The following is a 287466-nucleotide window of genomic DNA, read 5'->3' on the forward strand; positions in this document are numbered from 1 at the left end:
GCGCCTTCCCTTCCCAACGCCTTCCCTTGCCAAAGCCTTCCCTCACACCCGCTGCTGTGGTGCCCGAGAGCGCACAGGGCTTCTCGCAGCGCCTGGCTCCAGCAGCTTAGCCGGGCAACACAAATGAGGTTTCGCTTGTCTTTCCCGTTTTCCAGGCCCTTGCCTAGAGTATTGTGGTGTTGCATCATCCAGTTTTAGGTTAAGTACACTTCGCTTGCATATAGCGGTGTTATTCTTTTAAATTAATTGGCAGGTATTCTACCTGACACACCCGGAACAGTTATTTAAAAGAAAACACATTAAGGACAGAATTTATATATTGAAGTAACAGAGGTTGCTCTAAAATCAGGTTTGGTTTTAAACCTCTCTTAGCTTCGCTGATACAAATACCATCCATTGTTCAAATGCCACAAATACCACCACAATTGTTCACTGTTTTTTCAAAACATTATATTCAAATTGTGTTAGATATTGTAATTAGACTGTGAAGAACCTACACAACCACAAGGAACTCACATATTTTATGCCTGGTTCATTTAATGCGAAGGTGACTTCAGAAAGCATTCAGAATTTACTGCTATATCTCTAGCTCTCTAACACCGAAGGTAGCAGACCTATTGATGTCCATCCAGGGGGTTTCCTTAGCCAGGAGGATCTGCTGCCTTCTTGGAGGAAAGCAAACTCAGTTTTAACTTTGCTTGACAGCAGCATTTTCTTTCTATTTTCATGGCTGCATGTGGTACAAAGATCTCATGATAAACAGAGGTTCCTTATCTAAACTATGCATTCAAGACTATGAGTGTTTACATATACTATGTGATCAGTACAGAAGGAGAAGAAAGTGAGTGCAGAAATGTAGAAAATAAGTTGTAATGGCTTGGACATATAATATTTCGATTTTCATCCTGTTGGTGAAATAGCAGAGGTAGATGAGTATAGGCTACTATTTTCATTTAAGTGCATTTTCCCCGTGCATCTAATAGAGCCTGCCTCTGAGAGGAAAAATTTTATTCAATTCTGTCTCTCTGTATACCCCTGACCCAGACCCACTAAGCCTTTGATGGTGTTCAGAATTGTACTTATCTTCCCAATTGTTTCATTGAAAAAGTGGAACCTTCTGCTACTCTTTAGGAGAAATATGGAAATCAGTAATAGTTTTCAATCCCAGAGAACTGTAACAACAATATTCATAAATCTGCTCAAAAATGATGTTAAAATTTTGGTAGCCAGATCACTTTTACAGTAAAAATTCATGATTCCACATGGTAAGACAGGAAATGCAATGGGGCTACAAATACGTAAAAAAAAAATGCTACATGAAAAATAAGGAAAAACCAAACTTTCCAGAGACCAAGCCTTTTATACTTCAACTGGATGTATTTCAGATTGCATTATATATTATATATGATTTTACATTCACACAGCTGGATTGCACCAGACTACAGAGACAGAGCAAAGGAACACTGGCCTCTGGTAAGAAAAGAGACTTTATCCCTTTCCCACCACTGCAGCCTGTGTCACACTGTTCCGATATTACATAAGGTGACTGCATCTGGATTATTCTTCAGGTGTTTTGACAAGACTCAAAACATTGCAGGTCTTTTCAGACACTGAAGGACAATGAGCAGGAAGTTTCTAGCATGGCCTTTAGGTATTTGCTGTATAGGAATATTCACTCTATAGAGAGGTGTAAGGGCATTATTTAAGTAGATAATATACAATACTGTTATGAAAATAAAAGTAATTACTGTGTGTCAGGATTGAGATCAGGAATTAGCAGACAGTAAATTCTTCTGTGGCCATCAGCTGTGGTTTACACCTTTCCAAGCCTTTAAACTGCATTGAACAAATTGGAATAAAAATGGCATTGGAGAGTTTATTCTGCAAGGACAGGAAACTACCTAAATAACCTGATAGGTTTTTTCCATATTTTTTTGTTGGAGCTTTTATTTTGTGAAAAAGGGAAATTGAAACCATTGGCTGAACTGACACTTTAATTAATCAGACTGTCTACTTAACTCTGTTCAGTGGGTGGTGTACAGTAAATTTTGTTAGTCCCTGCCACTCCAGCAGAGCTTGAGAACCTGCTGAAATCCATATTTCTCACAATATTCTGAAAAATGCAGAAGTTTCCCTGTATTTTCTTAGGGGTTTTGCTGACAGCCTAATTTTCTCCTAATATGATGTATATTATGAGTGACCAAATTAGTAGAGATGGCTTATACACCAACTGACAGAACTAGAAGGAAATTGTTGAAAATATTACACAGAAAGTTAGGTAAGTTCAGCCTTAAAAAGTGGAAGGCAGATTATGTAGAAAGCAGCAGAAAAATGCTAACCACCTTTAAGAGAATTCTGCAAGGCCTTCTAGGGACTGCAGAGCTGAGAGACAAGTATTTTTGTGGATATTGGCAGGAAATGCTTTGCAGCCCTCATCCTATATGAATAATGGGTGTACATTTAATAATCATATTCTTATGTGGTCGAGTAATGGAATATTAATGAAGGAACTTTCTATTAAAGATGATTTTTCTGCCCATTTAAAAGGTGAATATTGTTAGCTAAGGTAAGACCAAGATTTAAAGGTTGATAATTAATAACATAAATTGCAACTACACACAGTTTGTGTTTTACTAATTAAGTATCACATTTTTATATTAAGTACTATATTCTTACCTATGCAGGTCAAAATTTCTGGGTAACTTGCAGATAAACAGCCCCAGAGAGTACAAGCTACTTTTATTTTGCTTCATATTTGTGAAAAACAAGTGGCTTCTCTGAAAAACAAAAGGCTTCTCTGGTCCTGCTAGCCCAGTTAGGGGCTGGCCCTATAGTCCTTTGTGTGCTGGCAGGTGAAAGAATCCATAAAGTATGAAACACAAATGCTTACTCAAAAAAGGAGCCCTGAAATATATTGACTATTTGCTAAAATTAAAAATCCTATCTACAGTCTAAAATATTAATGTAAGACAAGTTTAAGAGGTTAAATTATCATTATTTATTGCAATAGTGCAAAAAGTGAGTAAGATCTTATAATTTAGGAATAAAAGAAGAATTTGCAGCAGTCTTAGAATAATAATCATAGAATCACAGAATATCTTGGCTTGATGGGACACAAAAGACATTTCATTCCAACTCCCGTGTCATGGGCAGGGATGTCATTCCCTAAACCAGGCTGCTCAAGGCCCTATCCAACCTGGCATTGAACATTTCCAGGGATGGGGCATCAATAATTTCTCTGGGCAACCTGTTCCAGTGCCCCACCACCCTCCAAGTAAAGAGCTGTTTCCTGATATCTAACCTAAACTTTCCTCTTTTAAAAGTTTAAAACTATTGCCTCTTTTCCTAACATGATCTGCCTGTGTAAAAGTTGCTCTCACAGCTTAAGAACTTAAAGGAGATCAAGTTCAGCCAGAGGATCTTTCTCATCATCACCACTTCCCTCCTTGCAGACCTTTTGTACAATCATATGCATTATAATATTGATAAACACTTATAAATGATTGCAGGACAATTTTTGGCTTAGACTCTACTGGCCTTATCTGGGACAGAGTTGAAGTTCTTCACAGTAACTGGTATGGGGCTGTGTTTGGGATTTGTGCTGAAAACTGTTGATAACACAGGGATGTTTAGTTACTGCAGAACAGTGCTTACACAGTGTCAAGATCTTTTCTGCTCTTCATCTTTCTTTTGTAAATTATTCCATGTCTTTAACATCCAGAAAGTGGAAGACACAATGTGAGATTTGAGCAAACTTGAAGATCGAGTTAGACAATCACTGAAGTAAGATCCCTCTGGAACACTGCCTGAAAGGGATAGTGAGTTTATTTGAGTTATAAACATGGAGTTTTCAAATACAAGATGTGAAGTTACACATATTCTGTCTAGTCTGCCTTTTATGGTAAATGCTTTCGGAATATTGTATTCACCAAAAGTGTCCTCAGTCTAGGATAAATTGCACATAGTTTAAAAAATATTGGGAAAATTAGTAAAGGTTAAGAAAAATGCTGGTTAATAAGAGACTTCAAAGATCAATTTATTCACTTTTTTGATTGGAACTTTGTAAGTTTAACATAAACATAGTCTCTAAAACACTTACTTTATGAAACAACATTTTCAGCACACAATAAAATTATACAGTACAGTCACTGCCATCCATGTATATTGAAGTATGGCAAATCTTTAAGCCAAAACCAATCAGAATTAGAGTTTTATTTTAGCAGTGAAAATACTTTCTGAAGTGTAATTTTCTACAGGATGGGATCTGCTTCATATAATAATTGAGTGAAATCTTATCTTAGTGAAGCTCTTAGTTCAGCTTAGACAATCTCTTAGTTCTTCTTTTGACTTTGAAGAGCCAAATATAAGTGTTTATTGTAATTCCTCCCACAATTATAATATATGGTACACAACATTTCTTCAAATGAGTCCTGGAGCTTTTCACATTAAGTACCATGGGAAATTTTGCCCTTTATTATCCTGGATTTGTGTTCTTGTACTTGGAAAAGATAAAGATCAGTACATCCTTTGAGATAAAAAAAAAAGGATTGTGTTCATAAATGGGGTAAGGTGATAGCACTGAACTGTTTCAGTTAGTAAACTGCATTAAAATGTGTCAGGAGGGATTATCAAAGAAGAGAAATATTCCAAAAGAGGGTCAGGAATGTTAGAGGAAAGCAACATATATAGCTTACATTTATTGAGCCAAATTAGCTGTTTTCTATTTTATCTCTCCCAAAAAAGGACTAGAAGGTCCAAAATTTGCTCTGGTAATTTCTGCTGTACAGAGGGTCTCCAACATCAGTGTAAAGCTGTGGCTGTCATCAGGGGGTACTTAGACATACTTCCAGGTGTGTAAGTTTGATTTTTGGGTCTATGAAAATGCTGAGCAGGGCATGGGGTGGCTGATGGGCTGTGAGGTGTAAGTTTGATTTTTGGGTCTATGAAAATGCTGAGCAGGGCGTGGGGTGGCTGATGGGCTGTGAGGTGTAAGTTTGATTTTTGGGTCTATGAAAATGCTGAGCAGGGCGTGGGGTGGCTGATGGGCTGTGAGGAGCGAGCAGCTCCTGCCCAGCTCTGCAGCCAGCTGAACACGGGGATGCCATAGAGCACCTCTGCCCAGCTCCTGCATCTGGCTGCTGAGTTCTGGGGCGGGTATCACACCAAGGACACTGTACCATTGCCTTCCTTTGAAACAGGAAAGAAAGATAAAGGTCTCAAAGCCTTACAACAAGCTGGGTTAGGGCCTTGGAGACATCCACCACTTTGCGGGGTAAAATGGATGAGATGACCTACAGTGACCCCATCCTGATACTGTTTCGCTGCGTCCGAGGCTGCTGCTCCCTCATGCTTTATAGAACATCGCTGTCACCATTATCCACATTGCCCCTTGATCCTGTTTACTTCTAAAGAGCAAAGCTAATTAGTCACAGGAGATGAGAATTAAATAGTACTGAAAAGGCAGCCCAAGCTGTTGTTCAGCCTGTTTACACATTCAGTGAAAGAGGTCATGAACAAAAGCTTTGTTACATCCCCCCAGAGGTTTTCAGGCAGTTTGACATCACAGATTTCTCTGGGTTTTTTTTGTTTTTCCTTTACATCAGCTTCTTACTTTCTTTGGCTCTCTCACTTTCTGCTCTAGAAGTCTTCCACCCACACTGACTACCCTGTTAACATACTCTGCCTGGCTGTGCCTGATTCATTACTTTAGAAGGGCCCGTAGCTGCTTTTTGGAAGCTCTCCCCCATCCAGTTGTTACTTGCTAGTCCCCTATTTTTCCAGAAGTAACCATGCCAACTTGTGTTGAAACCTTCAGTGCAATTTTCAATCCCCATTCCCTAATTTCTTGATAATTAGGTTGCTGTTTGAAGCTGCCTTGTTATACAAAGCAAATATGATTATACATGGTGATAATGTGATGGCCTCTGTCAATAATTGTAAAATTTCATAGCCTAAACTCTTCTATGAAAATTCAATTTTAAAAATCACATGAGTTCCAGGAATACAAGTTAGGATGCCAATATCTAACTGATTTTATCACCTAGATAGTTTTAAAGAAGGAAATAAACAGGTGAGGTGCCAAAAAATCCAATGTCTTACTGTAAAATTATTTGTATCCTCATTGTCTGGAAGCTTGAGCATCTAAACTAGTGAGTTAACTCTTTCCTGAACAAGGTCACATACGCATATCCCCTCAAATTAAAAAAATTATTAATACTCAGAATAGATTAGAATCCACATTTAAATGTTTCTTGTAGAATAGCTGCTGTGAAGATTTAACTGCTGGATTAATTCATTCTGAGAATGGCAATGAATATTTAATTACTGTCTAAATTTCAGGCGACTTCCACTGTTTCAGTGAGATCATCAAAAGTTCTATTGCCTACAAGATTTATTTAATTGTTTGTAGAGGACATATAAATCTATGTAAAATAAGGAAATCTATGATCACAGAAAGATGAGAAAATGAACAGAAACAGGTGGTGTGTAAGATCATTATGATAGCTTGCACTAATATTTCATTCAGAAATGGGAAGAAAAAGTTATAGGCAGTTCATAATAACTATGGAGATATAATAATCTCCAAATGTGCAAGTGACTGTGAAATGCTAAATCCACCATTAAATCAAATGGCATTTTTAACATTTTTTATGTCGTGGTAGTTTTGTTTTTAATTAGCCACTTTATTTCTGTATGTATTAATGAAGATCAAAATTTTGAAATCTTGATTCCTCTTTCCTTTAGCAAAAGGAAAATAATTCCCTAAGGATAAGAGTTAGAAAGTAGAGAACTTTTATAGTAACTGGCCGCTCACAGCAAAGAATTGGAATATGCATGTTATGCCTGCATGTCTGATTCCTGTGCAGTTACTTCAGCCAACTGTTTCTAGTATTGTATTCAACCTAATATCAAATTGGATATGAGAGGAGGCAAAGAATTTGTTCATAAAGAGAAACTTCTTCACCCCTAGAAAACCAGATGCAAATGTGAAATAGATCAGCAATGACCAAAAGCCACTGCTTTACAATGTCTCGGTCAGTACAACACCCTGAGCTCCTTCCTGAACAGCAGCATTTTGTGTCAAACTGGAAACAATCTGAATAGTCAGGGGCAGCTGGCTGCACAAGGCATGGCCTGATGTGCTGCTTCACTGCCACTGAGGGTTCACTGCTGGCAGCCCCTGACAGTGCTTGCTGTACCAGGGGGTGAACAGAGCAGTACCACATGGAAAGAAGTCTTGCCTTTGCACTAAATTCCAAATGACCCAGTGAAGCTGATACCCAGCTGCTACAGGTAAGGAATGACCATTGCATGTATGTTCCAATATTAGCATGTATTCTGCTTAAGTTAGTATCTGTGATATTTTAGTACTTTAGATTATCATTGTAATAAATTTTAGTATATTTCTAAAGTATATTAAAGAAAGAACTTGGTTTCCTTCCTAAATTTTGGATAGCCTTATCCAGGAGACCTGGACAAGCAGATGACAGAAGGAATTTTCCCAGTCTCACAGGCAGGGGCAGAAAACTGTCAATATTTATTGCAACAAAGTATGAGGTTCTGGGCATTGTATCTTGGCTCCATTTTCTGTGTTCTCTTGATGTCCTCACCCCTTTTTTTCCATGCTGTTGCTGGGAGAATTGTTATAAAACAAGATGCAGGGTATGAAATTTGTCCTGTGCAAGCCCTTAAGAAATTGCTCTGAAGCTAAAGAAGAGTCAGATCAAGATGAGATATTTAGCAGAATGGTTATAAAAATTAAATGTGAAAAGGTTGGGAAAGCGAATGAGCATTATGAGTCAGGAGTGAAGCCAAATTCTAGTTATGAGCCACTTTCTATGGAAAGCAGGTTATTCCATACCTACCTGCTGTGGGTTTCTTGCATTCCTGCAAAGGTCAGGTGGCAATCACTGTCAGAGGTGAGATTTGTGAACTAGAGGGACAACGGGCCACATGAACAACATCATAACCAATGCTCTCACACCCTTAGCCATTTGTTTGGAACATGTTAGAGTGGATAGACAAGCAAACAATCCTGTTCATAAAGGAGAATGTTTGCTGCCACTGAGTCTCACTTATGAAATCCACTTTGCTTTTAAACTGAAATATATTTATATTTATCATATATTTTATTTAACTTGAGTTTTTCAGTACCTTCATAACCCATGGAGGAATGTTGTGCTGAAATACATTGACCCATATTCTCAGACAGAGCAGTGCCACGCTAAGTGTGGCTGAATTGTTCATTGCTCTGATCTTTTCAAATAAAACAAAGGACAGATCAGTCTTGCATCCATTCATTACCAACACAGTAGGCCACTGTTGTACTCTTGTTTTTCTCTTTTGCTCTCAACCTACAGCAAAGTGTCACAGTCTTTACATATAGGGGATTAATAAGTGTACAAAATTTGCATTTGGGTTTAAAAGATGCTACAACAACTGAAAATATATTTATTGATTTATTAACCTGTTTTCCTCAGGTATTTTAATGCTATACAGGAATTATTTCAAAATTATTTTTCTTCTGAAAGAAATAACACATGGGGAGAAAATAAATTGCTTTTATGGGGATTTGTGTGTTATATAGATATTTGTATTTGATAAACAAAGAGAAAATAAAATCAATAGCTTCTTAGATTATAAACAAAGAGAGAATTTTACATGCAACACCAAACTTTTAGGTGCCTGGAGGTAAAGAGGCTCAGTGGAGCTATGACACATCTATCACTCAGTGTAACGCTCCATAACCATTCAGTTTATAGTCTAGTTTCAAAAGCAAAATGAACTGCAAGTTTATATTTCTATTTTTATTTGTTTATTTGCCTTATTCCACTGTCTTTTTATATGCCTGCACAACTACAAGAAATAAAGACCTTACATTAAAAAACTTTTCCCCTAGCAATGCTCTGCTCCTCAGTATCTAAGACTGCTTGCCTATAGGAAGGACAGAGTCTGTCCTGCCTGGTTTCTTCATAACTGTGTAATCCAAGAAGCTATTGATTTTATTTTATTACTCTGCTTCAGTACTGCCTCACCTCACTGATCTTTTGCACTTCAGCTCTGTGCTGCCTCACCTCTTACTCCCTGCACCCTACGTGATCTGGAGCAGCAACACAAATTTTTACAGTTTTGACCCTGTGTCACGCTTGTATATTTTCTATCAGTCTCCTTAGTCTGGCTCATCAGCAGTTTTCCTTCTGGGCTTTACTGCCTGAACTTCAGGTTTCCATGGACTATAAAGAGACAGTAGAGCAACCAGCTCAGATTTACACACCTAGCTTTGCAGATATCCATGGTAGCATCTAAGAGCAGGTGTCTGTGCATAGGTGTCTGGCCTCCCAGTATTGGCAGGGAGGGATGCAAACACCTGTGGAACACAATTCACTGGATTTAGCTCAGAGGCTTGTCCAGTGAGGAGCTTAACCACCCTCTACTGGTGCCTGGGCATCTGCACAGACTGCAAAGGGAACTGGGAGTGGCTATGACTTAAATGCTTAACTTCCATATGCATAAGCTTTAGGAGGTAGGCTTACTCAAAAACACCTTTAAAGCACAGATACTACTTTTTCTAAGATCCTGCTTTACTTTTATTGACTGCTTTTTCTACTGCAAACCCTGGGTAGGATTTTAAATCTGCTCAGCAGAGTGTTTGCTCTTCAGGAAATAAACCCAAAGGACAAGAGCACATGAGCTCAATGCATGGAGTCTCAGGTGGTTGGCTGATTTGTGCAGAACAAGGGAATCTGCATCTTCTACGAGATGTATCAGAAGGTAAATCCCACAGTCTGGAATAACTTCATCCATATTTATCTCATTCTTTTACACCCTCTACTCTCAAATTATTCTGGAATATAAACTGGTCTTGCCAGTACAAATTACTGTCTGAACAACAACTGGTATTTTCTCAAAACTATGTATTTTGGAGAGAAAAATAAACAAATAGTCTTTTTACATTAACTACAACTGAGGGAGAAGCAACCACTTTTATAGAGGTTTCTAGTCATTATGCACCAGAGGAGCAATTTGTTGATACCAAGCATTGCTATTTTCTGTTGTATTGCCACTCACAAATGTGATTTTTAAGTGGTTTACAAAATTATTACTGTGGAGAGCTCCAAAGTACACGTTTGACAAATATAGATGGTAATTAGACACAGTGTTAATGTTCATCTGTAGATCTACTGGGAATGTGGTGTCCTCCAGAGAAGCAGCCTCCAAACTAGAGATTGCAATTTCACTTCAAAGTACAAATGGAATCATAACCAGAAGTTTTGCTCTTGGCATTGCTACAAGCCAAGTAAATGATCAGTTGCATAACAGTGGTTATACCAGTCACTGCAACAAAATTTTTCCTGATTTCTGTCCCTCCCAATGCGAGATAATTGTGTAATTATATGAAAAGAAAGAACAAACTCTTCAAAATGTATGACAAAAAATGCAATGTGTCTTCACTTGTTCTTTGTGTATATTACCTCTTCCTCTTTGCAGTTCTATGAGCTTACTGTACTCACTTTTAAGTAAATACTTCCCAAGGCACAGAAACAAATAAACTTGTGATTTGAAACGTTGTAGTTTAACATTGCACATAACCCATAAAACCAAGATATGAGATGATTTTTTTAGAATATGCAATCTGAGATTTAGTAATAGAAAGGTTGTTTTTTTGTTGAATTGACAGTGTATATCAGACACCACAAAATGCATGTGAAGAGTTTCAGAACAGAAGAATGTCAGTTTCCCAACAGTGGAAACTGCCTTTGGTTTTCCACAGCACAAAATGTGGAAGTTGTTGCTTCCATGGTTGGTTGCATTTTTTCATTACCAAAGTTTGGTTGGCCAGAGAGATTTATACACACAGATACTTTATTTTGGCAGTAGAATACAATAAAAACATTTTTAACACATCTATAAACTGGGAATTTCTTCAGAGAATTAGCATCAAAATTTTTCTGTGATTTTTTTATTCCAGTCATGTCTCATTTTCCACTTACCTATAGCTCTTGCTTACATTCACTAAATGGAAGACACTGATCACTTTGAGCCTACAGACTGCATCTAAGTCAGAAGCTCCCTTACAAAGATTTACTGCTTCATCTTTACAAAACACCATTTAGGTTATGCTCCCACTTTTACAATTCTTGGAGAATTTGGGGCTTTTAAAGTACATTCTGTCAATGTTCTAAAGGTTTTTACTATAGTCACAATGACAAGAAATTTACATGAAGAAACAACAAAAAAGGAACTATTGTGTAAACTATAATTGAGCTTTCAAAAGCCCCACCTGTTATCATGAGAATCATTAATACTATTAATGATTGCCCAGATCAGAGTTCTACTCTATGGAAGGGTGATTGAAACTGCTTGCACATAGCTTTTAGGTTTGCTTACCTCATCAAATTAAATGACATTAGGGGGATCTTCAGCACATCTAAGATCAGACAGCAGGTGAGACATTGGAAATTTAGGGCTCATTTGAAGGTCAGAGGTACTTAGAGAGTAGATTGGTGCCATATGCCAATTTTGACTTTACATCTCTATTTATAAATATTATTATAGTCAAATTAATAAATTAAGATTTTAGGAGTGTTTTGAACAAAATGTGCCAGACTTCTAAACTGTCTATATAATGAAATTTTTCATGTAATGGATTTCTGGGTACATGTAATCTAAAATACAGACCTAAGACAGAGCTAATGAAATCTCCATGAACTCATACAAAAACTCTGTGCAACTGAAGCACAAGCAGCCAAGATTTTATAGAAATTTGCATTTCTCATATAGAATATGAAATTATGCCTAAAGTATGTTACAGAACGTGTTTTAAATTCTACTTGTGCATGCACTTTACCTCTGGGCGTGTTCTGTCTTGTTTTGGAAGATCTGACTGAAACTTCTCTTTTTCTGTCACGTTCTCAGCAAATCATCAGGAAGGGAATTGCTCAATAGAAGACTAAACAATTTAAAAAAAATACAGCCTGTGTAGGATTCCTTTATATTCATAAAATGAAAAAGGAAAAACTTGGCTCAGTATATAGAAAGACGTTCTGTAAGGATCCAATTACACGGTAGTATAGAATTAATGCCAAATAAGTAAAATTCTGTAGGTTGAAGTATGAGAGAACATATACATATTCATAAATATTTAATACATAATAATTTGTGTGGATTAAATTACAAACCATGGCTTTTTGTTTGTTTTACTAGTTCAAAGTCTCCACAGAGGTCTCCTTGCTACAGCTGCTGCAAATATTGTGAGGAAATAAGGTAATAGGGCCCGGACTTGGAGAGCTTTGTGCCAAAGGAGTCTGGCACTGACCATCCTATCAATAATCTTGATACCAAACCATGATGAAATGGTAGTGACAAGAATACACAGCAGTCAAGGAGTCACAGTCACAAATTTCCTCCTGCCATTCTGGCAACATGTTTGTATAGCACTTTATACTTCTGAAGGGGCAGATAAACAGCAGTGGATTCATTCCCTCTGGAAGAAGTTACTTCCACTTTACTTTACAAGCAGTGAAAACACATCACAGTGAATCAATAATTTAAGACCTGCCCAGTTGTGCCCACTGCATGTGAGGCTTGACTCATTGGATTCCCTCTCATCATGCTCTGCTGTGGCAGTCCCGAGTCCAGAGCTTGCTGTGCAGCGCCATTGCTGGCTCCTGCTCTGCTGGGTGCTCCTGCTCTGCTGGGTGCTCCTGCTCTACTGGGTGCTCCTGCTCTGCTGGGTGCTCCTGCTCCTGGTGCTGTCTGTTTGCCAGCAGCATCCTAGAGCCCTTTCCCAGCCGCAGCTGCTGGAGGGGCGGGTGAGCTGCTCGCTGCAGTGGGGTCTGTGCCCAGCAGTGCCCGAGGCCATCCAGCCCTTCCAGCAGCCAGAGCCCGCAGCTGCAGATTTGCACTGGGATCTGTGATGCAGGCTTACCCTGTGTGTGATCTGACACACAGGCATAGAGCCCACAGTGGGACAAGTTAATCCTTCTTTCAAAGCCACTGAAGTCCCACTGTGGGTCATGTGCCAAGCAGCCTGAATTGGCTTTAAAGCCATTTAAAAATGGCTGTTAAAAATTCGGTTAAAAGAGTCCAAGGCACTGAAGCTTTGTCCATCCAATAGCCCCAACTGAGTTTAAAATTGACAAAGCACCTCCCTAATGTGCAATAGGTTTTAAAAAGTTAATAGTAGCAATTACATTTATCCTGAAGCCTCAGCTTTGCTGTAGTCCTATACAGAGTTCACTAGAGACCATCATCTCTCTGTAATAGCAAATAAAGACGTTGAGCACAAACATACAGTATCTTGTTTTAGGTAGATTTTGAAATATTTGTATTATTTAAGTGTGCTTAAAACTATGTATCTATATAAATTATGTAGGCTAGTAAGGAATATTGCTACACTATGCACATCTTTTATCTTATATTCATATATATATATATATATATATATATATATATATATATATATATATATATAAAAATACATTTACCAATTAAACTCGTTCCTAAGACAATGATCAACTCACATAAAGTCTTTTTTACCATCCTTAAAGAGGGTCAAATTGTTCTGGTCATGCAAACATTCTCTGTGCATGCTGAGTGGTCTTGTTAGCAATGTGATCTCTATCTCTTTGCTGAAATCACCCCTTTCACCTGGTTACTCAAAATCCTGCAGCAAATTTAGTTCTAAAGCTCATCCTCAGGCAGCCACCCAACTACAGCTCAGTGGGGTTTTCCTCAGAAGTGAGGCAGGTTATAGCACAGCTCTTTCTGGAGGCGATAAAGGGCAGCTCTCATGCAGAGCCTAGCAGAGTTCAGGGGAAAAGGTGACAGAGAAGAATGTGTTTTAATGATTTTATTCATTTTTGGAGTCCTTATGGTTTCCATTGTGGAGTACACAAAATTAATCCCATGCAAGACAGATACAGACAAAGGAGGAGCACCTTCTGTGTTTTTCAGCACAAAAAAGCTGTCAGCCCTGTCCAAAGAAAACACATCCTCACAAACCAAAAGGGTGCAGCATGCCTAACAGTGACATGCACAACCAGGCCTTTTGATGAAAATTTGGAAAATCCCCTCTTCTTTTCTCCATTTAATTTAAAAATCTCTTTTTATCTGTCATATGTTATGCCTGGGATAATGATGAGGGAGATTTTGAGACAAAGAACATGTGTTCTTAACTCTTAAGTGATTTTCCATTGGATTATTTTTCTGTAGTCATGTGCTGTTATTTGTAGACCATGAAGTTCAGAAAATCATATCCTCAACAAATGAGGGAGAAATCTGTATAATTTTACAAGGAGCAAATGTTTCTACATGCTGATACTGTCATTTCACTACAGCTAAAGAAGCACAAGCTCAAAACTGTTTGTCAAATTTTGTTTCCAAAGTAGCCTTTCTCTGTATTCCTCTTTAATTTCAAATTAAAGCAAGATTTGACCATTAAACACCTAGACCTTTATGCAATCATTCAAAATAGCAAACTTGAAAGTTTGCATTACTTGATAAACTTGCAAAATTAGAAGTAATTTCAAATGAAAAATAAGTTACATTAATTTAAAAAATTTCTTCTAGATCCCAAGAGAATTATCATACCAAATTATTCTATATCAGCCAGATACTTGATTATCTTCTCCAGCAAGAAATATATTGATATAATATAATATACTATCATTGCAGTGCGATGGAAATTAACAAATCCAAATGCAAGATTCTGCCCCCAGGGTGGAATAACACCAGGCACAAGTATAGACTGGGAGATCAGCTCTGAAGAAAGGCATCCAGGGCTGCTGTTCAGCAGCAGCTTAAAAGGAGCCAGCAGTGTGCCCTGGCTGCCAAGAGGGCAATCCCCATCCTGTCACAAACACAGCATGGTCAGCCAGGAAAAAGAGGTGATTATCCTGCTGCGTTCAGCCTTGGTACAGCCTCAGCTGGAGCTCTGTGTGCAGTGCTGGGACTCACCAGTGAAGAAGGATGTGAGGGTCCTTGAATGCATCCAGGAGAGGGCAACAAAGCTGGTGGAAGGGCTGGAGGGCATCTCCTGTGATGAGCGGCTGAGAGCTCCTCTCCTGGGGATCCAGTGGAAGGGTGCGTGGGAGTGGTTCAGAGCTGCCTCACAGTAGGAATAGAGTGGATATTAGGAAGCACTTCTGTGCCAAGTGGTCAAACACTGGAACAGGCTTCCTGGGGAGGTAGCCAGTGCCCCAAGCCTGTCAGCTTGCCTTAACTCTTGGTCTGCCCTGAAGTGGTCAAGCAGCTGGACTAGATGAACACTGTAGGTCCCTTCCAACCAAAACTGTCTATTCTAACCTATTTTACTCTGCTCTATTCTACTCTATTCTTCAATACAATATAATGTAATATTTACTCATACTCCATTTTCTTTGACCTTATCCCAGATTCATCTGTTCCTGCTATGTAACTCCATCTTGCATGTGTAAGCAATAGGGAAACTTTTTTCCAAAACCTCTGAAGTTTATGAATGAAGACAGTTATCTCTCCTTGACATACAGGAAGATCCTTTCACTGACTGGTTTTTACACAACTGCATAGTCGCAATGCAGTAGTGTTCGAACTCAGCATCTTTCTTAACATTCCTGTCCCCTCACTTATTTTATCTGTGACTACTGGTGTCACTGTTCTTCCTGCCACCCACACTTGCTAAACTGGGTATCATTTGTTTCTTCCTTTTTTGAGCACTTCCTTTTACCATCAACTTCATTAATATAACATTTCTCATTCTCAGCTTCACAACCTTGCAGGAAGCCCCATTAGCTTCCTTTCCCACTACTTCCTGCATTCATTGACTTTGCCAATTATTTTGTGTCTTTTCATTCTCACAATTCAAGCCTCAGTATTGAATCTTAATGAAGCAACTCCACCAGCACACCAGGGCCTTTCTCTGATGACCCCCTCCACTCACACTTCTGGCCAGCATCAGCAAGAGAAACAGATGGATTTAGGAATATGCTTTGGCTTGCATTCACAGTCAGCCAGACACATGTGCAGGCACTAATATGTAAATTGATGGTTTATGTGGCTACAAATGTTTTAGGAACAGCAAATCACCCTTGAATTATTTTGATGTTGTGCTTGACATTTCATGTTATTTCTGCCAGTTCTGGAGGAGGGAAAATGATGAGGGGGAGTGAAACCTACTGTCAATATTTTTCCTGTGAAGATACTGGTATCTTTACCATTAACTGTCTTAAAAGATTCTTAATTTTAAAATTATCACTTTACTGTACATAGTGGGCTGAAAGGAATCATATACCTTTATGCATATTTGATTCGTTATTATGAATGGCTGAAGTTTTTGTACTCTGTGGTGGTTTTCAGTCTTGCTACTTTCTAAATTTTCTTGCCCTGGAATATATTCTAGAATATATTCCAACCTTGGACTGACACTGCTGATGTTTTTGGGTTTTTTGTGTTCTCTCATGAGAGTCAGAAAGATCCCACTAAAATGCAATTGTTCAAATTTTTGATGTTATGGAGGAATTCGTTAGCGCTTCAGCTGAATTCAGTCCCAGAAGAGGATTTTTGGTTATATAAAAAAGTGAGACTGTTGCTATTTATCATAGTTCTGTTCGTTTTTAGGACACCCTTGGGAGGAAAGAAGAAAGCAGTTTTCTCAGCCTTTGCTGTAGACATTCAGTTTTACAAATTATAAACTGGTAGAATGTTCTTCTGCTTGTTTACTGACAGAAACATCCCATACTAAATTAGTTCACTACAAATTTCTTTTCTATTATCAGAAATGAAGTTCATTTCCAAGTCATGTCCATATCATATTAGCAACTCAGATGGTTTAAAAGCAATCTGAAAACACGGGATTTTATACAAATTTATTCTTACTGACAAAGTGGTTTCCACTTGTTTCTGGAAAAGCAACAGAAGAACTGAAATACATTACATTGAAGAGGATAATATACATAAAGAGGCACAGGTGAAGCTGTCAGGTGATTTTATCTAATAATTTTATCCTTGGTGTTAAGGTCAGCCATATGTTACAGGGGAGAAAGACCAACCTCCTCTGTTCAGCCATCTCAGGAGGCTGAGGCTGTTTTGTACAATTACTTCAGTTCTGATCCTGGATGGGCACTGGAGAAACAGGAGCAAGGAGCTGCAGCTGGAGGCCTTTTAGATCTCCGTCCAAGCCAGCAGCTGAGACAAAGAGGCTGGGCAAGGTCTAAGAAGATGCAGAAGCTTGTGTGGGACATACCTAAAGGTGACCATTGCAGGCAGGTGACTCTGCTCTTCAGAAGTCATCCAACAGACCAGTGAGGACACAGCTCATGACACAACTCTCACCTGTGCTTTCTCCCCAGCCTCTAAAACCCACACAGTTGGTGCAGTTAGAGAGCTGTGCCTGTACCTGCACTCATTAGCAGCTGGAGACAGCAACTTGCAGCCTCAGTACCCCCACTTGGGAGCCACTGGACACAGTCCCATGCCTTTGTTTTACTTTAAAAGCAAGTAAAACAAAAAAGGAGCTTGGTTTTCTCCCATGTTAACGATCCTCAGCCATCACATCCTTTGCAACACCTAACAAGCTGAAAAAGACAATGGATGAAAGGCATTGGAATCATAGATTATCCTGAGTTGGAAAGAACCCACAAAGATCATCATGTCCAGCTCCTGGCCCTGCATAGGACAACCTAAGGAGTCCCACCATGTGCCCAAGGATATTGTCCAAAGGCTTCTTGTACTCAGACAAGCTTGATGTTGTGACCAAAGGAGCCTGTTCCAGTGCCCAGACACCCTCTGGGTGAAGAGCCTTCCTGATATCCAACCTAAACATCCCCTGCCCCAGATCTGTGTGCAGCCATTATTCTGTGGAGGAGCAGGGCTCTGAAGGCTCACATCCATCAGGTGACATGGAACCACACTGCACCAGCAAGAGTCAGAGCTGCAGGAGAACACCTTTCCAGAAAATGCATGCCATCCTGGAACTGGCTCCAGCAGACAAAACAAGTGGTAGGAATAGAGGCATTAACACAAGAACATGCCCAGTGAATTCAGTTGTAAAATTCTCATTACTTTAAGAGACTAAGGTGCCATACATTGCACTAGGGACCATGTCTTCTTAAAGTTATTAGGAGAGGCTCAGATTTACTTTGAATAGCCCATTATGGGATAAATTAATCCTAAAAATCTGCTGGCTCCCATGTTTTGCTGTAACTGCTTGCTTAAGCTTTACATTGAAGACATGGTAAAAAGCAGCTAATAGGAAAGGAAGAAAGGCTTTCTTTCTCTTCCCAGTTACAGTTCAGCTTATTTCATTCCTTATTTGCCATCTCTGTTGATGTCTAAGCACATATGGAAGTGGGGAACATTTAGAAAACAGCAAATTGGTCCTTGCTCCAACCACCTCTCTGTGTACCTGGCAGCAAAGGTGATAATGTGTCCCAGAATGGGGACTTAATGGGCTTGTCTGGTGGAATATTACATTTTGGGAACAGGGAAGTGAGAACAAGAGGTTTTATGTGGTTAATTGCTTAAGTAATGTGAAAACTACATGAGTTTGAAAACAGCCTGAATGAGAAAATGTGCAACCAATGAAAGTAAATTACTCACTTTGCTGCTCTCACATCATAGTGAAAAGCTGCCAGGTATTAGGTGCTAGCAAAAGTAACAGTATATTAAACTTTGTTGTAGTGGTTGATTAGCACAAAAACTGGCTGTGTAACCCAGCATTTACTGCTGTGTTCTGAATTCTTACAAACAAAGTGCTTGGCTGAGTAGAGAACAAATTCATACTTACCTTGTATTTATTATATAAAGCAGATATCTTTCTGGGAAGTTAAGGGTGAAATATCTCTACACAGTGGGAATTTTTCTTTCAACTTCAGTGAAGAAATCCAAAGACATTAGGAGATGAAGAAAATTAGCATAATCAGCTCATGTTGTTTAATCCTCCTAGTCCAACCCAGGAATGTTCTCTATGTGCTACTGGTTAACAGTTTTATCCCAGCCAGGTTTAGATGACCTGTAATTCCCCACTCTGCTGCCTTTTGTAGCTGTCAGAGAGCTCACAATGTGTATCTTGGATTTCACAGAAAGACATGCTGCACACAATATATTTTAAAAGTGTAGTTATATTAAGTATAATGAGAAAGAGCACAGGAAAAGATGGGAGTTACAAAAGAAAATGCTTTCAAATCTGATTATATTATATGGTATAATACATATATAGTTTCTTTTCTTCCTTTAAAAGATCTGTTAAGATTTGATAGTGACTGGAATGACGAATGCAACAAGAGAAGGAGGGCTTGTAGCAGGAGATTTTTCAGAAAACAGAGAAATCTATTGAAAGCTCTGGAGTTTCCATTGGACAGCACAAGCATTGAGGGCTCAGAACTGCCACAGGTAAGAAAACCAGCTTCTGTTATGCACATTTTTGTATCTTGCTTAAGTAATGCTTGTCACCTGTCTCTATGATGTTTATATTAGAAACATAAAGTCCTGTCAGGCTTCATTTCAAATAAAAGAGCTTCAAATTCTATTCCTCAGATCAGTCAATTTTCATCAACTAAGGTGAAATCACCTCCAGGTACATTCTATCTGAAATGAACTTAAAATGCACTGATTGCAGAGCACGCAGTGCATGCCACAGTATTGTTGGAATTTATACAAATTGCTGTTATTAATGCAATGCCTGATGTTACAGTAGAAGAAAAAAGGTAAACAGCTGTAGTTCTAATAATTTTCTCTTGAGAGTTGAAGAAAAACATTTCAATTTAGACACCCCTGGTTGATTTTTGTGTCATTAAATAGAACTAATGACAATTCTGGAGAAACTTTCCCCATTTGTCATAGACTCAGTTGGTTTCCTTCATTCCACTGAGCTTAACAATCTGAGAATAGCTGACAATTTGTCCTTGTGGCTAAATGTTATTCCATTATATAAATCCTGGATGCTATTTTAATACACAAAATCTAAAAGAAGAAAAGGTAAAACTAGTGTATTAGGCTGATTGCTGAGATAAAAATCTTGACAGAAATGAAATATTGATTAAGTCGTAACAACATAACTTGGTGGGAACAGGAATGAGTAGTTCAAAATGTCTCTAAGAATGTTTAACAAAGATGGAATGATATCAACGCTATGGGTAGTCCCCGTATAACAGACTTTGGGCAACAGCCACAATTATTTTGTATTTTCTAGAGAGTAATTTGGCTTTGAAAAATGCAAAGTTCATAAACACACTTACCTATGCATCATTTGCCAGTGGCACATTTGTAATTTGTTGTCTTCCAACACAAGAAGAAAAGCATTCCAATTATGACAGTTTTTATTTTTAAAATGGCTTAGAAAAAAAAAGCCCAAACAAAAGTGCTACAAAAATCTGCAGCAAGAGATAGAATAATAATGGGATGGGGCACTCAGGCCTGGATAGTCAGAAGCATTACTCTGAGGTCTAATGTACTAAGCTCTTTCCATGGCTTTCTCCTCCCTCCCACAATTATCACAGGCCTGTTTGGTTAGGAGTTTGAGCCAGTCTGATCATATGACACTTATTTTTTCCTGTGAAGAGCCTCACCAAAAGGAGTTTTCAGGCTTGTTTGGTTTTGTTTGGTTTTTTTTTGTTTTGGTTTTTGTTTGTTTGTTTTAAATTTTATTTTGATAGTTTCTTTTTCTAAAAGGCCAATTCTGACTACCAAGAAATATTCCATCCAGTCAAGAAAAGGTAATGGAAAAGCTACTAAAGCTCTTAGTTCCTATAGTTACAATCTTTACCATATGTGAACTGCAAGGTTTTGGGACACTGATAATGAAAAAGTACAAACAGGTTTTCAAAGTATGTTTACCCATATTCAGAGAGGTAGACCTGGTGCAGGTGGATCTGTCCTTATCCCTGTTTTTTGTGTGTGATCCTATCTACTTCCTCAGGCCAGAATTGCAATCCTGTTTTCATGGGATAATGGCAAATCAGGGAACCAGTCTGTAGCTGGGAAAAAAGAATGCTTAGTCCATAGTCTGGTTGACTGTGAAGCCACATAGAGCTCTCTGCTGGGATGAAGGGAGGACAAGGATTAAACCAGGGACCACCCATTTCACCAGTGACACAGAAGCCCATTGGTTCAAACAGATCAAGAAAGTTTAGCCAGATGGCCTGGTCCAAATCCTGCTAAAGCCACTGTGAGCCCTCCACTTTATCTCCTCTTGGAAGGATTTCAGAGATGGACGAGCAGAGAGAGAGTGACCCATAGTAGCACTGGGGACAGGCTGGCCAAAACATCTGGGGATCATCCACTGCAGCTTTGCAAAGGCTTCTCAGAGCACTGAGCTGTAGGAAGTGAATCCTGTTTAATAAGATCCTGTGTAGAGAGTAAGAATTTGGCTCTCAGAAAGGAGAATACACCATACATTTTTCTGACAGTGCAATTAAATCCTTTTGTAGGAATTGTCATGCCAGACAAAACTAAAGGTGCAATTCCAGGAACATTTCTTCAAAAGCAGACCAGGCACATGGCTTGTGTGGAAACACTGAGCTGGAGAGAGGAACTGCCAAGACAGCAGAAGAGAAGTATTTTTTCCTTCTGGATTTTTTTCCCAGCAGGAGGCCTTTTAAAGTTCAATGCACCTTGAAGAGTTGCTGTGCAGCTAAACAGAATAGAATAGAATAGACTAGAATAGACTAGAATAGAATAGAATAGAATAGAATAGAATAGAATAGAGCACATCACAGAGACACAATACAAGCGTTAGAAACACTCCATGATTTACTATATAGAAATTAATTATGAATGTTCTGTAAATCAATACACTGGTAGGAGGCATACAAATAAATCTTCATAGCTACTTCCCTGCCCTCCTGTTATAAAAACCATCAATAGTAGAATTTCCACAGCTCACTAGGAAGCTCATCACTGTGCTGAGCTGCCTTTGGAGATGGAGAGCTTTCTGTAATGCTTAATTGAATAATCTTTTTGTGCATATTATGCCATGCACTTTTTTCCTACCCTCAGAAAAAATGCAGAGAATATTATCACCACTGGTCATTTTGTCCTCAGAAAATCAACTGGTGTAGGGATATGTTTTCATTTGAAGGCTGCCATGCTTTTAACTAGAAGAAATACATCTTATCTTAAATGAAAAAATGAAGATGAGAGGGTAACTCCTGCTTCCTCAGCCTCATATATAACATCATCCTTGTCAGGAATATTTGAAATTTCTGGCAAAGCTGCAGTGTTTTCAAAAAGCAAAAGAAATCCATCCTTCCTGTATCATTTCCACACACACTTTTGACTACTGAAACATCTAAAATTTCTGTTTCATTCCTTGTTTGTGACATTTCTAGCTGCTCAAAATGTGCATATGAAAATCAGCTTAGCAAAAGTCAACCATAATGGAAATGCATGGGGGGAGAAGGCTTTCTCCTCTTTGTGGTATGTTCTATTTTATTTGCATCAGCCTTCTTTCCCAAAACTTCTTTTCCACTCCCTAGCTCTACTGCAAGCAGTCATAGAATCCTAGAATCGTAAAGGTTGGATCATTGAGTCCATCGGTGTCCAAAGTGACTGGAGTGTTTGGACAGCATTAGTGTTTGAGCCCACCCTGTGGGCAATGACAGAAAATGGAACATTTCACAGAGGATCCATTTTCTCTCTGGTCCATGAGTGGATGCACTCATGCACTCAGGCCTGGTCTGAGGAATCCAGTGCAAGCATTATCAATACTCAAACCCCACTCATCTGAGCCATCATGTTCAGCCACTTCTGTGGCTAAAATGTTGTCTGAGTTCCCCAATAGCTCCCCTAAAACAGTCCACAGCAGTGGGAAACATTCTGTGCCTTTGAATCAGCTGGATCAGTGATACAACATGTCTGGTGTTGCATCCTAAAATACATTTGACAAATGTCTATGTAATATTGCCTTATCTCTTCACAACCCAGTCTTTTGGTCCCTATGACAGTTCATATTACAAAGTGTAATTAAGTTCAAGACCTCTGTCCTGACCCTTACGGGAACCAGTGACCTGTGCCCAGGATATCTGATAGATCAGCTAAAGACTACAAATGAAGATCAGCGTCAGCAATTCAGCTCTCTACTAGAGCAGAGTATCTTATAACTACACCAAAGCTCCCTGGTCTAGAAAGTCACTTCTTGCAGTCCTGATCCAAAACTCTGACATGATTTCCAGTAAGTTCAGAGGCATTATGAGCATCATGACATTTTGCCCTAAGTGGTAGATGTATCCCTTCAATTTAGTCTTCCCTACAGAGACTATTTCCACAGTGGGGAATGCCAGCTCAGTGAAAAGGAGCTTTGTAGAATCTGAATGTTCAGCCCCTACTGGAAAGCAGGTATTTTTCTTTCTCCAGCTAACTCAAAATGACTTGATAAACAAAGAGCTTTATCCAGTTACCAGTGGCTGAAACATTAGACAGAATTATTCTACTTCTAAGGAAGTAAAAGGACTGCATGTCATTCTGGAAAGGATTCAGGAACGACAAGTCTTTGATAGCTGAGAGAGAAGTCCCAGGCTGCAAAGCAATATCTAAATTCACTGCATGCCTGTCCTTGCCCCTCCCATGCCAAAGGTATGGAAGGAAGGGAAGAAATAGCAGAGCAAAGCAAATAATTAACAGAAGATTGTATTTCACTGTCACTTCATAAGGCAAGGAAAGACATCTCTCCTGCCCATTGTGAGGGTGAATGCTTGGTCAGAAGGCCCAGAGCTGGGAGAAGATGCTGGGTACTATTTGTGACCTGTGTGGGATTCTTCCTCGGCTGTTTCAGAACTGCTCTAACAGAGACAGACACTAAATGTGGGACAGCAGAGGTGCAAGGCTGGGACCTGCTGCATCCCTCAGGAGCACATCCCATGTCAGTGGGATCAGAGGGATTTCTCTACCCAAGCGCTTCCTCCCTCCCCTTGTGCATATGCAGCTGTAAATTATCACAGGTTTTGTCTCTTTTCTTATCTCAGTTCAAGCATTACAATGATCACATAAATAATGTTAACATTTCAAGTCTGAATTGTTTGATTCTTACACCACCAGAACACCTGTGTGCCTGGCAGATTTCTCCCACAAAACACGCTTGCCATCTTCTGGCCAGGCCACCAAGCATCACGGCTGGCTGGAAATGCACTCTCAAGTGTCTACACCACACAGGCTTTCCCAGCTGTTAACACAACCACCCAAGTATGCAGTTTGAAGTGAAATTTTGCTTTGGAAAGTTCCCCTATGAAGAAGAATTTAGCTTTCAAGCTGTGCAAATTTGTCTTTCTTGATTCATAAAGATTTGCATTTGGCTTCTGTCTTCATACCTGCAAATATCCTGAGCTTCATTTATTCAAAGCCTAAAGAAAACATTTGGCCTAAAGTCTATTATTATACTACTTTTACATTAAAACCACGAGTTTCAGTGGCTTTTATAGGAAACTACTGTTGATGAAAACTGGAATTACAGTTTTCATTAATAGTTATAATAACTATTACAGTGTTTAACAGTTATTATACACTAACCTTGCAATGGAAGGTGAAGCTGTACAAAGTTCATATGGTGTCAGGTTCCAACACAAATATTTGATGTGGCTGTAATTAAAGCCAGTCTAGGGTTTGATATTCACCTTGATATCATCCTCAGCCAGGGAGGATCTTTCAGGAAGAGCACATCTTCTGCCATGGCAGATCTAGTTCCCTATATAATTCTGCATTCTCTCTACTTTTGTCTCTCTCATGTTGTCTATGAAAAAATATCTCCCAGATCAATTATTCTGAAGACTTAAATCATCCTGAGAGGCGTATAATTTCAGACAAAAATATAGAAATTATTATTTCCAGTATGTAATAACAATAAAAACAATAATAGTTTTTAGTTTACTATTATTTTAATGCTCCTATAGAGAGCAGCTGACAGAGTCAATTGTTTGCACCTGGTTTTATATCAAGCTAGCTGGTGTTGTCTGGCTACAGGTGCTGGTGACCAGCAGTACAATCCAGTCTGTGAGCTGTTTTCAGCTATCAAGAACCAGCTAAATTTAGCAGCCCACAGATTAGCAATCAGTTCATGTTTGGGACTGTGTAGGCAGAGGACAGGGGAACTAGGGGCAGGGTTGTCCTGTATGTGACTTCAGAAAGTAGAGCAGAGGTTTTCCACTGTGATTTCTTCTGCCAAGGCTCTGAACTGACAGTGGAGTTCAGTGAGACTGGGAATGTCAGCATGAAGCTCAAGGCAGAGGCAAGTCTGGCAGGCCAGGCTCAGCTCAGGGGTGACAGGGAGCCTGGTGTTTCACAGATGACATTTCCTCTACAAGGCAGGTTTCTCAGGAGCACCACATTTTCTGCTGTGACATGGCCAGTTCCCAGTGAAATTCTGATTCTCTCCACTTCTTTCTTCCACAAAACAAGTAGCATAAATGATAAAATTAATGTCAAGCCCCAGACTAAAGGAACTTGCCTTGCCCTCCGTTATTTCACTTTGTAAATCAGGAGTTCTGTAACTGTATTCCAGATGTTACTAAATATCTGAGCAGATATTGAATTAGAATAAGCAGATCTTGCCTTTCAGGGATACAAACTCCCCACATACAGCCACATATCACCTTGTAAGGGGAAAAAATATTGATTGTAATTCATAATTAATTTCCTTAGCTACAAAAAACAACATATAGTGCAAGGTTCTATAGGTACAGCTGCAACTTAATTTGTTGTTTCAAAGAGAGATTTTTCATTAATATGTTTAAAAATTAACACTAGATCTGCATTTTCTTTCTTACATTTACAGCTGCCTAACACAAAGCATGACCAAGGTCAGAAAAACTGCTATGATGGCAGCACGTGCTTTTTCATGTGCTCCACAAACAATATCACAATCATTTCCATTTCTCCCTCTCAGGCACACCATTTCTGAGCTGCTGTCTGGCAATTGAAAAAATGTGCTGCACCAGCTGTCCGGGTGTTCCAGCTTCCTGCCTGTTTTAGCAGATACATTTTTCTTTGAACAAATAGATACTGAACTTCTATTACAAGAAGTAATAGTCAGGAACAGCTACAAAACAGAAATTAATATAAAAATACATAAATATTAGAAATGTAATGAATATTAATTCCTAGGACAAATTTCTAGCATCTGGTCTGAGATACTTTAAAAATATTTTACTACTTGAACATTCTAGACCTGTTTTTACTGAGTATGCAATTTGTAGGAAGCATGCTGTCTTTTCTCCTGTGGATTAATAACAGGATTAGAGGGCTGGGAAAACCACAAGAAAGGGGATGTTATGCAACAGGCAAGTTCGTAATACTGCCTGTCTCAAGCAAGATGCGCTCAAACACTTGAAAACAATGGCAGACGACAAAAGAATACACGGCTATAATGAAAAAAAAAAGGATCTTGATTCTTTTGGTTTCTGCTTGCTTAGTTATGTCTTCAAATCAGGCCTGGAATACAGAGCCAGCAGCTCTGGGAAAGAAGGCAGATCTCTGCAGCAGGAGCTGCAATGCGTGTGTGGAGACTTAGGAAAGACAGGCATTTCTCCGTGTAGTGTTTGGAACACCAAAGGATAGGGAGGGATCTGGGAGGAGCGATGTTAAGTGGTGGGTTTCCCAAAGGCCAGGCAGAGAGGGGATGTGGAGCCCAGGAGGCCAGAGGGGAGCGCTGCCTGGGCATGGTGCCTCGGGCAGAGCTGGGCAGGGCCCTGGCTGGCAGCCACCTGGAGCTGTCCACCAAGACATCCCTCCCGGAGCAGGAGACACGCAGGAAGGGGCTGCAGTCCTGAGACATATTCCTTGCCTCTCTCTTTCTTGTCTCCTTGCTAAGTATGCTGGTCAGAGCTAGGAAATGAGACAAATGTGCCAACAAGCAACTGTTAATATACTTTGTTCTCTTAGCCCTTTTTTATTTTCACAGAAGGCAAAGGCCAAAGACCTTTTTATCTGCGCAGTTCTGTTCAGTAGAAAATTGCAAAGCCATAACCAGTAAGGTCACCACATTTCTTAGCAATCATTTACTTTAAAAGGAATGAAAAACTTGTCATTAAATGATTATGGGAAAATTACAGAATTAAGAGGTTCTCCTCATGCAGATGATGCCTTTGTAGGTTATTCTTGTCTCCTGCCAGCAATGACCCAAGGCTTGCCCATGTGCTTTGACTCTCCAGCACCTGCCTTGCTTTGTCAAGCCAGAAAAATCTTTGGGTGCTTCAAACTTTCCAAGTGAGCATTCTCTTCAAACAACAATGCATAATAACACCAAGCTCCACTACGTGGAACAGAGTCACAGAATCATGGGATCATAGAATGGCCTGAGTTGGAAGGGACCTTTAAGCTCATGCAAGTTCCAATCCCCCTGCTGCAGACAGGGATACCTGTCACTAGACCAGTTTGTTCAGATCCCCAACCAACATGGCCTTAAAAACTTCCAGGGATGGGGCATCCACAATTTCTCTGAGCAACGTGTGTCAGTGCCTCACCACCCTCACAGCAGAGAACTTCTTCCTACTATCTGATCTAAACCTACCCTCTTTCAGACTGAAGCCATTCCCCTTTGTCCTGTCACTGGATGCCCTTTCAAGAAGTCCCTCTCCACCTTTTCTATAATTCCCCCCAAGTACTGGAAAGCTGCAATCAGGCCACCACAAAGCCTTCTCTTTTCCAACTGGACAAAACCAACTCCCTCAAGCTTTCCTCAAAGGAGAGGTCCTCCATCTCTTGGATCATCTTGGTGGCCTCCTCTGGACTTGTTCCAACAGTTCCATGTCATTCCCGTGTTGCAGACCCCAGAGCCTGATGCAGGGTTCATGTTACAGATATTGTCACATTATGCAGATGAGAAATCAAAATCAATCCTTCACACAAACAAGTTATTACAATTTGGTTTGCTACATGTTAACTATAAGTAAATCTCTTTCTGCTTTGTTAGCATCTTTTAAGACACGCTATCTAAGACTGTGGCATTTAGCTGTAGAGCAGGAGTAAAACTGAAACCTAATAACTAATCTTAACCACATGAATTTTTGTAGGGAATTTCTTAATATATTCAGAAGATCCCTATGTCAATGACTATATTTACAGGTTTTATCTTAGCTTTTAAAATACTACTTTGATTTGCTTTTTTCTCTTCAGAAGAAGACACAGATATAAACTACTCTTGGGTAAAGGCTAGTGGTGCTGTTAATAATAATATTAAAAATACTCACATGAGTGTAAATAATTTCTATTGAACTTTAAGTGGCAATATGTGCGCTCATCTTTCAATATTTTGCCATTACTGCATTGGCAGTGCTCCGTATGCAAGTCTGTCTACACTGAACACAAGAGATGGAGGAGAGCTGTGTATCTTTGTGCCAGGGAGGGCATTTTGCTGTCCTGGCTGTGCTCACACCAGCAGCGCCAGGACGCTGCAGCAGCCGGCAGAGCTGGGGCACAGGCTGTTCTCTGCAGGAGGCACAGAGCTGCTGCACCAAGGCACAGCTGCAGCTCAATCCACCAAAGCCCATAGTAATAAAATATTGATATTTGGCTTTTTAAAAATGCAGAGCACTCTATTTAATGCAAGAACATCATCCCAGGAAAAGAAAATTCACATTAGGTTCCTTTCATGAGTCTTTGGTTTTTGTTTCGGTGCAAAATACAGATATCCTTAGTGATCATAATGAAAAATGGACAACAAAAAGAAGAATCAATTGTACAGAGCTTTGTTCTTATACGAGGATTGCAATACGATATCAGAGAATCCGCTGCAAAAGGTCTCTGGAAAGGAGAAATTTGGGAATAGTTAATGGATTGCTACATACATTGCAAATTAAAACACAGTTTTGACATGTCCATTTGCACTGTTTTTCTTAGGAGACAACTGTTTTCATTCTTACAAAAATTACTGCTACCGAATCAGGCTACGTTTACACAAGGTGTTTCAAGGCAAAGGCATCATGTGCATTTAGTTTTTCAGGATCTCTTCATTAGGAGGAAAAAAAACCCCACTAATCCTCTTAAAACATTCCCTGCATTTTTTTTCTTTTTAATTATAAAAATGTGATTTTTGCAAGACCTTGTGATTTTTCACTATCTGATGTAAGCACTTGCATTAATGCAATAAAGCCTTTGGCTCAAAGGGATCATGAGAGCATTTAAGCAAATGGGGGAGTTTTAAGAAATCTAAAGTAGTTTTCCTAAAAAGTAGGTTTAGATTTGGTGATAATATATAGGCACAGCCCCATAGCATGGTCTTGGCAGACTGACATAGAAAATAGGCTGTTCCACCATTCCAGAAGAAAATAAAAATTCCCTTATGTCCAGTTAATTCAAGGCATGTGACTTATACAGCTGATAATTTGCATTTATGCAGTTCCTCTTGTTCTAAAAAATATCAGATGAAAAAATGCTAACGGTTTTTTAAAAAAAAAAAAATCATATGAATTTTGACTGCTCCAAACTATCAAAAATACCTCAACAATCTTTTTTACATGACAGAGTAAAACCCAAGCTTCTCCCACATACCATAAAGAACATCAAAGAATTCCAGTGACTTGTTATTGAAATAGACTGATCTGCATCTGTCTGACTCAGCCTCATACATGAGGTGTATTAATTATTCCGGAAATATTTTTGAATATTACATTCTTATTTATTATGAAACAGCTCCCTAGGGCTTGTTCTTTTGTGCTGGCTGGGTGTGGGCCTGACACCTGACACCAAGTCAGGGCAGGTACACCCAGTCCCAGTGATACCAGGGGAACAACCTTCATCTGGAGTCATGACTATTCCCCCTTGACAATTCATCTATACAGACAAATAAAGCAGATTTCTTCTTAATTTGTATGTTCATTAGGAATGAGGAATTGAAGAATTCCTCAACCAAAGAAACCTTTTTTTGTGTATTTATAGAAATGTACTGGGAATATTATTTAACCCCCAAATATACAAAGAAGTTGAGACTGCATTTAACTCTCAAAATTATATGCCAAATTTTCCTGCACTTGTGTCTATGACTGAAGTGATTTCAGCAGAGGTTTCTTGTGTAACCATGCTGAATTTGGTTTATTATTCTACATTTGAAGCTAAGTAGTGCAAATTGCAAAATGAAATATATCCAGTAGATGTCATCATCCTGCATCCCATGTGCCTGATAATCCAGTTTAGATTTACCTTTTTTTAATTGAACTGAAATCAAAAGTAGGAGTCCTAACAGAAATAAGTTTTCTGAAAAACTTGTGTAAAACATACTCATTTGATGTGATACACCTTACTAACACTAGGATTTCTGGAATGTTTACAACATGGAAGTGTTCATGCACAAAGTAATTTACAGATATCTATGACTGCACTCATATGCCCAAATAACATCTGCAAAATATATCAGTAAAAGCATGTATTTAAACCTGAAAATCCATTTGATAGGTTCCATTTAATCCACAAGTCCTTAAAGCAATATAAATATGTACTACAGCATCACCTCTGATCCTGAAGCATGTACTGCAAAAACACATTTAAGATCCTCTTTACAGATGAAAATATTAAATGAAGTTGAAAGGGCTTTGGGAGGTCAGGGAGTTCCATTTCCATAAATAGTGCTTTGAGTTGTTAATTTCTTGAAATTACACCTCATACAAATGAATATCTTCATATATGTTACTGGGATTTATCAAGTACTCTGATGTGCTTGATTTACATTGTTTTTCATTTCAAATCAAATACTGTTATTTATATTCAGCAGTTTTATATTTAGTTGAGAAGCAAAATGATTTAGGCAAGTCCAAAATACTATGATTCAGCCATCTTCAAATGTTTTCACATTTTAAACCCTGACCTCTATTATTTGCTGTGGGGAGACTTACTAGGTCAGAGTAACGCTTCTCAGTATGTGATTAAAACGCGCACTTTGTCCATATCCATGGATTTTGTAATACAATCCTTTAGCAATCTGGCAACATTTCTGGCTTTGTTAGCTGGGGCATTGCTTAGGAAAATTCCTGTACGATACTGTTGTGGTCTGATCTAAATCCCTTCAGAAACAATAGAAAGGCTTTCAAGGGCTTAAGCCATGGACAAATGAGGTTCACGCAAAGGCTGAGCCCCAGCAGGTGAAGCAGGAGGCAGACACTGGTGGGAAATTGCAGCGTGGCAGATGCCAACAGGCTCACAAGCTCATCTCAGCTGTGTCCTGGAACATGTTTTAAATTCCCACAAGGGATGGGGTGGGAAATGTCCCAGTTTCAGATGAGCTAACATTGTTACACATTGCTTTTCATTTAGTAATCATTTCTTTATTTAGTAAAAATGGTACAATCACAGAATGTTAAGGGGTTAGAATGGACCTTAAAAATCATATAGTGCCAACCTGCCCTGCCACGGCCAGAGACACCTGCCACTAGACCAGGTTCCTCAGAGCGCCATCCAGCCTGGCTTTGAACACTGACAGGGTTGGGGCAGCCACAACCTCCCTGGGGAACCTGTTCCAGTGTCTCACCACCCTCACAGCTGAAAATTTCTTCTTAATGTATACCCTAAATTTGTCCTCCTTTAATTCGTACCCATTACTCCTTGTCCTATCACTACAGCTCTGGATGAAAAATCAAGGCAGCTTGAGGTTTCCAATTGTCCTTGTATCTGTGGCTTCCGTGAAAATGCATGAGGAAGGAGAAATAATTTGAAAGGAAAAAGCCTTTTTTCCCTCTGACCCTTCTCTATGCTTATCCATTGGCTAAGACAGGTCTTGTGCATCCCACTCAAGAGAAACGGGAATTCTGATTAAAGCCCGTTTAATCAGGCTGCGCAACTCCTGACAGCCCTGGACAGCTCCGACATCCGCGTTCAGCGCGGGGCAGAGCTGCGGCTGTGAGCAGCGCTGCGGGACGGGGACACGGGCTGACCCTCCCAAGGGCCTCGGCAGGGCTGGCAGGGGATTCCTGCCGGGGGGCTGGGCTCTGGGGCGCCCTGGGGACACAGAGGGACAAAAGCACTCATGGCACCGGCCCCGCTGCCATCCCGCCACTCGAGCCAGCGTGCCCACACGGGCAAGGAGGCCAAAGGCATCCTGGGTTGTATCGGAACAGTGTGAGCGGCAGGACCAGGGCAGTGGCTGTCCTTTGGCACTCACAACGTGGTGAGGTTGTGACTCCTTTGGTCACACCCTCACCGCTGTGTCCAGTTCTGGGCCCCTCAGTTCCAGAAGGATATTGAGGGGCTGGAATGTGTCCAGAGAAGGGCAACAGAGCTGGGGAAGGGACTGGAGCACCAGGAGCAGCTGAGGTTACTGGGGGTGTTCAGAAGAAGAGATCCAAGGGGAATCTTATAGCTTTCTACAACTCCCTGAAAGGAGGTTGTAGCTCGGTGCGGGTCGGTCTTCCAAGAAACCAGCGACAGGATGAGAGGAAATGGCCTTAAGCTGCGCCAGGGGAGGTTTAGGTTGGAAATCAGGAAGTGTTACAGAGAAAGGCTGATTAGACGCTGGAACGGGCTGCCCCGGGAAGCGGCGGGGTCGCGGTCGCTGAAGGTGTTTGCGGGAAGCCCGGGCGCTGCCCCCGGCGCCGCCCTCAGCGCCGCCCTCAGCGCCGCCCGCAGCGCCGCCCGCAGCGCAGGGGGCGCTCCGCGAGCCCGGCCCCACCGCGCCCGGGGCGGCGCTGCGCACGCGCCCCCTCGTGCGGCCCCGCCCCCAGCGGCGGGCGGCGCTGCCCGGGCGCGCGCAGGAAGATGGAGCCGGCGGTGCGGGAGCGCCGGGCGCGCCGGGCGGCGGGTGCGGGGCGGTAGCGGCTCCCGGCCGCCCTCCCTCCCTTCAGCCCTCCCTTCAGCCCTCCCTTCCTTCGCTCCCGCCCCCTCCGCTCCTCCAGCGGCGGGAGAGGCGGCCCGCCTGCCCCCCCCCCGCGCAGGGCATGGCGGCCCCGGGCCCTCCGCGGCTGCCCCGGCTGCGGCTGGGCCCGCGGCTGCGGGCCGGGCTGGAGGTCGCGCTGCGGGTGCCGAGCCTGTTCCTCATCGACGCCATCTTCAACTCGGCCCCGCTGCCGGGCGGCTCCGTGAGCGCCGCGCTGCTGGGCGCGCTGCTGCGGCTGCTGGGTGAGACACCTTCCCTTCCTCCGCTCCCGCTGGACGCGGACCGAGCCCCGCCGGGGCCGCCGCCGCTCCCCGCCCCGAGCCCGGCCGCCCGGCGGCTGCCGCTGCCGCGGCCCGTCTCTCCCGTCCCCGATTCCCGTCCCCACCGCCTCCCCTGCTCGGCCGCCCGGGCTGGATCATCGCCTCGCCCCCTCGTGCCCCGCTCCGGGCCCGCTTCACTCCCCGGTCTGGCTCCCCGGCTCCTTCCGCCGCCTCCTGCCCCGTGGCGGGCAAGGACCCGGCTCGGGGCTGTGACCCTCTCCTCCTACTCTGGGGCGAAGAGATGTGGCTTAGTGGGTATAGGGTTTTCATGTGGTTTTTAAAAAACCCCTTGGATAGCGTGATGTCTTCCTGAAGTACGCTGTTGAAGCCTTATTTTAGAAACAGCAGTTCAGAAGTGCCGGGAATTTGGTTCCCAGAGGAAAGAGAAGCCTCTTGAAACTCCTCAGCGGTTATTTTCTAGCTTTTTTTGTTTTCTTCCCATGACGGATGAAAGTCAGTGGTATAACTAGGTGATACTGTTTCCAATGTCGTTAACTCGGGTTCTTACATAGCCTCGGCTCGGTGGGAGTCCCGTTCAGTGAACTGCTGTAGCGGTGCTACTGTGCTGCGTATCACCTTTTGGAGCTGGCGATCCTAAGGCACGAAGGAGAACACAAAACAAATCAAGTTGCTGTTTCGATTTTATTTGGGGTTTTTTTTTGTTTGTTTGTTTTTTTTTTTTTTTTTTTTTTAAAGCCCGCGAGAGATGGATTTTATCTGACGTTTATAGTAGAAGAAAAACAGGAAGGAAATAGGCAGTACAGCTTTTGGGGCAGGAAGCAGAGAAGAGAGGGTTAAAGGAAATGTGCATAGTGAGAAGTGTGTTACCGTATCACACAAGTTGAGGACAGAGGGGTTGAAAAAGTAAAAAATAACCTAGAGCAAGACAGCAGGTGAGAGGAGAGCAAAGGGAGGAGGTAACAAAATGCAGTCGGTGTTTTATTTTGGTTTTTAACATTTATAATATTTTTATGTTTATTATTATTGGTTTGGTTAAGGTTGCCAGGGGAAGTCTGTGCTCACATGAGAAGTGATGCTGAGGAGACTCCTTTGCCTGCTGTGCCAGGGGTATGGGGTGCTCCAGGAAGGGGAGCAGGGGTTCTTCCTCCCTGCTTACCATTTTCTTGACCTTTTGTTCAACACTTAGGGAATTGCTAAGAGTGATAATTCCTTTTTTTTTAAAAAATAACATTGTAGTGCCTCACCAACTTAATTTTAGGAGTCTTTCATCATATGATCCAGGGGCTGTCTAAATTAAACCCACCTGTGTAAATGAGTGGTGGATATCTTGTTCAATGTCCCTTAAGTGTGTGGTACTGATTAAGTACTTAACAGATTAAGCCACTTTTGAGGTTTGCATTTATATGAACACTTTTCTGGAATGGGTTGGGTGAAGAAGTGCCTCTTGCCTTCTACAAAAAAGCTTTGGGAATGTTTTATGCCAAAAAACTTACCCTGAACATTTAGAAAAGGGGAATGTGGTTCTTGGTTTTCCAAAATTGAAGATTAAAATGTAGGCACCTAAAGATGATCTTAAACACCTTCCATGTGGTTCAGACTTTTGCATCTGTTTTTTTCTCATTTGAATTTAAGGATTACAGGATTGGGTTTTTGCTGCAGTTAGGAAGGTGATATTATTTTGGATCATTTTGTATTTAAATAGTGAGAAAATATAATTTTACTTACCATTTGCAGACTTTGAAGTACTGATCCAAACTTTTCCTGTAGCACAATAGCACAGGATAAACAGACAACCTGTCCACCAGACACAAAGATTGAAGCTCTGGAGAGATTGATGATTTTTGGAGGTGATGTTAAACAGTTCTGAAATACTCTGGGAGTACAGCTCATCAGGAATGCTAATACAGATCTGCGTGGGTGTTACAAAGTTTTACAGCAGGATTCCTTGGTCTGATTCTTCCATCACTTTCTACGCAAGAAAATAGAGTTATACATGGCAGAGAACCAACTTCCACAGCTGGAGCACGTTTTCTTTCCTGTTTTTGGTTAACCTTGCTTTGTCCCCAACACAGCGTTTGCCTTTTGTATCTTTGCACTGGATTTAAGTATCTCAATTCCAGCAGAACCACCACCCCCAGGAGTTGTGGCTGTCACCTCAGACAGCAGTCCCTCCTCAGTGAGGACACTGAGTTTTGAGAAGGGTACTATAAATACTTGAGTCTGCAGAAAGATGTGGAGCTAGAGAAAAACAGTTTGGCAGTTCCACATGAATCAAGTGCTGATGTGTAAAAGTGATTGTCCCCTGCACGTGACTGAAAGTCAAATCCTAAGTAGTGAACTGCTATGAAGATACTGACAACTTTCAGGATTTAAAGGAAAAAAAAAAAGAGACTGAGACATTAATTGTAAAACAATAAATTATTTTAAAAGTAAGTGTAGTGTAGTTGGGCTCAGTGCTGTGTTTGGAGGCCGTACTGGGACAGTTGGCAATGGGGTGGCACAGGCAGAAACAGTAAAGATGAGTAGAGAGACAAACTTTATCAGTGGAGGAACCACAGCATTTCCTAGCAGAGGGAAAATGGAAAAAGACTTGCTGTTTTGAAGGGCAAACAGGGATGGGCACAGGGCAGAGCAAAGTCTTCTTATGTTGAGATGGACTAAGTGACATAAATGGAGATGGGGGGAAAGGAGTGCTCACTGTCCCTTCTGAGATCTGTTACCTCTTTGGGTCTTTTGAGTCTCCTTAGGTGAGTCTTGACTTTTCCTCATATATATTAACAGAGACACGCTGTACTTTTTGTTAGTGCCTCTTCAGAGGAACCAGTAGGACAAGCTCTATTGACTCACTGTTGTACTGTTTTTAGAGATGTGTCTTGCATGTGAAACGTCAGTGTTTTAAGATGACCTGCAGTATCTAAATACAGTCCTGTTACTGCCACTGCAAGGCACAAAAATAGGTTTTGTTAAGGCGTGTTTCAGAGCAGCCTGCTTACTGCAAAATGCATCTCCTTTGGCTCAAATGATCAGAATTACATAAATAATGACCTTGTACAGGCATGTGAGCCTTTTCTGTGACTTCTGAGAAAAGACAAAGGCTACAAACTTGTCAGAAGTATTGGCTTTCCTAAAGATGTTTGTAGTGGTTAAAAATGACAAGGCAACTGTCAAGCTTATTTTGTAGAAAATGCTGCATGTAACTAATATTCAGCTTTTCCTGGACTGAGCTACAATGCAAGAAAACTGATAGATGCTTTTCTTCAGTCCACTTCACAAGGTTACGAGGTTAATGATTAATTAAGGAGACTGTATTTATATCAGCCAGTGTGCTGGCAAGGAATATTGTTCAGGCATAGTCATAACTTTATTTGTAGCCTTCCTTTTGCAGTTGATTCATGTTGATCCTCTCCCTTCTTCTCAATCCTCCAGGATCTAAAGGTGTTTTTTTTTTTTTTTTGTTTTGTTTTTTTTTTGGGGGGGGGGGTTGTATATTTGTGTGTTTGGTTGTTGTTGTTTTTCTTTATACAAGCAGTGGTTGCTCTATTGGAAGAATCAAATGCTATTTCAAAGATTTTATTTTCATGATCAAGAGGCTATGGCTTAATTTTGTTTTTAAACACTGGTTTATGGTGGCTTTAGATCAGCCTAAACTACAATTGTCAGAAAAGACTGATGCTATCCTCCAGTAGAAAGAGGATTATTCGTGATTTCATTGGTTTTAGTAAAGAGATTGAAAGTAATTTAGAATCAAACATCAGTTGTAGAGATCAAAATCTCTCCAGACTGGTTTGGATAATAAAGCAGTTGCATTGACTGGAATCTGATGTCCAAAACAAAGGCAATGTGTTCCTGAATAAGAAACTGTTTAAGGAAATTAATCTAGTGCTAAGTACCATTTAACACCTCTTAGGGCAGAGCCCTTACCTATGGAGTGCACAGTGATGGAATTAATAAATTACAGAAGTTTACTGCAAGGACATGTAACCCCAAACTCCCAATACTGCAATTGCTCTGATAGGATTTCTCACAGGAAGGTGCAGACTTCCCAGGCATGGTCAAGATGTGGTCATAGTCAATATGAGGGAGAGGTTAGCAAACAGGAATTTCAAGGCCTAAATCTGACTTCTAACAAGACAGACAAGTTTGCACTGGCATTGGCAGAGAGGCAATTGATGCAGTTTTGGATTCTGTGCACAAAAGCTGTATACTGTGGAAGGTCTTCTTCATGTGACCTTTGTCACCACTCTCACCAGAAATAAAGGCAAAGTGAAGGGAAATAAAAGTGCCTTTCCCACAGCAAACGACAGCAATTTTTCACTATTTTCCCATTAAAGAGTTTAACTGAAATGTTTTGGTTACTTTAGTATTCCAGCTTGGACAGCTGTAGCTGAGTGCCTTGATCAAGTGAATTATGGGACTTACTTAATCTTACTCATTTATTCTTTATTAGTTTTGCTTATAAAGGAGATGCTTTATCTGTTGAGGGTTTTTTTGTTTATTTTTAGAACTTGTCTACCCTTGGATTTCAGGACTAAGGCTGAGACGCTGGGAGTTGTCACTATTCTAGCCTAAAACTGCAACAAACTTCATAATAATTTTGATTTTAGGGCTTGCAGTGGCTTTGCATCACAGCTGTAATGCACAGATGTTAAATACAGAGATTAACTTGTCCTCTTGCTTGTTCTCTAAAAAGGGCACCACTGGTAATGAAAAGTAACAAGTGACTAATGGGAAAGTGATATTAAATAAACGTAGCTCCAGAGCTAATAAATTAAAATCTGTTGTTGAACATCTATTAAGAACTAAATTATTTCAATCTGGTTTTAGGTGTCTTTGTATCCAGCGTTGTTCTGGTCTTACAACAGCGAGCACTTTTCAAGTTCTACATGATTGCCTCAGCGTTTCTGCTGGCTGCAACTTCAGTGTTGGTGAATTACTATGCTGCTTTGCACATAAACTTCTACAGTGCCTACAACACAGCTGCATTTGGAATTCAGATTTTCCCACATAAAGGACCTTCACTATGGATGGCACTTTCCATCCTTCAGCTTACCTTTGGAATTGGATATGTTACATTGCTAAACATGCAGTCCATATACTCTCAACTCATCATCCTGGATATACTGATTCCTGTAATTGGCTTGGTCGTTGAATTACCTTTAAATGTCCGGCAAATACTTGTTTTTATTTCAGGCCTAGTTCTGACACTAAATACCACGGCCATTTTAGCTACAAAAATTAAGTGGTTCTATTATTCGGTACGATACGTTTATCTGCTGGTGAGGCACATGTATCGTATTTATGGATTACAGCTATTGATGGAAGATACGTGGAAAAGGATTCGGTTTCCAGCTGTACTGCGTGTCTTTTGGCTAACAAGACTTACAGCACAAGCTGTGGTATTAACTTATGTAGTAAAGATGGCTGAAAACAACACAGAAGAAAAATTCTTCTTGATATCATGGGATAACTGTTGGGAACTGATCTGCAGCCTGATCATAAGTGGGTGTGACTCTACTTTAACTGTATTGGGCATGAGTGCCGTCATTTCATCAATAGCGCATTATTTGGGACTTGGTATCCTGGCCTTCATTGGGTCAACTGATGAGGATGACAAAAGGCTTGGGTTTGTAGCACCCGTCTTGTTTTTTATTTTGGCTCTGCAGACTGGTTTAAGTGGACTGAAACCAGAGGAACGATTAGTTCGCCTGAGTCGAAACATGTGCCTTTTGTTGACCGCAGTCCTGCATTTTATCCATGGAATGACAGACCCCGTGCTGATGTCTCTCAGTGCCTCCCATGTGTCATCGTTCCGCAGACACTTTCCTGTACTGTTTGTCTCCGCTTGCCTTTTCATTCTTCCAGTTCTGCTCAGTTACATCCTCTGGCACCACTATGCACTAAACACTTGGCTTTTTGCAGTCACAGCATTCTGTGTAGAGCTTTGCCTAAAAGTAATAGTTTCTATCACTGTTTATATATTGTTTATGATTGATGGCTACTATAATGTGCTATGGGAAAAACTTGATGATTATGTCTATTATGTTCGCTCAACTGGCAATATTATTGAGTTTATATTTGGAGTAATCATGTTTGGAAATGGAGCTTACACAATGGTTTTTGAATCAGGAAGCAAGATTCGTGCTTGCATGATGTGTCTGCACGCATACTTCAACATCTACCTGCAAGCCAAGAATGGCTGGAAGACTTTTATAAACCGCCGCACCGCTGTGAAGAAAATCAACTCGCTTCCAGAGGTAAAAGGAGCTCGGTTACATGAAATTGATGATGTCTGTGCAATCTGCTACCACGAGTTCACCACCTCTGCGCGCATTACTCCATGCAACCATTATTTCCACGCACTTTGTCTTCGGAAGTGGCTGTACATTCAGGACACGTGCCCAATGTGCCATCAGAAAGTGTATATTGAGGACAAAGAAAATGCCAATGTCTCTAACAACAACGGGTTTGTAGCACCAAATGAAAATCCTGTACGGGTTGCAGAAGAAGCTGCTGATGCTGAAAATGAATTAAATGAAGATAATGACAGTTCTGATAGTGATGAGGAAGATGGTGACTGTGTGGCACAGCACTTGAATGAGACTCTTAATGTTGACTCTAACTCCCTTGGTGATTAAGATGTCCTTTACTAAGCCGTGAGGTATTTGTTCAAGATTGACTCCAACGGAATAAAAGTATCACTTTGTAGTTATTGTACTTAAGCACAACAGCAGTATCTCAATGTTGAGTCTGTGAATGGTGGTTGTTTACTGTGGTGTGTGCTACTGTAAATATACCTCTAATTTTTGCTGGTCTCTTTCATGACCACCTTAAAATTATGTACATTATTGTACATGGAATAAAATGTTTTCACGTTTTTAAGTTGGTTGGAAAAACACTCTTTAATTGATGTAGTGATGATGCTGTGCCAAAGACTGTATACCAGTAATCCCCAATCAATGTCTTCTGGATGCAAATGAAAAATACTGGTGAAAATAGACTGTTCAGCCGGTCAACTCGGAAATGAAAGCCTGAGCCAAAGCAGCTTTACTTACAAATTCAGTATTACCAGAGCTTTACCGCAAAAAAATAGTGAGTTGTATTTTTTAAAAAAATAACAAAAATTTAGGTTGGCAGACTTAATGCTATAGCATTTGCATATGTGGAACAAAAGGCGACACTGCTCAGCTTTCTGGTGAAGCAGCCAAGTGCATGCCATGGATGTGTCCGACCCTCCTGAACTGCCAGCAGTAGCTTGAAGTGCTTTACATGTGAATGAAGCAGCCTGGTGCTCATCCTGTGCCTCCACTGCTAACTGGAGTTACAGGCAGGGCCTGGCCTCGAAGTCGATCCTGAATCTTGAGGGAAGGGGAACAGGGCTGAGAAACTGCACAAATGCAGACCACCTTTTCAAAAGCAGCTTTAATCTTGTAACATAAAAAACCCAAACCCACTACATATTGGCTTCCATTGATTAGAACTTGCAGGAATGATGATTTTTTTAAGTTTTTGCAATATATTTACTGAAGCTAAGCTGAATAAATGTAAGAAAAACAACTTTACATATTTGGAAAGAAGACTTTAATGGTGTTGTTATATAAAGTATTGGCCAACTCAAGTGGGTCATCTTCTCTTACTGCCGCCATTATTTCCAGTATTTGACTAAAAAAGAAAGATTTATATTAGAAGACTGAAACCCAGTACTTCAAAATGTACTTCAGATTGCTGCATGTCTATGTACAACTCACTAAGATTAAGCTGGAATAAAAACCTACACTAAGAGCAATAGGGCAGGGTGCTCAGATATGCATATAGCTTCACTTTTAAGTAACTAACTGCCATTTCCTTTACACTGAACACTGGTTTGCTTACTGGTACAGACTCATCTTCGGTCTTTTGACTCTTGTTTGGAGGTAATTAAACAGCTTTCTGTTTTGAAGGAAGTGTCATTTTGTGGGTGTCTTTATCAATGACCTTCATTTTTCAAACAAAAATTCATTAGCCTGTCAAGGCTAAAGCTGCACTATGAATAGACTGGTCTATGGTAAATCTTAAATTCCAGATACAGCTTTATCAGAGCACAGTGCTGCCAAAGTAACTTACTCTTCTTTACCCATTCTTTAGCTTAATTGTGATTAATGTGACCAGGTATTTGCAGCAAATATTAAATAAGCAATTGCAAAAGGCTCAGGATCTTGATGCAAGCCAAGGAGAGGAGGCAAAATAAATTGGATGAACATACCAAAGCACAGCATTTGTGTGATGATCCTGAGTGCATTTGTGCACTCTGCATCTGTGCAGAACAGACTGCACTTTGAGTTTGGGGGTTTCTGAAACATTTCTGTAAACTACAACTAAGGCAGCAGACAAATATGTGGGGTTGTTTTTGACATACAAGCTGGTTGAAATAGTAACAGTAGAGGCCCTTCACTTGTGATTAGAAGAGTGTTTTCTACTGATCTCTTCCCCCACTCCAAAATCATGGACTGACCCTAGAAAGTCTTACAATACTGAAGCAACCCTTCTGTGCTAATGTGTCGTCTTCCCTTTAAAAATGAAAAAAAAAAAATCAACAAGTATTACTATTGACCTAATTACATTAAGTATATCTGGACACTAGGAGATGTCACCATGTAAGCTTAAACTGTGCTTTTACATCATCAGTGGCTTTCCAAGTTCCTTCATGTCTCAAAAAGCATCAGAACTCCTTTCACTTCTTAAATAAATTCTTCTTTGGACACCTTGCTGCATACCTGGATCTTTAGTACTATCCTGAGCAGTATTTCAAAATCTAGACAGAGAATTCTGAAAACTCAGTATTTCATCTATTAATGGTATTTAATGCAGATAACTAAACATTTTCACTAAAACAATTACACATTTTCCTGCTTTTCAAACTTTTGTGAGGAACTGTGTGGAAAGGGGGCAGAAAGCAGGGGCTGCACTTCTGTTCATAAGCAATTCTGTTCATAAGCCCCTGGAGTTTTCTTTCACTACTCTGTATCTTGGCTGCTGTCATTCATATCTAAATTTCACAGGATCGGATTCTTTGAAGCACAACAGCAGAAGGTAGAAACATCCCTGACAAAATGCATGTTGTGGCAGTTCATGTCACAGGCCTGTGACAGCAGCAGCCTGTGCCTCAGCTCTGTCCCATCTGTGGGACTGTCCCCCAATCCCCAGGACTGGAGTTTTAAAAACTACCTGAACAACAAGTGAGTGAAATGAATATTCAAGTCAGAGGAATTACTTCAGAGGGTTTACCTACAGTGCATCAAGTGAAACAATAAAAACAGTACTGGTTTCACTTTCAGGGAGCATTGTACGTCCAGAATAGCTGAAGTAAGAAAATTAAGATTTCTAATTTTTTCCACAGCTTATAAAGCAAAACTCTGCACAAGTTTCAATACATTTAGAATTAATTTATATTTTCTATATTACTAGTGAACTGGGATTTTTCCATTTTTTTCAAGTCAGAGTTGAAGTATTTAAAATAAGAGTGCAGTGGTACACTTACATTATATGGCAGGGTTCATTTCTGTCCTTCAAGCAGTGCCCTTTTTCCCATTTCTTTTTTGTAGGAAATGTAGTTTTAATGTATTTTGATCCAGCATGAGTATTTTTCACTCCACACCAAGGTGCATCTAGTTTAATTTGAATAAAAGAATTAGGAGTGCAATTGTTTCAGAATAGCATGAGGTAGTTTAATCAACTACTTCTACAGACAAAAGTTCCTACAATCTCCTTCCATCAACAACCTCCAGCTCAAAAGGAAATATAAGAGATCTGGGCAATTTAACATCTTGGATTTTTATACCATTATCTTCAAGATTTTACACTTGAAAAAATCAGTAATAATACATAACGCTAATTTCCTCTGACATAAAGAGAGCCAGATACACTGCATGCATTCCACAGAAACTTCCTTCATAATAGGTCTGTACTTCACGTGCAAATATATTTAAGGTTTTAGCAGTTTGCGATTTTCCTTTCTCAAGAGTCAGACATTAAAATAAATACTGTATTTGTAACTGTCAGTTACTGATAAATGAATATGAAAAAACAAAACATGACATCCCAAGTCAGTCCATTAAAATGACTGCTAAGCATGTTATTCAAGCATTCTTCCACCTATTCCTTTTAAAGAGCAGTTGTTTCCAAATGCCATTACTGCTGCCAGTGGCTAACTCATAGCCATTACCCTGTGCTTGGCACATCTCCAGCAAACTACATTTTAAAAGATACTTAAGCAGGATTCTGGTACATTTGAAAATCCAAGTTGTCAATTTGTCCTTTTCATCTTCCCCTGCAATGTCAGGAACTGACACAGCAGCTTATTCCTTCCAGCAGAAGACTGGAAAGGAGTAGCTCTGTAAACTGCTTTCTCAAGTAAAGAAAACAGGCACTGTTCTGAATTCTTTAGGCCTTGATTCTGGTTTATGATTGCTACACCAGTATATGTCATTGCCCATTGTCACAATCTGACCAAGATATAAAATCTTACCAGTCTCTATCATTAATCGTTCACTAGGAATTGATTTCAGTGTTTCCAAGTTGGCTTCTGTTTTCAGTGAACTAGAAAATTTAGAGTTTGGTTAAAAAAAAACCAAAACATAAAAAGCATATAAAAGTAATTACTGTGCCTATTAAAGTGTTTTGTAGCAAAGGCAGCTTCCTAAGTAATTTTGTTCATGAATAAAATTTGCTTCCTTTTTAACAATACTGCCTGCAAATTAAAACTGTGCAGAAAACATCAAATTTAAAGTTAGTGGGAGAAGCCATCTCACCCCCAGCAAGCTGCAGAACCCCTTTGGCTGCCCTTGCTTGCCTGGTGACAGCCTCTGTACATTACAAAGTGGTGCTGGCTGGCACTTGGCCAGGTGACTGCTGAGAATCCAAACTGCATAACCAGGAGATGAGGCACTCAGGTTACATTTGCATTACTCCAGCATTTGACAAGCAGGTTAAAGTCAGGCTGTTTTTAAATGCTTCTCAGAAGGAATCTTTCCATGTTCAACAACCTCATTTAATTACAAACAAGGATTGTCCTGAGGGCAGTAGAGTGGACGCTCACTGAGCTGCATGGCAAGAGCTTTGATGGCTAACAGACTAATGTGAGCAATTCTAAATCTGTCAGATGATTAAGGGTCTAGTGAGCTTTGCAAACTTGACCTCACTGTTTAAAAGAAAGCAATGAGTTCACTACAGCTGCCATTTTAAAGCAGCTGTATTTATTGTAAAGAACTTACCAGCCATTTATTCCAATATAAAGATCCAAGTCTATTAGAGCTGCTGCTTGTTCCTTTGTGCCATCAAAAGAATGTACCTAGAACACATATACAGATACAGACATATAAAAATACAAATGTACTTTTATTAAAACTCCAATAATTCAAAAGTATGTATTACCTTTTATTAGCATCAAATACCTTCAATAGTATGTTTTACTATTTAATTATGTATTACATAATTAAAAACATCAAGATAGGACATGCTCAGTTGATTCTCAATTTGAGCAAAGTTCAGGCTGAAGTTTCCTGAATGCTGCACTAGAAGTGGTTACCACACTCTAACAGTGATAAATGTGTATAAAGGCCTATCCAGTGATACTCTTTTGGCCCTGGAACTCCCTATAACTGTTAACTCAGAGATCATACTCAGGAAGAAATTCTGTGCATGCTGAATTTTTAGATTCTTTCCTCACTATTCCCTTCAGGGCACTGTCAGGGCCACCATAAGAGCAGCATTCTGTTCTCCACAGATGTTAGTCCATTGGAACTAGCAAGACAGTCCAGGGACTGGGTCATTCCAGAGTAATGCAGCTGGGAACTGCATCTTCTCAGCCTGAGTAAAGAGATTGTGTGCTCTGCTTCCCTGTACTGTGACAGGGACAGGCAGTTGCAGAAGATACCTGCCCATTTCTCCCCTCTTTCCTGGCTGTGCAGAAAAAAAGAAAGGGAGGAAGGAAGGAGAGTCTTCATAGCATTACACAGGACATTACACATGCAAAGCACTGAGTGTGGGGAAAGGTTTTGTGGGAACAAAGGACAAACCTGGGGACTGCAATATTCTTGTAGGAGATGTGTTCTCATGTTAGAATCATGAGCATTTATTACTTCTGAAAAATCCAGTCAAAATGGAAACCTGGAAAAGCATTGCTGGACTTCCTGTTTCACCCAAAGCTTTTCCTGTTAGACTTTTGAATTAAAAAAATCTGAATATCTAAAGACATAAAGTAATCAAAAGTTCCATCTGCATCCAATTTGAAAACAATGCCTAACGTCAAAAGCAAAGGTCTGAGGTTATGGCTTCCACTGGGAACATGCATCTAAATTATCTGTGGTCTGAATGTATTGCAGTTACAGACACTGAGGAATTGGGAAAAGGCCAATGTCAATTATGAGGTGCTTAAACTGTCCTGCAGGCAGGCCAAGAAAAACTGTTCACATCAGCTGCAGAGCTTTTTCTCAGCCTATCTTCTTACCTTGCAAAAATCCTGTTGAATAAGCAATGAAAATAAAAATAGTAAAAGGGACTGGAAAATTTACTAATTAGTAACAGTTTAAATGATGTAACAGGAAGCCTACACAGATTCCATGACAAACAAGAAATTCCACATTAAGCAACAATATTCACACATATGCATGGAAAAATGAATGCTACACTGAAGTCCATACTTACCACCCCTCCTCCAATTCTATCTCTGTTTCTTCTCATTATGTCTAAGAAATTAAATAAAAATATAAAACAGCTTTATAACAGAAGAATATAGAAGATTTTTATATTCAGAATTTGCTCTAAATATGAAATTCTCACAAAACCCACCTAAAAATTCAGCATGTGAGTTTCTACAGTGCAGAAACATGGGCAGTTGCATCTGTTCTGACAAGTCAAATTGTTTTTCAAAATACCTGTAAAATAAATTCACTTTTAAAGAGAAATTCAGTGTAAGAACAAATAAATACACTAAAACATTTTTTTATTCAAACTTCTGTCCTCCAGAGCTAAAGACAGAATTAATGGATTTGCCAGCAAAAGATCATATTTGTGCAAGGATTTAAAAGAATCTCTTTCCCATGTGTATTGCCACAGCTGTGATCTATGCTTGAAGACAGGTAAGTGGCCAAGAGCCTCAGTACTGCGGAATGTATATGTATATATGCTGAGCACATACTCTTGTGTAGTGTAGGTGCTGGAGTTAATTTTTTTTATTTATTTTTTTTTAATGGAAGAGGAAATGACTGTTTTTTCCACAAAGTTCTGAAATATCGGGAATGAGAGACTGAGGATGACACAGAGGGATCATTTCTATTTCAAGAAGCACTCATAAACACAATGAGGGTGAGCAGAGGGGCTACTGTGAGCAGTGCTACTGTGCAGGCTTCTACAGCCTCCAGTGGCCAAATTGCATCAGAGCTGCTGACCTGAGTCATCCATGGAGGTGAGTCCCCTCTTGGGGTGGAACAAATATCAGATTAGACATCATCTGCCTACTGTCTTTACCTGTTTTCCTTCCCCTCCTCTGTGTTCCTGCATCCTTTCCTTTTCACTCCTTTTTATCCCTCTCCAACTTTGCATTACTCAGAGCTGTTCCTGATGGGGCAGTAATAGGGAGGCCCCACCCCGTGAAGAGACACTGGAATGTGGGCAGAAGGAAGGTAAGGAGGTAGCCAGGTTCCCCAGTGCAAATGCCAAAGGAAGCTACTAAGCACTGACCTAACCTGTGCTTGTCACTAGCAGCCAGCTCTGCAATTACCATTCCACATCTCTGCTGCCCTGCTCCACCCAGGCAGGGAAATCACCCACGCTCAGGGAACACAGTAGAGGAACTTAAGCATGGCAGGAGGCCAGCAGTGCATGGGTGACTTAGTGTTCTCACACTGTTTTGGGCAAAGGAGGACAACAACACTGCCCATCCCAGCAGGCTGGGGCTCTATGCACACACTGGATTTCTTGAGGTGTTGCTGTTAAAACACAGTCCAGGGCACCAGGAAATTCCCACCATCAGTTATTATACCCATTTCAGAGGGAATATGAGTCACTTATCAATCAGGGGAAAGTGGCAGCAAACCATTAGTTTGATTTACATTTTCCTAAAAAATCCAAACAAAAAAACTGACCCTAAACAAATATGCAACTGGTCTTTTATTTTAATGTAATTTTCACTATTTTCTGTATATTACAAGTTGCTATTTCTCATATCAAAGTTACCTGCCCTGTTAATCAGTGCAAATCTTTGAGATAAAACAGGTTAAACAAATCAGCTGTAACCTTGAAAATTGACATGAAAATTCATGAGAATGCATTACACCTACTTTGAATCTTCTTTGTCTAGATATCATGCTTAGTTTAGCTTGCTTGACTAAATATAAATTAATTGCAACTCATGATTGCTCTTGTGGTTAAATAGCTAAAATTGCTTGATTTTTTGGTGTCACGTTTTCTTTCAACAGAACACTTGTTTCATATGGAGAAAAGGTTTTAGAGACAGAACTGCAAGTAAGCTCCCTAAGTGACATACTGGCCAATTTCAACCTAATTTTGAGAAGGGTAGAGCCCTTGAAAGTACAAAGTTTAGTGCCCCTGCAAATGGCAATGTAACTCAAGCTTCTTCCATTCCTAGTAACAACAAAGCCCAACACATGTTGTTCCTTGGCCTGTCAAAGAGAAAGGGGAGGTGGATGGGGAAGTTATTGAAAAGACAAAAATAATAATTAAAAAAAACTTTAAAAACCCCAAACCCTGAAACAAGACATACAGTGACTGGAATGGTAAGAAAATAACTCAGTAGGAAACTAACCCTGATGAGTTCTAGTGCTTAAGGAACAACCTGCTCCTTTGAGCAAGCTTTGAGCAAGTTTTGACCATCACGTTCAAATGCTACAGGATCAAGACACTAAAGGAGATAAAGCAAACTGGCCTTGCTGAGGTAGATCTCCAGACAAACAATTCTGAATTAATTTGAATAATGGTGCATATAATATTGTGATTATACAGATGCATCCCAGTAGTACAGCAGATGTGACACTTCTATATCCTACCAGGGCATTTATAATATAGCTTTCACCATAATATGAAGGCAATACCTTCATCTTACTACCATTCAAATCACCACTTTCTGTTGGAAAAGTTCTGAGAATGGAGAAGACTTTTGAAATAAAAAGGTCTTAGGGACACTACAGCAAAGAAAGTTCATCTTTATTAGATTCTTATTAACTTTTAAATTGAAAAGAATGGCATAAAAAATAATATAGAAGTGAAAATAATCCAAAAGGAAACACAGCATAACTAACTAGAAAAATGTTGTTTAAGTACTAAATGAAACAGAGGTCATGCTCTGATATTTGCTGGTCTGTGGGGGAACTGTGCAGCTGCGTGCCAGCCCTCCGTGTGACTGCTGCACCTGAACCCCTGAGCAGCTGAAAACCAGTGAACTGTCTCCGTGTATTTCACACTCTGCCTTCCTCTCTTTAGTTCACTGATCAGGCCTGTCATCTCTTTCCTTACAACTCAATTTCAGTGCACCCAATTAGAAGTCACTACAGCTCTTCAGCTGCAGTCCACTGGACAAGGAAATGAGATATATGTATTTTCTCTCTCTAACATCAAGGCAATTAATGATCTTAAAATCTGATACTCCATCAGTATTTAGTATGCCACAGAAAAAGAAACAGATTATGCTCTAATGTGCTTTGCTGAACTTCATGTACACTGAATTCTACCAGGAAAAAAGTCCTGTCACTTTTGCTGAGTATTTCATCATAGATCTGTAGCATTACGAAGAATCCTCCTACATGCAGCAATTAGAAAAAACACAACCAACCACTGCCCCCCAGTGACTCATTTACTCAAAACAGTAACATGCAAATGTAGTTTGTTAATCACTCATCTTATGTGAATTTATCACCTGTATCTTTCAATCAGTTCCCTCTGCAGAGAGAAGTTCTCAATAGAAGAATGCAGGCTGATTGTAGGGGCTGTGGTAGCTTCTTTCCATTCAGCATCTGTGATGCATGTGTTACTTCTCCACCTCTGAGATTACCTTTGCTATCAGCTCTCCATTATCTGCTCCCAGCTAGCACCTTCCTTACTAAAAACTCTTTTTTACCCACTGCTGACTTATGTTTGATAGTTCTGCTCCCTTCCTCATGCCTTTCACTCAACAGCCCAATTCTTTCACACACTACATTTATGGTTTTTTTATTCCCATAAGTCTCTTAGAGCTCTTAACTATTAGCAAGAATTAACATCTCTCACAGCCATAAATCCACAATTTCTGGTCAGTTTTACAAAAAAAAGACATGTTGACATAAGTCAACACCAGGGAGGTAGCAAAATTCAGCACATTGCATTACTTGAATGTAGGCGTATTTCTTTAAATTCCCATTTCTGCCAAAAAAACTCTGAGCCCAACCCTGCAAACTTTAGGGCTAGATGTGGCAGTATATTATATGGCAGAACACAAGATAGAAAACACTACTGTAAATTGCAACAAGTTAATTCACAGTCATCAAAAGTTTCTTACTTGAGTTGGATGTCCTTTGGGCAAAATTCTAATCTATCGAAATCTACAAACAGAAAGAACAAAAAACTCATTTAGTATTTTAGGATTTTTTTTTTTTACTATATGTCTAGAAAAAAATAAATATTGAAGTAATAAGAGAATACTTACCTAAGCCACATTCTCCAACTGCTACTACCTTTGTCCTATTTTTTTCAATCAGATTTTTTAATTCAGATAAATACTGTTCAGGGCTACTCTGCTCAAATTCTCCACAGCGAGTAGGATGACAACCAACTGTACTGAAAAACATGTCTAAAGCAAGAGAATATGAGGAGGTTTTAAGAAAAAAAAAAAAAAGATCATTTATTTAAAGTATAGACAATATCTGCATCCAGAGTTTTTCTTTTTATTGGTCACAATTTTAAATGAAAACTCATTATTTTTGACTGACCATATTTATCTCAGTGATAATTTCATTAGACAGACATTTTCTGCCTTAAAACTGTCGGAAAGTATCTCCAGTGGGGGTGTGTGCACGTGTCTTCTTTTAGTACACATTATTTAATGTACTCCAAAACTGCAGCTTAGAGCTGAACTGTTCTGGTGGAGCAGCCCCCAATAAATCATACACTTGTTGAGGCTGGATGAGACCTCTTGAGATCATTTAGAAATGCATCTTGTTCAAAGTGCATCAGGTTATCCCAGCTGTAGGAACTGCAGAGAGCATTTCCCTCATGTCCCCTGCATAAGCTGTTAGAGAATTCCAGAGTTCACATCTGCCTGATTTACCCAAGTATCTGATCTAGATTACCATGCCAACACTAACATTTCTGCTAAGTGTAAAAGCACTGGGGAAGGGAAAAAAGCCAGGTAAGACCTTGAGCAACTTGCCCTAATGCTCAAACCAGCCCTGCCTGAGTGAGGTGGTGGACTGTGTTGGACCAAATTATCTCCTTGAGTTCATTCAAACCAAAATTATTTTCGGTTTCTGCTAGTAAACAGTACTTTATCATGTGTTTCAATTCAAATACATATTTAAGTAATTAGTGGAAATAAATCTTCCTAAAAAATAAAAAAAAAAAGCCATTCTCCTGTCACAGAAAGAAAGAAAAGGTCATAACAGATTGGTAAATAAAAAACAAACAAAAAGCCAACAAACCCCATATATTTCACAATATGTATGCACTTTATCTTATTTCTAGAACAGAAACTTGCATCAATATTTTTATTCCAAAAATTTTCTACAATTTCAATTTTTCTTTAGAAATTGAACATGCAGGAAAAGAGTGATTACTTTCAACATCAGGGATCTAAAGAGACTCATACATAATGCATTAATCTCACTCTGAAATGTAATTTCTCATTTTAATTTGAGATTCTGTAAACACCTCTGAGGCAGGTCCTTTTGAACTCAGAATTCTGAGAGCAGAGGAGGTTATATTTTTGACTGACAATGTAAAATTAAAGTTAAAATACCATTTGTCTGTGCCAGCTGCAATGCATCTTTACTATCTTCTAGACTCCCACCTGTAATCAAAAACTTGAAACAAGAAAAGCACTGTCAGTGAGCATGTTCTTTGAACATCAAACAGAATGTTTAAGAAAACACTCAGATACAAGGAAAGATCTCAACAGAGAACATCAGAATACAATTACTAATACACATATAACAAGATTTCATAAATCAGCAATAAACCTCAATGGTCCTCAGGAGCTAGTAAATACAGCAGGCAGCAAAATATGATTTTTTTTCTCTTAATCAAGTATCTTGTATGCTAAGCATTTAAATCACTAAAGGAATAAAATACTTCCATTTGCAACAATATTAGCTTCCTCACACAATGACTGGAGATTGTATTTGCATTCAAGAATTGATACTTGAAATATTCTCCCTGTCTTACAGGTGGGGAAAGTACAGACTCCCGAAGATTCAAAACAAGACACGAGTAAGTAGTTAAACAAAAAAATGAGTCTGTATCAGACCTGAGATTATAAATTTAAGAATTTCCATCTCTAGTATTTTATTTTACCTTGAAGTTATCACATGAGAATTGTTGCCTAGAGTGTACTTTCTTAACCACCACTTGCAGAATATTTCACCCTAGGTTGTAACAACCATGTCTACAGTGGTTTTGGACAACACTTCTCCCTGCAGGTGCTATCCAGCAGGCTCTGTCAGCACCAGCTTATACATTCCCACATTCCCAGGGCACTCATGACAGACAGACACATCCCAGCAACATCACTGAGAAATGTTAAGCTGAAAATGGCTCAGTGCATACACAACACAGAGCAAAACTTCACAAAAATTACCATAAAGCAGCAGCTATACAGAAAAATAAAAGTACTTTCTAATAAGCAGATTAAGGTTCTAGGCAAGCAGGAACAATCTGTGATTGAATAGGTTTCTGACACTGTACAGGCCAGTAGCAGGACTGAGAACAGCTAAGGGCAGGAGCTCCTGAGTAACATTTCTCAATCCACTGTGCATCTTGAGAAAGTTATGCAGCTAACCTATTTTTGATGACAAAAATTTTAAAAATGCCACTTATTTTCAGAGGATAGTATAGCACTTATACAGCACATATAAATGTGACCTCACTCCTGTATTTGCTGCAGTAAGTTCTCCATCACTAGTTTTCTTCTTTTGTCTCCCAGAGCATTTCCCACTCTTTTGAGATGAGTTTTCCAACAAACTCCCAAGATGCCTGTTCCTCTGCTACAGGAGCATTTACTTCTTTATTTCTCATCTGGTAGCCTTAGTAGTGCAGTAGAGCAGTTTGTGAGAGTATGCATTGTATTATGTGGTAATTCATATTTTTGTCAAAAATTTATTCAGTTTAGAGAGAAAGAGAGACAGGCTAAACTATGAGATGTGATGCACTGCTAGAAACACCAATTTCAAGTTCTGAGTTACAAATGCTCTCATAATGATGTTGTTTTAATACATGTAAGCCAGTATTTACCAGCAAACATGCAATGTCTCAAGTGTATGAGTTTGTGGGCACTCCCAGCTCTTCTGCAGTTACCAATTTCCTTTACATATAGAAATATCTGAAAACCTCAGTCAGAAGAGTTTGATCTTCAGCAGTAATTGTTGATTAGGAATCACAGAATCATTAAGGTCAGAAAAGACCTCCAAGATGACTGAGTTCCACCTCTGACTGATCACTGCCAACTAAACCATAGCACTGAGTGCCACATCCAGTCATTTCTTGAACACTTCCCCGGGAAGATGACCACCACTTCCCTGAGTATCCTGTTCCTGAGCTTGACAACACTTTCCATGAAGAAATTCTTCCTTGATGTCCAACCTCCCATAGCAGAGCCTGAGGTCATTTCCTCTTGTCCTGTCACTTCTTGCCTGGGAAAAGAGACTGATCCCCACCTGGCTACAGCCTCCTTTCAGGAGTTGTGCATGATAAGGTCTCCTCTGAGCCTCCTTTTCTGCAAGTTAAACAACTCTCAGCTCCCACAGCAGCTTTTCATAGGATTTACTCTCCAAGAGCCACACAGAATACAAGAAAAAAGGAATGGTTGCCTATAAAGCAACATGGAAAATTATGTACCACTTATTTGCAGCAGGCCAGAGAAGAATATTTTTCTGTTGAAACTTTACAAAGTAACTTCTACATCCACATCATCTACAGTATCACTGAACTCCAATAATCAGCTCCAATGACCTGTGCAAACAGAAAGACCACACTCTGCACAGAACACTTTAGTTTTGTGCTACTGAAGGAAGTTACTGCATTTTCCATTAGAGTCCCAGAAACATTGTTTTAGTGGGAGAGCACTAAAAAACCAAGTATTAGAAAGCAGCTTAAAATTTTAATGCCATTTCATTATAAGAAATTACCTTTTTAATGCCAACTTTGACTGCTCTCTCTATTACATCCAGAAAGTCATCTGCAAAAGTTCATAAAAATGTCCTAAGTTGAACTTGAGGTTTTACAGTATAGTTTAACTACTTTTAAATTTTCATGCAATCAAAATTATTATCATTAAATGTTTAAACTATGCTTAATTAATCTTTATAAGATAAAAACAAAATGCAATAACTGGAGATCCAATTTAAATTCAAGAAGTCAGTGGAAGGTTTTCCACATACTTTAGAAGGCTCTCCACCTTTACATCTGTATCTAAAAGCCACAAGAGCAAAAAGCCCCACATTATAATTAGTAACCTTGTTTCAGTAATGCAATACTATGACAGACCACTGTTCATAACTCTCATATCAGTTTTTCAATGCAATCCTAAATAGATTAGCAATTATCCATTTTGCTCCAGAAGCAGAGTTACCTGCACATAAAATGCAATTAAGACAATACATTTTGGTGAGAGTATCCAATTTCATTAGTCAGGCTTTCTTTTTTAAGCCCAAGTACATAAGAAGGAGAAGAAAGAGACCCTAACATCATGTTCTGACATGCAAGAGGTTTCTAACTCAGCAAAAGAGATCCAGCCTTCCAGCAGATACAAAGAAACATTTACCTTGATGTTTCTGTGTTCCCCTGTAGATTCCTCTGAACATAGGATCTGTCAGGTTAATACCAATATCTATGGAAAACCAAAGACAGAAGTTAGAAGTTATAGTTGTTCTGTATTTTACCTTGAGCATTAATCAGTGAGGGAAGACAATGGAAACCTCATCTAAATCCTGAACCAGCACATTGCTAAGTCATAAAATGTTTAAGCATAAGCTTACTTGCATAACCTGAAAACTTTCTCCTTACTAGAAGCGACAGAAAGATTAAACTTTTGTCTCCATGAAACTTCGGACTTTTTGTGAGTGTATTATGCACACCCTCATAACCACCTAAGTGAATACACATATGCTTTTTATTGCAAACAAATCTGCTTCTCACATGAAAACACAAATGTATGCAGACAAGCATTAAGGAAGGGAAAATGCAGCATATCCCTAACAGCCTTCCATGGGTGGGAGCAGCAGCAGCAGAATGCCTCTTAAGAGCTGCCTGTTCTCCTTCTAGTGCCATCCCTGGGCCATCCCAGCCACCCGGCAGCACCGACAGGGCACTGACTGCAGTGCAGGTACAGGCTGGAGCTCCCCTGCCTATCCCATCCCACCCCACCCCATCCCCATCCCATCCCCATCCCATCCCCATCCCCATCCCTATCCCATCTCCATCCCCATCCCCATCCCATCTCCATCCCCATCCCCATCCCATCTCCATCCCCATCCTATCTCCATCCCATCCCATCTCCATCCCCATCCCATCTCCATCCCCATCCCCATCCCATCTCCATCCCCATCCCCATCCCTATCCCATCCCCATCCCCATCCCCATCCCCATCTCCATCCCCATCCCCATCTCCATCCCCATCCCCATCCCCATCCCCATCTCATCCCCATCCCATCTCCATCTCCATCCCCATCCCCATCCCTATCCCATCCCCATCCCCATCCCCATCCCCATCCCCATCCCCATCCCCATCCCCATCCCTATCCCATCTCCATCCCCATCCCTATCCCATCCCACCCCACCCCATCCCCATCCCCATCTCCATCCCCATCTCCATCCCCATCTCCATCCCCATCCCCATCCCATCTCCATCCCCATCCCCATCCCTATCCCATCCCCATCCCCATCCCCATCTCCATCCCCATCCCCATCTCCATCCCCATCCCCATCCCCATCCCCATCTCATCCCCATCCCATCTCCATCTCCATCCCCATCCCCATCCCTATCCCATCCCCATCCCCATCCCCATCCCCATCCCCATCCCCATCCCTATCCCATCTCCATCCCCATCCCTATCCCATCCCACCCCACCCCATCCCCATCCCCATCTCCATCCCCATCTCCATCCCCATCTCCATCCTCATCCCCATCCCCATCCCATCCCATCTCCATCCCCATCCCCATCCCCATCCCCATCCCTATCCCATCTCCATCCCATCCCCATCCCCATCTCCATCCCCATCCCATCCCGCCCCGCTCGGCTCCCGGGCCGCCCTGCGCCGCAGCCAAGGCCCAAAGCAGCGGCTCCAGGAGCAGCCGCCTCTGCAGCGATTCCAGCGGGGATTCCAGTGGAAAGGGAAATTTTCCAGGGAAATATTAAGCTGCTCTGCGACACGTAGGGCTTCCACATGAACCGACCTTTTGAAGGTATTTACACCCTTTCCGTCGAATTTCCTAACAATGCTTCTATTTTCACCCAAGGCAGTTCCATACAACCAGAAACAACCACGGTTAATGTGCAGTGCGGGAACGAAGGGCAGCCGAACCCGCAGGGCTGGGGGGACCCGGGAGCAGCAGCCCCGTGCCCAGACACGGCACAGACATTCCCGAGCGCTCCCGGGGCTCCGAGGCCGCCCAGCCCCGGGACACGAGAGGAACCGCAGCAGGCGACGAGCAGGGGCTGGGGCAGGAAGCAACAAGCCCGGGCAGAGGGGCTAGGACAAGCCTAAGAGACTGTAATAAGCCTGAGGGACTGGGACAAACCCTGGGTAAGGGGCTGGAGCAGGAGGCATTGGCTGAAGGGCTGCGACAAGCCTGCCACAGCGCAGCCCAAAGCCCCGTCCGCTGCGCGCGGCCCCTCACGGAGCGGGGCAGGCTCGGAGCCCGGGCGAAGACTCGGGGACAGAAGAGTCGGGGGCAGAAGAGTCGGGGACAGAAGAGGAGTCGGGGGCAGAGGAGTCGGGGACAGCCCGCCGCCCCCCGCCGCCCCTCACCGATGAACCCGGCGCGGCTCATGGCGGCTGCGGGCGGCCGGCGGCAGCGCGGGCGGGGCCGCGCCGCGCTCCCGGCATGCCCCGCGCGGCGGCCGGGCGGCGGGCCGGCGCCATGGCCGCGTTCCTGACGCACCAGCAGAAGGTGCTGCGGCTGTACAAGAAATCCCTGCGGCACCTCGAGTCCTGGTGCATCCATCGGTGAGGGCGAGGGGAGCTGGGAGTGGGCAGCGCTGGCCGCCCTCACATCGGGGCGCTCCGCCGGGCCCGGGGTGGGGGGGGTGGTTGTTTTCCTCCTCACTGTGCATGACCTCTGTCCGTAGAGACAAGTACCGCTATTTCGCCTGCCTCCTGAGGGAGCGGTTCGATAAGAACAAGAACGTGAATGATATGGTGAAGGCCACCGAGCTGCTGAGGGCCGGCGAGGAGGAGTTCTGGGCCAGCCAGCACCCGCAGCCCTACGTGTTCGCCGACTCGCCCGGCGGCATCGCCTACGAGCGGTACGAGCTGTACAAGGTGAGCGCCGGCGCCGCCCCGGCAGCGCAGCTGTGCCTGGCTCGGCACCGTCATTGCTCGGGAACGTGTGCTGCTTGTGAGGGAGGAGCTGCTCTGTGCCTGGCTCGGCACCGTCACCCCATTGCTCGGGAACGTGTGCTGCTTGTGTGGGAGGAGCTGCTCTGTGCCTGGCTCGGCACTGTCCGGGAACGTGTGCTGCTTGTGAGGGAGGAGCTGCTCTGTGCCTGGCTCGGCTCGGCAGTGTCCGGCAATGTGTGCTGCTTGTGAGGGAGGAGCTGCGCTGTGCCTGGCTCGGCACTGTCCGGGAACGTGTGCTGCTTGTGCGGGAGGAGCTGCGCTGTGCCTGGCTCGGCTCGGCAGTGTCCGGCAATGTGTGCTGCTTGTGAGGGAGGAGCTGCTCTGTGCCTGGCTTGGCTCGGCACTGTCACCCCATTGCTCGGGAACGTGTGCTGCTTGTGTGGGAGGGCCTTGAAAATGGAGATTCTTGATCAGTTTGAACGCCGCCAGTTGCTCTTTCGGGATTTTCTCCCGGCGATAATCGCATCTGCTCCGCTCCAGGCGCAGCCCGGCCCTGGCGGGTCAGGCCGGCGCAGTGAAGGGCTGGGCCGAGCTGGGGCAGCGCCGAGGGAGCTCTGCCGCCTCCCCAGCACAGCCGGGCTCCCCTGGTGAGGGCAGGTGTCACCTTGCCTGTCGGCGACTTCCATTCGCTCAGTCCTACAGTTCTTCCAGCATTTGAGTAATGGGACAAGTTCCATTTCCCTTCATATGCGGCAGTGCCAGATAATGCAGTTTGTGTGCTACTGCGTGAGAGCAGCACTGGCTGGAAATAGAAGCCTTACGTTTAGGCTCTTTAAGGCACTTCTACAAGTATTGACTATCAAGATTGTTTTAAGAGCAAAAGTTCTATAGAAAAACACAGGGACTTTGCATCATTGGCATCATCTTTTTAAATACATTAGAAGTTAATACTGACCTAGAGACTGCCTGCACCTGTTTCTTCATGAATTTGAAAAACGTGCTGGCACAAGATTGGATCTGATCAGATCTTTTTGCATATTAAGTCACAGAGAAAAATATTACATAGATTTATCAGGGACACAATAAAGAATATAAGAGTGAAAAGAGAAGGACTTGCTTAAATTTATGCCAAGGTCAGGGGCCTGAGCAGTAGTTGAGATAATAGTAACAGAGAATCTGGACAGAAAAAGAGCAGCTGAGCAATAAATGGTCAATATTAGTCTTCATACAGAAACACAGACTGGGTTAGGCTTTATTTTCCCAGTTTGATGGGCTAAAACTGTCTTAAGAAAATGACTGTCACAAGGCTTTGGCTGGTTTGTGTATCAGTCCATTTGGATGCTGCTCCAAACTGTCATTTTAGAACTCAGTCTGATTGAATGGAAATAACACAGCTGCTGAACTAAATACCACACACAGAGAACTCCAATTAAAACCACCAATCAGCCTGAGTCAGAGGTTTGTTCTGTGGTGAGAATCACAGCAGGAAAAGTGTGAATATCACTGAATCTATGATGGTACTGGAGCAACTTCTTTTTTTTTCAGTTGGGAGTTTTGGTGGGATTTTGTTTTATATTCAGTGTTCCTCTTTTTAAAATGTAAACAATTAGGTTTTTTTAATCACTACAAAAATTTAAATTTTGTTTTTTTTCCCTTGTCAGAAGGTATTAGAGGTCAGACCATTCTCAAGATCTTAAAGGCCTATGAAACTGCTCATTTCTTAGTAGTTGTAGATAAGCAGAAATGAGCTGAAATGTTCTGTCTTTACCAAGTCAAATAAATCAGTAGTTGGAGAGAAGGATTCCTCTAACCTGCTGCCTTCGAAAGAAGGGAGGGAAGAAATCAGATCTTCTCCTCCACCAGATGGAATTTGAGAAGTTTAGAGTAAACTGAGATGACCTGGGACTTGTTTTAGAATGCTGTGATTTAAACATGTCACTGTGATGTCTTCCTGTGGGTCAGGATAATGTGTGAAAAGTTCTGACCTCTGCCACGTGCCTTGAGATAAGCAGCTTTTAAATGGTGTTTTTGTGTAGTACTTCAAAATAGAAAAAAAAAAAAAACCCAGGGAGTAAGACTGGCTTAATTCATTCAGTTTTTGTGTTTCATTCTTCTGCATGTGTGTACAAATGTGATTTCATAAATAAAAATAGTATTTTAAATCATATTTTTCTTCAACAGATTCCTGAATGGGCCTTGGATTTCTGGCACCCTTCTGAGAAGGCAATGTATCCTGATTACTTTGCCAAACGAGAGCAGTGGAAGAAGCTGCAGCGGGAGAGCTGGGAAAGAGAGGTCAGTGCCTGCTCTGTGCAAGGGAAAGTCTCTTTAGCACACAAGTATCCTGTATGAACAGATGTGTTCTTGGAAAAATTACTGAATGTCTACTGCAGTCTCAGTTAGACTCTTCAGTGCTGGAGCCCTTGTCAGTGTGAAACAACCTCAAATGCCTGCACATTTGTTACAGCTCCTGGAGGGTTGTGAGGGGAATTAGAAGTTAAAGCTGAACCTACAGCCTTGTGTCAGTTAGTAAGAGCTGTTATAGCAGTTTTGTGGGGGGAAAGAGAAATCCAAAATGGGATGAAAGGAGACTAATAATCAGAGAATTCCTCTGCTGCTGCTGTGGAGCTGTGACACTTTCTGGTTACACCTTGGAAAGTGATTTGCTGCATTGGTCATCAGTTGGGCAATGAGACTAATTTCTGGCCATCCTAACTGAGAGTTGATTGGAAGTTCTTGTTCTTAGAAGAGTTCTTTGATTCAGTTGGATTGTATGGAATGTGACACTTGTGCTGCTTCAAGAAACGGGTATTGAAAGCTTGTGAGGGGCTGCTGGTGATGTGCAGGAACAGAAGTCTCCTACTTACTGACTGCAGGGAAACTTGGTCCAGAATTAGAATCTCTCAGCTTCCAAAGCAGCACAATTCAGCCTGTTTGACAGAGTAATGGTAGACATGAATTACATGAAAATAATGACCTTTTAAGTGAAATTTCTCTTGTAAAAATCACTTCTTGCTCCTAGAAATTCCTTCTTAATTAGGTAGTATGAGCCTATAGTGATTACTGAGCAGAAATTAAAGTTGGGAAGTGTGAAACCTTCAGCCAAAGATGTTACAACTGGTTCTTCTCTGTGGAAATAGAGAACCAGTGATTCTTTGTTTTGCTCATTGCCTGGGCACTGAAAATGGGAATGTGTGTTAATGTGCTGAAGCAGTTCTGTGTCTTGTCTTCTAGATTAAGCAGTTACAAGAAGAAACTCCAGCTGATGGTCCAACAACTGAAGCTTTGCCTCCAGCTCGTAAGGAAGGGCATCTGCCCCCCATGTGGTGGCATCACGTCACTCGACCTCGTGAACAGCCCATGTGAGAGCACCTTGGGTGTGGATGGCAGCAGTCTGTGCTGCGGGCAGGTGGCACCTCTGTGACCACTTGTTCCTCAAAGTAATAGAATAAAGCCAAATAAAGTAACAGAAAAGGTGTTTTTCTGGCGCACTGCTCTTCTCTAGCACACTGACACCTCACTGCCAGCTTGTGCAGGCAGTTCATTATCACCCCATAACTTGGAATGTGGTACTAAATACTGGCAAAGTGTTAAAGCTGGAATTAAAGATACAGACAGCAGCAGATATGGGTTTTGGGTGCTCTTGCAATTAGGGTATTTCTGACCTTCTTATAAAGACATCTTACCCTTCCTTGTCTCCTCCTTAGGTTCTTTGCTGCATTTTTCACTTCCATACCAAATCTCACAAGACACAAACTTTCCTTACAACATGGTGCTTTCCCCATGGCAGGGACAGCAGTGCTGTAGAGCACCAGAGGAAGGTAGATCCCCATATAAACTGAGCTGTATCAGTTAACACGTGTGGGCTGCTGTTGTGTGCCCATTCATGGGTCACAAATGGTTCCGGCAGTGTTACACACTGAACTGGGGACAGAAAGCTCTTTTCTGCTGGCCGCATTCCCAGAACATTGGTATAAGACAGGGGAAATTCTGCTAACACTTTTCCCTAACTGTCCTGTGAGAGAACAGATGTAATACAGCCACTGAGCAAAAGCTCAGGAAAATTTGGCCTTCAAGTGTTTTCCTGTTTTCAGGGCTAGGAGATTTAGGTTGCCTAATCTGACTTCCTTACAGACCTGGCTTAATGCAGGGCTGTTTCCCTCACATACTCTCACTCTTCTCCCCACCTGCTATTGCTGTACCACAGCGACTTTTTTTCTCCTTCTTAAATCTTTTATCCCACAGGTGTTACCACCGTCACTGTTTGGTTCAGCCATGGCCAGTGGTGGGTCCATGCTGGAGCTGGCTGGCATTGGCTCTTTCAGATGGGGGAAGCTTCTGGCAGCTTCTCACAGAAGCCACTCCTGTAGCCCCCTGCTACCCAAACCTGACCTCATAAGCCCAGTGCAGTAACAAATTTATACCTTTTGATTAAAATGAAATCACTGCAGTGGCAAAGAAACCAGGCTATTGTGTGGCAGCTCCAAGAGGGAGCAACATCCTCCTCGTTCTGCCTTCAATGGATGCACAAAAATGCAAAGTCATCTGTGCTTCCTTGCCAGGTAAAAACAGTTGCATGGAAATGTCAACTGTTACAGTTTAATGGGAATTTCCATCATTAGCACTGCACTTCTGCTCCACTGCTACCCTGCTGGTGCCCATCAGTAAAACAAAGCTATAAGCAATGTTATTTACTTGGTTTTAATTCTCGCTTGATTGTATTACATGCAGATGGAGCGTGCATGATCTTGAAGGCCACCACTGATATCCAATGCTCTGGAAGCAAAAAGTCTTTAAGAAACAAAATACGGGAGTTTTTCAACAGTTCTTTATTTATAATGTAGGCTTAAGCAATCATTACAATGTAGAAGGGAGACACACTTACAGCAATTATTTATACCAGTTTAGAACAAAAAACTGCACAGGGAGAGGTCAACTCTCAGTACAAACTAGCAACTAAACCACAATAATTTACCATTAGAAACAATTTATTTTTCAGCTGTGACACTGCTTTTACAATATGCAAAAACACAAACAATAGAACTATCCAAAGTGTTTTGTCACATTCTTTCTACATTGAATTTGGCAACATTTTATATTAAATTTTACTGATTATACTAACGTTTAAGAACTAAACAAGTGAAAAGCTGTACTTGGGTACAGTTACATCCATTTATTTCAAAGGTTTAAATAACACTTTTAACTATTATCTCCTAACAGTTTTTGTTTATGCAAAAACCATCTCAAAGCCTCATTTGCACAATGCATCAGCTACTGTATCAAGATTGGTGGGCTACACCACAGGCACTACTTTTTATTATATTCTGTAATAAGGAGCTTGTTTTTCAAAGAAAGGAAGGTTTAGTATCTTCTAAGAATCATGCTTTTTTTTTTCTTTTTGCTTTTAAGCCATAACAAAAAAAAAGTTTAGCAAGCACAGCAGTGTAAACTGTCATATAGAACACAGTGACTACACAGTTACTAGAAGTTTCACATCCAATGCAGTTATGTATTAAAGCATAAGAGGTCATGTAGGCAAGTCTAGAGCCAACAGAAATCTGCAGTGTGGTGGAAACCAGCCCCTTACGTGTGTTATTTGGTGCATTTTTAAACAATCCTCTATGCACAAGTCTGGTGTCTTTCCACACATAGGTCTCCTGTGGTGGGCAGACAGCATCCTTCTGGATTGTCTTGACTGGAACACATGTCATGCCAAGGGGTCTGCAAATTTCTGTCAGCTTTAGGAGATGGGTATTGCAGCAATAACTTACTTTTATTTTAAGGAAAAAATCCAACTCTTAATTATTCTATCAACAGCGTTCCAAAAAACATTACTTAAAAGTACAAAAAAAGAGATTATAGTGGTCAGACTCCCAGTATTATCAAAAAGCCAGTATCACCCCCCACCCCCCAACCCCCCTCAACCCTTTCTTTTCAGTATTTAAGAAAAGCCAATCAACTGCCATTTAAAAGAAGTTAAGAAAAACAAGCCCCTGTATTGGAAAGAAACATTTGCAGTTTATTAGATCACAAGCTGGTTTCACCTGTCAAATTTTTAAGTGTTTTCTCAAAATAGTTGGGCTTTCTAAGGTGCCCAGCCTGCTGGGCACAGTCAGAAAAAGGCATTTTGATAACTTCTAAGAACTCCCTGCTTGCATTTTAGACATGTTTTCACATTTATAACTGCCTTAAGCCTGTTTTCCTTGTTTGTATTCAGCGGAAGGATGAGTGGAACAAAACATGAAGGTGGAAGAACCAAGCCTACACAGTTATGGCTGCATGCATGTGACTGAGAATTGCTGCTGTGCAGTCAAAAAAGAAATGTGGAAAAACCCAGTTTTTAAAACACCCTACAGAAACAAAACACTGCAATCCAATATGGCTTATTCTGATGCATTTACCATGAAGCTACTAGTAAATCATCCTACTAGGCTACTTTTGTGCAACAGCATCTGCTATTTTGATGGCATCTCCCTCCCCCACTACCCCCCAATAACTCTACCAACTGCAGGTTTCTTCCTTGCATTATATATTGCTTTGTCAATTTTTTTTCCTGCTTTTCAAATTTTTTTAAAATACTTAAATGAGGATACGTTCCATATAGCTTGACTTAAACTGTAGTAAGTCCCATTGTTCTATTTTTTAACCTCACTATTACAAGGCGCTCTACAAAAGCTTGCAAAAAAGCCAAATTTTCATTAAATCCCTTTGCTGAAGTTAACTACTTGACAGTTTTTTTTTTCTTCTATGATTTAAAACTTTACAAAGAGAGTTATAAAAAAGGTAAATGGGATTTGGCACCTTCAGAAAAAATTAAAAGTGTAACTTAGATCAAAAAAATGCAGAAACAAAATCATTGATATTTACAAATTAAAACACCACTGAAGATTATGTCTTACTACACTCTTTCGTTTGTTTGCTCTTTTAGAGTACTTTCAGACTGTCTGTTACCGAGTATCTTAAAAAAATCATTGACTACAGATTGGAATGGATAGAGACAAATTAGTTTTCTCACAGTTCCTTCTCGGCATTCAGTAGTCTGGCAGCTTCTCCACTCCTAGGAAATACGAGGTGCTGAGCGATCATTCGTGGTCGTCTTCTTCAGCTTGACGCCGCGCCGAATGGCGTTGAGCATATCCTCCCCCTGCGGGACGTCGCCGGGGCTCAGCTCGCCGGGCTCCGGCTCCGCCTGCCCGGCGGGCGCCAGGCTGCCAACCGCATCCCGCTCGCCCTCCTCGCCCTCGGGCACCGCCTGCCTCTGCTCCTCAGCAGCGCCCGGCTTCTGGCCCGACGCCGGAGGGTTGACAGCTGCTTGCCCGCTCCACGAGGGCAGGCTGGCCACAGCTGGCCCACCGTCTCCCGCTGCCGGAGACTCCAGGCTTTGCTCGGGGCACTCTTCTGTCCCAGCGAGGGCACCGGGCAGCCCCCCCGGGATATCGGGGACAGTCGGCGTTTTGACGGGAATCACCGGCGTCTTGATGGGGATGGGGCCTCCGCCGATGGTCCCGCGCCGGACCGAAGGCTTGGTGGAAGGCGTCCGTCGGATGGTGGCGACGCCGGGGGTGGCGATGACCGGTCCCAGCGTGGTTGGCAGACCTGCGGTGGAAGCAGGACGCTTGGTTTGAAACATTCTGCGATAGGACTGGCTAATGTCACTGTTTCTTGGGATGGTGGAAGATTTGTCAAACTCCTGTTGTTCTGCCTCCTGGTCACCACTCACAGAGAAATAATCATAATCTGAAACTGATGCCAAAAGACAGAGTTAGGATCAAGCTGGAGCAGACAGCTGGCTCACGTCAGAAAGTCTGAAGTACAGATAGATAACCAAAAAAGCCTGAAGGGAGTTTCCACCTTTAGAAGGAAGAAGGTCCATGGTTTTGTGACCGAGATTTGGATGCCTGAAGGCATCACATCAGACCAATCCTACAGCTGCAGGGGCCCCATGGCTCTTGTGAAAGAGAACGAGCTCCAAATTTGTCACCAACATGAAGATACCAAAACCTCCAAGCCACGTGCCACCACTTGTAGACAGAAATACTTGAAAAATGTAATTTAGATTAGGTAAGTGGGTTCAGGGGACTGTGTACCAGTGATTTCAGCAGCAAATCTGTTTATTTTGCAAACAAAGTAAATGCCAGCTGTCAGCTCTGAAAAGTCAGCCTCAGCTTTAATAATTGTACTTTAATAACTGCATGGAGAGGTTCCTTCCTCTCCATGCAAGTGCTGAGCCAAGCTTGGCCCTCCACAAGCCCTGATGCTTTCTGTGACTGCACAGTGCAATCACCCCGGCTGAGGAAACAAGGCTTGAACTGCAAGCACCAAGCTTGGTCTCTCTCTTGCTGTTGGTTCTGAAACAGGGTATAAACCCCACCACCTTACTGCAGCTTCCTAGCTATGCCTAAGTTAAGGTCTCCAATGGATTCTTTTTCCAATTACAACATTTCTGCTTAGGCAGAAAAATAAAAGGTCAGCAAGGAAAACCAAAAGCAGACTGAGAGTGCTGATGGAAGATGCCAAAGCTCGTAAGTGTGTATTTGCTAAGACAATAGCTCAGAAAGCACACAAGAAGTATTGGATGCAATACCAGTGTCATTTATAATTCCAGGATCCTCTTCAAAATGGCAGCATCCTTAGGCTGGAACTCACTGAAGTAGCGCACAAATACAATTGTTAAGTACACTATGCAACAGTGTGGGTTTCTATGTAGTTAATAAATCCAGGCTGCATTCCAAGCTGGAAAAATCGTCCTAACAGCAATGCCAGCCTTCCTCCCCAGCTGACTACAACGCCAGGAAGCAATAGCTGCTCCTTGGCACCATGGGGTGAGTGTGTGATGGCCAGGGTGGGAATGCTCTAAAAAGGAACATCTCCTGAATGGGTACCTTGAGATGGGATCGTGTCCTCTGAACAGCATGGAGTTGTTGTCTGGGTGCTGTAGCCACTGGAGCACTGCAAGGAATCCCGACTGCTCCTCTGGGTGTCCAGCTGCAGCCCTCTGGACAGAGCGAGTGCCAGCTCCTCGCAGGCCTCCATCTCCTCACCCTGCTGCTTACACACAGGAGAGAGACTCGTTACACCTGCAAGGGTCAGTCAGCTTCACCCACTTTTCTCTCCTCCCCATCAAAGCTTGTCACCATTATAATCCAACAGGATTGAGCCCAGCCTTTTGCTTGGGCATAGAACAGATGCTTCTTTGGAGTACACTGTGAAAGTCAGTACCCAACGGTGCATTCCCTCCTGCCTGCATGATTCCCACTGACCACACCAGCACCACTTCCCAGATAAACACAACATGAAGTGCATCCCCAGTACTGGCAGGAGCCAGCACGGCCATTTCCTTTGCACCAAACTGAAATATCTGGAATGAGAGCGTCACCCTTGTGGCAGCTGACACCGTCATGCTCCGAGGTCTCTGGGCCTCCTCGGGGGGCGCAGGGGCTCCGCTCTGAGCTGCTCCATTGAGTTCTGGCTCGCGCTTCTCTTTGCGACGCTGCAATGTGTTCACCATGGGCTGATCGTACGGGCCCGGCTTGGCCCAGTCCTAAGGAAACCAGCTCGTTAGGGACAGCCTTCATCAGGAACTGCGCTTTAATTACAGGCAAGACTACGCAAAAGGGCAATTTTAATGCAACAGATTGTGTATCAAACTGGATATGCCTTTCTGAATAAGGTGAGACATAACTTTTGTGGTATTAAAGATCTTCATTTATTAAACCCGTTTCCTTTATTAAAAGGAATGTAAATTTCCCATTCTACCTAAATGTTCTACTATGAAGGTATTTAACATTTTGATACTATAGTTTTATCTAAATGAAATTCCATGGTGTCAAAGCCTACATTTTCAGAATTTCAAGCTGTCACAAAGCAGAAGATACAGGTAAATGTCCAATCAGTAATGTAACTGTTCCAGATGTACACACATTCTACTATTACATGCTGTTACAGATGTCTTCAGTTCTGAAAAATTAGGCTTGAACAGATTTTTCATACACATCAGTGGAGCAAGTTACTGTGAGTTATCTCTCAGTTTACTTACTAACTGAAATCTAGTTTACAATGATAGCCATACTAGAGAAAGACTAACCTCACTCTGAATTACTGGTGCTACATTTGAAACAGAAATTCCTCAGGACATGAGGGCTGTATTCACTCAGGGCTCTATTAAGCAAAGTCCTGAGGGTGTCCAGAACCCACACGCTGCACACAAAGAGCTTGACTGATCCAGGCTCTGTGCTGGAATGCAGAACCAGTGCTAAGCAGCAGCTCCCCCAACACCAGCTGCTGCCCGGGCAATCCCAATCCTAAACGTTTTCCTTCATTGAGACAAAGGCTGCTTTAAAAATGAAAGGAACAACTAGTGCATGAGAATGGGCCCCACATCCTCCCAGCTGCCTGCTGGGCAGCCTCCCACAGCCTTCTGATGGACATTTAATGATGGACCAAGACCACACTGTGGGCTTCTTGAGGTGTCTCAGTCCAAGAAATGAGAAGTGCAAGGCTACTGAACTGACAGACCCCCTTGGACAGACAGGTATTTGTTTTGTTAACTCACGTGAAACTCTGCTTTGCCTTGACAGCTGTGTCTCTGCTTTGTTTTGTTGTGAAATATTTTCACAACAATTTTTTTGTAAAATATTTTTAATATGTTGAATATTTTGAAAATATTTTGAAATATTTTCACAACAATCTTCTGCAGAGACACAATAAAAGACCCTGAAGCCTCAGGATCACTGTGGCCACCCTGTATGTATCCCAACAGTTTCCAGCTGCTGGAGAGAGTGTAGGGGCATCTGTAATAAGTTATCTCAATTTAGATATATATACACGGGTCCCGTGGTGCATATGCAGTATTATATAACCATCCACAGGCATTTAAAATCTGCACAGCTACTGCTGACTGCACATCAGCCTTGCTGAGGATCCAGAGCAACAGACAAGAGACCTTTTCCCTTTGCTCTAGGGCAGAGTCTCCCAGGGAAACCACCTGGCAGGGATGAACTTTAAGGCTCTAGCAGAGCAGACATGTTTTGATGCCAAGTAAGATCCTTGCAGATCCAGCTGGAGCAACTAAGAGAAGTTACTGCACTCTTTTGGTGGTCTCCCCAAGAGAGCAAAATGAGCTGGATGAGCACATCCAGTCTGTGGCAGTAAGGCTTCAGTCACCACCTGGATTTACCTGGTGCTGAGCACCTTCTTAAACCACTCCAGCTGGATCCAGGAGACTGTGCCACGGGCCCAGCCACAGGGAGAACATCAGGCTGTCCAGTGTATGGTCCCACTGAAACAACTGGATGCCCTTCCCTACCCAAGTGAGCACTTTGGCAGTGCTAAATAAGCTCTTTTCCTCATCAATAGAGCCCAGAGTGTTTTCACCAATGTTTCAGAGCCAAATTATTCCTTTCTAGATTTTGTCAGCTTTGGTATGTTTCAGTTGGTACCAGAACACACAAGGTCATTCAGAAATACCCACAACCAGATTTTAGGTCCGATTTTCACCATGCAGTGCCCATTCAGAGTGATACCAAACAGAGCAAATCAACCAGGAATTACATGGCCCGAAAGGGAGCAACAACTGCCGTGTGCATGCTGTTGGTATGAGGAGGTGAGGACTGCCACAACAAAAGGAACACAAACCTTCCAGCTAGGGATCTTAGATGATGGTAACATGCCTGGCCCAATGGTGTAATAATGAACGTAGTCTGGAAGGAGGGCTGAGGGAGCCCGAGTCCACGCGCGGGAGACAGGCGGGAAATGAGGGAAAGGACCTGCACCAACTGAAGCTACGGATGGGTCACTTGATAAACTACAGTGATAAAACCCATTAGACAACTGGAAATGAAACAAATAAAAAAAACAAAAACAGAGAAATTAATATAAACAGAATGAATATGAAAATACACTGTGACTGATGTTCTAGGGAGAAAAATCTCTGTATCTTAAAACAAACGGAAAGAAATTCTTCAATTTGCTGCAAATAAAAAACAGAAAATTGATACGATGCTTGGTTCATAAGTGAGAGCGCCTGAAAATTGTGATCTGTATCAAATTTCAGGCATCAATCTAGCAGTCATTGTCTCGAGGCTGAGCAGCTTTTCCTTCTGTCCATGAAAGCAGCACACTGTGAAAAAGCCTTTACAATTTAGGTACCCTGCAGACTCTGGACATAGAAATAGAACATTTCCAATCCTGAAGGCATTTGCATTGGTGACATTCAGTCTATGTAGCTGGACAGAGAGGAAAAGCATAAAGCCTTCAAACATGACATGTTCTAGCTGTGTGATGATATGGAAGAACAAAACAACAAAAACCAACAGCAAGGATTTACCAGATGAGAAAGGAGACTGCTATCACTTCCTCCCCCAGTTTAGAGTGTATCCCATGTAATTTATTCCAACCATGTGTATTTTGCTTTCCTTTTTGGTCAAAAAACAACCCCCATTACTCAGTGTAATGTATGCTACCTAATGGGAGAGATGGGAGAAGCCACAAACAGCACAACCTGGGCAAGGTGCTTTTTGTCAGGCAACCAGCTGGTTTGAGCAGAATTCCACAATCTCTTTGAGTAGAAAAGCTGGAAAATTACTTTTTCTTAGAAAATTACCTCTGTAAAATGCCCAATTTGTAGCTTCTCCTAGTAGCTAGTTCAAAGTCAATTGTGGTTTTTATTCAAACATATTGACTTCTAAGGGAGTGTGCAGCAGTTCCTAGTCTCATCCTCACAAAGAGGAATCCTGGATGCATCCCATGCATGGGGGTTTTGTCCAAATGTTGCAGGGTTTGGATAACGAGCCAGTAGGTTTGTATGTCTTGGAGATGAAGATTTTCACCTTATCTGTGGAGGCCCAAGCCCCCATGGTGGAGCCTGAGCTGACTGAGGTGGGGGAACTGCACTCGCTCACTGACTGGCAGGTTTCAGAGGCTTCTGAAGAGGCAGAGCTGGACGAATTCTGCAGCATAAAACAGCACCGCAATGCAGGGAAAGGATACACAAGCCAACAGAAAAGAAAAAAAATCACAAACAAAAATACAAAAAGCACATACACACACAGGAGAGGGAAGGATGAGAGAAGCAAAGGGTTAGGATTTTAAAGATCAATTAGAAACTGCTCAAAACTATTGCTAATGTTCATGAAATCTATGAAAAAAAAAAAAAAGCCACTAGCTTAATGCGAGAACTTGCCACTCTGCTCAGGAATGAAGAAATTGAGGCAGCAATCTCAACTCCTCATTGCAATTTTAGCATCTCAATTCTGCTGCTGTCTCAGAGCAAGAAGCTGAGGGACCTGAGGGCACCTGTGGTCCGAACATGCAATATACTGAGACAACTGATTTATACAGAAAAGCAGATCATCAGTACTTCAAAAACACAAAGTTTAGATTTAAAACATGGAGTAGCAAACATCACATTCACAAGTTCTCGTACATTCTGATCTGCATAAGTGCTTGTGGAAAGCTCATCTGAGTTCAAGTATTATGGAAAAGATAAAGAAGCGATACTTACCAAAACTGCAGGCTTCCAAAGTGCATGACCTGTATGCATGTGCCTCTGCAGGTAGGATGCATACACCAAAAGCACTCTGACTCAAACCCTCCTGTCCAGCAGCCAGCAGGAAGGTACATGCCCTCTGCTGAGTGCAGAAGTGGTGGCATTGCTTGCCACCTGCCTTCTCCTAACAGCAGAGGCAGAAAATAGCAGGGACTTGGAAGGAGAGTGGAAGAAAATGCAGGACACAAAATGTCCACTGAACACATCAAGCATTTTGCTCCTACCTAGGAACTTCTCCAATTTTCGGTGCACACCTTTATGTACCTTTGCTGCTGTCAGACCTCTACAATAACATCTAATTCAACTACACAAAGGCCAAGGGGAATAACCACATGAACCATTTTACCAACTACAATGCTCTTCCACATCTCCCCCTCGGAAGTGGCATCCTACTCTGTAGGGATGTGTGTCCAGGTCCAACTGAGAGTTTAAACATGGTCATGAGCACTGGTAGAGTTGTTAGGGCACTACTGAGCTCTATTCACTCTCAGAAATTCAATACTAGCAAGACCAATTCACTCTTTAGTAGCCAAGGACCTGTGAAACAAGTAAATATAAGGTGTTTATGACAGCAGAGAGAATGTGCTGTTGTATCCAGTTTGTGTAGCAAAGACAGCAATTTCAAGGAATGACATGTTGAAGAAGGGAAATCTCACCTGAAGTAAAATTCCCCAGTTAACCTTAGGTAAGATCTGGGATGATTTGCAATAGAAGGACAGCTGGGTTTGAGGCAGTGTAGGGGCGCAATTACTCCTACAACCCACAAGTTGTCTCACTGCTCACCAGGAGCTACAGATGGGTGGGTAATGTACAGCCAGTTGCCTGGGTAGAAGGAAATGTAGGTCTCCCAGCATGGAACACTGTCACCATAACAATTTTGGTGAAGACTTCTGGGGCAGCTGAGAAGTCAACACAATATCAGCATCTTGAGCTGACTGGTAAACTGTGATTTAAGTGAAATTTTGCAAAGGCTGCTAAAATTTTAAAAAGCATGTAGAGTGATGGGAGTATTTTATAGAAATAACACTCATGCCACTCTATGCTGACATGATGATCTGAAGGTGCCCTGTCAAATGTGCCTAGGGTGCAAGCATGCTCAGCTAACAAGGTTTGTATTCAAAGTGTAATAAGAGTTGAGGTGAAGGTATAATCAGAGGGAACAGCAACAAAAGACACATAGGTGTTAAGGACAGCAGTGAAAGTGGCATACCTGATGATGCAGTGGCATGATATTTTAGTGGAACTTGTCACATTCTTGATTTAATGCAACTCCTTTTACTGGAGAAAAGCCTCCAAAAATAAGAATACTAACAAAGATGAGCTGCAGTTGACTCTGCCATCAGTCATAGCCATGGTGAACTAAATGGAGATGAGACTATTGCCTTTATCCCTTGAGAAAAATACATTATAGAAAATTAGCTTTTACACTAAACTCCGGAGTTCTGCCTGACATTCCAGGTACCTCAGCAAAAGAAACCTCATGAGAATACTCACACTACTGTTATGGTTTAACCAGGAGTAAAAACAAGACAGAAAAATGCAATTACAGAAAATACTTTCTGAAACCTCCTACTTATGGCCTGAATGACCCTCTGGGGTCTGCATGCTCTGCACATGGCAGGAGAGACAGTGAAGGGTCCTAGTGCCAAGCATGGCATCTCCCATGCGATTTTGTTTTCTACAGATGCCCCAGGGGTGACAAGTAAGAACTTGGAGTTTACATTTAATACACTATTTGTATCTACAAGACAGACATTGCACAAGGTTTTGTCAAGTAATGGTAGAGAGAGCTCATAGATGAGGTTTATTACCAACAAAGACGCATTAAAAAAGGTCAAAAATTAAGATGCAAAGTATGGGCACAAAAAAAGACTGCATTTGGTGAACTTATTTTTGCAATAAAATCCCTCCTCCAAAGTGAAGTAAAGATGACAAAAAGGACTCTCCTACTAATTCAGTGTATCTATTTTCAGCAAGAAAAGCTAGACAGAGGCTGACCCAAGATGCCATGGGGAAAACATCCTGGAAGCTGATGGAAATGCAGGAGGTGGTAGTACAGAAACAGGGTCTCCTCATCTTCAGAAACTTGCAAGGCACAGACAAAGGGAATCTCTGGTCTTGCTAAAAAAGTATTCTAACAATGTAGAGGGAGGCAGAAGAATACTGAACTCCTGAATGAAAAGCATAAGGAAAACATGACTGGCAGCAGGGCAAAGGATGTTTGGAGAGCCAGTCCTGAATGGCTGCACATGGGTGTGGGAAGCACAGACTTCCCTTCTTACCATAGGGTACACAAGGGACTGAAAACAGAAACTGCACACCTACAGCTTGGGCAAACAGTCTCCAGACTTTGCAGTGCTTGCTCTGGATGCACAAGCCTTGGCACCCTCTCCTGGGAGCACACACACAGGGCAGAATAATTTCTACTCCCCAGCCCATGGTGTGAGAAATTTGACTATCAGATTTTTTTCACCTTGTTTTAGTAGATTCATTTTTTAAAATGACTGTTTTGTTTGAATATTTTTTTAAATAAATTCTTTCATTTTAGCTATTTTTTCCCACAGCTGCAATGTGGCAGTTCTGCTGTGTTCTAAAATTATCTCTTCTGAGAAGAAGCTTAAAATTAACCGTATAAAGCTAAAGCTATTCTCTGCAGTGACAAGCAGTGCCCCAAATGTACATTTGTACAAGTGTAGCTTGGTCTCTGGTCTCTCAGATAAGCTGTGGATAGTGTCCCACTTCTTGGTGTGGTATGTATGAGTTCCAGCAGGGATATACAAAAAACATTTTCTGAGCTACCCAACAGTACAATTATATTTTCCATCTGCTGTCCTACTAACCTATAAAAGGACCATGGTTATATTGGATTATTTGCATCCTTTGCAATGTTTTCCACTAAAACATGGCATTGCTTTCTTAACCTTCTCCCGTTCTCAAATAGGAGACAGAGCTTCCTGGACAAGGTTTCCCAGGAGACCAAATCCTAATGATGAGCGTGCTCCAATGTCCCTCTAGAGTCAGTGGAAGATGGGCTCAGCTACTTTTAGAAAAGCTCTGGATCAAGGGTCACCTCCTCAATTTGTCTAATTTCCTGGAATCTGCCTCTACTGACCCTTCTTTCTAGTCAGGGACAAACTATTACAAAGAAGGAAGAAAAGGAATTTTAGAAGAAGCATCAGAAAAGGAATTCTAGAAGAAACAAATATCTGTGATAATTTACAGATGTGTTTCAGTTTGGACTTGATTTTTGGATTTTGTTTTGTTTGTTTGCTTTTGGTGGTTTTTTTGTTTTTTGTTTTTTGTTTTTTTTTTTTTGTCCTGTTTTGAGGTTCCTATTAAGGTCTGATTTGGAAGCATTTATTAACTTAAATGGAAAACTGAACAGCTGTAACAATATATTTCCCCTATTCTAACTTGCAGCTATTTCAAGCAATGGAATCTACTCAAAAGCAGACTCTTTGCAGCTTTATAACCTGTACATGCAGAAGCAACATCACATTCAGTTTCCCTCTATTTGACTGTTTAGGGAAAGTGCTTTCCAGATCATTCTAGCAATAAAGACTTATCTCTCTGCTGCCTGACAGTGCATCAACATTTTTATCTTCCTTTGCTTCTTTCTCTCCCTTTGCTTTCATCTCCATGAAGTCACAAGCAACCTGTAAAGTCCAACTGTGCTTCCCCCAGCATGTTCACTTCAAATCCAGCAATGACATTATCATGCCCTGAATCAAACATCACTCTTGTACTATCACATCATGTGAGCACAGATACTTCCAGGCCTCAGTTTTTCTACCACACAGGGCAAGGTGTGGGTTTTGCAGCAGCAGCCACATTGAATGTCCATCCAAGAGCCACTCTGTGCTTCCAGCAGGTCTGTCAGAAGGGCTTTGTATGAGGTCACTGTGTGTCATGGGCAATGCTGGCCATCCCTGACCTTACACCTGGCATTTAAAGAAACTGTTCCACTCCAGAAAGAGACCTGTGATGCTTTTCCAGCTGTTCAGCTACATCCGAATGTACCCCTTTAATGATGATTAAAGCCTTTTACAGTGACCTTCCCACATGTTCAGCCATGTGCTACAGGCTAACACTTTTACTCCCAGCAACTGCAGAAAGGTAATCCTCACACACCAGTGGAAGAGCAGTCTGTTTTTATAATTGCTCTTTTTCCTATGTTCTGTGCTAAGTGTGGTAATGGTAAAGACTTACTACTCCTACTAACAACTACAGCCTGGAAAACAATCTTCATTTTGTCAGACATCTCTCATCTGGTATTGTCTGTATCTTGTTTCAATCTCCAGTTACTCTTTGTTTGAGATTCCCACCAACTCCCCCGCTACCTCATCTGTGATTTTGCAGAAATTCCATTTACTTTTCAGTGACACTTGTTTGCCTAAAATATAGGTGAGCTTATATACAAAATAGCTTAAGAAATCATATATTCACATTCCTGTATTATGGGAATTATATATGGCCCCCTCCTACTTTTTTTTCTAAAACTCATGATTAAATGAGAAAGGGCTTTGTTGATCCAACATATGCCACAGCATGTAGCTAGCAAACATCGTTAAAGCGTCCACCTGTACAAGATATACAGGTTTAATCTCCTTTGTTGGTTCCAGAGCTTGCTTTTCTGCCTTCTCAGTGTCACTACTAGAAACAATGTCGTCAGTGTTTGAGACAGAGCAGCAGCCTCCTCCCGCCCAGCCCCGATGCTCCAAGCACAGCCCCACGGGGAGATCTGTCAGCTGGTTAGAGACACACAACACGGGAACGCTGCCCACTGAACAGCTTCTGCTCAGCTCACAGTCACAGTCACCTGTCAGCACAACACACACCATTTACTTAGTGCTGAACATACAAAGCAAGACACTTAAGCAGAGATGAAGCAGCCAGGCAATGATCTGTTACCTTTTCCTCTGCGTAAAGGTAAACAGAACCAGAGACATACAGAGCACATACCTATTTGTTATACCAACACACTACACTTGTCACACTGCTGCAGCCTTCTACAGCTCATGAAAAGCTCAGGTGATGCTTGGATCAGTTTTGCAACCTTATGGACAGTTTCTAAAATGAAGTGAAAGCATATGAACTTAGCTGGTGTAAATCAGCATGACTCCCATCGACTTTCAGGATGTTCTGCCACCTGATACCAGCCTAAGTTCTCTCCTCTGCTTAACAGGGGAATTTGCAGAGAGGTGTTGGTTTTTTTCATGCTAAGAGCAATTGCAAATTTACATCCTTGTCTGCAAACATAGCATCATCATGTGGATTACTGCCCTTTTATGCAGGCGCAGTGGATACTATGAAAACCAAAGATGATGCTAGCATGTGTAACTGATGTATGTATCTTAAAAGTCAACTTCCTTACCTTGTTACTATTCCAGTTTACTTTATTATTGCTCATTTACTTTTTTGCATTTCACTTAGGTTAGCCATAGCCAATCTAAACAAAACATTCATTTTATTAGTGTGCACAAAGTTCTTCAGGATGTCATCTATTAAAACAAAGCTGCTGTGTCCAGACTGGGGACAGAAGAGGTATCATTTGAAAAGAAAGCATTTCTATTAAAATGAAAGAAGGAAATAAAATTTAAAAACCATTGAGCTTCCCTTGAGAACATGTTCCAATCCTAAATGAACCAGTGCTGTTTTGGATGATACTTAAAAAAATTCTCTAAGGGTACTACTTACTAAATGTTCTGCAAAAGGCAAGGGTCTGTATGCTATCAAAGGTGGTCTAGGGTAGTTTCCATGGGCAGGTGACACTTGATAACCACTAACACTTGCTGACCATTACAATTAACACTCCCCAACCATGCCTAAAAAACTAGCTACTCCCCAACATATAAAAAGGGGTGCAACTACATTTTTGAAGTAAAAGACAGTTTTTCTCCAATGACCTCGGGGTGTATTAATATAAGTAATAGTCAACAATAGGACACTAGGTCCTTTTCAGTTTGCAAATAAGATTTTCAATGGGATTTATAATGTGAGAAAAGCAATTCAGCCTTGTTTAAAAATATTACAGTTGCTGTGTGATTTCTTTAAAAACACCCCAAAAATCCAGCAAAGAGAATTCAGGTGCTGAAAGATACAGGCCACAAAGCATTGCAAATCTCTGCCTGCAGATAGCCAGTGAGTTTTTAGAGGAAGGATGCCATGAACAAATAGAGTAGCAGCTTCCTTCTGCAGACCCAAAAATGCTCAGGGAAAGTTTGCTTATATTTCTAGTGAAATCCTCTCCGTCTGACTGGCTTCAGGATGTTATTATATATGGCTACACAAAAACTCATTTCTTATGGGCTCCATAAAGAATTAATAATACCTCCCATTTTCATGCAGAAACCTTATTTCTGCAAGGTCCTCAACTGAGAATCCAAAATTCAAGTCTATCCATAGGAATGGGTGTCATAAAAAATGGCAAAACTAATTCCATATGATAATGCTGGTGGCATTTATAGTATCCCAGACCCATTGCAGAGGAGGAATTAAAGAAGTCTCTCTAATGCCAAAGCCACCAGTATCAGTGCTGTGGCTGTCAAAAGGATGTTCTGGCATCAATATTTGCCCATTAAACAGCAAAGAGCCTCCGGACATTAACCACTTGCAGCCTGTGCAGGATTAACGAGTAACCTCAGTGGGTAAAGTGAGTATTATTCCCTCTATTAGGTGGGCCTTCTTGCTCTTGGTTGTGTCTATGTTTATCTCAGAGTTAGGCATCTAGGCTCCCTCCAGGACCAGAAGAAAAACTGTATAGCCCAGGAGCGACTCATCCCTTTTATGCCAAAGCAGCATAAATCACTCCAGCTAGAGGCCCAACTTTTGGATAAATGAAACGCTCTGAGACAACCCTTACCCTCAATGTTTAATCTGATTCCAGGTACCCCAAAACCACATCAGATCCTTTTTCTGAAAGGTGAGCTAAGTTAGAGAGCTCACACTCAGGTTTTATTCTCATGCTTGCACGTACCTGGTTAGGTGCCTCTGGTGGCATGGGGGATGGCGATTTGGACTGGAAAGCATCCTGGGACATGAATCCAGAATCATGGGAGGACACACTGGACAGCCTCATGGGTGCCTGCTGAGGCAGATTGGAGCTGCGATAGCGATAGTGTGAACTAGGTGAGTGCGAGTGCGAGCCACTGGACCGGGAATCACTACTGTTAACGCTGTTCAGACTGCTGTGAGAGACAAAAGGAACAGAGAAAGGAAAGGGGAGAGGAAAAGACACAAGGGCGGGGTGGGGAGAGACCCATATACAGTACAATTAACATTCCACATGTCTCTAGCAACAGGCAGCATAAACCGAAAAAGAAAAATGTTGACAAATTAAATATATATATATATATATGCACATATATATCAGTAAAGAACCATAAGCAGCTGCAGTATCCCTGGCAACCAGAGAGAAAATGGCATTTAATCTTGAGGGTCAGTTAAATGATCAAATCTTAACCACTCAGACTTCAAACTCAGGTTAGGGATGAAGGAATTGCTACATGCCCTCCCTGAGCATGGCACCTGCTCAGAAAGTGTCTGCTGATGGTTCTCTCCTATTTCTGACTTACACTTGGCCCAGAGTGTCAATGGGATTTCTAGCAGGAGGACCAAAGACACTGGAGTTCATCTAAAAGTCTGCCTCTAGGCATGCTGCTGCAGACAGCCAGCAGGACAGTGTGTGAGACTTCTGAAAGCATCACCAAACTCCCACATTTCACAATACCTGGGACACGTTTTACCCACTTGAAGGCTTCCTACCAGATAAAGACACATGACAGCACATGGAGTGAAGCCAAGCCACTGGGTATGGAGCTTTAGTCAGTAACAAGGACAACCAGAGAATTAAACCCCAAAATTAATATCCATTAAAACAAACCGAAGTGATTTTTCTTAGGAAGAGACTGATTGCTAATCCTCAGAATCCATGAATGACAGTAGGACATGAGAGCCAAAATGTGTGAGCTTTCGGAATTTCGTGCTGGGGTGGCTGAGCAGGACCAGCAGGATGCACCAGTTTGATGGCAGCTCCCTGCTGCACTGGCAGCAGCCTGACCTAAGGATGGCTCTCAAGGATGCACAGGTGAGGCTGCACCTCCTGTGCACCAAGGCCACATACAAAGAAGATGTGCAAGCCAGCAGGGAGCAGAGCAAGCAGAGCTCTGCTTTGCTTCACCCACACGTCAGTCTGTGCCATACCGGTTTTACTGTACAAGAAGATAAAATTGATTATGAAGAGATTATTTTTTTGGGGGGATTTTTTGCCATTTTCTTTTACAGCTTCAGGATATTGCATCTTTAAGCCTGTGCTCATTGCTCTAAATATGCACATTTTCACATATATATATATAAAAGTACTGATTTTTTTATATATATCTGCATGCAGAGACAAGTAGGTACATAGAAGTCGTGTTCACTTGCTCTGACATGCTGTAGGTAACTTTGCTCATACACAGGGAACCTGTAGTATGTAGTTCATAAAGCAAACTGAAAGGTAGTCATTTGAGAGCAGCTAGAGAGGTGTTGAGCAGAATACACAACAGGGTATCTTCCTTTTCAGTAAAAGGAAAGAGTAAATGTAGACACCAGGATATGGGGGCAACATGCTAATAAACTGTTTTATGAGAGAAAACAGTTTTTACAGAGAAAGCATAGACAGAATCCAGTGTTTCAACATATTTCAGGACAGCATTAGACAGCATTAAACAGTAAAAAAAACTTGTATCAAAAAAGCATTTCCATCTACCAGACTGATAGGGCAATTGTCAAGGATGTTTTTCCTCTTTTCAAATAGTTTAACTTACTGATTAGTAACAGCTACTTAGAATAATCTAAAAAGTCATCACATGAAAAACAGAAAAGGAAATTATGAATGGACAATCTCAAGAGTTTAGATCAGAACAATCTGCTCTTTGATCCAAAATGGATTGAAGAGAACTGAATCAAAAACATCTTCAAGTTGTGTTGAGTTCAAAAGTTCATCAGTCATGCCCATCCTTTTTAATATCCCCAGCACACACTTAAATGAGTAAAGACCATGAGGGACTGTTTCAGTAAGACTTTCTATTTAAGATTTAAGAATGAATACAAATCCATTTCACAGTCTGAACTTGCCTCCCTTTTCCCCCAACAGGTTAAAAATAAATATTACAAATTTACTTACCTGCAAACACTGGATTTTCTGGACATGGTAGTACTGGGAGAGGATGGAGGAGTCTGGTAAGACCAGCTGTAATCAGAACCTTTCAAATCTAAAATTACCTGATGAAAGATAATCAATAGCATCAAGGATGTGGAAAAATTTTCACCCTAGTAAAACAAAGCATCTGCTTGTCATACAACATTCATCCCTGCCACAAACTTTCAGTGCCACTTCAGTCTCAGTTCTCTACCAAAATTACACTGTATCACATAGGTGAGGCAGTTTCATCCTTGGCTTTCCCAGTATTAGCATACTTCAACACTAAGAATGCCACCATAGAAAGGAAGTTCAGATCTAAATGGAAAGAAAACTTTTAGAAAGTAAATTGGGTATCTTTTTTTTTTTTTTTGCATTAAGGAAGCTCTTCTAGTTTTTCTTTCTTTTGTTTTGTTTGTTTTGACTTAAAAAATTTATACAGCCTTTGAGATTAAGTACTGTAACATTTTAAACAATTAACTGAATATTTAGTATTCAGCCACAACAGAGCTTTATACTTCTAGGTCAATGATAAGGTGATTATAAAGTATGACAAAAAAACTGAGTTCACACAGCAGGGTTGCAGAAAAATGTCCTAAGTGGATTTGTTTAATGACACACATTTTCCTATGCATTTTAAGGACACCATGGAAAAATGTTCAAATCTTAGACTCTATCAAGCTACACAACCCCAGCAACTTTGTGACTACAAAAAGACAGGGAGTTCAAACGTAGGGCAAGGAGATGACACTCATTTCTCAAACACTCTCCACAGAAATCGGGCATCTTCATACCCTTCAAAGTGTTACTGCTACCACTTCACTCTGGTCTCACCAAATATTTTAGGGGCACTCAGCCCTTGAAAAAAATTTCCACAACAAAAGAGATTTTTTTTTAATTGCTTATGTTGAAAATGGCCTTTCTGCTAAAAAGCTATTACAAAACATCACATTAAAGCACTAAACACTGGTAGTCAATATTCCTCACAAGACAACAGAAAAAGCCATGCAAGCCACAAATAAAATGTTTTCCAGGTAACAAGAGCTAACCTGTTCACTTGAGGATGGCAATTTGTGTGGATCCATGGTGAGACTTTTCAGGTCATCTGATATGGTTTGTAAATGGGTTATTTCTCCTAGCATTGATATTTCTTCTTCCTGAAAAGAATAACAAGCCAGGATAACCACAGGCTTGGTTTTAAAAATCAGATCTCTAACACAATATATGACCTTTATAATTTTGCTAATGACTTGGGGGATGCCCAGTGGAGCTGCATTTTCTTTCCACATTAATTATGGAAGGGTGAAAATATTAAATTAAAGTTTTGTAACTACTTTTAAGATTGCTATAAATTCTAAGGCCTAGAAATCTTTTCTCTCATCAACAAGCTAAGTCTAAGCCTTCTTTTTGTGACATCTTCAGAAAAAGAGTGTCAGTTTTGCTACATTTGACAAATACCTGTTTTATGTACACTCATTAATGTGCCCAACAATTTTAAGCTTGAGTGTAAACAGGGGTCAAATTCACAGTTTTTGATAGTTAAGCTAAATGCATTATACAAGTACACAGCATTAATACATCCAGGATTGATTCTGGCTCAATTTATATCGACAGATAACTCAGATGACGATTCCTGCACTGTAAACTACCACAGTAATTCCTTAGCTACCATTTCTTCCAGGTCCTCTGAATCTGGAATTCACCTCCTCCTGCTCAGCCATGTCTTTTCTAATTCTCTAACTATGGTTTTCTATTGACACTGATGCTCTTTGTAAACAAGTATTGGGAACATTTTCCCAGTAGGTTGGTGACCCTTCAGAAATGCATCTCACTTGCACAAAGCCATGAACAATTCCTTGTCAGGCTTCAGACTACCTGAGATGATGAAAATTTACTCAAACCTTTCCAATGAACTGAAAAACTGTCATGTAGAAGGAAAGGAGCTATCAGAAACCTGCACAGAAGCAGCCTGCAATTTGTCAGATAATGTCATTATATACTCAGGGGAGGTCTTGAAACATTTATCAGTCCTAACACTGGAGTAGGAGTAAGGAGGATTTGTATTAAAATGTGATGTTAAGAAGGAAAGCAGTGGAAAAAACTGCATTTGCAACGTCTCAGGCTGGATTGCATAAAGAACACAAGCTGACTTGAGTCTTCATGCTCATTGTTTACCCATCAGTCACCTTGAAGGTATTCAGTGTTTTCCACTGCTGAATTACTTCAAGCGCCTACATGAAAGGTCCCAACTCTCACCACTTGCTAGACAGAGAGAGATACAGGCTGTATTCTGGCTCTAGAAATTAATTCCTAAAACATAACGAGATACTCTCTTCAGAGGCTTCTGGGCACTTATCTAATCTGTGAATTGTCCTGACTAAAAACGAAGAGCTCTTACAATCACAGGGCGCAGCATCGAGATGAAAGCACAGAATCGACCGCGCTCCTCGATCAGAGCTTTTCTGACAGCTTGCTTCTCGGTTTCTTCAAGCAGCAGGTACTTATCATTGACATCTTGTAAAGCACTATCCAGCTGGGGCTGAATGTCACCCCGTCCTGTATGCAGGAAACAATCAGAGCACATATTGTCAAAACTGTGCCTCTCCAGAGAAGATGACACGATTTTCAGCCAGCACTGCTACTGGATTGTGTTTTTGCAATTTGAGTCTCAACCAGCATTTTCCCTTCATTCAAATCAGTAAGGATGTCCCCCTCCCCCCTCAATTAAATTAAGCATTTCAAAGCATTTATTTTTTCCCCTTTTGCACAGAATAGAAATCCAGCTCAATTAAAAAGATTTCAACAAGCCAAAGACAGCATTTTAAATAAGGACTTCACCAGAGCATTAGCTATAGAAACTCTTCACATCATCCTTACTGAAAACCAACACCTTACTAACTGGGAGATGAAAGAACAACTTTCACAAATAAATAAACTAGCTCAGGTAAATCACTAGCCCAGGTGTACTCCTCTACCTTCTTGCATTTGTGCTTAACAAGGTCCTAGTGAGAATTTTGTGGAGCCACTAAATGAATGGATCGATCTCCTATACAAAATGCTACTGTGGACATGTTACTGATCATTGGACCACTGGGTTTGAGTACTCTGCACAAACCAACTGCTGAAACCATTTTCTTCATTCCTGAGTCCAAACTAAACCATACCTCTCAACATAGGTTTTATATATATATATATATAAAATGTATATATATATGTAAATGGATACAATTAAATTCCAATGTTTTGCAATAAAAAGCTTTACTATGTTAATTACAGTCAACTCATAATACCAAAACTTTCTGTGACAGCTAAGTATTCTGCACTGACTGCTTATGCTGCATCAAGCCAAAAAAAATGTTCCTCTAGGAATTAAGAGTTGCTGCTTAGACATACTATAATCAATAACATTGCAGTTGCAAGATGATTTCATGCAGCAGACCTCAGTTGTATAAATTTGTTGCCAATCTCCCAGAAATGCCATCACATGCAATTTAACTACCAGGAAGATAACACTGAAAAAATGGTTGGTGAGTTACAAGCAGCTACCCAAAATCAATTTTTTGGATGATAACCTTTCTGCACAAAGGATTTAAAGCTAAGAGCAAGAGGAAAAAAGTCTCTTTATCTGTGTAGTACAAAACGCAGATGAGTCCATGTCAGGCTTAAAAAGGAAAAACCTTTGCCTTACTATTATATATATTTCCTTAATACTCCAGAGCAAGGCAAAGCCAATCAACCTCCCTGCACTGATACACAGCCAGAGCTGCAGGAAAAGAGAGCAGTGATGGAAGCAAAGAGAATTGTGCTGGCTTAGTGGAATTACAGGCTGGATATACCCAAATCTCCTCTGTAGAGAGTTAGATATAGTCCATAAAAAATGCACTGACACCCACATGCAGAGCTTTGCAATGGATCCTGGAAAAATCACATGCAGTGCAACATGGACACAGCCACTGCCAAGGCCACCTGGTACCAAACTTCCAGCAGTTTTCCTGCACATCAGTCTTGCTGCTCTAATGTGGTTGTAAAACTTACTCAGAAGTAAATCAACTTTAAGAAGAACAGTCTGAAGGTCCTCTGCTTCCTCCATCAAAATCAGCATCTACCAGAAGTAAGTTATAGCAGAGCTTTGGGTACCTCCCTGAAGGTCCTGTGCCTTTCTGTCTGTCACCCTCAGGAGACCCTTGGGCCTTCCTGCTTCAAGACCATTCTGTACATTTCAGTCCCTCTCCATACTCTGCCATAAGATGTAGTGGTTAAACATTTCATACTCCTCTGGAGTTGTTCTTTCCAATTCTTTAGGAAACAGAAACCTGCGTGATTGCTCAGGCCCTTTTTGAGTGCTGCCTGGAATTACAATGGGTAAAATAACTACCTGCTCTTCAAACGTAGATACTGGCTCACTACCATGGAGGTACCAAGTGCAAAATATATTAGCTGCAAACTAAATTGAACACTCATTAGTTCAGCTCTGAAGAATTGCTATAAACATTCAGCTGCTCCACCATAATAATGCACATAATGCAGTAAATCTTGTTAAATGCATTTGCCTATGCAGTGAGAACACACGCACTTAAAAGCAACTGGACATAATTGACAAAGTGGGTTCAATTATAGTGAACTTTGGTACTTTCTGTGGAACTTAGAGCAGGACGTCTTGGACCAGAGAAACAAGAGCAGTCAAAACCTGAGGCAAGAATAACTCTCATTTCCACCTGTGTAATTCACTCAATTCAACAAAATTATGAGGATAATATTCAGGCTGGTATTTTAACCCTTTGGCCAAAGCATGTGTAAAACTAAACCACTCTCCAACTTCCTCTGTACCTGTACAAAATTCCCATTTTATTTCTTCCAGTGAGTCAGTACAGCAACAGACACTCACCAGTATTTGTAGTCTCACCAGTATTTTCACAGACCTGTTTTTATGCTCAGGGGCATTTGGGCAGTCTGTGAAAACACAGAAGCTGTCTCAGGTATAATTCAGAGCAGGAAACAAGCTTAGGTGAATCATTCAGATGAAGCTCTGAAGTCAGATGTTTACAAATGAATACAGTTTTCTCCTGGTGACTTCTCATAACTCATATTTTAGGAGGAGGAAAGCTTTATCAACATCCTTTGAAAGCTGCACAATGCAGACATCAATCTAGCAAGTCTTTTGAAAGCAGGCATAGCTCTTCGCACTCCCTGAATCGACAGCTGCACTCAGCTCAGGAAATTTGAGGGATGAGATCTCTGCCTAACTGAACCAGTTTCCTTTGCTAAGCAGTGCAGAGCACATCCCTACAGCAACACCCCTACACCCAGAGAACACCACAGGTGTGAGGACCAACTGCTGACCACCTCTGCTCCTCAAGACACCTTGGGTCTCCACTGATTTGAATCTGCTCCTTATCTCAGAAGGGAGTATCAACCACTGGAGAGCAGTGCAGCTCTTTTCCTCCTTGAACAACAAGGATAAGGTTAATTGGCCAAAGCAGCCTTTTTGATTGCAGTATATTTGCTGTGGTCACAAGGCACACTTTCAAGAGGAACATCAGCAAGTGACTATTCCCTCCAGCAGACATTCTCTGGCCTTTAGGCTATGCATTCCAAAACACTTCCAAACCAACACAACTACCACAATGACATAAGATAGTTCCAGAAGAGTCTTATCATGCAGCAGCTGTGGAAGTGCACCTGGAAGGACACTCCTAGCCCAGCTGCAGGCAGGTTTGAGTGACCCACCACAGCAACCAGCAACAGCAATGGTCAAAAGCATCCAGTGTAGTCACAGGTCACCGATCTGCAACCAGGCTGACACGAACAGGAGGTAGGGATGGCTCTGCAGAGCATGTCCAGCTGCACCCAGAACAAGTCAACAACCTGAACACTGAGGAGGAATTCAAATCCTGCCTTTGTCAAAGAGGAGCTCTGGTGAAGCAGAGAGGAGCACAAATGCAAGACCAGAAGTTGTGGATGGAATTCTCCAACAACACCATGCTCCAACAGCCTGGTGACCGACAGCTGGACACAGGCGTGTGACAGCTAACCATGTGCAGGGAGCTGAACTGCTGCTCATCAAAAGTAACATGGATCTGCTGCTACTTCAAGGACAGTCTCAATGTTATCCTCACAGCAGGTGCTTTACATCATTACCATGACATGCAAGGGCTTTAGAGGACCAACATGCAATAGAACTTGCATTTTACAGTATTTTGTGTGAATCCTGGCTGAAAGCCTCATGCAATTTTTAAAATAAAAAAAAATCAAATTATTGTTCAAAAAAATCTTTCGTAAATGAAAAATATTAGGGAAAAAGGAAAAGAAAACCTAATTTTCAACACCATTTCATGCCTATATTTTATAAGACATACTAGCAAAACTCTCAGCAACACCAAATAATTTTAAAATTCTCTCTGTGCAAGTTGGATTGCTGAAGTTAATGCTGTTACTGACAATGCAATGCAGCAAATATTGGTAGAATTACTGTTTTCCATGTCCTCACAGAAAGACTGCTCCCTTCTACTTTTTTAAGCATCTGCACAGAACTTCAATATTCAATATTGGTCACTTGACTGAGTGGCAGAATTTACCCAGTATGAGACAATGCTGAGTCCGCCTCTACTTGTACAAACCAAAGCAGGCTCCAAGTCAGCCATTCCCAAACCACCTTCTTTACAAGAGCACACCTGCTCCAGCTGCCAGAATGAATAAGCTCTTATAAGTTCTGCACAGTAAAGCCAACAAATGAACTAATATGGATCTGTGCTGAAAACAGAAGAATTCTGTCACCATAAACCTCATAACTGGGATTAACCTCAGACTCCTTCAGAAACCAAATCTGAGTCTTTCTTTTGGCTACTGGGGATCTGAGTCAGCTGCTCATGTTAAAAAGTGCAAAGTTTTGCCTTAACAGAAAAGCTACAAGTTGCCAAATGGCATTTCTAGATTTAATTACAAACCAGGAAAACCACAATGCATGGTTTCAAAAAATGGGGACAAGCAGCAGCCTCAACAAGGCTGCTCCAGGAACCCACTGGAGGTGCCTTGTTTGAGAGCTTGCTGATTTATCAATTCAGGCTTCTCCCAAAGGCAACACCTACATCACCACACTTACAAGTGCAGGTATGACTACTTTGCTCAGATTCAGAAACACCATGCTTCATTCACAATGGGATCTCAAGGCAGCTACTTTAAATTTGCAAAATAGCTGAAACAGCACCCCAATTTAAACATATTTGAGATGTGATCAGGCAACAGGGGACAATTGTGATGCTGAATTCCAACAATTTCCCCAGCATGAAGAAAATATAGTGATTTATCTATCAGGTAAGAAAGATGCATGCGATTTTCATAAAAAAGGGAGTTTGGATCACAGGTTACAAAGACCAACATTAAGGACTTTAGGCTCTAGACTTTAAAAGTCATATTAACAATAAGATACTCAATTATTTGAACATCACCTTGATGACATGTCTATTCCATTTAACTTCTCTCCCAGCTGTGACAAGATTTATCTGTCCATGTTATCCCTTTCTAAAATAAACCAGAGGTTTATCCACAATACTGGTTTTCTTCTTTTACAGTGTTCCAATTAGATGCCAAAAGAAAATAAATGAAAAGATGGTTTGTTCATCAAGATTAGGCAATATTTTAGTTGCATTAGAAATTAAAGTCTAGGCAGTTAGTGGAGACCAGACACCATAAAGAGGCCACAGCAAGGGCTACAATAAGCCAGCCACCAGGGTCACAGCATGGCACAGACTTACCCAGAGCCTCAGCTGTCAGGCACGTGCGCATGGTGAGAAATTGCAGGACACAAAATTGACACAGAAAGGAAAATAAAAAAAGTCAAACTGGTATTCCAGCATTCCTAGAATTTAGACATTATCATCAGCGCCAAGACAAGAGAGGAAGCAGTTTGGACTAGACTATTTTGACTTCTTTTGTTGCTGATAAAGACAAATGTATTAGTTTTGCATCCTGGTGAGCTGTTGCAAATTAAAACCCTGGTTATTTACCACACAGTTTAGACTCCTCAGTGAGAAGCTGTAACCTGTGCTTCAGAGAAAGGCACAACACAGATAACCAGACCCTTGTCAAGAGGCACAAATCATCCCCTCACAGGGAAGAAGGAACTCAAACATGCAGAACTCTAGACTGATGCTGTGTGAGTAACCACAGCACTTCTTGATGTTCTCTACTGCAATTGCATTAACAGATTGTTAATTAAACAAAAACCTAATTGCTGATGCAATGTGGAAGAGCATCAAAAAGATTAATTATGATATGTGTACTTTAATTGAAAAAACTTTATATAATAAAATTTTGCAATAAAACTGGCCTGCTGTCAAAAAGAGAGGAACTATCAAGAGGCCTTCAAAACTCAAGGAATGAAAGTAAAGGAAAGCAATGTCTTCAGTCACTGATTTAGCAGCATGTCGTCACTGCATTTTTGTAAAGGAGAGCTCACATTATAAGCTTGCAGGGAAAAAAACTCTAAAACAACAAAACTCACCAAAAAGCCCTGCAGGCACCATGGCCTCATACACACAGGATTTTTTTTCTGGCAAAATATAAGGATAATTTGCTCATTAGCTTCCCTCCTTCTGAGCTGCATCTTACTGACTCCACAGAGTTTTGGCTCTCACTTCAGTAATGGTGGCACACTTGATCAATTTAGAGGAATGAGGCTCCCTCCTGGGGAGGAAGGCTCTGGCCAGGGATTCCCCCCCTCCAGCCTGCCACTCCAGATGGGGCAAGTGCCACATACAGAAGGAGTACAAAGTGCTTGGATGAGAAGGTCAGCACTTGCTGTAAGAACTGAGACATTCTTCAGTTATAATTGCATTGAAGAGCTTTATGCTTTTTAGTTTAGAGTCACGGGCTTTGCACAACCATCCTTGAGAGCAGTCTAACAATATTACAAAGACCAGAGGATAACAAAAAAAAAAAACCTAAAAAAAGGCTCTAAAACACAAAGACATCATCTTTGCTAACCAGGAGGAAGAAAAAGCACTTTTGGTAGTATTACAGTAAATGAATAATCACGTTCTACAGTAAATTAAAAATCATGTTCTATTCTCTGAATTTCATTGGAATCACAGAATACTTTCCAAAACTGCTGCATACTCAGAAGGAACGACTGCCAGTTTGGATACTCAGCACTGAAGGGGACACAAGAATAAATGTTGTATTAAATGTTAAGGGAATTCTGCAGAAACTTCTATATGTCTAACAGATAAAACTCAGTTTTCTTATTAACATGTGTTATATTATTGGAAGTGTTACATCCAACAACTTCTTACACATACACCTGGATTTAAACATTTTCCTCAAAGCTCAAACAGTGTCACATGAAGAACCTGAAAATTAAACCTACCAGTCATGTTATAGGTAGGAGGGAAACCTGTTTATTTATTCATTAATAGCCAAGCTGAAATACAGAAAATAGACCCAACATGCACTCCAGATTTTACACATTCAGATATATTTTAATTTAATCACTTGATCATTTCTTCTTCAAGAATCATGCATTTTGCTGACCTTCCCAAGTGGTTACATGCAGAGCCACAGCTGCTTACTTTCTCTAGATTCAATATAGCATCAACAGTTCCTAGCAGCTATGGATCCACTTGTGAGGCCCTGAATCAGCAAAAACCTAAACATGGAATTTATCTTAAGTATATGCATAATCATTCTGCTGACTCAGGTTAGCTGGGCTGATTTCTGATGGCCAATGTTTGTCTGAAAACAAAGAGCAATTTAGAAGATGTCTGCAATTCCATGCACTACACAACTTCATCTGTTCAGACACGAGCGAAGTGTCAGCGCTGGGGTGGGCAACAAGCCCTAGGGGCCTGTTCCCAGTGGGAACAAGGGTGTAAGGAAGCCTTGAGGAAGAACCTTGAAGATCACCATGAGACCCTCAGGGACTGCATGAATCTGGGAGGTGCACCAGGATCCTATTTAAGATTACATAGATTTAGCTTCAGGTGGATCTTTTTTTAATAATTAAAGGCAACAAATAGGGTAAAAATTTTCTCAGTGAGTCTTTTGAAATGCAAGACCTTCATTTCACAGTTGTGTCACTTTACTAAAAATACCCTAACAAACTTCCAGAAAGGACCCTGGACTTCCTTCTGTTTTATTTGGAAAGTTTGGTGTTTTCCCTATCACTTCAAGCTTTGGAAACACCCTTATAGCAATGAACATACTTCTCTGCAAACATAATTTCTAATACGTGATCTTAAATGCCCGGCCTGAACGCTGACCTTGGCCACAGGAAACAGGAACAAACAGACCACACAGAAGCCATGGAACAGGCAAACCCCCGTGGGTTCAGCACCCCAGAGCTAAGGCAGGGAGTCCAACCTGCAGCACTCCTGCAAGGACAAGCCACACAGCTCAGGACCCTCCTTCCTAAATGTCCTTGGGCTGCAGGCAAGGAGCAAGGAGCTGCTGTGCATGCTGCAGCATCAGCTGTGAGAGACAGCCCTGCAGCCTGACATGTCAGGGCCAGGGGACACCACTGCCAGGATGTGAATGAGGAAAGGAGAGGCTTATAGTCAAGCTCCTCCATCTGGAGCTGCCCAAAGCAGAAGAGAAACACTTTCCCATAAGGTCAGATGGGAAATAGCAGAATAAGCTTAAAGGACCTTCACAGTAGCATGCACAGTAAGCAAATCCAGGATTCAGCAAACATCCCGCTTGCCCACAGGCGATCATAAAGTTAATTCAAAAGTATTCTTACAAATGCTAGGAAGGGAATGAATTGGTTGTTTTATTTAGAGTTCCCATAGGTGAGTCAGTAACTTTACAGAAATATCAAAGGGACAGGTCCTGCTTGAGGAAGAACAGAACAGAAAAAGTCTGTTAGACAGAGAAACAGGAGAGTTGAAGGCACAGGAAACCATTCATGCACTCAGCCACATGCCTGCCAGTATAGTTTTCCCATAGTTCAACCTCATCTGTGTCCTAAAGCAGAATCACTTCTGCAGCTTTATCATGTTACGAAATAAACCCTTTCTTGATCTTTTTTCTATCCCTCAGTAAAAGCAAGAGCAACATACTTCACACACAGGACATTGAACAGATCTGTCAAGATGGGTACATACAAAAACATTTTCACAACATTTGACATTGCAGTGAGACCAAAGCTTTATTTCCTCAAGATAGAGATCAAAACAACAACAAGGAGAAAAGGCATCTGCTCCTGTTTTTTCCATCTGGCTTAAACACTGTTGATACTTGCAAGAAGGCAGGGAGAACTTCCTCCCATCCCCTGACTACTCCTGCTGGGGCTAACAGCTTTGAGCATTCATACTCACAGCCTTACAAACCACAGCCTCCTCACATCTCTCCTCCCCAGGGGCCATAAGAACAACTCGCAGCTCCTCAGAAATATTGCAGCTCCTTCTTTTCTCTGTACTGGCTACCTGTGAGTCCTCAGCTCTTCCACCTGCCCCATACACTTAACCCCCAGCAAACACCATGAGTCTGACAGCAGCTCCAAGAGGGACAGCACAGAAATACAGCATCTTCACCACCACTTCAAAAGAACATCATAATGGCAAAATTAAGCAAGGGAATTAGATTAAAAAAAAAAAAAAAAGAAAAAAAAGGAACAAAACTTCAATCACATCATGTCTGTTACAACAATGATGGCAAAATGAGGCCGGTTCCACTCCTCACTAAAAGATGCTCAATCCTAAAGGAGGACAAAACACCAGTTTCCTGACTCTCATCATGAGACTTGGCTCACATTTGAGGAGGGGGATATGAAAGCAGAAAATCCAAGGACCAAGTCTGCTTGCTTTAACCACTGCTAACAGATGCAGGTGGTATCTGTAGTACAAGAACAGTGGGTTGTATTTTTTTTTTCCAGCAGCTTTTAAGTACTTCTCTTTCCTCTTCACATTTCAAAAATGATGTCTCCTCCTTCGATATTGCAGAGTGATTTATTGAACACTCAGAAGCAGGATTAAGGGGAGTTGGAGCCAGACACCCGTCAATCTATAGAAACAGGCTCAAAAAATGGCCCCCTCCTCAAAGACCCCAGACATCCACCCAAACAATTCCATACTTTTATGTTTTCCTCAGTGCTTACCTACCATGCACTGATGGGTTGTTTGTATCACACAAGGACAAGAAGAAATAACACTAGAAAAGGTCGGGGAGAGACAGGAGACATGGAAGGAACATCACAAACTCTATAAAGCTGTTGGTCTGCAGTCAGACATTTCATCACACAAAATGACAATCATGTTTATGCATTACCCAAAAATAAGATCCTAACTCAAAAAGTCATATTCCCCTAATGATCATGATTCTGATTTAGAACACTGAACTGACAGACACAGAACCTACTGAGCTAAGCTCCCTCTTGATGGCTTTCATTTCCCCTTTCCTCATTTCTTACCTAAAGCCAGCTAACATTCAAGAGCAGTTTTCCAGTTATCTGGCTTTCTACCACTGGGATTATTGATTCACCTACATGGAAGGACAGTCAGAGACAGCTCACCTGTTCTAAGTATCACACAATTTGAAAATTTCAAGAAACTCCCCACTCCAGCATTTATTTTGCTTGTCTCTGGGTTCACAGTTTTTAGGCAGGAAGAGAAGGACAAGTTTCAACCTGTAGACTGATAGCTGCTTGAAGCACACTTCTGACACAGCTGGGAAGAGCCCAGTGCAGGAAAGGGAACCAGGAAGTCTCTGTACAAGGTCCCTATCAATGTTCCAAAGCCTGGTGGGGTTTGCACTTGGCAAAGTAAAACCCTTACTGATGGCAGTGCTGCAGCTGGCAGTGCTGCATGTTTCCATCAAAACAGTGATGAAACCCCTATGACAAGGTGGAGGTGGAAGAGCAACAGAAGCATGAGATACAGCTGATAAAAAAGGCAAATTGTCTTTCAGGAAAATTCCCTTTTTCTTCTCACTCATCTTTAGTTTTCTATGATTGCCAAGAGCCCTTCTCCCTAAAAACAACCCATGCCACTGTCTCAGTCTGATCAATAAAGTAAGGTTTAGGAGATTACAGGCTGTTAAAAAAAAGAAAAAGAGGAAAAGTGACAGAAAGGAAGAACAGTGAGAAATGTTAATAGTTAAGGAACATTTACATAATGGCTTTTTTTATATGATTCTAAAAGATTCTAGAATTTTTTACAGGTATCTGCACAAGTCATATTAAGAGTGTCAGTGTTCCTAAAAAGAAAAAGTTAGCAGTAAGGGCTCTATTTTAAAGCATGATTGATTTTGCACAAACAGTTCTAAGGCTTTTGTACAATAACAGCAGACAGCAGCTTCAGGTATGATTTAAATGACACATAGTAATTGGATTCTAGTGCCCAAGTAGGTACCAGGAATACATTAGAGGAGCAGGATTATTACAGTAGAAAGTTCTATCACTGTTCAATCTTTGTCAATGAGCACAGCTCAGAAGACTGTTAACACTACAGTATGAAGAAAGTTACCTTTCTTTGCTTTCTTCTGTAGCTTCAGTGTATCAGATGATTTCTTTTTTATCTCTTGGCGGGCTTTTTTGTATTCTAAAAAACACACACAATCTCTATTATCGATATAATCAATGTCAAAATGAATGTTTTTCATAGAAAACGCTACATTTAAAGACATTGGACTACAAACTTTTGGAGAACAGCTACTGTTAAACAAAGAGGCTTAGAACTCACATTTTGTAAAGCCTATACATTTGGCTTAATATAACATTTTAGGGTGTGAGCACATTCACATACCAAAATCTTTCTCAAATAAACAAAGCCTTTACAGAAATAACAACTGAGAACATAGTACAAAATTAGAGTGCTTTTCATTTCATCCACTCTCAGGAATGGAAAACAGAGATGACAGGTTTCTCGAAACATCTGTGTGCAAAAAAACAGCTATCCAGAAATGGCAAGGAAGAGAATATCCTGTGATCCCTCTCCAGCATGAGAGTCAGGCAGAGGAAGAGGGTGCTAAAACTCTGCCCAAGGAAGTGTCACATTGCCAGCTCCTTCTGATGAAGCGGAGCACACTGCACTTGTCCTCATTTTCAGATGAGCTGCACATCCTAGGAGAATTAAAATCCCAGAACAAAATATTCAACCTCTAGTGCAGGAACACTAAAGGTACCACATATGAAAACTGATACTTACAAGAAAAAAAAAAAAAAGAAGATGCATGTATGCATGTATATACATGTACACATATACTTTAACAAAGGAGATCAGTGTTACTACCCTTCTGTAGATGAAAAATAGAAGCAGATTCATGGCAGGCACAAGAACTGCACCAAGGCCAACTGCATTCCCAACACCCAAGTCTGCCCAGTAAGCTCTAAATCTCACTGCCACCTTGGCCTGGGTCACCCCTACTGCCCATGACCCCATGTGACTCCCCTCTCCTGCTCACTACATGCTTATCACTGCAGCAAAAGACAGGAAGTTTTTCAGGAGCTGCTGATTCAACTGCTTCTATTTGCTCACAGTAATGATGGGGCAAGAAGAAAATCCTCTTTTAGAGGTCAAGCCCACTCCTTCCTATCAGTTTACATGGTGCTGCTGCTTCTTTCAGACATAACAGAAGTCTTAAATTTTCAAGGGTCAGTCAGTGGTGAACTGCAACCTGCTTTCAGCAACTGTGCTAGAGGGCCACCCTTCCCAGCATCTACCAACATGATCTTGCTGTGCAAGACTTAGCTGCCTGCTGCTCACTTCCCCAGGAAAGCCTCTGGAGCCATCACACCCCAGCAGCCCAGGGCATCCCCTGTCCCATAGCAGAGCTCTCCTGTTCCACAGGTGCGTTTTCTGTATGGCATCAGGTACAAAAAAACAATGCTCAGTGTTTTACACGGCTGTGCATTCTCTGGAGGACACCCTGGCTGAGGCATAACATGATCTTACAAGCTGCTTTTAACAATACCCCAGGGCTTTGCAGGGATAGATGTGGCATCTCCAATCCTCAGCTCATATAGGGAGAGTGGGCTAACAGAGCTAAACCCAGTCACTGCTTATCAGTCTAGAAAAACATCCCACCCCCGGGGTCCAGCAAACTAAACCTCCAAAATGCATACAGCAAGGGTTAAATTTTTGTTAGGCACTTTGGGACAGAACTGTTTCAGAAGAGGAAAGACTGCTATACATATTTAAGCATGTTATTCAGTTCTCCAGTACAAACATGAAAAGAGGAAGCAAAACTGGTATTACAATCTTACTCCTATTAAAGAATTCTTCCTCTGTAACTACCTTTTGCATGGTCTTTATCCAGCTGATTGGCCACTTTCTTCCACTCTTCCATCTGTTCTTGAAGTGGGTTTATCAGACAGTCAATTAAAGCACTAATTTTGTTGGAAAAACACAAAGAGCAATCAAATCCTGCAGATGCCCTTATTCTTACAGAGAGAGCCAAGGTCAATAGTGGAGTATTTTTACTTTTTGCTGTGACAGCTACCAATGTCACAATGTGAATATCAGAAGATAAAAATATTTAAATGTTTACACTAGAGAATGCAAAAGAAAAAAGTAGATTAAAAAAAAAAAATCCACATCACAAAATAACCAGAATTAAAAAAGCTCTAGACACAGGGAGAAACAGAGAGCAAAGCAGAGGAGTGACCCGAAACAGTTCAGAGTAAACAGATCCTACTCAACTGTCACACAATTTAAATGGAAAATCTGAAGACCAGAAAGGTTCATGCAGCCATGGAGATTATAAACTTAAATAGCACATGTGTATACACAAGAAGACAGAGCAGCTGTACAAGAGAACAATATCGTGCCCAGTGATGTGCCTCACCTCACACTGGTGGAGTCCTTGATACAGTACCACTAATGCTCCACTAGTTATTGAAACTGGTATCAAACCATTTAAACAGCTAACTCTGTGGTAACTGGAGGCTAAAATTGTATTCTCATGGCCAATTTCATAAATAGCTTTATTTTAAAGTAATCACAGAATAATCATAAAATATCTTGGATTGGAAGGGATAAGGTCATCTGCTTCCAACCACCCTGCCATGGTCAAGGACACTTTCCACTAGACCAGGCTGCTTATACCATCCAACCTGGCTTTGAACACTTTCAAGGATGGGGGGAAAAGGGAAAAAAACATAGCAGGTCATCAGGCAAATGGTGAAGCATCATTTTTGTTCAACTAAGGTCATGTGTAACTTTTAAGTCTGGTTCAAAAAGGCACACAGACAAACTACTACTAACTATTGAAGTAGGTTGTTTTTGTACAGCCCAGGTTGCACATGAGTTAATGCTCTCTCATTACCTCTGCAGTCTAACTTCAACTGCAAAAACAGGATGAGAGAATTTGCATTTCCTATATTGCTCTGCTGAAGGTTTGTGTCTTGGCCACAAGCTATTTGGGCTTTGCAGTAAGCTGAGGAAGCAGCACAACACTTGCTGCTGCTGCCTGTATAAAACCAAGTGACAAAGCTTAAAGTCCTGAAACAAAGACAGGTCAGTTGGTCACATCAGCAGCTGCCTGCTCAGCACTGAGCAACAGGGACTGACAGTAGGAATTTATAGCATTTAGGGGTGATTTGAGGTGAACTGGCCCAGCCCCATAAATGTGCAGTGAAACCCAGCATGTTCACAGCACCTAATGTGTTGCAGGGAGAAAACAACTGCTGCTCTCAATGACATGGGCAGAGGTCAGCTGAGAAGCCAATGCTGATGAACAGCTTCAGATGTTCCCCAGCAGCACTTGAAAGGGAAACCTCCAGTGCTGGACCAGGCATGGAGCCACTCACCTTGAGAACTGCCTGAGTTTGGACTCTATACTTCTGTGTCTCATACACATCCTGGTGAGAGCAGACCCAATCTCTCTGGTACCACCTGAAAAACAAAAACCAAAAGGCAGGTGAGACCCCTTATGAGATTTCTGCCTGTGGTGTAGAGGCATAACAACCACGAGGGGGGTGCCAACTCTTCCAGAGCAATGTAAAACAGATTAATATTAAGTGTATAATCAGTTAGGCTATTAATGGGGCAGATCTCAGTGGTAACTGCCACCCCAAAAAGAGATTAATTCCTGTTCACCTAGAGACCAGAAGCGAGCAATCAAACACAATTACAACACAGTTCTTCCAGGCACCTTCTGTGCCATGAGGCTCAACCCCGCAGCAGAAGACTTGAAAGAAAAGGGTTTGAGATATCAAAAGCCAAGCAGCACAGCTGTCAAGGGAGTGGGCATCTGTGAACAAATTATCTCCACATTGGAGAAGCAGACCTATGGGATTCGATGCAATTTTCCTGTCCCTGGATCCTTTAGACCCAAAGCCTCCAAGGGCTCGGCCGCCGCAGAGCCGGGCCCGGGTCCCGGCGCGCGCCGGGCATCGCCAGCAGGTGGCGCCGTTGGCCAGGCGGGACAAAATCCCCGTTGGGCCAAGGGCCCCGCCCGCTGCTCCCGCTGCTCCCGAGCCTGCCCGGCTCCCGCTGATCCCGATCCTGCTCCCGATCCTGCCCGGCTCCCGCTGCTCCCGAGCCTGCCCGGCTCCCGCTGCTCCCCTGCCCTGCTCCCGAGCCTGCCCGGCTCCCGCTGATCCCGATCCTGCTCCCGATCCTGCCCTGCTCCCGCTGCTCCCGAGCCTGCCCAGCTCCCGCTGATCCCGATCCTGCCCTGCTCCCGATCCTGCCCGGCTCCCGCTGATCCCGATCCTGCCCTGCTCCCGATCCTGCCCGGCTCCCGCTGATCCCGATCCTGCCCTGCTCCCGATCCTGCCCGGCTCCCGCTGATCCCGAGCCTGCCCGGCTCCCGCTGATGCCCTGCCCTGCTCCCGATCCTGCCCGGCTCCCGCTGATGCCGATCCTGCCCGGCTCCGAGCCTGCCCGGCTCCCGCTGATGCCCTGCCCTGCTCCGAGCCTGCCCGGCTCCCGCTGATGCCGATCCTGCCCGGCTCCCGAGCCTGCCCGGCTCCCGCTGATCCCCTGCCCTGCTCCCGCTGATCCCGATCCTGCCCGGCTCCGAGCCTGCCCGGCTCCCGCTGATCCCGATCCTGCCCTGCTCCCGCTGCTCCCCTTCCCGATCCTGCCCTGCTCCCGCTGCTCCCCTGTCCTGCTCCCCTTCCCGATCCTGCCCTGCTCCCGCTGCTCCCCTGTCCTGCTCCCCTTCCCGATCCTGCCCTGCTCCCGCTGCTCCCCTGTCCTGCTCCCCTTCCCGATCCTGCCCTGCTCCCGCTGCTCCCCTTCCCGCCCCGCAGCACCAGCTGCGATCAGCCCATTCAATCGCGACATAACTTTGTTTCCCTTAGTGTTGGTACTTGCTTAGTTCCCATTTGCACGTCAAATCTACTATTTCAGAACACAAACATCAACCCCCTTACGAACTGCTTCCCAGCTATAGTACACACTGGAAGACTGAATATATCAGCATCTCTTTAGAAGTCTTATTTGATTATTAAAACAACCTAAGACTTGTATCATAGAGTAAAATCTTCCCTAGGCGTTAAAAATAGTATTCACTCAAAAAAAAATCTCCCTAAGAAACGTTAACATGTTTGATAATTTTGATTTTTTTAAACATGGAATCAAGTCACCATCTTCCTGCATTCTTGCAGAATTAAATCCTGTGCCCATGAAATGGCTCTGGAACAAAGACACTAAATAACTGGAACAAATTGTGGCTATTTGATATTGTTCAAAATGATAAACATGAAGTCATTTGTCACTTGCCTGATTAATCATGGTTTTATAAGGAGTTTTTGAAACAATATTATTTGGTAACATCAAAGAGCTGTAGCCTCCTTGCATATGGGTGGGAAAAGCTCACGGACTCCAGGCTGGATCTGTACCTATCTCTCCAGTGACGCTGCACTTGCACAAGACACTCCAGTAACTCAAAAAATCAATATAGAAGATGGAGAGAGGCGCAACAGAGAGAAAGCAAGTGGAGAAAGGGGACAGCACCCAAAAAGAGTGGATTTCTGTCCCAATACACGGGCATTTTTCTCTGGATCCACTGCCAAATAAAAGTAATTTTATTTCAGAGGCTATGTGGTACACAACTGCAATGGTAGAGAAGAAGAAATGAACCAAGAATTTCCCTGGCTACCAGCAGCAAGTTAAAGCAATAAGTAGGTTTTTAAGGATGAAAACTCACTGAAAAACTGAAATATTAAGGACCATCAATGGTTAAGTGGCACTGCTTTCCTATGTCTGCTGTACCAAAAAAAGAAGGGTCGTATCAGAACAATAAAAAGGAAACTGTGTGTTTGGGGAGGCTAGGAAACAAGGGTCAGTTAATATTAACATTAAATTCCAAGGTAACAGAATTCTAAGTGAAACACAATCAACCAAAGTACAAATATATCCCCTCAACACATTGTACAGATGGATGGGCAAGGTCAGCAGAACAGCTAAATGAAGTTCAGAGTAAAAAAAAAAAAAAACAAAAAAAAAAACACACAACAAAGTAAATTAAGTCTGGAATAAAGAGGTTTGTCCATGGAAAAAAAGGAAAAAAGCCAAACATAACTGGCTGGTGATGAGTGGGCTACTGGTTCTTTCCACCTTTTGAAACTTCATGTTATCCATACATGTTTACAAGAACATCAAAGGATGAGGTGTTAATTTTATTCTGTGAATGAAGATTAATCTGATGAACTGAAAGGAAAAGAAATGATTTTGAGAAATCTTTGATGTTCCTTCTGGAAACAAGGTGTTGCTGAAGATGGGTTGAGGATTCTGGGTGGGAAGAAGAATGAGGGGTGCTGCTGAAAAGCTTGGGAGAGCTGAGCCAGCTCTGCTTGGTCAGCATGGGCCGAGAGAGGGTTGCAGGGAGTGGGTCAGGGCTGGCAAGGGTCACCAGACTGAACAGCCCATCTTGTCCCACACCTGAATCCCACTGCTTCTCCTCAATGTATGAACAACTGACTCCAACAGCACTGGAGTTAAACAGAGCTTTACTTCCCTATTCCAAATTGTATTAGCTGTCAAGGATACAAATCCTTCCTGAGAAAATAAAGAAAATTAACCACAAGCCGCTCACCACCCCTTGATTTATTGAGCTGGAGGACCATGGCCATCACCAATGCATTCAGCTGTTCCTCCAGAACACTCGCAGTGCAAAGGGCTCATCTCAGCTTTCAGCCAGTTGTAGGGCTGGTTCCCACCAGCAGACCTGCACTGATGCTCCTGTCTCCAAAGGTCTGGGATCAGCTAGCTACACAAACTGGCAGAAAGGAACCATTTTGTACCACTGCAGTGGTTTGAAAATACCCCAATGTAACAAGGGATGGTAATTTGGATTTGTTTCTTTTATCCAGTATCAGTTGCAGTGAACAAGACTCACTATGCTTTATATAAATTACAGATTGATGAGTAGTTTACTCACAGCCAGAGCAGGCAGCCAACATGTGCACCCTGCACACAGGGATGGACCTCACAAGCAGCATTAACATGTGTGCAAGTCCTGGTACTGGCTGTGCACCCGAGCAATCAAAATCTAGGAACGAGGTTATTGCAGTGCAATGTGGGGCAATGCCACAGTCACACAGACCTGTTTCAGGTTCCAAATTAATTTATGGTTTATCTTTTCAAAACCTGCTCCATAAGTGACCAATTGCCTACTGACTCCAGGATGGAACCATGAGCCAAGCAGACAGAAGACCAGTGGAGATAACTTCTTTTTCAGTGCTAGCAACCCACAAATGTGATGGCAAAAAGAGCATCTGACAGAAGTGTGTCAGGAATACACCAAATGCAGTGTCCATCTCCAGTCATAAGAAGGTCCCTGAAGAAAGTAATGACATCCTCCAGCAGCTGTGATTTCACAAAGAGAAATGCTGAGGCCACACTAGCAAACCTTTCACCAAACCACAAGTATGTTGGGTGGGTAACGTGGGCTCCATTCACTGCCCTGCAGCTCTACAAGTCAAACTGCTGTGCTTTGGGCTCTCAGTTTAGAAATGAGGCCATGAATCATCTGCTTCTCTGACATACTACAATAATTAATCCAGTAAGGCAAACAATGCCTGGGAACAGTGTAAAGTAATACTTCGAAACCGGAGATGAGAGCTGTATTCATCAGTATTCCCACTCAGAGAAAGTGGCTTAACAAAATGCTCCTGTCAAATTTGATTAGAAAGTGGGTGATAACATCAGCCTTACGTCTCATAAGTAAAAGGCAACTCTGCAAGGCAAAACATGCCTTCACTCTCACTTTCCCTGCTTTTCCCTTTCCAGCCTAAGCCTGGAAAAGACCACAAACTTTTTTCACGTGACATAATTAAACAGAAGTCTTTGGACCACAACACCACAATGAGTCCACTATAAAGGGCATAAATGATTTCTTTCGATGCTTGATTGTCATTCAACATCACAGAGAGACAACAGGGAGAGATTGTAGGAAAGAGACTCAATTGTTTTATGGGAGTCATTCTATTTGTATTTCATCATGATCATATATCAAGGAAATGATTATTTGATGAAATGTGCAGCTGTACAACTGCATAGCCTGTATATACTCCAAACAACTCGCTACAATCAACCTCTTATCTTCCTCTTCTCACTTCACTCCTGAGCAATTCCAGCAGCCTCAGAAGATGCTGCCTTTCAGAAGTGCCTTTAAGGTTTCAACTTACTAACAAGCTCACCTTTATCTTCAAGGCCATAGTCCAAATGTTCCAGCCACTTCCCTCTTTCCCAAAAGGGAGAGAATGATGAAAAAGGGCTGTAATATTTTTGTAATTTTGAAGTTATCAGAATCCATTTCTGAGTTAAGATTAAAGCAGGAGCAGAATGGAGGCTGGATTATTAAAGTACTGACATGGAGGCTATGACAAATGACTAACAGTAGGACATTTTAGGCTAATGGCCATTTACTCAACCCTTATCTAAACTCACACTGCTAGAAGAGCAAGCAGTTTCCATCATTGATTACATGGGGCACAGATCTTGATCTTGCTGAACTTTTTATATGGATGCTTCCATGAAACTCAAGGATGATGGGATCAGTTCCAGCGTGTTAGAGCAAACAGAGAAAAAAGGACAGCTTTTGCTTAAAACTGACTAGCACAGGTATTACTACTGGGACAGAAACCTGAAAGTGGAACTATGGCAGCTCTCTATGTTCAGGATGTCAACAGTCTCCAGGTAAGGCTTGCAAGTTGGAAAAACACATCAAAAATTGCTGACAGACAGATGATGTTCAGCATCCACATGGCAGGAAAAGAAAACAGGACACTGTTATTCCTACAGCTGTGAGTCTTTCTGAGCAGCGCTTGGTAAAGTCTCTGATAGCTGTTGCTCAAAATTAGAAAAAAAATTCCTGAAGCTTTTTTTTAAATTTAATTTAGATATCTCTCAGTGAAGACTGGATCAACAAATCCCGATTCAAGGTCAAACTCACCTATGAATTTTAGGTTAACCGAGTTTAATAAAACAGCTCTGGCAGGCCATTGTCATATACTGCACCTCTGCAGTTATCACTGCAAAGGAACAGATTACTTACAATGTTTGGTCGAGTGCCCTTTTGGGCAAATTACTTGGAAAACATTATTTACAGAGGCCTGCGATGAAGGCCTCTGTCACGTTTGACAGAGCCCCACACAGTCCAGCTGAGAGGAAAATGAAGGGGATGGCTTATTTTCTCATTTGCAGAAGAAACTAACCTTTGTTCATGGATAGGACCAGCAGGATTGCTAATTGCGTTGTCATTGATCTTGGATGACAAAGGAGTTGAGAAGAGTGGCAGTGGCAGTTAGTTAAAGCAGCAAAGAAGCCAAAGGAGCAGGAAACCTGAGCCGCCCCTAGCCCACAGCCTGCCCTGGTAACCAGCAGCTTTCAGAAGTCCCTGAAACAGACTGTGACCAGACTGTGACCATGTTCCAGTCACTTTGTTAAAGAATATGCAAGAAAGCTCTTGTGATTTCTTCTGAGCTTGCTTATTCCTTCAGTGAGCAACATTTTTGCTTACTTTAGCAGTTCTTCTAGCTTAGCATTGGGCAAAATCCTCACCCCATGGGAGTCAACACAAGCACTGCCCTTAAAGAAGCAGGGTCAGAAGTTCACCCACGCACACAGAGGTCACTACACAGTCCATCTAACACATAAACATGGCCAGGAACCAGCCCTGCTATGATCTCTGGACACTTTGGGTTTAGTAAGCCTTGAGTGCATGCAAAGCTCACCCGTGGCCCTCTGCTTTGAAAGAGGATGCCACACACACAGGTGGATAAAAGCGTTTGGCAAGGTTTAAGTTATCGTAGGATGCATCAGTTCAATTTCTGAGAAGCCAAGTCTGTCACTGATTCATGAATTTGTAAGGAGACACAAAATGCATCACTGAACCATGACATCCTGTCAGAGAGCAGCAGAAGAGAAGTTCAGGCAGAAGTGTTTCCCAGGAACAAAATGCTCAAGTTTGAGGTGTTTGTGTCAGCAGTGCAAGCTGGCTTGCTCCCTCCTCCTCTCCCTTTTGGAAATGGTGTTGCCAGCACAGAGAATTTTGTTTCTGGTGATTTCTTGCAAGAATTAATATCCATTCCCTCCTCACAGGTGCCTGTTGTTTATTTTTTCATTTTTATGAACCTAGAATTCTGCATCAGGTTTTTAATGCCACAAAACCAAAGCATGATTAAAATCACATTTGTTTAAAAGAGCAAATGCCACAATAGTGTCTTCCATTATTTGCATTTTATTATTTAGAATACAAATAGTTTCAGTAGTGAAAACGTATAGGGTCTGCTAAATATCTGTACTCACAATCAAAACTGTCCACTAATATTGCCCATACCTCTCCCCATTTATTTTCAGATTTATAGCAAAATGTGTTTCCAGAAACAGTCTATGCACAGCTCAGTAAACCTTACAGTCTTAATCTGAGCAGATCCAACTGCTTTGCTCCAGCTGCTGCACCCATCAATGGCTAAAGGAAAGCAGGCAACACAAGTTACCAAGCTCTTGCTCTCAACAAAAACCAGAACAGGCTAATAAAAAAACTCTGTAAGGAAAACAATTCCTGAAGTTGAAGAACACCAAACCAAGCCTGTGCACTTAGCTGGAGTAACCCTCACACCTGTGCAGAACTCTGGAGCTGAGCTGCCAGCCAAAGGGCAGGTCAAGGCCAGCTCCACCAGCCAGGGACACTCGCTGCACTGAGGACCACGCTCCACTCATGCTCCAGGCAGTGAAAGATGGGGATGTGGTTCAGGCCTATTTAGATAGCCAGACTCATTGAATCTCCATAGCTCCATGAATCTGGCTCTAAATGGACATTTAATGTCAGCCCAATGTGAGAAGAAGGCAGTAACTCAAGATGCTTATGTTCTTTTGAAGTACAGCTCTTCACTGTGCTGGGCCCAGCGATGAACTGCGATGTAATCTGATTAGATTACAGCAATATTCAATGCGGGGAAGGGATAATGCACTTAGAGCAAATGGCTTGGAACACCAACTGCAATTCCACTGCATGCTTGGCAAAACACATACTGCGTATTTTGAACTGACAGCTCCCACAGAGCCTCTAAAAAGCCTGCAAGGGTCTTTCTCCTCTTTACGTTTAGTTACTGGCCTCACAAACACCTCTGGCCCCAAAAGCCCCTTAACTCAGGACTCCCAACCACCTGTGCTGCTGATACCAATCCAGCAAGGATTTCAGCTACCACCAAATGGCTGCTGCCTCTGAAGCACAAGATCAAGCACCGCCAAGACAAGCAGGTGCAAAAAGCAGAAGAAGAATTTATTTTTAAATCCAAGTCAGCAGATCTAACTGAAACCCCACAGCAAGCAGATCTGCAAAATAAGGCAGTGCTATTTTTACATGCTGTCACTTCTTCCAGCAGAGCACACTTCCTTAGTGAACTGAGGTAAAGATCATGAGGGTACCAAGGAAGGTAAAAATCATTCAAACCATAATTAAGAAATTACCAGTTCAAGACATTCTGGAGAATGTCTATAATTTTTCAGCTAGTTACATAGAGATAAAATCATCATCAACCCATCAAAAATCTCAGTGCATACCTAAGCACTGAGTGCAACATCTCAGGCCCTGGGTGCAAGGGAAAGCTCTGTCCCTGCCCCAGGTATTCAGGGACATGGTTTCCTCTCCTGGGGCAACCTCATGCCTTTGCTCAGGGTTAATAATCTCTTAACCGCAACTCATCCATACATGGGGTATGGTGCTGCTTCAAAAGGCCATATATTCTCTTTTTGGCACTTTCTCAAGGCAGCTGCTCTGTGTGCTCCAAAGGCCATTTAAAAATAATCTCAAATATATATTCAAATACCCATTATTCAACTTCATCCCCACTGATTTATTTATTATGACTCGAAGTTCATTTCAACACGGCTTGGTAGAAGAGATTAAAAACACACTGACTTTGCAGGTTTCTCCTCTAAACCGCAGGAGACTCTGCAGCAGGCACATGGATAACCAGTACACCTCTTTAATCAAGTGGCAGATAGCAAGAGGGTAGCAGGAATCCAGGGCACTAGTGTTTAGTTATCCAAATTGCCTCAAAGCTCATATTGCCTGGTATAAAGACAGTTGTGCTGTTTATCAGGTCAGCTCTCAAACAGTTAACCAGTTTTGTCCTCACTGATAGGCTGCTTTTATTTTAAATTTGGCTGCATCCCACTTCAGCTTCCTCATCCTTACTAAAATATAATGAATTTTCAAAAAGGCAAAGGAGAATATCACCACATGGGTTTGACACCAGCTGGCTGTTTGAGCCTGCAGTACAAAGGAATTTGACACATGAGAGTGAATCCGGCTTAAAAATAAAGATATATTCCACCTGTTACAAAAAGTGAAATGAGGACAGCCATCTCAGCCATCTCCAAGCAGTGAAACTGGAGATCTTTGTGCTTTTGGCCTGAAACTCAGTAAACACATGTTCTTAAAAACACAGCAAACTCTGAACTTTTGAATTTAAAAAAAAAGTGCATTTTCTCCTTGTAAGCAGCAAGTGAAGTTCACAGAAGGCTGCATGCAGAAGTGAGACATCTTACAAGCACAGAGCTGGGCTTACTAGATCTTTGGCTGCTTTGAATGAACAGATTCACATGCTCTGCAGGCAACTCCTGTTTATTTCGTGAATCCTTCCAAATAATCTATGCTGTCAGGCTGCATTTAAAGTGTGCCTGCTTAAACCATGAAGAGTGCAGCAGGAGAAAAACTTGAGATTCTCTGAGTCACAAAAAGGCACATCTTGCAGAAAAGCTCAAATGAAGCTGCCTTGGTGTGTAGCAGGAGCAGCACAGTGGTCAGTAGACACTCAGCAGCGCTGACTGGCACACCAACACCAAGGACATGCTCTGCTGCGAGGGCACAATAACTGCATTTCCTCTTGCAAACAAGCTCTGCTGTACTGTAGTGAACACACCTCGACCCCTGGGACAGCAGATGCACCTGATCTGGCTGGACTTGCCTGCTGTGACCCACACACCAGGTCTGTAAGAGCTGGGCAGTAAGGCAAGCTTTGAAATATCACTCCATCACCCTTAGTAGTGAGAACAACTGCAAGAAGCTTCAGAAAGCCAGGACATGAATCAGTGAGAAAGAGTAGAAATCAAAAGGCAGAAGAGAAGCAAAGATTAATTAAGAACATGGCTTTACAAATCCTGAAATTTAAACCTTGAAAGAGAAGCAGAACCCATTCTTTTCCAACACTTTATCCATTCTCTCACTGCAGGGCAGAACACCTTTAGAACCCCCTCTCACTGAACAGCCCCCAGGGAGAGGAGCAGGAGTGTGTTCACACCTTACACTCCACACAGGACAAACATTTAGAATACTATTACTATTCTATCCAAGTCCTGCTTATCTTACAGTCCTTGATGACTAGACCAGCTGGGGCTGGGCAGCTTTAAACAAGGCTGCAATCCACAGAGTGCTGCTAAGGCTTTAGCAGTATCATGCAAACCTATACCAACACTCCTCCTAGGGGGTGCCTATCTTTCCAGAGAAGCAAAATCCCCGTAACCCTCCAAACACTGATTTGATTATTAGTCCTTCCTTTCAGTATCTCACTCAGCAAAAACCAGAGAGACAAGACTGGGAGTGACCTTGGGAGGCTGTCTGGTCTGCTCACTGCCCACTAAAAGCAAAGGCAACTTTCATGAAGTTCCTGGGGATCTGTCCAGTCCAGCTTTTGAGTGTTTCTAAGAGTGGAGATTCCTGGGTTTCTCTTCCAGTTGCTGATTAGTGACTCTGTGAAAATTATTTTCCTTACCTAAAATCCAGAGTCCACTGTCCCAGCAGTTCAAACATACAGTTTTCCAAGCACCCCTGGCTTTGTCAACATAACATAGCAAATATATGTGGAAAGTGTTTATTTGTTTTATGCAAGTAAAAGCTTTGATATTAAAGGAATGTGAACACCCACTATAAGTACACAAACCAGGATTGTCACAACCCAGCCTATGAAAAAATATAGTCTGTGACATTTTGAAAATTACACAAAACCAATTAAAGTTTACCTACAAAAAACAGTCAGCCCAATTGCTAACTTGCTTAATTTCTTCAGGTTTCTCAAAAAATAAAAAAATGAACAGTGCTTTACAATTAAGTTGATTTCAGCAGACAAACATTCATCTGGTCATTTGACACCTCTGGTAATGCAGGAAATCCATCTAAACCTCACAACTCCTCGCACGCTCTGATGCTCCCTTGTTCTTGTAGCAGATCTCATCAGCCTGCACCTACAAAACAGCTGGCTGTGCCCTACAGCTATTAATTTGGCCATTAAAGACAAGAGTAGGTGCCAAATTTGCATGGAGGATTTCTGACCTAGGCTTTAAGCACTGTAATGCACAGGACTAGCATATAAATTACAAGTGTAGAGAAAGTGCTCGGAAAGGGTCACCTCCTATTTAGAATTTATTAACTGTGTTCCCCCAGAGACTACCCTGATTTAGCACCATCTAACCCACATCCCAATATTTCACTATGATATTGCTACATGAAAGGTTTCCCCTTACTTGCATCCTGCTCAGCCATGTGAAGCAGGATCAATTCCACCAGCTCTTCTCCCAAAGACAGTCAGCCTGAGGACAGGTCATTCAGAAATTACACACACAAACGTGCACAGTCACAGCACGTCTGAGGAAACCCACATTTGTATTACTGTGCTGGACATGCTGAGAGAAGTCTTGGATCACTCAACTCCTGCCATGTGGTCTCAAATACGGTTTGTAACACCAAGAGCCAAGAGAGATGACAACATTTTAGTCTGCTAACTGAAGCGAGAACCCCAGGTTTTGGAAGCTTTTGCTCTTGGGCTTTAGTCCCAAATCACCAAGTGTAAGCTTGACTCAAATCCACCTGCTGCAACCAGTGTGGTCAGCTCAGTCCTAGACCGAAAGGTTGAAATCTCCCAAGACAATGGAAAATACAGGCTGCAGTGTAAGAATGTAGCTGCTCTGAAAAGGTGTGCAGGAAAGAGGGAGTTACTGAACTGCCTGCATTCCCCCCATGGGTAGGCAGTAAAGCTTTAAAGCACTGACTTATGAGCAGTGTTTCTCAAGACAATGGTGTGTACCCTACCACAAGTCCACAGGCTGTGCAAAGCCCAGGCTGCAACACAGCTGTGTTGAAATCCTTGCAACCAAATGCTCTATAGAGCAAAGCATTTGTCATTTTGTACCCAGCAACATCCATGTGAGCTGCTCAACAACACTCCTGTGCCTGTATTTAGCATGTGCACTGAGAAGTAATTTATGGGTTTATTTAAGGAGAGCTTCTTGAAGAGGGCAAAGGTGCCTCAAATTGTTTTCCCCAGAGTAAAGTGCATCAGCAGACAGTTCCTGAGGAGCAGCTAACACCCACTGTTTAATAACACAGCGCTGCTCTGGTTTCTTGACAGTCTCCTGGGCATTGCAGCATCAATGCAGGCCAAAACTTTTGCGTATTTCAAGTTGCAGTTAAAAAGAAAAACACATATACTTTTCACATTATTTATAGACTAGACACAACCTGTTCCAGAAAGAATCAATCTGTTTCTTCTGATTGTACAAATACCCACCAACCAACTTAACCATGCTGGACAGCCGAACACTTGGTAACTGGTAACTAGTTCTTTTACCACAACATGCCAAAGTGAAAAGGAACCTTAATAATGCCACAGAAGCAAGATTTAAAATATTTTTTTTTAATGTGCTCATTTTTCATGTGGTCAACCTCTGCAGTTACGCTCTGGTAAGCGTGTCGTATCATCAGTCTTAATAGACTTCCAATGCAACAGCAGTTTCTGATTTATTCCTCCCCACCCTACATCCTCTTCAGAGTCCATTTCTATTTCAAGCATCAGTACCCAATGCCTGCAACATCTGCAGGTTGCCAAGCCAGTTTAGCTATGGAAAAATGGACACTAACTATTGCCAACAGAAGAAAACACACTCTGCACTGCAAACTGGCAAGCTTGTGTTTTTTCCATCTATCTATAAATAGGGCAATGCCAACTGCTAATTAAAACAGACAGGTTCAAATGGTGCAATGCTGTAATCACAGTATGACATAAGTAAGTCTCTAAACATATTTTAAAAAAAGGGGCTAAAAAGCCCTCCAACCAAACTGCTGTTAATAGATAAGCACTCACAGCTTTTTACACTGCATTGAGAAGAACAGAGAGCTGTTGATAGAGGCTTCCCTGCACAGAAGGCACAAGATATGCACTAAGAAGCACAGAAAACACAGACCATGAGATCTGTTGTTACATGGCACCAAAGCCACGCTCTCCTCAGGCTCCCGACGAGCCCTTGGGCTGCTGAGTGTCTGCTTGTGACGTACGCTGGCAGAAACTGCAATGCAGCACTTGCACGGGCCACGAGCATCTCTGAATTCCTCTTCTGCAGCAGCACTGCCACTCATCCCGAGTGAACTCAAGGGCATGCCTCCCACAAAAATAATTGCCACATTTCATCTGTCCAGCTGCAGCCCATTTCAGATACAACTGCTTGCAATAGGCATTAGCCTAGATTTTCTGAACAGTTTGTTTAAAGTAGGTAAAATAAATGATTCAATTAAAAAGGTAGCCCCCTTTTAGAGAACTGTTTTTTTGAAATCGGAGTAAGGACAGTATAATTAGGTCTTGATGTAAGGAGTATTTCTCTGCTTAAGAAAAAAAATCTGTCCAAAGTAAGCAGTCTTATTAATCTGGCATTCCCAACAGGATCAAAAGGCTATGAAATGAATGGCTTGCAGGTCAGATGATAATAAAGAAGAAAAAGGTACCTCAGTTGTCAACCCAGGACAAACCACCAGTACTCACAGGGCATGCATTATTCTCCTGTATCAAAGATATGGCAAAACCCTATGGCAGCAGAGCTGGGAAGCACTAAAAAAATCCTGTGACAGACTCCTGAGTAAGATTAGTAAGAACAGAATTGCATCAGAGGAGCTCCAGTTTATCTGTTAACAAAGCATTATACCAAGACTGCTAAAATTCAGGTGAGCTAAGGGGAGATTTAGGCATGAATCAATAAAAAAATGTATTGAGCTACAAAGAAAGACATGGCAAGTTATCTGCTATGAAAACAAAAGTAAACCTAATACTATTTTAAAGCACTTAATGCTGTGACTTAAGACAAAACAGGTATAAATCAGCATCAGCAATTACCCATCCAATGACTGCCCCATACTAGAGGCAGCTCTTTCAAGTCCAATCAGCAGTCGCAACGGGCAGGTAGAGTGAGCAGATCCCCATGGACACCTTTTTCTACCTATAACCAAATGTGTGAGGGCTCCACTTTAAACCTGAACTGGATGGAGAACATGGTATAATACAGCTTCCTTTGTAATTTGACTGCCTTTTGCAAAAGGAAGAATAAACAACATCTAAAGAAATCAGTTTGCAAAAAAAATGGTGAAGAGACTTTTCAGCAGAAACTGTCCCCTTCCTTCAGCCTGTTCCCTGTCTGGAGTCACCTCCACAGAGTAACATGGACATGTGCTCCTTAGCCAAATGTAGCTGTTGACTATTGAAAATGCACTTTTGCTTAAGGTGTTGTTAACAGAGTTGCACTGGACACATTTCAAAAAACTTCAATGCTACCAGGCTTTGTCAGTGTGAAAGACTGACCTGTTTCTAAACTGGGTGTACCTCAAATGCTTGAGGCAGGACATGCACCTACCTCAGTAATCTCTCTGCCAAGGCACACCTCAAGAAAAAATATTCTGAGACAAGCATGTACTTTCCGTAGTACAATCTGCTCATTTAAAAATACATCCGCCATCAATTTATTCTGCCATCTGTTAGTGAGGTCAAAGATCAATACAAAATCTGCACAAAGCCAGAAGCCCTCAAAAGTGAGGTGCCCTTTTCCCTATGGCCAGCAGCACACATTTGATGGGCTCAGGATTCAAGCCAGCTCTTTGACCAAAGTGATGTGATGCGCTTCGAGCAAAGCTGGCCAGGGACAGCCTCAGGCATACTGCAAAGCCAGGCACAAATGAGGACCTCTGGATGTTCACCCTATTCCCTTAGAAGTTTTGGGCCCTTCTGTCTCTATGTTACATCAGTGTGTCCCAACAGCAGTTCTGCAACCCTGGAAAAGGCCACTAGGCCATCCAAGGATCCCTCCTAAAAATATGAACCACTACAGGTGAGGACTAGAAAGATGGACTATGCCCACTAGAAAGACGGGCATAGAAGACAGAAACCAACACAAAGCATCTCCCAACACCTCACCACACATCAGACCAAGGTCCATCTTCCCTCACTTCACAAGACTGCTTCACATGGTTGTTGGCCACCAAGGTATCACAGAAACTTAGGCTAGAAAAGACCTCAAAGTTCCAACCTTTGATAAAACATCAATTGTCAATTAAACCCTAGTACTAAATGCCAAGTTTCTTGACCACTTCCAGGGATGGAAACTCCTCCACCTTCCTGAGCAGCCTGTATCAATGCTTAACCAACACTGGCCTTTCACTTGTTTGCTGTGAGAAGAAACCAAACCCCACCTGGCTACAGCCACCTTTCAGTGAGTTGTAGTGAGCTATGAAGTCTCCCTGAGCCTCCTTTTCTCCAGCCTAAACAACCCCAGCTCCCTCAGCTGCTCCTCTTAGGATCTGTGCTCCATCTCATTCCTCAGCTCCACTGCCCTTCTCTGGACATGTTCCAGGCACCTCAATGTTCTTCTTGTAGTGAGGGGCCCAAAATTGGATACAGGACTTGAGGTGTTGTCTCACAAGTGCTGAGTACAAGGAGACAATCACTGCCCTGGTCCATAAACCCCAGGTCTGTTTCTGCTGGGCAGCTTTCCAGCCACTCTTCCCCAAGCCTGTAGGATTGCAGGGGGTTGTTGTGACCAAAGTACAGGACCCAGAACCTCACCCTGTTGAACCTCATACCTGGCTTTGGCCCATTGATTCAGTTTGTCCAGATCGTTCTACACGAACAAGAACTTGGCAGCTGATAGGAAACACATTGTTCTGACACCAGGCTCTCTCTGTCCCAGTCCAAAGTAAGGCAATGGTCAAGCTTAAATCATGCCAGTGGTCTATCAGTTTAGCACAGCCAACACTTCCGAAAGGAAAAACTTCCAGGTTTAAGTCACACACAGTCTTTAATGCACCCTCTCAAACAGAGTAATTTATAGCAGGATACGCTTCCTGCCATAGAATATACATATGCAGAAACAATTATAAACTTCCTTCAAAATCTATATTTAAATTGGAGTGCTAACACTCTGCTTCTATCACTGGTCATATCCACTGCACTCACTGACTTTTGAAGTGACCTAGAGGTTTAGATGTTTTAGCATGGCTTGCTGTTATTTTACCTGCAAGTTTTGCTCCACCACCATCTAAATGCTTCTCCAGGAGAGCCACCAAAGCAGACACCACCTGTCCTAGTGACTCACAGCAGTGAACTGGATGTAAGGAGCACAGATGACTCAGAAGAGCTAGACCACCATTTTGATAGAAAAGTGTATCACCTTCATCAACCTGGAAGGCTCTTTTACAGCAGAGTATGGGAAGATCCACCAGACAAAGAGCCATATCCTCTCTCTACAGAACCTTCCTGACAATGGCTGCTGCAACTGGGGACAGCTGCAGGGACAGTAATGATTGTTCCATCGAGGTGACACAGCTCCTCTGCTCACCCACACAGGTTAATGGCAGAACAAAAGTCTGTTCTTTTCCCAGTCAACTCTAGAGGTCTACAGCCCCTTTAGTTAGGACGAAGAAAACTCTGTCTCCTTTAAGATGCTCTTGGCCTAATGAACAAAGCACTGTTAATTGAAAATACTGAACTTGCTTGGCTGTGGGAATAGGGACCTGAGCCCCAGTTTCACTCCTGGAATTCCCTGTGAACAAAATGAACCCCTGAATAGCTATGACTTCAAATTTGACTCTGGACAGAACACCAATGTCATACTGGTGATGTTTTGGGGAAATTTGTGCAGAGCCAATGCAATGTTTTTCAGCATGATCTCTCTCATAAATGAACACATAGAGGTCTGCAGGGTGAGTCTGAAAGATAAACATACTGAATCTCACCTTCAGAACACAGACCTGAATAGTATCTGCTTGATTTCCCCTAGTAACTCCAGGCATAATGGGGTTGGAAGAGGAAAGAAGAAAAGCAACACTAATACAACCAGGATTACAACCCTTAAATGTTTAACTAGCAATCTATTCTTTGCAGTCAGGACAAAGCAGCAGGTGATTAGCTTCACTGTGAGTCACTCTGCTCCTGTAGCACCATAATTCAATGAGACATTTCAACAGCCTTCAATTTTGTTTGGGCTCTGCCTACTAGAGCCTTCATCCCCTAGCTACAATTTTGTTTTGTCTCATGAGCTACACAGGGTCAATCCAGGTCAGTGCTGGAGTGAAGGAGAGGCCTCACAGAAAATCCCAGATGCTCCAAGAAATGGGCCTGTTTCCAGAACAGGCACTGTGATCTGGGAGAAGGTCTGGAGCTTGTGCTTGGATACAAGCTGCAAACTTTCAGCAAGCTACAACGTAGAGCCCGACCTCTCTTTCTCACTGATCTCAAGATGCAGTACTTCACTTGCTCAGGCTATCCACTATCCTTCAGCTACATCTGACACACCATTCTTCACTTTCTGCTGTAGCTGCTGCAAATATACTCTTAAGGAACTCTCTCACGTCTTCAGAAATGTCTTGAATGTGATGATGTATGAACACCTACCCACTGTTGTCTTTTGCCTGATCAGCCTCAGCCTCAGCCGCTGTTATGGTATCAGGAAATTGATGGAGAAACTGAATGAAAATTTCCCATGTAAAATGTAACACATAGCTTCATTGTCTTTCAACCACACCTGGATTTCAGAAGTTATACAGGAAAGGATCTGCAAGTTCTAACTGCCTTCTTGACAGACAAAGCTTCTTCCACTTTGCTCCAGAGTAGTTTCTTTTTCCCCAACAGCTTGACAAGCAATTCTGAAAACGATAAACATACATCCCTCCTCCCCGTAGCTGAGTCAGCAACAGCAAACTCCTGAAGCATGCATGTACCCTGCTGGCCTCTGCACTCCTAGAATTGCTTCACTTTCCCGCAGCACTTGAGTTCACCAGGCCCAGGCATAGCACAATGTACTCAAGTTGCACTCATGCTTGCAGGACCAGCCCCTATTTCTGCTCACAGTCCAGAGGGTTACCAAAACACAAATATAAATTAGTGAGAAGAGTACATATTTCTTTCAGCAACCCATTGTTGAACATGCTTACTGAGAACTGAACTACACACAGTGTCTCCTGTTCCAAGCCTGCATCATTGGGCACACAGGTCAAGTTTTTATTTAAAAACTACCTTTGGTCACCTATCAATTACCATTTCATAAGGCTTAGGAATCTCTTACTGGCTGCAAGCTAATAGGTAAGTGCTTAACCTTACAAAACATTTGTTCATGGGTTTTGATCCAGAGATCCTGGGTTCAAACTCCACTGCTGTGGTCTGTTCATTTGGGTTGTACAGTTGTAACAACTAGGAAAAAACAAATTACAAGTTTTCCCAGAAAGGAATGAAACATTTTTGTTCCACACCAAGTAGTTCGATCATAGCCTGTTATTAAATATTCCTCAATTTCTAAAACCAAGTGTTCTGCATTATGGAAAGGCTTATTTTTACCTCCTATCTACCCTGGTTGTATTTTAAGGCCACACTGAATACAATACATTTTTTAATCCAGATTAGACTCACCAAGTCTATCAGCATATCACTCAGGGGCTTGTAAGGAAAATATCTATACCATAAGCTCCAGCATGTATGCACATAGCTTCATTAACATAAACACTTTCATGCTAGTAAAACTGCATTTTTGTTAGGCATTGCACTGCTATTCACAGAGGCGTCAAAGCAGGGTTACTGCTTAATGGGCATAATATTACTGTGACACAGGGAAACCCTAATGAGAGTTTTGCAACACATTATTGCAAAAGGGCTCCAGAACCAGTTATGACAGGACAATTTATATCTGAGACATCTATACCTATTTGAATAGGAGATATTTTGTTTTACAGAGGTAAAAGACTAACACTTTGTCCCAGTAAAAGAAAGTGAATCAAGAGAAAAAAAATTCATCTCACACAGCAAGAAGATAAGGTGGACAAAAAAAAAGCAGGTGAAGAGCAAAGTCATCTATCAACCTCATTACTAGAAAGCAAGACAGATGCAATCTGTTTGGCTTATACTTAAATCCAAATCCTTATATTTCTTTCTAAGAAGGCCCTGAACTGTGACTCTCGTGTGCCATTATAATCTTGTACCTTGGTTTGCACAGTAACTGTAAAGGTGCAGTACATATGCACAACCTCTGCTTTCAACTGAAATTACCTTCAGTGCTTCAACCCCTCAACACTCCTACAAGGAAAAACCTGCTGAGTTACTACAAGCAACCAAAATGCCCAAAAACCTGTGACCTGTACAGAGCTCTTACACCTACAAGACTTCATCTCCCCACCAGATGATGGGCAATTCTGAGATGTCATAAATGCCTTCAAAACTTGAACTGGTGCCTTAGGGAGCTTTCTGCTGAAATGAGGCATGCCACAGGCATCACAAGTGGAGGTTTAAGGGGGAAAAAGTCTGAATAAAGCATGTGTTTGACAGCTAGGCTAGGAGAGGCCCTACACCTTTCCATTTCAAAAGCAGTGCAATCTCTACACCACATCCCATGTCCTAGGAGCAGATATATCCTTGGCCTGGCAGTCTGGGCTCCACACGCTGTAACCTCAGCAGCTCCTGTCTCTAGTGGGGAAAACATAAAAATCACCATCAGCCTGAGAACAGGCACAGGCTTTGCTCATGTACAGTCAGCACAGGGGAGATGGTCCTTCCCTTCAAGGAGCACACGTGATTGACATTTGGCCAATTAGTTCTCTATTAACATGCAGCCAGGGACCTGGAAACAAGAACATTTTTTTTTTTCTCCCCGATTTGATAGAAAAGACATTGAAACATGTTTTAATCTGCAACACAGACTGATAAAACCAGCTGCCCAACAGATAGGCTTAATTCTCCTTGGAGGGCTTGAGAGCAGATTTACTGCCTGCTGGATAAGTCATGTTTACAGCAGATCCTCCGAGCTGCTCAGCCTCCTGGATGAATTTAGAAATCAGTCCAGAGAGTAGATTTGCAGAGCAGTAATGAGCACTAGAGATGGTGGAGAAGCGATTGAGAAGAATTATTTAGTCTGTGTCAACATGGGGGGGGCTAGTCCAAACTTCTGGGTGGCTCATGGAAGAAAGGCAGAGAAGGATGAAACAAGGGGGATCTGTGCTCCAAAAGTACTTTCCACAGACCACCTTGAGAAGCCTTCATCAGCTTTGCAACTTTTCCTCCTTCCCATTTCAGGGCTTTCTAATTTTTTTTTTTAATATATATTTTTTTCAATGTTAAAAAAATAAAATAGGGCAGGCCATGGGTATCCCTGACAGGCAGCACCACCGTGTTGCCACAGTGACTGTAACAGTACACGGTCAGTTGGCAGGCAGAGGATTTCCTCACCACTGGATTTCTGCTAATGAGTCAGCAAGTGCCTTAACTTAAACACGCCACCAGCCTGATCAGGCTTGTTACTGTACAACTGCACACCAGAGCAGAGCAGATGGAAGAGCTCCTGTTGTACCAGCTGGATTTAACCCCACTACCCTCTAAACCACTTCCACAAAAAGCCAGCATAGGGAATGCCAGCTCCCATTCTCACAGAACTCAACATCACTCTTTCCATCTCAGATGGAGTTCATCAGCATCAAAAAAAAAATAGAGAGATCATCTGAAGATGTTACAAAAATACAACTATGAACTCAAAAAATCCCCTCAGGTGAGAGGAGGGCCAGGAATCACCAGGGAGTGCAGCTCCTTCTGGGTTCTCCTGATATAAAACTGAGCAATGGCAGCAAAACTCATATGGTGCCTCTCATGTGAAAAGAGAGTAGAGAATATGTCAAACAAGTTTCTGTAGGAAGGGCTGGTTTATCTGTACTTCTCTCCATTCTCAGGAGCTATGCACCTTTTTTTTTCAAGTCAGTAACAACCTGTACTGACATTTCAGCAACACACAAAAAGCAGCACCAACAGCGTCCATTCCAACAGATAATCCTCCATTTACCCCTAATATATGTTCCTACTCCTGGATTTAAGTTTGTGAACACAGGTCCCAGAGTAAAAACAGCCACTGCAAACTCAAAAGCATAGAAACTAAGAGAAACATTAATTTACCTTATGTAAATGGTTTAAATACTCATATTCCTTAGACTTCAATATGTGAAACAACACAAGCAGATTCCTACAAGAGTTAAATATGGAGTTATGGACAAATCAAGTAGGAGGCGGACCAGCCTTCTTGCCAGGGGTATTTATTGACTTTCTGAAAATGGCAAATGGGCATTAACTCAGAAAGTAAAAAGTGGTTCAAGAAGAGAAATAACACCACAAGTAAAAGGAGATCAGATCCAGCCCTTTCCAACTTCCAAACTGACTCTGCCCTTTCTCTCATTTTCCAAGGCATTTCCCATCTCTATCTGTGCCTAGTTGAGAAAATTGAGTCTGACACAGCAGACAGTCTGCTCCCATTTGATGAAGGAATAGCAATTCCTGAAAAAAAGCAGGGCTAAGAATAAATCCCAGTGGTCAGAATAACTACATGAAGTAAGTACATGGCACACATAAGATTTATTAGGTCTCACACTGTAGCAATAGCATGAATCCTAATGGTGTCCTACTTGCTATCTCTGTCTGCCTTTAAATCAATGACAGAAGTTCACCTGGCATAGTAACATATCATGAGGAGTTTCACCTGCAGTGGTTTACTTCTAGCCCTTCCCAATTCACTTGTGTTAAGCCAAAAACTGGTGGGAAAAAAGGAGAAATCCTGTAGTGTCTACAAGCTGGTGAGCATGTAAGGTTGCCAATCAATTTCCCAGGCTGGGACTGCTGTACTACAACCAGTAAGCTCAGAATGCACACTAGGCATGTGAGTTACTCAATGACCACAGGAACACTAACAGCATGTAATTTTACCTCCAAGGACAGACTCTTTTTTATCTGGAACCTTTGATCTGAACCCTGAAAAATCGAGGTATTACAGAAATGATGCTGGTGTTGCTGTTACAGACAGCCTGCAAATGCTGCTGGACAAGGCACCTTGGAGGGGAACACGGCTCTTTCAGGCAGTCCTGTCTGCAGGTGTGCCAAAAGGGCCATCAAAGAAGCCCACAGAGATGGTGCCATGAAGGGCAGGACAGTGATAAATGACCAAAGGAAACAACATGGAGCAAAAGGGGAAGTGAAAGTGAGGAATGAAAAGTCTTCAGAGCACAAAGCTACCAATGGCAGGTCTGTTCTTCCTCCTGTTTTCCACATAAAATGACTACACATCTGCCATCACAACCAGACTCCTCTGCATGGCAGGATCACCACCTCTCAAGGCTATAGAAGATTTTCGAATCTTACAGAGCACATACAAGACTCTGGTGCTCTGTATATTCAGCACAGGGGACAGTGACCTTCTAAAGAGGTCCCATAACCACTACCCCACATCCTGCTGTACAACTGGCCTTCAAGGCTAAACATAGGCAGTAGCCCAAGCTTGTTTGCTGTGGTCCACAAGCCTTTGTATTGCTCATCCGAATCAGCACCACCACATCATTTGATTAAAATTATACTGGCACCTTCAGTTCACAAGCAGACACTTCCACCTAACACTAACTTTGGTGCTGGCTTCTCTGCTGGGAGCATGTCTCCAGTGCAAAAAGGACAGTAAACAAATTTATTTACACAAGCCTTTGGAGAGCTTTGAAGATGAAGCAATATTCAGTCACAACCAGTGCTCAAGTTAAAGTACAGCTAAATGGCCCTGCAGCCACATACATCATCTCTTAAATCACTATTTTCCTGATACATCGTTAATGTGAATAAAACAGAAGAAAATACATGAAATCATAATAATCCTGCCCTTTTAAATACACCTGGTATTTGCTGGTCCTGCATCCCGATTGCAGGAACTTGCCTGGGATCACTGGGTAACAGATAGATGTAAATGTTAGCTCCAAGGTCTACGTATTTTTTTCATTATGAAAAGGGTCCCTCCAGGGCTGGTTCAGACACAAACTACAGGAGATTAGGAACGTCCTGGCTAATGCCCAGGGGTCTGTTCACATTCACTGCATGTTCCTTAGTACAGATGCCTACAGTATCTCTTATTTCACAACAGGTTCTTCTATTTGTACAAGCCTCACTCAACCTTCATTGGCCGAGGACAAACAAAACTTAATGGAACCCCACAGTGTTCCAAACAAGTTATGGCTCAGCTTTTCATTCCTCTCGTTCTACAAGAGACTTAAGGTGACCAGCTCACATGAGCTGTCTGGAAAAACAGTGATCTCTTCTGGCAGGCAGTACAGGCTGAAGGTCTTGGAGAGAGCATATTTGCTAGAAATATCACGATGCTCAGCAGGGAGAGAGGCCTCACAGCACAAGGCTGGAAGGCAGAGACAGGATTTTGCAGCAGCTCTGAGCCCTCACCACCAACAGTGGCTCTGCTGTGCATTTAGGATTATTGATTATTCTCTCCTAATCCCATGATTGAATGCCCAGGGCAAAAGAAAAAAAATTGTATTATATACAGATAGATAGGTATTTAAAATCATTAACAGAGATTTATATCTCTGAGCTAGTCTTCTGTTCTCTGGGGAAACCAGACAGTTACATAGTAAAAGACTGAAAGCTACAATAAAATGAAAAAATGAGTTTCAATAAATCATTAAGCTAAAGCATATAATGTTTATTTGCAATGCCATGTCCTCACAATCTAAAAAAGCAGATGCATAATTCTTTGTTTTTCTTCTATTAACTGTTAAACTGTCATGTAACTATTACAAAAGATTGAAGCCTTTTTTTTTTTAAGCACTGAGCCATCAGGGGCTGCAGTTTCTTGTCATGGAATGGATGGATACTTGAATGCCAATCTGTATTTTAAAAAAGGAACGCGAGATAAAATATATGCAAATAAAGTTTTGAGGGTGAGGCTGATCACATTCTGCTGATGATCCAGCAGCCAGACGTGCCCAAAACTTCATTAACAAGGCAGCTCTGTGAGATCATTTTTACCAGTTCTGCTCCATCTTCCCTCATTTAGTTTTTTGGTACACTCCATCCCTACAATTCCAAGTATATTATACATACAACAAGGTAAAAGCAGCAGCAGAGCCAGTTTGAGGCTCCTCAGCAATGAAGTAAAGTCCTGTGAGCTGTGGCACCCCTGCCATAGGAGGGGAGGAGAGGACAGGCAGAAAGCCTGGAAGAAGGCAGACTCATTTCAAGAGCAGTTGTTTTTCAGGGCCAGCAGTTGCTTTCCTACCCCCTCCCCTGCACACAGCACTGGTCCTCTCCCAGCCAGCTTTACTCTCCCTCCCCAGCCCTGCATAGCTGGGAAGATGAAGAGCCCAGGGCTGGACACTGCTACAAAGGCAGAAGGGTGGAGGAGAAGGATGCCCTGCAGACATCCCTCTGGGACACCAGCTGATGGCAGATGCAGACAGCTGTGCCCCAGTGTCCTCCCCCCAACAGGCTGGGGCAGGTGCACACAGAGGGGCAGCTGCAGCCTGAGGGGACATGTGGCTATGTCCCCAAGACTCAGCAGTGGCCAAAACAAGTGACAGCCAAGTGTTGCATCAAGATCAATGAGTCTGCATGATCCGTTAAAAGCTCAGCTCTTCCCACTCTGGGTAGCTCCATGAACACTGCTGACATTTTCCAGCCTTGCACTCTAACAGTCTACAGGCATGGACCCTTCAACTCTTCCTCTGAAGTTCTACTACAGCCACCAGCACAGAGGAAGGAGAAATTAGCCTCAGGTATTTTAGGGATCCAAATAATTATATTAAACCTTGTTTCCATTTTTTAGAAAAAGAATAGAACAGTAAAGCTCTGTGCTCCCTCAGGCTTGACATCCAAAAATTAGCATTTGTTTGTTTTACAGAACAGGAATTGCTCTATTCAGTTTCAACCCAATCTGTTAATCTAGAAACAAAAGCATAAAACATACTGAAATTATGACTAAAGGGGATTTTAAGAAGCCTACATTTCACTCCATTTTTCTGAGATATTAAGAATAGACTCTTACATTTATTCTACTCTATCTCCTGCTGGCACAAATGCAAAATTCAAAGCTGCTGTGCTGCTTTTGTCTGCTGCTAATGATGTGCAGTGTAACTACGTGTTCAATTCTGGGAAGGCTGCTCTTTAAAAGCTAAGATGAAAAATGGTTTCCAAAATTTTGGTCATACAAATCTGTGAGCAAATCTCTCAACTGCTCTATGCAAACCCTCAAATTACTGCTATGCTCTAGTCCTTGAAGACCACCAAATTAACAAGCTCTGGCCCACATGACTAAGGTTCACAGAACCTCAACCCTAGCTTATATAAGAGACAGAACTTGTGTGTTTGCCTTTAAAAAAACCTACCAAGATAAATCCTAGGGTCAGCAAACATGCTGTGCAGTATTTAACAAGAAAAAGCTGTGACCTTAACAGGATTTGCAGCCTAAAACTGTTCCTGAAGGCAACAAACATGACATGATCATTCTGACAGCTGTGACAAATTAGGTTTCATTTGCCTGAGAGCCAGCCATGTTCATTTAACTGCAATTATAGGCACATCATGATCCCCATGCTGGGGAAAGCACCCAGCCATCGAGCCAGAGAGCAGAACAAAGCATCTTCTACAGATCAACCTCTTCAAATGCTGCTTCTGTAACACCACCAAGTCTTCAAAAACAAACACTTGTTAGCATGCACCAGTAGCTTCCCCAGGTGTTTATGGTGATCCCTCAGCTCTTTTTCAACCAGTGGAACAATGAAACCTGGTTCAGATGCTTTCAATTCTGCATCCCTTCCCTGCATGCCTGGTTGTAAAATGCACTTCTTGCAGGGGAACATTTTATTTATAGGTATTTACTGTTGGGACCAATCCATGAGATTTGAAAATTGTTTCATCCAGCCTGATATACTATTTTGATAGACTAAACATATTAATTAGTGGGGTTTTTTTGTACCTTGTCTTTATGCCTGAGAACATATCTGGACCTTGTGATCTTTGGAATAAAATTCTGCATACTCACCTGTAATTTCATAAAAACCCTTTCCTTATCTGCTTATACTTCAGCCCCACCAAAGAAGAAAGCTTTCATCAATTATACATTCACCATTTCAATGTATTTAGTTGGTGAGTTAATTTAAAGGAAAAAATGAAAGAACACCTCTAGGATGTGTCCATCAGCTTCCTTGAAAACTCCTAGATAACAGATCCACAGCGAGTCTAATCCATTTAGACTCAAAAAACACCGCTGTTTTTTTAGTTTAAGACATCATTTCTTTATTCCCAAGCTGGATTTTGCAAGCCTACGCATTCAGTAGGCAGGAATGCAGGAGCCCTGGTCCTCTGTCTGTTTGCTGTTGAGGCACCAGCTGCCAGCAGTAACAGGTGTTTTCTGGTTTTCTTCTCAAGAGAAAGTCCTGGGCACTATCTCCAGTGGAATGCAAACCACCAGCGTGGCACGCCGGGCCCGGCACGGAGCCGCATTCCTCTCGGAGCACGCAGGCAACACAACCTCCACCGCAGCGCCGCTATCTCGGATGCTTTCCTGGGGAGGGAGCTGGGTTTGGCTATATGAACTCAAAACATTCAGCCAAATCACCGCCTCACTATCTTTTTTTTTTTTTTTTTTTGGCAAGGAAAAGCTTGCTTATCAACAGCTGTGGAGCACTGTACATTTGCATAGCACAGCATTAATTAACAGGACACAGTCAGCTGTTAGCTCACCGAGGCTAAAGGCTCTGCCCTAGCTGTACCTAGCTTCTAGTCAATGCTTCTGTGCAGGGAAAATATTCAGAATTTATTTCCAGTTACAATTTTTCTTTTCTTTTTGAAGTCTTCAGTGAGCCAACTGAGCTAAAATTTTTGAAAATAATGTATACAGTAGAAAAATAAAAACAGCAGAATTAAGAAAAACAAGTGGTGAAGATGAGGAAAAATGTGGAAAAATATTTGTGAGAAAAAAACTGCAAAATAACCCATGACCAAAGCAAACAGCCATGTAACATGCCACCAGCATCTTCTGAGAAATACTTAGCAATGAGGCATTACACAATGTAACACAAATTTGAAATTAAATCAATTTTTCTTCTGATCTTTAAAGCCTTATAAATGCATTAGCCTTTAGTCACTCTGTCTAGTCCTACATATCTACAGTGAATTAAGCCTAAATAACTGTAAGATTCCATCATAGACTTCCTGTAGGAGTGATTTTTCTCATTCTGTTGTACACTGGGAGTTTTTAGACAGCAGTTTTCTCATAGTGGAGACAGATGACAGGACCTAACATACTCCAAATGGGAATGTGATACAAGCAATAAAGCAGCCACCCAAAACCTAGTCATGCTGTTCATGTTTATGATGTAAAAAGTTATGTTTATATTGATAAACACCGCTTTTGAAAAGGTTATTTCCCTCCTCCTCTGCAAACAGAAAAGGTTAACTTCATCATCTGCTGCACACACATCAAACTATCATGCAAAGGAAGGAGCTGCAGAGCACAGTCCTGTATTCCTCTGCACCAAAGGACCTCTCAGAGGATCCCAGCAAAATGCCCAGAAAACCACCCCAGTGCTAGACTAACTTGCCTCAAATTCCTCTGACACAGCCTGCTTCTTTACAAGACTCAATTTGAACAGCAAGCCTCCAAGTTACAGTTTATGTACAAGTCCTCAGACCAGTAAATTCAGAGGTAAAACCCAGCTTACCTTTTTGTTTAGTGTAGTCATTAACAGTGCAGTGACAGGAGAGTTCCTTCTCTGCTTGCTTTCAGATTAACCCCACTGACACAGCTAAATCACAAAAATCATTCAGTACTTATTCAGTGATAAATGACTGCTCTTCTAATAAGAGCTGTATGCACCTCAGTTTTTTTTTTTTTTTTTTTTGTTTTGTTTTTTGTTTTTACTAGGGAAGGGACATCAGCACTGTAACAATAAATACAGGAGCACTCACTCAAGCTCAACTGCTGCCTGTGAGGTGTATCAGCAAAGTTCAGAACAATCACTTCATCCACAGGCAGGCAAGATGCTCAAAATATATGAGGTCACTTCAGCAAAGCTCAGAGATGCAAGAGCCATAACTCCTTTGATAGTTGCTTGGCAACACTCTGCTATCTTTTATTCATTTATATTATTTTTAATACACTTATCCCCAGGTCTCACCCAGGGTTCACTCCAAAGAGAGTTCAGCATTTTCAGTCATAGGGGGTGTCTCTTCACTACAGATTTACTGGAAAGAACTGATTCCTGCTGAGAAGAGCACAGAACAGGAGGGCTTTCCAAGGACAGATTCTAGAATGGGCTGTTTGCTCCTTCCAGCCCCAGTTTTCCGTCACATTAGGCACTTTGTCAGAATGTTTCCCAACAAGTATCTCTTATGACTGTTACCTTTCCTCAGCATCCAGCCAGCCACTCAGTGCATGCCACGAAGACAAGAGCTGCACAGATTCTGTGAGCTAAAAATACCACTTAATGGGAAGCTACTGCAATATTAAACACATTTTTATTCTGAAAAAAACATCAAGTTTATTCCCTTGTCAATAAAAACAAGGCAAACTTAGAATTCAAGAGGAACTTGATTTGCCATCATGTTTTCCAAATGGAAGAAAAAATATTCAATTATTTATTTCTGGAGAGAGAAATCTCCCCTTGTCCCACATCCTCACTTAAAGAAAAAGAAAACATAACCAGTACCCCCAAAGAAAACACCCTAAAGCCCTTTGGGCAAGTTTTGAAGAAGCTATTTAGAGTAAGGAACAGGGGCATTCTCTGTCCTTCTATTTATAATGAGGCTCCACCATCCCCAGGAGCTAAAGCAGAATGAAAATAGGTCACATATCTAATTAGCACTATTGAAGCGTGAAGCCCAAACATCCCTGAAATGTAATAGATTTCTTTTTTTTTAATAACTTCAGCTTCACTAGAATATTCTGCAGTCACCTATGTCAGAAGCTAGAAGCTTAAAAAAAGGGTACCATGAAGCAGGTACATACCCAGCATCACGCTGCTTTACTGCTGGGGAAGGAGAAACAGTGCTTTAGACAAAATCTAATCTATTAACTAAAAAAATGAAGCAGTCAGTCTAGCACAGCCTTTTAATCACTTTTTATTGTTAAAAAAAAACAAACAAAAACCACAAACCAAACCAACAACATAACAAAAATAACACAATCCTCTTGACTACAAAAACTACACGGATCCACTAGCATGGATATGGATGAAGCACATTCAAGGAGGGCAGCTTCTAAAGCAGACAAATGGACAGAAACCGGTAGCTTCCCACTTTCTCTCATCAAAGATGTCACGCTGCCCCATGCTCTGCCCCCTCCTGCATGTTTATTCAGAAGCTCTGCAGCAAGAACCCCAGCTCCTCTCTCGCACACAGCACCTGTGTGAGACAGCAGCAGGCACAGGGGCTGTCACAGACACTGTGTTTGAGTTACAGGTGTGTGCACTGGCACGGAGCACAGCCAGAGCAGGCACAGGGGATTGCACGGGTGGGTGGAGGGGAGGAGAGGCAGCTGCCAGCTTCTCCTCGGTGTGTTCACAGCACACATGGCTCAAACCCGCACACTGGGCTGCCATACTTTGCTTTCCCCCCTTCTTCCACACCCAGCTCCTTGCTTTTGCCTCCCGGGGCTCGCTTTAACTCCAGGCAGGCTCAGCCTCCTGCACCCAGCACCCAAATCCCATTTCTTTTGGGCAAGAGGGATGCCATGAAGCTGTGGCACCCAGCAGCTCAGGCCATCCACCCGTAAAGACACCAGTGAAGACTTTCACATGCAAACTCCCTCTCGTTATGAACAGCACTCTGCATTGCACTTCAATCAAAGTCAACAAGCCATAAACACCACTCACCCGTGAGGGTTTGGAAGTCACTACAGCCTCCTGGGAAAAAAAAATACTAAAAAAAAATCAGAGGGGTGAATTAATTGAGCCTGCAGCTGTCTGCTCTACATATGACATGTCACGAAGTTCATGTTGCTGCACAGGATTTTTTTTTTTTTACAAGGGATGAGCAGGCGAAAACAGTGCAAAAAACAGAACGAAGTGTTTACTCTGCTCATCCATGACTATGCTTTCACCCCATAGGAACTATGTCTTTTCCAGGACTTGGCACATGAACACTGTGATGCATCTTTTGCAAAAATTCTGCAATTCTGCTTATTACAATGAAATTATTTTTTTTCTTTTATTCTTTTTGTTTAACTTCTTTTGTCACAGTTGAAAACAAGGGACGCTGGTGCATAGGAGTGAAACACACAGTATTTTACTTGGTTATATCTAGTAACTTCTTGATCTGCAAATGGAAACAAAACAGACTCTCAGACAGAGAGACATATATACAAATGCAAATATATTTAATTGCATGATATGGTCATTCACAAATCACCAAGTTCTCCAAAAATGCCTAGGTGCAACAGAAGTTACAGGTAAAGCAGAGCAAACAACAATGCTCAATAGCAAAGCAACAATGATCAGTTATCAATGGTGGAGATCACAAAAGGCTGGAGATCACTGGTCCAGTGTCAAGACAAGATTAGACCAGACCAGACATTATCACATCTGCAGTAATAATCACCATTTTTATCACCTGTTATTGTAAGAATTTCAATTACATTCGTAAAAATACAGCTTATACTAAAAGTTACTCTTCACAATTTCTTCTGTAACCAGAACTTGTTTGGGCTGCAAGGATACTCAGCCACTAGAAATCTCTAAATGGTTCAAATGGCTGTACCTACTTTTTCCCCCTCAAGCAAATAGTTCAGACATTTCTTAAAGCGGCTCCAGAAGTCCTGACACCATTTCCTGAGAAGCTCAGCTTCCACTGAGGCTCTCCCTCAGCAGCTCACTTCATGCCCACTTCTCAGAATGGGGCTTCCTGCTTAAATATCCAGCTGGAAGATGACTGTGATGTGCTTCTCGCCATGTTTAATACTGGGACCCCTCCAGGCTGTTAGAAGTGCCTTTCAGGGGATGAAGCCCATGCACCAAACCAGCCTCCTTGCTGCCAGAATTGCAGGTTTGAGGCTTCCCACACACAGCAATGGACACAGCCTGTGACGAGCCAGGAACTGCATCCAGAGCCTCCACCACCAGAAAGCCCCATTTATTATGGAACTAGAAATAGCAGAGGGGAGGCTTTCAGTGGAAAATGTGATGAGAATAGAAAGCAGGAGAGTAAAAACCCTGTCAGCACATTTCATAGACAGTCTTTTTAATGAGGAGATAAACAGATAAAGCTTTCAATCCATGTATGGAGGGTTTTTTTAATTTGAAAAGAAGCTAACCAAGCACAGAGGATTCAATATAAAACAAAGGCAGAACAAAACATTTTTAATAAGGTCTAAACAATATGAAAATTGTCAATTCTAGTGCCACAGAAAAAAACTGAGGTCTCCTTCACTCCCTACCCACCCTATTTATTTTTCTTTAATTATCTTTTCCTTTCAAGTAGGTGACTGTGCAGTGAAGTTAACAAAAAGACACAAAAACTTTGCTCCAGTCCTGTGTGGGCCCCTCAGCTTTGCTGCAGCAGCACTGCAAGTCAGGGCAAAGACTGGGAGGAAGCTAAGCTTCCCTGCTGGAGTCAGCTCCATACCACACAGTGTGGATCCAGACCTCCCCAGATGTCAGAGCTCAGTGTGACAAGACTTTGTTCCTATTACACAGTTCCCAACTACAGTATCTGCCACCCTCTACAACCATTTGATGTGCAAAGAGGCTGCCCTGCCAATAACATGCTGACGGTTTCTTAATCTGATGCAACACATTTAAATCTGGTGTAAGTAGAAATTCAATGTTCAAAAACCTGCCTGAAGCTACTAAGGAACAAGAGAGATTTCTTCACATGATGGTGATTTTAAACACAGAATTTAGAAAACATGAGATAGGACACAGAAAAGTAACTTTGCAAAGGAGAAGTTCTCTCTTCACATGCCATGCAGCAAAAGCAGAATTCTCTCCCACCATGATTTCTTCCATTATAACCTGGAATAGTAACCTCAGACTGGGAAGCAGGTGGAGAGTGGCAGCAGCTTATCTCCAGTGGCCCCTTGAATGTCCCCTCCCCTTGCTGCTGACACTCATCCTTTGGGTGGAGTCTTCAAATAAGTTCTCTCCCATGCACAAAAACATTAAAAGCCAGCAGCCTCCTGTGAAAGGCTTTATATCCTCTTTTTATCTTCTATGCTGTGCTCTCCTGGGTAGCTTCCAACACCTTCCCATTTCATATGTGGCACCTTCAAAGATAAGTGATTTAGAGGGGCTTTCTGCACAGCCTGCAAATACCACCACAGCTTTATTCCTGCTCCTCTAAGAAACTCCATGCAAACATATAGCTAAGGACTTTTCCCTAGACAAGGTTATATAAACATATCCAAACCCCAAACTTAAAAATGGAAACAAACCAGCTTAATATACAAAATCCAACTGACAGTCATACTTGACAGAAGATAAATATTGTTTGGAGGAGGGGGGGGTATGTTTCAGATGCTATTTCAGGTTAGCAGATGACTGCCTCCTAAAGAATCAACCACAGAAACCCACTACAAACACATATACACTTAAATATGAGACACTGCTCCCAGATATTTTCAACAAACTGCAAATCTACTGTATATTCAGACATCCTTAATAGTCCCCCAGGAACCATTTTCTGTGTTAACATTCAGGATTTGGAAGTGTCACCCTCTAGGAACTGCACAATCCTGTAACCTGTTACCCAGGTTCTACACGACATGCAATTTAAAGCATGTAGGTTTTTACTCTGAAGCAGTAAAGTAGGGTTAAAAACTGCCTCCTGCAGATAGTTATTAATACAGAAAAGTAAAATTTAATCACTGACTACATGACAGATGAAATAAAGTCTAATGTGGTTTCTAATTTATAACAGCTGGGCCAAAATTATCTCCAGACATTAAGGGTCATGATAGAGCAGCGACTACACCACCACAGTCCTCCAGAGGGGTATTTCAGACTTCTGCACTGCAGGGCTGGCAGTCTTGTCTCCCTGCACAGCAGAGCCCGTGTTCAGAGCTGCAGGTACAGCAGCCTAACACAGGTGCTGTGCCTGCAGCCCCGGTGTGCAGGAAGCCCAGGCTGCTCCTTGTTCTCCTGAACTATGATGCTGTGGTGTGTGACTTTGTATGTCCTCATCACTCTGCAGTGCAGTCTGAAGACATCCACCCCAACTCTTCCCCTGTCATCTGAGTTTGTTCAAATAGCTTGTTAGAATGGTGATCTTCCCAAATGACAGTGTAAATAAATATCTGAGTTTGTTTTGCCAAGTCTTGCTTTCTCTTCAGCAGAAGCGAGCTGGGTCAGATTAACCAGTGTACCAAGGAAAGCAATAAATTCATCCCCACTCAGGCTTCCAAATCTGAGATTTGAACAGCCTGCCCAAATGTTCTGGGCACAAAAGCTTCCCAGTCAAATCAGGGAGTTCTCATTACAGGAATTTCTATGTGAAATTCTGGTCTGAATTGAATAAGAGATCAGGTAAGATAAAGAGACAGGGTGTTTTCAAAAACCTCAAAATACACATGCTCTCTGAATAGATGCAAAAGTTAATATATCTACCTAAGACTACAGATGAATACATCCAGTGGTTGCTCTTGAGATCATGGAGTAAGCCCAGATGAAGGCAAAATTGCAAAATTAAAAACTCACAGTAAGGTCAACCATCCTAATTATAATAGTAGACCAATCCAACATCAAGTATGATTGCTCTTTTTCTTGCATCTAAACCCTAACTTTCAAAATACACCCTGTACTGCCTTCCTCCAACACCTTTTTTTTAATTTGTACACTCACTTTGGTATTGAAAAATCTGCATATGTTACTTAGTCTTTTAGGAAAGGAATTCAGCAGTTAAGCACTTTTTTTTAACTGGGTATTTCAACTGGTCTAAACCATTCACCTCTTACTCCCATAAAAAGAGAAATTTTTTAATGGACTTTGCTTCAGTCCCACTCACTTTCTGTGGTATACATCCACAGCAAAGAAGTTTCTCCACAGATGGAAAATTTCCAGCATTTGCTTTCAGGCTGTTTATCATGAAAAATATAGATGTATTCCTTAAATATTATATGACTGAGAGCCAGAACTCAAAGCCAGAAATAATTACCTTCTCTGGACAACATTCAGCAATCCATTCCCTTCTTCCCAATCACCAGCTGTTTTCAGAACAAGCAGCCATCCTCTTTCTTTTAATTACCCGTTCATTTGTTTCTTGTGGTTTAGTCCTATTCTCCCATTTTTCTCCTCATCCTTCCCACTCCAGCTGTTTCCAGGAGTCATACATGGCTCCATCCCCCAGGCTTTTTGCTCTCTGCACTCTGCTCAGCTTCCTCCTGGGGGACCAAACTCCCACTGAAATACTTTTGTTGTGATCAGCTGGAGTGAAGCATCCTCAACCACTGAATAAAATATCTGTGTTTTCAGTATTCTCAAATTTAAGCATAAAGTAAACAACTTCATGTGGATTACTCAAATTAGCTATTCAGTCTTGTTCCCTAACATCTTGGATCACTTCCATTTTTTAATGAGGTTCAGGCATTACTTTAAGAGAAGCACTGCTGAAAAAAGGTCACAAAGTCCCCTCTAGCCCCATTTCCTGATTGCTGGAGACACAGCCACCCATCAGACAGACCCAGCCATGGTGGGGCTGCTTTCTTCTTCTCAACTCTTTCTCCTGATCCTTACTTTCCTTCTGAAAGCAGCAAAGATGACTCTTCCCGTCTGCCTGAGCACTGACACTCGTAACTAAGTTTGGGTTTTGGTAATGCTAATATCTCCTTATTTGATACATGTGTCCTGTTCCTTTGCTCAGACTTGGCTTTGCTTCCACACATTTCCTTCCAATGACTCTTAAAATCATTGCTTGCATTCTAGTTTTTGACTTCTTTCATCAGGCTCATGCCATTTCAACCTTCACAGACTGACTACACTGAGCTGTTGAAATGTCAGCTTCAGTCTCAGGTTGGCCAACCTGTCACAGCTAACCTGGTAAGACACAACATACACCATGATTATTTTTCTCTAATAAACTCACTAATGTTTATCTGTCATGTACAAACACATGTCTGTCTGTCCTCACAGCTTTTGCTGTGCTCAAGTAAGCTGTAGCCTATCATATCCATACTGATATCATGATTACATATATTTTTTTATATATGGATTATTTCCAGCATACACACTACAAGTCTGTGGAGGGGAAAAAAAACTTTAACTGGATTCAGCTCTGTACAATTTTGACTAAATACCAGCCACAAAGTAACCCTACATTTATTAGAAACTAGCCACAAAATAGCTCAAAAATATTCCCAAATATTATTATAACTGAGAATACTCCCAAGTATTTCATAAAAAACATTCTCTGTCTAATTGCTTCTTTTTTCTTTGGAAAACAGTCACTAATAGCAACACTGATACTAGCATATGGAGCAGACTGCAGCATTTCAAAGCTGCCAACAAGTTTAAACAAACAAATTGCAGGAATTAAAGTTTAAGCAAAACTTTCTTCCCAGAAACAAATACTGACACTGGATACAAAATATGAAAATGCCAAGCCAATACAAACACCAAAGGAGACAAAACAAAACCAGGCAGGAATTCCATTTTTGCATAAGTGACAGCAGTTTTGTGTCTGATCACAAAGGAACAGTTTTACGTCTTAAAAATAAAGTGTCTGTACCCTCAGGTAGGCCCTGAAGCACCTGGCAAGGCTGGGGAGGATGATGCAGAGCCCTGCATCGCTCTGCCCAGTGACTCACCAGGGAGACACTTGCCAGATCTTTTCAGTTTTTTAATTGTTTCACACCGGGCAGACTAGCAGTTCCTGGAGGTAGCTTTTCCTAGTAAATATGCTGCCAGGAGATCACAGACTCCGTGAGGGGACAAGCCTTGGAGGCAAAAACCTGGGTATGCAACTTCAATGATAGAGATGTCTTTTGATGTGACCTACAGGATTAACCATAATCCTGGTGTGACTAAATATGTTACTTGCCATCTTTATTGCCCATGAAGGAAAATTTAAGGACACCCCTACTTCTTTTGCTATTCCAGGCCAGCAAAAGACTGGACTGGAGATAATATGCAATACATTTAGGCCCTATTTCACAACGGCCAGTTACTTTTATCTCTTGTTTGGACAGATGCTGAAGTAAATAACTGTCAAGACATTAATAAAAAGAGTAATCCAACTACCAAAAAATTAACAAAAAGCAAACCAGGCATCCTTAGTATTTTCCTCCCAACAAAAGGCATTCTGTAGTCCTCAGTTCCCAGTGAACTGCTGCCACGAACTTAAAAAGCATCTCCATTTGCTGATGCAGGCAAAGGCAGAAGGAAGCTCTCTCTGCAGGGAGCCCTTTGAGTTACCTAACACGAGCCAAAAGAACTAAAGCACCCATAATAAAAGTACCTCAACCTCGAAGCATTGTCATTAAAGTTCAAAAAAACCACGCAAAACAGCAAGTTCATGCTGAAGTAAACCATTGCTAGAAAGGGCTGCTTTAAGAGCATGCTGAATAGAACAACTAATTTTTTCAAGTTTTTTTGCTACAGGACACGATCACTTCAGACTAACATTAAATCTGACCATTGCAAATAGAGAAGCAAGCAATAATGCAGATCACAAATAACCAAATCTTATTTCATGACCTTTTCAATCAGATGCTACAGAGCAACTTATCTCTGTTGCAGATCATTGGTATAATCAGAGCTGCTCCATCAGATACTTTCTACAGTCCACTCTAATATTGCATCAGCAAGTCAAGTGAGGACACAGACATTTGACTTTCTTCTTTAATTGAGACTTTGCAAAAGAGGAGCAATTCCTTAGGACTTTTTTTTCCCTGCTCAAAGGAGGCCATCATATCCACACTTAACTATCTGAAGCACTTAGAGCACTAAGTGGTCCAGGACATCTCAAAGATCTTCCCTATGGGCAGTTCTACACTACCTGTGCAGAACAAGGTCTGGGTATTCAGTGTGAAAGCAGCAGCACCTCACCCATATGTTTTCATTCTAGCAGTCAGTACACAATAGACTGGCTTCAGTTCCTTCTGGCCATATTTTCTAGAACTAATTTTCAGAACTTTATACGTATCCTGGCTTTGCCTCAGCCCAAATGCTATTGCTGAGAAGCCCTGGCTGCACACAGCTACGTGGTGGATGTGAAGCTGATCGCTTCAGGCAGCACTGCACCATCACTGAGAAGCCATAGCAGTGAAAACCCAGGCTGTATGAATACACAGGCTCCTGAGCCCAGGCAGACACTTTTCAACTTAATTGCCTTCCCTGTTCTTCAGACTGCCCCAAAGCCATCTGTCCCAGCCTGCATTCCTTCAACTGCTTGCTCATGTTAAGTACCTGCTTACTTAGCTGTCCTCGGTCACGTACACAGCCTGCACAGCTCCCTGCCCACGCTCCGCCTTGCCTGGAAATAAAGCAGCTCCTTCTCAAGCTGAGTTTGAGTAACATTACACTTCACCTCACAGCTGAAAACAAACTCAGGCAGGTCCGACAGGCCACAAGACAGTTTAGTGGTGGGGAAAAGAACACACAGGGTAAAAAGGCTGAACTGCCCTATAAAACCACTTTGTAAACTCGTAGGAGGAAACTTTTGTTAAGTATTAGATGATTTAAGCAATGAGAAGTCACATGCCTAAATAACCGTGTGGAGTTTTACCCTCATGCTGAGGCTTGATGGTTTTAGCTTTACTGCAGCATAGTTGTCTTCTTGCACAACAGCAGGCTGAACCTGAGAAGGAAAATCAGCTGTGCTCTACCCTACCTAAAAGAAGGAGGAGCTGTGTTTATTCATTCAGGTCCAAACAGCTTCACAGAAGTCCACATTGGTAGGTCCTACCAGAAGCCACAGGATTTCCTCAGTATACACTGGTTTGTTATCTGTTGTAATCAATAACAAGAAATCGGGCGCTGCGCTTACAGGACAGACACCAGCTGCACAGCAGGCTGCTCTCCAGTGTTCCCAGCACTCTGCGCAAGGTATAAAATATCAACTGTTACCCATTTCTGCCCCTGATAAAGCTCTCAAGATAAGAAATCAAAGCATCTCTAATTCTGCACTTGAGGATGGTGCAGGAATGAATCGTTCAAACACACGCAAAACTTTTTTTTTCATTATTAGCCTCACATGGCCATTTCTGCCAGAGAGACTGGAATAACCCAGATGCAGGAATTAAATTCAGTTTCACTTCTCCCTTGCTATTATTCAACATTAAGTCCTGCTATTAGTGTTATGTAGAAATGTATTTTTTCATAGAAATGCCTGGATCTTCATTCCCATTCATAGTACCCCAGTGGCCACAGCAGCCAAACAAAGGACCACCAAAGCAGAGAATATAAAACTTTGGTACTGCTAACACAGACCACATCAGGCATTTTAACAAGACTAAACAACAATAGCTACAGCAAAACCCAATCTCATGCCCATTTATCACTGCCTGCATTTAAGTCTGTTGCAGCTTGTCAAGTATCTGGAAGCTCTTCCTGCCATCTGTTTCCTTCCTCCAAGGGTGCTGCAGTTTTCCGTGATTACTCTCTCTCTCTCTCTCTCTCTCTCTCTCTCACACACACACACATACACACACAAAAGTCTGTATTTCTGTGACTTGTAAGAATTATTTTTGAAGAGGAATATGAATTCTGAACCTGCCTGTGCAGCATGTCATTTGCCTGGATTGATAAAATTCATGGTTGCCTGTTTCCATCTTCTCAGAGTAACACTAAAATCTATTTTCCCCACCCTTTCTTTGTGGACTGTTAATATTAAAGCCAGCCATTTAAAATGACAATAATTTACCAAGCTGTTTCCAGAATGCAGTGGCTTGCTGCTTCCACAGAAAGCTGTCACAACAATTACCAAACCAATTAACAACAACTAAGCAAAGAGATAGATTTGTAGAAAGACTTGCTTGAGCTTCAGTGCTGAGTGGGAGTCTTATTGCTGCCCTTTGAACACCAGAGTTTACAACAGATTGTAAATGGTACCTTTTCTGCAGTGCTGAGATTCCAGCAGATGAGCATCTGCCTCCTTTCTGTATGTAAATATTGCCCTTTTCCTCACTTCCTACAGAAGGCACCTATGGATTTTACTGTCTTAGGAAAAAGACTGCCCTGAATATTTACTGATCCTTTCAGAGTTCTACAGCAAAGAGCCCTAAATGTTCATAAACATCTATTTGTACTTTTGACACAGCCTAGTCTTCCCATAATCCAAAAGTTTTATTACATAGTTATCTGTCCTTACACCAATGAAAAACCTCAGGAGTTTAAATTGTAAGCAATACTATAGCAAAATTAAAAATCTTTTGAACAATCTACTTTCTGCAGCTATTTGCTTTGATAACCAAAACCCAAGGATGGACTGGCGACCTAGCACTCATTTTAGTTTTTGTTTTATACTGCAGCCCTCTTGCAGAAAGAGGCTGGGATTCCTCACAGGAAAACATTTTCATTTTTAACCTGAGCCTAAACTTGTAGTGGAACATTTACATTAAGAATACCATTGTAAAAGAGTCAGCAGAAATACTCTGGTGTTAATGTCAAGTTTGGAAGTAAAGACAAAAAGTCTCCTTAGAGTATACTTTGCAATAGAACCTCTGGAAGCAAGGAGAAACACACAGAAAAAAACATCCTGCCCTAGGTGCATGTCTTGCATTTAAGTGTTTTGATAGTAATAATAATGTGTTTACATAAGCTCACTTGAAAACAGCAGACCAATCTGACCTACATGCTTTAAATGACCTGTTTCTTGTACTTTATGGAGAAGCTGGTATTAAACCATTAAGATAATAGTCAGAGCTGGCTACTGTTTGGTTTTTAATAAGATCTGGTGCAGCTGATAAAACAAGTGAGAAAGAGTTTTGCAAATGGAAGCTTTGCATGAAAGCCTGGTCATGGTAACACTAACTCAATTTCCCTTCTCAAAAGAACAGCCATAAAGCCAGCTCACTAAGCTGACTTGCTCCATCTATAAAACGGTATCAATATCCACCCATATTCTAACAGGAAGCAAAGGCATTTACGGAACAAAGATGTTGCTCAGAAGGGTGTAAGCTTGGCTGTTCATATAAAGCGAGCTGAGCCTTATCCCAGTTCCCAATGTTTTGAATACTGAAGACCTATTCAGCATGAAGGACCAGGCCATGTCAAAGCAAAAAACCAGCAACAGAATTCAGCACATCTGCATCCAGAAAATACAGAAATGCATAAAGAAGTCAGTGCTGAAACATTTTTAATTGTGAAATTGTGTGGGAAAACTGGGAGGAGGCTGTGTTGTCAGACAAAAGGGAAAAACAAAATCCAAGCATTCTTTGAATTAACTCCCAACTGCCAAGCACCACTTGCTTCCCTTTTTCCACCCTCACAATCTCCCCACTACGAAAGAGAAGCCCCATGCAGCCATCTCTGTGCCTCCCCTCATAGCAGTACCAAGGGTGTTTGTATCCTCCAGGTCATCAGCCCAGCATCACTTCTTTCCCAAGAACAGAAAATAGCAGCAATTCATAGGATCATTAAATAGAATGCTGGGATATGCTGGACAAATGAGCCCTGTGAGACTGGGAGTGTTACAGAGTTCAAGATGACCCTCACAATTTCATCTGTGACCATGGGTCTGGCTGATGCTGCTGCCTCTGCTTATTAGAGGAAAGGCTTCTTTCTGTCTGCTCTGTTCTCAAATTCCCTTCCATCTTCTAGCTTGTCTTTCTGCAAAGCCAACAAGATTCTTTTTGGACAGCAATGCCTAAGACGTTTCCCAAGGGATTTGTTCCACGGGATTTCCATGATGCATCTGCCCAAAGAGAGAGCACTGAACTGAAGGCTGAACCTTGCTAAATCCATCATTTTTACAGCAAAGGCTTACCTGTCTACCCTGACAGCAGCACAGCCAACACCAACAGTAAAAATGGTACTGCAAGTAAAGAAATTGAGCCATCTTCTAGCGTTTTAGTGTTTAGAGTACATTCACTTCATGTTTTCACATTCTCCTGTACTGGAATTCTTTTAATCAAGACTGTAGGAATATCCACACAAAAAAAACCTGAAAAAATTGTGGAAAACATGATTTGAATACAAGCCCAGTAACACTCCATATTTGCTGTATCCCACAAAGGCCAACTTAAAAAAAAAAAAAAAAGGGGGGGGGGCTTTCTGAAATAAAAAGCAAGTAGCATAGCACTTTTAACTCCTAAATGGTACATCTGCTTTGAGTTCAGATGTTTGGTGTGAGTTATGCTGTCTGCACAACCTTAACCATTGCCTGCTGTCTGCAGTTCCCTTGAGGAATGTAATTAACATCAAGTTAAAACCCCACCTCCAGCATCAGGGAGATAATTGAAATCTAGGCAGTCCCAAGACTCTTCTCAAATTGAGAAGTTGCTAAACCAAAATGTAAAGCTGCAGTAAGATGCTTATATTAATTATACTAACCAACCACCAAGGGGCTCCTATCTAAGGGCTGTTTTCCATGGATAATTCATGGCAGGTTTTGAATGATGGTCCATTCCTCAACACAAACAAGCTGTTATAACTACTTCAGGCTTCCAGCATGAAAGTGCAGTGGCTGCTGAACTCCCCAGAGGAATCAATCTTTAAAAATACTATTTTTCAGTGACTCATTTGTTAAAAGAGAGGGGCATTTCATGGATTAGTTTCCAGCCTCCTCACACCCTCGAACTTTCACCATTCAATGACACCCATGAGCTGACAGTTTGAATTTTCAGGCCAAAACTTCTTTGAACTTGTTTTTAAAAGACACTTCAGTGTTCAACTGTTTTTTGCAATGCCTTCCCTATTAGGTTTTAGGTTTTCCCTTTGAGGTTCTGTCTAGCAAAGCTTTTCACAACTCCTCTATACAAAACTACATAGTGAGTTGCACCAGTAGAGTGGATAAATATGCCCCCCATATATGAGTAAATCAATTTAATTGACTACCTACAAAGTTAATCAATTAGATTAACAGTTGACCTACTTAAAGATAGGGAGAAGTATTTGATGTTTTTTTTCTGGAAAGCAGAATGCAATAGAGCATCCCATATAAATACTCAGGCAGTCCAGATAAAGCACACTAAAGGTGAAGGACATGCACAATACTGGAAGAACACTGGGCTCAGTGGGAGGCAAAGGAGGAGAAGCAGCAGGACCAAGGTTGTCTGTGATATATGAAAAGCTATCTGCTCAACACACTGAGATTTTCCCAATAGGGGCAGGTCAATGATCAAGACATCCCCTCATTAAGGATTTTTTGAGCCCTCTTCAAAGTTTGTGGCTTAACAAGTAGAGGAGACAGGAAGAAATTGCTACAACTTTCTTTTCCATAGTACCTCTCTCAGACAACCACATGAACTCCACAAGCCCACATTTCACGCTGTGTATCTATGCCCTAATAAGCCATTTATCCTGCAGCAAGCTACAACAGAGGTTTATCTGCATTCACCCTCAACTGCAGTCAGCAGTTATCTCACTGCATATGCTCCTAAGAGCCCCTTTTTCTGTCCAGAGATCAATTTACTGGACATCTGACTCTCTAACCCACTTTTTCCTGTTCAACTGACAGGGAATATACTTTGGGAATATCCTTTATGAAAGCTGATTCACACTACTACTACAAACTGTTTGTTACTGTGGAGGAAAGGACTGGGGCTTTCGTTGTTGCCTTTTTTGGATTTGGAATAAAAAGCCTCACTGGGAGAAACAGGGCCCAGATAAAGGTTACAAGTTCATGCTCCACCACTGAGCGAGCAACAGCAGCTTAGCACTATCACCCTCCTCACAACACTACAGCTCCTCAGTCTGAAGTGTGGTTTCACACCTGCGTCACTGGATTAAGGCAGTGACTACAGAGCAGAAAGCCCACTCAAACTGTTTAATGAAAGGCTCCTATGGCAGTGCCACGCTACTCAAAAAGACCTATTTGTACTGAATGCTGGGGCCAGAGCAATCCTAATAAGTCATTCCTTCAGATATTTGTCAATCAACAGATGGGTACATTGATGAAGGCTGCACTGTCTCCTAGTAAAATGTGCTTTCCTTCTGTGCAGTCAATCTGAAAGTTGTAATTCTAGCTCATATCAGACTATGTGTAACATCACTTATAATTAAAAAACCTGAAAAGCAGCAAGTAATTCTGAAAGACAACTGAACAAATGATGTCAGGTTTTATGACAAGACAGTTGCACCAGAGGCAATGCATCAAACAGCTACATGACATTAAACTTTCTTCTGAAGAAACCTTCACCTGCTGTCTATTAATTCACTTACTTGATATTTAAGGACTGACAGTCCCGAAAAATGTGTCATTCCATTAGATAGATTGCTGTCCTGCCTCAGGGGAAATGCTGATAGTGTAATGGAAAGAGTTCCAAGGCTGGTGTGTTGTCAGCCTGGGTCTGCCCTGAGCAGCTGTTCAGAAACCCCACACAAGCATTCTTCAGGAAACCACAGACACAACAGCACAGCCAGAAGTTTCCAAAAAATGAAAAGCATCTCTCATCCCCTCAAGAGAACCTGGGTGAATGGAGAGGAGAAGTGGAGGGAATAGCTGGGAGTCAAGACCTGCTTCTGCTGAATGTCCCTTGAATGAGGCAATTCCAGACAGAGGATATAGGGAAAACAACTCTGCTTTGCAAGGTAAATTAGAGCAATTCACTTATGGTTCTTGCTTTGAAGGTAGTCCAACTTCAATATCTAATACATACAGAGAAAAAAACATTTATTATTTGTATTCTTATTTGCTTCCAAATAAGAATTCCTTCCAGTTATGCTGTGCTTTGCACTGGTAGCTAGAAAGGAGTTGGTAACACACCACTGTGTTATTTTGGTGACTTATTTTATTGATTTCTTCCCCACTTTTCACAGAGGTTTTTCCTGAGAGACAGTCTTAGATGGCTTCAGCTGCATACTTCCCCTTCAGTTCTGATCTCCTTAATGAGTTTTAGGGTCTCTTCACAAGATGTTGCCAGACAATTAAGTTCCCAGTCACCTGAACAGCAGCATTGTGTAAGGACAGCATCAGTCTTTGAGATGGATTAATTTCACCCTCCATCAACAGCAATTTTAATACTCACAATGCAAGATGAAAGGTAAGAAGCAGAAAAACAAACACCTGGGGGAACCTGATTACAGGAGAGTCCAGCAGTAAAGGGAGCCTCATGCCATTTCCCTTTGTCAATATATTCATGGCATATTCCCTCCCCTCCACAGTGTGTACTGCTACTCCCTGCTGAATGGGAAGTATGCAAGATAAGAGATCCTGACTATTGGGTTGCAGGCTGTACATTACTCCCTAATCCTTTCAGGCAAACTGACCAGGTCGCTGTTTTTCTGATGCCTGGATTTGTTTCTTGGCACATACCTATTTCCTAGCTTAGAGGTGTGAAGAAAGCTGGGTTTGATATCTTGAAAGCAGCATGCCAGTACTTCTCAGCCCTTCCCGATTCCCCTATCTCAAAAGCAGAGCAGTGCTGGTGGAGTGCCATCCCAACCAGCTGGCCCTCTCAGCACTCTTTACAACTGTCTATTATCTTTGTGTGACCTTCACAGCACTAACCAAGTGCACAGAGGACCAGGCAAACAACTCAAGGAAGAACACTAAAAATATCCCAAACTTGCGTTAGTCACAGGACTGTGGCCCTGCTGAGAGCACCAGTCACTGCTCAGTTGAGCCGCAGCCCTGCTCTTCTGCCTCAAAGGGATCTGCACATCAAGTAAGCTCAAACTCTTTCATTTGGGTTATTTTAAAATGGCAGTGAAGAAACACAGATCTCAACTGCTGAGTTTTGTCCCATGACCAAACCAGAGTATTAAGAGGTGGCTCACTGATCCCAAACAGCAATGGCATAATTTAATGTTCTATAGCTTCCTTGTGCCAGTGCACCACCACATCAAAGCTCTGCCACTGTGGATCATTCTCCTGTGATTTAGTGAAACCAGGCTTCCTCTCACCAGTTTGTCAGAAGACTCTGCAGAGGAAAGTATTTGTTCAGTCTTTAATACGGAAAGAAACTCCCTGCAGACACAGGAACTAAGCCATATAACCTCAACACTGAGTTAGGGAATACCAGGAGCTATTTGGAATCAACTGGATTCAGCTACTTAATTCTCATCTGCTTAACATAAAGTGTTAAGCAGATGAGAATTAACAGTGTTAACAGTGTTTCAGATGGATGGGGGGGCTAAAAGGAACTAAAAAAAAAAAAAAAAAAGATAAATTCCTGGGCCAAGCAGGGGTCCAGGGATTAAAGAGCAAGCAAAGCATGTAAGACATGGAGAATTTAACAAATGGATATGAAACACAGAGTGAAAACCAACTTTTCCACTACTGTGAATGGACACCTGCAAATGAAACCCTTTCCTCACTCACAGAAAAGCTGGCTATAATAAATAAAACATCTTTATTTTCCCCTCAATTTTAAAACAACCACTCACAGAAACACTGGTGCATTTCTCAGGCACACCAGACTTGGGTGCTCTTTTAATAACCTGCAACAAAGACTCCCAGCCAGCCAGCAATTCACAGGCAGTTCAGAGGAACAGGAATGTGTGGGTGCAGAGGCTTTCCTCTGTGGCTTCCCCACCAGCTGGTGCTGTGGAAGGGAGGGCTGAGGACAGCTGCTGTAGGATGTAAATAGGCAGCAGCTGTTTGGCCATGTGCTTGATGGGTTCCAAAGGGTTAAATTCTGTCACCATGCAGAAGCGCATAGGCCCAAAGCAACATCCCTGCCTCTGTCTGCAGGATCACTGCTTCCACCCTTTGGGGTATGGCTGGGGGAATGAGAGGGACAAATACTGTCTCTCAATTTCTTAATATTTTATTTTGAAGACAAAGGCAAACCTCTGAGGGAAGTGAAAACCATTACCTATTGCTCCATGCCACTTGTCATGTGAAGGCACTGATGCAATGCTGCTCACATCAGTACTATTTCAGACCAATACATTCAAGTGCATTTCAGTGCATGGTGACAGTCATCTTCAAATACAAGAGACACTTCTTGCTGCCTATCACTGCACAGCTGGGAGCAGCTCCAAACCCCACAGCAGCTTGCTGCTCCACTCTATGTTTACAGCACACAACCAAGCCTTGCAGGCTCAGCTACCAGTCTCCTGCAGAGGTTTGAGTTTTGCTTGGCACTCTTCTCCTTTCGGGGGCCTGGTAGTGACCTTCCTCTGTCTCCCACCACCATCCACAACACTCCAGTTTGGTAGAAACAACCTCCTGACTGAGGCACACAAAGGCAGCAGCTCTTTTTGGAAACAAGCTACTCAAGAGGAGTTGCGAGCAACCACAAACTGCAGCTCTACCACAAAATCTAAAACACAGTCTCAGCCTGGCCCTCCTGTCAGCCACAAGGATAAGGAAAGAAGCATTTTGGGGGAATCCTCTCAGACTGGTGTGAGACAGACTGACCCACTAGGTACACAATTATTGCACTGTATGGGGTGTTACACAGGGGCAGAATGGAGCCTGAAGTGGTTTTTAAACTGTGAACTTTAATAGTTCTCAAATCCTTCCAACCCTGTTGCAAAGACAGCTTATGTGCTGTTGTTTGTTGAAGGAACTTCCTGAGCTTCGCTGTTCCATTGGGCTCGAATGGGGCAGACTCAGCTGCTGCCACAGCACCCCACATCCAGCTGTGGTCACTTACCATCCCAAATAGTTTGCATTCTGCCTCTAATGCCAGGAACTCATTTCTCTTATCACAGCACTCATGCAAGATTTAATGAAGACACATACTACACCTGAAAAGAAGTGACTGAAAGAAAGGGATGAATTATTTAAACTCCCAGTGTCTCTCTTCTCCCCATCAAGAGCAATCATACAAATGCCCTCCTCTAATACAAGCCCTTACTAGTTAACCAAGTATCCCACCTTCCCTGGAGCACAGACCAAGAGTTAACTCTCCTTCTCCCAAAACCAGTTCTGATACAAACATAAAAAAATAAAGCAATATAACCAGCTGCCTCACAGAGTCCTGGAGCAAGAAACACGGACAACACAAACCACTGTACATTAACAAGAGCTTCTATTTCTGGTACAAGCCTGGGCCCCTTGTTTCCTTTGGCCAATTATGATAATAGTATTTGGCAACAGTACCAGGACTAGTACAAAAACAAGACCAAAATGTTTATATAGAGAATCCGCAGCACATTTGTAACCTCTGCAGATATTGATCTCACCCAGCCAGTAGCATCCCCACCAGGGCTGAGAAATGGAGAGCACAGAAGAAACCCAGGGAAGCAGAGTTAGGGGCTTGCAGGGGCAATGGGCATCACACCATAGATTTACATCCAAGTAAAGCAACTCCATCCCAACATTCCCTTACAACTTCACCTGAAGTGAAAATCTTAAAAATAAAATACCATGCAAATAAGCACCCTGAATGACCAGGAGGAATGCTTGTTTTCCCTGTTGATCACCCCACCTTAACATAAATTCTGGACTACAACCCAAAACTTCTATAAAAAAAAAGATGGTAAATAGTAATGCAATTGTCCTATGAAAGAGGCCACAGGAAAACAGCATATGTCATGGTTAGGATTTGGCTAGGATTTTCCCACTTATTCCAATGACTTCCTCTCTGTGAAGAGATCTTATTTATTTCTTTGGGCTATATCAGGAACATCCTATCTTGTCACTTCTTATGACAAGGTGTAGTCATAATGTAGAAGACCACAGAAGCCAAAATGGTGGTTCCCCAGGAAGAAGATCTCAAGCTCCTACTTTTTTGGATACCGTATGGGAGATTTTAAACAGAGAAACTATTTGCTAAATCTGGCCAAGACAAACAACGTCATTCGTGTGACTACAACACAACTTTCAGTCCCAAAATGCATGCCAGAATGCAAATAAATAACTGAATCAATGAATGAAAGAAAGCACATAGTATAGTGTGAGGTGGAGTTCTCATGCAGCAAGTACAGTAGCTGGAGAAGAACAAGGATAGTATTGTAGAAATCACCTAATTACATAAATACTCATTTCCCTGTCACTACTATTTCACACTACTTGCTGTGTTAGCACAACAAACAGAACACCAAGTTCTGCAATAAATACTGGTGCTATTTATTCTGGTGCTTTCTCTATTTTGAATGTAAATACACCCATGATAATATAATCACATGAGAACTATCCAGCTTTCTAAGCCTCTTCCCTGTCCCTCTGAGGTTACAGGTACCTAGCACAAATTGTTTTCATGAAACCAGCTTGTCAATAAAGCCATGGCACCAAATCTGTTTATCTATAATCAGGTACTCCACAGGTATTTTTCCACAGACATTTAATCAGGTATTCACAGGTATTTTAGCCGTGTCCTTAACCAAGTGCAAGTCCTTTTATATCTTTTTGAAAGTTAAAGCTAATGAAATTCACTGCTCTAAAGTGCATGCACCAGGCACACTCACCACCCCCTACGGAGCAGATAATTATCTTCAGCAAGTGAGGCAGTGCAAGAAAGAATACTGGGATACATAAATCTGTGTAAATCAAACACTGCCAGTCTGTAGGAAGCAAATAAGATGATAGATACCAAAGCTTTATTCTTGCTAAAATACTGTGAGTTCATACTCTCTCCAGTTTCTCTACTCATGGTGTGGCCATATTTAAAGGAACTGGGAACTGTTTCACCAGCTAAGAGCCTCACAGGAGGGGACAAGTCAGGCTGCAAACAGCTGGCACCAGCCACTTGGCAACTGCACTTTTGCATTTGGGGGAACCAAAGCTGAGCTTCTTGGACAGAGGAAAGGATTTTCCCTGGATTCTCCATGAAGTGGTCAGTCTCAGCAAATCAAGGATGATACACTTCCATGGAAGCCATACAGCCTATTTTAATGCTATTTTAAGAATCCAACAGTATTTCCTTACGGTTGGTTGACATCAACAGGATGCAGCTTTCTGCTAGCAAGCACAGGTTACTTCTATCCAAGGCATATCTTCCAGAACATTTTATGCCATTTATGCACTCACATTTAGATTAATGCATTCTGTGTGTCCTATTGTTTCTCCACAGCTTCCTTCCCAGGAGTTCATTTTCCTCTTGGAAATAGTCACAGGAAAACAAATTGCTCTTTCAGAACTGAAGGGATATTCAGCAATTAATTCATAAAACAGGAGACCTATCTGAACCCTCCCTTTTCAGTTTCTGAAAATAGTTCTTTTCCTTTCACAAATTAACTGGGCAGTAAAAACAAAAAAAAAAAAAAAACAAAAAAAAAAAAAAAGGGGGAAGTGGTGTTTTTGTTTTTTTTTTTTTTTTGTAAACTACTATTGGAATAGTTACTACTGTATCAATCATTATCAACTGTAACTTTTTATGGTTGTGAAAAAACAGTTCCAAATTCCAGAATTAATGCTGTTACTTGTTTGGCTTGAGAACTAAATAAGAAAATGTAAACTTCCAAGTGGCTTTTCTATTTGAGGCTTGGGTGACTAATTATGTATTCAGATGCTGCTTGTTTTAATATCTACTTGATTCCTATTCTCTTTCTGTGGAAAAGATTCAAAATACTTTGGAAGAAAGTGTTCCTGACTGTGAAACAGAATTTTCTGATGCATTATTTAAAATGGAAAATATAATTCCACAATTGGAGCAACATAAACTAATCTGCTTCTTGGCAGAGAAAGCAAAACCATTTCTGGTTGCAACACATGAAAATGGATAATGATAGTGAAATCTCAATTGTACCCTAATCTCCCCCTTCTTAACACTAACTGGGCCACCTCAGCATGACCTTAATTCTGATAAAATCTATATGGAGAACAAAAACTAAAAATCAGCTACCTCAAATGCCAAAGTCCCCCTTCACTGAAATATCAAGGGTTTCTGATCCAACAGAATATTGAGAGGGAGGCTGGGAAGAGACCAAGTTCCATGGGAATGTGTCAATTAATTAGAGTTTACATCGAAGTAGAAGGATTGAACATTCCTTTTACATGTCTGGGAAGCCTCCAAAGTAATCCTTCAAATTTTTATTCTTTGTCATACAATATGGTAACAAATACACTACTATGCATGACTGATGTGAACCTTGGCCTCCCCTTCAAGCTCTGGTTTTCAGAAACCTATTTTTGGTTGTTCAACAAGTATTCCAAACTAAAAGCAGACACCTATTATACCTACATGGGTGTGCAAATATAGCAAATACACTTTTTTGCAGGGACTTGTCTCTGGAAAAAATGTAACCAAAACATGTCTATTACTGGTTATTTCACTACAAATAAGAAGTCTAATACACTGCTATAATTAAATTAGTAAGGCAGAATAAACAAGCCATTTAATTCTGTAAAAAACTTGTTACCACTAAATTCTTGTATCTGTTTAACTCTTACTTCTTCCATCTCCACATGAGGCTTTGTGAAACTTTTCAATCCTTCTTTCCCTCCTGTTTAATATGTTGATAGTTTTGAGCTGTTACTGTTGTGTGGGTGTAGGGAATAAGAAGTCAAAAAAATTTATGTAGCTTTAATTACACATTTACAGATTTACATTTTACTTCCACAAGAACTAAATTACACCATTTCCTCCAAAGGCTAAAGATACAGGGTGTTATACCGGGCATTGAAGCCGCTTTATGGATTGTCATTTATTGCTAAAAATGGCACCAGCAAACACAGGTGCAGCACCAAGGCATGCTCTCAAAGGGGGACTTAGTAAGGCCACATGTCACATGCAGTGAACTACATCCACTGGCAACAGTTCATGCTTAACCCAGAAAAAGGCATGTCAAGGCTTGAATTTTAAATCTTTTCCGATAAACTTTTTAAAAACACATGTGAGCCAATTGAGGCAGACTTGATTTTCACAGAACCATCAGTCAGAGAGACCTTCAAGATCATGTACTCCAGCCACCAACCAGCACCACCACAGTCACCCCCTAAACCAGCCCCAAGTATCACACACAGATGGCTCTTGAGCACTTCAGAGATGATGACTCCACATCCTCCCTGGCTAATTTATTTCAATACCTGAGCACTCTTACAGAGAAACAACATTTTCTAATATGGAATCTGAACCTTTCCTGGCACAATCTAAGGCTATTTCCCCATATCCTTTCACTTGAGACTTGGCAGAAGAGACTGACTCCCATCCCACTACAACCACCTTTCAGCTGTAGAGACAGTGGGGTCTCCTGAGCATCCTTTTGTCCAGACTAAACACCGCCAGCTCTTCTCCTAAGATCTGTTCTCCAGACCCTTCACCAGCTCCACTGTTCTTCTCTGGGCACACTGCAGGCAGCACCTTCATATCCTTTCTGAGCTGAGGGGCCCAGAACTGGACACAGAACTCCAGGTATGACCTCCACTGCCGAGTACAGGGAGACAATCCCTGCCCTGGTCCTGCTGGTGACACTATTCCAGATCCAGGCCAGGATGCCACTGGCCTTCTTGGCCACCTGAGCACACATTGGCTCATGTTCAGCTGCACCCCCAAGCCCTGCTCTGCTGAGCAGCTCTCAAGCCTGTAACAATGCACATGAACTTCCATGAAGCTACGAATCTACTGTCAAACTCGCTTGTTTTCAGTGCTGATGGGACTGTGTGATGTTAAATACCTCAGCCCATTATAAGCATTGCCTATTCCAGTGTTTCCTCTCTTGCAATTAAAAAAAAACCAACCAAAAATAAAACCCCAACCCCACAACTCTAGAAGTGTAAAATATTCAAATCCAACTAGGTTTTTTTTCTTATTTTCTTCTTCTCACCCAGGACAAGCTTCACACTACGGCAAGTCAGTGTTGCGACCTGCCGTGAGGTTGCTGTCACCCTGACTTCTTTCAACTTTCATTCAAAAGTCCACTTGAATCTTGTTTCCTGTTCTGTTCAAACACTGGAAATCCTGAGGTCCTCTCCCAACGCCTCCCCACCCCCTCAGCCACTGCAGGGACCACAGCACCATTCGCATGAATCCGAGACGCTCATGTCATCTCTTGGCACACGTTCCCAGGTCAGCTGTGCGATGCTGCTTCCTCTCAGAAGAATGAGGAAACGTTGCCAATCTCTTTTCCTCCTCTCATTTTTAGACACTATTTCACAACAAAGTACAACCCTCATGACATTTGAAAATAAAAATGCCCAACCATCAATTTTCTCTTCCTCCCACCTGAAATGTGTTTGATATGTTTACTCAAATATTTAAATTATGAGGTTTTCCTGTGCCTGATTGTAGTCGTATTTAAGGTATTGCTGGTATTTTTACAAGATGCACATGTAGTCAGAGTAATTAGCAGTTAAGAACAGATTGATCTTTTACCACTTATTATATTATATATTAAGAAACACTGAACGGCGCTGTTTAAGCAGATAACATCCTACTTCCAAGAAAATATGATTAAAAATGTATGCTAGTGAAAAGGACCTAGTATGCTATTACAAAAAAGGAAACAATGGAAACAAAAAGCTCTGCAAAATGCCCTTTTTAAAATAAACACTGTGCTGAATACAATGCAGATTATCTGGGAGAATATGCAGATATCACAAAAGAAAGATGAGACTGGAATTTTCACTGTGACAGGATTTATCGAGACATTAAAAAATAAATTCTTTGTCAATTGAGAGAAAATTCCTTTTGTGAGTCTGGCATCTGATACCAGTTCAACACTATTTGGATGCTCTGCATTCTCCTTTCTGTCTTAACTTGGTCAGCTTTACAGGCCACACAAACATTCTTCTGCTAGAAGCATTTGTTTCTTCAAGTTATTATTAGCCATTAAGATCTAAAGCAGATCTGTTCTCTGCTACATTCATAGCCCAGATGTGGATATTGTGAAGACTCTGCATGAAGAATCAAAGCCAAGATTCCAGAGTCCTGTACAAGAGACCCACAGGAGATGAAAAGAAGGCTGTCTTCAGCATTTTCATCCTACAAGCTATTTATGGGACTATGACTTCATACTTTTTTGTTCTCAAGTACCACAGATGTTCTCTATCAATTCATAGATTTGGAAAAAGACGTGTAGGATGAGTGTAATGAAAAAAAATCACTTTTTGCACCTGAAGTTGCAGCAATACAAACACAGAACTGATAGGATGTGCTGTATTATTATCGGGGCAGATTGCTTATTCACTTAAATACTTACATTATATTTTGTCTGACCATCATTTGTCTGAAGAGATTCTGAAGCCAACAACAATAAAAAACCTATTTTTAGTAAAAAAACTGTAAACGAGTTATTTTGTCCCTGTTCTCAGCTTGTTTAATATGCAGGAACAAATCCTGTCAGAATTAGCAGTCTTGCTTTTGACTTCTACGTTAGCTGCATGGTAGCCATTTTGTTGAAGGTTTGTTTTATATTTAAATCAAGCATCATTACTTTAAACAGCACACCCTGTCTTAAGAACTCAAGAGAGCTAAAAATTTAAACAAATCCTGAGCATTATGGTTAGACTAGATTATCCTAGGTCTTTTCCTACTTAAATGATTGTATGATTCCATCCTCTATAAGAATGAAGGTATTATTAGGTCCAGGAAATTGACTTCTTGTGCCATAAAACAACCTCCAAGTATGCTAAAGAGGGTGTAGTAAAATTCCTTATTGTAGCTGTAAATTTGAAATACCTTCTGCCAATAATGTTTATGGGGAAAATACTTTATAAAACAACCAATAAAATTTCCCTTCTTATGATTTTTCATTTACATACCACATTACTATCTCCTTTGCATACATGAAAATTCTATTTGCCACCAATTGACAAACATACAACAACCAAGGACAAAGATCAAAATGTATGATGAATTCAGGAATTTGCATTGGGATGTCCCTGAACACCAAGATGCTGCCCCAGAAACCCTTCTGATTCACTTGAGTCTTCTATAGAATATCACACAGCATTACAGAGTCACAAACAGAGCTGCAAAATTTTAAGGAATACATTTTCAATGTACAGCCCTTATTCCACTCAGTGGTACAGATTAGCAAGGGAGGTTCCTTAATTAGGAAGCACTAAATTTAGGACTGCAATATTCATCTCAAAGGGTCACAGTCATCTGTGTTTATTCCAGCAACTACAAAAATGCACCTTATATACGTGCATTATAGTGTATCATTTACTGGACATAATTTTAACGTTTTTGAAAAATTATTTGCCCAACAAACGTGAACACCCTTCCATTTCTTTTTCCTCTCCTAATCTCCCACTTCCACTCAAGGTTAGCTAAGAAAAACCCTAATCATAGGAATTAAGAGAAAAATATCAGTCCACTCTTGCTCACAATCAACAAGTAGCCTCAGTCAGTGACTGTGCCATAAACCTGCCTCTGGAGGTTTATAAACAAGCCCTTGTAAATTTTAATTTGAATTAAATATGTCTAAGCTATTAGAGATGCTCATACGAGTAAGAACTACTCAAGAACTGCAAGTCACGTGTTTTGCATTGCATGAATAGAAACAAAACAGTGATGCCTTAAAAGTAATGGATTAAAGGAAAACATGCTCTAGACTAAATTCATATGCTTTTTATTACTTCTGTGGAGTAAATGTCTCAGGAATTGGAGGAGTGAAAGGTTCTCAAGCTGTTATTCTGACGGTACCAGGCACATAAATTTTCCTTCCTTCAGGACAAGCCCAGCCACACACCATGCTGAGGATGCAATCACAGTATTTCACAGGTCTTGCAATCAGAAGTTCATTAAACATACTGTTAACTATTAACTTGCAGCTCATGACCTGCAATTGCATTGTCACTCAGATTCCATGTCCCTCATCCAGCTCTGAATACAGTCTAAGCCTCCTCTTGTTTTCAATACATGTAGCAATTGACAAAATCATTGCCTTGACAAAACTCAAAGCAGGACAGATGTATGGGCCTAGCACTAACACCTTCTGCAGAGCATCCCACTTGAAGTAAAACACTGAGCCTGGGTCCTGAGACATAAACCTTTGTAGACCTGTGCAACTCCATCTTTGACCAACCAGCTCCCCTAACCACCAGGATGACCACAGTTTACTGACAAAGAGGTCCCTGCACACCAGAAGCAGCTTATTATGGGATGAGGATCATACTTCCTCCTTGTCTTCTCAAACCCTGCACACAGAGAAAGACAATAGCTGGATAATGGATATGCTGCAATCCTCCCCATTTTACAAACTGGCTTGGTCCACCATTTTTTCCTGCTTATTACAGTAATAAATCCAGCAGATCCATGAAGGCACCACACTGGTCAGTTCCACTAGCTGACTTGCAGGAGTGATACATCCTTTCAATGAAGCCTTGGAAGAGCTCATTTTCAGTCCCTCTACAGCAGATGCCAGGTCATACCACCTGTAGATTTATGATCCATCAGGAATGTATGAAGGAAGACACTTGAAGGCTGCAGCCTGTGATACAGACTAACTGCCCCAGTCACAGGAACTGGATACAAAAGACATCCACCGTTGAGCTGTTATCACTTTAACACCAAAAAAAATAAGCTTACCACTCAAAGACAGGCTCTAAAGAGAATAACTATGAGACTGTATGCTGGAGGAACAAGCAACCTTGAGATGTTATTGCAAATAACAGAAGTATTCCCTGCCAGTCTGGCAGCTGCATAGAAGCACTGGCAAATCTGAAAATGCTAAGAGTGTTTACTCCAAATATGGTGGACACATCCAATTGAAATGGTCTAGAGTGCAAATCAAAATTTCAGGTAACAAGCTGTTGCAAAATCATCTGTTAATTCTTTCAAGTTTTGTCAAATAGAAGATCTCTCAGCCTCTACCAAAAGAAAAATCATCTAGCAGTAGTTGATATAATTAAATTTAATGCAATAAAAAACTACCCAAACTCTAAGACCAGCTCATAAATATGTAAATTTCATTGTTATGAAAAGACTAGTCAATCAACCCTATGAAGAGATAGTGAGATATTAACTTCTTTATATTGTTAAGTGCCCATCACTTTTGCCCAGATAGTTGAAATTGCAATTTGCAAATATACAAAGCTAGCTGAATAAAGACCAGCATCTCATTTCTCTCCAGCTAAAAAAAGAAATGAATGTAATCAGCACATTTTCTCTCTAGATGAGAATGACAAATACAATCGCTAATGCATTGTGCTGCATTTCTGGTCTTACAGCTGCTTAAAGCCTCTACTTCCAAAAAAAGAGTTTCAAAAGTAGACAGCTGTGAATGTAACTTGCCCTATGCAAATGTGTTCAACTTTAAAAGAAAACCACTTTCCTTACTGCCTAACTCCTCCTTGTAGTGCAAATCAGGAGGAAAAAGGAGGAAAGACAGCATGCTTAGATTCCTTCTTTCTGCTATTCCAGGAAGCTGTTTGGGAAAATAACTGCTCAGGCTCAGCATTTCAGAACAGCATCAGCTCCCCCAGCCACCAGCAAAGGGCTTTCCCTCAGCCAAAGATCATGAAAATCATGCTGCACCCACGCTTTAAACACCCACTCTTTAAAGCTCCTCCTGCTGATCCTCATGACCATTCCTGGAAACTGTTATTTGTGCAATCCAAAGCACAGCTCCAAGTACATCTCCCTGGTCAGAACAACACATGCCAAACTACTATAAACCACTCTGCACACAGTGAGGGGGAATCCATGCAGCTCCAAGGCATTTTGTAAACAAACAGACACACTGCATAACAGGCAAAAATGTTTAACAGCATAGGGGGCCTAGGAATTTAAAACGCATATAGGACATCACTGAATTAATTCTGGCAACCATGACATTTTCTTTTTCTTTTTTTTTTTAATGCTTATGGTTATTTACTGTACTTATCTAGTTTTAAAATGTCAGAGCACAGGCACAAAAGTGGGTATTAACCACATAAGCAAGCAATGCAATATGCTGCTGCTTTTCTTCTCTTTATATATTTTATGCAAGTAACACCTGCAACTTTTCTTCTATTTGTCCACATCTTCTAGACAGCAGAGAACAAACCTGCTTAAAGCAACATGGGAAGAAAGTACCTAAAAGATTGAACAAGCTGGCAGGGAACTACCTACATTCATCCCCCCTTGAGCCTGATGAAATTTCAATTCTTACACTTTCACAGGCTTCTGGATAACCAGCAAGGTGGCAGAAATTGGAGGAAAGCTATCCCCAGTTACTCCTCTTATTTTGTATTCTTGCTCCCATTTTGAGGCAAATAGCCTACAAAAAAACCTCCACAAAGCCTCACCACAGATGGCAGTTTGGCATTCTCCAGCCAAGCTCACACCTGCAGCTTCCATGACCGCTGCTGCAGCTGGGCTTTTTGTCTCCTCTCACTGACAAAAACTGCAAAAAACGCAAGTGTTAAGTGACCACCATCCATTTCATTAATGAACTGAGTCCACAGGAAATCAAGATGCAAGCCTCTACTCCTGGCTCTGCTCCCACCAACACAGCTCTGCTTATTTCACAGGAAGGGGTAACCTTCGGGCAGTTTGGGCATAGAATCATTTGCCATTGGGGAAATTCCCATCCAGAAGAGGAAGAGAAAAAATAGCATACAAAACTAACAATTCTGAAGAGGACTTCAGTCACCAACACCACGGTGAGCCACGGGAGCCCTGTGCTGAACAGGTCATGAGCCCTGTGAGGGCAAAGGCAGATCTCTTCACAGCAGTTTCACTTGAACTCTTGCAGCAAGCCACCCCAAACGGGAGCCACTCTGCATTTAAATCAGAAATCCACGCAAGACTTCTTCTGGGTACTAGTCTGAGTGTTTTTTTTTTTCCTACATATACATATTTATACAAAGAAGATGCACCTAGAGCATTTTCCAGCACACCTGCACTGCAGATACGCTGCCTGTTCCCACGCCTCTCTGTGCTGGAGGGCCCCAGCCACGGCTGTGTCCAGCACAAGGCTTGCAGCAAACTAAGCCCTGACCCCCCTCCAGAGATAATCAGCTTAGATGATCTAATGGTCCTCCTAGTCCTTAAAGAGAAAATTAGGTGTGAATCACTTCGATGCTTTGAAACCCTGGTCCAGTTTCTCCCACAGACAGAGACCAGCCACTGCAAGATGAAACTCAAATCAAAGCCAAGTTCTACTTCTGTGGTCAGCAACACAGACATATTTCAAAACCAAGGTGAAGCAGATGACCAGAGAAGAGAGCTGAAGCCAGACAGGCTTCTCTCTGTCTGTAGGACAGGGAGGCATTCAGCTGGCTAAGAAACAAAAGGGCAGGGCGACAAAGAGCCTGAGAGGCTTCCTGGCCAGATGCTTTCCATACGTAAATCCTAAAATGGCACCCACTGGTCCCCACTATTCATTCATTCAGTCATTCAGTCATTCTTACCAAAGAACAGCTCTCACATCAGCTGGACATAATTTTGTCGCTTGTACAGGTAACTGAATAATCCTCTAATCTTGCTTCACCCTAATATTTTACACAAGATTTAAAAAAAAAAAACAAACTCTGAATTATGCAGTAGATGGCTATTAGCAAGGATAACCCAAGAGGTTTTTTTTAAGCTTAGACGCGACTTTTTCTCCAGGACTGAACTGTCCAGTTGTCCATACTAAATCAGCTAACAGATATTTAAATCATGCAGTGCCATCACTGTTTAGTGCTTTCACAGAAAGCTTCCCAAACAGAATTAATTAGCTGATAAATTATATTGAGAACATATCCATCAAACCTAGGGATGCTGTTCCTCATGTTTGTGCCAAAGCAGCTCTACTCCTACTCTTCCATCAGCATAAATGAGTTTAAAAATAACCTTATAAGAATATTTAAATGGGTTTCATTATAGCTTAAACTAGTGAGAAGACTTTGACAACTATTCCCACAAAGCAAACTCTCTGTAGAACCTTTTTAAATATCCTAAAAGGAGTTGCAGTTCTACCCGAAGAATTGAAATCAAAAACAAGTTAAGAGAAAACAAAAGAGAAGGTAATTTATTTCAAACAAAATATTCATTGCTGCATGGAGAAGTCTTTGTTCAAATATATTGCATGTAAAAACTCTTTATTATTGTGTAATTAAACCCTGAACTAATATGGCCAGGGAAGTGGAGCCTTAAAAACAAGGCTTTCAGGATTGTCTAGTTAGGCACCTTCTTTACATGGCAGAAACAAGTTTGCCTGCCTTAATCCTTCCTCTACAACCACTGAGAAAGGTCTGTATGTGCTACAAGAAGAGAACTTGAAGTTTTCAGGGATCAAGAAACTAATAACATAACTTCAGTCAGGCTTAATCCCATTCAACCAGTCAATACTGCATCTTGCTCATCTCTTGTTATTACCAATCCTCTTGCAAAATGAGGCTGTTCTACACACATATTTCCAAATCATCCATCTTAATGCAAATATGCTGAAAATGTTGCAGAAAACATGCAGGGCCACAGTCAGAAAGGAAAAAGCACAGAAACCCACAGAAGTTGAAAACAAAAAAACACAGGTAAGACTCTTTCCAAGAAAAACAAACAATGCCCTCTGCAAAGCAGAACTAAATGTACCAGAGAGGGAAGTCCAGATAGAGCCACGAAACACCAGAAAACAAGTTACTCCAGACTTCTTCTTAAAGGAAAAGAAAAAGAAAGTGGGAGGTGTGAAACTCTAGCTGCCCCCTGGATCTTGTGAACGGTTATCCACATATATCCACCTGTCCACTCCCAGTAATGCTTTGGGACGATTTTGGGCATGCAAAGCAGCATATCTAGGATCCTAAATAACATTACTGAAGGAATTCAGTAGCAGGAAATACAGACCCTCCATTTTTAATGTAGTCGCTTTGCAGGAATTACATGGCATCTCACACTGATCTCCAAAGCTGCATCTCACCCTCCAAATAACTTGAACAAACTTTGCAGATCTTAAGATCAAAATAAATTCTCATTGCTATAGACAGGTCATACAAAATAGATGTGCCTGACATCCAAGTCTTGGGGTCAAACTACCACTTCACACCTCCATCTTGGGGGGATGTCAAAAATTCTACAATCCAGGATTATTCTTGGAAGTCTTTCTTTTATTCTCCCTTAAAGGGAGATCTAATTCTGTTTAAACCAGAAATCATTGCAACTATATAAATTGCTGTTATCACATTTCTTGCTTTTAAAAAATAAAAAAAATAAATTTTATAAATTAGTAATTTTGTGCATCTAGTTACTGAAACAATTGTTTGAGGCAATATACCTCATTACAAGAAAAAGCTAAAGGAAGAGACTCCTGTTTGCCTTGTGTCCCTTCACCCTTTCCTAATGGCTGGAAGCAGTGAATCAAAGGTAAAATGAACTGACTTGCCCCAGTTTGTTTCCATGCAACTTAAAGCTGCATCATCAATGTTTAATGTTTACTCCAATTGGTCACAAGAAGCTTTTCATATGCTGAATATGTTTCATCTAAGAGACCTCTTCTCTTAAAGAAAGCTATTCATACATCTTTCACCTTATGGCTACACCTAGAAGGCACAAATTTTGAGTCCAGCTTCCTTTTTTGACCAAAAAAAACCCCAAAAAACCATGTGAAAACAAGTTGAAACCAAACTGACTAACATGAAGTAAACAAAAGTTAAGCATTAACAAGAAAACATACATTGCTTCATCCACAATGATCACGACCTGAAAAACTGAACTCTAGAAAGGCTGAAATTTGGACCAATTTAAACAGATTAGGCAACAGTTAAAACATTGGAGACAAGAAGCTTTGAAAATTATATCGAATAGATGAATTTATTAAACTGACCAAACATTAGCCTTCATCAACCAGCCTAAGAGGACAGGACAGACTTCTTGCCACTTAGGCTCAAAAATCCCTTAGCAATATTCATGCTAGTCACACATGGGTGGTTATATGCTCTTCTGAAGGAATTAGCTTTTTTCCTGTGAGATACCCCATTAACCCTAACATAAAGCCTTAACAAGAAAGCTTCATTCTAGCAACATTTGCTTTAAAATACTCAAGATCTAAACTTCAGCCTTAATTACACCATGCATAAAGTTACCCTAAAGTAACACCTCAACCATATTCTTCATTGTCTCTAGAGATGCACACCACAAGTCAAGTACTTTCACCCCAACTGGGAACATACATGAACAAAGCTTTTTCTCCCCCTCCTAATTTTGAAAGCCATGTTAAATTAGTAAGGCTGCCAACAAAGAAAACATGTTGTGAAGAACAAAGTCTCTGAAAACAGGCAGCCACTTCAGACAGAACAGCTGAAACACTTGTTAAAGTGCAGCTTGAGAAAAATGGAGTTTATAGCTCTGAGTGAAGCCGGCCTCAAGCTTACAATGAAAGATTAAAATCTGTTGATCTAAATCAATTTTCTGTCCTGAGCACACATTGTGCACTTGAACCCAACAGTCTGGGGAGGGCTTTGCATCACAGTACACACTCAGTGACAACACTCATCTCCCCAGCAGCAAGCTACATTTCTGCTTAATAGCTAAAACATCCCCTTGACTATACTCATAACCAAGGCTCCTGCCTCTGCAGCAGCTCCCTAAGAGCTACACATGAACTCTTTACCTTTGAACCAAAGTGACTAACGCTCACACAGAGCTGCTATTCTCCACACAAGACAACCTAGATTTAAAGTGGATACACAGTCAAAACAGCATCCAACAGAAATGTGCTTCACTGGACTCCAGTGATTTTGCAAACGAGCAGAAAATGAACAAGCATTAAAAACAGGGATAATCCATCACAATATGCACTTTAAGTATTTACTAAATTTACTTGGGATTTAATTTATTTATAACAATGCAATGTTCTGGACTTCCATCACTACACTGTGTAAATGTAATCAAGTCTTACTCTAAGATTCTCATTTCAGCACTCTGCTTAGTACCTGTTTGAAAGAAAGGGACTTTTTTTTTTTACTTCTACGCAAGAACAAAGGTGAACATGGTTTCTCAGCAATGTGAGTCATTATATTCTTAAATGATGGTTTACAATCCTAGTTCTCAAACTGTAATCTGGTCCTATCTCAGTGCCAAATTATCTCAGATTATTCCAATGCATCATTACTCTCTTGACGCAAACAGTTTAATCCAGTAATTTATCGGGTTTTTTAAAATCACTGTAATACTTTTACTATGGACTTGCATATGTAAACAGTGAATATAAAAGATGACCTGTCTGAACGGATTTTTTAAAAAAATAAAACCCCCTGCTTCTTCATGGCTATGTACCGGATGTCCCCTAAATATTCTCAGCACAACACACCCAGCCCCTCTTCATCCACCATACATTTCTTGCTCTCTGCACTCACTTTCCTCAGCCTACTCCAGCATCCCTAAATACTAAATGAGTAAGAGGCTGCTCTGAGGGTGGTCAAGTCAAGGCTCCCCTTGAGCTAGCTGAGCAAATGTCACTCCTTGTGCGTACACACAGGTCTATGTCTACAGATACACAGGACATACAACTTCACCCTCTCCTCAGAGATGCTTGGCTACTGGGGGAAGAGGGCTCGGAACACAAGCATATTTGATATGTATCTTCCTTTTCTAGCACAGCAGGAAAAACAACCTTCAATCATACAAAATGACATCTTCACACTTCAGACTATTTCATCAATGCCCCAAGTTTACTTTAGAAATCAGGCTTGGTCTCATCACAATTTGAGGAATTTCAAGGGTTGGGAAAAAACAGACCAAACCATTGCTGCCTGCCTAAGTCCAGTTTATGTACTTAGAGGACTTGTCTGGACAGCAAGCACTGTTCTGCATTCCTTTCTCACCTCCATCATATTATTCAAACTTTAAAAGTGAAGATAGAATAAATAGAAGATTGAGTTTCATTTTCATGCACCTGACCCCACTATGCCTTTCTGGACTAATTGCAAATGGTGTAAATCAGGCTTTGCATATTGCCTGGCATCCTGAAAGCCTACAATCTCTACAAGCCAAGCTCAACACTCCCACCACTGCTTAACCCGGCAAACCCAAATACATTGAGCAGGTGTGTCTGGGACTAAGTAAGGGTAGAAGCTGGTCCTGCAGACAAAAACACACTAATAATGCTATTTATCATGCTCAGCAGAACAAACACCAGCTCTGCTTCAAAACAGAGTAATGGCAATACCAATGGCTGTTACTCTTGGGAGAAAATGGACCCAGTTCCCAGGCATATCTTTCACTTTGGGGTGGGCTGAAGTGACTCCAGGACAAACACTCATTTATGTATTCTTCAGTGTTTCCATCTAGCAGCTCAGCCAAGGGAGGGGAGTGGTGTTATACAAAAAGACATCCCCCCTTCTCAGCTCCTACTCCATTTTGCAAAATGCCTATTTTTAGCCCTCAGTGTACACACGGAGGTGCACAGCACCACTACTGTAGTAATGGCAGCCACAAACCTGACTGCTTATTTGTCATCCATCAAGTACTCACACAGGGCTGCATCAAACTGCAAAACAGGCTCAAATACCGCTCCAAACTGAAGTCCCAGCCAGCTCCTTGATATTAGTTACTATAGAAACCAGTCCCTCGGCACAGGCGCTCACAGCAGGAAATCATGCAGATTTCAATTTTACATAGTAATAAATGCTGCGGGAGAGGAGAATTTCACAACAATTGCAGGGGCTGATTGTACAAACGCAGACCTCTTCTACCCCACGACACTGCAGATGAACGTGCCCACGCACACAATAGCCACTGCTCCTAGTTTTGAAGTGGTTTCCACAAAGCTTGTGTTAGGATGGATGCTGGAAAGGTGGTAGCATTTTTCAGTGGCTTCATTAGACTGGAAAATGTACTCATTCTTACATGCAAGAAGCCCATGTGAAAACAACAAAACAAGCACCAACTGCAAAGCAGTAGGAAGATTTAAGCATGTATTTAAGTACAGACAGTCCAAACATTTACAGGAAGTACTGTCAGGTCACAACCCAGGGCTTCTTTGGAGACAGCTGATCTTCCTTGCCTTCTCCACCCTGTCCAAAAAAACAACCTGAATGGAGGGCAGGTCACAGATTAATTTGTAGAAAAAAAATGTTGTAGAAAGCACAAAGACAAGAGGGAGGACTCTAAGCCCTGAAATGAAACAGTGAGGTAATATTATTTTAACTTTCCAGAAGTAGTTCTACAGGTTGGACTCCATCATGCGTGGGAGTGGAAGAGGAAGACACACAGCACAGTGCACTTCTTGTCCCAGGCAGACCTTAATTTTCTACTGAAAATCAAAAACCAGTGAGGACTCTTCCCCACCCTTCTAAATGAGCCTATAAGCCCGAATAGGGCAGGTTTTACATCAACCCAGGAAGAAAAGAGGAGGGAACTGCTTCACTGAAGAAAACTAACATGAAGGGAGGAGGGAAGGGGTGAACAGCTTGCACAGCAACAGGGACAAACATTTGTGCTGGCAACACCCGACAAATCATCAAGCAAACAGAAGGACAAGAAAATGAAGGAAGCTGGTCTATTTTTAAGCAAGACCTCATTATTACCATGAACATGCACTGCTCCCCGAGAAGCAGCAGGTATGCAAACATGAGATGAATCATATCGCTGAGTAAATCACCTGGCAGTAGAACACTGGTTTGCATGGACACACACAGAGTGAACACATACAACCTACGGTCCTGACACCTACGAAAATGTGTGATAGAGCATCCTTCTGGGAGGAAGCCTGAATTATGGAGAGCCAAAAAAACCTGTTAGACAATGCAAATGTCACTGCTGTTTCTGAAAATTACTTTTGTTACTGCTTTTGTTAATGATTAGATGGAGTCCATTGTAATGGACACTCCATTCGCAATTAGCCTGCTGCATCTTGTAATTTCACTTTTTGCATACCTCTCTCATGTCATTAGAAACAAAGTTTTTGTATAGCCAGCGTAGGAATAGACTGGGGGAATTGGAGAAGACACCCCAAGTGCAAGCACACATTTTACATCACAGCCACCGTACAAATTGCCTTGCTGATACAAAGGAACTTCACAAGTTGTTCAAGGCTTATGGACTGGGGTGCAATGAGGTTAACTGCAAGACTGGTCAGATTCCACTCACACCCCTAGAGATCTGGTGAGTTTGCAAGAAGCCAGCTGACAGCATCAAATCTGATACTTCACCAACACATGTCTTCTAGAAAACCACCACTGAGGTGACCAACAAAAGGACAACCCCCAAACCTGCAGCTGTGAGGCACAAAGCACGATGCCACAGAAGCTCAGTAGCTGCTCTGCAGCCTCCACAGGTTGTTCCAGGCAAGGTCCATGAGGCAAGAAGCACTACCCTACTTCAGAGAAACCTTTTTTAGTCTGAACCGATTTTATAATTCTCCTCCCACAACACAGAACTTCCCTTTCTCTCGTATAGCAAATAAAAAAAGATACCAAATAAAACTCAATGTGAACAGATCTTCAGCTACCTTTGTTACCCAGCTGGTGACAGATTAAAAATAAGTAAGAGCTGCAACAACTCTCTTGTTGTGATTACTACAGGATTGTAACTATGTGCCAACTAGTAATTTATCACTTCAAAAGGCTGCTTGCATTAGCCTGAAAGGGGATCTCCCACCACAGAAACATGTGCTACACTGGGAAAACCAACCGCCAACCAAAACCTCAGCCTCCACTTTCAAATCCACATCCCATCATCAAAAGGATGCTTTTGCATCTTTGATTCTAAACTAATAAATCATCTGAAGGAAATCCTAGAGCCACTTACAATTTATCCTCATTACTTCTCAAACTGGATGATTAAGATATTAAAAATTTCATTCTGTTGCCAAGACTGAGAAAATTCTCTACAGCTACAAAACCAGTCTTTAGTCACTGAAGTGTAATGCTCTACATGAAGATGCCCACAGAGATATAAATTCATGATGTAGCTGGAAACAACAATCAACTCATCCATCCCAAGCCTGCAGAAAAACCAGAATCTGATATTCCACCCTCCTAAAAGCAACACAGCTGTATAAGTAAAGAGAGAAAGAACCATGACCAAGGGTATGAAAAATCAACTCTGAGCTGTTCCCCTTCCCCACACTCCCAAAGATTTCCAATTCAGATGATAGTGAGTAGACTTACATTCAGCCATGTGAAAAAAGTCCAGCCAGTCATATCTTAACACACCAGCCCACTTCTTGGACAAGGGTACTAAAGGAGTTTGCTTGCTTCTTCCTCTCTCACCCTTTCTTTTTTCCCCTCTAGAAGCTGGTCTTGCATTCAAATTTTCTATTTAGCACACACAATCACCTGGTGGCTTTACTCCCTTTCCTAACAACATTTCAGTCTCTTAGTAAGGAACTCAGCAAGCTCAAAAAATACTGGGTTGTAAGGCAAATGCAAACTCCACTCCTGAGTCACTCTGCACTGTACAAAGGGACACCTGGCTATATAAGTTATTATAGCAATTCTTTTTGTCTATTGCCCTGAATATTACTCCTTAGGTAGAGAAAAATCATCACAAACATTATCAATGACCCTGAGCTAGATTTAGTCTTGACCTCAAGGAAAAAAATATGGCATAAATAAATAATATTTTTTATGCTGCAATGCCTGCATTCATCCAAAGAAAAGTCAATGGCCATGTTCTACCTGCAGTGCAGCCCTTTCAAGCCCCTAAAAAAATCTCAGCATTAACAACCCAACTACTTCTCTTGTGTTTGAGCATTTTAGATGTTCACCCCATTTTAGCTGCTCCAGCCAAACAGGCTCACATCAGAAGTGGAATTCTCCGGGCAACACACTTGTTGACAAGTGCTGACATTTGCTACTGGTCTAGAGAGATGGGAACACAGAAACAGTGAATAACACAACATGGCCTTTGTGATTTGTAATTTTAGCTGTTGTAACCAGAATATCCAAGTCCCACTTCTCCAAACGCAACAGATATGTAATATGCATCCAGCTTCAAAATTATCTGCCAGTGATTCTGACTTTGGTCCTGCATTTTGCATCATCTTCATGAAAACGTAATGGAAGACTGAATGGTTCATTTAAATACTTTTCTTCCTATTTTATATATGAAAATCCACAAAGAAGGAGTCTGGACTGTGTCATTTTTCTTCAAAGACTCCACAGGAGGAGTAAGTACTTATGACAAAGTCTTAACTGACAGGAAGCTCAAACAAAGGTTTTGCTATTTCAGTAAGGACATCTGAAATTAAAGAGGAGTCAAACAAAGGAACTGGACAACGAGAATGCCTTTCCTCTTGTGACCAGCTTTGTTTTCACTCTGAAATTAGGTACAGATCCCTATCACATCTCCCCAGTTCATAGCCAGGAGCAAAGTAGTCTATTTCAAAAATATTATACAGCTGTATGTCTACTGCTGTAGATTGTGAACTGCTGTAGATTGTGATGTGTCTCTCCTCCCCAGGCTTCACTTCTGTTCCATCTTCTTTTTTTCCCTCCATCAAAATAAATAAATCAATAAAAAACACCTTTCAGTATTGTCCAATTACATTTTGCTGTAGCACCAAGACCCTACCATACCTTGGGTCACACTCGGCCATATTTGCAGTGAGCGAGATCCTGGTTTCAGGAGGCCTAAACACACTTACTTGGGAGACCACAGATAATTCCAGCCCTGCAACGCTTTGTGCAGTTTGGCACCTTGGAAAACTACTTTAACACATACATAGAGATCCTGGACAAAATAAAAAGGATCACCCAGACAGTCTGAAGGGGTACTTACACACTACCTGGAACAACATGGATGCAGACTCTGTCCAGGAACAGCAATCTACAGCAGAAGTACTATTTTAAGCAGCCTCATTAAGCATGAATAGCAGTTACTGAGTATTGCCACAGAAGAGCTACCTGATGTAGACACTCACAAATATTAATCAAATTTAAATTTGTAAATAAAAGTGTTTAACCATATTAACATTTTTGTGTGCTGTTGAAATTTAATGAGGAAATTCTTCCACACTAATATATCCAGCCCCTCAAAAGAGTAACATTAAAATTACTGTGCTGATTTTGGTCACTGCTGCTGCTGCATGCCATGCATACACAGTGTCCCAGACTGAGAAGCAAGATGTATTCCATTTCCCATCTGTATGGCAGTTGTCTTCTGTTAAGTGAGTCGTTTTCCTTATCTCTTTCACAACCAATCCTCTCTCAGGGGAGACATCTGCAGATAATGGGCCAGTGAATGTCACTGCATGACTGATAAGAACTATAACATCCCATTGTGAGATGCTCCACCCAGAGGGAGGAGCTAAGCATTCCTAACTGGATTTAATCTAAATTTTGGGGACATCAGAGGCAGCCTTTCCACTGGTTCCCAAGAGGAACAGCTGGGGTTTTCCTCTGGACGTTCAGAGGAAGACTACACCCTTGTACAAGATCACTGCTCCAACCAAACTGCATCTACCACTCCAGGAGGACTTGCAGCCACTCCAATTTGGACTGCTACCAACAACCCTGACCAAAAGAGTGTCAGGTTGTATTCTGACTCTGTCAGTGATTTTTCTTTTCTATTATTGCATGTGTTTTGTTTCTTTTACTTTTTTCTAATAAATTGTATTTCTGACTTGGACTCCCTCACTGGTTTTGCTTTCAAACCAGAACACACAGACTGAGTTTTGCTTCCAAATCTACTCAGTGCCCCTTGGCAGCTGGCTGACAACCCACAGTATCCTCCCAGATCTCAAAACCATCAATCCAGAAGAAAGGGTCTCCTATTCAAGTGGAGTTTCTGCAACTCTGCATTGCCTTAAAATCCTCTCAGACATGTAAAATGAAAGATATGGAAAACATACTAGATGTCAAAATTACCAAAGGCAGGGAAAACATACCTCTAGTAGCACTTGCCAAAAGGGAACTTCAAACAGCATTACAATCCATGGAACCCAACTGGCCAGAGAAAGCTGTGTGATATACTGACACCCTCTTGAAGTGATTTAACTAATCTGCTAATATCAAGCACACCTATGCATATGCAAAACCCTTCAATATGAATGAAAAATAAAAAACCACAAGACTTGAGTATCAGCTGCCTCATTAACAACCTCACTTTGAAGATCAATTTTAAGCTTAGGTAAATCAAAGCTTTTAGATTATCTTTCCATAAATTTTAATTTACACCTGTGAAGATGCAGGTAGGCAAGATTGGGGCAGGGTTTTATCCATGGAAGCTGCTGATGGTGTATTAAGTGGATACAGAAGAAGTGTGCATATCTTCACATTAATCTCCCTCATAACACAAGAAGGATAGTTAATTTTCACACCTACTTTTTCCAAGTTCCCGAGTTCTATACTTATCTACAAAAGATATTCAAATGCAGCAGAGGCAGAAGTAGACTAGCATACAAAAAGTAAAGCAATTTAAACATGCCCTTTTACATACTGTTGAAAGCAAACTAAACATATATCACATATAAACATACCGTATTTAGGATGCACAGTTCTTGCCTTCATAGCGGAATATCTTTTTATTGCACAAATAAGGTACATGGATATAAAATTAAATTAGCTTTAAATTTCTTCCATGCTTCAGTTAAAACTGGTGGAGGCAAAAACATTCAGAATCTCAAATATTGATAGAAATAAAGCATGTAAGAAAAGCCTGAACTAAAAGTCATGAGCACACATCTCCCCAAAAGGAAACATCACTTTTAAGGTATTCAAGAGTTATTATTACACTATTTAAGGAATATTAAGGATTTAAAGGTACTCTGAAGTACTTCATTCATTTAATATTTTGTAAGCTTTCTCTTTAATAATCACAGTGAGAGATAATACAGATTCCACCGCATACTACCAAGTTCTTCTGGGCAGTATGCCAAACAGATGCAGCTTGAATAACAAAAACTGCTACATAGATGTCTCTATTTTGTCAGAGCTCAAAAACTCAAAACATCTGAAGAAATTTTTTCAAAAATCTCTGATACCAGCAAAAACAGCATACACTGCTATACAGCTAGCATTACTTTAAATTAGCAGCATAACTTAATCTCCCCCATTCAAATTATGATTCTTAGATGACCAGACCCACAGAAATCTAACATTTTGGTTACACATGCATCAGAACTGATTTCCCTGTGTTTTCCCTTGTCATTCTAAAATTAAGGCATCGAACTGAGGGAACTAAACTGAGGAAAAAAGAGTCAACTTTGGGTTGATGTACATCTAAATGGAAAGACAGCAAAGGAGAAAGCAAAAGCTGAAATGAGCTGGTTGGGAATTAATTTGTGTACTGAGTCACCACAAAACATCAGGTACTTCACATTGAGGGCTTCTCCTACTTTAGAAGCTACAAAGGGAAAAAAATACAGCAAACTACAGGTTATCTGACTCATCCAATCCTAGGTTTTACCACAGGCAGAGCTCCAATTGTGCCTTCTATCTGAGCTCCAGATGGAAATGTGAAAATTAACATCACTACCATTGCAGGATTAGAAGGAACTAAATGTCACAGAGAGAACAATGCACCAGAAGAGCAAAGTCAGTGCTTGTGAACAGCAGTAATGGCACACAATGTGAGGCTACCAGTTGGAACACGGACTGGAACGATGGCAACAGGCTCTCATTCTTGAACGCTTGGTGACTGAGATTGTTCCTCCTTGCATGTATATCCAAACACCTCTTCTTCTTTCAAAGTTAATGCTGCTGCACGCAGATTAAAGAGTAGCCAGAGTTGTTCTGTTGACTGATAAAACACTTTCATCAGCCAGATCAGTGAGTCTTAAAATAACAGGCCACTTTCTGTAGAACTACGAGCAATTACAAATTAAAGGCAGCACCAGCTTCACAACACTTCAGTCATCCTACAAGGAACTAACACTGTCCCTCCAGAGAGGCACCTGCTTCAGCATTTCCATATACAGTTAGCTCCCAGAAGAAGCATTTGGCTCATGCAATGATAAACCAGCCTCATGATATAAAATACACCAACCTCCCTGCCTTTGTCATGGGGAGTGCTACTCAAGTCTCATATATCCCCAGCAACTGAACATGACTTTGTCTGACTTTGGTTAATCTGTTAACTGTAAACTTTGGTTTATCTGTTAACCCACTAAACCATGTGGAACACAGCCAGATGTTTGATTACACAGTCGGATACATAATTCTATAAACTGGGTAAGTAACAGGCAAAATTTAGGAAAGAATTTTTCACTTTAGGTAACCACTCAAAGGGAAAACTGAGAGACAGTTAAAATTCCCACATCAAAGAAAAAAGAATATAAAGTCTGCTCTGTTTCAGTTTTGGAATAGAATTTCCGTCACAACTGGATTTTTGCCATCATCTTCCCTGGGGACAGGTGTTTATCCCTGTACATAGCAAGGCAGAATGATCAGTATTTGTTAAAGGACCAAAGTGCAACCTCAGAGATAAACTTGAATGGGCACAAATGGAAGTTGGGTTGGGTGGCAGATCAGAACCACCAGCTAACTTGGAGTTTTGATCCATTACCCAGAACATCACTTTCTAAAAATAAAACCAAAACTCTCTTCTATCCTTTCAGTCAGAAGACAGAACAGAGGGGCTATACTAATTTGGTATGCCTGGATTCACAGAGCTCCTTTTGTAAAGGATGTGTTCGAAGAGATAAGAGACAAGACACGACACAGCAGAAAGTGTAAAATACCCTTCAAAAAACCCACACAAGCCATTTTTGTTTGAGAGTGGGAAAAGTTTCAGTCATTCTGGTATCTCAATGCAAGTCCTACAAGCCTGCCAGCATAGCTAGAAGACAAGTCTCAAGGATTTTCATAGTTTACTTTGTTTCCCCTTGAGGGAGGCAGAAGAAAGAGAAGAGAATATGCTTGAAGGAAGGACATGTTAGAAATCCAAGTTAAGTTCTTCCCTGGGGTCTCATCCTTAGTTTATTCCTCTTTCTGTCATGTTTATTATTTTATGTGAGTAGATTACCTATAATTTATTGTTGGTATGCATATAATGAGGAACTTCTTATCAAAATGTAAATATTAGCTTTAGACAGGAAAAAGAAGTATTCTTCCCTCTTGTCATTCTGTGACTTGGAATTCACTCCAGCAGCTGCTACTCCTTCTGTTAGCCAGAGGTAAGGGAAGTTTGACTGAGCTTGAACACCCTTTGTGTCAAGGGTTACTCATTACTTTCTTACTCTCCAAGTCAAATGCCAACAGAAAATTAGGACTTTAAAAAATGCAACAAAATCTTTAGGGCTAGAAGTGACCAAGAGCTGCTCTCTCAGTAGTGATTTATTTGCACTCCAGATTTACTCCTCAGCAGCAGTCCAAGGACAGTGACCATGGGGAATGCCCACTGCAGGGACATCTGCACATAATGCCTTGGTCATTGGGCAGCCAGCAATCAGAGAGAAGCAGCCTTTTGTCTCCTTCCAATCCAGCAGTCTGGAAAGAATGCCAGCTGCACTATTTTGGCTCTATATACTCACCAATAAGCTGAGACTGCTACCCAGAGAAGCCCACAGACAGGAAAATTCTGTTTGACCAAGAACGTCAGACTTAAGGGGGAAGCACAAGCAAAGTCTTTGCTCAAAGATGTAAGTACAGGTCGTTGCTGTCATCATTGCTGGCATTACACAGCATCAGCCAGTATCTACTCTGTCTCCAGCAGCCCTACAGTTATTAATTCCAGCTGAGTATCAAGCCTTTTTCATTTACACAAGGTACAGAGGCATCAGTGAATACAGATTTCTGTAAATCTTGCTTTCTAAAATATTATTCATCAACGTATAATTCAAATGGTAATTAAGAAGTGTTCACATGATTGATGACACATTTAAATTACAGGTTTCCAGCATTTTTTTTTCAGTAAAGACAACTTCCTTTTTCACGTGCCACTTTTTCAAAGTGCAAGTCCACCTAACAGATGTCTCACAGATCTGCTTGTCAATGTAACAAGACTTCTTTTTATTACGACAAATGGCATAAACCACACAGCATTCTGTTAAACTCAATATTGACACATCTGCTTACCACGTGTATTAGTAGCCATGTCAGCCACTTTCTGAAAGGCATCCAAAAAGGCAGCAGCTGCTACTACTGTAGTCCTGAAATGCATACAGATAACAAAACATTAGCAGTGTCTCATTGATGCCTATTTAATTACTGCCAAAAACATTTAGGCTTATAAAGAATAACACTGTGAACTTGCAGAGGCCACAAAAAGTATTCTCTTTTATATCTGAACTTAGCCTTTTCCCTCCTTCATTTCTTAATCCCTTCCTTGCTTTGTGTTAGCACTATGGACTTGGAGGCAGCCACGCTAATTCCATGCTGAGAATTGCACAGGACAGGTGCTGTTTCAAAAGAGCACAGCCACCCTCCTTCTAGCTGATTTCCTCTGATGAACTAATATTAAGCAGTCAAACATGAAAAACAAATCTAACACACATTATACTTCACCCATTAGTGAACAAATTATAGCCACTGCTATTTTCAGAGAACATGCATATTTTAAGAACAAACATGCAGAAACTTCCTTTTATCTAGGATCCTAGCCAAACAATTTCCCACATTTTTCATGTGGGGAGCATGAGCATCCCTTGAAACAGAAAATTTTTCTGAAATCAGACTAGCCTGGAGTTCTTGGATAAATGGAAAGGTGGGAAAAAAAGGAAAAAAAACCCTCAACCTCAAGAAAAAAAACCCAAAGCAACTCAAACCCACAAAAACCATCAACACACAAAGCCCCAAAATAAAAAGCCCATTCTGATCTAGTGCTCCTCCAAGCAGGATCTTTCCTGAGAGGTACACCAGCAACCTCAGACTTCACAATCCCAAGTGTCAACCTCACTAGCCCAATCTCCCTCCATGTTTGGTAAGCACCCACAGACCATATATCTCTTCAAGTGGACAGCAAACGTGAGTTACAGTTTTCCAGACACGTTTGTTCTAAATAAGCACACCCCAGAGCCCTGAACACCTCAGGTCAGTCCCAATTTCTGAAGGTTTATAGTCTGGTTGACCCAATTAAAGACAAAGTAGGCCAGGGCTCTACAATTGTGCCCTCTCCACAGTTACCTCATGGCTCTGTTCCTGCACATCTTTTCTAACAAACTCTGATTTTCTCTCCTGATGGTGTCAGTCAGCCTTTTCAAGCAAAATCCAGAACAGGGACTATCACATTCACTTTGTTTCAAGTGCTCCTTCATAGCCTCAAAAAACCCAGTAGACCTGCAGGGAAGCTGATCCTTGGCCAGAAAGACCACAGGACTGCTTAATTAGGTCAGATTTTATGCAAGTCTCACTCCAAATATGCTCAAGGTACAGAGGACATAACTGGCAGTGTAGTAAATGGCCTACTGACAAGCACAAAAGATTTGAACACACACAGAAAAAACACCCCAGGCGTGAGAGGACCAAGCAAATGCATAAGGACTCTCCACATGCCCAGGAGATTAAAGGGAGGGCAAATCCCCCACCTGACAAATCCCCCTGACAGCTAGCTAGCAATATTAGGCCCTGGAACCAGAATATCTTTGCTGAAATTTTCCTTAACACTGTTTGTGCTGCTCATCTTCCAAACTTGTGGGTCACACTGTTATTCATGTACTATGTGGTTAATTATTAATTACATCACTAATAACAAAGTTCCACTTCCCCAGTAACAAGATCCAGAAAGACCTGGCTCCCGCTCAAATGACATCTGCTGTCCTTTATCAGAGCACACAGAAATGAAACAGCAGCAAAAGGCTCACATTTGCTAGAAACAAACAGCAAATCCTCAAACACAGGCTTTCAAGCTGCCTGCTTGCATGTTCCTGTAGCACTGCAGCAACAGAATGCAATTACCACAGGACTGGGAAATAAACAAAACTATGCCTCATGCCATCCCAGAAGGCCTGTGTTTGAAGAGTACAAAATGCTGGGAAAGTTCTCCATTTCTCTTCTTTCTCTACTTCCTCTACAACTTCCATACTCACTGTGACATGATTGCTGGAAAAGGAAAAAAGCCACATGCAAGTTTGGCATGTTAAGCACGGTGTAGTAGAACAGCATAATCCAGCTGTTAAGGGCAAATGAAGCAAACCTCCAGCTTCTTTGGGAATAGTTCATAATGGAACACAGAACCACAAACCAGACTGCCAATAACCTGTTACCACTACAGCTGCTGGGGAAAAAAACTGGCGCTTTGTAGAGCAGAGAGGAGACTCTGGTTTAGGGAGAGTTGTGAGAAAATGGAGGTTGTATTTGTATCAGCAGAAACAAATTTTACAAATGAATGAATTCTATAGGTATAATTGGTCCGAGTGTGATACTTCTGCCATATACTAAAAAATCCAGTATACCATTTTCAAAGTATATCCCAAAAATCTTAAGTTTTAATAATCACTAATACAAAGCAATCCAGGAAAGCAATTCCCTTCATTTTTAAGTCAGAGGAAAATGCTGTTAAGGCTACCAAAGACTTTTTAACACTTTGAGCCCTCTTCCAACATAAACCCTTTGTATTGTACACTAGTAAAAAGGGCATCATAGACCTAGCTCCAAATGTGTGCTCATTAAACAACAATAAACTCTTTCAAGTTATTCATCAATATCAATTAAATTTAGCTAATTTTATATTTTTTATGTATAGCTGGTGGCATATTGTGAATTTTCCTAAATATATTAAGACACCAGTAGTAGTATTTAAAAAATTACATGCAGGTGTTGACTAAGAAATATGCACGATTTTACTAGAACGTGCTTAGAAAATTAACATTGCAAAAGCTGCATTTAATCTTAATGTTTGCACATCCAAGGAACTGTAGGGGATCTTGACTGTGTAACATAAAACTCACCGAAGCTGAGATTGCAGTTTCCCAGCTTTATTTATAAAATCTTCCCACACTGGATAACTTCCCTGCAAGAAAAAATAAAATACAACAATGAACATTTGATTGGAGCATTCTAATTTTAATACTATAGATCAAATTAAACTAGATATAAAACAATAACTAAAACTGTAGTAAATCCTAATCCATGAACACCAAAATTGACTGCTTCTGAATCCAGATGAAATACTAGTTCTGTGATGAGGCTTTACAGTTTTTCTGAATAGAAACATTGGGCAAAAGGGATTTGAACTGAAGCAGCAAAAATAAATGCCCTCCCCTTTGGATGGATACAGCAAAAACCAAGCCCATTCAGGGCAGGGTAGTATATATTGCGACAGCATGTACACAGAAGCTCCTAAAACCAAAGGCAGCATCCGAGTTGTTCTTCTTTACCAACTGATCCATCTGTGGTTTTTCCAGGTTCAGAGCCTGTACAATAAAAGTGTGACTTGACCAAGACACCACCTCAAACACTGCCCCAATATAACTCTGTAATTGCACAGAGAAAAGCACAGTGATAGCTCAAGACAACCAGCTCTCCCAACAGCCACCTTGTCACTACAAGACCTGTTTCAAATACAGTCAAAAGCCTTGGAGACAATTTCTGAATTGAAGCTGATAAAACAGCATGGCACTGAGCGCATACAAAGTGCTTAAGAAGGCTTAATTCTTCCTGACTTCAAGTTTCCTGTAGAATTTCCCCATTTTTTAATACTGGATTAAAACCCAAAATTATACTTAGAATATGAACACAAAGTATTCTTGCACATCCTGATATTTATTTGCGAAGTTAAAACAAAAAATTGCTCTCTGCTCCAAAATTTCTCTCTGCAGAGCAAGTACAAATTTTCTGCTAAGATAAAAAATGTGGTAGAAAGAAACCTCAAAATTTCTCTTTGATTGGAGTCTAGAGAGTAAAATAAAATATCCCTGCTTCCTTTAATAAAGGTATAAGACTTGCTGTTACCAGAGCAACAACACAATAAAACCCAGGTAAGGCAGATCCTCAAGGCTAACATTACCCCAGCTCTGACTGGAAGAGGTTTCAAGCAAGCACAGTTCCTTCTAGTAAACTCAGTCCACCCTTATAAACTGGTCTGATTTTTGTAAGTAGGTTAGACCAAAATCCACAGCCCGCATTGCCATGAGAGACAGTGTTTAGTTTTCAGGGCAAAGACAGGCTCTTCCCCAAAAGCTGTCAGACAAATTCCAGTTCCTCAGTACACCCTGGCAAGGCAGCTCCCAGACACCTGCTTGGAAGCCTGCTGGTACTCTAGTCTCTCTTCTTCAGCAAGGCTTGTAGGGCTTTTGCTAAAAAGAAAAAAAAAAAAAAGGGAAAATAGCCCAAACAATGCAAAGCTGATGCTCATAAAACCTTGTTATACCCTACACATGACAGAACCAGTAGCAAATGCAGAAGAGAAAAAATAGCCGTTATCTCGGTGGCAAGACCTAGAATATAAAGTGCTTTGTGCTAAGCAAAAAATTGTCAGACATTTTAAAAATTAAAGAAACCCAATTATTTAAAAGAGGCAAAAAATACTATTTCCTTAAACCTATTAGTCTTACTGCAATCCCTACTCTGAACCCCGTCTCTCATTGTCACCTTCACGCCCTGCATGCATTATGCATGTGTATGCCAGGAGCCCTGAAAGCCCTGACAATCACCAGCACAGCCCAAGGCTTTGCGGGATTCTCAGCAAAATGCAAGCCGGCAAGCAGAGGATACCAAAGGAGCCTGATTATGTTTCCATCTCTGGTATATTACCCAGCTAAACACACATGATGGCACGCAGGAGATTTGACACCAGCCCTGCGTTTAGCCGCTTCCCAGGCAAGCTTAAGGCACTCCTATCAAAACACAGCTCAAGAAGAAACCCCCTTTTTTATTTATTTTGTGGTCAGTCTGAAAAGCAAAAATGGAAAAGTCAAACATTTCCACAACTGTTTAGTTCCTGTCGATAACAATGCTGCTTTCCTCAAACCAAGCCCGCTCAAGTAAGAGCTCACTTTATTTAATTGTTTGCTGTATTTGTTTGGTTGAAATCAATGCAGTTTGTTTACCTGGGCTCCCTATATAGTGGCAGAGAGCATCTGTTCTCATTTCAGACAGTAGAAAACTTGAGCTTTTGGGGGGTTTTAATGTCACTGAATTAATATTTTTGCTGGTGGATTTTGTTGGAGTTCTTTTTTTGCTTGTTTTTGCACTTTTAAAGAAAACCTTCCAGCAGTTTTACATTAGTCATATAAAGTCCTATATTATTTGCTCACCTTGCGAAATCTTGATCTCACACTCAGCTGAAAAAGAGGCATGTATTTCATCTGGGTTTCAGAATAATTTGTTCTCACTTCTCCCTGCTGAAGCCACATCCACAAGCACATCTCTCCCTCAGATCATGAAGTCACACACTGAATTGCATCATTCCTTTCAGCTTTTCCAAAGAACATTTCCACCACCGCATCCCTGCTGACACCCCCTTCATTCCTACCTACAGCAAAAGTGCTCAACACCTACCACCACTTCACAAGACCAAATAACCAGGGGTCTATTCCAACTCCAGCACCTAGGAAGCAAGGACGCCATGTAAGTGATACCTGTGGGGACAAACCAAGGAGATGGCAGGAATCAAACCGGTGCTGTAAATCCACAGAGCACCAGTGCCCTGGGCAGCAACTCCTCCTGTGCCACTGGCGCACAGCAGCCCTGCTGGGTCTCACCTCCAGCAACTGCTCCTGCTGCTGTCAAAGCAGCGTCAAGAGAAATGTAAACAGTGATGAAAAACACACATGCTTGATTCAACATGCATTATTGTCTCAATTTAAACACAAAGAAACAGCAGATGGAATTTGATGTCTTCATCCAAGACATGCTTTTGCGACATAAAGCCTCTTCTGAAGAATAGTAACACAGTATTTTTAATGCTGCCTCTCCCAGAGCTTCCCCTGCTCCCCCTGGAACTTCAATTTCAGCTGGCTGATAAAGAAACCAATTTTTCACATTTTAAATGTCAGGGTTACTCAGGCCTGGTGTTATCTGTGAAAGCAGGAGGCCTCCCCCAGGTGCAGCCACACTTAGGGAAGAGCCACGGCAGGATCCTGGGTCACAAATTCCCATTTAGCTCCCCGTGGATTAATCCAGGGATCAATTACAGCAAGGCTTTGTTTAAATAATTTTCTTTAAATTTGTTCAAGGATTAATCCAAGGACTATTTCCCCCAAAATAACTTTGTGCCGAATAATTTCTTAGCCATCGAAGGAAGAAATTTGACCTGTCCTCCACGGTGTTTCCCACTGCCGTATGACGCTCCATGGCATCAAGGCTCCTGAGCTCCTGAGGGAGCTCAGCTGCCCGCCCAGCATGTCACCAGTAAGCTGCAGAATGCCATTATCCTGCCCCATCGCTTAATTAGTGCGCTTATAGGTGATTAGTCACCTGATCCCACAGCCCAGCTCCAGCTAATCTGTGCCAAACACCGGCAGGGAAAACAGGGAAAACACCTTTCTGCCTCGGGGCCGAAGGTGTCAACAGCAGCCGGTCCGCAATTAGGGACATGAACAACTTCCCTCAGGGCCGGCAGCGCGTCCCACAAACACCCAGAGCTGGCGGAGTCCCCACGGCCACAGCCCGGGACTGCCGCGGGGAAAGGGTGAGCCAGCATCACTCGGTGAAACCCCACCGACACCCAGACACACCGACATGGGCAGAGGTCTCCATTTTTGTCCACCTTCCTCACCATTCACATCTATGTTAAATGGCAGTAAATTTCATCTTCTCCATTCGGGTCTGGTTTGCCCATGACAATCACTAGTAAGTGATTTCGTGTCTCTGTCTCAATCACTGAACTTTTTCTTACTATTTTCTCCCCCCTCCCACTGAGTAAGAAGAGATAAAAAGCAGCTAGCCAAGGTCAGCCCACCACACCAGGCAAGAGCACGAAATTATGCAGCTTTGGAAAAAGAATTTAAGTCTTGTGTGGAAATGTTTTTGTTTTGGTGAACCAGCACAACCCCCCTACATAAACACAAGTCTACAAAAGATTTATGGAAGATAGTTTTCCCCTTCCTTTCAGGCCAGTGATCCCACACCAAGAGTGAGTAGAGACACACACAAGAAATTCAATGATTGCTCAAAAAAATTAGGACAGCAAAGGATATTCACTGAAACTGTTATTGATGACATCTAATGGCAAGAATAGGAACCCAGATTGTTCTATCTAAGATTATAACTTAAATATCAGCAGCCCTGACAGTTTTAAAATGTTCTCTCACTCTCTGTTCTCTCACTCTTTTTTTTCATAAAGTTATGAGTCTTCCCATTAAGCAAAAAGATGCTTACTTTATTTATTTATTTTCATGCACCCCAATTCCCAGAGACAAGACTCGTTCCATCTTCAAAAAACCCTTGACAGCGTTGTTTTAAGTGCTTTCATTTATCAGAAAGGCTTTGGAGTGCTATTACCAGCTCTTTTTGGGACATCAAGTACAAAGGCAGCAGTAAGAGTCTGGAATCCTCCAACTTCAGGGCAGGGAGATGCTCTTCAGTAAAGCAAATCCAGAATCTAATTTTGGCTGTTTCAGCTAGAGAGGTAACAGAGAGAGGAATCAGGCGAGAGCAATGCCTTGGTTTTATCTCGGAGGTTATCAAACCAAGAGCTGTATGCCTTCCAGGAAAGTACTAACAATGACTAATTGCAAGACTTCAATGAAATTGAAAAGAAAACAAATACAGGCTACAGGAGCTCGAACTTCTCTACCTCAAGTGTTGTTGTTCAGCTATGATAAGCTAAAAAGTTGAGTCTCCAAACCCACAACAGTGTCACAGAGCTCCACACCCTAGTAACACATCCAAATGCCATAGATCTGGTTTTGGAACAAAAATTGTAACTTGGCTTGTGCATGTGTCCTCCTACCCCTCCAAAGTAAATTATGTTGGAAACAAAAGATTTATTTTTATATTTTTACCAGATAACAGAATCACATGGATTATTATGAATGTCTCATTTCTGTGGCATTCACTACACTACCTCCAAGTAGCAAAGAGACTTTATTGTGCAAAACACCACACAAGGTCACAGATGTCACATATAACAAATGGCAATCAGCAAGTATGGTTTGCACATAGAGGCTACCACTTTTCCAGAGTTATTTAACAAACAAAACCAGGAAAGAGTGGAAGGGAAGAGTACAGGAAAACAGTAAGAGTCTGAAAGAAAAAGAAGAAGCAGGGGAAAAAAAAAAAAGCAAGTTCCAGCCACAGTGTGTGTCTCGACACAGTGGAAGACACAACAGTTTACAGGCAGTTTCTCTTCTCATCTAACATTTGGCACTGGAAGTTTGTCCTCTTTTCTGGAAGAATCAATAGTCAATTGGGTGAAAGAGCACTTGGCCAGCCATAACTGCAAGAGTTACAAAGTGCTACCAAACACTAACACATCCTCCTTTGTACAATCCACTCATTTAAACAAGTCCACGACTCATGGACAGGACTGCCTACACCCTTAAGTCACAAAAGGTCTTGTAACATAAAGGTGAGAACAGAATCAGCATCATCTTGCCTGAAGTTCATAATTGCTCTACTCCATCCAAAAAAACTCTGCTTGGCTTTGCCTCTTTCTACTCTGAAAAGCATCAAGAGCCTGTCTCATGAATGTTTCTAAGCTGCATCTAAAGTCTCAAATCTTTCAACACACTGAAACAGGAATTTTGCTGGCAAGAGAACTTCATTCTTTATAATGACACAGAGGTGTACACAAAATCTATTCCATTACTCCTTTGGTTTTCAAATACACAAAATCACAGAACATCTTATGTTAGAAGCAACATTTAATGACCAAGCTCCCTGCCATGAGGAGGAATATCTTACTAAATCAGGTTATTCTCAGCCCCACCCAAACTGAGCATGAACACTTCCAGTGATGGAGAATCCACTTTTCTGGGCGACCTTCTTAACTGTCTCACCACCTTCACTGTAAAATAAGTCAATTTGTGTCCAATCTATCTACTCCCTATTTCTTATGTTCAGAATGAGAACTCAGCCAAGTTCCAGTACTGATTTCAGGAGCATCCTGTAGCCTGATGCTGTCCATCATCTCTTTTCCAGTGGTGCACGATAAGAAAAAATCAGTTTGGCTTCAGCAGAGAAGTTTGAGACTGCACAACCCATTCAACTATAAGACCACATAAATGGCTACTCTGAAAGGTCAGGGAGCTTCCTTTCACTAGAACTCTTTCAGGAAGAGTAACACATTTGCATAGAGGTCTCACAGAAAAATTCCCACAAGACAAGGAAAGGGACCTGCTGAATTCAAAGTCCTATCTGTCTTTCTAAGTTAAAGGTATTGCTGTGCATAGGGGAAGTTTGAGCTTAGCTCCATCTGCAAAAGGGACTCTTAACTTGTGCTGGGCCAGGAGTGAAAAGGCATCAACAGCAGAAAACTTGAACTTCATGGGATTTCCCAGCAAGAGCTGAACACACATTACTGAATGGAGGAGCAGACAGGTACAGACTCAGGTTTTGAGAGAGTATAGTGCATGCAGGTGAAAGGAAAAGCACATCAAAGATCAGAGTAAGATGTCATTTAAGAGTAACTACCTTTCAGGAAAGAAAGCGGGGTAATTAAAATCCCAGTCTTGTATCCATGCATTTACTTCCATTATTTCTGCCTCTTGTTTAGGGAATGACAGGATTAGAAACTAGTTTCCCTCAGCATGCATAGTATAAACAGGCATGCCAAGCTTTGCTTCTCAAGGACATACATTATCAGAATATTGAAAATTATGCAACAAAACACTACTGAAGACATTTCATACACTACTAAAAAAACCTGTCAACTGGGTATTTCTTCTATGTATCACAGAACCACATGTTTAGTATTATCAAAACCGTTTCATTTTTCATTTAAATAGTACATTAGAACAGTAAAGAAAACAGATAATAACATGAAAAAAATCAATACTAATATCTGGTCAAGAAAGTCCAGAAAAGGTATTCACACCACTGGGGTAAAAAACCCAAACAACACCACCACAGATACCCATTTTTTCTACATGCTCAAATCAACTGAAGAACTCTACGGAATGCCCAATTACCTTACAGCAGCACTGAAATGCAGCACTACTTTGCAAGAACGAACATTTTTATTAGATCTCACTAACCATTTAAAGGGGGAGGGAAACTAAGTCTGGTACTAGTCTGTTGTCAGAGCCCTGGAGTCTTTAATTTGTATTATAATAATGCCTGTAGTGTGCTAGCCCATGCTTAAAAATCCCCAGTGGAAGACACCAGTTGCTCTATGGTTGTGACTCCAACATGTAGTACAGCAAGGACCTGTGAAAACTAATCCTGGCTTACAAATCCAACTCATCAGCCTCCTTCTATGTCAATAGGGACCACATCAAATCTATGCTGTGCACAGCTCAGTTTCATGGTTTAGAAGATGAAGAAACTCAGCTCCAAAGCAGCCACTTCATGGTTTAAATCCAAGATTGGGTAATTAGCAAACAAAAGTTATACTCATACTGTGAGAAAATACATCATGCATAAACATACAGCCTCTCCTTCTCTAAACATAGGAAGTTATTCAAAAGACATGGGGGGTGGTGGGAAACAACTAGCCACAGCATCTAGAGACCTTTTATCCCATGCCACATTAAAAAAGCTGGACATTAAGTAGTCTTCCAGAGGAAGCATTTAGTTCCACATTCTTCACTGCAAGTCTGAACAAGTTTGCAAGCCTGAATAGCAGATTTCTCCTCAGAGACTCATCAATACCGCCTTTCATCCACTCAATCATTAAGTGGCCACTGTACATACTCAACAGCTATTTTCTAAACCCACAATATTTCAGCTGGATCAAAACAAAGATAATTAAAATATCAGGAGGCAGTCAGTCAAGTTAATAACTACATAGGACAGCCTCAAGCCAATAGCCCTGTTTTGGTAACGTCACTGGGGTCTCACCACTTCTTTCCAAGCAAGCAGAAACCCTAATTTCTGACCATCCACCAAACACAATCTCCATCCCACAAGCAGTCATAACAGTCTCCAGGACTCAAACTACTAGCAGACATTTGATTTGACCAGAAAAGTATCAAATGGGAGAAAGGCAGCAGCCAGGTACCCAAATTTTTAATGCTTACTGACCTTTGCCTAATGACAGACGGTGAAGTGCAAGTATGCTTCTTGCAGGCTACTTTCTTTCCATTTTACTAATGAGAAGATAAATAATCCCTTTCAAGCTCCAAATTAGACCCTTGGTTTGCTCATGGACAATGAGCATACATGTGGTTTAATCATGGATGGTATTGTTAGGAGACAGCCCAAACACAGCTTTATTAACAAAAAAATCTAAATTATGCCTCTATACAGGAGGCTTCAGTGACATTACAAAGCACACATGTGACTCTTGCGGCAAAAAAAAAAAAGAATATACATCTCATGCTCGGGTGAGAAGCATGGTGGCACTTTATGTGGAAGAAAAAATGAGAACAAATGTGAACCTTTCTATACCATGAACCAAGTGTCTCTACTTATACATTCATCAGCAGCATTTTACACACCAACACAAGCTCATTCCTGCAAGAATGGTTTCTTAAAGGATGATTGTACTCCAGCTAGTATCCTGGAATTCAAATCAACTACATATCACTTATGGCTGTTGACCAGAAGAGTGAAAAGTACAGAGCTCACACAAAATCCCAAAATACACAAATGCCTCATGATCAACCAGCTTATGGTTAAGATGTTCCAATCAGGCTTCTCCACTAAAAACTGAGAGAGGTCCTGTAGTTTCAGTTACAGGAGAGGCGTTCAGGACACTTCTGTTGAGAATTTATCAGTCATTTTTAGATGTCATCTCTTCTGCCTGCCAACACCGGGTTATCGCAACACGTCTCAATCAGTAAAAACAAAGTAGCGTGTATGTGAAGATCAAAACCTATTGTACTGGGAGCTTAAACAACATTCCCTCATTAACTCCATGTTGTAGATGCACCCAATTTCTTCTTGTCCTGGGGGGAGGGAGTACAAGTCACTAAACCTGCAGCCATAGCTTGCCTTTCTGTAAAATGGGAGCCATTCTTTGGAGCCAAGTCACACAGAGAGCACTTTGAAGATGAAAGCTGTTATGGTCTTAGCCACAAAGCTACCAGACATTTTGTCTCCAATAGTTCCAAACATCTTGGCATTCAAGCTATCTCAGCCCAGCAGGAAGAAGTCAATCAATGTCCTGAAAGGTCAGCACAGATCCCAGCAAACAAAGCAGTGCTTGGCACCTTACAGTATCAAGGCAGACATAATTTTCAAATTGAAAATGCACCCTTGAAAAGGAAAATGCATTTTTATATATGTAGCCTAAAGAGACTACTTTATTCTGAAGAGTAGCCCCTTATTGTACTAACTCAAACTTCTCTGTACTCATCTTTGCACACTCTGAAGTAGACCAAAAAGCTTTTTTAGATATAGCTCCTATTTTGCTCCTGCTTATCTTCAAGACCACTGTCTTTCGGTAGACCATGAACCTTAAAAATGTTCTTCAGAAGTTGAAAACACATAGACTGCTGTGCTACAGAAGATGCTATTTACAGATTCACAAGTATACTACATCAACTCTTGCAACTTCTGTACTTAAAGAAAATTAGCTTCTCAGGTATTGTATCACAAAGATTTGGGTTCAGTTCATGCACACTCAAAACTCGGGAAGGAAGCAGCAACCTCCACTGAATATCACCCCCTGTTAGGTATTAACCAGCACTAAGCTCGTAATTACACAGACTTCTTGTTCTCCAACATTTGTTCAGTCAATTGTATTTCATGCAGCACTGCACAACTCCTTCCACATTTAGAACCTCACTGTGCAGCTCTTGGCATCCTGCCAGGTCCAAAAGGACTACTCTTAAGAGATATCAAAAATTTGTTCTGGGTATGTCACAGGATAAGCCAGCCCAATACACACTTCTGTAGTAAATGTTCAGCAGTTGTATAAATTGTTAACACTCACAGAAGAGTATTTGGATCAAGAAAGCATGTGTCCCTAAAAAATAAACTACTTGTGACTAAGTATGTTCCCAGTTATGGCCTGTTGCTTGAACCTCAGTGTCTAGGCAGGCATGCAGAAGCTCTCTTCCTGCACCATCTTTCAGCCTTTGCTGCATGTCAATCCCTCCCCCCTCCAAGATGTTTACAGAAAGATACCGCAGCTGTTTGAAAAGGCAAGAATTTCAGTGTACACAAACCAACTGCCTGAGCAAGCAGGTTGTTGGGAGGCAGAGGGATAAGAAACCAGAGCAGCCAGCTATGCTCCAAATGCCTTGATGGTAAAACCTTTGAGGAACAAAATAAATGGGAAGAAAAGCTCTAAATTAACTAATTTCACACTTGCTGTGAAGGGGAAGAAACACCCATTTGCTAGATATGAAATAGATAGTTAGCTATCTTAAATACTGTTATGTAATGGACAGGCCAGTGCAATATGGCAGGTGTGCCTCCTCTCCAGGCCTGGACCTACCTGTCTGTTGCACAGAAAATCACAGAATGCTTTGTGTTGGAAGGGGCCTTACAGATCATCTGCTCTAACCCCCCTGCCATGAGCAGGGACATCATTCACTAGACCAAGTTACTCAGGGCTCCATCCAACCTTCCCTTCTACTGATCCAGGGAGGGGCAACCACAACTTCTCTGGAAAATCTGTTCTCAACAAACAGTAAAAAAAATTTCTTACCTGTATCTCATCTAACCCTGCCCTCTTTATTGAAGCCATTCTCCCTCATCATGTCACTACATGCCCTTGTGAAATGTCCTCCTCCAATTCTCCTGCAGACCTGTTGAGGTACTCAAGGTGCAATAAGGTCTCCCTGGATCACACAGTCCTGCCTCTCAAATCTGTCAAAGTCCCTCTGGATGGCATTGCCCCTCTCCAACATGGTGACTGCACCACCCAGCTGGGTGACATCATCAAACCTGCTGAGAGAACATTCAATCCCACTGTCAATCTCCTCAACAAAGACGTGTCTCATTAACAGTGCTGGTCCCAGTACATGACATATTTGTTTTTCCTTACAGTAGTTATCATCCTTAACAGCTGGATTGAAACTAACCCTTAAAATCATCCAACTGAACACTCCTAATCTCCACAGAGATCTCAAGCTTCAAATAAAGCACAGCTGGGGAAAAGCTGTTGCACTACAACATGCCACAGTAAAATAAATTTGCCCAGGTTTTCTGGTACATGTGTGCTGTTCCTTGGATTAACATACATGCTGAAGACTTGTAGCTGCACTTGCTATAGTAACTGTCTCAGCTGTTCTAGTTGTTCCATCAAATATTTTTCCTCAGTTTATATTATTTGCATAAGCCATCCCTTGCAAGCAATGAGGGCTACTTAACAAACAACTCTCAATCCTTGATGTGGCCACCCCTGGTCCCAACTTCTCTAAAAGCAAGTTAAAACACTGCCTCTCACGGGTCACTTTCAAACAGCAGATAAGAGGATGCAAAACCACAAATGTCTCTTATGCCCATTTGTTCATGTCTCTCTCTCCTCTTTTAACCGAGAGTTCTGCATGGCTGAAAGAAAAGGTCCACCACTGCCTAGGCCAGGAGTCCCAGCAACTCCTCTAGTGTATTATAGTAGAGGTTACTGCCAGAAGCAAGAAGATTATTTTATTGCACTGTCAGCTAAACACATATAAATAAGGCACATACACACATAATAAAAGTTTCTGAATTTTTTCAAAAACTCACACATCTGTTGGGAATACTGTTTCAGGATAATACCTGCACATCCCTCACATGCAGGGAGATGAATGAGACTAACTGGTAGCACACATCTGACCCATAAAAATTTAGTAAATCCTCTGATACAAATGAAGTCACAGACAACCTGTGTTCATCCAACTGCTTATTACTCATCTTCCTCCCAAGCCCACACCACAGGTGTCAGGTGCTGTACATACACAGAAAGCCCCTGCTCTGTCAAAACACATGCTGGCAGAAGAGGCAAGACAAATAAAGAGAATGCTAAAAGCCAAAGAAACACCATCAAGCAAGTAATGAACTACAAACACAACCAATTTCCATTTTTTCAGAGGTGCTGTTTTTTTTCTTCAGGATAACAGAGAACAATGTGATTAAAAGGAATATAAAATCAACTCAGAAGGAAAAAAAAACATAAAAAACTCTGCTCAGCATGAGAAGTTCTTTTGAAATCCATCTGCAACAGGCCCTCCCAAAAATTAACTGAAATTATTTGCTTTGCACTAAAAGAGATATTGAAATTAACAGCACATTGCAGCATCTCATTTCTCAATTGCAAGAAACAAGTTACAAGCTATTCAGATCAAATACTCCCTTCCCACAGGGAGCTACAGAAAATTCGCTGCATTCAAAAACAAGTCGCAGTGTCTGCACATAGCACACAGGACTACTCCTCTGAGGGGACACGCACATTTTATTTCTGTTTTTATAAACTTTGCTTTGAAAAAGATCTTGCATAAGGGTGTAACAAATCCTAAGTGCCACATGCTCAGTGATGTATCATAGGAAACATCAGGGCTGTGACAATGGATCAAAATAAGGATGGGATGGGCACACACACTCCCACCTTTATGATTCTTTAATCAGGTCCTGAAATCTCAAAGCACAGAAATCCAATTCTAGAGCACAACGGTCAAGTACAGTTCCCACTGTGGACTTTACACAAACAACCCTGTCATCATGTACACCACCATATTACTCAACAAATCTGACCCTAGTTTGGCATGGAAAAAATGGACTTCCTTTGTCAGGGGATTGAAGTTCCAGATTTTCTGTTTAGCCTGTAGGAGACTGAGAGGCGACTTCACTGCAGTCTACAGCTTCCTCACAAGGGGAAGTGGAGGGGCATCTCTTCTCTCTGGTAACCAGTGCCAGGACCCAAGGGAACAGCACAAAGCTGTGTTAGGGGAGGTTTAGAATGGATATCATGAAAAGTTTCTCCACCCAGGGAGTGTTTGGGTACTGGAAAAGGCTCCCCATGGAAGTGGTCACAGCATCAAACCTGACATATTTTAAGAAGCATTTGGACAAAGCACTCAGGCACATGGTAGGGTTTTTGGGGTGTCCTCTGCAGTGCTAAGAGCTGGATTCAATGATCCTTGTGAGTCCTTTCCAACTCAGAATATTCTGTGACATACAATAATGTGCAGAACAAATGGGATGTTTATTAACTGTTCTTATATTTACTCAGTAACATAATTTCTCCAAATCACTCAGCTTTATGCTGAGTTGTTTTGGAGCAGATATTGTTGAGTATTAGACACAAAAATATTTTTGATAGAGGGTGGAGAGAAATTTGGGGTTTATGGAGAAAACATTAAATGCCATTCAAGAGACCTCAGCCAGCAAGACACAATCTTGCTGTCAAAAAATGTGATATGTTAGTCACACTGACACATATTGCCCATATGAAGTTTCAAATCTAACACAGTATATGGAGACAAATGGACACAATCACATTGATCAGAATTGTAATTCCAGTTCCTGTAACCTTGTCAAAACCAGGCAAAGCTCAAAATTAACAGGTACACCTGAGCCAGTTTTGTGTTACTGTGAACAAAGAAAAAAATCAGTCTGCATGTACTGTATCTTCATCACCTCAGCTGCAGCACCCATCTGCATCCCCTGGCAAGACTTCAGAGTAATTGAAGCTGTTGATTAACCCTACCATCTTTATAACAAAGTTTAAGGTAGAGCAATACATACGATAAAAGAACCCGTGAACCATTTGGTTAAAAAAAGGCAGATGCTGCATCAAATCCCTCAGCACTGCAGGGCATGTGGGGCCTTGATCACAGCCTGCGATGAGAAACAGGCACGGATAGAGCACTTGGGTATGCGTGGGCAGACCCCTACGCAACATCTCCAAGATCCTGCCAGAAGCCTGCCCACACAGATCTGACTACGCGAAACAGCACTTAAAATGCTAATTTTCACTTTACTACTAAAGGTATGATTTGTTGAAAGGTTCTGGTTAACTATCAAAAAATAGATACTTTTCCTTAGAAATTGTTGTGCTCCTTTGTGCACAATTCACAAAGAATCCTAGTGCATCTCAGTAGTACAGCATCAGCTGCATCAAATCTAACTACAGGTAAAAATTCTTTGTTCTACTCATGCTAAATAATGAGCAGATTATTTTTAACCATAACAACCACCATGCTGCTAAAGATCTGCAGTGATTCCTTCCAAACCTCCCCCTTCAGTAATTGCCACTTCACAAAACAGGTTCCACTACTACCAAGCATTAAGAAAAAAATATTCACACCTGTGCCCATCTCCATATGCTCATGTCAACATGTTTTCTGATGAACAGCATTCCCATGTAGAAGAAAAAAAATTAATCCACACAGAGGCCCACTGGCTTAAGAGCAAGAAAAACCAAATGCATCACTTATGAAAAGAAGGTAAGAATAAACATACTCAGTGTCCCTCTGTGATGAAACCCAAAACCACATTTCATCTGGAACAGAACATCTCTTGCCTGTTCCCTGCACTGACCACTAAATTATTCCAGGATTTGTGATCGTTTCCTGCTTTTTTGGGGGGGTTCTTTTATTTTAGAGTGCAGTAATTATTAAAAATCCGAGGTTTGAGAGCTTGAGGACCACCACTGCCAGGTCTGCAGCATTATCTTGACAGATATACACAGACTCCCCCCTCCTCTTTGCAACCTACCTGCTCTTGACAAGCCACGCTTTTAATTAAATGTCTCCTAAGATACGTTGAGAGGAAAGTGCATATGAACACTTGCCAAAAAATAACTTCTAGTGCCAAAAGCTTCTCCACCCTCCCAAAAAAATACACTAGAAGCCATTCACCTCTGCCAGGCTCCCTCTTAGAGCAGACCCTGTCCTCCAATACTACCCGGCAGCTCCTTCTCCGCAGCCCTCGCGGCTCACCAGCCCTACCTGAATTAAAACACCCAGAGAAATCCCATGCCCTGGCTGAGAAAGGCACAGCGTGCACGGTTGCCGCCTTTAAATTACGGCAGTCCCCATTATCTGACACGTCCCTCAACATCTCCCGACAACTGCATCCTTCCCAGGCAGCCCTGGCAGGAAGACAAGCTGCCCTTGTCCAGGGGAACACTGCAGTATTCTGCAGTACGGCCGTGTGCCGGAGGCTGGGCGCCTCCAGCCCTGGGCTTTGGGGGAGACATGACGGGCAGAACACAGCAACGCTTTTACGCTATTTACTTCCACGAGAGAAGGGTGGGAGGCACCGGCTCACCCAAAGAAAACCCTGCAGAAGTGCCCTTGGCTGCCAAGGATAGAGTGGGAGCGCCTCTCTCAAAGGGACCCTTTGGCAGAGACGGGATCAGCACAGTCAGATTTCTGGTGGCTGGTGGAGAGACCCCTGCCTTTGAAACCTTTGCATCCATTCACAGAAAAAAGGAAATGCCACCTCCACGAGCATATACAGCGTAAAAATAATACCACACAACGGACTGAGCTGCAATTTTCATTCAGGCACACATCAACTTTTGAGCATCTCCAGGCAAAGATTTTTTTTTCCATCGCGCCCATCAGCTTGGCACCGAAATGCTCACACTGCCCTTCCGAGCCCCACCCCACGGCTGACACGCTCCGTGCCCGGCTCCTCCGCACCACGCTCCCGCCCCGCTGCATTCATGCTGCTACCGATCTGACAGCCCACACCGGGGGAGAAAAAAGGAGGATAAAAATATTTGTAAAATAAAGAGGCGAATTCCTGACCCTGGTGCAAGGTTAACAGCTTGCACGTTTGAGCAGGACAAATAGAGAAAAGAGGGAAAGAAGGAGGAGGGAGGGAGCGGTGGTATCCTACAACCAACTCGCAAGCCCCAAACCCTGGGTGTGAAGGCAGGGAGCCGCTCTGCCAGGCTGGTCCCGCCGGCGGGGACGCCGGCCCAGCCGCGGGGCAGCGTCCGCCCTGCGCCGCGGGGAGGTCGCGCCGCCACCAGCCCCCGATGCGGCTGCACCGCCCGGGGCGAAGTTTCGCCGGGCCAGGTGGGAAGACGCTTCCCCTCCCTTGTGCTTCCCCACACCCTTCAGCCTCTTACCTTCATGTCGCTTATGATGGTCTGGAAGAGCCCTCCGAGCGCACTACATTCCTTCTCTATCACAGCCTCCATTTTCCTGGCTCGAGCTCACAGGAGGAGCAGGATTTCAACGCTACCGCTGCAACTGCACTGCTCAGCTGGAGGAAAATCAGACACCCCGGGCACCCACCTCACCCAAAAAAAAAAAAAAAAAAAAAAAGAAAAAAAAAAGAGGGGGGGAGGGAAGGGGCAAACAAGCTGATGTACGCAACGAGAAAAAAAAACTACACCCCAACACACCTGAATCCCTTTCTGCCTGCACCTCTACAACGGGATAAAATCCAGCGCTACTGGCGCCTCTCCTACACGCACCTCCCCGGCACCCGGGCACTCAGCGCCGAGCGGGCACTACGAGCCCCTGCGGGAGCAGCCACAGGCCCCATCTCTGCGCATCGCGGCCCCGGCCCCCCGCGCCTCCCGGCACGGCAGCGCTCAGGGCAGCGGGCGCCCGCGGCGCTGGGCGCAGCGCACCCCGAAAAAACAAGGGGGGAGAATATCAGTGTCTATAAAAAGGGATCGAGCGTCAAGCGCGTCCTCGTGGAGCAGCCTGGAGAGGAGCTCTGGCAACCCCAGCGGACCAGCGCACCCGAGCAGCTGCCTGCCCGCCCCGGGAACAGCCCGCTCCGCCCGCCCGTGCCGCTCCCGCGGCGGCAGCGCCCGCCCCCGCCCGGCCCCGCGCCCGGCGCCCCGCCCGCCCTGCCGCGTCACCAGCGCGGCCGCCCATTGGCCCCGCGCGGCCGGCGGGCCGGGGGTCGCGGGTTCGCGCCCCGCTGCCGACGGGCCGGCCCCGAGGACTCCGCTAGACCCGATCCCGTTCCCTTTTCTTCAGGGCGGAATCTGACTTGCATGTTTAGCATTCGGCGAATAAACTGTTTTATTCTGGTGACATTCGCCGAAATGGCCGAAGTTCCGCTGTTTCTGGTGACAAGCGCCTGCCTGCACCCCCCGATAGAGAGCTGAGAGGCCTCGCAAAGCTGCAGCCCGCGGAGTGCGGCCGGCAGCAGCTGTGAGGCTGCTCGTTCATCCTCTCCCACAGATGCCAGACAATAGGCAAGAGTGTGAGAGGGGGTTGTATAAATCGTGGGGTGTAAAGTAATTCAGTTTGCACGTTAACTCTGCCAAATTTTACAAAACGTTGTGGTCAAAATCCCGTGTTTCTGCATGCAGATGGGCGGTGGCTCACACCCTGCACGTGTGTGACACCGGCACATGGCCGCTCACACCAAACACACCGAGGGTCCGGGACCCTCCCTTGGTGTAAATGCAACGCTGCCCTGTTATAAATAAATTCGTTTTAGTAGGCAGGGTTAATAATAGTTAATTGTTTTAATTGAATTGTTAGTGTAATGAATTGTTGTACTGTAGTGAATTGTTATAATTAATATAATAAGTTACAAAGTTATATGTGGTGTTAGTTATGTGTGTGTAGCTGTCAATCCAGGGAGGGAGGATGGGGTGGGTGGAGGAGGGATGTCACCAGCTCCACCTGTGACTGGGAGAACCAACAAGCCAATGGTGCCTCGAGTTTCCAGAGTGATTGGTTAGGAATGCACCACCCTATGGATCAATCAGGGCCCAAAAGGAGGACCAATCATCCACCGGATCAAAAACGCACCAATCCTGCCCCTTTGAGAGCCTATAAAAACCCCTGGGTGCTGAGCATCCTGCTCTTTCCTGTGGGCTCTGTATCCCAGGGAATGGTGTGGGTTGTGCACAGGTAGTCTGATTTGCTGCTGAGGTCCTGGGCTTATCCTGGGGCCTTGTCTTCGGTTGTTCTTGTCTTAATAAACAGGCCCAAGCTTTTCAAACGGCTTTGCCTCAAATTTGCCTGTTTATATCAAACCGCATGGTTTCGGGTCCAGAGCTCCAAAGGTCCAGCTGCTGCTCACCCCAGGGAGGTCGCACCCCGAGGGAGCAGCAGGGGCTGTGTTGCTACGTGTTTTAGTACGAAACTGCTGTAGAACCAGGAATGTGGATGTACAGAAGAATAAGCCTTAGACCTTGAAAGAAGTGCAAGGGTCTTTCCATTCATACGTGCAGTTCTGCACGAACAGCCACAGCTGAGATGGAATTCAAGTTATTAAAATTTATCTTAGAAACTCTGCCCCAGAAGAGCCAGTGTCTGTGCCAATGCCTTTTGCTTCACTTCAGCCAGTACCCAGGTAGGTGCACATGAGGGATTGCATCCTGTGTTACGTATCTCTGAGGGAAAGGGCTGGACCGGTGCCTTGTCTCCAGCAGGGCCGTGGCAGCGCAGGTTGTGGCAGCAATTTCCCTCTGCTGTGACCCGCATGGGTCTGAGCAGGCGATTCATTTGGAGCTCTGCATGACCCTCACTCCCAAAGACGAGCCCAGCGAATGTCCCCAGCGGCTCGTGATAATGACACTGCTCATCTCAGGCTGAGCTCCAGGTGCTGTCGCAGAACCAGCGTGACAGCGTTCCTGTGGGACACAGGCACAGCCAGCAATCCAGCAGGGAAAGTTGGTGGCCTACTTTGTTTTCTTCAGCCACCCCATTTCTGGGATGATCCTTGTTTTAGTGCAAACAGGGGCTTGGCTAACCTCATTTCTAGAAAGGTTTCAGAGTGCAACAATGCGCATGGGAGAGGAGAGTGAAAAATCTCCTTCTGCAAGTAAAGCTGTTGTTTAAGGACTGCACCGATACTGTTGTAAATAAATCAGGGCTGCCTGTTCTGTGGCATGCAACAAGTCTTCATACAGTGATGAAAGAATATGCAGATATAAACAGAAAATTAATAACTTTAAATCTCAATCAGTTATAACAAGTAAGTTAGGCGTACAATGTAAGATAATAGGTTTTACCTTGCAAATAAGAAACATCATGATGAGTAACTTTTTAAACCACTGTAACTTACGTGTAGCCAGTCACAACCCAGAGAGACCTAATCAAAACTGTTCAGGTGGAATATTTTTTTTCAGAAGGTTCTAGGGCATGAAAAATGAAGACATGATGATTTCAACAAACATATATTCATAGAACAAGAAATCAAAATGCAAACAGGAGGGTGTTCGTTCTTTCCAACATTTTCAAATCTATTTTGTTATTTTTTTATATATCACTTAGAACAAAGATTATGTTAATTTTATATTTAAAACTTGTATTTGTTTGTAGCCTAACATAGCTAAAAATAAAAAAAGGGCATATAGCCTGAAGGCATCAAAATAGTCTTGATAACTGATGGTTTTTTTTTTTTTTTTTTGCATTGAAGGACATTTCAGACTTTTAATTTTATCCTCCCTTTTACTGACTTCTAAAGATAGAAGTTTCTGTGGGGTGACAATTCAGCTTCAACCAGCTGCAGAGTGAGAGTGAACATTTTTCTTTAAAGACCTGAGTCCAAATGCTTGTTTAAAGTGCGAGTAAGAAGTAGTTTGGTGATGTTGCAGTAATGTCGGGTTACCATCTGCCACATTATTTCTGGGATCTGCTTGATTGATTCGTAGCAAATCACTTCCTGCAAGCATTATTTGCAAAACTTTATTATGGGCAAAGGCTATTTCTGTGTTTGTGAGCCATCGTTACCGGGGAGCATTTCATTACCAAGTGATGACATTCTGTAAAATATCCTGGTGCATGGACAAATGCCAGCACCACTTCTTGACAATGGGTCTGCTGAGTGCATCTTGCTCAGCAGCCCCCAACAGATGTCAGACCTAAATTTGTCAGTGGTGCAATAGTAGCCCATGTTCTGACATCCTTCAACACATTGGGTGCTCTGCTGACAAAAATTCCACTGAAACCCCAAGAAGACTGATAGTTAGGAGAGAATTTCTCGAGACATAAGTGGGCAGGTTGAGCAATTACTTGGTCACTTTGCCTGGCCTGGATGATTCCTGCTGCTTCTCCCATGCTGAGCACCAAGGCACAAAGTACAGCTGGAGCAAAGCTGGACACAAATGCATGAGGGTCAGGAGTCCACCATGTGTTCCCAGGTGTTCCAGTAGACTTGCCTTATGACCAGAATGTATCTATTCACATTCCTGTTCCTTGCTTTCTCCTTTGGTAAAAAGAATATCCCAATTTTAAAAGGCATTCCTATTGTTTATGCACCAAGCACAAGTGTGAAATGTCATTGCAATCAGAACAATACATGCTCTGACAATGTGCCATAAAAGGTTTAACTGTGGTGCTTATTTAGGTCCTGAACTTGGGAGGATTTAAACCCACTTATGAATGAGAGTAGCCCTGTGGAAGACTAGATTACACATGCACTTAAGTGTTATCAGATTGAAGTCTTAGAACAATAATCACAAAAGGTACTTAATCACCTTTAAATTACAGTGTTCCTAATTTAGCTAATGTTATTCCCCAAGGAAAAATTGCCTCATCTAGCTTACAATCAAGAAAGAATCAAGGGCTGTTCCTTCAAGTGGTTGACAGTTCAAAAAGAGATATGATTTTAAAAGAATAGATTGCTAAAGGCTGAACTATATAATTGAATTATCTCTTTAAGAAATTGATGCAAATTAATATTATAATACTCCATTATATTGCCTCAGAATCTTTCATCCTTGAGCCTTCATAAAATATATCAATAAACTTGAGGAAAAAAATGAATACTTTCTTTTTTTTTTTTCTGAAACCAGTGTATTCTGTCCCCATTTGAGGCTTTCTAATAATGTTTATATTTTGAAAGATGATGGTGTTTTCTTGTTTATAGATTGAGAAAAAAGAGCCCAAGAACTTTCAAGAAATGGAGTCTCTCACATCCCTCCAGTCCTCAAGGTGCTCACAGGGTACAATCCTGCTCTGTCCATGGAAGCAGAGGAGCTTGCTTTGCCTTATTGGACTGAGAGGTAGGATAGCAGGCAACACAGACAGAAGGATGACAAAAATAGAACAAAAATAAAATAAAGCAAACCAAACAGAATCCATTTCACACAGCTGTCTCAACAGCATTATAAATATTATATTATTCACTGGCCATACATAGAGGTGTAGGATAATTCCCTTTTTTTCATGAGTGTGTGTTTACAGTCTGCTGTTTCAGAACAGGAGAAATAACAATGCTGTGGTTCCCCAGCCTTATCTGGGTTATTTTATGTCATGTATTGTTTTCAAATTACCAAGCAGCATTGCTGTGGTGGGGGTACCTCTGCAATTCTTTCTGCTTGCTGTGTGCTGGTAAAATAACAGCTGTTATTGCTTTATCAGGATTGATTTCCATAGAACAGCTCCATCTAAAGCCTACCTACAGGCAACAACTCTGCAGCAAAATATCAATGTGGTCTCATTTTCAGCTTTTCTCAGAAGGGAAAAAAAAAAGCATTTTCAGCAAAGTTCAACATGGGATGCCATTTATTCAGGGCACATAGAGGACAAGATGCTTATTTTTAAGGGACTAAACTTTTCTTCCATTTCCCCCTCACCAACAAATAGGGGAAAAAAGTCCTGCCCCCAGGTATCTCTGTGCAAGGCACAACATCTGAAAATTGGAGTTTGTGTATTTTATCAAGGGCTTTACAGAAAGGCCACATTTTGCAGTAGTGGGAAGGTGGGATAGCTTTGCTCACATGTGCCATCTGAGGCTGGCAGATTCAGAAAAGGAGCTCAGGTCTGTCATGTCCTTCCAAGCAATATTCCCATCATTGCTTTTAAATCTCCTCCATGATCAGCCTCAGAAAAAGGCCAGGGGGTTCCCATGGCCAAGGTTATGTGAGTGCTTTCATCCTGTGCAAGTCTGCAGCAGCACAGACAGTGTATTTCCACAGTCACCTCCCATCCATGGCCTCCTTCCTGCACTGTCCTTGTCACCAGCACCAGCTCAGGCACCTATGGCACCTGAATTGGCTGAAAACTAAGTCTATAAGGAAAGATTACTTTGGCCCACAGGAGCACCTTGCCTCTTTGTATTTCAGAAAGAAGAGACGGCTTGTATAACCCTTCCTGTGCTCATTCCCCAGTAGATACCTTCTTGTTTCTCATCTGCAGCCAACACAGGTTTAGGAACTGTTGATCTGACCCCTAGTTCAAACTGGCTTCATCACCTTATATCAGGTTCTGACATGGACACACTCACTCCACAAAACCAGGCCTCCCTTTTACATTTTAAAGCTGTTTAGCTGACACATCTTGAAGTCATGCCCTAAATTAACTTGGATACAATTTCCTGAATGCACCTGTGTTGTCAAGCAGTAAGTAAAAAAAAAAAGAAAAATCAGGTTATACTTGCAGTTACACACATGCTTAAATGCTCTGAAGAAATAAAGCCTATAACAGGTGTCACTTTTGCAAATATCTCATGTCCTCATCTTCAGAACAACATCAACTTTGACTTCAGGATAATTACACATATGTATTGAGTTGCCTGTTGGACTCTATCACCAGCACATATATTAGTCCAAGCCTTTGTTGGCTATTTTTCCTTTCAGGTGTTATATAAATGAATCTGAGCTCTTCTGTACTTTCCGTCAAGCAATAATTTTTAGTAAATCACTACTCCTGAAATCTCTGAGATCTGTATTTATTGGTATGCACAGAAGTCAGCACATTGAACCACCTCAGGACATGGTCATGTGAAACATAATGCAACACTTTCTCCTACAAAAGAAAATATTATTTTTTGCCAGTTCATTTATCCAGCTTTTAAAACAAGCACTACATTCACAAAGAAAGGGCTTAGAAAAAAAAAAAAAGCAACCTTATTTCAATGGGCAGACTCCCAACTCTGTGTAACTGGGGAATAGTCAGGCTTTCTTCCCCATATCTTTGTAGTTCTGTTTAGTTTTTGAAATTCTGAAGAAAAGAGCACTAATCCTCTTTTCCAGACCTAGACACCTGGGATGTCAGTAAGAAGAAATTGTTAGGCAGAGGTCTCTGCTGTGAGATCAAGTTAAAGTTCTACTGCAGATTCTGTGGCCAGAAAGCATTTTGGGGACATTAGATCATGATGAAAGCCTGCTAGCGTACACTTTCTTAAAAGAAAAAAAAAAGAAACAGAGGTATTAAGAAACAAGAGGAGCCCGTCCAATGAGTCAAAGAAGATGGACAAAAAGAAAAATCTAGTCTATTGATCCAGATAATAAAGGCAGACTAGCATGTACTGGAATTTGGGACTAAAACCAATGAGAGCTGACATGAGGACGTACTGCAAGGAAGGACAAGCACAGCCATGAATGGTGCCATTGTGTGACTATTTTAATGAATTTTTGTAATTAAGCCAAAGCTCTAATTTGCCACATCCCAAAAGTAAATAGAAAAGGTTATGACCTTAATTGCAGAGGTGGGGAAGGAAAACCTAATTGTTGAGTAGTGAGCTATCACTCATTACTGCAATTGGGTAGATACAGTTGGTGTGTTACTATGAATAGTGCAGATTCAACAATCAAAATAGTGGGTAGTCACAGCTTCATTTCCTCTCCCCTTCATCTTCTTTCCAAGCCTTTGATTAGCAACATTTTGTACCAGTTTTAGCACGTGGATTGCAATACTCCTGATTTCAGAAGACTCTGACTTAACGTGTCTCGGAACATAATAGCCTTTATTTTCTTAGTAAGCAGATGTGTGAATTTGCTTAGAAGCAGATGTGCCTTTATTTTCTTAGTAAGCAGATCCTGTGCCTCAACAGGATGCCGAGATTACAGGAGGTCCTCCCTGCCTTCTTATTTTCTGCTAACCCCTCATGGGTATATACCTATGCAGGAGCTAGTGATAGACAGTTTTTCAATGTAACATGTCTACAATGTGAAAAAAATACAAAAGTCACGTCTGTAACCATGGCCACTAAATAACTAGAATTAAATGTGCATTATACGCTGTTCAGAACAAGCCTCTGTAACACTCAGGCTGTGAACAACCATCTCTGCACTTGATTTATGAGGTCACCTCTCTGGACCAAGGCAAAAGTGCATGGACACGTCTGAGACTGGGGTGAATCCTTATGCCTTGTCAAACGCTGTACCTCTGTGTGTCCACATAAAAAGAGTACAATACTATTTACTCACTAAATTGTCTTCTGCTCCAGATCTTTTTGTCTTTTACCCTATATTGTCAGTTTGAAGAGGAAATTATCCAACATCAGAACATGAAGCAGAAATGTTCATAATAAAAAAATACTATTCTAGCAAGTTCTGCTGTGGTAGAAACAAAGGAGTGATCTGCATTAGGCTGACCAGTTCAGACAAAGCATACCAGTATTAGGGTGAATATTATTTGATAAACACCTATAATGTGGCAGCTGTCATCCAAAATTCCAGTAGTAAATAGCTACTTCCTCAAAATCCTTGTGTTAATATCCACCCTACTTTCAAGCATATGCAGAAGCAGCTGCTGTTATTCTAGAAACACAAACATTTCTTCTGGCCTTGACCTTTCCTCAATATTACTGCTGAAAATCAAGCCCTTCTATATTGTGTCTTTAAACATTGAGTGGCAAGGCAGGTTAGTTAGTTGGCTGGCACCACATTTTACCAGTTTATGTCCTGAGCACAAAACTTGATGTATTCTGCCAGGAATCAAGATTATCCGAAAAATGACAACAACAAATCAACATCTGGGGAAAAAAATCTTCTGAATGACTTCCTAAACTTTGGTTAGTACAGGGGAATAACAGATCTTCCCTCTTCTGTGGCTGTCAAATCAGGAGTGGACTACCCTTTTTTGAAGGACATGTTTTAACAAAACACAAATCAGCACAAATCCTGATGGCCTGTGCTACCTGACAGGATGATCTGACAGTGCCATTTGACTTTGAAGGCTGTGGCCGTGTGAATCAACCTCTAACAAAGAGTTTAGCACAAATCTTGAGAGACAGCTGCCAGTCTTACTGATGATCTGGGATGATATATAAGGAAAGCACTGATCCTTTCATGCTCCTGTCCAAGTGGGTTGAGGCATAGAAGCAGAAAGGAGAAAGATCCTATGATGCATGATGTCTGTATGCCCAGTGGGCAGTGTGCTGGTCTCCAAAGCTGTATCTCTTCTGAGGGCACTACGGCTGTCAGCAAAGGTAATGTGTCTCATTAGGCCAAGCAGGATATTTGGAAAAAGTAGCCAAATGTTTGAATGCATGAATGAGCTTTTCCTAAAACCTGCCTGAAAACACAAAGATCTTCAAAGCTAAGTGAGGACATTAAAAATACAAAAAATTGTCTCCAGGTAACCTGTGACATTGCCCTTGTGAGTAAAAAAGCAAAATGTTGTTTCTTAGAGATGAGCTTCCACATGAGGTTTAGTTTGAGCAGAAAATACCCTCCTTGTATATCTGGATACTTGGTTGACATCCACATCTTTTGGCCTTTTGTAGCCGAATCCCATGGCAACGCTGATTTCCCAGCCTGTGCTTGGCTGAGCAGGGATGGGTGAGTGGAGCCGACAGCGTTAGTTCCAGCTGATGGAGGCTGCAGCATGGGGTTCCCTCCTGCAAATGCTGCTTGAAAGGGGGAGCAGGTTTTACATCCCCTCACTTACAAAAGGAGCTCTTGGCTCTACTGCCAAGGCTGGCCCTCGGCTCTGTCGGTCTCAGTCATCTGCAAAGAATTGCTGCACGCTGACCCACATACTCCCTCAGCTCTGCTGCAGCGCTGGCTCAGCGAAGGGGCTGCCATTTCCCTGGTCTCTGTTCTGCCCTATATCCTGCCTCGGAGATTGAATTTAAGGAAAAAAAGGAAAAAAAAAAGAGGGACAAATTAATCTTAATCAGAATAGCTTTTTCCTCCAATGATTTTTCTGCAAAACAGAGTTTCCCAGGAAAATCTGTCACCTTAATTTTCCCCTTCTGTTCGCCTTCCCTGACATCTCACTCTGCTGCTTTAACTCAGGAATCCTGACACATTTCTAACATACGCTGCCCTTAAGAGAAGAGAAATGTGCCATCTCCACTCTGTGCTTTCCTTGCATCTCCTCCATGTGTGCCATACTATGTCAACACAGAGTAGGGAGAGCAATTTATGAGTTAAAGAGGGGAGCTCAGAGCGAGGGCAAGCCTAGGCCCCCGACAGCAGCCACCTGAGATGTTCCTGCTGCATTCCAGGGGTGTATTGTTAACAGGGCACTCAGTCCAGCATGTGAGGATGCATTTTGAGTCCTGTGTCCAGTTCTGGGCCCCTCACTTCAAGACATTGAGGTGCTGGAGTGTGCCCAGAGAAGGGTAACAGAGCTGGTGAGGGGTCTGGAGAGCAAGTCACACCAAGAGCAGCTGAGGGAGCTGGGGGTGTTTAGCCTGGATCAAAGGATGCTCAGGGGAGACCTTATTGCCACAACTACCTGTAGGAGTGGCCAGGTGAGGGTTGGGCTCTTCTCCCAGGCAATGAGTGGCAGGATAAGAGGACACAGTGTCAAAATGTGCCAGGGAAGATTCAGGTTGGACAGCAGGAAGAACGTCATGGAAAGGGTTGTTAAGCATTGGATTGGGCTGCCAAGGGAAGCGGTGGAGGCACCATTGCTGGAAGTGTTCAAGAAATTACTGGATGTGGCAGTGCTATGGTTTATTTGACAAAGTGGTTAATTGTCAAAGGTTGGACTTGATGCCCTTGGAGGTCTTTTCCAACCTTAATGCTTCTGACGTTATAAGCAATATAGTGGATAATTTGAAAGCTCCTGTATAGCTGCTAGTGTCTACTAGAGAGGAATTTAAAAAAAGCCAAAACCTTTAATTGCCTCTGAAATTTCACTAGAATCAATTTACATTGCCAAATCTAATTTCTCCTCTAAAAAATTAACAGTTATGAAGTTATATGTGGGAACACCAGTAAAGAGGAATGTTCATCTTTGTAGTCTTCCTGTAGAGGATTACATGGCAACACCAGCAGACGATCCCAGAAGGCAAACTTCCTCCTCCTGGTTTGCTTTGTGTGACAGCTTGAGGCCTTGAGAAGACTCAGCATCCTGCAGCAGGATGAAGCACAGTGTTGTACTCCCTTGCCACCTTGGTAGTACAAGAAGAGCTGCCTGGGCCTGGAGACTCCTTGGTTGAAGCTGGTGCACTACTGACTGCTCTGAATAAAATCCTTGCCTCCTTTCTGCTCTGAACCATGTGGGCCACAGACTTGGCTCTCTGCTCCTCCGTGACACTTTTGTGTGTCCTGAAAGGAGTCATTTGGACCAGAGTGCTCACACTCCATCCCTTGGTTTGCTATTTCATTAGAATGCTGCTGCAGCCTCAGCTGCCCCTGTGTGCTCCAGCAGAGCTGTGGTGGTGTCTATCCAGAAGGATGGATGGTGTGGTTTTGGCTTTATGTTTGGTGGCATGAAACGATTGCTTAGCCACATATGATGGAAAAGACCACTACTGACAGGTTATCTTGCAGACAAGGTTGTTCAGATAAGTGGGAAGAAAATACTGCAAGGCAGAGCAATAAACACTGTAATCCACTCAGCAGGATTTGCAGGGCAGTAAGTGAATAATGCCAAAGCCAGGGGAAACAATGCAGCCTTATTCCAAGATATATAAAAATACAACTTTGGAGCCTGACAATTTCTTAGATTTTAAAAAACCCAGTGCTGTAAAGATGACCATCTTGAGAGAAATAAAGGATTCCCTGACTTCAGGAGATATCTTTTCCTAGAAAAGGGGGAAGCCAAAAGGAGATGAGTTATGAGAACCCTGGCCTACAATCTTTGTCTGCTGCTTTTCTTCTTGAGATAATAAAAATAGCAGTGTTTCTTGAAGGGCTCTTCCCAATGGAGGGACTGTGACAAGGACTGGTCTGAGGAAATGTCAGCCTCAGTTTTAATTCAAGGCACTTATTTTTCCTCCCTCACTGACCTCTGATTAACCTCTGATCTTTCTTCTACATCCACAGTCTTGCCAGGGCCAAATCCTCTAGCACAGAGCGAAGACTGAGTAACAAAGTTGTGCGGCAACAGGATTGGGTTTTGAGAATAGAGTCCCAAGGAACAAGTGTATACAGGATGTTTTTTTCTCACTCCCTGAAGACTTCAGAGCACTTGTGTGGTTAGGGACAGAGGCTGGACTCCCTCAAAAGAAGACTGACAGCCTTGAAAGCCAATGCCCAGCTGACTTTTGTGGAGATTGTCAGAACACAGAGGACACAATGCCCTATTTGGTGTCCCACCAAATGGGTGGGGAAAGGCTTCATGTTGCCCAGTGCCAAAAAACTTTATTTCAGCTGAGAAGAACCAAACTGAGGTGAAGCTTGCCCCAGGACAAACAAGCTGAATCTTTTGTTTGCCTCTTTGCCACAAAGGACTCCTAAAGCTGGGAATTGAATAGCCTTCCCCACCTCTCCCTGAACATTGCAGGGCCCATCTTCCCCAGGCTGGAGAGGCAGACAGTGCAATGTGATCAGAGACGTTGGTCTGGAGGCTGTTGTAAGCAGACATATACAATTTGGCAGTATAGACTATATTTGGGGGCTGTGGTTGGTTTTTGGTTTTGGTTTTGTATTTGTTTTTTGTTTGGGTTTTTGTTTGTTTGTTTTTGTTGTTGCCTTTTTTTTTTTTTTTTGAGGGGCAGGGTGTTATTAGAAGCTGTTCTATTCAAATTGTTGAATTGAGTACCTCATTGAAAAGTGTAAATTGTTTACTTCTGCATACAAAATCCACTGCATAGCATTGCAGAGGCACGAGTGGATTAAAAATAAGGTAATAAGAGAAGTCAGTGAACTGATTTGTCTGTCACCTGCCATGAGTTTAACTTTCAGTTGAATTCAGCAACTTTAAAGATACTGAGCTTTCCAAGTAATAAAGTAAATGCAAAGATGGCAAGCATTGCACTTAAAATATTTATCAGGACTAGCACAATAGATATGTTCCATTCCCCCATTTTTATTTATGAATTTAAGGCAGCTAGATGAAGTAATTTTAAAAGGAGCACAGTAATATTCCCTTGCATTAATCACTCATTGATTGCCAATGCAATCTGAGTTAGTGGTACCAAACAGGGAATATGCTTCCAGGTTTTGTTATCTCTCTCCCACTGTGATCACACACTGTGCTTGCTTTCCTTCTCCATCCCATGCCTCCATCACAGGCAAGAAGCTGAGTGTGCCAAGGAGTAATGGTGGTTTGTGCCTGTGTTGTGAAATCTGGTTCTTCCTCTGTGGACCAAACACAGGGGGCACGGTACATGCACAGCTGCTGCAGCATAAGCTCTTTGAAACACTGTGTCAGTTGTCTCTCTGAAATCCCAATAAAACAGAGCTTTTGGAGCATTAATTTTTCAGGATGTGGGTGTTTATTTATACCATTGCAGTCTATGTAATGCCTGAGCCATATTTTGCCAGGTTGCTATTTTATTTCTTCAGTATTCAATGCACTTTCTATTGGTCCTGATGGCAAGTCTCCCACTTACAAATGATGGGAGGAGGAGCTGTCTATTGGGATAACAGCATATTGTATGTGAAATCGGATAATGAGGATTTTGTAGATGTGGCACTGCAGTATTTAATTGATTTAATGTCCATGCCTTGATCTGAATTAAGGCTCTGAACTTATTAGTCCTTGAAACGAAAGCAGACTTTTATACAATTATTTTCTGCAATGGCCAAAATATAGAAATAAAAAAGGAAAAGGGATGTTTTGTATGCCAGGGGCTCCTACATTTCACAAGTGATAGAAGAATTTCTGTCTCAAGAGACACTGAGGGTTTTCTCTCCAGGTGGGAGCTGGGAGGCAGGAGCAGGTGTCTCTCCCATTGGCAAGCTCTGCATCCACCTCTGAGCACAGAGCTCAGCAGGCGTTCCTGTGCTCCACAAATCGTTGCCAGCTGTCAAAGTGAAATGGTTCAGCAGTGAGTCTCCCGGGCTGCATTCTGGCCAAAATTCAATTGGATTACAAACCCATTGCTCCAGCCTGTCCCAGGAGCAGGAAATCACCATCAGCTGGCTGGTGGGATCTGCTCACAGCGACAGACAGTGCTGCTGCTCACCTGCTGCAATGTGGCTGCAGGAGCTCACTGGGAGCAGTGGCTCGCTGTGCTGGTCTTATGAATGCAGCACTCCCTCCTTCCCCAGGCTGGGGGAATGATGACTTCCTGGGAAAAAAAATAGATTAAAAAAAGATAAAATGGGAGGAGAGGCAAGGTGTACTGCTACAAGTAGCTTTCTCAGATGGGTGATTTCTTGGCAAAACATCCTCTGAAACTCCAGCCACCACATTCTCTCAAAGCACTATCACTCTGACTGAAATAGCAAATACCTTTCACCAAAATAAGAAAATTGCTTTTATTTCACATACAGTTTGGCTGTGAACAGCTTGGCTGTAGGTCGACTCTGGAATCAAATCAGAGACCTTGCCAGTTCTACAGGTAGCAAGGCCAATCAATAACATTTTGAATAGGAGAAAGAAGATACCTGTTGGGGACTAAGTCAGGCTCTGATTATTTGTAATTAAAGGTAAGACATTAATGAGAAACAGACTGTCATATATACAGCTTATCATGTTTCTTCCCTCTTCAGCACTGACTGCCTACAGCACACAGGGATTTGCTGATGAGTCTTAGGTACCTCAGTTAAAGCCCCACTTCAGCCCATTTGTAAGCTGGCCCTTCAGCAGGACTCACTTGAAAGAAGTCATTGCCTTTTCTTCACTTGTGGATGCAGTGAAGCCATCACATTTCTGTCTTGTCAACCTTTTATAACTAAGTATAAAGGTGGACAAGAAAGCAGGATGCTGTTAAGTTGTTGGTTGATCCCAGAGAGCAAGAAGTGGAGTATTACCAGGCTCAGGCTGCCCATGAGCTCCTCTGCTTTGAAGGGATGAGACCTATAGGAGGAAAAGGAAGAGGAGAGTAGAGAAACTTCTGAGGATAATCAGGAGCATCTTCCTATGAAAGAGATGGGGGAATGAGACTTTGATTCCTCTTTCTCCAACATGCTTTCCCTTTTTTTTCCTCTCTATTTCAGGTTCCATGGGGAAAACATTGCTATTAAAGTAAAGTTCCAGCAACTTAAAATATTCATAGGGATTCTTTTGGGGAAATCTTTGCTCTGGTGAAGTCAATAGGAGTTTTGGAATTAGCTTCAATGGTGCCTGAATTTCACCTTGTTTTAATACTGTCCTAAAACATTTCCAGGGCTGTAGAAAAACCACTGCCTGCTCAATGCTGACCTTTCTATCACAGCCGAACGGAGCCTGGTACCCTCCTGTGAAATTTACCATTCTTTTGTGATAAAGCACATTCTTCTCTCAAGGGGTAACAACAAATAAATACCCTCTACTCATCCTGCAAATGGGATCAACAGTGTCATATATCACTGGGCACCAGGAACAGACCTTTGTAGCTTCAGTGGGAACCTGTTGGAAATCACATGGTGCTACATTGAGGGACAACTGGAATATTACAGTGATCCAGATTTAGTTATTTTTGGTGTCCCTTTTCATAGGGAGTTGGCAACATCTTTAAATTTGGGGGATCATGACTAGTTATTCAAGTTTTGCTCTGCTGGATTTGGGCTGTGTGTATTTTGGAAACACTGTCTGCTCTGAGCAGCAGATAGCATGATGCCACAGCCCACATCAGTGAAAAGCTTTTGTGATTATTAATTTTGTCTTCCATGTTCAGAGAAACTGTGTTCTTCCTCTCTCTCCATTTTATTGCCAATATTAAATGCTTTGAAAATGCCATTAAGGAATGTGTTACCCAGTGGGATGTATGCTATATTTCACTTCCTATGCTCTTTCCAACAGCAGTGTAGCTCTGAATCTGCATTATAATTCTGATTGAAAAAGTACAAGCATTTTCTTTTTGGTAAGTGTTAGGTCCGAGTCTATTGACAATAGGCTTCTACTGTAATGTGCAGAGCCCATGTTTCCATACAGGCACAGCAATTTTGATCCAATTGGCCTGATTTTCCAAGGTACTTGAATATGTGAGGATCTTAAGCTGGTGGTTTTTAACTTCTCAGTAAATGAGACCAGACACCGGTGATTCAAAAGCTAGATCCAAAGAAGGAACCACCCACATTTGTGAAATCCAATGCTTTATCTTTTTCCTTACCCCCCTCTTTGCCTTTCCCATTCCGAGAAGAACTCGGGCTGATTTCTTCACTTCCACTCTACCTTTCAAAAGCACTTCTGGAACGTTTGTTTCGCCATCCTCGAAGGGGCCTGGGATGGGCCAGTGTGTCAGCAGCAAGGGTGACTGAGCAGTGCGAAGTGATTTTCAGCCAGCCCTGCCTCCCGCGGCGGCTCTGAGGGAGCCGCCAGCCGTGTGTGCAAACACGTCGGCTGGGCGTGAGGAGATGGCAGCCGCTCCTCACACAGCATCTGCCTGCTCTGCCAGTCCCTCCCGTGTGCCCACGCAGCACCAGCCTCGGCGCCAGGCACCCCGAGGGCGCCGCCCCTCGCCATCCTCTCCCAGCCTGCAGCGCGGGATCCCTCCGCTGCCTCCTTCCCGTCTCACGGCTTCCCTGGCGCCTGCGTCTCTGCAGACCTCAGCTCTAGGGCACAGCAGCACTTTGGGAAGCCCCCGAGAGAAGATGGGGATGTAGTTTTTATCCATTTTATACTCAAAGATGACGTGATGAAGTGAGGTTGCCCTCTGCACTGGTTTGTTACCCCCAAGCCCAGCCTCAGGCTGGTTTGGCTGTGTGCTGTGGGACAAGACCACAGAGGGACTGGGAACAGACTGGCTGTGCAGGAGCAGGATGCTCAGAGACATCCCCACCTCTGCTGTGGACTCACTGCATGAGGCTATAGGGGCAGCTATCTTCTCTGTTCTCTGTATTCAAAGGCTAAAAAAGCAACGCTGACCTAACAAGATTAAAATTACTCAAGAGCCTGGTCTGTGCCTTATTAAGTGATCATTGCCAGAAAGGAAGACAAAAAAATAAACTGGGAAATAAACTCTTGTACTGATTTCATCCCACTGCTGTCTAATTCCCACAACCTCTACCTGCCTCCCTGGGCCCCTGTGTATCTCTTAGCTCATGCAACAAATTTGGTTCTACTGAGAGACATAATTCTGGTGCAATGCATAGGGAACCCTATCATGTAGCTGATAGTTAAGTGCAAATTTCATTTAAAATACTTTGAAAGACAGATGGTGAACCAAAGGTTAGAACAGAGGGGCTCCTGCTGACATCACTAAAACTACTTTGGTGTCCTCAATAGGAATCACACTGGGTGTGAAGTCTGGGACATTTTGTAGAACTCAGCCTTGTGACCAATGCTGGAGGACGATGGTTTTGAAGTCCCTTTCAGGCAGTTTTAGGCTAGAGAAATGTATGCACCCAAGATGCTAGAGATTATTAGAGTTATCTTTGATAGCACAGTTCATTAAAAATGTTCTTGGTGACACAGTTACTTTGTTCTGTGACTTATAACATGAGAATAAACATTTCCCTACATGAGGAATGGCTGATTACTCTCTGCTAAATTCACAATGGTAGCTCCAAAATTGTGACCTTGAGGAGCTAAAAAGCTTTTGTCAAATAGGGGTAAAATGTTCCAAATCCTAAAGACTGGCTTCCACTCCTGGGAGAAGCACCAGTAGTGTGCTGTATGCTTCAGGATTCTGCTGTGTTCCTTCCAGGTGCTTGCTTGCTCCGGCTGATCTCCAGCAGATGATGTCCTGAGTTTAGTATCTGGAGTCTGTGGAGTTGGCAAGGCAAGCAGAGCACATGCAAATTGTTGGGGAGAGAAGAGATCCCTCAGCAGACCCTCTTCCTCTGATTTCCATCATAACCACTCACTTGTCATATGTTGCACCTGCTTGGCCATACTGGCCCATTGCTGCAAAGACAGTGTCTGGTGGTGAAACATTTTTTAGCTGTGAGAAACAGAATCCCTTGCCACTTGCATCAAGAAATTCCTACAGCATAAGTCTATGTGCTGTGTTTTTCCTCTGTTTACATAAACTATAACTATTTTTAGCTAGGCAAGGACTTTTCATTGTTATCTCTGCTTATTTTCAAAAACTTTAACATGTAGTATCATATGAGTCCCAATTATTTTGTATTGCTTTTGTTCCCTATTCCCTTCATTCTTTACCCCCTCTCGTCAGTGAATCCTAGCCCATGATCTCCTTCAGGAATAGACTGATTTCAGCATATCTGCTCCATTCTGATTTAGCCTAGCCCCTTACCCAACACAAAAATAAGAAACCCTTCTCACAATACCCAGTCACTATTGCTGATGGCTTATTTCCAGCTCTTAAACTTACAAACCTATTTATAGCTCCAAACGCTTGAAAATAAATCATTAAGGGAATACATTTGTGAATGTAGAACAAAGAACTGATTCTGGGATTTTCTTTATGCAATTACTTAGTGTAAATAACAGTGTTTGACACCTGCTTTCCTCTCCCATTGAAATCTCAAAGCAGTTTACATCTATGAATCCATTGAGCCTGTGTGCTGCAGAGAGAGGAACCATTCATGAGGATCTAACCACATGTTCTGATCTACTGATGTTATTTTTCTTTTAAATTCACTGACTTGCTCTTACGCTGTCTGTGACCCCACTCACGCTCCTCCTTACTTCAGGGGCTGAAGCATGGGTGAATTAGACCTTCACAGATTCGAATTACTTCAAAAATACAGCACTGCAGCCCTACATGGTGACATTCAATGGGGACCCTGAGCTCCTTGCTTTATTCTAAGCCATTAAGCATCACCATTCATCTATAAAATACAGCACAGTTACACACTGATGCAGAGATTATTTTTTCCCTATTTCTTCATTTCTCTTCACTATTAATTTAATGTGAATATCATTCACATTGTGAGTGTGGGACCAAGGAGCTCCGTCCTAGTGTGCTCTGCTGTGACAGCCTTAGCACACTTTTTGTGCAAATTATGTTTTGCTTTTTTCATTTAGTTCTGATGAAAAACTGCAAACTTGCAGTTAGTATTTGAAAACCAGTGCTAAGTTGAAAAGTTCATGCATTACTCATGGGACTGAACTTCAAAACCAGAATTTCTCTTCTGGATCATATTTCTACACAGAGAAATCAGGACTCAGGTTAACAATGACAAACCCCAAACAGGACACAAACTAAGAACACAGCCACATGAGCTTATCATGACTTTTTTATCCTCAAATTAATATTTTTCCATTTCCCTGTCCCCTTTCAGACCTAAGTGTCACTTGGCTGCAGTTCACAAAAGCTCGGCTCTGTTGTGAGCCTGTTCCCAGTTTCTTTCCATGAAGGCCAGCGTTACAAAGACAACCACATTGATTTAACCAAGCAAAACCATCCGCCTGCACCTGATACAGCCCAACAACTGGTGAAAGTACAGCAAGGCCAGCTATTTCAAGCATTAGATGAGTTCTTTCATAACAGCAAGGAAGGCCAGCTGTGCACCCTGTTGTCTGCAAAGAGCTGCTACAAAGGGAATTCCAACTAATGTTTGCTGACATTAGGTATGTCAGTAGGTATGTAGGTACTCCATGTGAAGATGAGAAGTAGCACACGTAGCTCCAGACACAGGAGCACCCCTGCACCACCTGTGGGTGGCTCTCCAGCATCCACAGAGGACAGACACACTCAAGGGCAAATCAAGTCTCTTATGGACAGCCCTGGTGAGTTCTGGAGCAGATGCTTATCACATTCAGGATGTGGTGGTTCAATCTGCCTGTATTAAAACTGGGGGAAAATTAGGGAAAGGTAATGGTAAGGCAATCACCTTCTTAATAACAGAGGGTTCAGTCCTCACTTCCCCACTTAGTAAAATAATATAAAATCATGTTTTTATTTTTACCATGCTTGGATCCTGGGATCTTTTTAATATTTTAAAATAACCTTTTTATTTTCCACCATGCTTGGATCCTGGGGTCTTATTTCTGCTGTCACATCCAGTTTGCTGAGAGAGGTAGGTTCTGTATCTTAGACTGAGGTATGATTTTCTGTTTGTTCTTTTGAATGATTTTGCCCAAAGGGGTGATAATAAAAAATGTGAGAGCTGGTGTCAAAATAATTTTTCTGAGCCTGGAACACACATTTTTTTCATTATTCTTCACATTCTCTTTTATTTGTATTTTTTCCCTTCTCCACTTACATTCAGTATTAAAGCAAAGTAAAACACATAGTGCAGATAAGTCTCCTTTCATATTTCTTTGCTAGCATTGGCCCATTCTCATGTGAATATGTGGGAGCTCTGAACATCACATCTGGTCTTTGTATTCCTTTGATTTATGTAGACACATGATTTTCCATTCACAAGTGCACAAGAGCATGGTCATATGACTCCTGCTATTGGGAGCTCTCCTGCTATTTAGCCAGAGCCAAAAGCTACAGAAGCATCCCAGAAGCAATCTCATGCAGCACCAAACTGAAAAAAAAAAAAAAAAAAGCTTAACATTGTCACACAGATCAACCAGAATAGATCTTATTGTGTCCTCCTATTCTGCTGGCCAAGTGGGATGATGCTTCCAAGAGGAGGGGGCTAACCCAGTGCTTCATGATTGTTATTCATTTGGTTGGAAAGCCGGAAACTGGAAATGCTTTAGGAACAGACCCTCCCTCCATGCTATTTAGAAGGGTGTCAGGGATGTCTGTTGTTTTCTTGGTACATGGTGCTGGAGAACGGAGGGGAAGAGGCCCATGCAGGCCTTGACTGCCCCTATAGCATGGTCCATAAGGAGGTGCCAGTGTTAGTGCTCCCACTCCATCTGCCTGGCTCCCAGATGCCCTTAGCATGGAGAGAGCAGGAGCCAAATGGCAGCTAAACCAGGCTGGAAAGGATCGAGAACAGATGATCCTGTTCCAGAGCTAATCCCCAAATAAGGCTGCTTTAGGAAGAGAGATCATCTCATGGTGATACCATGTTGGCACACAGTCACTGGCACAGCTGGCAGGGCCATTCTCCCTGTCTCAGTCCTCTTCACCTCTTTCTAAATTGCTTCCTCCCTACCCCAGATTTTCTGTTTTACAGACTGCTGTAAGGGATCTGGCCTGCTTCTAAACACATTCACAAATATTTCATACAGTCAACAAAAGCAGGAGGCTGATTTTTGAACGAGTGCCACCCTTTTGACATTTGCATTTGGAAAATAGCATCTTCAAACCTCTATGTCAGGGGTGACATCTCAGGATCAGCAGAGGTTTGGGTGGCACCATGGCTTTGATCCTGGGCATGGCCACTTCTCCCAAAGGCAGTGCAGGGTAAACATTCATGCTCTCAGTCTAAATAAAACATAAACTGACATGTTTTCAGTCTTTAGAATAGACATTTTAGCAACCCTTTAAACAATGTATTAGGTAATGTAGTGACATGGAGGGCACAGTGGTGCAGCTCCCACATCAAAGACAATGAAAAAGGTGGGAAAATTACAGATGCTCCATGTGGGGTTATTTCCATTCACCTATGACTTTAATATTCACAGCTGGAAAATGGTTCAAATGAAAGTTATTGTTCACTCTGGATTTCTTGGCAAACCATAGTGCCACAAAGCTTGTAGAAATGAATTGGATGCTACAGTCAATAGGTGTTAGTGAGCTGCTGATGTCACTGCAGAAACAGGATTTGCCTCGTGGCTGAAACAAGGGACTGGAATCTCCTGGCATTTGTTAGTTTCCACCACTGATTTGAAATAGTGGCTTAGGGCAAGGCTTTGTTTTTCTTGCTTTTCTCCTGCCTGCACCAAAAGTATTTCCTGCCTTGCAGAAATGCTGGTGCTGGAAAATTAGCGAGGTGTACCCAAGAGCCTGACACAATGTGGCCACCACTGAAAATTCCAGGGACTGTTCTCTGCAAAGATATGGGTTAAGTAAAAGTGCTATTTTTGTTTCCTTGTGCTTGCTGCTGTCTGTCAGCACTAGGAACACAGCAGTGAACACACCATCACTGTCCTCTGCCATAATGGAGGAGCTGGGGCCACAGGCTGAGCATGGGAGGTTTACAAAGGTAGGGTGCACAGTTGGTTTTACATGGGAACACACAGTGTGAACAGTTCTGAGAATTGCTTTAAGCAGACACACTTTGCAAACAATGTTTTGTTTTAAAACAAACAGGGAGTGATTGAAAAGCACAAAGGTATTGGCAGTGCCACAGTGAGAAAATTATAAAGGCAATCACACGTGACGTGACTGGGTTCACATACCAGGACACCTTTGGAGCTCAAATTTGCAAAAGAACAGAAGACAGCTGGGTCTTCATATCCTACAGTTTTTCAGTGGGGTTTGAGTGACCAGCACCTTTCAGCATTTAAAATAACAAACAGTTCATACTTGAATTTAACATGGAAATGGGCAATGATGCTCTTTCCTCAACTCAGACCCATGATTCCTGGCTTGGGCTGCAGTATTGAGAAGATGCTGTCACTGACGGTCAAAGGTTGATGTTGGTAGATCCAGGGTGGCCTGTCTGGCTCCCAGGTGGTGGGGCTGGCAGGAGTGGCCAGGGATGGATTACACCAGAGCAAGGGACCAGGAGTGCTCCAGGGGAGAATAAATCAGCCACTGTAATTATCCACAGGCAATCAAGCAAGGACAGAGACTGTTTCCCCATTGCATAGCACACCATTTTAGAGAGTTTTTGTTGGTTAGATTCTTTCTCAATATACAGAATTTCTTTTTTTTTTTGTTCCAGTCCTGTAGTTCAGCAGACAATTCCTCCCAGCAGGTATTTCTGAGTAATAGAAAGTGCTGTGAGGTCTCTTCAGGACACAAGGATGACTAACCCTGCAGCAAGTATCTCCAGCATAGATCAAGCAATGAGATGCAACCAAAGGACCTACAAGCAGGTTCTACCCTCCTTTACACCAGCTGGATTCTCAAGTAACTCCCAGAGCATCAAAGGCTTTATGTATCTTGTTTTAATATAAATAATCCAAAATCTGAGCTGAGCTCCTGCTGTCAGCAGCAGCAATGATTTCATATAGGCAAGGGTGGATCCTACCCCAGCTGGTTTTGGAATGATCTCTGTTTTTTATACCACTCTGGAAAGCGAGGTCTAATCTGGGGTAACCTGACCCACTTTGAGTTGTGCCTTACCATAACATCTGCTTCTTGAGCATGCAAAGGATGAGGTTCTCCTTGGTGGGCTGCCATCCCACCTTTCTCTTAGTACAGCGAGTCAGAAATAAGACCTGGTCTGTCCCTTGCTGGCACACAGGTGGAGGGACTTGTAACTGAGATCATCAGATAGAATAACTTGAGTTCTGCCCTTCATTGCCTCTTCACCAAAATAGAGACTTGGATAAAGGAAGAAAAGGAGGAGAGCAAGTGGGTGAAAGATTTAAGGAATAGATTTAAGTGATTTCAATATGTAAGTTAGAGTTTTCTGTTATATGTATTCTGGATTGGAAACATCCTGCTTAGATCCCTCACTACTGCAGTCTGGAAACTTGAGGAGCTATCTTGGCACTTTAGAGAGGAACACTGTGATATTCTTGAATTATTGTTTAGAACAAACATGACCTTTTCTCTTTTCCTCCAGCACTGCATGCAGGACGACTTTGGCCATCCATGGGTTTTATATGGCCTGCAAAATGAGTCTCATTTTCCACCCCAAGCCTTACATGGCAGGATGTGATTGTCAGACACTGCTCTACTTGCTCCATGCACATGCTCTGACAGCACTGACATGATTAATAAACATTATTATTCATAACACAGTGGCAGCTAGAGATTCTAATGATACATTAGGGCCCTGTTACTCTAAGTATAGTAGAAACTCATAGGAAGAACAAGTAATTTAAATAGACAAAGAATGTTATTACTGTTTTACAGGTGAGACCCAGAGAGATTTTAAAATTCATCCTGTGCCTCACAGGAAGCTGTGGAGAATCAAAAGCTGAGCTCACATCCCCCACACTCCAACCTCTAATTTTTCTGAGATGAAAATGCAGGAGGAAAACCACTTGCATAAAGGCAAGTGCATCACAAGATACACACTCATTCCCTCAGCCCCACAGAGCTAAAGAACTTCTGGGGTTTGTTTTTGTGTTTCCCTTCCCTTGTGATTAATTTCTCTTTTCTTCTTGACTTGCAGCTTGTGAGTCATTGTTGTAGAAACAAAATTTTCATTCAAAACAAATAGAGCTCAGTCTTAATCAGGAAATCAAACACTTCCTTTTTTTTTTTTCTTTACCTCCCTTTTTATATTAAGCAGTATGAGATCAGGCCCTACGAAAAGAAACTGAAGTTCCACTTGGATTAACATTTTATTGCATTTTACTGCACCAAATACCAGTTCACTTCCACAGAGGCTGATGTGGAGCATTTTAACATCTCTTTACTGCTGGATTTTCTCATCTTGCTGGCAGTAGAGATGTTCTTGTCCCATCCAGGACATTTGGCAGGATCACATAGAAATGACTCAGTTCTCTCTAGTTCACTTGGATCATGAAATGATGTCTCCATGATCTCTGCCACAAAAACTTAGCTGAGATTCAAATCCATATTTAAATCTTAGCCCTGTCCTCTTGTTCCTGAAAATTTGCTGACCACTCTGTCCTGCCTGGGCAGCAGCTTGAGAGACACCTCTATATGCTGGCCTATATCTAACTATGACTGTGCCATCCTGGTATTCCCCATTCCCCCACTGTTTCAATTTATATTTTCAGCCCACTCACTCTAGGTGGTTTGTTTTCTACCAGAAATCCCCTTGGTGCTGTAATTTGGGTGAGGAAGGGGACGGTGAAAGGTTATTTCCACATTGGCATTTGCCTTCCTCTTTCTCGTGCTTCCATGCTTCATTTCATGCCATGCTCAGCCAAACAGGTGTGGTTATGACTTGCCAGTCTCCACCACGCTGTGGGTCCTGTCCCAAATACCACTAAGCTCCACCCTGTTTAAAACCTATGGGCCAGATGGGGACATCCAGACATTCAGCACATAACCTGGGACTGTTCCTGGTGGGATTTCCATGGAGAGAAGTCATCTTTTCTTCCTCTTGAGGAAGGGGCAGCACCTTCAGGATACCAAATGCACGTACAGGCAATGGCTTGAGATATAACACTGTGTGGTTACTAATGTTCCAACACTGCAAGCTGCACAGTACCAGCTCCCTGAAGAGAGATGACCCTTCAGCACAGAGAGGTGGCTTTCTGGCACTGCTGCCCCAGCCCACTTATGACTTGGTGTGGATGCATTTTAGAGGTTATAAATACATCCATGCCAAGATATTGAAAATTTGGTCAAGGATATGGACTTGGGAGTAATTTTGTCTCCTGGTGTACAGCAATCCAGTACAGCAAAGTGCATTCCTCTTTATGATGTTAATTTTTAAGGGAGATAAATTAAGCAGATTTTCCTTGAGGAAACAGAGCAGATAGCAAGATCACAAGGCATGCTGCATTCTGAGTAAAAAGAAGGCATAATGAATGACAGGATTTGAAGGCAAAGACCAGATATTATTTAGTCTGTTCTCTCCTTTTTATATAAGGACAACAGATGACTGCCTTTCCACTGTGTTTCAAAGGACTGCCTCAAATGGTGTGTTTCAACTCCAGGCATTTGCTTTTTCCCAAATACTGAACCACCATGGTGCTTCCTAACACTTTTTATAGCTGTGAAGTTCAGGGGCACTAAGCGCCTGACCAAAAAAAACCTGCTGAGTTGATATTCAAGTAGGGATGCACTGGAAACTATGTGATGCCTTGAAGATAAAGGACTTCTTGTTTTCTTTGGAGAAATGAGACTGTATAACTCTTGCTGATCAGTTCTGAGCATATCAGACGTCCAGAGATTTAACCATAGATGCCAGGTGGCAGGAGGGCACAGTGGCTCTGAGGCAGCACGTTCATTAGGACTGTTAGAAGTCTCCAAACCTGCTCATCTGTCCCCTGTGGACCTGCTTGACAGAGAGCTTGACATTGTTCCTGCACCTTCCATCTCTCTTGGGTGTGATAGACTCATCTCCTCCTGAGAGCAAGAGACATGGCTCTTGGTGACCCATTCACTGAGTATACACAAGGAAGGGAATTCTTGTGCCATTTCCCCTCTGGCATCTTCATGAATACATGTTGTGATAGATTATAAGGAAAAATCGAGCTTGCAAACCCCATGCTTTTGATTTACCTTGACAACAGTTGCGTTGCAGTTCCCCTATTTTTGTGTGTTTGCTTTGGCATTTTAAACCAAAAGCTGATGTCAAAACAGAGCTGGGCTTCCCCGAACTTTCCACTTTTGATGGCAGACTGGTCAGACCTCTCAAACCACAAAGATGTATGGGTGGTGAGGGAGTTCTCTGAAAGGCCAGACACTGTGGGGAGCAGTGCTGATTGTTCATCGCGTGTCACTCTGAGTCACCACTGAACCCATCACAGGGATGGGAAAACACTGTGCTTCTCAAGGTACCATGTTCTGAATGAAACAGAAAAAAACACCTTGGATTATGGATATTAAGACTTCTGTGGAGAAAACATTGCTATTTGAAATGAAAAATAATAAAGAGCAAGCTCAACAGGATCAAGGAGTCCTCTGGGGAGTGAGGCTGAAACATTACATGGTGCCAGATCCCGTAAAAGACTAAATGAGGAGTTCACCAATTAGCAGTGTATGTGAGCAGCTCTCTGACCTAAGTTCACTTTACTCAACACACATTATCTGATGGCTTGGAAGTGAGAGGGAAGCTGTTCCCAGGAGGCAGACGGTCACTGTGATCTAATGTCTGCATTTGTAAAGCCAAGACTTGTTACTCATCCTTTAAATAGCTATTTTCAATAGTATTATTTTAAAAAGTATCCACAAAATAGACTTGTAAAGCAATTCCTTGTACAAAACCACTGGTTCAAAGACCAGTACTCAAGTAGCCTTTTCACATTGTAAATATGTTCCGTGCATTTCAGATTCTCCCTGCAGTAAATAATGGATTAAGTAAGGAAAATCCCATTATAATGAGAATGACATGAGGTTTAAATGAGACCAGAGCTAGGAAAACTAAGCCAATTTTCTGTTTTCCTCAGAAATCAGGCTGAGGTTTATCATTAACATATCATGACTGGCTTTAATTAGGTAATTAATGATAGCAACAAGGTAATACCAAGGTGCTTGGCAGTGATATTCTAGCTGATTTATAGTCACATCACAGAAAAATCTGAGCTTTGTCTAGAAAAATTTACAACTGAAGAGTGAAGACTCTCATGGAAAATCCAAAGCTGCCAACCCTAACAAGGTGGACTCTTCCTTACCCTTTCCTGTTGGAGCTGAACCCTGCACAAAGAAAGACCAAGACAGACAATAGACCAGCTACGATTAGGGATGTGGATGTACAGAACATTTCCTTCTCTCATTGACTTTCAGGAAATCTGTGAAGATGCTCAAGTGGAAAGGGAAGCAGAGGCACTGAAATCTCTCAGGCTGAGGGTGAAACCCAGGTCTTGCAATTTCTGGGCAAGTGCTTGAATTAACTGGGTTTTTTACAAAAAGATGGAATTACCTGCTTCAGGTATATTCAGGAAGAAACAATTTCAAAGAGCTACCTGGTAATCTCCAGCCAAGGAAGGATTATGGTGATGTATGGGAGTGATTGGCAAATCCCCAGCCTGGATGATTGCCCTTGCCATGTCCTGACCGTGCCATGGGGACACCAAGGTGTGAATAACCTTCCATTCTCTTCAACTCTTAGGATTTCATGGGAAGAAGACGTGGGTGTGTGGGTTGGAAGTCGTGGCTCGCCCCAGCCAGTTCCTGGCTTCTCTGTATGGAGTCTGTGGGGTGAACTGTGCATCATCAGAGCTCTGCAGCCACACAGGGGCACAGCCCGAGCTGACGCCTGATCTGAGCTTTCAGAGAAATACCTAAGTCAAAGATGGCATTTTCAGGATTGACTTCTTCACATTTTAGTCTCTCTTAGCAATGTCCTGCTCAGAACCCACTGTGTGTGGCCCCATTCTGGGCTGCCAGGCTCCTCACTGTGGCAGTGCTGTAGGTGCCTTAGCCCATGTCATCCTCAGGGCCTTCTGCCTGCCACTCCACAGCCTGCCTTTCACCTGCAGCTTTGTACCCTTTCTACTAAGATGCCACAGGAATGTTTCCCAGCACTTCTGGTGTGGCTGTTTCCTCTGTTGTCAGTTGTTCTCACTACTGTTGTTCCCATGCTGCTACTCTTGTGGCAACCTTATACTTTTCTTTATGTGTGTTCCCAAGGGGAGCAAGTACCACTGGGGTGAGACTCATGCCCACCCTTTCTCTTCCTCTTGGGGATATCTTCCAATGAGATACCCAAAAATAATCAAATTAACAACCAGCAGGCCTGCAACACCCACCCTGATCAAACTGTTCTCCCAATGGCATGGTGAGCAGGAATAAAGTACAAATTCTCCCAAAACAGTTCCTGATTAAAACTGGTTATTATGGGGCATTATGATGGGGGGACCCTCCTACACAGAGAGAACACCAAACTATGGGGACCCATTATTTGTCTTCCCAGCTGGCTGCTCAGAGAATTTTCCTTTCTCCTTATCTGTCTCTCTACTTCAACACTCATGCCTTGCTGTCACTGATAGGGTGATAACAGCAAGGGCTGTTTGATAAGATGACTGCAAGCATGGTGCCCTAACTCAGGATGTGGTTATGGCTGTATCTGAAAAAATTCATACATCCAAACCCTTGTCTTCATAGTACATCGTTCTTTCAACCAGATGATTCAGAAATGTACTGGGCTCTTTCCTGGAAAGGACTCATGAGATGTTCAGATCAACTTCAGATCGGGTCTTTAAAAGAATTCTTGTTCCCTATTTATTATAAGAAAGGCCATCAGCATCACCAATTCTACAGTGATGCCTTGTGTTAAGGTTTCATATTGTTACAGAAATGTGGACCTACTTTTTTGATAGAAATAAGCATGTCAGTTAATAACTGATGAATTTTTCCAATCACCTTTATCTTTAGATCTGTCTAGTCATTAAGACTCAGAAAGGGACTATACAAATATGTTTATATGCAAAAGATGGTGCTCTGTGTGGAGTAACTGATTATATTAGCAGCTTCAATACTGACTGAAAAGTTCCTTAGTCCTGCCAAAACTCAGGAGCTAAGTTAGTGAGTCCTGTAAAACTCACTCCAGCTAAGAAAGATATGATTTCTTTATATCTTTTCCAAATGCTGTTGGAGATTCATTTCAGTCAGAGTCCTAACCAGCACAAATACAGACAAAGCACAGGGAATACACAGAGATAGTGAAGGCTCAAACTGAGAGAACCCAACCACCCAGCATCCTGAACAGCAGCTGTGAGAGGGTTATTACTGTGATGATACATGAGATAGAAGGAAAGATGACTAACAAGCCTTTCACTTCAGTTGTGGCTGAGTCTCTCAAACTAGGAACACTCAACTGCCTCTAGGCAAAATTCTCCATCAGTCCCAAGGAGTAGACTGTGCTCTGAATGAGTAACTGAAGCCAGGACACAGCAATTTCTCCAATCACTTGCCACTGGTGATTTCCACCCCTGGTGCTTTGGGCTGTAGTACGTAGCTTGCAATGCCCTGGCTCCAGATCATTGTTGGCTCGACAATGTCTAACATAACTCACCCATTACACATTGTCTAGGGTTCAGCTGTCATGGCTATAAACAGCAAAGTAAGAGGAGATAAGAGATTACCCAGATTACTGGCAGCAGTAGAAGCTGTAGAACAACCTTGGCAAAGCTGCTTTTGCTATCTGGAAGAAAGCTGAGTAGAGAGGAAAACAAGGCTCTGCCCCTATTGGGGCACAGTCCTTGGCATTCTGCTAGGAGATGCCATCACCCTGACAGCCCAGCAAGGCTCTCTACAGCCTTAGGACATCTCCCCAAGAGGAATATTTGCCAACAGCATGGCCTTGCTAAAGGCTCAAACATGGAAGGGAGTTTTTAAGGAGCCCCACAAGGTATCAGGGACTATTTTCTCCATCATATGCTTACCCTGAGCAGGCAGTAGAAAGGATTTATGCTAAGGTGTTTTACAGGCCCTATTTGCAGCAGGCTAAGCATCATTAGAAAGGGATTGGAGCCATGGATAGGAGCCATGGATGGGAGCCATGGATGCTCAGTGCAGGGTTGGGTGCCCAAGTTAGCTGAACTGCAGGAACAGCTCATGGCCATGCTCTCACTCCTTTACAAGAATCAAGGAGAGCACGTTCATCCAACCCCCTTCCACTGAGGCTTAACATAATGTGTTTCATCTCCTGGCTGCTGTGGGCCAAGTGCATGAATCAGTCAGCTCTTGCAGCAGAGCTGACATGTAGGAGCTCAGCCATGTGTCTCAGCCTTCCGGGCTAACTATTGTCACAGTGTCCTTCCTCCTGTATTTATCTCAGCTTGTTTATGACCCTGCATGGTTGGGTCACAACAGATTTACTTTGTGCCTTCCCTTGGCAGGGTACAGGATCCCATTTCATTTTTGCAATGCCAAAACTTTTCCCCTTTCTGGGATGCTGTGGCTTAGGCTCTTTTCCCTCTGTGCAGGGGGGGTGGGTTGCTGAGCTTCAGTAGTATTTTTTATTATTTTACTTAAACCTACAATTTCTGACCCTCTCTATTCATATTCAGACATGTTCCTCTATTGCTCTCCATGCAAGTAATAAAGCTCTCTTCATAAGAAAGCAAGCAAACAAACAAAAAGCTTAGCACCAAAAGGTGTTTAAAACAGATAAAGTTTAAAACCTTATATAAAAAGTGGGGCTGATTTTTGCAGTCGTTATTGTACTCAACAGAGAATTTTGTCATTATAGCTTTGGACTACAGAAAAAGAACCTTGCAATAAAAGGCTGCCTGAAATTGACCTTTTGTTGCAAATTCTGCCATTCAAGCATAAAGCAGCAAGGAAGGATACATAGGCTGTGTTAAAAGTAGGTCACTGTACATCCGCTGTTACCACGGCTGGGCCTGGCTGCGTGTTGCTAACAGGGTTTCCTGCTTTGAGCAGCAACACACACACAGGAGAGATGTGAACTCACACCACTTCATACAGTGCAGAAAGGCCAGAGTGGTGCCAGGGGGGATTGAAAGCTTTGTTCCTAGGCAGGGTAGGACTCCTGTGGACCATCTACACAGCTGCTCTCTGAGAAGCAGGGCATCCTGGTAGCAGGGATGGTGTTTCTGCAAAGAGCCTGGTGGCTGGCACTGCCACCCCTTGGGTAGGTTCTAGGCCTCTGGCCCAGGGTATTCCCTTTCCTCAGCAAAGACCTTGCTCTGTTATGCTCAGGCAGCTACAGGGAAGCAGGGGTGAAGAAATTACTGTCCTGGAGATCTCATCTCTTCCAGTCTCATTGGTTTAGTCTCCACAGTCACATAAAGCCATCCAAACCACTGTAATACTAGGTCTCTCTCAGCTAGAGGGCAGAGAGAAAGAGAGCCTGCAGAAGTGTCTGAACTGTCATTGAATCTTCACTGTTGGTCCTCTGAAACATTCAGATGGTCTCATCCCTGCAGCTCCAGGACAGTCCAAGTTAAAACAACAGCAGTGGCTTAACAACCTGTACCCTTCTAGGGCTACATAGTATGGACGATCCCTGGGCTTTTTCAGCATTGTCAACATTACTACAGAGAAAGCTGATTCCAAGAGTCAATAGTATCTTTCTCCATTAGCTCCACTGGGATGGCTACAGACATTACCTCAGAAAGCCACCACACTGCAGAAAAATGTTTAAGTGCTCAAAGCTCCAAAATGCCCTTCTGAATTTGAGTGAACAAAGCTCAGGGTCATATGTTTCCTTGACTCAGACCCTAACTAGCATACTACACACAATTATAACATCCATGTTTCCCCTGACTGACCAAGCTTATCTGGCTCAGCTGCACTAACTGGTTCAAAACAAGACTGGATTCAAGATCCAAGCTCCTCCTGGAGATTGACAGCAGACTCTGTCAGGTGATGGAGAGTAAGAGCACTTCCCCAGGACTGTTCTGCCTTGTCCTCAGCTTAAGGATTTCCTGTTAAATTGCTTACTCAGCATCAGAGAAGATCCTTCATTTACTATCCTTGACATACAGTGACATGATAGACCGAAGAGGAGAAATTGTTTTCCTTTCTATCTCCATTATAGACTCACACAGTATAATAATATGTAGCCTTTGATCTTGCTTTGTTTGTGTTCTGCATCATCTTTGCAGGTGATTGGAAAATAAAATATAGAATGTGTTGATTTAAAGATGTTCAAAGTAACAGACTAACTAGACTTTGTGATTTGTGCTGAATTATTTACTGCACAATAAATAACTGTTTAGGTAGACAATCTGCCCACCCATGGGCTGCTATTCAAAAGTGCCTAAACACTGTCAGAGAAGTGATGGAAGCAAGATGCTGATGTCTGGTCACCTGAGGAAAGAACAAAATGTGGAAGTTGTTTGGGTATTCGTAATTATAGCGCTAGATAGATATTAAGCAGGAAGGTCCTTCCCAATATTTCTGTGGCAGTTGTGGGTGGTCCTAAATTGATGAATAAGCACAGGGTAGGCAGACTGGACACTCGAGGACCCCACAGAGCTAGAACACCATTACTTGGTGATGGACATTGTAAGGCAACCAAAACCTGGACCAACATGCTTAGTTGGCACACAAGGTTGTTGCATTTAACCCAAACCTAGACACAGACTGCATATGAGCCAAACTTGTTTACTCCCCCTGAGACAAACCTTACAGAATTTCTGTTATCTTTGTAAGCCTGATTTTCTGAAGGGTTTTTGTAGTCATGCTGTGTGTTCACACATGTGTAAATAGTAAGCCCATCCCATAGAATCACAAAACAGTTCAGCATCTGGTCTGATCCCTGGTCAAAGCAGGGGCAATTAAAACAGCTTGCTCAAGGCTGCCTCCAGTCAGGCTTTTAATATCTCCAAGAATGGAGTCTCCACAAGCTCTTTGGGCAACCGAGTCCCATGTTTGACTATTGTACAGTAAAAATTTATTTCTTTGGTTTATGCAGAATTTCCTGTATTTCTCTATGCACATTGCCTCTCTGGTGGTGTCACTGGGTGCCACCACGGGAAGCACCTGGCTCATCTTCCTTACTCCCCTCTCCTCTCCAGTCAGATATTCAAAAACATTGATAAAGCCCCCTGCAGCCTTTTCTTCCCCAGGCTGAATAATCACAATTCAACCTCTACTTAAATGGCCCTGAACCACCTTTGTGACCTTTTTCTTGGACTCCTTCCAGCAGGTCCATGTCTGCCTTGCACTGGAGCCCAAAGCTGAGCACAGAATTCCAGAGGTGTCTCACCAGGGCTGAAAAGAGGGACAGAGTCACCTGCCCTGACCTGCTGGCACCACTCAGCCTGAGGCAGCCCAGGAGGCTGCTGGCCACTTTTGCCACAAGGACACTGTGGCTCTTGCATCACTCCTCCCAGTTTTTATCATCTGCAAACACGCTGAGGGTGCATTTGCCCCCATTTTCCAGGTGACTAATGAAGAGGATTAGCAGTACTGGCCCAGTATCGACCTCTGGTACTTCAGTGGTAACTGGCCTCCAGCTGGACTTTGAGCTGCTGATCTTCATCCTCTGAGCCCAGCAGTTCAGCCAGTTTTCAATACTGTCCATGTATCTAGTCTGTACTTAAACATTTTGTCTTCAGGGTGTTACAGGAGACAATGTCAAGAGCCTTGCAAAACAAGCAGCATCCACTGCTCTCCTTTCATCCACCAAGACAGTCATCTCATTATGAAAAGCTGTTGGGTTAGTGAAGTATGATTTGACTTTTGTAAATTTGTGCAATTGGGATTATTTCCTCCATTTCTGAGGGATTGTAGTGAGGCTAATCAGCCTATAGTTCCTCAAATTTTCCTTGGATTCTCTCTCTGCCTATTTTGAAGACAGAAGTAACATTTATTTTCTACCAGAACTCAGGATCTTCCTCAAGTTACCACAGTCTTTCAAAGATAACTGAGAGTGGCCTTGCAATCACATTGACCAGGTCCCTCAGCACTAATGGGTGCATCCCATCAGATTCCAGGGACTTGTATATATCTAGACTGGCTAAATGTTCCTTAAATTAATCCTTATCCATTAAGAGCATGTCTTCCTTCCTTCAAACTTTCCTACTGGTTTCAGGCACCTGCGATTCCTGTAGGCAAGTATTACATGAAAAAAACAAGGGAAAGAAAGCACTGAGATTGACCTTTTCCACGTCCTTTGCCACCAATTTCCCTGCCTCATTCTCATCTCATCATCACTGCAACCAAGGCTACCCCTGACTTTTCTACTGCTGACCAGTTTTTCCACATTGTTAAGTATCAGGCAGAGCAGATTCTTTTTGCTGACTTCTCTGTCACCTGTGTCTGGAAGAGAGTTATCAACAGCCTTGGTTGCTTGTGCCCTGCTCTGTTGCTCTCCCAGCAGCTTGAACCAGGGTGGTTCAAGAACCAGACCTGCAAACACGACACTTCTCCCTGTTGCTTCTTCCCAATCAGATGATCTGCAGCTGACACCCACCACGGTTGCTCACACTGCTCTGCTCTTTAATCCCCACCCATAAGCTCCCAGCTTGCTCATCCCCCCTCCCTAGGCAAAGCTGCAGGAGCTGCCACTGCTCTTTCTCATGAAGCTCTCTTCTGAATCTTCTAGTTGATTTCACAGAAATATCTAATGCAAGCATGCAAAGTTTCTACTACATTTTTAATGGAAAAATGTCTCCATGAGGGGAGCAGAGTGAATGGACAGACACACAACAGGACAATGGGATGCAGGAATTAGCTGACGCTTCTTAGACAATGGAAATCCAGTTACAGGACTCAATAAAGGGGAAATCAGACTATATTATTTCTACTGTGTATGAGCAATTCTCTATTTTTTTATAGAGGCATTGCAAGGCTTTGGACCTTCTAAAATAGAAAAAAAACCCTTAATGTTATTCTCAGAAAAATGGAACAGCTACATCACAGGATATCCTATGTGAGATCGCCTGACACAGCAGGAGTCCAGATCACAAAGTCATTATCCAGTCCTATCATTGCCTGTACTTTCCTCAAGAATTTTAACTTAGCTACAGCCGCTTAAAAATAACGTATGAACTTAAGGATTTTGTACTACCAGGGAAAATATGAAATATCATTCCTTGGGTCATTCACATCGAGGCTCACATTTCTAAGTATCTCACAAGCACTGGAAGCTCCCACTAATGTCAGTTGTTTTATAGTTTTGGCACCACACAAGCTATTTGTTCTTTACTGAAGGCCAGTGACAGGCTTACACAAAGCTCATGGAGAAGAATGAAATTAAAATCCCTAAGACTCCAAATGCAGACACAGGTCTCACTTGCTGTTTCAGAGCCCTTTATTTCTCAGATTTACACTGAAGGGAGAGGGAATGAAGCCAGTCACTCAATGAACAAACTGCATTTCAAATCCTAAAGAATTAATTTGATGGCTTTTGTTGACACTATGCTTATTAGTTTCCTGGTGTAAAAAGATGTATGTTCAGTAGAAAAATTAAAAATTGGATTTAAATCAGAGTTCCCACAGCTTGTTTGTGATTACAAACTTCTTGGAATTGTTTTAAAGCTTTATCACTATTTGCCCTCTTTCTAAATAAGCAGGAATGAGGAACAAAAACATCAGTTGTTACCTCAGGCAGGTATATCCTTCAACAGGGCTACTCTAGTGCCAAAGTCCAACCTTAATTCAGCATCCTGCTGAATGGAGCTTGGTGCTGCTCCCAGCAAAGCAAGAGCAGGGAATTTATCATTCACCCCAGGGAATGATGGCACAGCTGGCCTCATGCTATGGAATTAGAAGCTTCTCTTTTGAAAGGGTTCTTTGTTTCCATAAATAATGGGTAAAATTCTTAAAAGTGCAAATCTTCTTCTCAGAAGTGATAGGAAGCCCTTGAGGTCGAGTCTCGGAGGCAGCTGCAGCTGAGTTACCTGATCACAGGAATCCGTAGGATTCAACATGCCCAAATACTTTTGGGACTCTGTGCCAAGAGCTTGAGTTTCACAAACAAGAAATGGAACAAAGACTCCAAAGTGCTGTGTTTTTTGAGTCCTTAGCTATCCAATATGGCCTTATGAAACACACCAGCAGGACTAGAGAACAATTAAGAACTTTTTTTTTGTCTGGCTTTTGCTGCTTTTGAAAAGTTTACCCCGACCCCAAAGCTACTTGCCCACCTGTCTAAAAGCCCAAGAAAGATTCTGGAGAAAGATCTGCTGCCAGTTCCACCCTGCAGATGACCTGACACCACTGTGGTGGCTGGATGACCCCTCAGGCCACAGGGGCACAGCGTGAAGGGAGGTTGCACTGGCACAGTCCTGCACACCCGTGTGGCCTCACCCCTCTCTGTGACTGTGTGACCAGCACTTAGCATCATTGCGGGCAGAAATAAGAGTATGCCAGATGGATGATGAAAAACAGCCTTCTAGGTTATGTAAATCTGTCTTGTAGATGCAAGTTGGTGTCCCAAAAGACTTTTATATTACCTGCAGGGGAATCACTCCAGTGTTAATGTCAGGAGATTTTGGTCGTCACAGACTGTCCTCCTTAGGTGATTTTCTGCAGCTCTCAATTGTTTGTAATGAATTATTGCCATGACAGTCACAGGATGTCCTTTCTCTTCTTACTGCTGACATTCAGGATGTCAGTTTATTTTGTGTTTCTATAAACCTGCTTTTCTCTCACATGCAAACAAACATTTCAGGTAATAACCTCGTCTCCAGTAGAATATTGCATTTTGTCCTTCAAAGAGTTCTTTTGATATGAAATCCCAGAAACATCCAAAAGGCATTGACTATAAAAACAGAAGTTCTTGAATTAGTTGTAAATACAAATGGTGAACAATATTAAAAAAGATAAATTAGGAAAACCCCCTGGAGCTGTTATTTCATTCACTTGTACCTGCCCATGCTGCTTCCAGATGACAAGACTCTAGAATTAAATACAAAAGTGATATAAAAAAATGTCATCACGTTGGACCATTTTTAGTAGATGCAAGGCTGACCTGGCCTTTGTGGTTTCTTTTGCTAAATCAGGGGTGTTATTTTTATTGCTGCTGTGTCCATGTCCAGCAGCAACTTATGGTGTCTGCATTCCATCCCTCCACAGTGACATGCTGGAGACCGTTCTGTGGGAATGCCTTATGTTAGCATTACTGCAAATGACATGATGTGCTAGTACAGATGTCAGGTGAGAATTTCACAGCTATGCTAAAAATCACTACAAAGCCTGGCCAGCATACCAGGAAACCTCTGCAGACTTATGCAATTCCATTTGTTCCAGTTACATCAATCAAAATTGTCCTGGCTCAGGAAAAATAAAGCAACTGCAAACAATTATTTTCAAATAACAAAACTCCCAAAATGTAATTGAAGAAACTCTGAACTCTGCTTTATTCCCATGTAAAAAAAAACATTCCATGCATATCAGGGATTTGTTAGAATTCCCCTTCCTCTGTCTTGCCTTCTTGTAAAACTTATTTTTAATAACTCTCAGCTTCCTGAAACACAAAGCTCTCCCCTCTGTTTTGCTGTTATTCACAAGAATAACAGCAAGAAAAGAATGCAGGTGTGTTTATCCTGGGTCAGGGCAAAAGGATGCTTTAGCAAGAGGCTAACGGGTTGTTTCCAGCCTTTGCCTGCTGCAGTGGGAGGTCTCCTAGCGGGACTAGCTAAGGGACACCAGCCCAAACTACACCTCCTGCTCCCACGTGCTGCCCACTGTGATGGTTGACCTTGGAGGGAATGTGATCATCGTCTTCCTACTGTAGGAAGTCCCAAACTTGCAGAGATCAGAGGTGTTGGAGGCACATTGAGCACGGCAGCTTCCCCCTGTGAAACCACCCCACTTCCCTCGCAACCTGAAACCTTTTCATTGCCAGGAGAGGCTTCAGTGCCTCTCATCCCGCCGGTGCCTCCTGCTGGAAGCTTGTCAATAACATGATCCAGTGCAGCTCCCTCTTACTGCAGCGCCCTTCTGATGTGGCCAGAAACCTGCCCTGTGCCCAAACTGAAATACCCTCACAGAGGAACACGACAACCCTGAGCAGAGGTGACTGGCCAAGTTTTACAAAGCATTAAGCTCATTGCAATAGGTAGACAAATTTTGGGGAGAGATTTTCCAGTTGGTTAAATCCCACTGATTTCCATGGCAATGCTGTGTTAGTCACCTTTCAAAAATTCTGCTAATCACCACTGCCTTGTACCCTGGCTCTTAGTTACTGAAGGACAGTGCCTATAAAACCATGTTTCCTGTCAGTGGGAGAAGAGTGTTGAGGCAATTAATTTGCTGAGTCACTACAGGGAGAAATAAAGATTAAGAAACGGAAGCTAAAACAATTACACTTTGAACCTACCATATAAAACATATGAAAATACTGTGAATATAGTTCAAATTATTAGTGCCTTTTTTTCTGCTATACTTTATAGACCTTGTTATAAAATTCTTTTACAATTTCACTTAATATCCAACAGAAATATTTCCCAGATGCAGCTTTCTCTTTCTTCAGCAGACACAGCATGTCAGCACAGTAACAGCGATTCCTGCTGCAAGATGATGAGATGGTACATACCTAGTGTTATATTGACTTGGAATATTGATTACAGCCCCACGTCCCATCTTGCCAGGACCTGCATGAAGAGTAGAAAGAACTGCAACTTACTTGCTAAGGATATTCTTGCTCATGGATTTGATTGTCAGGAAGGTGCACAAAAGGTTTTCTGCATATATTGCAGAACGCTACAAAACCAAAAGCCAGCATCCTGCCCAAGCCAACACCAGAAAACATTATTCTCTGCATATACATGGGGATAGTTAAGATACTCTTTGAGGAAGTGGAAATAATGGTCTCATCCTACCTTCTGAGGTTGCCACTAGGCTAAGGGGGAGAATCATCCTCCTCTCTCTAGATTTCGCTGCTGCCCAGGTTCATGAGACACAGATTTGAATGTATTTGTCTTCCTATCAATACCTCTGGGAATTGAACAGGAGCACTGACCTAGGCGCCCAGGCAACTTAATGCTTCTATTTTCAACCATCAATTGATTTTAAGGTTTGCTTAAACTTCTTAGGCCACATGATCAGACTTAATCAAGAACCAAATTAAGTGACTCAAGTCATGACTAGGTGAAATTAAAATCTCATGTATCTCTATATATTCAGTAGAGCATCTCAAATGTTAACTGCTAAATCTTTGTAATCAATCTTTCACAAACATCAAGGAGAGAATTGGCAGAAAATATGCAAACAAAAATGTAAAACAAAACCCAACCAAACAACTCCAAGCCCCCCAAAAACAAATGATAAATCAAGTACATAAAAATGTAGTCTACTCATGAGCAACTTACAAGGAGTGAAGTTGCTCTGCAAAATCTTTGGCAGGAGTCATAGCTTGAATTATGCCAAACATGCCCTCAAATGCTTAATTTTTTATCCCAGCTACAGTAAAGCCCTCCCTGGTCCTTTAATGCAAAGAGACATGGTAGTGCTATGTATGTAGAAGTGACCTGTGCCATCAAGAAAAATTAGAACCTGCAAGAGAAGCAAAGAATTCAAAGTTTGGTTCATTTCCTCCCTGTCCATCTGCAAGTTGCTGGGTCCAAAGGGACATGCAGCAGCCACTGAACTGCAGACCCATGTGTTGTCCTCCCCTGAAAGCCAGGATGCAGAGGGCCAGGCACGTCTTCCTCCTCCTCCCATGTCACCAGAACGTCCGGTGCAATCTTTTTTCCTGTCCCCTTTGTGAGGCAGGAAAGGCCTGAAGAAAGCCAAGCCTCAACCTCCTGACTTTAAAACAGGGACTGAGGCATCCAGCAGACCTGAGTGGGTGTATGTGTGCCAGGAGAAGGCAGCTCGGACACAGGGGAGGGGAGGACTGGAGCAAAGGCCAGGTGAGGAGGCTGGCAGCAGCAAGACAGGACAGGCCTTGCTGCAGTAGGGATGTGGAGTTCAAATAGGGTGATGAACAGAGAGATGCAGGTTCTGGTCTCCTATACACACTGTGTGGTGGCACCAGGAAGGAGCAAGGCCTCCTGAGATACAGCAGAGAGAGAAAAGCCAAATCAAATGAGAGCAAATACACTGTAAAAGTTTGTGCTTTGACAAGAAGAAAGCGATCTGGCAGTTCTGGTGATTGATGGGGAACAAAGTAAACTAGAGGTCTTTTTTTTATATCTTGCTATAAAAGTATCAGCAGTTAAACTACAGACCATGTCTCAGATGCCTCTTCCTAGGCATTATCATTTATAGACATTTTAAAAATACCCTAAAGTTCCATTACATTATCTATTAGACTATAGGGAAGCACAGAGAGGGATCCATCATTTCCCTGCCTACACAAGGCTTGCCTGTAAGTATTAACTCAGTCTAAATGATCCTTGAGTCTCCAAAGAATATTTCCCTCCATTAAAAGAGTTAAGTAGTCAAATGGTAAACCCCTGAAATCCATTAATATAGAAGCAAGCTTTTCAGGGGGTGCCTTGACCCTTAGCTGTTTTGCTAAATTAAACATTAATATGAGAGAGAAATGTGCAAAACTAAAACTGCCCAGACAATGGCAACATGTCTGTCTCCTTCTCTGCCTCACACCTGTGCTGACCAGCAGCGGCAACCCTTTGCAGCAGGACAGCACAGCCACTTCTGTGACCCCTGCAGCCTGCACCTGCCAACACACTGCATTCTGCTTCCAGCTCCCAAGCAGCGAGGCCACGGGGGGCCTTCCCTTCTTCATACCCCATGCAACAAGGCAACTGCTGGCTCATGGTGTTTTCTCTATTTCCTGCATTTTCAGCAGTTTGCAAAGTTAAAACATACTCATTTGCTTAACCAGGGCCATCACCTGGAACACGATCAAGATTACGAAATTTGCATTTTCAGTCTTTCTGAACAAAGTGCCTCTAGGTGAGATAACACACTCATTTCCTGCTGTGTCAGCAACAATTTTGTCTCACTTCTCTTTTTTTTTGGTTTTTTTTTTTTTTTTGTTTTAATATGAAATGCACTGAAACAGAGCCCAAATCTTTCCAAAGCTAACAAGGAAAGGATTTCTTCCTCTGATTGAAGCTGAGTTAGTAAGATTGTCATGAAGCACAGCGTGCTGAGACCTGTACGATGCCAGCAATGAACATGTATTGAGATGAGAGGAGTCACCGTAAAACTCTGGGCAAAGGGGTTGGGCCCATTTCTCTACAGCCCATTGTCTACCTGATTGTTTCAACAGCAGGCAAACAGCAAGACCAGATTGTTTACAAGAGTGTGGAGGTCAATCTTAACGGTATTTTGTCTTTTCTGTAGTTAGTGATGACAGAAAGATGATTATGAAAAGCAATTGAAGTATTTCTTCTCAGATTGGATGAGTCATAGCACCTTGTTGAAGCTGCTGTCAACCAAAGGTTGAGCACAGTGAGAGGAGAAAGAAAGGCACAAAGAAGTAATACAGTGCACTTTAGGCAATCTCTTTGCAATCCTCAAGTTACACACACAAATGAGCACACAGTCCAACACACAGGCAGGAGCAGCAGTAAAACATTAAACAATGGACAAAAGTAATACCTACATGGAAGGCAGAAGATTAAGTGCCAGCAATAGTCTAGCACTGGGTCATGCACTTAAATCTCATTCATAATTTCTAACATCAAACCATCGCTCAGAGTACCCCAAAATGAATAAGCCTGAATAAAGCTCAGAAAAGTCTTTGTCAGAGCACCAGGAACAAGAAGGGCATGGTTAACACATGCTACATCCCCACCTGCCTTAGTCAGGATAACTAGAACAAAGCCAGTGCAGCTGTGCCAGTTTACACCAGCTTAAGGTATGAGTTGTTTAAACATTTTTTGATGGCTTCCAGCAATAGTGTCTAGACATTGTTATTCAGAAATAACTTGATCTTCATCTTTTGCTTTTGTACAGAAAGGAAGAGGAAATGTATGTCACAAAGCAACATTTCATGCAGAACTGCAGGGAAAGACAGGATGGTAACCCAATTAAAGGCAGATCAGAAATCTTTCAAAGCTGTTTATAAAGAAACATACTATCTCCAACCTCCAGTGACTGAATGAAAAGAGATTGCATGGAGCAAGGAATCACGTGATCTGCCTTGCAAAATTTTCTTTGCCTCAGAGAACAAAATCTAAGAGCCCATTTCATCAGCCTCACCCCTTTAGTCACTGTTGAAATCTTCTGCTTTTATATTCCTCAGTTCCTGATCTGGCAGACGCAATACCCAAGAAAAAAGCCTTGCTATATCATGCTAGCAAGGAAAAAATCTAAGGAGCTTGCAAGGTCTTCTGTGTTTAGAGGCTACGTCAAACAGCATTACTTTTTTTGTCCCTAACTGCTTACTAGAAAAATTGTCTGAAGCAAATTACCTTCTTTAATTCTAATATTTTTTATCTTTTTGTTCTTCATTGCCTCTAGGTCTCCTGGTCAAAAAATGTTATTTTTAGATTATTTATTTTTATGTAACTTTCATGGAAGAATTCAGCATGCTCCTTCCACATGAATATCTGTACTAAGAGCAGGCAGATGAGGGATAATTTGAAGGGAACTTCTTTGGAATCTTTGTGCTACGGCTTCCCAAAGGCTCTGACTTTCTGTCTTTTCCTTTGCTTCTGCATCAGCATCTTGTCTCCTCACATGCAGCTTTTAAGTATATTTTTAGACAGTTGAACAATTCAAACAGTTTGCCTGGAGCCAGCATTTAAACTTAGACCTGCATTTAATAATAAAAAAAAAAAAGATTAAAAGTTAGAATGGCTATTTAGAAGTTTCAAAAAGGTCAATCTCCTGCTGACATTTTTACATACCTTATTTTTGTAGCAGCCTATATTTAAGATGAAAAAACCTGTATGTTATAAAGAAGCATATGTTTAAAGAGAAAGAAAAAGAGGTCACTAAATTCTGTCATAAAATGTAGGCTTTTATTTATTTACCTTTACTTCTCAAGTTAGATCAGTGGAACTGCTCTACTACAACCCAGACAACAATTTGATGAGATGCTAAAGTCTGTGTTCGAAGCCCTTGTACTTGTACTCACACATCATGCATACAAGGACTGGTTCAATTATTACCTTCTACATTTGCTAGTTCTTTTTAACCAAAACCATTTTTGTAGATGAGGCAGGGTAACCAGTATTGTATTGCTGTGTTGTTGCATGCTGTCTGTTCTCCTGTAGCTAGCCAAAACCAGCATAAACCTCTTTGCAAGAGTCTCTTGAGCTGAACAAAAGCACAGTCATGGCCCACCAGTTTCATCCAACAGGACACAGGTTCTGCTTGCCAGTGGGGAACCACAGCCTTAGGAGGTACATGGAGATTGAAACCAACTGATCTCAGCTGCTGTCAGAGGGTATACAGTGCTCAGATATTCAGGACTAGGAATGCCAAGATGGTCCCTCATCTCATGGGTCCCAGACCACAGGATTCATCACAGGAACACATCAATCAAGCTTAACACACAGATCAGCTCTCCTTTAAGAAAACTCCAGCACAACCTCTCTTCCAGTTGAGGTATCTCTTGGGAAATTGTCTCCAGCAAGAGTATGAAGATGTTGCAGAGAGATGACTGGTGGCAAATTCCAACAGATTTTGCCAGGAAAAGAAATCAGTGATTCCAAGGATGTAATTCTTTCTGTGTCAGTAAAACCTGTCTTAGGGATCCAGCTGGCCTCCAGATGATCTGATGAAACCAACCTTGGCAGCTGAAGACTTGCTTGATCCCACGGGTGAAGTCTGACCATAGCAAGGCTGTGCTGGCCCGAGATGCTGTGGAACAGGAGTTACACAGGAACTGCTGAAAATCCATGTGTGGCTCCTGGGTGTCAGCACAGTTCCTGATGGCTTAGCCATATCTGCTTACCTTTGGGATTGCTGCTATCACCTGCCTGCCTGCCTGTGCTCCTCCATTGCTGTTATTTCATTAGTATAAAACCAAATAAAACCAAATATTGCAATTCTTTCTTTCTTCCAGTGCCACTCCTGGTCTGACCCATCCACCAGTCACATCTAAACTTTATATTTGCTGTTTCTGCTGGAACTGCATGACCCTCTCATGTCTCCCATACACATGACACTAGCAACCATGAAAACATCAGGATCTTCAAAGACTGGCACAAATACAGGCTTGATAGATACTTCCTTTTCCCATACTTAGCAGCAGTTTTTCCTGGCAATTACATTGGACATATCCTGGGATGTTGAATTAGAGGAGACTGAGCAGAAGGAAGATCAGAACACCAGTGGCATGACTTGACTTTGACAGTCAAAGAAAATAGTACTCAGGTGACTAGACAGTGGATGGAAGGGTTCCAACAGAATGGGACTATGCAAAAAAAAGCAATTGTGATGGGGCTGTATTGGATAGACAATTTACTGCTTTTCAACTCATCTGTGTTTTCTCTCCATGGTAATAATATGTTGTTCTTAAAGCATATGTAAAGTATTCCAAATAAACTTAGTATTCTCATGACCCCAAAACGGAAATCCAAACCAACTGGATATCTTTGATATTTGCTTAACCAGGCTTCAGTTCTGCCTTAGTAAAACAAGGAATTATATTCATCTTCAGAAAGGTATGAAAATCAATTCAATATTGATGATAGTTCCAAGAACAACAATGGAGGCTATGAGGAAATTAACATTGTGACTTGGGTGTAGTATTAAACAGAACACATTTCAATGTGATCTGAAGCTGCACAGTGAAACTGTTGAAGCTGATCATTCAACAGAAATCACCCTTCCTTAGCACTAAGCAAAGCAAGCATCATATGGAACACATGGCACAGAGTGATGCAATGAAAGCCTGTATCATAACACACAGACAGGTAATAAACTAAGGAATGTGGCAAATTTAATTTTAGCACTTATCATCAGAGTTACTGTATTTGTAACTAATTTTTTTTCCTAATAGAGCTTCTTGGATGAAATATTGGTATTTGCTAGCAAAAAAGAAATTTAAACATGACAGCTGGATGTCATTTTCCCCTCTAAGGAATGTCACGTTTGGAATGGCCCAGTGGGCAAAGGCGAATACATAATGGTTATTCAGAAAGCAATTAGATTCTGACCGCAGGGAAATGTTTTCTGAATGGAGTGAGCTTTAATAGAATAGACCCAACAGTCTTTTTTTGCTCCTCTATTTCTTATATAAGACTCTTTTTTCCCTTAGAGTTAAGATCTAGGTTAAGGATGAACACGTAATTATACTCTTCACACAGTTTTCACTGTGAACTCAAATATATCTTAATAGTTAAAACAGTTGCATTTTAAGATAGATGTAAATTAAAAAAAAAAAGATGTTTTGAGGTAAATTACTTAATACGTTACCTTCATTACAAGCACAGTTATGATAGTAAATTTTTTTGCATTTTTATTTACAGAGACAGGGTATCATAGGAGTAATTAGTATTTTGGGCTGATACAAACAGCAGAAGTAATAATCCAAGCCAAATGCAAGCCAAAATTAAGTTAAATTTTGCCTTTGAGAGAATTCTAATGATTTAGAAATCTTACATCTTCTAGTGCTGTTTCTTTCAGTTCTAAGCGAAGAGAAGCTACACAGGCCTAACTCTTCTGTCAACAAACAGGCAAATTGCAAAGCAAAAGCAAGAGGGTTCAGGAAGGTTATGTAAGCCAGCACTGCTACCAGACCTCATCAAAGCCTAATCAGCAATGGAAAGCAATAAGGCTGCTACAAATCAGTATTCAATAATATAAGAAGAGTTAAGTCTTTACAATATCCAATCCTATACCTCTGTAATGACAAAAATGTCTACATTACCCAAATAACCATCAGTAGGCAAGATTATGCAGTAACACAGCACAAGCAGAACAAATACTGAAAGAGTGTGGAGTGAATGAAAAAATATTTTTTCTTTGTTTTTCTTAAAGGCGCTGTTGTATGAAGGGCAAGCTGATGATTTGCCCCAACTTAAGTACAAGGCAGAAGAGAAACAGATTGGCTGAGTAGCTGCTGAGCAAAACATGCCCTTCTAAGCAATGAAGCCTCATCAGAGTAGCATCTATGATTATTTTCTGCATAAATTATTATTACTCTTTTTTCACTCTTCCTAGTAACACTCAGAAGCTCTCCTAAAACAGTACAATACTGCATCAGTTCAGAAAGAACTAACACCTAAAGACTCATTTTTCTATGGGGGGGGGTTGACAGTTCTCTGTTGCAGTAGTTAGAACACAAGAGTGACTTCTGCCAATTTGAATATAGCAGGTGTTGCTGGCCCTCAGAAAGAATCAATTTCAAGTGTTTCTAATTAACCAGTGAGATTAGGTGCTGCAGTGTTAGATCACCTTCTTGCTGTATTAAAGCCAGTCTTCTGTGTTTAATAGTGATCAACAGCTGAGGTGTGAGTGAAAATGCCTGAGGTTACGTCATCTGCTTTTCTGACACCAGGTATAACATAAGGTGGACAAATTGCTTCATGTCCCATTTAATGATTTTGATTTTTTTTATGGTTGTGGTGAAGATTTTGTTATTCAATACATTTCTATGTCTGTGCAGATGGAATACTTGTTGTACAACTCACTGTTGATGTCTGTGATGATTTAAAAGAAAAATAAAACTTCTTTGATTTGGTAATGATATCTATAATACTCACTCTCCAGTGAACAGTATCCAGCTATTAAGTAGAAGGGGCTTTTTTTATTATCACTGACATGCAAATACAGCATGAATTCTAATCATGAAAGCCGTTCATAAGAAAGATAAAACACCTGCTTGGATAGACACCAAAGTTAAAACACATTAATGATATCACAAGTCATCAAGCGATAACATCTTGCTCTTATGAAGTGTTTTTAGCTTGTATGTTCTGGTTGTAAAGCATACTTAAAGGGAAATCAATACTACAGGAAAATATATTGGAAGCTGGGAAAGTGAATGAGAAACAAATTCTGCCAGCCAAGAGGACAGTGGGAGCAGTGGGAAGAAAGTCCTTGTCTCTCTACTCCATGATCAGGCTCATTTCCTTGCAGACTGCTGTTGTGTTATTTTAAGATATGCATCATAAAGATGCATGCAAAAAGACCAAGAGAAAAACAGTCTTTGTTAAATGACATTATTGTCATTTAACCCCAGCTGGCAACTCAGCCCTACACAGCTACTCACTCACTCACTCACTCACTCACTCACTCACTCACTCACTCACTCACTCACTCTCCTGTGGTGGGATGGTGGGAACTGAAATGGTAAAAGTGAGAAAACTTGTGGGCTGAGATAGAGACAGTTTAATAGGCAAAGCAAAAGCTGTGTACACAAGCAAAATGAAACAAGGAATTCATTCACCACTTCCCATGGACAGGCAGGTGTTCAGCCACCCCCAGGAAAGCAGGGCTCCATCACACATAAGAGCGACTTTGGAAAACAAATGCCATCACTTGGAATGTCCTCCCTTCCTCCTTCTTCCCAGCTTTATGAGTTCAGCATGACACCATGTGGTGTGGGATGTCCCTTGGGTCAGCTGGGGTCAGCTGTCCTGGCTGTGTCCCCTCCCAGCTCCTTGTGCACCCCCAGCCTCCTGCTGGTGTGGTGAGGAGCAGGAAAGGCCTTGCCTGTGTCAGCCCTGCTCAGGATAATGAAACATCCCAGTATTACCACACTGCTTCCAGCACAAATCCAAAACACAGCCCCATGCAGCTACTATGGAGAAAATTAACTCTATCCCAGAAAAAAAACACCTTAACTGCTCATTCAAATTATTACAATACAGTAATGGGAATTTGTCACTGAAACCCAATACCCTCTATATCACCAGTTCAGACTCCCAGAACACATGGGACAAGAGTGTTTTATGTTGTTCAAATAATATGTGGAAAAAAGTATACTTTAAATGTTTTTACTGTCCATTTTCAGCATATAATCCCTTAAAATAATTACCAGGATTATGTTCTGCTGTTTTTGAGAAGTATAAAATATGCATCTTGTCTTCTTCTATACAAGTAACTTTAAAGAAATGTTGGGATAACTGTTTTCATTTATTTTCTATCTATGAAACTATCTTTCTCCTTTCTCTATAACGGATCCTTTAAACAGAAGCTGATAGTTTAGTGGATAAAAATGTATAAAAGTCCATAGTCAGTCACCTGCCTTTTGTAAGCTACAATAAAATCAGTTGTGATGATGTGAGGGAACTGATCCAGAATTGGAAAGATTAAGTTTCTTGAATACTTTTACATATACAGCATCTGTTTATTACAGATGTTGAAGTTTACTTGGTTTATGGTCTTTCCTTTATATCTCTCTGAGCCCACAGGGTTGGATCTGTAAAGGGCCATGAATTATTGAAGTTAGGCTTTGGTGGTGTTTAGGTATTCACTTTAAAATATGCAAATCTCAAAAATCTCACTTAGCACTACACAATGTCTGTAGAGATATAAACTTTCCCTCATAAATTTTTCCAGCAACCTACATTCTGCTTTTAGAACTACTCAGAAGCACCAGTCAAGCTCCACAGTCAGGTCACCCCCTACCCACATTGCCTGAAGGTCCTGATCCCATTGTTGTGCTCAGTGAATACCTATAACATCCTTTTCCTCCTATGACAACTGCCACTTTTGGAAACATGGCTAGGAGCAATCTCCCAGAGATAATACAGCTTGTCTTGTAGCTTAGGTACTCTCATGGTAGGACAGCAAGGACTTTCTAACACACAAGAAGAAGGGGTCAACCATTTCCTCCCTCCCTCCCTCCCTCCCTCCCTCCCTCCCTCCCTCCCTCTCTCCCTCCCTCCCTCTCTCCCTCCCTTCCTTCCTCCTTTAATTTTTTCATGTTTCCTGGGCACAATAGGGATTACCAACCATGTTACAAAACCTGAGGTCATCCAAACTCACATTTTAAGTACTCTATTTTGGATAAAATATAGTTTTATAATCGGTCTGTAAGTACATGAAGCTCCTAAACCAGCATCCTTCTCTGTCTCAGTTCTTCTTGTAGGTCCCAGGATATGAGTCAAGAATGACACTCCAAGACAAGGGAAATCTGCAGCAACCAACAAGCATATTGTTCCATGATATGCAAATGTATTACCTGAATACACAGTCATCCTTGGCATAAAACCTGCTTGTTCATCCCGGCTCTTCTTTACTTAATATTCTTTATTTTTACTGTATTTTATTCTTAGATAAAATGAAAATTCCTGGATTCTTTTAGTATACTCATGTGTCCAAATTCAAAGCCAGAGTTTGTGAGTAGGTCCTTAGCAGATTATAAGATGCCTTTCACCATTTTACACATGGTAAAATATTAAATTGATTTATTGTAAGAATATATTGCTACAAGAGTTAGTCTTGAAATCATGGATCATAAACTAGGGGACAAATTAGCCATCTAATGTACTCTGGGCTTTATCTTCTGTGACAACCCTGGAAAATATTTTATGGTGAATTTTAATGCCCTCCTTAGGTCAATTTGGAGCTGCAATTTGTCATACATCATTAATTTAAAAGTCTAAACAAGACCTGATATTAATTATTCCTTTGTAGTAGCTGAACATTTTATAAAGCTGCATTAATATTCCTGTTCTTAATCGCTACCTACAAGCATCTGGTTGCTGAGTATTTGGTACTCAGTGATTATTTTGTTTCATGCATTGAATTTGTACCTACTAGGAAAAATGCTACAATATAAAGCATGAGATTATAGTATTAATTTTTAAACCTTCTATGTGGTATTTCACATGCACAGAGATTTTCGCAGCTCTAGAAATTGAGTCACTGTTGTCTCAGACCAGCAACCACAGCTGTTTTCAAAGCTGAAGCTGCACTCTTTTTTATAACCTTAGATGAAAGCTTTTGGATTTTTAGAAACATAAAAACTCCAATAAAATCCCACATGAAATCAATGAAGTGTAATTATTAGTATTTCTAATTAGCAATAGTCTATATTGACTCTCATGTGTTTGTGTCTAGTCATATGTCTTTTACCTCTTTAGCCCAGAGCCTCCCAATAAACAGCCTGTTATATTAGAAAAGTAGTTCTTAAATTTGATATTCATGTTTCAAAGCAGTGGCTGTGGCACAAAAGAACACAGGTATAGGGCATACCAATGCATTACTTGCAACCAGTGTCTCAGAGAACAGATTTCTAGGAGTTTGGAAGTTACTGTGAGTGGATAAAAATAACAAAGTGTAACATGGGTCTAAAAGCTTGTCTTTACATATTTAAAGAATTTGAGAATGTTTTAATTTCACAGCTAATCATTAGCTTTGCAAAGACTGATAAACAAAAGAAGGAAGGGGAGGACTATTGTCTGAGAATTTTCCCTTAGAGGATTGCCTTGAGGGCACGGTGGGAGAGGTGAAGATTCCTTTCCGTCAGGCAGCTAAAAGGCAGAGGTTTCCGCCTTCCATCCAGGGACTCCTTTGCCTTTCCTGCCACCTGCCCCTCCTTCCTGAAGGGGCACCGAAATGAAGGCTGGAAATGCAGCCCTGGGCTCCAGCCCTGAGCCGGGCTGGCTCAGGCCACTGCTGCTACTGCAGGGCAAGGGAAAGGGAGGGGAAGAGGAGCAGGAAATCCCCCGATGTCAGGGGACCTTCCTCGCCCTTCATCCGAGCGGCAGTTTGGAGGAGCTGCCTCCATCGTGCCCTGGGATGAGGGCTGTGATTGAGCCTGCCGCACCTTTGGGAGCCGCCGGGCTTTGTTTCCTTGGCGGCAGCAGCGCAGCCGGGCCGGTCTGGCTGACCCCGGCAGGCAGCCCCGCGGCTGGGACGCGGCTCGCCGTGATACGCTGCACTTTCATATCCAGAGCTGGAATAACAAACGAGGTTCATGCAGGGGGCAGAGCTTTGGACTCATCTCTGCTTGAGAGGCCTGGTTATTTATTAATTATATTTAAAGTTTTATAACAGCTTAAAAGGAATGCGAGCCAGAGGCAACACTTCCAGTGAAGCCTCCCTTGTGCAATGCTTGTGTAATTCCCTTGTTTTAGTGCTTGGTTTTGTGCAGCTACGATAGGCTCCAGACTGTTCCTTTCTCTGATGCCTCCACTAGCCCTGGTGGTTTCTTCATCCTTTGACATGGGAATGTTCTGACAGACAGACCCCCCAAAAGTGTTTTGAAATCCCAGAACATGGGAGTCCAGAGTCCAGCAGGAAGACCAATACAAACCCCTTCCCAATCTCTTTCTAAGGAAAATCTGAAATATTATTGCCTTTTGATACTCTCTTGGTGAGATTAGAGAGAATATTTTGCAAGCCACTTTCCTTCTCCTTAAAGTTCCATTTGCCATGAGATGAGTGTGGTTGATAGACTACAGGATCCAAATTTCCAATAAAGAGCCTGACAAAATTAGAGTATCAAGGAGTGATGTCAGTGAACGTCTTCAGGTGAGTTCAGAATTGAGGTATATTGGCTTGTCGAGTTGGGAAGTGCTTTGATAAACATATTTTTGATTTGCCACTATCTTTTACATAGTGCAAAGCAACCATTTATTTAGTAGGCACTTCTGAAGTTCAAATTCCCTGGTGTGAGAGGTTTGACTTCAAACACTCGGAAGAGGAGAAATTGATTTTGGCTGAGCCAGTTTGGGGCATGGATAACTAAGGACCGGACTCTGCCGAAAGATTGCTTGTAAAGAGGTAGCTGGTATTAATCACTCCGGTGAGCCTGCTCCGGGTTTCCTCTGGCATCCTGGGACCTGCCCCGTTCCAGGCAGCCGCTGCCATCTACAGCCACCTGCTGGCTCATGCCTGCATTCTGAATGTTCTGCACAAGCTCCTGCAAGGCACAAGAAGATATTTCAGTATATCATTGCCAGTATTACATACCACTAATGTCTTTTTAAACAAACAGCACCTATTTGATCTAAGCATACCTCCTCATTCTGAAGAGACATGTTGAGAACTTTTACTGCCTTTGTGTTCTCTTTTAATAATTTTACGTGGGCCAAGTTTCTTCCAGATGCTTAGCACATCTTAGCTAATGAAAACATTGCAATTTTGCATGGCAGATGAGTATAATTATACCCATTTTGCAGCAGAGAGTACTCAGAATTAAGCCAGGTGAAGCTCCAAGGTCTCTCAGAAGCATCATTGGTAGGGGCTTTTGTCTGACCATTTCTGCTTGCACAGTTTGATACTTGCTGGTGTTTCTTGAGATGCTGGCCCCAAGGAAGGAGAGTTTGGGAAATAAGATCTGCTGCACCTTGTTAGAAGATATGTGAGGAGTCCTTGGAAATCTTTTCACCCTCTGTCCTTCCCTACTGCTGAGTTTAGCTTTGCAAAGTGCAGCAGGGAAAGGCAGGCCTGAAAAACACAATGCAAATTCAATGTATTGCAGATGAGCTGCGGGTTGTACTTTAATTTACCAAATTTGCATAGCCAGTATTAGTTATATCCTAATGTACTTAAAAATATGTTAATCAATTAAGAAGTGCTTAGAAAATTATATGCAAACTAAATAAAATAAGGCAGCTGAAGGAATGCTTAAGGAAGTGGCTCCGGAGAGGTTTCTTCAGTTCAGTGTCTGTGGAGAAGATGCCACCCCATTTCAGTCAGGCCTTATCAAGATAAGCTACTAACTGACTACTTTGATTTCAGCAATAAACAATATTATCTGTGTTTCTTGATTTCTTTTAAATTAATGTGCAACTTTCAGTACTAGTTGCAGGTTTCATAAACAAACACAGCAAAGTAACAAATGTTAATTGGACCCACTAACCACAATGTAATACGAAAATCAACAGCTTTTGTTATTTCTGTTCTTGTTTTGCTGACTGTGCCATTTCTTCCCTATTCCCCTGTTTAGTGCATTAGTCCTTCAGTTACCCTGTTGATTTATTTTTTCCTGGGAAACAAAATCTTCCTGGCTCATTATGTATCTCTTCTGACCTTTGGTGCTGTCCACATGACTAGAGACAGAACACTTGGTTCTACAGCTCCTGATGTTTACAACTGTTACAAAAAACAAAGCAGATGAACAAAGTGACTGGGGGGGCAACAAGGAAATAAATAGCTGTGATCTGAGTCTTAGACCAGTTTCAATCTGTTCCTCATGGCTCCTCTTTGTAGACATCCTCTGTGTACAATCACTGAAAGTCTACTTCCTAACCAAGGTTCAAGCCTGCACATCTTGAATGATCCTCATCCTCTCTGAAGTATTTGTTGCCCTTGACACCAGTATTAAATGTCTGTCCTTTGATACCTTGTAGCATTGGGCATAAGGACTTTTTTTCTATGCTCTTTTTGTTTCAGTCTAGACTTTCCCTCAAGTGTCTTTCCCCAAAGCTTTCCTCCCACCTCAAGGTGTAGCCTTCTCAAAAGGTATTGCTTTCCCCCCATCCTCAGTCCTCTGTTCTTGGGAGACCTCTCCTGCTGATGTGTATGCAATTATTACCTCTATCCAACTACCTTTAAGATACTTATCTACTGTTGATCTTCCACACATCAGTTTCACATCTCACTGCCTCTGCCCTAGTGCTACATTCTGACAGACAGCTTGCTACCAAGCTCCCTGGGATCCAAAAAAGGAACTAATTAAAAAACAAGCCCAACAACACAGCTTTCCTTAGGTCTCTGGCCAGCAGCCAGTGTGTGTGTCAATTTAAATGTCTTTGATATTTAAATTTAGCTCCCTCTTGCTGCTGATATCATTTGGCAGAAGGTATGCTTACAAAACTATTCCCAAAGCTATTTCACCATCATTTTTTATTCACCAGCTATTCAGACATCACTGTACTACACTCAAAACTTCCCAAGAATTCACATTTTTGAATAACAAATATGTAGAAATGAGTAAATGATCAAAGTTATCCTAATTGGCTAACGGGATGATTTTCTTGTTTTCACTCTCTTCTTTCTGCTCTCTATGTTTGTATGCTGTACCAAATCTTCTAGCCAAGGAATGTCTTTAATTGGTCATGACTTACTTTAAGGTTTCTTGGAAAATTAATATGTGTTTTTACTAGTTCTGTTTGTTTTGGTTTTTAAATATAATTGCAAGGCAGTAAAAGAGTAATTTAGTAATGGTACAGTATGACTATAGAGCTGCAATGCTGATATGTGATATCAGAGGCAAATGTATTATCTGACTGAGAATGTTGTACTTCTAGGTCCCAGTTTCAACACAGTTGTGCAAGCTAGTACAGATCAGAATATGGCTTTTCACACATTGAATGTCTTGGTTTAAGAAGAGAAAGGAAATAAGTTGCCTGGCAGCTAGACTCAGAAGGATCCTTCAACTGTATTAGTTCATGGATTTTCTCAGAAAACTTCAACACTTCAGAGTTGTGCAAGAATTAGTTTCATGTATTTCTGAACTTATGAATTCTTCTTCACTGAGGTTCCTAGTTCCTTTTTTGAGGGGGGCTGCTGAGTACTCTATGTTTCTTAGTATTCAAATCTGTTAATTTTTAAAGCATTACAGAATGAAGTTACAAAACTAGGATTCAAGTGATTCTATGTAATTTTAGGTGGTTTTGAGCAAAATATAGGTGCTAATAAAAATATTTGTAATAAATCAATAAATAAATTTGTAATAAATCAATAAATACATTTTTTAAAAGAGAAAATTAGTGAGAGTTACTTAGATGTTACCATAACATGACAATACTAACATCTATATCTATACAGGACCCAGATACTTTGAATTTAGACAGAAATCCCGGATTCAGGGGACAATTTTTTCCCCCTCCTACTTCATCTGCAGGATTTGATACAATGTTTATGCTGATATGTTATTCTATACAGTCATGGCTGCAGGTGTCTGCTTTTATCCATAATAGTTCAGAAGTGAAGCATTCACCTAGACCTAAATCACCTCCAGTTTTTATCTCAGGACATTGGAATTGACTAGGTGAGTGCTATAGTCACCCAGGTGTCAATGGAGAAGTTCTAAACTGCATATTCCATAAAATGATTAAATACCAGAAAGAGCTGGGTAAAGCACCCACTTCTTGAATACTTTAACAACCATATTGTACTATACTTATTTGCTTTCTTTGTCCTACTGAATATTCAGGTGTGTCATACAAAGCAGAACTTCCCAGAATATCCTGCAGCAGATGGATAAGGTGATAGCAAAGAGAAGGGACTCTGGACTAACACCTTACACCTTCTCCAGAGTAGGGGCACTTGAACTTTGTTTTCCCAGATCCTAGGTGCCTTGCCTGGGCAGCCAGATAATTGCCTTGAACATTTAGATAAACCGTCAGATCCTGGCTATCCTTTGAAAGGGCTGTTGACCTTCATCTTGCCTTTCGTCCTGAGAGGACAATTACAACTCAGTAACTGCAGAATCAGAATCCCAAATGCAAATAATTTCAATGAAGGAAATACAGTAAAGCTCCCATGGATAAAATCTTGTAAATAGATAATAATCTTTTATGGATAACAGCAAAAACCTCCCCTTCTGTCTTGCCTCTTAGCCTTTTTTTGATCATGAAACCCTCATCATTAAGCTGCAGAGAAGACATGCTTCTTTTAGCTCCTTAGAACTATCCAGCTAAGACTTTAGGGGGAGGGATACTTAAACATGCAAGGTATTTTAGTAGTAAATTTGGCAAATTTAAAAATTCATTGGTTCTTCCAGCATCAGCCTGAGTGTAGTATTTATCTGTGAAGTTACCTATGGCTTGTTCTGTATTGAATCTTTTTCTTAGACAGTTTTTGTTCACAATATAATAAAAAGCCTATTAAATTAAGTGGAAATTGTGTTGTTGCCTATGTCACTCAGCTGGAGAGTTTTTCTCATGGTGTTTTAAAAGCTCTGCAAAAACACAAGCAGGAAAGTTTCGGTGTGAGAAAACTGTTTGACATTAATTATTAATACATATTAATATTCATAAGGAACCTAATTAGCTGGGAAAGTCATAGTGATCTTATTTGCTGATTAGCAGAGAAAACACTGACATATTTTTCCAAAGTTAACCTTGTTGACTAAAATTTGTGTCAATGAGCAAGTGCAAGGTTAAGAACAAGAGGATAATCATCCTGGTGAGATAATAACTACTGAAGTAAAACTGATGCAACAGTGATTTTTCAGCATTTAAGAGATCTAAAGTCATAGATAATTCAGTTTGGAAGGACCTCTGAAGGTAGGTTGGTCCAACACCCCCAACAAACCTGGGCCAAAGTCAAAGTTACCTTCCCTGGTGCCTGGGGGGGGACACACTGCAGTGTTTGCAAAACACCAAATGGGAAATACTTGAGCAAAGGAGGTAGATGTAATTAGGTATAAAAGACAAAGTTAAGGGTGGTTCTTTGCAGTTTCATCCAGGGAAAAAAATGTTTTTTGAAGTCATCAAGCTGTTCTGTTTGGCCAGGCACGTTAAAAGTAACCAAGATAAAACGCTGAAACCCTATTTAAATTGAGTGGTTTCATTCTGATCATAAGGGAAGGTCTCCCAAGTGTTGCTAAAATAAACGTCAGACTTTCTAAAAAAAAAAATAAAAGGACAGTGATTCAGGACAGCTGTGAATGTAGCAAGTAGTGTCTAGACCTTATCTGACAATTTGTTTATGATATATCTTCTCTCCTCTGGCTCTGATGGACCACTGCAGGAGAGGCTCACAGGAGACACCTGCCTCAGGCTGCTGGGGGTAAGGCACAAACGTGTAGGAAGAGCAGCCAAGCTGTAGGGATGTGGTCCTGAGAGCTGGCTGGGCTGAGCAGCAGCACCACAGGCACAAACACCCCTGTGGAGTGAAGTACAGCACTTCCTGCTTGCCTCTTGGCCCATGCTTACACTGCTCTCCATCACATTTATTAAAGCCAGCAGTATTACTTTATTCCCACTCCTAGCAAGGGTCATTACCTAGGGATTTTATCCAGACAGCATCCAACCTTGTTATAGCTCTGCCCACTGCTGTTTGTGTGACTCATGTTGAGGGTGAGAATCAAAGGCAAGTGAAGTTCTTGGGGGAGCTGACCTTGTTCAGCAGGGCTCTGCCATCTTGAGACAATTTTCAGGTTGCTTCTATACAGCAAGAAAAGGCTACCTCAGCTGTTAAGATGGAAAATAAAGGTACTCAATACTTCCAGGAACTTTTAAGATTGGACTTTGGTTTCTACTATTTTCACACTGAGAATGTTGCTATTTTTGCTGCTGAGACTGGGATAATTTGACAGCTGGGTAAAAAAATAATGAAGATTCTTATGGAACAACTTGTATTTTTCCCTAAACCTGTACAGAAAGCCTCAAAATTTAAAAAATCAGGAATCTTACTTAATCATGTGAAACTTTGTGGATACCTGATTTCTTCTTACATTTTCTTCTTATTTTTTCTCCCTCATGTTTGCTTTCTGTTTTGAACCACAGCCTTACTGACTGTACATGTTTCATAATTTGGGTCTGATGCATTGGTGATGAAATTTTTAGGATCTGCTAGCTATTCAATTGTCTCAGGAAGTGTTGCAATACTTGCTTTAATTTTTTTTTTTTCTGCTAGTCAGAAAAGCAAGTAGAAGTCCTTTTAAAAGGTTGTCTTTCCAGTGGTAGCTTTTGGATTTATGTAAGAGTCCAAGACTGAATTTTTTGACCTTTCTGATATGTTAACCAAAGTGTACAATGATTACTTTGGTAAATTAACCTCTCCTATTTACATTTTATCAAAAGACTGGGGGTACAAAGGAAAAATTCCGAATAATATTGATTTGTGATTATAAAATTCCTAATAAAAGCTAAAATCATGTTTTTGCTATGCTGTTTTGAATTTAAAGCATCTGAATTTCCCAACTATCTCCCTGAGAAGATCAGCAGAATAGACCTCTCAGTTCAGACCTGTTCTCAAATGCACAGGAATGTGCATACCCAGAGCTAGGGAAGATAAATTCAGAAAGATTTAAGTGGTTGAAAAAAAGCAGGCTGTGGTATAGCCTAAAAGCTGTGCATATGAACAGTAGAAAGGCAGAGGAAACAGTTATGGATGTGACCTTGAGGAGAAGCTGAGAGTCAGACATACCCTCTTTTACAGGCAATGAAACATCCCACCAGAGTTTGCTGCTTCTGCCTGTGTAGAAATGGGATCTATGTACAATGTTTGCAAATAAACAAGATAATACTAAGAGCATATTGGATTTGTATCAACAGTTTTTATTTCAGTAGAAAAAAAATCCTTGCAAGGCCTTGCAGTTTGATGATCTACTTGAGTGGGAAGGGTAACACTAGTCAATAGTATTTCAAATACAAAACTCTTCAATGAACCTTGAAAGGCTTTGAAGAGTTTAGTTGCATTAGCATTTTGCTCTGTGGTGAAGGTCACAAAATAAATTAAACTGTCACATTACATTTCTAGTTTCTCTCAAGTTCTGAAGAGCAATGGGTGTAATTCTGCTGTATAAAACAAGACTGAAGGAGAATTGCTCAAACTGATCTTCAGAGCAGCCAAATCTTGACACAGCAGACAAGTATGGAAACTGAAAAGGTTTGGAACAGAAATAAATGCAAATCAGCAGAAAGTCTGAAATGGACCAGAAATCTCAAACCTGTTCACTGCTACAGCTAAGGCAGGACTTCACATAATGGAAGATTATACAGAGCTAGTTGGAAATGCAAAAGAAAATGTTAGAAAAAAAAATCAGAATACTTGACATTTGTGAGATAATGAAATATTTTTTTTTTTAGGAAAATATATGTTTGTATATTTTTTATTTTAGATTTATTTAAGTTTATTTTAGATGGAAAATTTCAAACAGTGAGAAGCTACACAAAATAAAACATCAATTTACTTCAGAAAAAAAGGAGTGATACCATGTTTTCATAGATGACAATAAATCAGATTAAAACAAAATTTTCCTGAAGCTGCAGATTCACCTTTAGGTCCTTGACACATATGCAGTGACAGATTAAATCTGGTTGACTGAAATTGTTCTGACTCTGGCTATCCACCAAACCCTTAAGATACAGCTAATGCCAGACTGTTTTAAGTTAAAAATCCAAAAATGAACAGACCCTAAATACAACTTGCCTTATCACAGTACTTATTCCATGGAAGGGTGAGGCACATATATGGGGTGGGTTGAATCTGCCATCAATTTTAATCTGCAATCACATTGTATTTAAGCATTACATACAGTTCTGCTGCTGCCAGAGAAGAGGAAACTTTAGCCAAGAAATGTCATTGGACAAGACAAACTTGTGCAAAATGTTCAGTCTGATCTGTGAGAAAAAAAACATACTGAAAGCCAGAGAAACTGAAGTTTTGTGGGTGAGATCAGTTCTATTAAAGGTATTAGCTGATCTTTAAATATTTAGCTCATCAACTGTATTTGGGAACAGGATGTAGAGGAGACAAAACCCACCCTTATTCATGTAGCCAATTCTTTTTCTTTATATCACAGTAGCATGAATATGACCCAAACCCTTCGACCTTAGCTAATGACTTCTTTCACAGCAGAACTGCTCACTAATTCAAATACTCATTGCATGGTCTACTTGTCATAACAATCCTTGCATGGTTTTGAATGTGAAATCAGGACTTCTCTGGAATCTGCTCTTTGGATCTGGCTCCAAATAATAAGAATGCCTTCTGGCATCCCACACAGAGAAAGGTAATGGACAGACCTCACTTGACACAATTCTAATGAACATGTTTTGTCTTTGTTACTCTCAGTAAAGTCCCAGCACTGTTTTCTCAGACTAGATCTCCCAGGAATATTTGAATTGCTACAGCCCATTAGGTAATTACAGACCAGGATTCCTGAAATGCCAGAACATGGTCTGGCAAGACCAAGGAACAAGCAAGACTACAGGGAAAGCTCAGTCAGCAGTACAGTAGGCTGAAAAGGGAGGGGCTTCTTGGGCAGCAGGGAGCATTCTGTGTTCAGTTCCCTGAGAAGCAGGGTATTTGTCCAGTCCTGCTACCACTGGTTCTTCTGTCAGAGCACCCTGAGTTCATCTCTCAGGCCCTCCTGATGCCTGTGTCTGGCTGACTGGTAAATAGTGAAGAATGAGGCTCATGTCACTGATAATCACGTTTAGCAGAAGCACTTCAGCTTTGGCTGAAGAAGCTGTTATACAGCAACACATTGCTTGCTTTCACTCTTGAACCATCCCACCCACCAGCCAATAGGAATAGAGGTGGTGAGCATAACAAAACATTAAAAACAAAAAATAAAATATATTATCTGGTCCAACTGAGTCTGAAGATCTTCTTGACTTTAGCTCTTTGAGAAGTGGGCCCATGAAGTTCAACAAGGCCAAGAGCAAGGTCCCTCACATGGTTGGGGCAACCCCCAGCATCAACATAGGCTGGCAGTGAAGGGATTGAGAGCAGCCTTATGGAGAAGCACTTGGAGATATTGATAGACAAAAATTCTGAATGAATTGACACTATGCACTTGCAGCCCAGAAAGCCAACAGTATCCTGGTCTGTCTCAAAGGAAGTGTGTCCTGCAGGTTGTGACAGAGGAGGGTTTTTTCTACCTCCACTCTGGTAAGGTTCCACCTCCAGCTGCATCCAGCTCTGGATGTACAAGAAAGCACAAGAAAGACATGAAACTGTTGGAACATATCAGGAGGAGGGTGGCAAGGGTGGTCAGAGGGCTGGAACATCTCTGCTGTGAAGAAAGGCTGAGAAAATTGACTCTGAGAAGACCTCACTGCACTATTTCCATACTCAAAGGTGGCTTGTATGGAAAAGGGAGATGGGCTTTTTACTAGGAGTGTAGTGACAGGAAAAAAGGCAAGGGGTTTAAACTAAAAAGGGTAAATTTAGATTATATATGAGGAAGAAATTATTTTACAGTGATGGTGAGATGCTGGAACAAAAAACAAGTTATCCAGAGAAGTTGTGGATGCTCCATCACTGGAAGTGTTTAAAGTCAGGTTTGATGGGGCTTTGATCAACCTGACCCAGTGCAAGATGAGATGTTGGTCTAGATGATCTTCCAAAGTCCCTTACAACCCAAACAATTTTATCATTTTATGATTATTCACACCAACACTCAGACTGTCGGAAACAGAGAACACATGGAAAGATTTCTGTAGATGACAAAACAGATGAGGCCTCCTTTTCTAGGCTTATCTTTGTCCCTCCATGTTGCAAATAGGTGTTTTAAGGTCACTGAAATAATCATCTTCAAAGGAGAAATATTGCCAAAACCGGGTTTAATATAAAAGCAAAATCATGACAAAGTTTGTTGGCAAGTTTTCACTCTATTACTTACCAGGTGGTTAAAGCACACAGAGGAAACAGCAAACAAAAATCCAAAATCAATCAATCAATCAATCAATCAATCAACCCAAACTGAAATAAACCCAAAACTATCTATGTGTAGGCTGAGGGAGGGGTGGGGGTGGTGATAAAAGCATAGGGAGGGGTAAGGATAAGAAGGAATACAGAAGACCTTCCTGGCCCCTCCCTAAATAGAACCCAGACTTGACCAACAGGTAATGCCTAAGGGAGCAACAGCACTTCATCTTAAGAACACTTAACCTTAACAACATTTAGCACTTAACCTTAACAGCACTTAACAGCACTTAAACATCACTTAATCGATAACTTAAGTTAAGCAACTTGACAAAGTGTTCATATAAAATTTACAATACATGTATTTAACAATACAAGTTACAACAGTAACTTGCTTAGTACAAATCTGAAGTACTTAAGACTCTAGGAGAGCAACATTCCTAGTACATTTGTTATAGCATATTCACACTTGCATGTGCACAGATATAAAGAAGTCTGTACAATGTATATCTGTGAGGAATTCCCCTTGAATTCAGTGAATTACTCATGCCTGCCTTTGCATCTTCTCAAGGGGTGAAGCGTTGAGCCTTATGGTGTGGGGGTATCAGCCACATCATTCACCTGTCCTCTGAGTTTAGCAAACTTCAGGTTTAGCAAACTTCAGAGTTTGCTGGCTCTTTAGAGACCCCACTCAGAGGGATTTTGCTGTTTGCAGCTGTTGCAGTCTAGGAGAGCTTCAAGAATCTCACATTGGACTCCTCTATATAGGGTTGCAAGAGAGTTGGCTTTAGTCAGAGTCATTTTCCATCCTGGCTGCAATTCGCATCAGTAACTTTCTTTGAAAGTTTGATAACAAAAATATTATTTCCCCTGGGTTGTTATTCAGGTAAGAAAAATAAATTTCCATTGCTGTTTGTTAAAAAAGCAGGAGCTCACCAGACAGCACTAGTTCCTGGGGGCACTCAGTGTTTCTGACAAACTCAAGGGGAGCTGAGCCCAGGTGCTGCTCACCAAGGGCAAGGCCTAAGGAATGTTTCTCAGATCACAGTGAGACTGTGGGTGAGAAAGTGGGATGCAGCATCACACTGATGCATTTGCTTCAGACACTTCAGACTTCTCTCTTTTTTTTTTTTTTTTTTTTTTTTTATTTTTTCCCCCTTTTTTTTGCAGTCACTGTAATTTTGGAAATTCTCTTTGCAAGCTCAGCTCAGGTATTTGTTCCTGGAGGAAGCAGTCCCTCCCTTTTCCCAATCATTCCACTGGTAGAGCCATATTCATCTTCATTTCATTATGTCAGCTATCAAGAAGTAACAAACTAATTTTTCCCTCTGCAAGGCAAAGCTGCATACTGCTTTAAGATTTTCAGCTAGCATTTTCAAATAGGCTGTTGTAACACCAACATGCTAGTCTGGTTTTACCATCAAGTCTGATATCTGCAGTTGACTCTGCTACAGTCAAGTACTTTGATTTTGTATTTGGATTTTTCCTAATACTTCATTAATTACTTAGCTTCCCTTGGCATTTTATAGATGCTCACAAGGTATCTCAGGAGTGCAAGGAGAACTACTTCATTCATTAGCTCTACTTTCCTAGCACAATTTTCCAGCTGATAAACAGATGGTTTTGAAATCAAGAGAGAATACAAATTCATAGAACTGAGTTCCAGGAGGGGACACAGTAATTTAAACTGTCACATGTAATACAAACCATCTTATATCAACCAGTTACCTGTGTATTTAACCCAATTACTTGTGTTGAAGAAAAGCATAGCTTGTGGTTGACTAAAATATGTACGTGACAACTGATTTACAAACAAAAAATCATGTCTTTATCATCTCACCAGAGATCAGTTCTGGGCATTAAACATACTCAGCACTAAATATTTGGGTCTTATTCTTCATTTGAATGACTCTGGATCTGTTGGCAGCCACTGGTTTTGAGCCACTGCTGTTTGAGTAAGAAACCCATTGGCACACAGAACTTTTTTCCCCCAGAGGTTTCTTTGCTACAATCCAGTCACTCCTCAGTCATTTATTTGACAAATTCAACACAATGAATATTTTAAATATTGTAGTGAGATGCATTTTCTCAAGTCTAAAATATCAAATATAGACTTCTTTCTCTCTCTCTCTCTCTTTTTTTTTTTTTTTTTTTTTTTTCCCCAATTATTAAGGTTGATTTTTGTCCTTGAGATCACAAATTCCCACAGGCCATTCTGGCATCATCAGCAGCAATGCCATATACCACAGTGAAATAATTTTACCCTTCCTACTTGCTGTGCACATTTATACATCCAAAAATTACTGCTTTAATATCTCTTGTTACAGCACTTTCATGGTTATGAACGTTTAGTGAATGCTGCATGTGCCACTTTCCATACTAGTCCCTCATTTTGTATTGACTAAAGTTTCAAGAGAGCTTTGAAGATCTGTGATGCTAAAAATATATAAAGCATGAGTTGAGCCTTAAGTACATGTAAGTTTTTCTAAAAATGCTGCATCAACCAATTAAAATAAAACTGAAATAGCAGAAAAAGCTGAAGGCATGGATTGAGAAGCCCAAACAAACCGAAATTAGTGATTAATTTTAAAATAAGTTAAGTTTCTCTACTGAAAGCCTCCCATCTAGCTTTGGTCCGTTTCTATTGCAAGCTAGCAGACAGGGCAGAAGCACGGCTGACATTCAGAGACAAAATACAGGCGTTCTGGTGTGTAATTTAGGAAAGGTCCACAAGAGGGGGGTACCAGCCGCAAGCAAAGCCTGCTCTGAAAATGGGATCTGCCTGGAGGTCTGCAGAGGGTTTTGCAGTAAGGTTTCACTTACATGGCAGCGCTTCTGGGGACCCTTTGGGGATGGGCACCCAGCTCCAGCTGGATTTTTTACTTAGACAGCCCGACCTCGGCTGTTTTTAGGATTCTAAAGTAACTGAAATAGTTTCTGTACAAAATAGTTGATAATAACATGTATTGAAGTAAACAGTTGAAAATATCCTATCAGTTACTTCAACTTTTGAGATAATAGGAAACAAAGTCTGGTTTTAAAAGAAATACAGCAGTACCTAATAATAGAATTTGTTTCCATGACTTTATAGGAAAGGTAAAAACCCCAGAGATCCCTTTTTTACAAGGGAGGTTACTGAGTCGAAACTGCAGATCTCACTTAGGCCAGCACTGCTCGTGTATGACTGCACCATACAGAGCAGTACTTAAATCCCCATTTAAGATTTTTTTTTTACATTTTGGCCCTAGATACTTTGTGTGGGTTTTTTTCCAACCTTGAGTGCTTGAAACACGAAAGCCTAAAGCGCAAGTCTTAAAAAATTTGTTTTATATGTTGATTTTCAATGCAGCTCTATTCTCTTTTTCTCAATGCTGAACGCTATGTAGAGAAGTACTTCTGTAATCAGGACACTGCGATAGCTGTTTGCCTGAAGAATCAAAAGCTCAACCTGAGCATTTCTGAGCAATACAGCATGAACTTCTCCAGCTTTGATGAAAGCTGAAGGCAACAAGCATTCTTGAAAATCAGTTTTAGCTAAGAAAACTCAGGTAACTTTAGGTAAATGTGTGTAATTTCAGGTAAATCCAGTGTATATGTTTCTTGACATTCACATTTCTCCTGAAATGCATCTGTACACATTATGCACTCCTTTCTCCTTTTGAAAGGTAGATGATTGCTGGTTACTTCTGTTGTCATCCTGGAGATTCAAGCACCTGGCAGCTATTGTAACTCAGATCTATTACAAGAGGATGCAATGGAAATGCAGTAATTGTAGCTGAAACTCCAGGTCTGGAGGAAAGGGACATGGGCTCTTTTCCCTCTAGAGCTGGCTATTACCTCATTACACACAAGTACAGAGTCCTGTAGGAGGCTGTAAATACTGTTAAAGCAATTCCTACAAGGGTTTCATGTAGGAATATTCCTCTACATTTTGACAGTGGGCTCTGGAACACCTAAAGAGTGACCACACTCTACGATGGGTAGAGCACTCTTTGAGACTATGTTTTTCCCCCTAGTCCTTGCTGTGTACCTGCCAACCTCCATATTTTTCCCTCACTCTTAGTGACTAAGTCAGGGAAGGGAGATTACCCAACTTAAGTGTGAGTCCTTTTGGCCATCAACCTGCACATCACTTGTGAGGGACCCAGGTGCTCCTCAGAGGAAGAAAGGAGGCCAGGAATTACCATCAGTAAGCCTGATTCTGGTCATCAGCATTCTTGAAAACCAACCCAATCTTATACACAAAAGGACAAAATTGGGAGCCAGGGACCTGCCCTAAGCTAGGGAAGGCAGAATCCATGAGACATGGACTTGGCATTGACAAAAACATGTGGAAGGTGCTTGAGCTGGGACAGAACTAGAGAAGAACATTCATCTAGAGATGAAGGGTGGAGACAGGCATGTCACTATACTTGCAGGAGTGAAGTGGGCAATGGTTCTGGCAAGCTGAGTAAAGAGGCTGAGCTTCATGTGAGGTATAGGTTATATTCTTCTCGTGAAGGAACAGCAGGTGAGAAGGCAAAGCAGTCTTTCATCCAGGAGTTCCACTTACTCTCATTCAAAGCCAAGTTTGATATAGGTGAGTGAATTTCAGTTACTATTGTTGAGAAAATTATTACAGTGGGAAAATACATTAAAGCCTCACCAGGTAAAACAAATAAGTAGCATAAGTGAAGCAGTTGAAATTCTAACACTTAGCAGCATAAAGATTTGAGGAGAATTCTAACATGAAAGACAAAAAACAAATCAGGAGATCGGAAGAGAGCACTCAGCAGTACTGAGGACATCCCTGCTCCACAGAGCAATAGAAGTCAGCCTCTCCCCATCTCACTCATGTTCTCTTCTGACAAGCAAAGAGCCTTAGGACACCTTACCATGGCCAGTGAGCCCAGTAGCTTATTAGTTCTAGCTCTGTATTTGTTATGTATTTTCATTAAAAAATCTTCGGGTTTGGGTTTGGCGGGTGGCTCTTCAATAGTGTTTATGCTGCCTTAAGAGCTTTTGCTGAGCAAATAAAAGTTACCTGAACAAAGTAGCTTCTTTGTTTCACCACCTCATCTGGGCAGGGTGAATCACTGTAGAGATCAGTATCTTCAAGGAAATGAAAGAAGGGATGATTAAGGCTTGGAGTTTAGAGGTAAGTCCAAAAGTGCATTTTTTTTAGGAGTACTTTTTCCAGTTTTTGAAGATTAAGAAGCAATTGCACCCCCTAATGAGAAATTAGAGTAGATGCAGAAGAGACTGAAGAGAAACAGGGAAGATGGGTGACAGAGAAAATATACAGAACTGAGTGGAAGAACTTATCTGCATCTTGAAATTATGTATTTTTAGAAGGCTTTATCACATGTTCCTACAGTCTAAAGAGACAATCTTTAGTTTACAAAACAAGCAACCAACCAACCAAAAACCCTGCTAAATGGAATTTGCTAGCTGTGTGGATCCTCTCCTTGTTTTGTAGATCAGACATCTTGCTGTAATGTGCTTCTCTGCAGTCTATAATTACAGGCTGTCCTCATTCTTACTGACATTTACAACCTATAATATTCAGTCATAAATGCCACCTATCTTAGATGACAAATGCTTTGGGTTTTTATTGGCAAGTAGTATTTTTCATTATGAGGTCATGTGGAATTTAGTATGTGGCAATTAATCTTCTTGCACTTCATAGAATATAATCATTGATATTGGAAAATAACTATAAGTTCATCAAATCCAACCATTAACACACCACTGCCAAGTCCACCACTAAGGCATGTCTCTAGGCACCACATCTACACTTCTTTTCCAGACTTCCACATTTGGTAACTCCACCACTTCCCTGGGCAGCCTGTTCCAGCCTGACAGCCCTTTCCTTTAAGAAATTTTTTTCTAATAATCAATCCAAACTTCTTCTAGTACAACTTGAGACCACTTCCTTTCATTCTGTCACTTGTTATTTGGGAGAAGACACCAACCCCCATCTAGTTAAAACCTCCCTTCAGGGAGTTGCAGACCCATAAGGTCTCCCTTGAGCCTCCTTTTTTTCAGGCTAAACTCCCCCAGCTCCCTCATCAGACTTGTGTTCCAATAAGTTCGTGCAGCAGCAGGATAAAGTTACTCAAAAGAGAGTTGATGTAGATTAATTCTCGTAAGTTGTTTTGTTGTTTGGGTGTTTTTGGTGGTTTTTTTTGGTTTTTGTTTGTTTGTTTGTTTGTTTGTTTTTTGTGTTGTTTTTTGGGGGTTTTTTGGGTTGTTTTTTTTTGTTTTGCTTTTTTTTTTTTAAGTATTTTTTAAGCTCTCTCTCCTGTTCCTTTCTTTTCTGGCTTGTCCTTCCTATCTGCCCTCCAGAGCTCACCTGAATTTCTAGAGCATGGATGGATTACTGTAGATGTGTAGTTTGCAATTCCACCTCATAGGAATTCACAAATATGCTTACCTCTTCTGTTCATAGAATTAGTGCACCTCTTGCTGCAGCATTGCTGCATATTGAACTTGAAGATGTGACTATCTTCTGGGTGAAGCTGAGCTCCAGCTATGTAGAAACAAACTACTTACACAGCAAACAATGTAGTGAAGCAGCCTCTGGGGTCCATAAAGAGAATGTGTTTGGATTGTGTGTGGCAATAAAGCAGTACAAAGCTGCATTTCTATTCAGTGCTGTGTAACTGCTCAAAAGGAAAACATTGTTTAAAAATGCTGCTGCAGTGTTGAAATGATTCTCCACCCTAACTCTGCCTTTTGGTTTTTCAACCCTTTTTTCCTTTCTCATGATCTTTAGCCTATCTGCTATCTATTAACCCTACTCCTATATCACCATCTTCTCACCATAAGCCTGAAGATTGTAGTGCCTTGTGAAAACATTTTGCTGTCCTCAGCAAGGAACAACTAGGAAAAGCCTGTGAAACATCTCATCAAAATCAGAGAAAAACACAAACACTGTCACAGACTGGTGTGAGGATTGTAATTTTTAAATTAATGAGTTAGCTTCTCCTTTCCATCCTTCCATCCTCGTCATCTGTGATTATGGATATCATTGGCTGACTATACCCACTGACTATAGAGTAAGAAAAAGAGGTAAAATATTGATAGTATATTTTAAAATCACCATGTGAAATCTGAGATAAAATTTTATCAAAATGGATAGCATAATCCCAGCCTTACACAGAAAACAGAACCAAGAAGGGGACAAATGCTTATAGAAGTAGCTGTTGGAGCTGCCACAGGATATGTAGCCACTGGCTACACCACAGCCTGTGTGTTGCCTGTATCCCTCAAACCCAAACAACTTTAAATTACTGCCTGGATTCCCCAAGAATTACAGTTTAGCTGTATTATCTAACTGCAAAGAACATAATAGCTAGTGGCTTTAATTCCCTAATTATGCATTAATAAGAGACAAATTATTTCACAATGTTCCTGCTGGAATAGAGAGAAAATATTGCTAAACATCCCTTGGTACACTTTAAAAATACAATACACCATCAGGATGAACTTTCATTATGTGTTACATAATATTTTTAACTCCTTAATATAATTCCAGTTCATGCTTTACATATATGATAATGTTTTTGCTGTTTTTCAGACACTAATATATGTTATTGACATTCATTAAAATAATTTAAAAACATTTGCAGAGTTCATTGTGATCAAGTCTTGAAAATATCAAGCTGCACTACCCTATTCCTTTTAAAAAATTAACTTAACCACCCAGCTTCTCAATAAAATGCTCACATAAAGGACAGCAGGTAAAAACCTTCACACACCCATTGATATAAACGCAATGATTATGGCTTTTTATGTAAGTTACCTCTTGCTTCAGAGCTTGCATCTCTGATTCCGAGTAACTGCAGTTTTATATAATTATTCTTCTAGTTCTTAAGGATCCCTACCATGCCTCATCCAAACATTTACCAGGCTCTGCTGCTTCTCATGATGATGAGTGAGACACAAGAATAGATGTTCTTCTTTTGTCTTTCCCTCTATACACCAGACTTGCTCCAACTATCTACCTGTGCAGGTGGAAGACCATTACTAATTAATGAATTACAAGGATGCATAGTGAGACCAGGCTCTTTGTCACCTGTAGCACATCCATGGACAGCAAGGGTCAATCTCACACTGCACACACTGCCACTGACACTGCAGAGATTGGTTCTGTAGTAATTTTGACAGGGTAATGAAAATGAAACAAGAAGTTCCCTCATTCTATGAAAAAAAAATTTAAATGTTCAGGAATGCACATAAATTGTAAAGTTGGAAAATAAGGTAATGGCATTTAGCAACAATAAAATCAGTAGCTCTATCTAGCTATCCACCTTATTTACAATAACATAAGCAAGAACAGGTAGCTCTTACAGTGAACTTGCATTTCAAGAAGTACAAATATGCCAAGCTGTTCACCACAGCAAGGAGAGTGAGAGCAAATTAAGAAAGAGCAGCGAGCTACCCATTTCCAATGTCTTGGCTGGAAATACAGAATTGTTCTGATAGCATCCAAGCCTCAAACGGATGCATCAATTGTAATTGATGCAGCAATTGTAATTGCTTCAATTCCCAGCACTAACCACTCCAAACAGAAGTATGAAGAAAAATGATTCCCATTACATAATTACATAATTTGGAAAGAAATTTGTATGAGTATTTTATGAGTATTTGCATGAGTATATAAAGAAGGCAATTTCTTGGGGTGGAAGGAGAATAAGCATTCAGATTTGTTGATCACCTAATAAGATTTAATTACTGCCTGCAGACAGAGAAACACCCACACTTACTCTTTCCCGTACCTTCCATGGATTGCTGCCCTCTGCTTTGGCTCAGGCACAGTGGTTACAGGGTGACTTGGACAAGACAAAAGGTTCTGCAGTGGGTTGCACATACCTGTTGTGACCAAAAGAACCTTACAGCTGCATGTCATGGTTTGACACTGGCACAATGCCAGTGCCCCCATGAAAATGTGATCCCTACCTGGAATGCTGTGAAGTGGAATCTAGAATAGAGCAAAGCAGGCCCAAGCTTGATAACAGGAAAAAAACTTTATTAAACTACCACTACAAAAGAAAAGAGAAAACTAAAGAAGGGGAAAAAAAAAACCACACAAAGATCCAAATGAAAACCTTGCAAAACATTCCTCCCCCCCACCACCCAACTCCAACAAACCACAGTGAGACACAATCTGGACCCCAATCAGGTTTCCACCCTTCAAACAACCGATACTCAGTCCATCGAGGGAACAGAGTCTCTCCTGTGCCACAGACCCCCCAAGAAACACAGCTCCACATCCTGTGTTTCCATGTCACACATGGCATCGCCCGGAGAAAAAGTTTGCCATGGTGACCCTTCTCCTTTTCATGCACAGTGCTCTCACCACCAATGCATGGATGGTCAGACTGCCTTTAGGATTTTTCCTTTCAAGGATGCCCTGCCAAGAGGGGAGAAAACAACAGTTCAGTTTTTCATTGTTTGGGACCACAGACCCCCCCCATTTTCCCCTGGGGCCGAGGGCTCAAGAACAGAGATCTTCTTCTCTTCTCTTTCCTTTCCAGGGCAAGGGGGCGCCACCACAAACCCCCTAACCTTTTCTCTGTTCACTCCACTTTTGTCTTTTTCCCAGCTGAAGCAGGTCTCTTGACTCACTGGCATCCTCCCAAAACACAGTCCCTCTTGAAGGAGAAGATTTGGTTCAGGTTGTGGCTAACATGGAAAAGTCCAGCCAAAAGCCACTCCTTGTCCCCCTCCCATCCAGAATTCCTCCTTCCAACATCCCATCCCAGGGTCCAAGGTGTCCCTCTTCTTCTCTTTCAAACCGAGGAGGGGAAAGGAAAATTCACAAAGCTTTCATTTCTCAAGAAAGGGTTAAAAGTCCGAACTCCCAGGATGGCTCGATGCCCGGACATCCAGCAACTCCTACACAACTGGGCACCTTGCAGCAGCTCCCCCCGCTCCTCCTTCCTCGCGGCTTTCTCTCTCCCTCTTGGGAGAGGAACTCTGCGGGCGGGGAAATGGAGACATCCCAGATTTCTTCCACCCTTCCATCTGCAGGGGCCAGCCCGGTTCCAGTCCTTTCACCACCCTTGGGGCTTTCGGCCTACCTTTCTCAGGCCATGGGGCTTCCCCTCCCCCACCCAGCTCGTGGCTGGGCGGGGGAAGGTCTGCACTGCACGCTGACCGGAACCAAAGAGAGCGAGTTCCCCTGGGAATTCTGCTTTCAACCCCTCTGTGTTCTCAGAGGCGTGTCTACTTTCAATTGGTCAATATCTAAATTGACCTCTTCCTTCCGGAAAAAATTCTCTTTCCGTGTCAAACCACAACACTGCATCAAGCAGGATCGTCATGGGGCAAAGGGTTTTGTGTAGTTGGCACTAAATGGAAAGAAGAAACTCTACTCTAGTCTTAAAATCATCATTCAAATATCTTAATTCACAGGATTCTGCTTCTGTTTCCTTGTCCACCATCCTTCTTTCTATTAGCCACTTGAGCTTGTTCTGCTCCTTGGTACAGTTCTGACTATGCACTTGCATTAGTCTGGAATTAATTTTCAGCAATTGTTAGTTCATGTACATTAATTTACATTTCTTAGTCTTCAGGAGGTTTGTGTTGGTTCCAGTAACTTGAAGGCTATGGCTCTTCTTGGGTTTGGTCTCTAGCATGAAATAACCCAGAAGGTTTAACTTGATCTGTGGAGATTGGACCATAAGGAAAATACATTTTTAGCAGGCACAAGGAATATTTATAAACTGAACATACGAAATCAAGCGCAGATGTATTTAAGAAATTAATCTCCAGTGAGAACTTGTTGACAGCTCTAACAATCCTTGTTCAAACTGGGGAAAAGCAGCTCCTGCTGTGAACATGTTTTTACAGATAGATATCTATGATTCTGGATGCTACTGCTGCACCAGAATTAATTTCATTGTTGAAGGAATAACCAGCATTGTTGGATGAGACCCATGTTATTACCAAGTAGAAAAATCTGTGTTTGATGTCTTTAGTTCCCAGGATCTTTATTTTTAGCCTGAACTGACTGATCCAATGAGTGAACCAAAGCCCCATCTCTTTGGGTTTCCAGTTTCACCTGAATTTATTCAAAAGTGTCACACTGGATTTATTCAAACATGTCAAACCAGAAAGATCTCATCTCCTTTAGCTCCATGTGAGTGTGATTGGTTTTGATTATTCTTTCATCAGTTATTTCTGCAATCGTATCGTGTTTCACAGGTTCCTCATTTTTAAATATTGTTATGCTGTGATAGACAGACGTTGCATTGCAACAAGTACATGGCCCAAGAAAAGTCCCTCTTGGTGAAATGGGAGGACCACAAGTTAGTGCACTTGAGGAATTCAAGGCTAAAAGAGGAAGTTCAGGATTAACCTGTATCAAAAGCAGAGTGGCCAGCAGGATGAGGGAAGGGATTCTGCTCCTTGGCTATGCCCGGAGTGACACAATACACATATGGATGCATTCGGATGAGGCCCGATGAGGGCCACAAAGCTGATCAGAGGAGAAGCAGCACCTCTCTTATGCAGACAGGCTAACAGTGATGGGGTTGTTCAGCCCGGAGAGGACTCTGCGGAGCCCTTACAGCACTACCCAGTGTGTAAAGGGGCTGCAGCAGAGCCAGAGAGCGACTTTCACAAGGGCACGGAGTGACAGGACAAGGAGCAATGGCTTCAAACTGAAGGGGAGTAGATTCAAATCAGATACTAGTAAGGAATTCTTTACTGTGAGGGTGATGAGGCATTGAACAGGCTGCCCAGAGAAGCTCTGGATGCCTAATTCCTGAGAGTGTTCAAGGCTGGGCTGGATGAGGATTTGAGCAATCTGGGCTAGTGGAAGGTGTCGCTGTCCAGCCTTCCAATGCCGCTTCCAACCCAAACCCTTCCATGACTCGGATTTCTCCCATGGGCGGTGCTTTCACTCGTGCTACGCCGCGCGGCGCCCTCGGCCTCCAGCGCCCCTCAGCGGCGCCGCCCTCCCCCGTCACCACGGCAACCCGCCCCGCCCTTCGCGTCACATCGCCCGGCGGGCGCAAGCCCCGCCCCCCCTGCGCTCCCATTGGCCGGCGGCCATAGCGCCATCTCGGCATAGCGCCGCCGATTGGCCGGCGCCGCTGAGGCACGGGCGCGCGGTGCCCGCGGGGCGGCGGCGGCCGTTACTCATTAGCATGGCGGCGGGGCCGCCCCTCCCGCGGGCCGCCCTCGCCGTTCGCGCCTGCAGCCCCTGGGTCCCTCCCACAGCTCCATTCCTGCCGCGAGGCGCCGCCGGCCGCCGGGACCGGGTCAAGGAGGGAGGCAGTGGCACCGCATCTTCCCTCCGTGAGGCGGCTGCGGGGTGCCGCGGTGCGGACAGGTAGAGCAGAGCACAGCCGCACCCCCCTGGGCGTGCACCGTCCTACTCCCGCCCCGCGCCGGCGCCGCTGCCTCGTCCCGGCCGTGAGGGCTCCAGCAGCATCGCCGCCGCCAGCGGAGAGTCCCGGCACCGAGCGGGGCTGGGCACGGCGGAGGGGTGACCGGGGGCGGGGACACAGGACTCGCGTGTCCGGGAGGGGACTCTTGAGAAGACATTTTGTATATTGGTTTTTTTCCGGTTCGGAACCTCTGTCCAAGCTCTTGTGGCAGCCTGGTGAGGTGGGGCTTGTTCCTCTTCTGGGGCTCCTTATTTTTCCATTGGAATCTCCCCACCTTCCAGTGAAAAGGAAATCGTCCCTTTGCTGTAGATAGATTTTTTCATCTCTTCCGCAAAACCCTATTTTCAGCAGCATCCATCTGCGGCGAAGCTTTGGAGCAACAGCCGAGATCATTGACCCTCATGATGTGGACCTTTCTGGGTATCGCCTCCTTCATTTACGTGTATAAAAAGTGTGGAGACCTCATGACTTACGCTAATAAGGAGGTGCTGCTCTCCGTGCTGGTGTTTTTCTCGCTCGGCTTGGTGCTGTCGTACAGGTACCACTTCAGGGGGCCCAGGCAGCGGCACCAGCAGAAGCAGAAGTCGCAGCTGGGAGTGCTCTCTGATGTGCTCTCAGCTTTGCCTCTGGTTGGCTTCTTCTGGGCCAAGCCCGCCCCGGCGTCTCAACAACTTGAACAACCCAAATCCAGAAAGGTAAGTTGGATTCAGACGCGGCACGTGAGGTGAAAGGTCCTGCTTCTCTTCTCTCTGGCCACTGACCCTCTGCCCTGGTAAGGCAAAAGAGCTTTGTCTTTGTCTTTAGATGCTGGATGTTTGATGTGTCATATTTCGTGTTGGTTTTGGATGGCAAAAGAAAGAGTGAACCTTATTTTAGTAGACCGGGGCTTTCTAGCATTAAAGCAAATATGTTTTAAGAAAGATGAGTAAAAGGTTATCGTAGTAGCAGAAAAATATCTTAAGTTGTCAGTCTGTTGTAGAGCTGAAGAACTGGAGAATCTCTCCTGTGAGATGAGGCTGGGATTACAGAAGGCTGTATGTAAATACCTGAAGGGAGGGTGCAAAGAAGACTGTGACAAGGCTTTTTCCATCAGTGCCTGGTGACAGGATGAGAGGTGATGAGCACAGACTGAACCAGAGCTTCAGGAAGCACTCTTTACTGTCAGGGTGACTGAGTACTGTCACATTCCCAGAGAGGTGTAAGAGTCTCCATCCTTGGAGGTATCCAAAACAGACCGTCTGCTCTGACCCTGCTTGAATGGGGGCTTTGAACCTCATGATGTCCAGAAACCCTTTTCAACCTCTGCCATTTTGTAACTTTCTGATGAGCTTACTAATACTTACGGATAAAACACATTTGTTTATACAACTACAGATAGAGTTACTGGAAAATAACTGCTGGCCTATTGCTTGTACAATAGGTACAGGACCTGCTCAGATAGTCAGTCTGTTCCCTTGAGCCTGGCATGAGCCTTGCTGTGGAACAAGTGGAGAGCTGTAGCTTGTGCCTGGAGCTTAGCTGGAGTCCTGCCATCCGAGACTGTGAACTGGACATAGATATCCAGTACATCTGTGGTCAGCACTATTTGGCTACTTTACTGTGTGCTTCTGGAGCACTGACCCCTCACACAGAAGTACATGAAACTGGTTTTGGCTGCAAGTCAAAGGTTTTTGATTTTTATTTTGTTTTTTTTTTTTCTTTTCAAGCCTGCCTTTACCAATTTCTTGTGTTACCTGAATTGAGATAGTTAGTTTTGCACTCTCTTGCTGTATTGTAGATATAAACATGGTACTAGGCCACTAAAAATTCTAGTGTTTCACTGATACAGTTGTATTTTTACCAGTGTCAGCACTGCAGTGCTGAGGCATTTGTGAAAGACTGAATTGAACTCTCATCTAAGAGCTGGAGAAATGATTTGCAGCTTTGCACTGGAGTTGTCCTTAAAATTATTTTTCACTTTGAAGTGTATGTGATTAGGTGCTGTTAGGAAGGTTCTACAACAGAGCTGATTTAAGATACCAGTTTCTGTATTAACTGATGTCCAGTCCAATATATGTCAATTCTTAACAGCTTTAAATGTAGATGAATGGTGATTTTGCTTATACTTTTAGATGTCACATGAGTTTTCATTTCAGGACTACTTCTTAAAAGCATTTCCCAGGCAGCTACTTCTGCTGACACTTTTTCATTCTGAGTATTACCATAAGTTCCTGTTTAGCTAGTTAGGTAGGTTATCTTATAAAGGGTATATTTTCCAGAGAAATACATTTTCCAGTAGATCTAATACCTTTATAATTAAAAAGTGCTAAGGCCTCCATGCTGGAGTGGTTCACTGGCATGAAGGTATCAGTCTTACTTCATAGGACAAGAATATGGGACAGCCTTTTCTTACTTTCAATCTCTGGCACTTTTGTTTGTGGTTTGTCTTGGATCAGCAGGGCAGGTTTTAGCCAGGGTCTTGATTTGTAGCAGTGTTGGTTTTTCCTTTCTCTTCTTGTTGTGCTTTTGTTGCCTTGTAGAGTATAGCAGATTCAATTTTGGACAAAACTAAACTGCAAGATGCCTACCAACTACCAATGCACCCTCAGTACCCTGGCTCAGAGTAGAGCTGCTCCAAAGTCAGCCCTCTTGATAAGGTTATGGTATGTATCCATTGGCATGTGTAACTTTGTTGGCTTTGTTTTCTAAAGGGTAAAAGAGAAGTGAACTTCTCAGACGTATATCTGACAGACACCGCTCCAAATACAACATTGTCACCCCAATACGATCCAGAAATTATCATTGTGGGATCAGGTGTCCTTGGTTCTTCCTTGGCCACGGTGCTTTCAAGAGATGGAAGGAAGGTGACTGTGATAGAGAGGGATCTGAAAGAACCTGACAGGATAGTTGGAGAATTGCTGCAGCCTGGAGGATTTAATGCTCTTCGAGACTTGGGTCTTGAAGGTGGGTACATTTCAAAGTGTAAATAGATCTGTAACACAAGAGTTACTATACTCTGTAGTAAAAGCATGCCTACAGGACAAATTAAGAAAAGCATTATCTGCACTTAACATTTGAATTAAAATCGCTTGTGTATTTCGAGTTTGCTACTTTGAAAATATTCTTCTTTCAACATGTGTATTTTGATTAAGAAATTTGGACTCTATTTAAAGAAATGCCTTTAATAAATAATTAGGCTTTCTTAAAGACTTGTTTTAACCCATCTATTGGCTTTTATCTTGCAGATACAGTAGAAGGTATTGATTCACAAATAGTAAATGGCTACATAATTCATGATCTAGAGAGCAAGTTGGAGGTTGAGATTCCTTATCCAACATCTGAAGATGGACGTGTGGCCAGTGGAAGATCTTTTCATCATGGCCAGTTTATCATGGGTCTCCGAAGGGCAGCTATGGCGGAGCCCAAGTGAGTCATGTTGTGAGCAGCACACTTGGGATCCAGAGATTCAGAAGCATTGTTCCCATCATTTCCATGAAATTCCTTACCCACTTCCCAACACGGAGGACTATGATGAACAAAAGGGAGAGAAAGGAGCAGCTGTATTTACTCATTCTGCTCTCTGTAGCCAAGTTCATAAGTTACATACACATCATATATATATGTATCACACTTTGGGACAACTTACTCTTTAAGGGAGTATGGGCTTTAAATATTAGGCAAGATAATTATTTGCCCATCTCTGTGAGAGAACAATTCACAAGGGAAGGGTTGATTCTCTTCTGCTGATTGTAGGGTTTTGCATTTTACCAGAAATAGTGATCTCTTCTTGGAGAGCAGTGCACAGAATTTGTTTAGACAAGGCACAAGTGGCAAATCTGGCACTATTTGTTAGATCACAGAATGGTTTGGGTTAGAAGGAGATGACCTTTAAGGGTCAGGTAGTCCAACCCTCCTGCACTGGGCAGTAGCATGTAGCTTTTCCACTGATGTTATCAGTGATGATAGAAATCAAGCGTTTACATTTGTATGTTGTTTTGCTTTCTTTTTTGACAACAAGAAGTAAGCCAAAGTAACTAAAAAGGAGCATTAAACAGAAAGAGCTCTTTCCAGTTCCAGAATCTTGAAGACAATTTATTTTTATAATTAAAAGAAAAAATGGGTGTTTTCTCTTAACTCTTTTCTTTCGTCTCTAAAAGAGATGAGTAGTAAACATTTTTTTGCAATAGAATAGATTCTAGAGGCTGCTTTCTGTGTGGCATTTTTTTTGTATTGTCTTTTTCCTCCCCCTAAATTTTTTCCCCAAGAATATCATAATGCTATATGTCTCTTTACAAGGGAAATAAAGCATTACCATATTTTTTCCTAATATCTTTATTCTGAGCTGGAACATTGCTTTCTCCTTTCATATTTGTTATATCATACAAATTACTAAAAGTGGCACTAAAGATAGCAGCTCTGTAGTACAATTAAAACTAATGGTGTTAATTAACTGTGTTCACTAGCTCTGAAAGCTAAAGCCTTCTTGAGGCTCTAGGTTCAATGAAATTTGGGCATCTGAGTGCTCAGCTTTTGGGAAAAATTGCAGTAGCTGTACAGTCTTTGAAACAAAAACTTGCAAAAATCATGTTTGTGACTTGAATGAAATTCTTTCCCATATTCCACACGTTCTTGAATGTTTGTTTTGTGTATTCTTGCTTGCCACTTAATTTGTGGCATAGAAAATTGCATGTTTATGTGTAGTGAAAGATCAAGAACTCTTAATAGTGCCAGGAGATTTGGGGTTTTATTACAAAGCTTTTGAAGATATAGGGGATAACTATTACTGATTTGTATATCCTCTTTATAAGCACTAAGCAATATGAATGTATTTCAGATCAGTAAAGTAATTTTTCCAGCAGAAAGAGGTAGGGCATCATTGGTTTATAATAATAAAATAATTGTATGTAATTATAAACTCACTTATAGTGGATGAGAATGAGAAGAAAAAGTGAGCGCTTAGGTAACTGAACTGACAGCTATAAGAGAAACTTAGAGCTGATGGGATTTACAGGACTCTTGATTCCCTGGCATGCTGCTGCAATCCCTTGCTGTTGAGGTTTCTGTTGAGTGCTCACTCATAACCATTCATATTTTGATACAGCCAGCATGCCTCTTGCCTGTCAAATTAAGCCAGTCACAAGCTGCTCTGAAATGCCTGTACTGTATGGCAGGGAAAAAAAGACATTGAGATGCTTGTATTCCTTTTAAGAGGCTAAAATAGCAAGCTGTTGTATTCTTACATGCACCTTTAGCTCATTTCTTAAAGTTGTGGAATTCCATCTGGATATGGAATATTTGTGAAAGATTCAGTGTGTCCTGTTTTGAGCTGCTGAGTCTGAAGTGCTGTGATCAGGTCTAACAGCTCAGACCCAACAAAGAATATAAGTTTACAGAGATTTAATTTCTGAACTCAAAATAACTCTGGTTGGGAGGTAGAAGCAGGGGGTACTCCACTCAAACATAACTGTTAGCAGAACTTCAAAAGCATAACTATAAAGAAACCAGAACTCTATCCCAAATTCCTGAGGTGACAAGCTAGATATGTGTCCTAAGCAGGTTAGGTTAGTTTTGACTGCTCTGAGAATTAAGTGCCTGATCTAGTGTTCATATTAAGGGCTTAAGTGCTGCTGATTCTGCTCTTTAATTCTCCTCCGAGTTAGTCCTCACTGCACTGTTAGCAATTCCTAGCTTTTAGCAGGGATGACTCAGTCAGCTCCCTGATTTCTGACCATTATTAGGTGTGAAACAGCATCTCTCAGCATCTCTCACAGGGCTATGGGGCACAGCTGGGGACTCTACGAAGTGACAGGATGTTTATGATAAACAGTATGGTTTTTAAAATATTCAGTTATCAAATCAAAGGTTTTGATAAAAAGTGAAATTTATGACCAAGACTTTTTTGATATTTAATGCAGCTTCAGAAAGTGTTCAAGAACCCTTTTTTTGTGAAATATAAACAATGTTGGCAGAGACAACACTATTGAAAGTTTGATTTTCTATCTATATCTAGCACCTTGTAATGTTGGCATCATTAATCCTCTTCTGTTTTAACCCCTCTGTGTCATTTCAGTGCAAAATTCATCGAAGGGACAGTGTTACAGTTACTTGAGGAAGATGACTGTGTTGTGGGTGTTCAGTACAAGGACAAAGAGACTGGTGACACTAAAGTAAGAGCTTTCTGTTACAGTCTTTGTTAAACTGTTGAGAAAATTGAGGGTTGTTTTATATATATAATTTTTAAAAAGCTTATATTTCAGAGCACTGGTACAGAAAGAATGTAGTTATCAAGTAAGCAAAAGATTCAATAAAGGGAGATTATTTTCTAGTGCATACAGTCTGGGAATATGGGAATTCTTGTTATGACTTCTTATGAACCTTCTGCTTTCTCTGGAGAATACAGTTCATTATTTGTTTCATTATTCATATGTCTGGAGTTTAAAGTCTCTCAAAAGTTCCTGGTGAAAAGAACAATGTGCTAAGATTTGTGTTCCAGCTATGTGGTCTGCATGTCCATATACACTTCCACCATATAGTGAGGGACTGAAAATGAAAAAGTTACCTATTGATAGTGAAAGCTCTGTCATGTCATTTCTTGGATGACAGAAAGAGAAGTTTGGCATATTTTAATTCTAAACTGTTGGCTAAATGCTATGAAACTGCGTGAAGTTAGGAGAGACCAGTATGGGTAGAGCCCCTGTACTGAAGTTCTGGATATGCTGCCTATTCTCCGGGAAAACCAAATTTGTGATCTTCTTTGTGGACTTTGAAGTTCCTTTGTTGCATAAAGTTTTGTAGATGCACTCTGATGGGAAAGATGGGAATCTGCCTATGCCATGCTCCCCTCCATACTAGATGGGGAAAGTTCCTGAGTAGCTGGAAGATCCTGCTCTGATATCTAAGATCAGAGATCTCTGACATCTTTCCATCTCTAAGTCATTTAGAAATGGGTCTGGTGGCATAGAACTGTATAGGAGAGAGCCTTTTAAAAGTCCTTGCCAAAGCTGTAGGGGGACCAAGCTGGTTTTAGACTGTCCTCAGGTAAGTGCCATTTCAGCCCACTTAACAACTAAGTGCTGCAACAGAGCAGACAAGTAACAATATCCTTGACCCCTCTTGAGGTAGCTGGAGGAGGAGTGAGTGCCAAGTCGTGTTCCTTGGTCTGTCTTGCCAGACATGTAATATGAATGAAACTGTATTAGGAAATCCACTGTACGAGAATAAACCACTGAATCATGGGTATGGGAAAGACAGGGAGTTTGGAGAAGAGGAGGATTTTTTGCAGGGAGAGGGCTGTTTGTTGGGATTTGTTTCCCAAATTCAATTTGCTTTATCATCCAGAAACATGGAAGGGTGTTTTTCTTTTATTTTGTTTGAGGGGTAGAAGGGGAATGCGCATATTTTGAGTTCTGTTTTTAAGCTTCACACGCTTATGGATGTTATTGTTGTAATTTTAAGGGTGACTTATTTGAACGCTGAGTGACCAGTGTTCTAGCCTGCATCTTTCCTAAAAGTCTTGATGTTGTTCTAAAGGCCTTAAGTTTCTTGTCTGTATACTGGGGATAAACAAATTAATGTTTTGCTCTGAAAGCTGAAGTTCTGTGGCTGGAAAAAGCTGTTTCATTTGCTGGCTTAGATCTCCTTTGATTTTAGAAATCTAGTATATAAGGAATTTCCATTAAGCATTTCTATTTACTACGTTTCCCTATGTGTGAGTTTTTACAGCTAGGACGCTCTTAGCTGAATAAAAACCCCAAATTTAGCCTGCTTTTATAAGGAAAAGAGGCTGTGTTGTGTATATGTGTTTTTCTGTTCTTTCCATCTTACATTCTCCACCACATTATCTCAGAGATTTTTATTCTCCTAAATGAGGTCCAAATTAGCCAGTATGCTAAAGGTCAACTTATAAATTTTTTCAAAACTAGGCAACTGAATAGACTCAAGGTTAATTGTGTTGACTGTGGAAGAATTATAGCATGAATGTTCTACTCATTAGACAGCAGGAAACTGATATGGACAGGTGACTTTGGTCTAATAGCAGGAAAAATTAGAGTTTACAATCATCCAAACTAGGAATCCATAGGAAAGAGGTGAATCCATAGTAGAGGTAACTCTACTCAGGAGCTCACTTCTATAAGCACAGACACAGACATGTTTTACCTTACTCATATCTACTGTCATCTGATTTTATCCAATTTCCCTTCACACAGCAAAAGATGTTAAGGTTTGTTTGACCAACTGGAGTCAGACTTGAAGATCCTTGTGAGTCCCCCACAACTCAGAATATTCTATGATTTTATGAATTCACTCCAATATTGGTGGCAACTCCTCATAGAGGACCTCACTCACAGTGACACGCCCATACAATAGTAAAAGATTTCCTAGGAGTACTAATGAAACACAGTATGCTTTTTCTGCCTTACTTACAAACTGAAAGTTTAAAAGAATAAATACTTTTTACTGCTTATGCAAAGCACATGAAATCACTGAAAGCTAAGGCTAATGCTTGTTGTAAATCTATTGTCATTTGAAGTTCAATCACTGAACATATTGACACCGAGAAGGCTGTAGGTAAAAGGAAACACCTACCTTTACATGCTTCCTAATATAATAATGTTGTTACATGACCATAAAACGCATAAAAATATTTTTTAGTATTTGGAATTATTTGCTTATGTTTAAGAAGAATGTGTGTGTTAAACATTAAGAATTTGTACAGACCTTCAGGTTGAACCTGATTAGTTTACTCAGATTTGTATTTTGTCCATATATGTACTATTTGTTAGAGTTCCTAAGTAAATTCAGAACTGCTTGGAGTTCTCTGTGTGGTCTTTTAAAGAGCCTATGTGCTTACAGCTTATCAGTTTGTTATACTTTGATTTTGTTTTCTTCAGCTGCTTATACATATTTAATTTGAAATCCTTTTTTTTTTCTTCTGAAGAGCATTACAACCTGAAGGGAGCAAATACTCCTCTTTATTATATTTTTTAATCCCAAGTTCCCATAGCTATGTTTTCTAAAAAAGCTGGAGTATATTGTTAGATAATCTTGTGTAGCAAATAGATAAGTATGAATACAAGGAAGGCAAACCCCACAGTATTTCTTAATACATATGTTGAGCATTGCTTCTCATTGTTCTGAAACAAAATTGATGGCATCCTATCTTTATTTTTAATTTATGCTGCAGGAACTTCATGCTGCACTTACAGTTGTAGCTGATGGACTTTTCTCCAAATTCAGGAAAAACTTGGTGTCCAGCAAAGTTACTGTTTCATCCCATTTTGTTGGTTGCATTTTGAAGGTAATTTTAATGTATAATACTACATAAACCACTATGCTGTTGGTGAAGGTGGGGTACCTCATAACCTCTATAAACATATTTGCCTTCAGGACCTACAAACTTCAAGAGAGAAGGTAGTCTCCTGGTTTTGGACTGAGAATCTGGGTTGGTAGCTGGGTGGTTGGAGAATCCAGGTAGAAATCCTGTCTGGTTCTTTCACTCTGTGTTTGCTGCATTGCCTGATGCATTAACAGCAAAAATAATAAAGGGAGAATGAGCCGAAGCGAACAGAATTTTCACTAGAGTGGGAACACTGACTGGTAGGAACTCCAGTACTTTTTGGGTCTTCTAATCCAGCTAGCGCTGCCCAAGTTTGTCTACTTTTGGAATCTCCTTTAAGACCTTATTAGACAGGGCCCTGTGATTCTTCTTCAGCTGGTGTGTCCAAGTAATTATATTTATACTAGTGGATTTCTTTTCCTTTCACCACTTTCTTTATGAAAAGAAAACAAAGTTATCGTACTGAAAACTACTACATTGATTATGTTACAAGTTTTTAATGTCATATATTAAATCTTGGTGAGGCATTCAAATGAAATTGGTAAGTTAGTGATTCTAGTAAATATTAAAATTTATTGGCAAAAGAATTGTTGCTACACTGAAATTCAGAACTTCCTTTTTGAAAACACTTCTTCATTTAAGAGAATAATAACAAACTTAATATGATACAGGATTTTATTTTAAAATGTTTCAAAAAATTATTTTATATGTCTGATGTTTAATACCCTTTCATTAATCAGTCTCAATCTTTCTTCTCCTTCTTTCCTTTCTAAGGATGCATCACAGTTTAAAGCTAATTATGCTGAACTTGTTTTAGCTAAAACAAGTCCAGTGCTAATCTATAAGATTTCTTCAACTGAAACTCGGGTCCTTGTTGATATTCGAGGGGAAATGCCAAAAAATTTAAAAGAGTACATGATTGAGACCATTCATCCACAACTACCTGGTAAGTCTGGAAAGACTTCTAGAGAATTATTGCATTTAAATATGTCAGAAATAAAGGAGACACATTTCACTGAATTAATAAAACTGGGTGGCTTTTTCCGTGTGTGCGGTCACTGTTTCAGGAACCATTCACCCTTCTTTGGTTCCACACCACACAACACACAGATGTTTCTTCAGCTCACAGCTGTGAGGTCAGCAATTCAGAAGGATTATGTAAAACTCTGGGCTCCCCAGCACAAGAAGGACATTGACTTGTTGGAATGAGTCCAGAGAAGGCCACCAAGTTGACCAGAGGGATGGAAGGCTCCTCCTATGAGGAGAGGTTGAGAGATTTGGCTTTGTTCAGTCTGGAAAAGATAAGCTCTGGGGGACTTAATTATGGCCTTCCAGTATCTGAAGGGATCTACAGGATGGGGCAGAACTATTGACAAGGGCATCAGTGACTGGACAAGGGGGAATGAGTTAAATAGGGAGTAGGTTTAGATTAGATATTAGGGACAAATTACTTACTGTGAGGGTGGTGAGGCACTAAAACAGGTTGTGGCTGCCACATCCCTGGATGTGTTCAAGTCCAGGTTGGACGGGGCTCTGAGCAGTCTGGTCTAGGGGAAGTGTCTCTGCCCATGGCAAGGGGGTTGACTCTGCATGATCTTCAAGGTCCCATTCCAACCCACACCATTCTATGACTCTGATATCTCAAAGAGATTAAAATGGATTGTATACAAATTATCTTTGTCTAACTACTGTAACTAAAATATTTGGTTGTTGCAGATCATTTAAAGGAACCATTCTTAATAGCAGTTCAGAATGATCGTTTAAGGACTATGCCAGCCAGCTTCTTGCCTCCTTCAGCTGTAAACAAGAAAGGTGGGTATTAAGAAATAAAAGGAAGAAAAAAGGCATTATAAGCATCTTCTGAGGCGTAGGACTTTGTTGTCTTAGATGTGTATTTGTTGTTCAATACAACTGTCTCATAAATCTTCTATTAAAAAAATAGTATTTTGAAGTTGTATACCTTGGACAAAATTTAATAGGAATGTTTACATTGACACCAGATGTGAAGTCGGTGCCTGCTTTATTTCTAAGTTTAATTTACGCCATTGCTCAAGCTTATACAAGTATAGCCTAAGAAAAAAATAACAAAAAATTAAAGAAATTAACTTTAATAGTGTGTTCTTTAACACATGAACATGCATACACATAGGGAAAAAATAGTTTGATTATCTTAAAGCTTTTTAAGTCTTTTAAAAATAAAGTCTTTTAAAATAAAGACATACTTTGTGTTGTTGTTGGTTTTTTTTTTTTTAATTTTCTAGTTGTTATACATCTTATCTTCTGGTAGGAATGAATTCTTAGTAAGTTTGATGTTTTTAATAGAAGATTTGAATTTAAGATTCCATAATGGTTGTGCAGTATCCTATTGTTTTTTCTCTTCTACCTAGGTGTTCTTCTTTTAGGAGATGCCTATAATATAAGACATCCTCTAACTGGTGGAGGAATGAGTGTTATTTTAAATGATGTTAAAATATGGAGAAGTTTGCTCCAGGATATCCCAGACCTTTATGAAGATTCTGATGTTCTTAAGGTGATTGTTTATTTCAGACTTACTTTAGATAGCTTCCACTGCAATTCAGTGACACAACGCTAAGTTTTATGCAACTCAGTGACAGGTAAGTTATTGGTGAGGCATAGCAGTTTTCAAAGCTTTGGCTAGAATAATCAGATATCAGACATTCACCAGTGGAGCTGTAGTCTGTAACTGCTGTGCTGTGTGGTAAGAGTCAGTTTCAAAACTTAGCGCACTGTCAGTTTCAAAACTTAGCGCACTGACCTGCTGTGTTTTACTTAAGGAGATTGGTGTGCTGTGTCTAGTCAGGATACTTTGCTAGGATAACCTGATATTCCCATTTTAATAGGGTATTTTTAACCAGATTGATCCTAAATGTAGTGGATTTGAACCACTACACTTGTGTGAGTGGAACTTGGACAATAATGAGCTTGTGTACCCAGTCTTTCAAGAGACATCTGAGCTTCCACTGGCCTCTTGCTGTCTGCATTAATCTGGGTAGTAAGTTAGAGGGATCCTTCTTTCCTAGGATCTGCTCCATCAGTGTTCATGCAAGGTTTATTTTTTCAGTGATACTTAGTCCCAAAATTCTGATGAGTAGATAATAATATTTCTTATTTATTTGTTTACTGCTTTTAATGGGGCTAGGCATACTGTCTTGGCTAAATTACAGGTAGTATAATTGTAGACTACAAGCAGATGATCCAAAAAGTGTATTTGACAATTGAAAAGCATTTAGAGGAATCCTGAATGCCAGGACAGTTCAGGACTTACCTGACCACATGCAGATATTTTTATGGCAGCTAGTCACCTCAGACTTTGTAATTTCCTATTTATTACCAGTCAGTTGAGGGAACTAGCTGAGCATTATCCTTCAAGTTTCAGTTGTATCCCAAACACCCACTGCAGGATGAGAAACATGCTCTGGAGCTACCTTTTCCCCCCTATATTTACCTTAAGGCGAGTCTGCATAACTGGTTCAACAAGTTTATGAAATTCCTTAATGCCCTAGTTTAGAATCACTCCAGCATATCACTAAATCCCTTCTGCATGTCCATGAGCATGGCTCTTGTCACCTCACCTCTGTGGGAATCTTTTGAATGTTCCTTTGCATTTACTGACAGAAGTACCTCTTTTTCTTATTTTTTTCCAGGCAAAAAGAACATTTTACTGGTCAAGAAAAAAATCTCATTCTTTTGTAGTGAATGTTCTTGCCCAGGCACTTTATGAGCTTTTTGCTGCCACAGATGGTAAATATATCTTAATCTCTGATTAATTACAACTTGGTAAATAAATATGACTGGGAAGGGGATATCCGTGTGTGTATGTATATATGTATGTATATTGTTTTATATTAAAAATATATCAATCAGAGTTTTAATAAGTTTTCTTGTGTTCTCTGCCTAGTTTTTTAGACAGAGTTTTAGCAGTGTGAAGGCAAGTCTGGAGTAAGAAAAACTCCAAAGAAAACAGTTAATACAAAAATATGTAGATATTCTGTATAACTATCCTTTGTATAAATAAAAGCAGCTTGAAGTCCAGCTGAATTAAACAGAACTGCTACCAAAGTCCTGGATTTAATATCAGTATTGTGCATGCAGAAAAATGTTGCAGTGTGTGTTGATTACATTTGTTTTATTAATTTTAATTTCATAGATTCCTTGCATCAGCTAAAGAAAGCCTGTTTCCATTACTTCAGACTTGGAGGAGAATGTGTCGCAGGTCCTGTTGGATTGCTCTCAGTGTAAGTTCACTGTGCTGGCCGTGGTTATTGTGAGCCCCTGAGAGATCTGCTTTGCTCCCCATCAGGTGGATGTCCCACATGAACCTAGATTTCAAGATTATACTGAGGGTTGGAGCTTTATTAGAAACTGTGTTTTTAAGTGCCAACTCCTTTTTAGAGGGTGGAGATTTCCTACTTGACAAGCTGAGTGTGTTCTTGAGTGAGGCCTCTCATAAAAAGCTGTAAGGAACAGGGAAATCTCCAGCTGTGAAGGTGCTTCAATGACCCTTCAGAAACTTGTGAATGCATAGTAAACCCTACTACTCTGAACACAGGAGAATGTGTGCTTTTATATTTCTCTCCTTTTGGACTGAGAGCTAAAACTGAAAAACCTGTTTAAAATATTCCTCTGAAGGAAGACAAAGAGTAAGAGGTAGATAAAGAGAACTAGAAATGAGGGGAAAATAGCAGTGTACGTTGGCTGTGCTGTAGAAGAGAATGCAGAGTGTGGAGCAGCCAAAGAGAACCAAGTTTGTATTTTTCAGTTGAGTTGGGAGGAGCAGATCTACCTAAATCAGAAGGGGGTGTGTGATCTTGAGTGGAGATCTGAATCTGTAAAATGGAATTTTTTCAGTTCTTTCTGATTCTGCTTATTTACTAGTTTTATCTGTTTCTTTTTAATGCAGGTTATCTCCTAAACCAATGGTACTGATTGGCCACTTCTTTGCTGTGGCCTTGTATGCCGTTTATTTTTGCTTTAAGTCAGAGTCCTGGATCACCACACCTCGAGCAATTTTCAGTAGTGGAGCTATTCTTTACCGGAGCTGCTCTATAATATTTCCACTTATTTACTCTGAAATGAAGTATTTAGTCTATTAAAACCCAGAGTAAAATGACTGGAGGAAGAAAGCATGAAAATCACAATGCCTTCAAAATCTTTGGACATGTGCTATTTAATATTGTATTATGTTGTCCTCAAAATGCAATTTCCTTGATAGGGTTTTAACTTAATTTTGGTTTTGTGGTTATATATATATATAAATAATGTAAATATTCTTTTCTTTGCAATTTAAGTTCAAAAAGGAGTTAGCTGTTTACAAGGACCATAAGTAAGTGTTGACGTGGTAGATAATTGCCGGTTTTGACAGAATTTCTTTCCTTGCTTTATGCATTGCTGAGTGCACCACTAATATTAATAAACTGAGAAGTGAAAACTGTAAACCATATGCTGCTATTATCCTTCATGCTTTTTTCTGTTCAGTAGTCCCATAGACTCTATAACTGTGAAATATTGTAACATTCTTGATTTGGTTATTTCATTAGGATTTGCTTCTGTTCTGTTTCAGTTGTAGGCTAAGATACTGGTCTGTTGACACTTAAAAGGACACTGTAAAGGATATCAGATCTTGATGTGTCACTATACTTTAATTTCAGTTACTGTTGCAAGTGCCATGCTGCTCTTCTGAATTCCTTCTTTACACCAGAATTCATTTTAACAAGTAATAACCAAATCTTTGCTTTGTTGGCTACTGCAATGCACTCAGGTAGTGAAAGCACATGTTTTTGAAAATTTATTCCTATCTCATTTCCTTTTAAAACCTTGAAAGTTTGGGGTTGTTCTGCTTTGTGTGTGTGCAACTGAAGTTTAACACTGCCATGAACTGAAGCACAGCAACAAACTGTATCCACTCAAACAAATTAAGTCCTGGCTATTTCCAGTAGATAGTAATCTTTAATATTACTTCTGAAAATTTATGAAAAGCACCATGAAAGTGTCCTTTTAATACTTGGAGTGTGGTGGGATTATTTTTCCTGTAGGAATTACTGCATGCTACTTAAGAGTTCATGTCTATTCCTATTTGTCACTATTCCTCTCAATGTTACCAGTGTGATTTCCTTTGCTCTTGTGCATCTGCATTTTCTATACCTTTCTTCTGATTTGTTTGGGTATCACTGTATGGCTCTGCTCTCTTGGCTTGCCTGAACAATCACATGTGGGTACAGCCAGCAGTCTGAAGAGTAGTAATAGGTTTTTATTCTTCTGTACTTGTGAAAATGATTCTACCTTGAAAATGACAGAATGCATAAGCTGTGTATAAACATCCTTTCTATCTTGGACTGTGAAAAAAAATCTGTGGAGAGACTTTATTTAGTATTTTATTTGATGGGTATTTCAAATGAACTTTTCTTTTGCAGAAGCAAAAGTATGTATATTTTTCTAACCATGATCACTTTTGATACCCTCTTGAAATTACACTCATCATGAATATGTCTATGTTGAAACTTTAGGGTAAAGTACTAATATTTTCAAATATCATTATATATGGTAACTAAATTATGCCCCTTTAAGGGTACACAAAGTTTGCAGGATTTATACAAGTGTTTTCAAAATTTGTGACAATTTTGAAAATATTGATTAATTTTGCATTTTTTATTTTTTTATATTATTTGCAGTCAGTCTCTTTAAAATCATGGATAAAAAGTCCTGAGCCAAATACACATCCTCAGCTTACGTAAATAAAAAGTTATTATATCTGTATATTATTTTTGTTGTGTGTCTCTGGTTAAAGAGTTTTGTTAAATTTTAATTTATCTTCTTAAATTCACATATATATATATATAAGGAGTTTTTCCCTTTCTTGTCTTGAATTCAGTGCCTGATTAGATGTCTTGATCAGGGTTGCAATCATTTATTGGAAATTGCTGGGGGAGAGACAAATGTTTTGTGTGTGTATGAAGGATCAAAGTGTCTGCGTGCCTGGTCCTCAGGACAAGATGAAAGGCTTATTTTGAATTATCAAACAGAGTGGGATCATTGGGGCACAGAGCAGCACAGGATGGGGCTTCTGGCCGAGATTACTGATGAGATTTAGTATGTTGGCTGGGTGTCTACTCCAGCTGGTGGTGGCCCACTGGCTCTGCCCTCAGAGAAGAGTTGCAGGGCAGAATTTCAGGCTGTGTTCTATAGTCCCTGACTGCAGTTATTTTCTCATGGCTGCAGAGGGATGTTGGGTGGTGGAGGAGAAGCATGAGAAAAACAGTTCTTGAGTTAGCTGAGACTAAGAGGAGTAAAGCTGGCAGTGAGTGAATAATGTCCGTAGGTAAAACAGCCAAAAAGAATCTAACAGCACCTAGTGCTAAGCCTCAGCATGCAGCAGATGGTCCATAAGAATCCTGATTTTCCTTCTCTACATTCATATACCACAAATAAAGGAGCATGCAAGAAAGGTTTTGTTACAGGCATGATTCAGAATCTGAGAGGAGTAGAATGCAGGCATATTTGATGCAATTTGTGACTTGTCTTATCTATTTTCTAACTGTGAAGAGGTTAATTCAAAGGATTTCTACACTGCAACATTTAATGGCAATGATGTGCTGTTAGGTAAGTGTTGTGGGGACAAGGACATAAGAGTTGTGGGATGTGGTTATCCTTCTGTTCCAAGACTGGTGCAGCTGCAGGAGAGAGTCGAGGGAGGAAGAGAATAGCTACATAGTGGTGGGTTTGTAGATGTTCACATGCAGAACTATGAAAACTTGCTGGTAGTGGAAAGAGGAGGCAGTATCATGGAATCATACAATAGTTAACTTTGGAATAGACTACCAAGATCAAGTCCAAGCTTTGACTGAACACCACCATGTCAACTAAACCACAGCACTAAATGCCATGTCCAGTTGTTTCTTGAACAATTCCCGGGGTGGTGAGTCCACACTTGCCTGAGCAGCCCATTCCAGTGCATAACCACCCTTTCACTAAAGAAACTCTTCCTGATGTACATGAACTGCACCTGGCACAGCCCAAAGCCATTTCGTTTTGTCCTGTTGCTGATTGTCTGGGAGAGAAGATGGACCCTGACTTGGCTACCACCTCTTTCAGGCAGTTGTAGAGAGTGATAAAGTTGCTGTTGAGCCTCCTTTTCTCCAGGCTAAACAACCCCTGCTCCCTCAGCACCTCCTCACAATATTGGTGCTTCAGACCTTTCCCTCCTCCAGCACCTCGATGTCCTTCTTGTGGTGAGGGGTCTGAGACTGGACACAGCATTTGGCTGCGGCACTGCAGACGGGGTAGGTGGGAAAGGTGTGTGGAGCATGCTGCCTGTTCTGGCTTTCCATGTGTAAACAGTGACCTTTGCTACTTCAAAGGCTGCTCACATCCCCACCTATCTGTTGGTCTTTGCTGTAGTACTGTTGATGCTCATGGGTTGTTTTGTGTCAGTAGAGTGTTAATTTACTGTTGGGTCATAGTCCTTGTATATACTGTTCTCTGAAACCAGCTTGTGTATTCTGGACAAAAGTGAAATCCATTCAATCCAGAAAAAATATGGGCAGTTGATAAATTATTTATCCTGAAATTCTGGCTTGCTCAGCATGACACAGTACTACATGGAAAATAGAGTCAGCTGTTCCTAAACTGTTCCAAAGACTTACACCAGCTCCTATGCTGTGTGGAGTGAACAGAGGCGGGCTAAGTTTGCTGAGATGAAATTACTCAAGGTATTGACAATAAAAACTGACAGGGTATTTTAAATGGTAACTGAAATCCACTGTTAATATAAACAAAGTAACATAAATAGGACAAATAATCCTGATAGTAGAATAATTTGTTTTGGAAGGGATGTTTAAATCTCATCTCCAATGCCACTGCAATGAGTGAGGACATTTTCAACTAGATAAGGTTGCCCAGAGCCCTGTCAAGCCACATCCTGAAAGTTGGCAGGGTTGGCTGTCTACCCTCCATCTCTGTGGGCAACCTGTTCCAGAGTTTCAACACCCTCATTGCTATGTCACCTTCTTAAAGGGGTACCTCTTAGTTCCTTTGAGGTATTTCACTGGTGTTTCCCTGATTGCTTCTATTATCCCAGGTGTCCCTGGCTCAAAAGAGATTTACAGTGCTCTCCAATGGGTCAACACTTCTAGAGCCACTTGTCTGAGGGCCCTCACTAGTACTCTGTCCCTTAAACCTTGGTGCATCCTCCCACAGCTTGTCACAGGCATTATCCCTCTTCCCTGGCATGTCTAGTTTAAAGCTCTATCAATGAGCCCTGCTGGCTCCTGGGCAAAGAACCCCTTCTCCTTTTGAGAAAGGTGAATCTCATCTGATGGCAGCAAGTCTGGTGCCATGTAGCATATCCCATCATCAAAGAAACCAAAGTTCTGGCAGTGACACCAGCCACAGAGCCATGAATTAGACTGGGTCCATCTGTTTCTTTCTTCTTGTTTTTGCCAGCACCTGGAAGGATAGAGGAAAAAATAATGTGCTCCACATTCACTTACCAACCAAGCCAAGGTGCTAAAGTCTCTTTGGATGACCCTTGGATTGGGATGTTGTAGCTCCACTGCCACCCACAAGGAAGACCCGTAATGGGTAATGGAGTCTTTCAAGCTAGGAAATTTCCTGGAGTTGTCCTGAACCTGGACCTCAGGGAGGCATCAGATTTTCCGAAGAGGAGCATTTATCCAGCATATTAGAGCCTCTGTTGTCCTTAGAAAGAAACTACCTACAACTACAACCCATCTTTTCTTCCCCACAGCGGTGGTTGTCATGTCTTGTTTAGGCTTTTCTGACTCTGTCAACACCTCTGGTGTAGCTGCACCTTCATCCTCATCACATGCTGACTGGCATTCCACCTCCAGAGCCTCAAACATACTGTACAGGGGCACCTGAAAGAGTGAGGTGGACAGGGAGGGATTTCATCTACTCCCCAAGTAAGTACTTTACTTTTTATCCATTTACTCCTTTCTTTGGAGGTACTGTTTTCTGCCTGCTGGGGGGAAGATACAGGAGACCCTTGATCATATTTTTTTTTCTGGTGATTGTTCCTGTCTCAGGCAGGCAGGTTCTACCAGCCTGTCTCCTCAGACTCCCTGATGCTCCTTAACCATCCTTTACCATCCTGCTTCCTGCCTTTAGCTGTGCCACCAGACTGAGCAAATCATCTACCTGATCACACAAACATTGTTTGTGCTGCTGTTCAATGCCAGTGCCAGTGATGATGGAACCCAAATGAGAGTGTCCTGGAATCACCATGACTAGTCTTCATCCAGCTGGCAGCACCAGATAATCAGGATGTTGAAAATTGTTAGGGAAGGGGTAAAGAAAACATATGACAATTTTGCTTGAAATAGGCCTTTGCATTGACTGATTTATGGCAGAGCAGGAGCTTCAGGCAGTCAAGAGAAGCTGCAGAGTGAAGTGTTTGGCCTTTGACGGTATCATTTGCAGAAGGTAGAGATAGTGAAGGGCCATGGAACAAGGAACTTCTGGTATTGCATCCAGGTTTCAGAGTTTAAAACCCTCTTCAAGCACCAATCCAGCAATGACAAATGGCAGAACCACGGGTCAAATGCTGAAATACTCGTTAACATTAAGGCAATGGAACACAGGTAATCAGCTGCTCTTGAGAAGCACACAATGGGGTGTGTTGAATACTCATGCAGCTTTAGATAGTTCCACCTATGCTATTAGAGTAGGTGTTTTTTCATGGCAACATACAAGTTTTCTATGGCTCAACACGTTGTTTACCTGTTTGTCATTACGCAACTACAGCTTTTTCAGGTTTCTGTGATGCAGCTAGTTTCCTTCAGATGCAGATTGATATCCTTCATTCAGGTAAGGGCATCTTAACACTCTCTTCCCTGGTGTGGTTTCTGATAGCCCTGATATGGGGCTGATACTTATATGGTCCTGAAAATTTGTCTTGCCGAGTAGAAGTATACAGAATTGTACATACAAGCATTGACTTCTAACTGGTGTTGGTACACTGGCAGTACTGGTGGTGTGAGTTGGATCTCATGGGTGCTTCTAGGCTATGAGGCTGGATTCTTTAAGAGCTGGACAGGCAGGGGAAGCTTGCAGAGGGATAAAGGTTCATGGTCTCTGCTGTGGCATGTCAGCATGAAGGCTTCACCTGCACTGGGAGACACCCAAGGACAATGGTTGCCCCTGGCCCTCACTGGTGGTGCTCTGCCTATGAGGGCCTTGGCACAGGCTCCTCCTGGGTATGACTTCAGGGAAAAGGGAATAGCCTGGAGGAGGGATCATTGGGTGAACCAGACTGCTGTATTTTGGGTGTAGGCCATGCTGCACCACAGGATGGGTCCTGATATATTTTATGCAGTTGTGAATCAAGATCCTGGACCCAAAAGTTGATGTGGGGCTCCTGGGCATAGTGCTGAGCACTGGTTCATATACTTTTTATTTATTACATAAATGTAGCCCTCACCTGTATTTCAACATAAATAAAACCCTGCTATTAAGGTTTTAAGTTACAAAGCTTTGCTACCTTCCTTGTGACTGGATCTATTTGCTGCCTCTACATTTCCTATGCCAGAGCAGTGGCTGTTTTATCAAGTGCTTTGCTCTTGCAGAGGAGGACACTGGTAAGAAGAAATTGGTTGCTATTTTGGGAATGTGGTGGATGTGCACATATTTCTGCTATTTTTTGCTTTGCTTTTTAAAATGTGGATTGAAATGTATTTGCTGATGAGGATCCCATCTTGATGTACAACCTGTTGCAGACACATAAATACATCAAGATTTGAGATGACATAGGGTCACCTACAAGAAAGCTTCTCCAGAGCCCCTGCCTCCATCTACTCTTGAGCCCTTAACAGCTTCAGTGGCTGTAAGTGATTCTGTTAACCTTGAGCCTTACACTGTTTTTTCTAGGCAAGTTTTCATTTTCAACTTGGAATCAACAGGAAGTGAGAGAAACTTTTGCAATAGGCTCTCTTGGGATGCTGGTGGTCACTTGTGCACAGAAAACTTTCCTGACTAATGCTGCCTATACAGCTTTCTGCTCCAGGGTCTCCATCTCTACTGACATCACCAGGCAGGAACCAGATCCAGGACCCGAGTTTTTCTGTGCCAAAGGGGAGCTCTAAAGTGGCACCACTGTGGCTCAGGTTTGGCCATACAGTAACTTGGCAACCACAGGTATTTATGGGGAGGGGAGGTGGAAACTGGGTATTGACTTACTACTCTTTCCTACTATTGTGGTTTAACCCCAGCCAAGCCCCAGGCAGCTGCTCACTCACTCCCCTACCAATGAGATCAGGGAGAGGATTGGAAGGGTAAAAGCCAGAAGACTCATGGGTTGAGATAGAGACAGCTTAATAGAGAAAGCAAAAGCTATGCACACAAGCAAAGCAAAACAAAGAATTAATTCACTGTTTTCCATGGGCAGGCAGGTGTTCAGCCATCTCCAAGAGAGCAAGCCCCATCACATGTAACAGTGACTTGGGAAGACAAACACCATCACTCCAAACATCCCCTCCTTCCTCCTTCCTCCCCCCACTTTATATACTAAGAATGATGTCATATGCTCTGGAATATCCCTTTGGTCAGTTTGGGTCACCTGTCCTGGCTGTCTTTCCTCCCATCCTCCCCCATACTTCCAGCTTCCTCATCAGCATGACTATAGGAGAAGCAGGAATCCCCTCAGCTCTGTGCAAGTCCTGCTCAGCAATAACAAAAACATCTCTATATTATGAACCTTGTGTTCAGCACAAATCCACAACACAGCCTCAGACCAGGCACTGGGAAAAAATTAGCTCTACTGCAGCCAAAACCAGCACACCTTTGTACACAAAGGGCACTTGCTGGTTGCTGTAGGGCATACATGGAGCTGCTCTATCTCACTATAATGCATTTGGTGATTACATTTTCTATCCCATACAGGCTAGTTTCTCCTGCAAACGACATCTGCAAACAGACAGTGCACATAGATGTTATGTGCAAGCCCAGCTTGGGATAATTAAATCAGAGCTCTCTTGTTTTCATGTGTCAGATCACATCAGCATCACCCAGCATCATTCCACACCATACAGCCTACACACAGCACCTGTCTGTAGCATATGAAATGAGACTCACAAGCTGAGAGCAAAATGAATTTGTTTATTGCAGAGTTAAGACAGTACTTGTACACTCAGTGTGAGAATCTTTGTCTGTCCTTTGCACACAACCCGGTGCAGGCCTGTAATAAATGTGTCAGCCTGACAGTCTGTGAATTTCCTCAGGGTTTGCAGGCTTTTGAAGAAACGGGATGCTTCTTCTGTTCTCAGATCATGTGTAACCCAAGTTCTTCTGTGCTTCCCAAGAATTTTCTGCAGTGTCAGACTTTGCTGTTTCCTTTCACCTGTCAGCTACTGTATTTGTCACATACCATCTTTATAACCAGATAAAGCCTGGAACAGTGTGGTGTTTCTCCTCTCAAATTTCTGCATTACCAGTCATCACTGCTCAATGCTGCTAAGACTCTTTTGATTCCAATACTGTGGGGAGCTGCACAGTTTCAAAATATCCCTATAATTTGCTTTTAAGAAATGGCATACCTCTAGAAGGAAATAATCTTGATTATTTATTTTCTCAGTATTTGGTGAAGGTGCTTATTTTCTAAATGCAGAATAGAAATGGACATGGCATTCAAAGAAGTACAAGGTTTAAAAGACAATCGTGAGGAAATGATCTGCTTTTATGGACTTCTACTTATTTTAATTATGGACAGATGAGGCATTAATCACAAGTATAATTAATTGATGTCTGCTAGAGTCACACTTATATAATTATTCTAAATATTATTTTTTCTAGTATCGTCTGAAGAGCCACAGGAGTTAAAATTAACCATCGTTATTAAAATTTGCATTAATTGCATTTTAACTTCTGTGGCACACTATTCATTGGTATGTTTGTACCTGCTTGCAGTGAAAGATTCCTTGCACTGGTGGCTTTTACCCAGATGAGGCATGAGATATGATAATTTCTGGGGTGGAAAGCTGGTTAAGTCAGGCATCATGGATACACCCCAAAGCAGATTAGTTCAGTCAGGGCTTCATAAATTATTACTAAGACTGTGGGTGTAATACAGAATGAGAAATGCAGGGATATAATCCCTGCTGAGGAATATTGTGATGATCTAGAGCACAGGAAAGATTCCTGCTGATGTTTGTGGGCTACTTCAGATGCAGAAACTAATTACAATTATTTTTCCAGAGTTTTTTTTTTTTTCTGGCCTGTGAACCATAGTTTTCCTTAATAATATAATTATTGATTTTTCTGCTTGCTGAGTTCCAGCAATGTAATGTACACTGCCAGTGAATGTGCACTGTCAGTGAATGTCCCTTGTAGCTGTTCTTGCCTAAAATTTGAAGCTTCATCATAAATAACTGCATTAGTAATGTAAGTCTTAATGCATTAACAGTTTTCTATGTGTTTTAATTTAGCCACCTTTAGGAAGCTGTACTACTGTGGGGACAGGATATTTACAGTTTTTTGGGGAAAGTTTAGAGCCTTCTAAGGGAAAAGCTTAAAAATGAACTGAAACAGAGAAAAAACAGTATGACACCAATTTGTATTTTCCCACTGTTGCTCTTTGCTTTCCTACCTGTTAAAGTAGAAACACATAGTTCTTGTGTGGGTTAACCATTTGAGACTTCAGGTTGTTAATACTGGGTGACTCCTGACTTCTTCCCACCTCACCCATTTCACGTTTCACGTCCTCTTTTTTTTTTTTTTTTTTTTTTTTTGTGCTGTCTTACCATGGTGTTCCCTTTCTTCTGCTCTACAGATTCATTTGCTTATCTGGCTTCAAAGGTGAGTCATTAAGAGCAATCAGCATGGAATTAACTAGAAGGCTTTTATTAGTGATCAAATGACGAACAAATGGTGATTAATTGATATCTGAATGAAAATCAAATGGTAATCAAAGGGTGATTGGGTATATATTGGGTCTGGCTGGGATGGAGTTCATTCTGCTCACAGGGCTGTGCCCTGTATTGGTAGCTGAAAGATTCTGATAACACCCCAGAGTTTTGGCTCCTGCTGAGCAAGGCTGGCACAGAACCAGCACTGCCTCTCCAACATTCCCTGCCCATCAAGGGGCTGGAGGTGGGCCAGATCCTGGGACGGCATAAAGCTAGAACAGCTGACTCAGACTGACCAGAGGGGTATTCCATACTGCATGACATCAGCTCAGACAGAAAAGCTACAAAAATGAGGAGGAAGAGGCTGCATTTGTTTTTTACAATGCATGACTTCTGCAGCATATGCTCTGTTGCTTCAGCTGACAGAAAGTAGAGAATAATTTGTTTCTTTTCTTTGCTTGTGCATGTGCAAACTTCTGCTTTTGCTTTGGTAAACTGACTTATCTCAAGTTTTAAGTAATTTTCTATCTTATTTTTTCTCCCTTTCCATTTCCTTCCACAGGAAGGATAGAGAAGCTGGATGGGCACCTGGCCTCCAGCCAAAGTCAACTCCACCATAGAACAATAGCTGAATTTGTGACTTGAGGATGATGTAAATGATGATTCACACAGTGATACACTGCAACTTGTAACAGCTGGATAATGTCACTAGAATATGGTGTAACTCTGGGCCTAAGGAAAGCTGTCACTTCCTGAGGTGTTTTAGATAAGACTGGATGTAGAACTCAGTGACATGGTCTAATTGTCATGGTCGTGCTCAGTCTAAGTTCATGGTCAGTAATCTTGGAGGTCTTCTCCAAGCCACCTGATCCTGTGATTCTGTGCTTTAGGGGAGATCACTGTCGTGCTGCCCTTCAGGGGAGTGCAATGGGCTGGACAGATCTTTACAGAGTGATTGACTCACAGCCTGCCCCACCTCTGGTGTACGTGCAGGGGTGCAGCCATGGCTGTGTTAATCATGTCTGCTCTCAGCCCAGCCGGTTCTCTTCACTCCTGCTAAGATGTAGCCCAGGCTCCTCCACTCCTGGAAATGTGTAACCCAGCACAACTCTCCAGATCTGTACAGCAGGGCTGACCTCAGGGCTTGTCTGAGTTGCCCGAACCACTGTGCTGTACATCCACCTAGAGGGAGATGCAGAGGCCAGGAGGGCACAGGCTGCCAGGGGAAGCTGCTGTGTCTCAGACACCATCAAAGCTCTTGTGTGGATGGGCAGAGAGCTGGGTGCTGGGCAAGCCCCTGCCTGCTGGAGAGGGAAAGGCTGTACTCCCAGAACAGCTGCTGGCACAGTTAAAGCCCACACATGCAGGAGTTAAAACCCTTCCCCACCCTGAAAACCAGGTTACTGTGGCATGGGTTCAGCTTTTGCAAAGGCTGATTTGGTAATAGGTGAAACAACAACACTCAGGGGTGCTGAACCCCACAGATCAGAACTCAGTCCTTCAGCAGAGGAGGACCAGGTTGGGGAACATATTTAAACAATGTGGGCATTCAGGACTCCATGGGAGCTGTTGGGATGCATTCCTGGATGTGAGGAGAGCAGGCAGGTGTCAGAAAGAGGCTATCTCAACATCCTGTGAATGGTGGTGGTGATCCTGAGGCCTGAACATCACTCCTGTCTTCAGGAACAGCAAGGAGGAGGATGAGGAAAACTGTAGGACAGCCAGCCTCACCACAAACCTCGGGAACATGATGAGACAAATAGACCTGGAAACCATTCCCAAACATACAAAGAAGGTGCTTGGGAGTACTCAGCATGGATTTACTAAGGAAAACCCAAACTTAATGCACAGCCTCAACAGTAGGGCCCAGGGGATTGTGATGTGGACCATGATGTCCAGCTAGAGGTCAACTCCTGGTGGAGCACTCAGGGTTTGATACTGGGGCCAGTACTGTTCAGTGTCTTTGCTAATGACCAGGGCAACAGACCCCCAGCAGTTTTTAGGTGATACAAACCCACAAGGAGCAGTTACAGAGCAGAGGGTTGTGCTGCCATTCAGCAGGACCTGGACAGGCTGGAGAACTGGTCCAACACAAAGTTCATGAAATCCAGCAACTGCTGGAAAACAACCTGGCAGACAAGTTGTTCCTGGGGAAAAGTGTCTCCCCCCTGGATTTCCCTGGAATCCTAGGAAAAATCAGTTCACTCCTGCAGCAGTGACCACCAGCCTTCTGGGCTGCATTGGGAAGAGCTGCTGGTACATCTGCTAGCAGGTGGGGGAGATGACCCTTCTGTTGGCTCAGCCCTGGCAA

At 41.8% G+C, this 287466-nt stretch overlaps 5 protein-coding genes and 2 long non-coding RNA genes across 25 annotated transcripts; 3 read left to right on the forward strand and 4 right to left on the reverse strand.

The window, feature by feature from the left end:
- Positions 1-32612: 32612 nt before the first annotated feature.
- On the forward strand, positions 32613-40978 carry RNF139 (ring finger protein 139). Of its 2 annotated transcripts, none has more exons than XM_021542321.4 (2): positions 32613-33003; positions 37867-40978. In XM_021542321.4, exons 1-2 carry the CDS (start codon positions 32823-32825, stop codon positions 39675-39677), a joined length of 1992 nt encoding a protein of 663 aa, XP_021397996.1. In that variant the 5' UTR covers positions 32613-32822; the 3' UTR covers positions 39678-40978. The 2 variants fall into 2 exon arrangements, with proteins under 2 accessions (XP_021397996.1, XP_085428676.1); XM_085572550.1 differs by lacking the exon at positions 32613-33003 and adding an exon at positions 33214-36477.
- TATDN1 (TatD DNase domain containing 1) lies at positions 40444-56289 on the reverse strand. 3 transcript variants are annotated; one of them, XM_021542322.4, is made up of 12 exons: positions 56245-56289; positions 54038-54103; positions 53403-53452; positions 51020-51083; positions 49712-49855; positions 49565-49607; positions 45865-45950; positions 45721-45761; positions 44289-44365; positions 43544-43614; positions 42557-42683; positions 40444-40701 (listed from the first exon to the last, which is right to left on the reverse strand). In XM_021542322.4, exons 1-12 carry the CDS (start codon positions 56264-56266, stop codon positions 40599-40601), a joined length of 894 nt encoding a protein of 297 aa, XP_021397997.2. In that variant the 5' UTR covers positions 56267-56289; the 3' UTR covers positions 40444-40598. The 3 variants fall into 3 exon arrangements, with proteins under 3 accessions (XP_021397997.2, XP_085428679.1, XP_021397998.2); XM_085572553.1 differs by having other exon boundaries at positions 56015-56289; XM_021542323.4 differs by having other exon boundaries at positions 55670-56289.
- Positions 56290-56322: 33 nt separating this feature from the next.
- NDUFB9 (NADH:ubiquinone oxidoreductase subunit B9) lies at positions 56323-60253 on the forward strand. Its single transcript, XM_021542338.3, has 4 exons — positions 56323-56442; positions 56565-56757; positions 58957-59070; positions 60010-60253. Exons 1-4 carry the CDS (start codon positions 56357-56359, stop codon positions 60139-60141), a joined length of 525 nt encoding a protein of 174 aa, XP_021398013.3. The 5' UTR covers positions 56323-56356; the 3' UTR covers positions 60142-60253.
- A 1328-nt stretch (positions 60254-61581) lies between these two features.
- MTSS1 (MTSS I-BAR domain containing 1) lies at positions 61582-188379 on the reverse strand. 11 transcript variants are annotated; one of them, XM_085572541.1, is made up of 17 exons: positions 187976-188379; positions 187697-187833; positions 171585-171646; positions 168775-168848; positions 96244-96328; positions 94730-94821; positions 92960-93034; positions 87254-87265; positions 81901-82058; positions 80552-80659; positions 79488-79585; positions 77298-77508; positions 69603-69722; positions 68410-68604; positions 66152-66316; positions 65658-65820; positions 61582-64518 (listed from the first exon to the last, which is right to left on the reverse strand). In XM_085572541.1, exons 2-17 carry the CDS (start codon positions 187766-187768, stop codon positions 63833-63835), a joined length of 2376 nt encoding a protein of 791 aa, XP_085428667.1. In that variant the 5' UTR covers positions 187769-187833; positions 187976-188379; the 3' UTR covers positions 61582-63832. The 11 variants fall into 11 exon arrangements, with proteins under 11 accessions (XP_085428667.1, XP_085428668.1, XP_085428671.1 ...); XM_085572542.1 differs by lacking the exons at positions 187697-187833; positions 187976-188379 and adding an exon at positions 174136-187554; XM_085572545.1 differs by lacking the exons at positions 69603-69722; positions 87254-87265 and having other exon boundaries at positions 187976-188378.
- A 12490-nt stretch (positions 188380-200869) lies between these two features.
- On the reverse strand, positions 200870-207946 carry LOC146768462 (uncharacterized). The gene is made up of 3 exons (XR_014953047.1): positions 203718-207946; positions 202219-202421; positions 200870-201690 (listed from the first exon to the last, which is right to left on the reverse strand). It is a non-coding gene; the product is annotated as an uncharacterized LOC146768462 (long non-coding RNA).
- Positions 207947-257575: 49629 nt separating this feature from the next.
- LOC144246760 (uncharacterized) lies at positions 257576-258774 on the reverse strand. Its single transcript, XR_014953048.1, has 2 exons — positions 258136-258774; positions 257576-257980 (listed from the first exon to the last, which is right to left on the reverse strand). It is a non-coding gene; the product is annotated as an uncharacterized LOC144246760 (long non-coding RNA).
- A 1955-nt stretch (positions 258775-260729) lies between these two features.
- SQLE (squalene epoxidase) lies at positions 260730-275738 on the forward strand. Of its 6 annotated transcripts, none has more exons than XM_085572559.1 (12): positions 260730-260908; positions 261315-261661; positions 263657-263909; positions 264191-264371; positions 267016-267112; positions 270130-270243; positions 271057-271228; positions 271999-272094; positions 272670-272812; positions 273948-274044; positions 274451-274538; positions 275204-275738. In XM_085572559.1, exons 2-12 carry the CDS (start codon positions 261368-261370, stop codon positions 275394-275396), a joined length of 1728 nt encoding a protein of 575 aa, XP_085428685.1. In that variant the 5' UTR covers positions 260730-260908; positions 261315-261367; the 3' UTR covers positions 275397-275738. The 6 variants fall into 6 exon arrangements, with proteins under 6 accessions (XP_085428685.1, XP_021398015.2, XP_085428684.1 ...); XM_021542340.4 differs by having other exon boundaries at positions 260782-260908; positions 261318-261661; XM_085572558.1 differs by lacking the exon at positions 260730-260908 and adding an exon at positions 260938-261181.
- The last annotated feature ends 11728 nt before the right edge of the window (positions 275739-287466 follow it).

Source organism: Lonchura striata, chromosome 2 (genome assembly GCF_050655825.1).
Source record: "Lonchura striata isolate lonStrDom1 chromosome 2, ASM5065582v1, whole genome shotgun sequence".
Classification (NCBI taxonomy): domain Eukaryota; kingdom Metazoa; phylum Chordata; class Aves; order Passeriformes; family Estrildidae; genus Lonchura; species Lonchura striata.

Coding starts and splice junctions, on each gene's coding strand:
- NDUFB9 (XM_021542338.3), top strand. CDS start 56,357: ATGGCCGCGTTCCTGACGCACCAGCAGAAGGTGCTGCGGCTGTACAAG. Junction 56,443..56,564: donor GAGTCCTGGTGCATCCATCG/GTGAGGGCGAGG, acceptor CTCTGTCCGTAG/AGACAAGTACCGCTATTTCG. Junction 59,071..60,009: donor GGGAGAGCTGGGAAAGAGAG/GTCAGTGCCTGC, acceptor CTTGTCTTCTAG/ATTAAGCAGTTACAAGAAGA.
- TATDN1 (XM_021542322.4), bottom strand. CDS start 56,266: ATGAGCCGCGCCGGGTTCATCG. Junction 49,856..51,019: donor GCAGCTGGCACAGACAAATG/GTATTTTAACTT, acceptor CTCTTGCTTTAG/ACATGTTTTTCAGTACAGTT. Junction 42,684..43,543: donor ACGATTAATGATAGAGACTG/GTAAGATTTTAT, acceptor AAATTAAACTAG/ATGCACCTTGGTGTGGAGTG.
- RNF139 (XM_021542321.4), top strand. CDS start 32,823: ATGGCGGCCCCGGGCCCTCCGCGGCTGCCCCGGCTGCGGCTGGGCCCG. Junction 33,004..37,866: donor CGCGCTGCTGCGGCTGCTGG/GTGAGACACCTT, acceptor ATCTGGTTTTAG/GTGTCTTTGTATCCAGCGTT.
- SQLE (XM_085572559.1), top strand. CDS start 261,368: ATGATGTGGACCTTTCTGGGTATCGCCTCCTTCATTTACGTGTATAAA. Junction 270,244..271,056: donor TTGTTGGTTGCATTTTGAAG/GTAATTTTAATG, acceptor TTCCTTTCTAAG/GATGCATCACAGTTTAAAGC. Junction 271,229..271,998: donor CATTCATCCACAACTACCTG/GTAAGTCTGGAA, acceptor TGGTTGTTGCAG/ATCATTTAAAGGAACCATTC.
- MTSS1 (XM_085572541.1), bottom strand. CDS start 187,768: ATGGAGGCTGTGATAGAGAAGGAATGTAGTGCGCTCGGAGGGCTCTTC. Junction 68,605..69,602: donor CTTGGGCCTCCACAGATAAG/GTGAAAATCTTC, acceptor TTTCATTTCCAG/TTGTCTAATGGGTTTTATCA. Junction 66,317..68,409: donor CTAAGATCCCTAGCTGGAAG/GTTTGTGTTCCT, acceptor TGGTTTCCTTAG/GACTGGGCCAAGCCGGGCCC.